Raw genomic sequence first — 288,358 nt, forward strand, 5'->3', positions numbered from 1 at the left:
AGGGGGATGGGTCCCCCCACTGTCTGCTATGTCTGGGCTAAGGAGGGTTCCCCCTGCCCACCCCCACCACCCTCCATGGCTGGGCAGCTAGCAGAGGCTCCTGCTGCCCACTGCAATTGGGCTGCTGTGGGGAGCCCAAGTGCCTGAGGCAAGTGGGAGCTCTGGGAGACCCTCAAGGATCTCCGGGGTCCCCCTGCTGCCCAGTGGCTAGGAGCTGCTAGGGGCCTCTGCCAGCTGTGGCTGAGAGTTACAGGGCTGTCTGCTGACAGCAGTCCAGCCCCGGGGCAGAAAATGTCACAATTTCTCTGGAAGTCACAGATTCTATGACTTCCGTGACCTCCATGACATAATCATAGCCCTAACTATATATAAACCTAAAATGCTGCTAGTATTAATGACTTCTGAAATAGAAGACAGGGAGACCCATTTGTGAATTCCCAAACTATAAAAAAGAAAACATAGAATTCCTTCTCACTGTCCTCAAACATCTCATTTCAATGGCTTCAGATCTTCTCAAGTTTATCTCTATACAGAAGAGCTGGTCTCACCATGTGTTTTTTTTTTATAGTTGTCCCTTAAGTAATCTGAGTATCTGTTTAACATAAATCATTCTACTTATATTGCACCGGAATTCCCAGTCCTCAGCAGCCTTGTTTTCAGTTCTCTGTTAAGTTCTCCTTTTGCTGCTAACCAGGTACTTAAAAGCAGATACCTGATTTAGGCTCTGGCCCTTGATGTTGATATTCATGTGTTGGATTGGTCTGAGTCCATCCCATGACTTTTAAAATTATTTTGTGGCCTTAATTAGTTAGTTTTCCTGTTCTAGTTATCAGCCATCTGGACCAAATCTTCCTTGCTATCAGCCATTAGCGCAATATCATCTTTACAAATCTTTACAGATCCAACTTTGTACCACCTTCCATTTGGATTTGCTTTCTTATGAAGTCCATCACAATTATGAACAGTAATGGACTAAACGGTGATCTTTTGTGGAGCTCAACCTTCACCTCAAAACCCTCTGTTACACCAAAGAATGTCCAGACCTTTGTCATGGAACTGTCATACAAACCTACCACTAGTTGGACAAGATCTGCTGGGTACCCCATAGAATTAGAATGGAGTCACTAGCAGTCACACTGATTCTTTGTCAAACATTTTTTCCAAATCAAGGGAAAAAATACATCCATGCTTGACATTTCCCTCCTGCTTCTTCTCCACTGTCTAGAAATGAACATACCATCTGTTGTCTCTTCCTTTTCTAAAACCAGACTGTTCCTTTCCTAAAATGGGCTCCACTAGTCAATGCATATGACTATCTATGATTCTCTCTAACACTTTCTTGCAGTGGGACAGCAATTTAATTCTGCAATACTTGGACCTGTCATGTATGTCACTTTTTTGTTTGTATATGGGTATCAGTATGGACTTTCTCCATTCTTTTGACATTTTCTTCTTTCTCTTCTTTACATCAACCATTACCATTATTTTTTTTTACAAAAATCATTGAACTAGACAGTGTGGTTCTCCACAGTCCCTGGCCCTCCCTGGTCATGAGGTCAGATCTCCAAGAGGGGGCATTGTTGAAGCAAAATTAGTATTTTTCAGGGGAAAAAATGGCTAGTACAGATTTCAGAAATCTGCAGTCCTTAAGCCAGTTTAGTCAGTATAACTGAATTATCTTTCCAAGGAACAATTTATGCTCTCATACAGCCACAGGTAGAGCCAGTAGGGAGTTGTCCGGCTATGTGGTTTTACATATCTTTCAACAAAATCAGTGATCTATATACAGGGTCTATAACTCAAGAATAACATATGGATTTATGTCACACCCAGGGAGAAATTTGGGTTCAAATAAATTAAGAGATTACACTGAACTGTAACTTCAGTTTTTACCTGTAACATATAGATTATTAATGTTTCTAGTTAAATTATGCAATTCTGAATATCTTATTTGCATTAATATATCAAAATGGAAAATATAAGTGGTAACTTCTGAATGTAATGGCTCTCAAAATTAAATTATTTAAAATAGTTATGACTTATTGAGGTCAGTGGTATAAGGTGACTGCAATTCACCATCTTGTTTTCTGTTAGTAGTTCTTCACCCTCCATTTTGTGTTCTCTTCTTGTTCCCCCTGTGAATGTAATTCTGCCAAGTAACAATAGTTTGGTGAGAAATGTTGGCACCTGTTTTAAAGTTTGGGTGGTAAAGGGTCATGTGACTTGGGAAGTTCTAACCAGCAAGTAGAGGTGATAAAAGGTTGCAGCATCCTGTGATGGGGGTGTCCATCATAGAGACAATCCAATGCTAACATCTATTATCTGCTGAGACAACATGGCAAGAGTTGAGAAGATAGAAGATTGCTTACCTCTTCTTGTCCTGAGTATCCTGGTGTTTGTGGTTCCTGTCACTTGATGTCCTGTGATCCTGGTGTGTCCTTGGTTCCTGAGCATCCAGTGGCCTGTGTAAACAGTGAGAAGAATGGTGATGTGTTAACCCTTTTATTTTGTCTTATCCACTCCTGGTGTTATATGGTTTGAGGGCTTTGGCTTAAAGCCTGTTTGTATTGTTAACACTTGAGTGGTTTTCCCTGCTTGTTATTTGGGTATAATTGTTGGGGGTTCTTTAATAAACTGTTTTGTTCTGCACTTAATCCTTGGTTTCTTAGGAATAAATCAATAACAGATGATAGATGCAGGAGTGGGAAGGACTTGCAATGTGGGAGTTTGGGCATAAGTAGGGTTTCCAGCTCCCTTAGTAGTTAACAGTGGGAGCTGTTGGGTGGCTCAACACTTTTTAAAATGATGCAAGTGCCTAAATATGTAAAAGCCTTTAGCCAGGTAGCTTTGAGGGCTGGGTACAAGCTAACAAAAACACCAGCTCAAGTCCCCACCCACACGATATTTGCATTAATACCCACTGAGATGAGTGTAGATCTTTTAAAATCAATTATATATCTTGAGTCGATATATAAAAGGACAATAGATAATGAAAAAAAAATAAGAAAATTAAATCTATATAAAAGAATTTGAGAAGCAGGGTTTTTTTCCTCACAGATTCATTGGTTTTATTAGATCAGAAAGACAATTTCTATCCTATTGATATATGTATATTATCTGAGAAGTGATGAACATTTTTATTAGTTCTAAGCTTTCCCTCCACACTAGGTACAAGAGTATTTGTTTTTAAATTAAGCTATTAACTATCCTACAATTCTGGGTAAAAACCTTACAAGGGACCCCTAATAGGCAATACTTACTTTCTTTCTCAAAATCACTTAGTCTCTTTATAAAACAAGGAAAACTTCATTAGGGAATAAAGGAATATAGCTTCAACTTGGCAAAACACAGCAACAATATATCCTTATGAATGATAAGTAAAACATTGTCCCACAGTGATTTTAACTTTGTTCTGCCCCTACCAGTGTGAACTTTCGATAGTAAATGTCTCTTTTCCAGAGATACAAGGTACACTTGGTAAGGCCTATTTACAGGCCGTTATAATGTGTTTCCTGGTGCATCCAGCTATTGCAATTCCAGCTTTATTAAGGGCTGGTTAGGAGGACCCTCACTGGAGTTCTCAGCTTTGTTTCTGTCCTCTGCAGGTGCAGCAAAGAGACCTCTCATTAGCATAGGATACTTAGTAGAAGGGAAGGAGTGACGCATAACACCCTGGAACAGAGTACAAGCTGCTTCCCACTATCTCATAGGAGCCCCTTCCCCCTCACTCACTTCAATTTCACCACCCAACCAATTCCAAGTTTATGTACAGTTATGGTGACTCACAAAGTGTCAGTGGAAGAATTCTGGGTAGAAAACTAAAGAAAATTAAGGTACCTCCATGGCCATACTTCTGCTTGGGGCCAGAGAGCTTGTTCCTCTTCCACTTGTTCCATCCCTAGTTTATGCAGATGAACCAGCTCTGTGGCCATTCTTCCCCATTTACTTCCCATTTCCCTTTAATACTAATAGTTTCTGCTACTGCCAAGTGTAGGAAGCATGGACATGAAAACGCTCTGTTAGCTCATGATACCATGACCTCCACATACTGCTCCCTCACATATATGTGAGGTTGATACCAGCTAGATGAGAGAGAATTAGTGGGAAGAAGGGACCCTGATATGGATGAGGTTGAGACCCATGGATCTAGTTCATCTTTTACCAGTGAAAGTTTAAGGTATATAATATATAATGCAGTGTCCAGTCTATCAACTTCATTGTGGGGGGGTTGGGGGGAAGCCTTCATCTTGAATTTCACTGTTAGGATATTTTTTCCCTTTTATACTTACATACCATTATTATTAGTTTCACTCTCTTCTACCACCCTAAAAATTCTACTCTCCCTTTAGTATTTACATATGTATGATACTTGTAGATATCCCCTCCTGAGCCACCATTTGGCTAAGGTATACATATTAATTCTTTCAGACATCCTTAAACTTTAATACCTTAAGGTCCTTCACAGAATCATAGAGATTAGCACTGGGAAAGGTTATTTTGTCACCAGATATTTCCTCCTTCAAATGTATCAGTTCTCCATTTTTTGCAATATTTACTAATGTTATAGATTCATAGATACTAAGGTCAGAAGGGACAATTCTGATCATCTAGTCTGACCTCCTGCACAGCGCAGGCCACAGAATCTCACCCACCCATTCCTACAAAAAACCTCACCTATGTCTGAGCTATTTAAGTCCTTAAATCATGGTTTAAAGACTTCAAGAAGCAGAGAAGCCTCCCTCAAGTCACCCATGCCCCATGCTACAGAGGAAGGCAAAAAACCTCCAGGGCCTCTCCAATCTGCCCTGGACGAAAATTCCTTCCCGACCCCAAATATGGCGATCAGCTAAACCCTGAGCATATGGGCAAGATTCACCAGCCAGATACCCAGGAAAGAATTTTCTGTAGTAAATCAGATCCCATCCATCTAATATCCCATCTCAGGGGATTAGTCCTATTTACCCTGAATATTTAAAGATCAATTACTTACCAAAATCCCATTATCCCATCATACCACCTCCTCCATAAACTTATCAAGTAGAATCTTAAAACCAGATAGATCTTTTGCCCCCACTGCTTCCCTTGGAAGGCTATTCCAAAACTTCACTCCTCTGATGGTTAGAAACCTTCATCTAATTTCAAGTCTAAACTTCCTGGTGGCCAGTTTATACCCCTTTGTTCTTGTATCCACATTGGTCCTGAGCTGAAATAATTCCTCTCCCTCTCCTGTATTTATCCCTCTGATATATTTATAGAGAGCAATCATATCTCCCCTCAAGCTTCTTTTAGGTAGGCTAAACAAGCCAAGCTCCTTAAGTTTCCTTTCATAAGGCAAGTTTTCCATTCCTCGATTCATCCTAGTAGCCCTTCTCTGTACCTGCTCCAGTTTTAATTCATCCTTTTTAAACATGGGAGACCATAACTGCACACGGTATTCCATGTGGGGGTCTCACCAGTGCCTGTATAATGGTACTAAAACCTCCTTATCCCTACTGGAAATGCCTCTCCTGATGCATCCCAAAACCGCATTAGCTTTTTTCACAGCCATATCACATTGGCAGCTCATAGTCATCCTATGATCAACCAATATTCCAAGGTCCTTCTCCTCTTCCGTGACTTCTAATTGATGCGTCCCCAATTTATAACTAAAATTCTTGTTATTAATCCCTAAATGCATAACCTTACACTTCTCACTATTAAATTTCATCCTATTACTAATACTCCAGTTTACAAGGTCATCCAAATCCTCCTGTATAATATCCCGATCCTTCTCTGAATTGGCAATACCTTTGTATCATCTGCAAACTTTATTAGCACACTCCCACTTTTTGTGCCAAGGTCAGTAATAAAAAGATTAAATATGATTGGTCCCAAAACCGATCACTGAGGAACTCCACTGGTAACCTCCCTCCAACCTGACTGTTCTCCTTTCAGTAGCACCCTTTAACCAATTCCCCTTTAACCAATTCCTTATCCACCTTTTGATGTTCATATTGATCCCCATCTTCTCCAATTTAACTAACAATTCCCCATGTGGGACAGTATCAAATGCCTTACTGAAATCTAGGTAAATTAGATCCACTGCATTTCCTTTATCTAAAAAAATCTGTTACTTTTTCAAAAAAGGAGATTAGGTTGGTTTGGCATGATCTACCTTTTGTAAAACAATGTTGTATTTTGTCCCATTTACCATTGACTTCAATGTCCTTAACTAATTTCTCCTTCAAAATTTTTTCCAAGAACTTGCATACTACAGATGTCAAACTAACTGGCCTGTAGTTACCCGGATCACTTTGTTTTCCTTTCTTAAAAATAGGAACTATATTAGCAATTCTCCAATCATTCGGTACTACTCCTGAGATTACAGATTCATTAAAAATTCTTGCTAATGGGCTTGCAATTTCAGGTGCCAATTCCTTTAATATTCTTGGATGAAGATTACCTGGGCCCCCCGATTTAGTCCCATTAAGCTGTTTGAGTTTCACTTCTACCTCAGATATGGTAATATCTACCTCCATATCCTCATCCCCATTTGTCATGCTAACATTATCCCTAAGATCCTCTTTAGCCTTATTAAAGACTTAGGCAAAGTATTTGTTTAGATATTGGGCCATGCCTAGATTATCTTTAACCTCCATTCCATCCTCAGTGTTTAGCGACCCCACTTCTTCTTTCTTAGTTTTCTTCTTATTTATATGGCTATAGAACCTTTTACTATTGGTTTTAATTCCCTTTGCAAGGTTCAACTCTACTCGACTTTTAGCCTGTCTCACTTTATCCCTACATGTTCTGACCTCAATTAGGTAGCTTTCTTTGCTGATCTCTCCCATCTTCCACTCCCTGTATGCTTTCTGCTTCTTCTTAATCACCTCTCTAAGATGCTTGCTCATCCAGCTTGGTTTACAACTCCTTCCTATGAATTTTTTCCCCTTTCTTGGGATACAGGTTTCCGATAGCTTCTGCAGCTTTGATTTAAAGTAATCCCAGGCCTCCTCTGCCTTTAGATCCATAAATTCTTCAGTCCAATCCACTTCCCTAACTAATTTCCTTAATTTTTGAAAGTCAGCCCTTTTGAAATCAAAAACCCTAGTTGCAGATTTATTTTTGTTAATCATTCCATTTAGTTTGAACTGTATTAGCTCATGATCACTTGAGCCAAGATTGTCCCCTACAACCATTTCTTCTATGAGGTCCTCGCTACTCACCAAAATTAAATCTAAAATGGCATCCCCTCTAGTCGGTTCAGCAACTACTTGATGAAGGAATCCATCAGCTATCGCATCTAGGAAAATCTGAGCCCTATTATTATTACTGGCACTGGTCCTCCAGTCTATATCTGGGAAGTTAAAGTCTCCCATGATCACACAGTTTCCATTAGTATTTACTTTATTAAAACATTAAAAAGGGCTCTATCCATATCCAAATTAGATCCCGAAGGTCTATAGCACACCCCAAGTGCTATCGTAGGAGAGGCTTTACTAGTTATCTTCCCCAATGTAATTTTTGCCCAGACGGACTCTTTCTTATCCATTGCATCGCTTCTTATTTCTTTACATTCTACCTCATCATTGATATACAATGCTACTCCACCACCTTTACCTTTATTTCTGTCTTTCGTAAACAGCACATACCCTTCAATACCTGTAGTCCAGTCATGACTACTATTCCACCATCTTTCTGTTATCCCTATAATATCTGGTTTCACTTCCTGCACCAGTAGCTCTAGTTCCTCCATTTTGTTACCTAGGCTCCTCGCATTGGTGTACAAACATCTTATTTTTTGCTGTTTGGCTTCGCTCACATTTTGTACCCTATTAGGCACAGCCATTCTACAGCCAGTATAACCTATTAGACTAGTATCCACACCGCCCTCGCTCCTTATATACATTCTCCTACCCACGGCTGTATCCTTTCTTACTTCGTCTTCTTCCCTCTCAATGCTAAAATCTGGCGTGGAGATTACCTGGACATCTCCCATCCATCTCCCCCTAATTCCTAGTTTAAAGCTCTCTTTATCAGTTGTGCCAGCCTTGATCCTAGAAGTCTATTTCCTTCCCTCCTCAGATGAAGTCCATCCCGAGAGAACTGTCCTCTGTCTGTGAATGCCTCCCAGTGGCCATACATCCCAAAGCCCTCCTTATAGCACCACTGCCTAAGCCATTTGTTGAAAGTCATAATCTTGTCACACCTTTGTTGCCCTTCTCTAGGAACAGGCAAGATCCCACTAAAGATCACCTGAGCCTCAATTTCCTTATGCGTCTTCCCCAGCCTAGCATAGTCTCCCTTAATACTTTCCAGCAAGAATCTAGTCATATCATTTGTTCCCACATGAAGGATAATTAGGGGATTCTTTCCTGCTCCCTTTAGGATCCTTTTCAACCTCAGGTCTACATCCCATATCTTAGCACCCAGAAGAGAGCACACCCTTCTATTCTCTGGATCAGCTCTCGTTACAGGCCTGTCTATTCTTCTCAATAAAGAGTCCCTTATCACATAGACCTGCCTTTTCCTGATGTCAGTGTTATTCTCCATTCTCTCCCCTGTTCCGTCTGGCTGCAAGTTCTTTCCATTCCTATTTTCCCTTATAATCCTCTTCAACCCATCCTATATCCTCCTGGGGCTCATATTTGGTGTAGTCTCCCTTGACTCTTCCCCTTTTCCTATAGGACTAGCCTCTCTTCTCCTCTTTCTTACCCTTCCACCTTCAGTAACTACCTGCTGAGCCCCTTCTTCATTTTCCAACTCTGCAAACCTGTTCCTAAGCTCTATTTCTCCTTCACTAGCCCGTCTTTTCCTCTGCCTGGTTCCTTTAGTCACATGCTTTCACTGACCACTTTCCTCACCCAATCTCCCCTCAAAATTCCCCAGCCCTGCTTCCATCTGTGAGTCTGAGCTTTTCCCTTCAGATACCTCATATCTTTGCTCCATTATCTGCTCAAACCTCTTTCTAAACTCAGCGAGACTTTCCACCTGCATCGGATCTTTTCCTCCATCAGCTCTATCAGACAGCATTTCATGCAGAAAAAACTCTTACCAGGTTCCCCCTCCAGGATCATGTACATACCACAGCTTCCACATCCAGTCATCCTCAACGTGTCTTTCACTACAGGAGTCACTCCCACAGCTGCCTCCGTATCTGTCATCGCCTTTCCACCTAAGTCCTGTTAATCTGGGAAACACAAGTCACACCAAAAAGACCACCCCCCCCCAGCAAAAGCAAACCCCAAACAAGCACCACAACACAAACTCCCACTCAAACTCCCCTGTTTACAGCTCTGTTTGCTAGCTCCTGTGTCACTGCAGCTGCCTGTTATGTCCAATATCACCTTAAATTTGTGACACAATGGCACTCTCACCACTTCCCTTGGGAGACTGTTTTGCTCATTTTGGCAATGGATCTCATTGACAAGATTGATTTTATCCTAATTCTTCACGGTTCTGCAGTGTGTGCAGTCTTGTGTGGCAGATCCATGCAAAATGAGTATAAAACACTAGTGCATCAGAATGGTAGTATTTTGCATACCTACCAATGGTTACATAAACTGAAAAGCAGTGGAGAATCAGGCCCTTACCCTATATTTTCCACTTTTAAATTTTATACCATTTCTTCTAGTTAGCTCCTCTGCATCACACTGTGTAACTTCTATTCTTCATCAGACACGGATTGTTTCCATAACCAACCTTAGTTGTTCCTTAGTTAAGCAATATGTATTTTTATCTATGCTCAAATTAATCTCTGCAGCCCTTTCTAATCTGCTCCCACAAAATGGACTCCAAAGGAAAAAAAGTATTTTGGAGTAAAATATATGTCAGATATTAATTCCACAGATTCTGTTCATTGATCCAATATAATAGCTTAACTTAAAGACAAATAATACCCTTGTACCTAATGTGATAATATACACACTTTAGTAGGATAGATATTCTTTCTGATACAATTCTTATCCAACAATAAAACCTATGAATCTGCGAGAGCAAAAATCTGCTTCTCAAATTCCTTTATGTGGAGTTATTTTCTCATTTTTCTGTTCATTATCACTTGTCCTTTTATATATTGACTCAAGATATGTAATAGATTTTAAAAGATTTACATTCACCTCAGTGGCTACTAATGCAAATATTTCTAGGTTCTCTATACCATTACTTAAATTATCTATCTTTGAACATACCTAAAAGACACAATATCTTAATCATTTGTAACATTAGGCCTTTGATTGTTTCAATAATGTGTTTACTTATGCCTTATTTGCCCCCAAACACTGTTTTTTATTTGGCTGAATCTTACACGCGGAACTTCCTTTTGGTTCTGAGTTACTTTGGTTGCTGTTTCATTCCACAGCAAACTCTCCTCTACACTGCTCTCACACAGCTTTAAATCATTTTTTGCTGCTCTTTTCTGAACTTCGTCCAATTTGTTGACCTCTTTCTGGTAGTGAGATGCATAAAATTTTATCTTAGGTGCTATCTTTCTCAATGTGGCATACTCAGGGACTATCAGCTTGCTTGGTTTGTGAAATGATGCCTTTGCATACTGTAAGCAGCCAGCATCATAGACTGGCGTGCCTGTGTGCATCTCTGCTGCCATATCATGTCTGCTTGGCTGTAGAACTAACATTTTATTGGTTTACATGTTAACATTTTCTCATATTTCTTCCAGTAACAGTATATGATATTTAAACAGGCTTCTAACTAGATACTACTTTTCTCCAGAGACAGTCCAATTCTAAATTATTTATTCACATAATATTAGTTGTTGTTTGTGTAAGTCTGTTTTCTCTCAATAAATTAACAGACATATATTCTGCATATGTTCAGAAGTGTGTTTTTAAATACGTGAAAAAAATAAATAAAGAGCTTTATAAAACTGTTTTCTATAATTACCTTAATACTATCACTATTACATTTAAGGTCTGATTAATTAAGGTATTAACTGCCTAATGAAAGAAATAATATCAATTTGTGACATGCATATATTATTTTACAAACTAATACCAGGCTCTGGTATTTATTTTTTATTTATTTTTGAAGATAAACATAAGACAAAAATAAATGTATATCTCCTGAACATAAAAATATTCAAGATAATTGGCAGCATATTTTTTTGCCCAGACCATTACATTTTAGTCAATTGGAAGTCACATAATAGACTGCATCCTTTGGAAGTTAAGAGAGCAAATTATCTGCTGCATTTTAACATATAACCCATTAAATAATTAAGTAATTAGCCCAAAGTTTCATTTAGCTTGCTTTGGGAAGCATTATATATTCCTGGTTGTCAAAGAGGAAACTGTCTCTATGGATAGGAGACAGACCACAATGATTGCATTTCTATCTTCAGTGAGGCAATTCTCTCCCCATCAAAACACAATTGTTACTATTTGATGTACCATATTTGTTAATTTCACCAATAAATACAGAAGCCAATTCCATGCCATAACATACAGGCCAATTTGATAGGATGTGACTTTCATAATGTGTATAAAACATATGCCAATTTTCGGTCAGATTGACTACAGTCTTACTCAATGAAATTACATCCATATAAAACTCAAGTAAAATGATAAATTAACCATTATCTTTAAAATGCTCTTTTAATCTGTGTTTCAGAAAGGTCCATAAGCACAAGCCTAAATTTGATGGGATTATTCAGATGATTAAAGTAGGTATGTGCTTATGGACCTTGCAGAATTAGGGCTTTGTTCTTCATCTGTTTGACTAGTCTATATATAATGGTTTTGGTTCCATGTCTTGATTTTATTTATATATATATATATTGGCGGGGAGGGGGGAACAAGCTAAGAACATTTTGTGTTAATTTATATTTTCCAGTAATTGAACTGAAGAAAGAAAAGTTATTATGAAGGTCCCCTAGCAGCTCCATAGTTAAAACTGTAATCACTTTTGCCAGACTAAAATTTTGTTTCTTTACAATTTTCAAATGTCATACACACTCTCTTCACAGGTCACTTGACCTTTCTATCATGCTCTGTTGATGAAAAGTCTGGGAAAGTCTACTTTGACATAGAAAATATTTTAAAAATAGCACTTTTTAAGTTGTTTCCTGCCAGTCTAAGGTGTGGAGGATTTTGATAGTATTGAATATTACTACTTAATATAAAATTAATGAAACATTTAAAGGAGACACCTATGGTATCAAACCATGGACAAGATCACTTAAGCCAGAATTTTGAAACTTGTTCAGAACCACAGCTAGTTGGAAAACAGAAAATCTGGTCCGTATTGAGATACCTGACTGAAAGTTGATCTGTCTGGAAAATCTGGCTCCATATATGAGTGATGAACTCTTGAAAATCTGTCCCTAAACTTCAATTCTGATCAGGTAAACTAAGTGCTCTTCAACACCTAGTGCTCAATTTTCCTGATGTTTTTGAAGGAACTGCCATTAATTCCCTTGGAAAGAGATTGTCCCAAGTGATGGGCCTGAGTTACTTGGCTTGGGAATGTGGTTCTCCATGACAGAAAGGTGTGATAAACTACAAAGTGGTAGCAAAGCTAGTCTACAGAGGCAACTCTAATCTAATGAATGGAGTAGCTTCCACAGTCTAATGGCCACTCTCCACAGGGACAAAAATAATGACTCAATTTTATGACTCCATATCATTGTTGACTTGCTCATCAGTCATATACTGTAGAGTTTTCAAAGGGGTTTGTTATTGTATAGATCTTTTGGTTAAGTTTCCCCGCCCCCTCTCACCTCCATAATACAATGCATTGAAAAGAAGGAAAGATAAAAAGGCACAGAGAGGTGGCATGAAAAAAATGGCAGGCCAAGTAGTAAGCATAGTATATAATTGAACTAGAAATATTAGGCTGCATTCTTTCTTCAATACACATGAGTAATTTCCATTTATATTGGTAGGAATTATGTGTTCCCATCACAGGAAAAAAAAGGATCCTTTTCCTTAAGATTTCTGCTTGTATCATCTCATGTTTATTAAGTGAAAATGAAATAAAAGATAGAGTTAAAATAAACAGACTGCATACTTGAAAAAAGATAATAGCGTATATTTACAAAAATTGAAATATGGACCACAAGACACACCAGAAAATGCTGGGGGCAAAAAAGAAGCCTACCAGAGAAATTCTGCCTTTACAGCTCTGTTAAAAAAAGACCTCTTTGAAAGAATGCAATTAGGATTAGCAAAAATCAAGCTCCCAGCAACACTGGAGGAAATAACTAAATACATTCCGTGCATGTTTTTATGGGGGAAACAATAGCTTCATTGCCATACCAGACAGAGAAGTTGCTGGAAAAACAGAGATCCCTGAAAATCCACCATCTGAACCCTGTAGTCATGTTGAAAGGAACAAGATGTGACAGGAATCCTCCACCTCTTCCAAGTTATGTACCTAATACTGCATTAATGTGTACTGTGACGGGGAAAGGCCAGATGACTATAGAAAAGTAGTGGGAGAGAGATATATTAGCCCCAAGCTAAACAAATCCTTGTTACCAGGATAAGTAAATGGCAGCTGCTCCAGGTCAGTTAAGACACCTGGGTCCAATTAAAATCTTTCCAGAAGGCACGGAAGATAGTTAGGTTGATTGGGACACCTGAAACCAATTAGGGGCTGGCTGAAACTAGTTAAAAGCCTCCCAGTTAGTCAGCTGGGTGCATGTGTCAGGATCTGTAGGAGGAAGCTGTGCTGTTGGAGGAACTAAACAGTACAAACCATATCAGGCACAAGGAAGGAGGCCCTGAGGTAACAGAGAAGGAGATATTGAGTGGGGTCTGATGTGGGGAAGTGGCTCAGGGAATTGTACACTTTCTATTTCCAAAAAGTCAGCTACCATAGCTGCTACTATTAGGGTCCCTGGGCTGAAGCCTGGAGTAGAGTGTGGTCCCGGGCTGCCCCCACCCCTCCCTGATTAATCACTGAGACTGGGAGACAACAGAGACTGTGTGAGGGAGGGAGGCTTCTCCTGACCTCCTTTGCTGGCTTATGATGAAAATGGCTCAGTAGTCTTTAGCCCTTGCCCTTAGAGAGAGAGAAGGGCTATGTTGAGAGTCACAGTGAGCCGAAGCACAGGACCCACTGAGAAAAGGACAGAGCTTTGTCACGGTACTTACTATTGTATGGGAGTGTTTTGGTACAGAAGGACCAAGATACTGACCAGTTGATGTAGTTCAGGAACCAAAAACTCTTTAAAATATTATCATAAAAATTAATTTGATCAAGCAGAAGCTTCTAGTTGAAGGACTGGAGTAGCTTTTGAAGAAAATACCTCTTTTTTTTTTTAATCCCATGATGGCAATGACCAATACAACTTTTTTTCTGATGACTTGAGACTAAAAGATGAAAGGTAAAAGCAGTTAATTTTTAAATGCTGTAATCTGTCAGTTTGTTGACTTTGCAAGTCCTGTGAATGGTTACCACAGCCTTTCAACCAATAGCAAGCATGAGCTATTGTTAGAGCTGAAAGAAAACATTCAGGACTCCAGTCTGATAACACATAAAGTAATCTAGTTTGGAGTTTTATTATTTTTATGCCAGAGGCAGAGAATGCTACAAAATTTCTGAACTTTGAAAACTCTGAACATTTTCAGAACTACAACATTTGTATGTTTATGAGTTGGAATTGTATTGGCTTGAGTGATGGCCCTATGTTCCATTCATCTAATCCTGAAACACTGACAAACGTTGGCGTGGGGGAGAACAGGGACAAGAGAAAACTTTCTCCGTGAGTCATCTCAGAACTCCTCTACATTTTCCAAAAAATATTGGTGATCGAGAATCATTTGTCCATAAACCTGCCTCTTCCACACAGATTACCAAAGAACTAGAAGAATCCGTCCAGGTACTAGGAGAAATGAAAGAAGTTCAAGGCTGTGAAAGGTCACACAATCAAGAAGAAAGTTCACTTTTGATCACCTATAAACTGTTCTTCAAACAGTATTTTAGTACATCTATTTCAGTATATGTATGTTCCTTTGCTATATTACACACAAAGTTTTGTCTGGCTAATGCCTAGTTTATAGTATTTTGAATACTTTTGCTTATTCAATTCTTAGGAAAAGCTACTGATTTTTTAAAAATAAAACTTACTTCTGAGTGCTGTGGTGAGGATTAATTAATTAATGTGTACATGCTAGAAGATGAAAAGCACTATTGAATATTTTTATTTGTTTTTCTCTGTTGCCCTATTTCTGATTTCTGGAACTTTATGACCAGCAAATCTCCACATACATGCAGTCCTAATTACCATAAATCAATATTATTAAAAAAAACCACAAGACCAAAATAACTGTATATATTTACCATGGAGTATGGGGAGAATTATTTGTTGCCAGAATTGTTTCCTACAAAGAGCTGTTTCAAACTGTTGAGTGACAAATCATTTTATTCCCCAAATTACTAAAATACATAGTCTATAAAAACAAGGTAGGGTGGGCAAAACCTTAATAATAATTTATTTTAATCAGGGATGTGACCCACAGTTTAACTTCCATCAGGTTCTCTACCCTATCTTAGAAGAGTTCATACTTAAAAATAACTAAAATAACTACAGTTAAGCATGACTGTTTTTGGGAAAAAAAAAGAAACCAAACAATGTGTAATATTAACTCAAGTAACCATATTGTATGTTTCTTTGTGAAGAATTTTTAACTGAGATTACACCTTTGAGAGTGGATCAACTTCAGGTGAGGCTTCCTTCTGGAGTTAAGAGCAAAATATATGATTTCCAAAATTAGTTATGAATCCTGTATTAATGTACCCTAGATAACAACACCATTTTTATAAATCAGCAAAGGTGAGTAATCCTAACTAAGTCTTATGAATCCAAAATAAAGTATTCAAATTCAATTACCTAAAAACTATGAAAGGAACTGTTTTATTAAAGGTAAATAAATATTAAGAATATTAATTTCAGTTTGAATATTTATATGTTTACCAAGTAATACATTGTCTAAATCATTTTTGTGTTTAACAGGAGAAGCTGTTACTATCTTAAATTACAATGTATCAGAGGGGTAGCCCTGTTAGTCTGGATCTGTAAAAGCGACAAAGAATCCTGTGGCACCTTTATAGACTAACAGACTTATTGGAGTATAAGCTTTTGTGGGTGAATACCCACTTCATCAGATGCATGCAATAGCATTCAAATATCCCCTAAATTATGATAAGAAAAATAATAAATCATATTCCTCGGCAGTGCTTTGGCAAACTTCCTCTCACTCATGATGTTGAAGTCTCGATGGTGTCATTATGTACAGAAGTAGTGCTTTACTGCTTCTTCTTGATGCCATACATTGGCTCCTTGGTCTCGTTGCTCTAATTTACTTGGTTGGAAGGGATGAGATGCACAGACTGAGATGAGAATGTGGAGACAGGAATGTTGAAATTGAGAGATGAGAGAGAGTGATGCATACTTAATTTGACAGGTTTCAGAGTAGCAGCCGTGTTAGTCTGTATTCGCAAAAAGAAAAGGAGTACTTGTGGCACCTTAGAGACTAACAAATTTATTAGAGCATAAGCTTTCGTGAGCTACAGAAGTGAGCTGTAGCTCACGAAAGCTTATGCTCTAATAAATTTGTTAGTCTCTAAGGTGCCACAAGTACTCCTTTTCTTTATACTTAATTTGGAGAGAGTTACACTCTTCTTTCAGGTTTCAGAGTAACAGCCATGTTAGTCTATATCCGATGAAGTGAGTTGTAGCTCACGAAAGCTTATGCTCAAATTTGTTAGTCTCTAAGGTGCCACAAGTACTTCTTTTCTTTTTACGCTTCTTTCAGAGATTCATTGAAAGAATAAAACACACCTCTTTTTGTGCTTGGCTGGATTTAAATATTAGTTGCTGTTACCCTTTTGCTCTCTCAACACACACCTAGCATCTATGATAGGTCTGTACTCAGGGTGGCTAAACCTTCCCGTTGCTCGAACTACTGTGGCTGTATTCTATTTTTAGTGTGATACCTCAATCAGGAATAGCACAGATATGTCTCTTCAAGCTGAGAATTACACCTCAGCTCAAAATGTTAGATCTACCCTTAGTGGGAGAAAGCAGAAATGTTCTAGGAATTTATTTACTTAGCCTGCACATTTCAGCTAATAAAACTACATCCAGAAATATAAATATATAAACTATTATTCTTCAAGTACCATATATAAGTCTTATTTTTACAGTTAGTGAAGGTACAGGCATATGGGTAACAACCTAGCATAAGAATAAAGTATTATATTTTATTAGTAACAATTTGTGCATCAATATTAAAGCTTAGCTCCTAAAGAATAATACATTGTTCTGTACAAACATACCATTTTTTTTGTGGTCTGATTCCTTCACCATTGCTCATGTTGAGTAACGGCTTAAACTACACCTTTGACCTATTGTGATGCTGCCCAGCAGGCTGCCAGCTCAAACTGAGGCAGCAGGGGCTAATTCACTGGCATGTTAATTGCAACCAACAAAATGTTAAAAGGTCATAGTGTGTTCAAGCCAATTCACTTGTTAGAATAGAACAAAGGGGCATGTTATCACATTACAAGTACATGTCATATGCCTGATAATTACATTTGCCCTAAATGCTTAAACACTAGTGAAATGATAATTTCACAGATCAGATGTCAAGAATTATAACATTTAAAAATCAGTTGGAGAACACGTCAATCTCCCTGGTGACTCGATTACAGACCTAAGTCACAATATTATAACAAAAAAACTTTAAAAACAGACTCCAATGAGAGACTGCTGAATTGGAATAAATTTGCAAACTGAACACCATTAAATTAGGCTTGAATAAAGACTGGGAGTGGATGGGTCATTACACAAAGTAAAACTATTTCCCCATGCTTATTTGCCCCTCACACACACTGTTACTCTCATGTTCTTGTCAACTGTTGGAAGTGGGCCATCCTGATTATCACTACAAATTTTTTTTTCTCCTGCTGATAATAGCTCACCTTAATTGATCACTGTCATTATAGTGTGTATGGCAACACCCATTTTTTTCATGATGTGTGTGTGTGTGTGTGTGTGTGTGTGTATATATATATATATATATATATATATATATATATATATATATATATATATATATAATTCCTACTGTATTTTCCACAGCATCCGATGAAGAGGGTTTTAGCCCATGAAAGCTTATGCTCAAATAAATTTGTTAGTCTCTAAGGTGCCACAAGTAATCCTCATTCTTTTTGAAATGATAATGTTATTGTCTTCACTCATCTGAAATGTGTTGATTTACACTGTACTGAGTGAGCCCTAGATAAAACAGATGTATTAGCATTTAGATGTGAGTTCCTGAAATCTAATGAAGGACTGTTTTTGGCTATCACATTGTTCCTGTAAACTAATGAAAGATTTTTTTGATGGCTATAACTAAATACATTATCTCTAAATTCTCAATAAATCAGATGGGAACCTCAGAACTATGTATGAAGGAGCCTGTTAACTTCAAAGCATGGGTCTTTGTGTTCAACAATGGAAAATCCACAAACTTTGTCTACAGTTAGTCAAAAAAATCAAGAGCCCATGCTGTGCTCAAAACACTTGCCAGGCTGTTTTCAACTCTAAGAAGGATCCCTGGGAGCAATTCTGCATCGCTGGACTGCTGGATTCTGATGAGGAATCCTGAGCAATTGTAAAGAGGTCCTCAAAGCCATTTTGGGTAATCCTGAGAGACTTATGGAAACTAATAGAAATGATCTCTCTACTATCATTCAAACTACAATCTTAGACTCACCTTTAATGTATTTTACCTAGTTTAACTTCTCAATAACTCTCATTTCTTTTTCTTAGCTAATAAATCTTTAGTTTATTAGAGAAATTGGCTACAGCATTGACTTTGGTGAGATCAAGAGTATCCATTGACTGTGGTCCTTGAGGATGGGATTAACCTAATTTGTGGTGAATTTTGGTTTTAACCTTTCATCATAAAGTCCAGTTTGTGTGGATGGTGAAGAGGGACTGGAGGGCTTAAGGGGTAGTCTGCCTGTCCATGGCTCCATGTTAAGGCTAATATACTAGTCCAGGAGTTCACATTTGTTACTGGCTTGGTGAAGTCTAATTATAGGATATATCACTAGCTTGTGCTGTCTGCCCTGTTTTCTGAGATTTCTGTTGACCTGAAACTGGTGCTGTCAGCTGTAAGCCATGCCAGACAGCATGACACCTGTATTCTGTCTCTTAATGGTGATATAAAGGGAACAAATTACCTTCTTAATACTCTATGCGGGGTACCTGCATAGTTGATCACACTTCAGGGAAGAGTGAGGAGCCACTTCTCCCCATTGCACTCAAGTGGTTGGGGAGTTTATCAGAAGGGTCCTGGAGCAGTTAGAGCCATGATTTCCCTCTCCTGACAATGGAGTGGCCAAGGCACCTGAAGCACAATGTGGCCCATGATTAGCTCCCGAGGGTGGGGGGAGTGCAAGAACATGCTGCCTCCTTACTCAGGGCTTGTTTTAAAATCCCAATATAGCTTTTAATTTGCAAGCAGTTTCCTTCATTTCAACAGGACTACTTGCAGAGTAAGGTATTATTCAATGTGAGTTAAACTGGTGGAGTAGAGTAGAGTTTTATAAAGCTTTTCTAGATATATAACTTAGAAACAGCTTGCAGCAAAACAGCATTAGACTATGCTTAGGGGTTGGGTGTATCACTAATGTAGAAATTGCTCAGTGATAGTCAGCAAAGAAAAACGAATGTGCTAGCTAATTTACCAGACTTGGAGGCATGTCATAAGACCTACTTCAGGGGTTGGCAACCTTCTGCACACGGCCCATCAGGATAGTCCGCTGGTGGGCCATGACACATTTTGTTTACGTTGACTTTGTTTACGTCCACAGGCCTGGCCCCCTGCAGCCGTGGCTCACTGTTCCCAGCCAATGGGAGCTGTGGGAAGCAGCAGCCAGCATGTCCTCATGCCCTGCGTCACTTCCCACAGCTCCCATTTGCTGGGAACGGTGAACCGTGGCCACTGAGAGCTGTGGGGGGGCCAGGACTGTGGACAGTCAACATAAACAAAATGTCTTGTGGCCTGCCAGCAGATTACCCTGATGGGCTGTGTGCCAAAGGTTGCCAACCCCTGACCTACTCTATAAACAGTGAAGCCCTGATAGATCTTTTGGAGAGTAAGTTTACAATGAGATCTTTGTGCAGTTTTTATCCCTGATCTTCTGGTGTCCACCAGTCTCCCCTACAACAGGTTTATCAGCTGGAGGAGAGATGTGGCCTAAAAATAATTTCTCTGCAGAGACAAGGAAAATGCCTGAAGGAATGCAATAAATAACATAGGGGCTCCATGAGACATTGGGCCTTTCTTATGGATATGATTGAGACAATATTAGGCTGTGACTTTCCAAAAAAAATACTGTTGGTTTAAAGAAGAAAAGAAAGAAGAAAAAAGAGTCATAGGTAGAGATCCCTCAGTTGCTTAACAAAATGACCAGGAACTGGAGAATCAACTTGAAGCTCGGTTGGTTATTACATAGCAGAAAATGGAACCAGAAGGTAAATGTATCTGTGATTGTAGAGATGTTGGGTAAGAATCTATTGTAAAGGAGCACTGACAGTTTTATTACAAGCCATATTTAGACATCCCAACCAACTTATTGTACTCCTTTTCTTTTTGGTCCCTAGTCTGTAGCAGTGCTTGGGATTCTTCCATCCTAAGTGTAGGACTCTGCACTTGTCCTTGTTGAACCTCACCAGATTTCTTTGGTCCAATCCTCTAATTTGTCTAGGTTCCTCTGTATCCTATCCTTACCCTCCAGCGTATCTACCTCTCCTCCCAGTTTAGTGTCATCTGCAAACTTGCTGAGGGTGCAATCCACACCATCCTGCAGATCATTAATGAAGATATTGAACAAAAACGGCCACAGGACCAACCCTTGGGGCACTCCACTTGATACCGGCTGCCAACTTGACATGGAGCCATTGATCACTACCCATTGAGCCTGACAATCTAGCCAACTTTCTATCACCTTATAGTCCATTCATCCAGCCCATACTTCTTTAACTTACTGGCAAGAATACTGTGGGAGACCATGTCAAATCTTTGCTAAAGTCAAGGAACAACACATCCACTGCTTTACCCTCATCCACAGAGCCATTTATCTCATCATAGAAGGCAATTAGATTAGTCAGGCCTGACTTGCCCTTGGTGGATCCATGCTGACTATTCCTGATCATTTTCTCTCCAAGTGCTTCAGAATTGATTCCTTGAGGACCTGCTCCATGATTTTTCCAGGGACTGAGGTGAGGCTGACTGGCCTATAGTTCCCAGGATCCTCCTTCTTCCCTTTTTTAAAAATGGGCACTACATTAGCCTTTTTCCAGTCGTCCAGGACCTCCCCCGATCGCCATGAGTTTTCAAAGATAATGGCCAATGGCTCTGCAATCACATCCGCCACCTCCTTTAGCACTCTTGGATGCAGCGCATCTGGCCCCATGGACTTGTGCTTGTCCAGCTTTTCTAAATAGTCCCGAACCACTTCTTTCTCCACAGAGGGCTGATCACCTCCTCCCCTGCTGTGCTGCCCAGTGCAGTAGTCTGGGAGTTGACCTTGTTTGTGAAGACAGAGGCAAAAAAAGCATTGAGTACATTAGCTTTTTCCACATCCTCTGTCACTAGGTTGCCTCTCTCATTCAGTAAGGGGCCCACTTGACTTTCTTCTGAAGAAACCCTTCTTGCTACTCTTAACATCTCTTGCTAGCTGCAATTCCAGGTGTGATTTGGCTTTCCTGATCTCACTCCTGCATGCCTGAGCAATATTTTTATACTCTTCCCTGGTCATTTGTCCAATCTTCCACTTCTTGTAAGCTTCTTTTTTGTGGATTTCACTGTGAAGCCAAGCTGGTCGCCTGCCATATTTACTATTCTTTCTACACATTGGGATGGTTTGTCCCTGTAACCTCAATAAGGATTCTTTAGCATACAACCAATTCTCCTGGACTCCTTTTCCCCCTCATGTTGTTCTCCCAGGGGATCCTGCCCATCAGTTCCCTGAGGTTGTCAAAGTCTGCTTTTCTGAAGTCCATTCAAAGTCATCTCCCCATTCAAAACACAATCCTATCCTTTAGCTCCCTTTCCCCTCAAGGGTTTAAAGTCCTTCCCTTTTTTGCATGGGGACTCTGGGTCATGTGCCCTTGAATGGTCACAATCTTTTCCAGCTGCGTTTTCACCTGAAGTGAATGCTTTTGTTGTTGTAATGTCCTCCTTCGGAGTGAGGGAAGCTCAGGCCTGCTCTTTCCACCAGGCCCCAGGCAGGAACCCAACAGCGGGCAGCACCTTGGGATGCTAAGCAGCTGCCACAAACAGCTTTCCCAAGTCTCCTTAAGCATCACAGAATCTTCAGTCTAGTCTCTCACCTGCACACTCAGTCACCTGTGTCTCCTTTGTAGGTTTGCACAGGTCTGCATTGTCATCTCTCAGGCAATGAGTTTCTGGGCATCACTTTGCCCCTCAGAGAAGCCATCTGCTCCTTTCCGCTCCCTGCCTCCTTCTGAGCTGCTCTGCTTCCCTTTTTAAACCCCGCTTCCATCTTGTGCAGACCCTGCAGGTGGGGCTGCCTTGGCCCAGAGCTGTTCCATAACCCCTTTCTCTCTAATGTGGAGTTTGTATACTCCGTCATACACTTGTATCAAGTGAATACATTAGGCATAGAAAGAGCAAAGGTGAAAGTCACCTGGTAATGTGACAACTTTGAAGGGTTTCAGTACTATTTCCAAGAGCTGGGAAGTAGATGATGCCCCTGTGTTTTCAGGGATATTTTATATAAAAGTTGATCACATGTTATGCTAATATTGTGGTGATTTGATTGTTTATTTAATTATTTTTTCCATTGTTAAAGCCAGCCACATTATTGTATATTTGTTGATTTCTAAACTTAGTTCCAGTTGAAACTCTGATTTGATGATTATATTGCTAATTCATAGATAATAACATTTGTAATAGTTATTTCTGAGGCAAAACCATACTTTTTATTTAAAAAAAACCCATAAAAGTAAAAAAGATGGTCCTTCTTACAAAACTGTGGAAGGGTATAATAGCTTCAACTAGGGTTAAAGGTTAAAGATGAAAAGGTCCTTCCAAAGGTAACACAAAGCTACTTGGCTTTGTCCTAAATTAATAGCTTTATCTCTCACACCTCATTACTCAAGTTAGGTATGGGCTATAGTTTAAGAAATGAGAGCTCCAAATATGATTGTAATGATTTGTTAGGTTAAACAGGACATTAGGATTTTTAAAGGAATTGTAGAATAAATTTAATTCCTACTTCAAATAGATTAAATATTTAAAAAAAAAATCAAGCTAATGAAAAACAAATCAAGAATTTTGGAGGAACTGTAAATTCAGACTATTTTTTCCTATTACTTCCTTATATTTAAGAACAACCTTCTGTTACAAAAGAAAAGAGATGAACCCATCAATACTGAAGTGTTACAGCTTCATTTTTTTTAAAAAAATGAATCACTTTAAATGAAGACTTGATTGCATAAACGGAGGGGTGTATTTCAAAGAGAAGCATAATTCGCCAATTTTTCTTTCTGTAGTTAAATATTCTCTTCTAATTTGTGTCCTGAGAGGGAATCTTGTTTTCCTATGGTGAGTCATACTGTTTTTGTTTATCCAACTCCTCCTCACATTAGTACAGTTAGTTATTATAAAGTCAATGTTAATCATGATAAAAAGTGATAAATTGTACCTAGAGGAGGAAATACCATGTGGTAACTGAGTAAATAGTGACATTTTATATGGTGACTACTCTAAATATCTCATTTCTTTGACAAAATTAACAGCAGATGGTTGGTACTGATGTCCACACTTGTAAACCTAATGTTTCTTCGGGCAAAAAAATATAATATCTTAAAATAGGAAGGCACAAGCATACTGGGATATAAGACTTTTTCCTATCTCTACATTTTTAGATAATTCAACTAAACAATAATCAAATTAAAAATCAGAGAATATATTTCATACTAATATAGAATTGTCTCATTCACTTTGTTTTGTCTCTGCTCTATATCACATAAATACTACAGTCTTATCAAATTCTACTTGATCACTTACCAGGGGCATACTTGTTGTATGTTTATTTCTTCAGTTTTTTATACCTTGAGTCACAATCCAGCTTTTTCCACTGATTGGCTCTATACTTCACATATTTAACCAGGACTTACACCACAGGGGGCAAATATCTTATCCCCACCTCATTTTTTGCAAACTCTGGACCAGAAAAATGGCTCAAAGTTACAACAGAGCTGTGGCAGAGTTGTGACTAGAATTCTAGCCTGCTTTCGCAAATCCAAATCTCATCAACTAAGTGACATTCTCTCTCTCTCTCCCTCTCTCTCTCTCTCTCTGTGTGTCTCAGAAATGTGCATGATCTAATGAGAGAGAGAGAGAGAGAGAGAGAGAGAGAGAGAGAGAGAGAGAGAGAGATTTTGCAAGGTGGGGCTACTTATGTGGTCACACTTTTGCAAAGCCAGAAATTTAAAAGTGTATATGCGTGCATAGTAAATGAGGCAAGTTGTACTTTACAAGATATGCATTTAAGTTTGGGCAAGTCTGTGTCTTCAAGTGATTAGTAGTCTATGATTTGCAAACTCCCTGTCAAGTGCACGTTGTAGAGAGGAGCAAAACACCATTGGCAGGTCATGTATAGATGTGACTCCCTGTGGCCTCCTTTTGCCATCTGCAAAAACTCCTTGCAGCTGTATTGCTGGCTGAAACAGGAATCCTGGCTAGGAGTGCGTGGGAGGAGCTGGACTAACTGGTTCCCTTCATAAGAATAAAAATTGATACTTTCTTGGAGAAGCATTATCTCAGATTGCCTATTAGAGAGCTTAGTCATGAGCTAAAAACCTGTATCAACATAGCTGCTAACTTTTCAGCACTGCCAATCTGGTGGAAAAGATCATCCAGATGGCTGGTTGGACAGCCTTGAGAATGGGGGCCACTCCAGCCTCCTTAGTTTTTGCTGATTCCAGCTCTCTCCATTTCATACCAGTGGTCATGCCAGTACTTTTGGAGGTGGAGGGAATATTTTGACATGTTGACTCTATATGAATTTCAGAATTTGTGTATGTTCCCATGGACATTTTTGTGCTGTAAGGAAACATATTTTAAGAATGTCATAAAATCTGACTATGGTGCATTAATGTTGAAGAAACTTTTGTTATTTACATTACAGGATTCTACTAATCTTTTCTTTTTGGAAAAAAAAACAAAACAAAAAAACAGAATTTTATCGCTTACACAGGGTGAGTATGGTGTCAACCTATAATTTGGGGCAGGCGCTCCTTAGCCTATGCCCCAAGACTCAGCTCTCTCTGAATCCTAACATCCTCCCCTCCATGAGGAAGACAGATAGTGCAGAAGGGTAAGGACCTCAGCCCTCAAAGCCCAAATGCTCCCACACATAAGCCCAAAGCCCACCACCAAAATCCCAGGTCTTTTACATCTGGGGACTATTCATTTTATCTTTTTAACACACTGGAAAGTTGCCACAAATAAATAACTCAACCTAAGTTCCTCCCTTCTTAATCCACTATGGCTTGAAAGTGCTGTGAGGAAGGAAAAAACTTCCTGGACTGCCAATTGGCCAATGAGAGAAAAAATTCCATCCTGACCCCAAAATGGGTGATCAGCTACTCCTGAAGTATCTATCAGGCCTGGCTCCCATTCCTAGTACAGCATGTAGAGTAGGGCTACTAGAACATAGCCAAAAGAGTCTCCACATAGCCCCCACTCCCAGTTAAATTCTGGGAGCTGGGGAATGCTAGCCAATCAGACCTCTCACCACTGGCTCCATAAAGTCCCCTCACCTGGCAGATGCGTGGCACTTATTATCTAATTTTTTCAAGCTACATATATTTCTGGTAGTGTGGCTAGTATGGTGGTTTATTATAACAGACGTATGTTGCATAAATTTGAACAAAAATTTGTGCATATCAGAATAAACCTTGGAAGGTTTTAGAACTAATGTTTATAGGGAGTTAAAGAGACAGGCATAGATGTCTTTGAGGCAGAAATAGATTTAAAAATCCCATAATCAATTTTCATTCTTTGGGGAAGATATGACTCAGGATGTAGATGAAGAGATATATAGGCTGTAACCTCAAAGTCCAATGCAACTCAAGGTTAGGTATAACCAAGAGTTATTACCTAATCGTGTTGGGTGTCTTGTCTGGGATGATAAGAGCTAGTAAAGGTAAAAAATAAAAATAAACATAAAATAAAAGCAGCATTGATGTTCTGATTTTTCTACTTCTTTAAAAAAATGAAAAATGTCCCTATTTAATTAAAAATTTTGATCATCAAAAACTCTTGAGCAGCTCGAAAGCTGGTCAACCCTTCAAAAATTATCCTCTAATATTTTGTTTTATATCGAATATCAAATATTGATGAGAAAATTATCAAAAATTCAAAAAACAAGAAATGTTGACTAATTCTAAAAGTGAGTTCGCAAAAAGAAAAGGAGTACTTGTGGCACCTTAGAGACTAACAAATTTATTAGAGCATAAGCTTTCGTGAGCTACAGCTCACTTCATCGGATGCATTTGGTGGAAAAAACAGAGGAGAGATTTATATACACACACACAGAGAACATGAAACAATGGGTTTATCATACACACTGTAAGGAGAGTGATCACTTAAGATAAGCCATCACCCACAGCAGTGGGGGGAAAGGAGGAAAACCTTCCATGGTGACAAGCAAGGTAGGCTAATTTCAGCAGTTAACAAGAATATCAGAGGAACAGTGGGGGGTGCGGTGGGGGGGAGAAATACCATGGGGAAATAGTTTTACTTTGTGTAATGACTCATCCATTCCCAGTCTCTATTCAAGCCTAAGTTAATTGTATCCAGTTTGCAAATTAATTCCAATTCAGCAGTCTCTCGTTGGAGTCTGTTTTTGAAGCTTTTTTGTTGAAGTATAGCCACTCTTAGGTCTGTGATCGAGTGACCAGAGAGATTGAAGTGTTCTCCAACTGGTTTTTGAATGTTATAATTCTTGACGTCTGATTTGTGTCCATTCATTCTTTTACGTAGAGACTGTCCAGTTTGGCCAATGTACATGGCAGAGGGGCATTGCTGGCACATGATGGCATATATCACATTGGTAGATGCGCAGGTGAAGGAGCCTCTGATAGTGTGGCTGATGTGATTAGGCCCTATGATGGTATCCCCTGAATAGATATGTGGACAGAGTTGGCAACGGGCTTTGTTGCAAGGATAGGTTCCTGGGTTAGTGGTTCTGTTGTGTGGTGTGTGGTTGCTGGTGAGTATTTGCTTCAGATTGGGGGGCTGTCTGTAAGCAAGGACTGGTCTATCTCCCAAGATCTGAGAGAGCGATGGCTCGTCCTTCAGGATAGGTTGTAGATCCTTGATGATGCGTTGGAGAGGTTTTAGTTGGGGGCTGAAGGTGATGGCTAGTGGCGTTCTGTTGTTTTCTTTGTTGGGCCTGTCCTGTAGTAGGTGACTTCTGGGTACTCTTCTGGCTCTGTCAATCTGTTTCTTCACTTCAGCAGGTGGGTATTGTAGTTGTAGGAATGCATGATAGAGATCTTGTAGGTGTTTGTCTCTGTCTGAGGGGTTGGAGCAAATGCGGTTATATCGTAGCGCTTGGCTGTAGACAATGGATCGAGTGGTATGATCTGGATGAAAGCTAGAGGCATGTAGGTAGGAATAGCGGTCAGTAGGTTTCCGATATAGGGTGGTGTTTATGTGACCATCGCTTATTAGCACCGTAGTGTCCAGGAAGTGGATCTCTTGTGTGGACTGGTCCAGGCTGAGGTTGATGGTGGGATGGAAATTGTTGAAATCATGGTGGAATTCCTCAAGAGCTTCTTTTCCATGGGTCCAGATGATGAAGATGTCATCAATGTAGCGCAAGTAGAGTAGGGGCATTAGGGGACGAGAGCTGAGGAAGCGTTGTTCTAAGTCAGCCATAAAAATGTTGGCATACTGTGGGGCCATGCGGGTACCCATCGCAGTGCCGCTGATTTGAAGGTATATATTGTCACCAAATGTGAAATAGTTATGGGTCAGGACAAAGTCACAAAGTTCTGCCACCAGGTTAGCCGTGACAGTATCGGGGATACTGTTCCTGACGGCTTGTAGTCCATCTTTGTGTGGAATGTTGGTGTAGAGGGCTTCTACATCCATAGTGGCTAGGATGGTGTTTTTAGGAAGATCACCAATGGACTGTAGTTTCCTCAGGAAATCGGTGGTGTCTCGAAGATAGCTGGGAGTGCAGGTAACGAAGGGCCTGAGGAGGGAGTCTACATAGCCAGACAATCCTGCTGTCAGGGTGCCAATGCCTGAGATGATGGGGCGTCCAGGATTTCCAGGTTTATGGATCTTGGGTAGCAGATAGAATACCCCAGGTCGGGGCTCCAGGGGTGTGTCTGTGCGGATTTGTTCTTGTGCTTTTTCAGGGAGTTTCTTGAGCAAATGCTGTAGTTTCTTTTGGTAACTCTCAGTGGGATCAGAGGGTAATGGCTTGTAGAAAGTGGTGTTGGAGAGCTGCCTAGTAGCCTCTTGTTCATACTCCGACCTATTCATGATGACGACAGCACCTCCTTTGTCAGCCTTTTTGATTATGATGTCAGAGTTGTTTCTGAGGCTGTGGATGGCACTGTGTTCTGCATGGCTGAGGTTATGGGGTAAGCGATGCTGCTTTTCCACAATTTCAGCTCGTGCACGTCGGCGGAAGCAGTCTATGTAGAAATCCAGGCTGCTGTTTCGACCTTCAGGAGGAGTCCACCCAGAATCCTTCTTTTTGTAGTGTTGGCAGGAAGGTCTCTGTGGGTTAATATGTTGGTCAGAGGTGTGTTGGAAATATTCCTTGAGTCTGAGACGTCGAAAATAGGATTCTAGGTCACCACAGAACTGTATCATGTTCGTGGGGGTGGAGGGGCAAAAGGAGAGGCCCCGAGATAGGACAGATTCTTCCGCTGGGCTAAGAGTATAGTTGGATAGATTAACAATATTGCTGGGTGGGTTACGGGAACCATTGTTGTGGCCCCTTGTGGCATATAGTAGTTTAGATAGCTTAGTGTCCTTTTTCTTTTGTAGAGAATCAAAGTGTATTTTGTAAATGGCTTGTCTAGTTTTTGTAAAGTCCAGCCACGAGGAAGTTTGCGTGGAAGGTTGGTTCTTTATGAGAGTATCCAGTTTTGAGAGCTCATTCTTAATCTTTCCCTGTTTGCTGTAGAGGATGTTAATCAGGTGGTTCCGCAGTTTCCTTGAGAGTGTGTGGCACAAGCTGTCAGCATAGTCTGTGTGGTATGTAGATTGTAATGGATTTTTTACCTTCAGTCCTTTCGGTATGATGTCCATCTGTTTGCATTTGGAGAGGAAGATGATGTCTGTCTGTATCTGTGCGAGTTTTTTCATGAAGTTGACAGATTTCCACTCTATACGGCTAAATTCAGTGCCTTGCATAATGACAGGTTTCAGAGTAGCAGCCGTGTTAGTCTGTATTCGCAAAAAGAAAAGGAGTACTTGTGGCACCTTAGAGACTAACAAATTTATTAGAGCATAAGCTTTCGTGAGCTACAGCTCACTTCATCGGATGCATTTGGTGGAAAAAACAGAGGAGAGATTTATATACACACACACACAGAGAACATGAAACATGAAAAAGTGAGTTGGTGATCTCATTCCAATTTCTAAGGAACGATTTCTGCATCACAAAAATGATCACCATCACGGACACCACTAATTTGTAGACCTGTTGGACACCTCAGCAAAGGAAGGACCAAGGATGACAGAACATGGAAACTGAGCTACCTTCTAACTCCTAAATGCAATCACTCCAGTTCAGTTTTAAGATATGCTTTGATGTATTTGTTCTGTGGATACATGATTTCAATCTCTAAGCTATCAATACTACTACACTTATAAAATGCAATTAAAGAAAAATTAACTAACATTCATTCCATATACACGTATGAATATATAAGTACAGTAGAACAATTGATTTATTGTAGTAGGATTTTTCTCTTTTTTTATTTTTTTTAGCTTTTTCGGGTTTTTTTTTACCATTTTATGTCTCATAGTGGAAGGAATTAGCTCTTATATAGTAACACAAGGAGCTACAGAACCTTTATCAGAAAATTTCCAACTTCTTACCCACCAAGGTAAGATTTTGCTGACTCAATTTTTATAGTGCCTTTGGGAAACAGTTCATTCTGTCAGCAAATCATTTACATTGCATTAAGAGCATCCCTGTGCAGTTTACTTGCAATCATTTTTAGTGTTATTAAAATATAATTATCTTTTGTTCATGTTTGCAAAGTGCCTAAAATGAATCTGTTCATGAAGTTATCCTTATGGTCTCTTCTGAAGCTCAGATAAAGTTGATGACTTTATAAGTCAATATCTTTTCAAAACTATAAGAAGTTTTCTTAGCAATGCCAAGGCAGTAATATATTTTATGTGGTTTTCTGCACATTTCCTGGCTCAATGTGTTGCAGTTAGCTGCTAAAAAAATCTCTAGGGGCCTATTTATGAAATATCTATCTCTAAGAGTTGTGTAGAAAGTCTTAAGATGAAACAGACAGGGCATAATTAAGCTGCTATGCTGCCTATTGCTGTACCAGATGAAATTTAAGTTTCTGTAATTTAATAAAATTGTATTATCATTTATAACAGGAAAAAAGAAACAAAGACAATAAAGAACAATAGAGCAAATACTATAGGCAACAGTAATAACAGCATGAATAGCATAAAAAGCACCATTAAAAAAGAGCTCATAGTGTGGACTAACTATTCAATGGGACAGCCTTCCTTTTGAGGGTGAAATTTGTAGATTTATTTGCCACTTTGTCTTTGAATTGTGGGTAGAAAGCTGGGTACTTGAAACTCTCATTAAGTGAATTCAACAGCAAAGTGTTAAAATGTACTCCTATATGTTTCTGAGACTGAAAGGTGATTGTTCAAGTGATTTAATTTCTTCCTTGCCAATTTCAAAAATGGACAGCTTAGGGTACAATTAAACAGCTTATTGATGCCACTTTATATGTTCAAAGCACAGATCTCATTGACCTCAGTAGCAGCTGTGATTGCTATAAATCAGACCCAAAGGTCTCAGGTACCCAAAAATGAGGAATACATAATTAGTGATCACCTATGAAAAGCATGGATTAAGTGACTTGACTGATATCACACAGATACTGTGTGGTAGATACAGAGATAGAATCCAATTATCCAGACTGGCATTCAACTGCCTTAATTATGCAATTACCCTTTCTCTTCCTGTAGTTGCATCCTTATTCACTACACATCTTCCAACTCTACTCTGGTTCCATGGTCCACTGGGAATATTAGTTGGTGGTTTCTCCATAGAACTATATGCATGGGTGTGTACCTGGCACAATTCACAAACTCCCCAGATAGCAGTCCCTTGGTCCCTTTTGGGGTGAGAGGGAGACCCTGACATACATCTATCTAGAGTGTGTCAGATCACAGCCTTTCTTACAGATCCTCCAGAACCTTTTACTGAGGTTCTAGCTGCACTTCTCCCAGCACCTCCTAATTCTTGCACAGACCATGTGCAGCCCCACAAATTTGTGTGACCCTCTCAACGTCCTCTTCCCCCTGGCCCTGGACAAGATGGCCATCCAACATACCAGAAGGAGGAAGCTGGGAGAGGGCATTCTGGGAATGTGGGGCCTATTTCTACTCCTTTATGCAATCATGTCTCTGAAGAGAGTTCCTCTGTGCAGTGTCCACTGACTCCCTAGGTATTATTGATGGGATGTGAGTCCTGTCCAGGGTTCTCTGCTCAGTGTCACCCTCTGTTTCCCTGATTTTTAACCTTTGGCCTCACTCCCATTCCTGTTCTCTTATTCCTTGTCCCACATACTCACTTGTGGCGTGGGCCTAATAGTTCCCCATCCTCTTAGTTGAGGGTGAGGGCCTTTACTTTTGGGTGGGCCTAGACTCACCCATCCCAGTACCCCCCAAATAGTACACACCTTCCAATTTATGCAACAAATAAAACAGGAGTCCTACAGACAACAGTATCCTTCATTACAAAACTTTGATTTATACACATAGAAGGTTTATCCTGTGTACTGAATGAAGCAGAGCTGTGGAAAAAATATTTGATCTTTTAATTAAAGACCTTCTTAATGCATACTCACAATGGGGACAAATTAATGTTGCACAGGCATCCTTAATTCTGTTGTTTCCTAACTTTTCTGTGCTTGATTTTGCTACCCTGATAATGTTTTTAACATGATTTTGAAGTGTGTTATTGTAATAAAGTAAACTGAGATAATCAGAAATTCCATCATTTGACACCATATTGAAAACCACATAGATTATCAGCAGGGTTGGAACACACACAAAACTTTGACACTTGAATTAATGGAATAACCAATACCAATAGTAGGTTGTCATTCTCTGTGTTTACCACCACTAGAGGGGGATGAGACCCACACTCCCAGGGAGTTTCACAGACATTTGCTGATAGCAGAGGAATGCAGAGACTTGGTTTCTGGAGGGGAATGTTCTGTAATGTACCTATTTCTCCAAAACCTGACCCCTACTTGAAACCTGTTTCTGTATCAGTCCTGTCTCTTCCCCACCCATGGCTCCTCATCCCAGTCACACTTTCCTTGCATGCCCAGTTCCAGTCTTCTAGTTCAGCAAGCACTAGTCTTCACAATCCTAGGTCTCAATCTTGTCTCAATCTACTCCTCTCACCATTCCTAGGTCCAGGTCTTGTCCTCTTGATATTTACATCAAGTAGCAGTTGAAGGGGTTCAACAGGGAGGTCAAAACCACAGGAGAGACAGTCGTCCTGCTCTTAGTTCCAGTTACTGTTCCCACCCACAGCTACCCAGACTGACATTCACAGGGAAAGTCTGTTGAAGCCCTGGGTTGGAACGTGCCCAATATGCATGGACTCTCCAGAGATTTTAGCTGCAAAGCTCTAGAAAGTCTCTACTGAGCATATGCGATTATTCAAAAGTTTATAACTTGGCCTAATTTGAGTGGATTTTCAGTGACTGCAAAAGGCGTATCTCCGCAAAAAAATCCATCTCCATCCAAGTGCCTTCTGCTCATGGAGTCACTAGAGCTTCTCAAAAAGGTCACCAGAATTAAACATGAAAAAAGCAACAATTTTCCCTAAGTTCCTCAGAAATAGCTGAACCATTTTGGCTGAAAGTTTCCCAAAATATTCAGTCTCAGGCAGGCATCTAGCCTGGAAAATTTAAGCCCAAATGGTTAAGAATTTGGCAAGTAATTGAAAATGGTCTTATAATGGCAAGTGTGGAGCAACCTTTATTATAAGCTGTGCTACATACAAACATCTCCAATAATTAAAGTGTTCAGTTTCAAGATAGATTTCATAATTTAATAAAACAGTTAGCATTGTTTTTATTTGAAATTTTATCATCAGGGATGATTATCTTCATTTATACCACTTCATCACTTTTTCTAATCACTAAACTCCTCACCCCCAACACAGAGAACTTTTAGCAGTATACAAACTCTGAATTTTATTATTTCTTTCATTGTATCATTGGTGTAATATATTGCTTTTTCTTTTCCCTTTCCCCATAATTAACTCTTACGCAGTCTCAGAACTTATTATTTATTGCCATTGGGCTCCTCTTTATCTTATATTTTTACATAATCATGTCAGGACTCTCCTTTATCATTGTTTGCCCAATAATTTACAGGAAAAGCAGTGTTTAAATTATCTTTGTATATTGCCCCCTCCTTCTCCACTAAAGTCAACTGTCTATATTCAAATATAAATGACTAAAATATAGACACTGGAGAAAATATTTCATTGCACAACTACCCAAATACAGAAGATTTCTCAAGTTATCATATATCTTCTAATGGTTGCACATACAAACTGTTTAATCAAGTTAAACCTTACAGCTATACTATTCCTGGTGTACTATGGTTTACAATGAAAAATAACAGAATCACATGAAGAATGCTAGCTCTCACTTGACAGATATGTCACTGACTAATGGAGGGGACCGTGTTTCTGCCAAGTTGAGCTACTTTTTCTAATAACATCACTTTAGGCAAGGGAGATTCTGGTTATCTCTTTATAATTATTAAATATATTATGTAGCGTTTGAACATTAGGAGCAGCTCTTAGTATCTGCTTTGCTTCCACAGCAAAAGCAATGAGTTACCTGGGCTTTTTATGAATATGTATGATAATTAGCAAATTGGGGCAACTGAAAAAGAAACAGAATGAGTTATACCTAAAATCATTTCAATTTCAAAAGATCAATAGTATAATTCTAGTAAATGTCAGTCTTTTATTGTTGGCTCTTGGCAAATCTGTTGATAGATTATCCTGATACGTTCTAAATTGGGGCCGAAAACACGAATTCAAACACTTATCAATTTCATCATGATGTATGTTATTAAAATTTGCAAATCTTCCAATCAATTTATATTGCCATGTTGATGTATTTCTTCTCAGAAAGTAATCTCATACTTTAGGAATGTGTTTTTCATAACAAATCATCATCATACATATATTATTTTCTTTAAGTACAGCATAGGATGTTGTTGATCAACTCCCAGGATCCCAGCCTAAATTGACAAAGAGAAACCATGTTAAAGACAGAGACTCAGATTCACAAAGTTACTTAGACACTTAAGTCCTTGTTTTCAACACCACTGCAATCCACAAAATCCCAGTCATTTGCTACGTAACCTTGTAGGTGCCTAAGACCCTATGGCACCTAAAATTCAGCTGTAGAAGCTCCTCACAAGGCTAAGTTTCTATTTTGAGGTTTTGCTGCTCCCTCACTCTAGGCATTTGCATGCCTATCTTCCACATAAACCTCACTGTGATCCACAAACAGGGAAAGATAGATGGGCCTATCTCATTTATGGGGCCCAATTTAGATATAATGTAGGATCTGAAAGGTATTAAAGGTGTTGACATAACCCAATCACTGTCCAATATTAAACAGTATTAAACAGTGTTCAGAGTTTGATATAAAGAGACAGCAGCTGACTTATTACCAGGGAAAATCACCATTAAAATCATTTTAACCTTTTATTAAAGATGCAAAAAAGAAGGAAAAGCATTCAAAATATAAATTATTAAGTAAGGCTTTCATTTTAACAACATTTCTTGTTCCCTTTCCCTTTCACAGGAAAAAGAGTTTTAGAAGGAATATCCCCACCTACCCACGGCTCATAGTCTCTTAGATGTCATCAAAGATGGTAATAACTGTCCTTTCAGGGGAAAGAAAAGAAGCCTGTCAAGATGGGCTGGAGCTGCTGCAGTTGCTGTTGTTGTTAAAATCTGACCCCATTTCATCTCAGAAGGTGTTTGGGTTTCAGCTGGAGCTGCTAGGGGTGACAATGTCATCTGGGTCCCTCTCTCTGGCCTGGTTTGGTCAGGATCAAGATGACAAAGGCTGAGGGTCCCAGCAAATAGTGGGGGTGGCAGCAATGAGAGTGAAGCTCACTCCAGTAACCTCCATCTGTTCTTCTTTCTTTAAGGACCCAAAAAGGGAGTGATGAGTGGAATAGCCCATCCTGTCATCATCAGTTTGTCCACCAATTAGGGCTAGATTCTGACGCACCAATTTTGGTTGATTAATTTCCAGACCAACATTTTCTTGTTTACTAAGCAGGATCTCAATACAGTCCTTGAGTAGGCTTTTTTGTTTAGACTAATCCAGTTATGCTGTCTTCCTTTTGTATCCAACCCCATCAAAATTTGTTATTACAGTTTATGGTGATCTCTTATGAATGTTAGCACACTTTTTGCATTTCAACTCACAATTAGGGTAATTTTTTTGTCCCAATGATCACACTGGACCCAATCTCGTAAATGTGCTCAGAGACTGCCCCCCAAAAGGGGTTGGGTTCCATTCAAAACCCTGTTGGAATAGGAGGAGGTGGTGGTGCCCAAGTTGTCTCTTTTAGCCCAGTGATTGTAGCTACTGTTCCTCACATGTTCTTGTCAACTGCTGGAAATGGCCCATCTTGGTTATCACTACAAAACGGTTTTTTTCCTCTCCTCCTGGTAATAGCTCACCTTATCCGATCACTCTAGTTACAGTGTGTATGGTAACACCCATTGTTTCATGTTCTCTATGTATATAACATCTCCCTACTATATTTTCTACTGCATGCAACCGATGAAATGAGTTGTAGCTCACGAAAGCTTTTGCTCAAATAAATTTGTTACATTCTCTAACATGCCACAAGTACTCCTTTTCCTTTTGTGGATACAGACTAACACGGCTGCTACTCTGAAACCTGCGATATAGGAGTCCAAGTTTCAATTCCCCCTTTGCTGTAATAGGGAGAAAGGATATGAATAGGGGATTTTGTCTCTCAGGAGAGTGATCTTTAGGGGGAAATCCTCAATTTTGGTGCAAAAATAATATTAATATTTTTAATGTTAGGTCATTAAACTTGTGTGATCTTTATTTAATATTAAGATATAGCTACGAATATGCATAGTCAGGATTCCTTAAAATATAAAAAACATATGCATATGTTTAGTTAGTTATGTTATAAAATGTTCAAACTGATCAAAGAACTTGCAAAAGCCTTAAGAATGTAAGAACACAAGAATGGCTATACTGTGTCAGATCAATGGTCCATCTAGCCAAGTATCCTGTCTTCCAACAGTGGCCAATGCCAGGTGCTTCAGCGGGAGTGAACAGAACAGGCAATTATCAAGTGATCCATCCCTTGTTGTCCACTCCCAGCTTCTGGCAAACAGACAGTAGGGACACTCAGAACATGCTGTTCCATCCCTGTCCATCCTGTCTAACAACCATTGACAGACCTACCCTCCAGGAACTTTCCTAGTTCTTTATTGAACCCCATGATAGTTTTGGCCTTCATAACATCCCCTACCAAAAAGTTCTACAGGTTGATTCTATGTTTTGTGAAGAAATTCTTCATTTTATTTGTTTTAAACTTGACACCTATTAATTTCATTGGGAGACCCCTGGTTCTTGGGCAGGAAGCTCTTCCATACCCCTAATCATTTTTGCTGCCCTTCACTGTATCTTTTCCAATTCAATATATATTTTTGAGATGGGGCAACCAGATCTGTACACAATATTCAAGATGTGGTGTACAATGGATTATAGAGGCATTATGACATTTTATCTCTTATTATCTATCCCTTTCCGAATGGTTCCGAACATTTCTGTTAGCTTTTTTGATTGCCAATGCGCAATGAATGGATGTTTACAGAGAACTATCTTCAATGACTCCCAGATCTCTTTCTCGAGTGGTAAGAGCTAATTTAGACCCCCATCATTTTGTAGGTATATGTTGGGATTATATTTTCCAATGTGTATAACTTTGCATTTTTCAATATGGAATTTCATCTTCCATTTTGTTGCCCAGTAATCCAGTTTTGTGAGATCCCTTTGTAACTCTTCACAGTCTGTTTTGGACTTAATTATCTTGAGTAATTTTGTATTGTCTGCAAACTTTGCCACCTCACTGTTTACCCCTTTTTCTAGATGATTTATGAATAAACTGAACAGCACTGGTCTCAGTACAGACCCCTGAGGACAACACTATTTACCTCTCTCCATTCTGAAAACTGAACGTTTATTCTTATCTTTTTTGCTAGTTACTGAACCATCAGAGGACCTTCCCTCCTACCGCATTACTGCTTATTTTGATAACTTTGCTTGTCAAAGGCTTTCTGAAAGTCTAAGTACACTATATCCATTGGATCACCCTTGTCCAAATGTTTGTTGACCCACTCAAAAAATTCTAATAGATTGGTGAGGAATGATTTCACTTTATAAAAGCCACATTGACTCTTCCCCAACAAATGTTAATCTATGTGTCTGATGATTGTGTTCTTTACTATAGTTTCAACCACTTTGCCTGGTACTGAAGTTTGGCTTATCAGCTTTTAATTGCCAGGCTGGCCTCTGGAGTTTTTTTTTTAAATTGACATCCCATTAGCTATCCCCCAGTCATGTGGTACAGAAGCTAATTTAAATGATAAATTACAAATTACAGTTAAAAGAATGAGGAGTACTTCTGGCACCTTGGAGACTAACAAATTTATTGGGGCATAAGCTTTCATGGGCTAAAACCCACTTCATCAGATGCATGGAGTGGAAAATACAGTAGGAAGGTAGATATAGATATGGATATATGCAGAGAACACGAAAAGATGGGGGTTGCCATACCAACTCTAATGAGACTAATTAATTAAGGTGGGCTATTATCAGCAGGAGAAAAAAAACCTTTTGTAGTGATAATCAGGATGTCCCATTTCAAACAGTTGACAAGAAGGTATGAGTAACAGTATGGAGAAAATTAGCATGGGGAAATAGTTTTTAGTTTGTGTAATGACCTGTCCACTCTCAGTCTTTATTTAAGCCTAATTTGATGGTGTCAAGTTTGCAAATTAATTCCAGTTCTGTAGTTTCTTGTTGGAGTCTGTTTTTCAAGTTTTTTGTTGTTGAAGAATTGCCACTTTTAGGTCTGTTATTAAGTGTCCAGGGAGGTTGAAGTGTTCTCTGACTGGTTTTTGAATGTTATAATTCTTGACATCTGATTTGTGTCTATTTATTCTTTTGCATAGAGACTGTCCAGTTTGCCAATGTACATGGCAGACGGGCATTGCTGGCATGATGGTATATATCACATTGGTAGATGTTCAGGTGAACGAGCCCCTGATGGCGTGACTGATGTGATTAGGTCCTATGATGGTGTCCCTTGAATAGATATGTGGACAAAGTTGGCAACAGGGGTTGCAAGGATAGGTTCCTGGGTTAGTATTTTTGTTGAATGGTGTGTGGTTGCTAGTGAGTATTTGCTTCAGGTTGGGGGACTGTCTGTAAGCAAGGACTGGCCTGTCTCCCAAGATCTGTGAGAATGAGGGATCGTCCTTCAGGATAGGTTGTAGATTCTTGAGGATGCGCTGGAGAGGTTTTAGTTGGGGGCTGAAGCTGACGGCTAGTGGGGTTCTGTTACTTTCTTTTTGGGGGGCCTGTCCTGTAGTAGGTGACTTCTGGGTACTCTTCTGGCTCTGTCAATCTGTTTCTTCACTTCAGCAGGTGGGTAATGTAGTTTGAAGAATGCTTGATAGAGATCCTGCAGGTGTTTGTCTCTGTCTGAGGGATTGGAGCAAATGCGGTTATATCTCAGAGGTTGGCTGTAAACAATGGATCATGTGATGTGGTCTGGATGAAAGCTAGAGCATGCTCAGATGTGGGAATCCACCTTCACTAAGCAGTGAAGACCAATTGAAAAAATTAATTTAGCCTTCTTTTTCTTGAGTGCTCCTTTAGCATCTCAATTGTCCAGTGACTCCACCGATTGTTTAGACAGGCTTCCTGCCTCTGATGTACCTAAAAGAAATTGCTGTTAGTTTTTGAGTCTTTGGCTAGTTGCTCTTCACATTCTTTTTTGGCCTGCCTAATTACATTTTTACACATGACTTGTCAGAGTTTATGTTCTTTTCTATTTTCCACAGTAGGATTTAACTTCCAATATTTAAAGGATGCTTTTTGGTCTCTAACCACTTCTTTTACTTTGTTGTTTAGCCATAGTGGCACTTTTTATGGTCCTCTTACTATGTTTTGTTTGTTTGTTTGTTTTAAATTTGGGGTAATTTGAACTTCTATTATGAAGTTTTTTTAAAAGTTTCCATTCAGCTTGCAGGCATTTCATTTTGGGGACTTCATTTTAATTTCCATTCAATTAGCCTCCTAATTTTGTGTAGTTCTCCTTTCTTAAGTTAAATGCTAGTGTGGTCAACTTCTTTGGTGTTTCTCTCCTCCTCTCGGGGATGTTACATTTAACTGTATTTTGTTCACTATTATCAAGTGGTTAAGCCATACTCACCTCTTAGACGTGATCCAGTGCTCCATTTCAGACTAAGTCAAGAATTGCCTCTCCTCTTGTGGGTTCTAGGGCTAGCTATTTCAAGAAGCATCGTGTTGAGAAACTTTGTCTCTGCATCCCATCCTGAAGTGACATGTACCCAGTCAATATGGGGATAGTTAAAATTCGCCATTCTTCTTCTTCTTCTTATAATTCTACTTTCTGTTACTCTAAGGCAAGACAAATGACAGGAAGAAAACCTTTCCTTAGCCATAAAACTTTGTCTATTACTCATAAGTGTGTTTATACAAATTCTAAAAGACTTTTTTCCATTCCTGTTTAATTTTTTACAATTGTCTTTGGGCTATGTTTATAAGATGTATTGGTTATTGAAACTTGTGCTTTGTACAAAATATTTAATTGCTATACAAACAGATGGTAACTCTAAGAAGCTTGGGTCAAGTGTGTGCTATCTAGATTAGGACATCCCCTTTTGTATAAGATTGCAGTCTGATACAAATATTATCCTTATTTCAAGAAAACAAACCATGTAGAACATCATGATTTAGGAAAAGTCCTGATTGTGAAAAGGAACATAGGGTTGTGTTATAAGAACAATAAATCTAGATTGTAAACTGGGCTTTTTTTACCCTCCCAAGAAAAATTTCCAAGTAAAACCATGGAAATAATTCTAGAAATGTCCTTGTTGAAATATTTTTGTTTTTAAATGATCACTCTAAAAACTGCATCCAGAAAAGCCTTGTTGGAAAACATGTATATCTGGAAATGTTTTAAACATTTTGTTTATTTCTTAACTGTTGAAATAGCTACCTTTGTGAAATATATATGTATGTCAATATGCTAACAAAACACATAGCTTCTTATCTAAATTCCCTATATAAATTATAAAATACTTTATGTACCAACATAGAATATATTAATCTTGGTAAACTAATTACTAATGTAATAAGCTATTTAATATGGTATATTTATATTAATGACAAATTTTTCATTAATATAATATGCAGTATAAAGTACAAGAGTATTTGGACTATTTGAAAGCAAAATTTAATTTCCTGTTAAACTCAGATTAAACTGAAAAAATAAAATATCAGAAAATAGACTGAAAAAAATCCCAACGTTAAAACACTAACTTTAAAGATGTACTGAGAATCTCCCACCACCACAACAAATGGAAATATAACTGTCAAGAAAGAACTACAACCCTAACACATATATGTATTAACAAACTATTACTATTCATAAGATGAAGAGACTCCTAAGAACAACCCATTAAGGTGCCGAGCCAATAAAAGGATGACAGAAGCCAACTTTCAATATAAAAAGCCTGAAAGAGGTGTGAAAGAGGTGTGTTTTCCTATAATGATGAGAAAATAGGAAGAAGAAGAGTATGAAACTGTGAAGTGAGCATCCATCTCACATATATCCTGCTACCCTGCTCAAACACAGAAGTCAACGGAACTCATCTTGACCATCTCTACATGCAAGCTGTCACAGATAGCTAAGAACAGAGAAGACTCAAGAAGTTACCAACCCAAGGAAACACCCTCCCAAGATTTCAACATGAATTAGTGAGAAAGTTAAACTAAGGGTACATCTACCCTGCAGCTGGGAACATGCTTCCCAACACAGGTAGACAGACAAACCCACCTAGTCCCCTGGATATGTACTTGGGTGGCTAACCCAAGTTGCCACCCATGCTACCCCTGGCTATATTGCTATTATTACTCTTAAACAATTGTGCCCAGTTTAGTTACCTTATAAGACACTAAGACTGGAGTCACAGTAATTTTGAAAAACAGTATACTTTGGTCTTAACTTAACTGATGCAGTGTTTTAAGTAGGGACCTATCCTTAGAATCATTGGGCCAGAGAGAGACAGTGTGAAAATTATGTTATAGGTTGGAGGTTAGGGCACCCATCTGGGAGACCCAGGGTCCAGTCCCCCTGCTCCAATGACTATATTCATAGTGGAATTACTGGAGCTGGAGAGATTAGGGGAATTGAATCTGGGTCTCACATTTTCCAGGTGAATGCTCTAACCAGTGGGCTAAAATTTATAAAGGTGGGTGCCTCCACCACCTACTTCTCCAACCAGTTTGTACAGAATTTTTCTCATAAGAAACAATGTAGAGGCCTAAGCCACCTGACTCCAGGTCAAGGGTTCTCAGCCATTGATAGGCACTTATCTCTCCTCTTGTCAGCATCTCCCATTGGTAAGCATGTCCTGCCTAGTTTTCTGGATTTTGTGGATCACATTCTTAGGCATATATGTCTCTCCATTCATTGTATAGGGAACCTAATCATCTGACTCAGGCTTTGTGAATCATAGCATTGTTCCTGTGATTTTTCTAGGTGCCTAAAAGTTAGATGTTTTGTTGCTCAGCATCACAACACCTAAGTCCCATTGTGGATCTGGGTCTGACTGCACATGTGTCCTTAGGAAATTCATTTTGGTGAAATGGGCCATCATATCAGAGCAGTTCACTTTGAAGTATAGCTCAGCATTTTGAAAAAGTACCTTTCAGAATGAGTAAACGGACAGTCTAGGCCTATATTTAATACTCATTTTAAATGTTTGGGGGCCTTCTATGATTCTTTATTTGCTTGCTTTCATTTTTGTAGGTAGAAGCCCTATCCTATACTTAGCTAGTGTCCTACATCATTAGCAGAGGCAGGCCACCTATTGCACCATCTGATGCAGAATTAGTGTCATAAAGACAACTTCTTGCCAAGAGTATTCCCACAGTTTTATACAATTCCACAGTCCAGCACTGGACTTTTCGACAGAGTATAGTAGATAGTAATAATAATGCCTAGCTCTTATATTAGGCTATTCTTCAATAGATCTCAAAGAGCCTTACAACCATGATCAATGTCGTTATCCCATTTTTCAGATGCAGCTTCTGAGTGTGCTTTCAGAGGCCTTCTACTCACACCTTTTCACAATGTGTCCTTGTGCTACTTACCTTTTATGTACATAGCGATAAATCAACAATCTGCCCTTATCTGACATACTGTATCATTTTCCAGACATCAATTACCTTGCTACTGTTAGAATTGGCAGTCTGCTGAATTCTAAAATTCGATTGTGTAATATCTTACTTGCAAAGAAGTTGTGTGTCTTTGTTTTTACATACTCACACTAAAATATTAAGGGTTGATCTTGTGGGATTCTGAGCATCTTCTGTGCTGTACTGACTCCTTTCAACTCAGGCATTCAGTAATAGCATCTCACAATATTAGGCCTTTAAAATGTCCATGAAATATGTTCATCCAATGGATAATATTAAACATTCTATTTTCCATTAATGTTTTACATACTTTATTTTCTGTCTGAAATGTCTTCTTTTGATACCAGAATTGCTCTGTGCAACTAGTATACCGTGTTTTCATGATTTATAGAAGACTGATTTATAGAAGACTTTTTAGATGACAAGTAATTATGAATTCAGAGAAAAATATAACTGTCATTTTTTCTATTATTCTGAGATAGTGATAGGGAAAGGAGGGATTGATTTAAACATTGATTGCTTTAACTACTAATATGTATACTCCTTTGTTTCCTTCAACTCTCTGGAGTTATTGCAGTTCCACCAGCAATGTGTAAATTAAAATCCATTACACTGAATGTTGTCAGCTAATCCCATTTTAAAACATTTACTATGCAGAAATGAGATTTGAAATATATGCTTCCATACAACATGACAGAAGTGGCAAGCAGTTTTTCCCCATCACTTCACCTGCAGAAATATTACAGATTTGAAATTCTGTACTTCTAAAGCATAATTGTGCTTATACATGAAGATCAGTCATATGATTAGAATATAAAACATGAATAACAGTATTATAAATACATCAAAGATGAGAGTGATATATAATGTTCACTTCTTGAGTATGCCAGGAAAAAGCATGTCACTGCTAATGTTACTGGTTTAAATAATTTTGTGATGATGGACCTCAAAACTGGCAAAAGTTTACATTTATCCTCTTGATCTCTCTGTGTTGAAACCTGGTAAAAGCGCTAGCTTACTTTTAGGTTTTAAGCCTGAAATGTACATTAATGAAGCAGCCCTACAGAGAATGTCTCATGTGTTAATATTTATTTGGAATAAAATGACCAAAAATCATAACAAATTTGGAATGTGAAGAAACTCACATCTCCCTGCCATATTGTAAAAAAATGGCAACTCAGTGATTTTCAAAAACAAAAGTGATTTTCCATATTCAAAGTCTCTTCAGTAACTACTTGCAAACTGGATGTTGCTACTGAGTATTCACAGTGTGATAATTTATTTTACTTGATAACGGTATAATTAAGTTGAATCCTATACAATGGTAAACTTTTTGTATATGTTATTGATTTACTTAGACTTGTCTGATACTGGTTAATGAACTTAAGTTAAATTGGGGAGGGTTATTTTGTTTGGTTTGTTTTCTTTTAATTATAAATACCCTATATGTTTTAAAATATTTTTTAAAAAATATTATAGAAAAAGAAAAAGTAAGTGTGTGAGTAGGTTGGTAAAAAGGAGAGCTTAAGCATACTAAAGCAAGTGTTTAAATTTAAGCAAGAGATTGTTATGTAGTTTTTAAACATGTAGGATCATACGTTATTTCTGCATTTTGTTTTTACCTATTTTCTCCTACTTATGAGAAGAGCGTGAGGTTATTAGGTATGCACTACAAACTGACAGTTACTGATTAAATAGACAGATGTCGTTGTCAGGGGAGTAAGATGATGTTAAAGGGATAAATTTAACTCCAATGAAATTCTGTTGAATCTGGCCAATGCATCTATTTGTTCTTTTTTCCCTCCTTTATGTAGCAGATCTAATACATCACAGCTGAAATCATCTTCCCCTTTCACTTCTCAGGCCATTTCATTTTCTTCCCCAAAATCCCATCATTGCCTTCCATCTGAACTACAAATTTTTCATTCTCAGCACCAAAGTTCTCCATAATTCATTGTCTGGCTATGCCAGAAGAAGGTCAGGAGACATGTGACATGCATTTAATCAGGTCACAATTTTATTATTAGATATCTGGGACTACCCGGCAGATAACAGTGTACAGTGCTGATAACCCCATGTTTATTCCATAATTACCTATGGGGCTTTTACCAGCTTCCCCTCTTTTTTCCCTCCTGGTTCCTCCAACAAATTCATTGCCAGGATTTTATCATCCACCCCCATTCCCCTCATAAGAGGGTTAAGGTGGGCTCTTAGAATGGGGGTTTCGCTCCCTACCATACCAATCATAGGAGTCCCCAACCACCCCCAAGTGTTCCTTTAATTTACACCTCTTTTTCCATGTCTTTTTCCAAGCCATTTACCTGGTCACTGTATACCTTTTCTATGGAGTACCCGAACTGGACATCTGCTACAAGGGGGCACCAGAAATTAGCTTGGCTGTCTCCTTCTCACACCCAGTTGGGTTCCCAGACATCTTCTAATGCCATCTTTTATATCAGTTAAAAACATGACAATACCTAAGTCAGTCAGGTGAACCCCAGGTTGTGAAATTACTGCCCCTTCTATGGTCCCAAGGAATTTGGCCTCTTCCCTGTTCACATATCTCCTTGCCTTGTCCACTCTGGGGGAGGAAGGAGGAGTTCACGGCTCCCCGCCAGACGCTGTGCTGAAGCATGTATGACCAAATAATATTAACTCCTTGAACTTTTTCCAGGATCAGCCCCAAGTTCAGCCCCGTGTTCTGAGCATTAGTTCCACCCCCTTAAACATCCGAAATTGTGTTACCCAAGATGCACCACAATTATATCTGGGTCCGCTGACAAACCCACACAGCATACATCAGGGGTATTAGTGGATCCCATAACATGCCCCTCCTTCCATGCCATCTGAGTATTGCTTCATCACTGAAGCCCAGCTGCGAACCCTTGGGCAACCTCGACATGTGCCTATTCTCCCAAAAGACAATACTGTGCCCACAGATAACAGATTCAACCCAGCTGACTTGATCCGTCTTTGACCGTTGCAAGTGTAATATCACTGAATGTTCATGCCACTGTATATCACACAGTTGCACAGCCCTTCCTGTAGAGCCCCTACCAAACCCAGGTACTAGCTCACTGATCCTGAAAGCACCTCAAAATGCTGTCAAGAATGCCCTGAACAAGGCTGCTTCCTGTCCACTATGATATACAGCGCCAACGATCTGCCCAAGATGCCTGAATATGTAAACCATGATGGGATGACGGGAATCCACCCTCTGGCAACCGGTATGCGACCACCCAGCCAAAACCCTTCAAACTAAAAAAACACTGCAAGGATCAGGATAACCATTTAACCTACTGATGAATGTAATGGCAGAAAGGCGATTCGAGATTGTGGAGGACATCATAGATTCATAGATACTAAGCTCAGAAGGGGCCATTGTGATCATCTAGTCTGACCTCCTGCACAATGCAGGCCACAGAATCTCACCCACCCACTCCTGCAAAAAATCTCTCACCTATGTCTGAGCTATTGAAGTCCTCAAATTGTGGTTTAAAGACTTCAAGGAGCAGAGAATCCTCCAGAAAGTGACCCATGCCCCATGCTACAGAGGAAGGCGAAAAACCTCTAGGGCCTCTTCCAATCTGCCCTGGAGGAAAATTCCTTCCCAACCCCAATTATGGCGATCAGCTAAACCCTGAGCATATGGGCAAGATTCACCAGCCAGATACCCAGGAAAGAATTCTCTGTAGTAACTCAGATCCCACCCCATCTAACATCCCATCACAGGCCATTGTCCTATTTTCCGTGAATAGTGAAAGATCAATTAATTACCATAATCATGTTATCCCATCATACCATCTCCTCCATAAATTTATTGAGTTTAATCTTAAAGCCCCCCAAAGGTTTTTTACCCCCACTGCTTTCCTTGGAAGGCTATTCCAAAAGTTCCCTCCTCTGATGGTTAGAAACCTTCATCTAATTTCAAGTCTAAACTTCCCAATGACCAGTTTATATGCATTTGTTCTTGTGTCCACATTGGTACTGATGGGTTGCTAATAACAACATGTATCACAGAACCTGTTCCTCTGTAATGGGCCATACTGTTGACTGGCCTCATGATCATGAAATCATTAAAACTTCTCTCATAGCTCTGCCATGTGTGCAGAGCAACTGATCTCTACACCACAATGACAACCATTAAATGCCATAGCACTAGTGGCATCTGTCTGGGTCCCCGGCTGTTTCCTGTTGCCAACTCCAGAAATTTGTGGACCTGAAAATGAGACACCATGTGTGTTATGCCATTGTCAACCCCAGAGAGGTTATGAAGAAATGTAATTCCCTGGAGCCTTTCTAGAGGCCAAACCTTGGGGGAAAACAAGTTGTCCATAGACAATTGGTTCGATGGCCCTGCCACTGTACCCCAAATTCATTCTTGTGGAATTATTGTCTTAACAACATGGCCAAACCCCTGACTTTAATTATAATTATTTTACATAAAGTGGGTAAAACCTCCATTAAACCCAGCCCACTTTGACCACGCTGCCCCTTTTTTGCAGCAGTTTTCATCTCCCTGCCCCCCACCACCCCAGGTATCAAGCACCATTCTCTTCATTTGGCCAGCCTTCCCACGCACACTCCCGCTTAAAGGTGCAGGGTGGTCGTTCCATAACCACTCCTATTTCCTCCTACTCCCATTATTGCTTCTTCCCAGCCTTTCTTCTGTTTATTTCTTCTGTTGGGGCAGGCCAGGCCAGGCCAGTTTGTTTACCTGCCGCATCCACAGGTTCGGCCGATCGCAGCTCCCACTGGCCGCGGTTCACGTTCCAAGCCAATGGGGACTGTAGGAAGCGGCGGCCAGCACATCAGACACACACAGGAAAATATGATTGGACCATTAAAATGGTTAAAATACATTGCATCACACATACGCATGGGAATTATACTTTCTCCCATGGTACCCCTCGTGCATGGAACAACCTCCCTCTAAACATCCACAAAACTCACTCATTTTCCTTAAAACTCTCCTCTGTCATGAGGCCAACAAAAACACTGACAATGGGTTGGCTATTTGTGTGCAGAGATCACAGCCTACAGTGCTGAGCATATTGTTTTAATGTTTCCTTGTACTCCCCCTTTTCTTATTCTTGGATTGTAAACTCTTTGGGGCAGGCATTCTCTTTTGGTTCCATGTTTACACAGTGCTTAGCACAAGAGGTCCAGTTCATGACTGGGACTACTAAGCACTATAATAAATTATGCAAAAAAAAATATTGGATTGTACTATGTATTACAGATATATAGAAGTTCAATAATAATAATAAGAAAAACCATCTTCTAGATCTCTTCAGGAGCCTAGAGGAAAAAGGGGATCTCTGATTAAAAGGCATACTGTAGTGGTTGACCTATTCATGTTGTCTGATCATGAATCTAAGCCTGTCTGAACTCTGGGGACATGATACAAGCATTTTTAAATAAAGAAAAATATTTGGTATTTCAGTTAGATTGACTCTACTACAAATGTCATAAAAATTATCAGTCCAGGCACAAAATTTACATTCCTATTGTTTCTCATGATGATTTATGATAATGGGGAGAAAAAAAATCAAACACCTAGTGATATTTTATTTGCCTGCCAAAACATTACTTGGCACAGGAGCCAGAAAACAGACCTCTAAACAGGGGAGTTTGAGTGGGAGTTATGTTGGAGGAGAAGGTTTTTGACTTAGGTGAGAAGGCTATGGCAGATACAGAGGCAGCAGTGTTAGTGACCCAAGCACAATGAAGAATGTGGAATGTGGAAAACAATGCACAATGTGGAAAACACAATGAAGATGACTGGATGTGGAAGTGCGGCATGTACATGATCCTGGAGGGGGTACCTTAAAAGTTTTGTATGCATGAAGTGCCACCTGGTAGAGCTGAAGAAGAAAGATGGAAGAAAAGATGCGAGGATTGGAGATGCAGGTGGAAACTCTGGTTGAGTTTAGAATGGTGTTTGAGCAGATGATGGAGCAAAGACAGGAGGAGGCAGAAGGGAAAAGCTCAGACTTGCAGATGGAAGCAGGACCAAAGAACTCTGAGGGGTGGAAAGTGGAAAGTGGAAGCATGTAACTAAGAGAACCAGGCAAAGGAAAAGACGGGCTAGTGAAGGAGAAAAAGAGCTTAGGAACAGGTTTGTGGAGTTGGAAAATGAAGAAGGGGCACAACAGGTGCTCACTGAAGGTGAGAGGGCAAGGAAGAAGAGAAGAGCAGCTAGTCCTATAGGAAGAGTTAATGGTGATAACAACAGCAAATATGAGCCCCAGGAGGATATGGGATGGGTTGCAGAGGATTGCAAGGGAGATTAGGAATCGAGAGGACTTGCAGCCAGAAGGAACAGGGGATAGACTGGAGAATCAGACCACCACCAGGAAAAGGCAGGTCTACATGATTGGGGACTCCTTACTGAGAAGAATAGACAGGCCTGTAACCAGAGCTGATTCAGAGAACAGAAGGGGGTGCTCTCTGCCAGTTGCTAAGATATGGGATGTGGACCTGAGGCTGAAGAGGATCCTAATGGGAGCGGGAAAGAATCCACAGATTGTCCTTCATATGGGAAGAAATGATACAGCTAGATTCTTGCAGGAACATATAAAGGGAGACTATGCTAGGTTGCGGAAGATGCTTAAGGAAATCAAGACTCAGGTGATCTTCAGTGAGATTCTGCCTGTTCCAGAGAAGAGCAACAAAGGAGTAACAAGATTATGATGATCAATAGATGGCTCAGGCAGTGGTGCTATAAGGAGGGCTTTGGGATATATGGCCACTGGAAAGCATTCATGGACAGAAGACTGTTCTCTCAGGATGGACTTCACCTGAGTAGGGAGGGAAATAGACTTCTAGGATGGAGGCTTGCACAACTGATCAAGAGAGCTTTAAACTAGGAATTTGGGGGAGATGGTTGGGAGATATCCAGGTAATCTCCATGTTGGCTTTTAACATTGAGAGGGAAGAAAACAAAGTAAGAATGGATACAGCTGTGGGTAGGAGAAAGGACATAAGGGGGAAGGGTAGTGTAGATTCAAGTCTAATAGGTGATACTGGTGGTAGAATGTCTGTGCCTAATCGGGTGAAGAATGTGAGCAAAGCCAAACAGCAAAAAATGTTTGTGCACTAATGCAAGAAGTCTAGGTAACAAAATGGAGGAACTATAGCTACTGGTGCAGGAAGTGAAACCAGATATTATAGGGATAACAGAAACATGGTGGAATAGTAGTCATGACTGGAGTACAGGTATTGAAGGGTATGTGCTGTTTAGGAAAGACAGAAATAAAGGCAAAGGTGTTCGAGTAGCATTGTATAACAATGATGAGGTAGAATATAAAGAAATAAGAACCGATGCAATGGATAAGACAGAGTCCATCTGGGCAAAAATTACATTAGGAAAGAAAACTAATAGAGCCTCCCTTGAGATAGTGCTTGGGGTTATGCTATAGACCGCTGGGATCTAATTTGGATATGGATAGAGCCCTCTTTAATGTTTTTAATGAAGTAAATACTAATGGGAATTGTGTGATCATGGGAGACTGTAACTTCCCAGATATAGACTGGAGGACAAGTGCTAGTAATAATAATAGGGGTCAGATTTTCCTGGACACAATAGCTGATGGATTCCTTCACCAAGTAGTTGCTGAACCAACAAGAGGGGATGCCATTTTAGATTTGGTTTTGGTGAGTAGTGAGGACCTCATAGAAGAAATGGTTGTAGAGGACAACCTTGGTTCAAGAGATCATGAGCTAATTCAGTTCAAACTAAATGGAAGGATAAAAAAAAAATAGATCTGTGACTAGGGTTTTTGATTTCAAAAGGGCTAACTTTAAAAAGATAAGGAAATTAGTTAGGGAAGTGGATTGGACTGAAAAACTTGTGAATCTAACTTGTTCCTGTTTGACATCTGTAGTATGCAAGGTCTTAGAAAAAAATTTGAAGGAGAAAGTAATTAAGGACATTGAGGTCAATGATAATTGGGACAAAATACAACAAGGTTTTACAAAAGGTAGATTTTTTTAGATAAAGGAAATGCAGTGGATCTAATTTACTTTGATTTCAGTAAGGCATTTGATATGGTTCCATATGGGGAATTATTAGCTAAATTGGAAAAGATGGGGATCAATATGAAAATTGAAAGGTGGATAAGGAACTGGTTAAAGGGGAGACTAAAGTGAGTCACATTGAAAGGTGAACTGTCAGGCTGGAAGGAGGTTACTAGTGGAGTTCCTCAGGGATCGGGTTTTGGGACCAATCTTATTTAATCTTTTTATTACTGACCTTGGCACAAAAAGTGGGAATGTGCTAATAAAGTTTTCAGATGACACAAAGCTGGGAGGTATTGCGAATACAGAGAAGGGTCAGGATATCATACAGGAAGATCTGGATGACCTTGTAAACTGGAGTAATAATAATAGGATGAAATGTAATAGTGAAAAATGCAAGGTCATGCATTTAGTGATTAATAACAAGAATTTTGGTTATAAGCTGGGAACGCATCAATTGGAAGTAACAGAGGAGAAGGACCTCAGAATATTGGTTGATCACAGGATGACTATGTGTCGCCAATGTGATATGGCCATGAAAAAAGCTAAAGTGGTCTTCGGATGCATCAGGCAAGGTATTTCCAGTAGAGATAAGGAGGTGTACTACTGTTTTATACAAGGCACTGGTGAGACCTCATCTGGGATATTGTGTACAGTTCTGGTCTCCCATGTTTAAGAAGGATAAATTCAAACTGGAACAGATACAGAGAAGGGCTGCTAGGATGATCCGAGGAATGAAAAACCTGTCTTATGAAAGGAGACTGAAAGAGCTTGGCTTGTTTAGCCTAACCAAAAGAAGGCTGAGAGGAGATATGATTGCTCTTTATAAATATATCAGAGGGATAAATTCCAGAGAGGGAGAGGAATTATTTAAGCTCAGTACCAATGTGGACACAAGAAGAAATGGATATAAACTGGCCATCAGGAAGTTTAGACTTAAAATTGGATGAAGGTTTCTAATCATCAGAGGAGTGAAGTTCTGGAACAGCCTTCCGAGGGAAGCAGTCGGAACAAAAGACATATCTGGCTTCAAGACTAAGCTTGATAAATTTATGGAGGGGATGGGATGATGGGATAGCCTAATATTGGAAATTAATTGATCTTTGACTATTCGTGATAAATAGGTCCAATGGCCTGTGATGGGATGTTAGATGGGATCGGGAAGGAATTTTCCTCCAGGGCAGATTGGCAGAATCCCTGGGGTTTTTTTGCCTTCCTCTGCAGCATGGGGCATGGGTCACTTGCTAGAGATTTCTCTGCACCTTGAAGTCTTTAAACCACGATTTGAGACTTTCAGTAGCTCAGACATAGGTTAGCGGTTTGTTATAGGAGTGGGTGGGTGAGATTCGTTGGCCTGCATTGCGCAGAAAGTCAGACTAGATGATCATAATGGTCCCTTCTGACCTTAAAGTCTATGATTCTATGAAATTTGCCTAGCCAGTTAAAATGAAAATTAATGTCAAATTCTGAATTTTGGATGATGCCGACATCAGCATAATTTGATGAAGCTTGTCTTAACGTAAGAAGCTTTAAAAAGTTAAAAAAATACTGTTAAAATGGAGATCTCACTATATTCAGCATAGTTGCTTTAATAATAGTTTTAATGAAGGAGCATTTTTGTTTATAGTATGGTTCCATTTTGACAAATGACAGTGAAGAAAAGGTACCTTCTTATTTAACAGACCTGCTTGTTGTGTAAATTCAGAATATTTTAGTAAGTGAAAGATTTTCTTACTGTTTTTATACCTGTTACTCCTGCAGAGCCAATGCAGCTAAAACAACTGGATTTTATTTCTCTTTGTGCATCATCAGCAGAATTGTTTACTATATTCCAAGCAGTTACATCTGTATAAATTCCCTGAAAGCAATTGGTTTATGCAGGTGTCACTTCGAGCAGCCTATGGTCTGCAGAACCTTTATTAGTAGGGCTGATGAGCAAGGAGAAAAATAATAGTCTACCTCTCAGACCCTGGGTTAAAAATTAGAGGCTTACGGATTGAAATTTTGAAAATCACCATAAATAAACCTGGTACTTGTTCAGGATAAAACCACATTTAGATAAGGATTTTCTGGAACTGAAATTACATTCTTGCAGTAGATTTAAATATTTTTAAACTTGGAGGCAGAGCAACAGATTAAAATCACAAACAAGCTCTAAAGCAAACATTTTCAGAGGTAGTAGAAATCCATGTTTAGCATACCCTTGTTGTTTAGCATGTTTAAACAAAACAGAAGTCACTGGTTTCTAACACATGACTATCAATGTAGCACATCTTTATTTGCTTCTTTTTGCTGAAATCATTAGTGAGCACAGGCTACTTCTGTTCTTTCATGTCTGTATGAATAGTCTGCTAAATCTGCTTTATGAACAGCATGGCCAGCTCTCCTATACAAAAAGCTATAAAACATTCTAAATGTTCTACAAATTGTTTCAATTCTTTTGCAAGTTGGATGAACACTTTCTTTCAATTGCCGTGTTGTATTACTCCTGTTACAGCGATTCCAGCCCATGCTATGAATTAGGTTTTGTGGTAGCACTTTAACTTACACCACATTCTATTATGCTGTCAGATCTATTATGCTAGGGGGACAGTCTCACAAAAGAAGTTCAGGAAATCCTATTGAATTGAACATTTAAAACTAGATCGGGCAAAGCACATGAAAATGCACTATGGGGAACAACCCTTCATTTGCAGAGAGATGGACTGGATGATCTTTTAATAGGTATGTTCTATGTATGACCTCTTCATCCAGGATGAATTCATATCATATAAGTACTCATTATGCACTTGATTCTGCTCCCGCTGACATCTTTGGGCACATGAGTTGGACCTATATATAAAGTCAGTCAAATTGACTATGGAAATAGGATTTCATATATAGATAAGTTTCACATGGAATATGTCATGATTTAAATTAGTTAATTAAATTAGTTAATTCACACAATTAACTAAAGATTTTTTAAAAAATAATTAAGTTAAATTAATTAAATTAAATTAAAACTCAAGTGATGGATCATATGTCAGATGCACAACAGGACAGTCACTTTTCATCAGTTATACTACTTGTTCACTCTTTTCCTTTTGTGATGCTGACAGACCAGCTCAGACCAGAGCCATAGGCCAATTTTCTTGTGTGTGAATATCAAAGGGGTTAAATATATTATTATATGTTCAGGCCAATTTACTGGGTGTTTATAAAAATCAAAGGAAATGTTAATATTAGTTTTTTCACCTATCTATAGCCTGTTGTTTACGGTTACACTATATTAGCATTATACATGCCCAGTAATTAAATAACCCGAGATCAAATTATGTGTTAATGTAAGAGTGTATTCAGGTGTTAAAACTTCATTAAAACTAATGGAATGTTACTTTTATTGTTTTCACTTATCTATTCCTATTATAATGTAATGGCAGCATTTACATTATGTATATCCCTAAATAACTCATCAAATGCAAACGAAGAAGAGTGCTAAATTCAAAGCAATTGGCCTTTATGTGTGGGTAGAGTCACTTGACAGATTATTGTAGGTGAAAAGAAGTTATAAGTACTGATTATCTCTAGACAGTTTGGTTTCTAACAGGGTAAAATAATTGAACAAGAAGACAGAGATCCAAAGAGTTATTCCGAGTAGCCCTGAAAAGGCGTTTTGGGAACTGGCAAATTACTTCACCTCTGCTAACATTTTGGATTTATAAATTTGAGTCATCTATTATATTTTTCCTGTTTTAACCTCTCAATAACTCTCATTCTGTTTTACTTAGCTAATAAACCAATAGTTAGTTTACTATATAATTGGATTCCAGCATCATCTTTGGTGTAAGATCTGGAATGCCAATTGATTTTGTGTAAGTCATTGGTCTCTTGGGACTGAGAGAAACCTGATGTGATATGGTTTTTGGTTTTGTCAAGGTTCCTTCCTCACTGTGAGCTCTAGGGTACAGATGTGGTGACCTGCATGAAAAACCCCTAAGCTTATTTATACCAGCTTAGGTTAAAAATTCCCCAAAATCCAAACTATTTTATCTTTTGTCCTTGGACTTTATTGCTGCCACCACCAAGCGTCTAACAGATATAAAACAGGGAAAGAGTCTGCTTGGAAACGTCTTTCCCCCAAAAATCCTCACCAAACCCTACACCCCCTTTCCTGGGGAAGGCTTGATAAAAATCCTCACCAATTTGCATAGCTGAACAAAGACCCAAACCCTTGGATCTTAAGAACAATGAAAAAAGCAATCAGGTTCTTAGAATTTAGAATCTTAGAAGAATTTTAATTGAAGAAAAAATAAAAGAATCATCTCTGTAAAATCAGGATGGTAAATACCTTACAGGATAATCAGTTTGAAAACATAGAGAATCCCTCTAGGCAAAACCTTAAGTTACAAAAAGACACAAAAACAGGAATCTACATTCCATTCAGCACAGCTTATTTTCTCAGCCATTTAAATAAAACAGAATCTAATGCATATCTAGTTAGATTACTTACTAAGTTCTAAAACCCCATTCCTGTTCTGTTCCCCCGAAAAGCCTCACACAGACAGAGAGAGCCTTTGTTTCTCCCCCCCTCCAGCTTTGAAAGTATCTTGTCTCTTCACTGATCATTTTGGTCAGGTGCCAGCAAGGTTATCCTGGCTTCTTAACCCTTTACAGGTGAAAGGGTTTTTCCTCTGGCCAGGAGGGATGTAAAGGTGTTTACCCTTCCCTTTATATTTATGACAGGTTTTATAACTTTTATCACAAAAATCAGTTTTGTTACTGGAGAGGTCTGTGACTCCATGGTAAGACTGATATAGTGATCAAGGAGTTCACATTTGTTACTGGCTTGGTGAAATCTGACAAAAGAATATACCACTAGTTTGGGGTGTTTGCCCTTGTTTTCTGACAGTCTACCCTGAGGTAGGCGCTCACAGCTGTGAGATATTCCAAACCATGTTACACACTTCATTCAACTTGAACCTGCTGGAATTGTGTCTTCAATTTTCTCTTTAATATTTGTCTATTTTATACTGATGCCAAAACATCAGTTTATAAACATGTCACTTAATCTGCAAGTTACAGAATGTAATAGCCATATTTGAAGGAAGAAAATTAGTGCAGCTGTGTCCCTTCAGGTTTTCAAACCAAATCTGAATTTATTCCAGAAATATTGGACGTTAACGTCTCCTTCCTGGTAGAATCTGGAATCTGTTTTAAGAATGCACTATTGGAACTTCTTATTGGCTTCCTGTGATACTCTAGTGAAACTAGGCTATTTTCATATAATGAGATACATTATCAGAAACTGAGAATTACATAATATAAAGGGCTACTAATGATGACCATAATATAATTCAAATACATTTCTATAAATATTACCATAGAATCAATTTCTGTAAGATTGTAACATAATTACTACAGTTTTTTAGTGTCAAAATAACATAAGTGGACATAACTTCAACATTTGAACTCTGGGGCTCATTAAGATTTTATCACCTATTGCTGGAAGTTTTGACTATTTGGACAATTTTTACTTTCTGTAGCTAAAAATAAAAAAAAAGTCCTATGAACAGTAAAGGAGAGAGATTACAACAAATTTGTTCTAATGTCATTGTTAATCTTTTAATATTCATGTTTACTGCAAGTCTACCTCTACCATGCCATCCCTCTCAATATTTTTCAATGTGCTAATTTTCTTTTAGGTATAGAGACACAATAGCATACAGTGATCCTCTAAAATCATGCTATTCAAAATATCTATCTAAATGTAAATGCTGATCATGTATATCTTGGGCTGTATGTTTGATATAAACAGAACTGTCATCACTGACTTCATAGTCACCTCTTCTACAGTGCATGGATTATGCTTGTTAATTTGTAAATGGCATCCTTCATCTCAGTACCTGGATGCTTTACATGAATTTAAAAATACAAAATTTAGAATATACAGGGTTAAAACATTCTGTCTGCAAAGTTTTGCAAACTCTTCTCCAAAATGCTCTAGATGCTAAGTTTGACCAAACTGATGCAGCTTATACCACATTCTTCAACTCACCAATCAAAAGCTTTGTTGGACTGCCTGATGAAGTAGATTTCAAAAGTACAGATCCACTACTGAGAATGCCTTACTATCAGTTCTGGAGTCTTTAACTCCCATATGCTAACATTAAAAGTATCTCAGTATATTCTAATCAACCCAACATGGCATAAGAAAAGGCAATCTTTTCAATAATCTTCTCAGACCAGGCACAGTTTTGTAGAACAAACACATTCAATTATAGTTGGAACACAATTAGCCCCTACGGAATGTAGAGCTCTTTTATTATATGCTTGAACAACACACCCACTTGATCTAGGTTTTTTTAGTCCTGCCTTGAGTGTAGGAGACTGAACTAGCTGACCTACTTAGGCCCCTTCCAGTCCTACATATCTAAGATTCCATGATTTAGTGGAGGCAAGGACTCTGTGTGTTTTTTGTTGCACCTCTGAGTTTTCATTCAGTATGTACTCTTTAGTAGTTTAAAACCTATTATTAAAATTATAAAGATAATTAACTCAGTCCTGGAGAAAACAAGAAGCCTACCCAACCTAAGCAATCCACAATATCTACTTCTTTTTTAATTCCCTTTCCCATCCCTTTGCGCATTCTTGAGCTTGATCCTGAAATATCCACATTCAAGAAACTTTGACAGTTAGGGCTTATTGATTTTCCTTGCACTTTCCTTATGTGTTTATGCAATTCCATACACACACAAATAGATTTGTTGATACAATGAACATGCAACAAATGGTCTAATCAAGAAGCAGAAGAAATAAGCTTTTGTTACCTACCATTAGTTTCTGTAAGTCATTCCTCTGTAAGTGATCATTCCTTCTGTAAGTGATCTGGTAGTCTAGATCTGGTCAAAAAGTAAATTGGATTACTTTCCAAGGGTTTCAGATGAGAAGACTGTGGAATCCTATTGCTTGGCACTTCCAGAGTCCACTCCTGGCTGAGAAGAAAAGATATCTTTATATTCTTAACAGTAGCACTTCTAATTCACTCAGTTCAGTCCCAAATCTATATCCTCCTTATGATGGATATACATTGAATATGTCTATTAATGCTCAGTTCAGATGTAAACTTCTGATAGCAGCTAGAGTTCTCTTATTCTGACAGGTTTCAGAGTAGCAGCCGTATTAGTCTGTACTCGCAAAGAGAAAAGGAGTACTTGTGGCACCTTAGAGACTAACAAATTTATTTGAGCATAAGCTTTTGTGAGCTACTGCTCACTTCATCAGATTCTGACAGACAGTCACTATTAAGCCAATTAGGCTTGGATATCTCTAAAACAATTAAACAACATAGACAGTATTTACCAAGAATTTCAGAGACCAGTCAAAAAGAGAAAAGGAGGGAAAGAGGGAATTTCATTTTTTTAAAAAAAGCAATCATAGTAAAATCAATGACCATATACTGGCAGGATAATTCATTTTGACCTGATCTATAACAACTGCTGAATTAGGCATTGTCCACAGAACATCAAGTTTTTGTGGTTTGTTTTTTTTTTACTTTTAATCAGTGAATGTTGGTTGACAAGAACATACATAAAAAGATTATTGATTGTCTTCTACAATCATTTGTGAAATTTCAGTTCCACTGTAGACTTCCTGGTGAATCATCTAACTGAAAATTTCATTTAATAGAGTGTCCTGAAACACTGGCTCTGAGACTGTACAAGCTTTTTTGGGGGGGTGGGGGTGGGGTGGGAGGGGAAGACACGTCTCCAGGTCCAAACCCTATGACTCAGGTTCAACTTTCTTTTCTGTGAAATTCTGTGATTTCTAGGTACTTATGCAGTATGGTGAACAGATATAGAGCTCCACAGATATAGATGGGCAAATTTTTTGGACAAATTGTTTATTTGCCAAAAAATGCCACTTCAGTAAACCTGCAACTATTGGCAAATTTGACATGGATTTCCTAAATAGTTTTGAACATTTTTGTTATGACTTAGCTGCCAGGTAGCAGCCTTTTGTGTAGTCTTTAGCCCGGTGGTTAGAGCACCCACCCAAGCTGTAGGAAACCCAGGTTCAATTCCCCCTTCCACCTGAAATACAGAAGGGATTTTAACTTGGGTCTCCTGTATGAGGTGGCCTAGCCACTAGACTGAGGGATATCCTTGACATATTTCTTTGGTCTCTCCTGGTGAAGCTGTTCCACTTTTTAGAAATAATTAAATAGCTGTTAGCACAGGGACTTGAACTGGAGCCTCCCATCTTTAGAAGGAATACTCAAACCATCAGGCTATAAAGGCATTCTTACACACATTCCCTGGACCAGTGACTATTCATTTTCATTCATACTGGCAATTCATAGACATTCATGAAACAAAAGTTATAGGGAGGTGTCAAAGTTCCTTCCCTCTCTGAACTCTAGGGTACAAATGTGGATACCTGCATGAAAAACCCCCAAAGGTTATTTTAACCAGCTTAGGTTAAAACTTCCCCAAGGTACAAACTATTTTACCTTTTGCCCTGGACTTTATTGCTGCCACCACCAAGCATCTAACAAATATATAAGAGGGAAACAGCCCACTAGAAAAGGACTTTCCTGCAAATAATCCTCCCAAACCGTACACCCCCTTTCCTGGGGAAGCCTTGATAAAAAGTCCTCATCAATTTGCATAGGTAAACACAGGATGAGGTGGACGAGGCTTTCTTCCAGCAACTCACGGAAGTTACTAGATCACAGGCCATGGTTTTCATGGGAGACTTCAATCACCCTGATATCTCCTAGGAGAGCAATACAGTGGTGCACAGACAATCCAGGAAATTTTTGAAAAGTGTAGGGGACAATTTCCTGGTGCAAGTGCTGGAGGAACTGACTAGGGGCAGAGCTCTTCTTGACCTGCTGCTAACAAACCAGGAAGAATTAGTGGGGAAAGCAAAAGTGGATGGGAACCTGGGAGGCAGTGACCATGAGATGCTTGTGTTCAGGATACTGACACAGGGAAGAAAGGAGAGCAGCAGAATACAGACCCTGGACTTCAGAAAAGCAGACTATGACTCCCTCAGGGAACTGATGGGCAGGATCCCCTGGAAGAATAACATTAGGGGGAAAGAAGTCCAGGAGAGCTGGCTGTATTTTAAAGCATACTTATTGAGGTTACAGAGACAAATCCCCTTAGTGAATGAGGGAGGCAACCTAGTGACAGAGGATGTGGAAAAAGCTAATGTACTCAATGCTTTTTTTACCTCTGTATTCATGAACAAGGTCAGCTCCCAGACTATTGCCCTTGGCAGCACAGCATGGGGAGGAGGTGACCAGCCCTCTGTGGAGAATGAAGTGGTTCGGGACTATTTAGAAAAGCTGGACAAGCACAAGTCCATGGGGCTGGATGCACTGCATCTGAGAGTGCTAAAGGAGTTGGCAGATGTGATTGCAGAGTCATTGGCCATTATCTTTGAAAACTCATGGCGATCGGGGGAAGTCCCGGACGACTGGAAAAAGGCTAATGTAGTACCCATCTTTAAAAAAGGGAAGAAGGAGGATCCTGGGAACTACAGGCCAGTCAGCCTCACCTCAATCTCTAGAAATGTCATGGAGCAGGTCCTCAAGAAATCAATTCTGAAGCACTTAGAGCAGAGAAAATGATCAGGAAAAGTCAGCATGGATTCACCAAGGGAAAGTCATGCTTGACTAATCTAATTGCCTTCTGTGACGAGATAACTGGTTCTGTGGATGAGGTGAAAGCAGTGGACGTGTTGTTCCTTGACTTTAGCAAAGCTTTTGACACGGTCTACCATGGTATTCTTGCCAGCAAGTTAAAGGAGAATGGGGCTGGATGAATGGACTCTAAAGTGGATAGAAAGTTGGCTAGATTGTCGGGCTCAACGGGTAGTGATCAATGGTTCCATGTCTAGTTGGCAGCCGCTATCAAATGGAGTCCCCAAGGGTCGGTTCTAGGGCTGGTTTTATTCAGTATCTTCATAAATGATCTGGAGGATGGTGTGGATTGCACCCTCAGCAAGTTTGCAGATGAGACTAAACTGGGAGGAGAGGTAGATACAGACAGCTGCAGTGGCACAGGAGCTAGCAAACAGAGCTGTAAACAGGGGAGTTTGAGTGGGAGTTTGAAAGAGGAGTTTTTATTGTGGTGCTTGTTTGGGGTTTGCTTTTGCTGGGGGGGGTGGACTTTTTGGTGTGGCTTGTGTTTCCCAGATTAACAGGACTTAGGTGGGAAGGGTATGATGGATACGGAGGCAGCTGTGGGAATGACTCCTGTAGTGGAAGACACAATGAGGATGACTGGATGTGGAAGCTGTGGTATGTGAATGTGGTACATGATCCTGGAGGGGGGACCTGGTAAGAGTTTTTTCTGCATGAAATGCCGTCTGATAGAGCTGATGGAGGAAAAGATCCGAGGTTTGGAGATGCAGGTGGAAAGTCTGGTTGAGTTTAGGAAGGGGTTTGAGCTGATGATGGAGCAAAGATATGAGGTATCTGAAGGGAAAAGCTCAGACTTACAGATGGAAGCAGGGCTGGGGAATTTTGAGGGGAGACTGGGTGAGGAAAGTGGTCAGTGAAAGCATGTGACTAAAACAACTAGGCAGAGGAAAAGACAGGCTAGTGAAGGAGAAATAGAGCTTAGGAACAGGTTTGCAGAGTTGGAAAATGAAGAAGGGGCTCAGCAGGTAGTTACTGAAGGTGGAAGGGTAAGAAAGAGGAGAAGATTCAGCATGGATTCACCAAGGGAAGGTCATGCCTGACTAATCTAATCGCCTTTTATGATGAGATTACTGGTTCTGTGGATGAAGGGAAAGCAGTGGATGTATTGTTTCTTGACTTTAGCAAAGCTTTTGACACGGTCTCCCACAGCATTCTTGTCAGCAAGTTAAGGAAGTATGGGCTGGATGAATGCACTATAAGGTGGGTAGAAAGCTGGCTAGATTGTCGGGCTCAACGGGTAGTGATCAATGGCTCCATGTCTAGTTGGCACCCGGTGTCAAGTGGAGTGCCCCAGGGGTCGGTCCTGGAGCCCGTTTTGTTCAATATCTTCATAAATGATCTGGAGGATGGTGTGTATTGCACTCTCAGCAAATTTGCGGATGATACTAAACTGGGAGGAGTGGTAGATACGCTGGAGGGGAGGGATAGGATACAGAAGGACCTAGACAAATTGGAAGATTGGGCCAAAAGAAATCTAATGAGGTTCAATAAGGATAAGTGCAGGGTCCTGCACTTAGGATGGAAGAATCCAATGCACCGCTACAGACTAGGGACCGAATGGCTCGGCAGCAGTTCTGCGGAAAAGGACCTAGGGGTGGCAGTGGACGAGAAGCTGGATATGAGTCAGCAGTGTGCCCTTGTTGCCAAGAAGGCCAATGGCATTTTGGGATGTATAAGTAGGGGCATAGCGAGCAGATCGAGGGACGTGATCGTTCCCCTCTATTTGACACTGGTGAGGCCTCATCTGGAGTACTGTGTCCAGTTTTGGGCCCCACACTACAAGAAGGATGTGGATAAATTGGAAAGAGTACAGCGAAGGGCAACAAAAATGATTAGGGGTCTAGAGCACATGACTTATGAGGAGAGGCTGAGGGAGCTGGGATTGTTTAGTCTGCAGAAGAGAAGAATGAGGGGGGATTTGATAGCTGCTTTCAACTACCTGAAAGGGGGTTTCAAAGAGGATGGCTCTAGACTGTTCTCAATGGTAGCAGATGACAGAACGAGGAGTAATGGTCTCAAGTTGCAATGGGGGAGGTTTAGATTGGATATTAGGAAAAACTTTTTCACTAAGAGGTTGGTGAAACACTGGAATGTGTTACCTAGGGAGGTGGTAGAATCTCCTTCCTTAGAGGTTTTTAAGGTCAGGCTTGACAAAGCCCTGGCTAGGATGATTTAACTGGGACTTGGTCCTGCTTTGAGCAGGGGGTTGGACTAGATGACCTTCTGGGGTCCCTTCCAACCCTGATATTCTATGATTCTATGATTCTATGATTCTAAGAGAGGCTAGTCCTATAGGAAAAGGGGAAGAGTCAAGGGAGACTACACCAAATATGAGCCCCAGGAGGATATAGGATGGGTTGAAGAGGATTATAAGGGAAAATAGGAATGGAAAGAACTTGCAGCCAGAGGGAACGGGGAGAGACTGGAGAATAGCACTCTCACCAGGAAAAGGCAGGTCTATGTGATCGGGGACTCTTTCTTGATAAGAGTAGACAGGCCTGTAACTAGAGCTGATCCAGAGAATAGAAGGGTATGCTGTCTTCCGGGTGCTAAGATATCGGATGTAGACCTGAGGTTGAAAAGGATCCTAAAGGGAGCGGGAAAGAATCCCCTAATTATCCTTCATGTGGGAACAAATGATACGGCTAGATTCTTGCTGGAAAGTATTAAGGGAGACTATGCTAGGCTGGGGAAGACGCATAAGGAAATTGAGGCTCAGGTGATCTTTAGTGGGATCCTGCCTGTTCCTAGAGAAGGGCAACAAAGGTGTGACAAGATTATGACTGTCAACAAATGGCTTAGGCAGTGGTGCTATAAGGAGGTCTTTGGGATGTAAGGCCACTGGGAGGCATTCACGGACAGAGGACAGTTCTCTCGGGATGGACTTCATCTGAGTAGGGAAGGAAATAGACTTCTAGGATCAAGGCTGGCACAACTGATAAAGAGAGCTTTAAACTAGGAATTTGGGGGAGATGGTTGGGAGATGTCAAGGTAATCTCCACGCCAGATTTTAGCATTGAGAGGGAAGAAGACGAAGTAAGAAAGGATACAGCCGTGGGTAGGAGAATGTATATAAGGAGCGAGGGCAGCGTGGATACTAGTCTAATAGGTTATACTGGCTGTAGAATGGCTGTGCCTAATAGGGTACAAAATGTGAGTGAGGCCAAACAGCAAAAATGAAGATGTTTGTACACCAATGCAAGGAGCCTAGGTAACAAAATGGAGGAACTAGAGGTACTGGTGCAGATATTAAAGGGATAACAGAAACATGGTGGAATAGTAGTCATGACTGGACTACAGGTATTGAAGGGTATGTGTTCTTTAGGAAAGACAGAAATAAAGGTAAAGCTGGTGGAGTAGCATTGTATATCAATGATGAGATAGAATGTAAAGAAATAAGAAGTGATGCAATGAATAAGACAGAGTCCATCTGGGCAAAAATTACATTGGGGAAGATAACTAGTAAAACCTCTCCTACGATAGTGCTTGAGGTGTGCTATAGACCTCCGGGATCTAATTTGGATATGGATAGAGCCCTTTTTAACGTTTTTAATAAAGTAAATACTAATGGAAACTGTGTGATCATGGGAGACTTTAACTTCCCAATTATAGACTGGACGACCAGTGCTAGTAATAATAATACGGCTCAGATTTTCCTAGATGCGACAGCTGATGGATTCCTTCATCAAGTAGTTGCTGAACCGACTAGAGGGGATGCCATTTTAGATTTAATTTTGGTGAGTAGCGAGGACCTCGTAGAAGAAATGGTTGTAGGGGACAATCTTGGCTCAAGTGATCATGAGCTAATTCAGTTCAAACTGAATGGAAGGATTAAAGATAATCTGGGCATGGTCCAATATCTAAACAAATACTTTGCCTCAGTCTTTAATAAGGCTAAAGAGGATCTTAGGGATAATGGTAGCATGACAAATGGGAATGAAAATATGGAGGTAGATATTACCATATCTGAAGTAGAAGCGAAAATCAAACAGCTTAATGGGACTAAATCGGGGGGCCCAGATAATCTTCATCCAAGAATATTAAAGGAATTGGCACCTGAAATTGCAAGCCCATTAGCAAGAAATTTTAATGAATCTGTAAACTCAGGAGTAGTACCGAATGATTGGAGAATTGCTAATATAGTTCCTATTTTTAAGAAAGGAAAAAAAAGTGATCCGGGTAACAACAGGGCAGTTAGTTTGACATCTGTAGTATGCAAGGTCCTGGAAAAAATTTTGAAGGAGAAATTAGTTAAGGACATTGAAGTCAATGGTAAATGGGACAAAATACAACATGGTTTTACAAAAGGTACATTGTGCCAAACCAACCTAATCTCCTTTTTTTGAAGAAGTAACAGATTTTTTAGATAAAGGAAATGCAGTGGATCTAATTTACCTAGATTTCAGTAAGGCATTTGATACCGTGCCACATGGGGAATTATTAGTTAAATTGGAGAAGATGGAGATCAATATGAACATCAAAAGGTGGATAAGGAATTGGTTAAAGGGGAGACTGCAATGGGTGCTACTGAAAGGCAAACTTTCAGGCTGGAGGGAGGTTACCAGTGGAGTTCCTCAGGGATCGGTTTTGGGACCAATCTTATTTAATCTTTTTATTAGTGACCTTGGCACAAAAAGTGGGAGTGTGCTAATAAAGTTTGCAGATGATACAAAGCTGGGAGGTATTGCCAATTCAGAGAATGATCGGGATATTATACAGGAGGATCTGGATGACCTTGTAAACTGGAGTAATAGTAATAGGATGAAATATAATAGTGAGAAGTGTAAGGTTATGCATTTAGGGATTAATAACAAGAATTTTAGTTATAAATTGGGGACGCATCAATTAGAAGTAATGGAAGAGGAGAAGGACCTTGGAGTATTGGTTGATCATGGATGACTATGAGCTGCCAATGTGATATGGCTGTGAAAAAAGCTAATGCGGTTTTGGGATGCATCAGGAGAGGCATTTCCAGCAGGGATAAGGAGGTTTTAGTACCATTATACAGGCACTGGTGAGACCCCACCTGGAATACTGTGTGCAGTAACCAATCATTTTACTGAAACTTAACTAAGCAATCCTAGCATATTGTAACATGATTATGTAACCAATTATATACCACCACCTTAATTAGTTTACACCCAGCAAAATTAATTATACAGCAGACAGGAACAATCACAGAACCAGACAGAGATTATACAGAAAAACAATAGCAAAGTGGGAACTATAATGACAAAACAATACAGAAGTGAGGATTTCACATTCCAGCTATTGATAAGTGAAATCTTGCCAGACACGATGCTATCAAACTAAGTTTCCTTTTACATTTTCTAGGCACTTCCCTTTCTCTGGAGGCGTTAGGCATTATCAGAACAGGATTGTATTCTTAACAGCCCAATAGCATCTTATTTCAATGTGACTAATTTGGAATGTAAGGATGTGACCAGTCGCTTCCCAGCTTATGGCTGCCTCTGTTGCTTAGCCAAAGGCCTTAGCCTAAGCACAGGGCCTCAAACTGTCACAGTAAGAGAAGGACCTTACACTGGCAGACAGTGATTTTGATTCTTTCTTTTATACCTCTAAGTAGCCAAGTGATAAGAATACACCTACATTGTTAGAGCATAGGCCTTTACAGACAGGCCTGAATATCTATATCCTAACACTCCACCCCTTTTTTTCTTTTTCTTTTGGGTTCCTCCTTCCCAGGTATCCCTGGAAAAGCATAGGACATATGGTGACACATTTCCTGATAGGGCCAGGCATCAAGGTGGAAGGTGTTGATATTCCATTTGTTCCACTGCCCTTTGTGTAGTATAGTGCCCTGCACCTTCTCTCGTATGGGCATACCACACCTATTCCAATTAGTGTTCCAGACTTCCCATTATAGTGGGCCCGGGAAGGTTGGGTCCGGGTTGTCTAGTACACTGTAGGGTTTGGAGGGGTTACTACATTACTTATAGGTTATCTCCATATGCAACGTAACACAAATACAGTTAATAATACAAAATCCACAGCAACAACGAGTCCTGACCACTGCTGTATGGTCCAACATCCGAGACACCCCCAAAACACTGCCTCTCCTCCTTCGACAGGGTCACAATCTTATGTGTCCGGTGCTGGCAGTTGCAACAAGCTGCGCCTGCAGGTTTTGCTTGCTTTTGTCCATATCATAAGTCCATTGAATGTTCACAGAGAAATGGGATATTGTCCAAATCAGCTTGATCACTTGGTATTGAATCAGGCAGTATGCCCTGGTTTGATTATTCACAGCAATAAGATTCACAGATCCATTTGTGCACCAAAGTCCAGATAGCAGCATGTAGATGTGTGTAGTTTGGTTTTGGGCTGGGGTAATTGTGCCCCCAGTAATATGTACATTCCCAGCAAAACACCTTATATACAGTACACCCAATTGTCCACCCCTTGCATAGGCCATTGATCCTGCTCCTCCATAGTCATAAGAGAGAGACACATCCAAACATCTTCTGTTGATTTACACTATTTTACACACCCCTCCATTGATTCCCAGTAAGCTCCTCCCCTTCTCATTATTTCCATAGGGCTTGTGGGGACCACCTTAGTTGCCATTCCATTTCCAGGTGCCACGGTAGCTATTACACAGGTGCTGGCCTTCTAGTTGAGCATTTTGCATTCCCATACACATCTTCCCCCTCCCCCCAAGGTCAGCCTTTTGAAGCCATCCCCCACCCATGTCATGAAATTTTCTGTTCATTAAAACACAACAATGCTAGCAACAAGACAAACACCACAGACAAACACAAAACAGAGATTCCATGGTATTCTGAGTTATTCTTCTGCTGGCGCCAGCTTGCTTGTAGAGTATCTGAAAAACAAAAGAAACAATTTCCACTCCCATGGTGGGGACAGATTATTGCTTAATAATAGTAATAATAACATCACTTTATTTTACAAATTTCCTTGCTAATTGCAGGAAAAACAGAAGAATTACCTCCAGGCTGTCCTTATTTTGTTCTATAGTCAGGCTAGTGAAATATCCCACTCAATGGTCATTTATGACATTCATGAGGTGGGGTACCTAGGTTTCCCCTCTTGTACAACAGACCAAGTTTGCAATAGTTTCTCTGCTGTACCAAGCATTAAGTTTATTCTCAGGTAATAGCTGAGAGACAGCTTTAGATTTTAGCACTTTACACACACACCCCTTAGGGTTAACCTGTTCCCCTTATTTTTAGGCTTGACTTGTTTTTTTCACCTCCCTTCCCAGAGGGCCATAATCTGAGTCTTCTAGTAGCTTGTTTGCTGACCAAATGTATTCATTATTTGCAGCTCCTTTGTGCCCATCAGCTAGGTAATTTGCATTTATACATAGAGGCTTACTAGCTTGCTTTTGGATCCAAAGCTGTTAGCATCTCAGAGACTGTCTTAAAAGGGAAACATTCCACTTCCACTAGAGTTCTGATTACTTTCCACTTTCATCTCCTGCTCCAAAACACACAGAGATCTGAAAAAGAAAGCACAACCTATTGTGGCCCCTTTTGAAGCCCTAATAGGATTTTAATGAAGTACCATGTTTTATTTGCTTTTTTTTAACCCCTTCTCGAATATACTCTGCACACATCCTGGGAAAATGCATATTCCTTCCATATAGTTTAACCTCCATAACATTATATTAGCCATATTAATTTTACACAAGGTGTAACTGCCTCCCCCATGCCCACAGTGTTCATGCACACCCACCAAAGCAACAATCTGATCCTCCAGAGCCACCCCAAGGCTCAGTGTTCCAATCATTCCTCCCCTTTTCCTTTTCTTTTTACCTGCAAGCAATTAAGAAATTTGGAGGGGACCATTTGGTTAATCCAATAACCCTTCAACAGAACCAAAATCTTCAGAAAAAATGCTGCAGAGAAACTTCAAAGGCAATAGATGAGCATGCCATCTGATGCCACTACTGTTCTCTCTGCAGTGAAGTGGTGGCCCTATCTCATACGAAAGGAAACTCTGAATGGCAAGTCTAAGTAGATCAGCCAGTTCCATTTGGGCTCTTGGAGAATCAGACTTTACGCAGTTAAAGTATTAGCTCAAGAGCAAGAGTTTTCATGCCCTGCCCCTGCTATTTGGCCACTCTCTGTGCCCTGAGGGTGCAAGGAGATAATCAGTGTAAAAGGAATTAGGACTTCCCTTTCAAGAGATGAAAAGTAAATTAGAAGCTCTGGGGCTTCTAATTAGAAGGGGTGTTTAGGGGATATTGTAGGCTGAGTGTGAGGCATCTTGAGGGCCTGTAGATGGATCCCAGTGGTGTGGGATGAGGATTGTAGGGGACATGTAGTTAGATAAGGGTAAAGAGTGGATGTGTGTTGCTGGCCCATCCACAAAACCTGTTCCCGGCTAGTTCTGGCATTGATGTCTCAAAGAACTATTAACAGACAAAATAATTACTCTGACTTTGATTAGGAGCTGAAAAAGCAGGTCAGGTCTTGATGAAACTATGCAGACTGCGTTTCCTCACCACTAAAACATATTCACTTTTCTGTGAAGAATGGATTGTAGTAACTTTACCTACACAGCTTTGTCATATTTTACATTATCTTGACTGTGCTCACTAAGTGTAGCTTCTGCATGATGTAGTTTTTGAAAACTTAAAATGATTAAGATTTAAAAAGGCTCATAAAATTTGGGGTGATATGAGTTAAACTTGAACCATCAAAAAGACTTAAGTAAAACAGTCTATAGAGGAATTCAGGTAGAAAACCCCCCTGAAATGTCCCTCTGAAAATTTGAGTTGGTTGCTGCAAATGGTACAAAGTTTAATAGCTTGAGGTGGTGTATGTTTTTTTTTTAAAAGGAATCTCTGCAATAATATTGCTGTTCCTGGAACCAGATTCGATTGACCTGGTGCATGGAGAAGTGAAATGCATTTCCTTTGTATAAACTAACTGTCCAGTGCTGTAGAAGAATTCATCCCAAAGGAGGGCAGAAAGTAGTAACAGATTAGATGATGCCTTTGAGATACCAGATATTGGGCAGACAGACGTGGTTTATTTGATAGTCTTCAGACACATTCCTTGTTTATGAGTGGTGTTGTGGATTTCTAAGCCTGTTGTCCCCCAGCTTACCTTTTCTATAACTATCTTCTATGAAAACAATAATGAAGTAACAGAATAAAAAGGGAATGATGCACTGAATTATGTTTTCAGTAGAAAGGGAACAACATTATGTGTGCTGAGTTTTAAATTAAATGCAATATGCATGCATTGTGATGATGGAGTTACCACTGCAAATAGAATGGTCATTCTTTTCTGAATATATAATCTAAATTGCTGTTTGAACAGAGCATGCCACTTTCCATTTGACTCTTACCTTCTTTTGACTTCTGCAACTCTTGAGTGTAATATTCAGAGGTTATCACTTATGCGTAGGGGGAAGGAAAACAGAGTTTAGTGGAGTCAGACTCTTTACTTGGAAAAAAGTAAAATTTACCTGAAAACTCTTCTAATGATGCATATGAATGAGGTCAAATGAATTGGTGTAGGATTAGGTAGCAATTACTATTATTCATTGGATGTACAGTAGTACAGTAAAAAGTTCAATGTTAATAGCTTTTCATCTTTAGAAGCAGCAGAGCACAAGAACCTATTTATCATTAACCTTTATCTGCAAGTACAATTTACGGCTGGCTGTTTTTTGTTTCTGTTAAACTGATGGAACAAATAAAATGTGTGAAAAATTTATTTTAAAGCAAGTAAACAATGAAGATATGTAGCAAGGCAAGATAAAAACAAAGGGGGGAAGTGGTTAGGTAGGCTGCAATAAACTGTGAGATTTTGTTTAATTTTCAAGTTCTGGAATAATTCTATATTAAAACTTATATGAAATGAGGACCTAAAATGTAAAATAATCTTAAAGGTTTATAAATAGGATAATAATGTGTAAAACATACAGTATTGACTTCATTTAAAGTACACTGCTATGCTTGAATGTATTACCATAAGCAACAAAGGTAACTGAAAATCAAAACATTAAATGTGTTAGTATGTGTTAGTAAATATCAACACTTTTAATTATTTCTGTATATTTGGTTCATTTATATATTAACAATCCCTTAGAATCTGTATCTTCAACAACAGTATGTCTTAATTCTAAGGCCCAGAACACTCGCCCTTGACTGAGTGTAACTATTCAGGAATTGTATCCATTTTGCAGAATTTTATAATTCTTAGGTGCCCTCATGTCTATAAAACTCCAGATACTCTTGGAAATGCTCTCCTTAACACACACACACTCAGCTTACATAAGCATATATAGACTTGGGAAACTAATAAGGGATAAATGTTACAGCAGATGCTTTCTGTTGGAGAATCAATAAAGAAGAATGTCTGAGGTAAGAAGGACCACTGAGAGATGTTATCTTGAAGAATTGTTAGTCCTCTCAGATGTAAATAATCATGTCTTTACACATAAACCAGGTAAACTGAGAAAATATAGAAATGACATCAGAAGATATGTCTGGGAGAATATTCTTGGTAAAGAGATCTTTGTTTCAAAACCCTATATAATGAAACTGGTATAGGAAATTTGTTGGGGGAATGATAAATGCACTGACCTCCAGATACACTGAAGAATAAACAAAGAGCCAGCTCTTGTTCTGACAACAAAGGGTGGCAATGTATCTAGTTCTTTCTGTATTCTATATAGTGCTGTACTAATCTCTAACTGATAACCTTTGATTAAATAATTCTAATTGGACCAGTTATTTGACAATCTTGAGTCAATAAATCAGACATGCAACAAATGGTTATACTACCATAAGATGTAAAAGGGGTTCAATATTTATCAGCCCTCATTCACTGGATAGAGCATAAAACAACAGCATAATAATTGTTTTAGCAATTGTAGAAAGCACTTAAATATAGGGGTCAGCTAAAAGGGAAAAGAAATTAAAGGAATAAATAAAGGGTAAAAAATAAACCTATTTTGTGCCTAAAACAGATTTATCCTGGCCCTTTTATACTACAAGGTAGCTAAATTTAATTATGCTGCATGAGATTGTTTCAGTTAATTGACTAAGGGCCTGATCTAGGGTCCATTGAATTCAATGGAGAGACTACCATTAGTTTTATGGTATTGCTCCCTAAATACTCAACAAATTGTCTAAAGGTGAATAAGCGGAAATGAGAGAATGCCAAGTGCCACTGATGAATGTGCTGCATCCAGATAATACTCTTCTAGGTCCCAGTCCTGGAAAGCACTGGACACCACAGGTGTCAGCTTCCTCTGGACCTCAAGGGTGCTCAACCCTCGTTTCCACCCTGGGCCCACCCCCAGCAACCCCAAATCCCTCCCTACCTCTTCCTGCCCCCGCTCTACCCCAGGCCCCACCCCCACCCCACCCCTTTCACAAAGCCTCTACCCCCACCTGCCTTTTCTTGCCGCCGCTCCACCCCCGCTCCACCTCTTCAAGCCCAGTTCTGCCCCTCCCCTGAGCACGCCCCCATCCCGGCTCCTTGCCCTGTCCCCACAGCACCTCTGCATACTGCAAAACAGCTGATCACAGCAGGTAGGAGGCACTAGGAGGGAGGGGAAAGAGTTGATCAGCAGGGCTGCCAGCGAACTGGAGACACTGGATCAGGAGGGGATGAGCTGGCTGCTGGTGGGGGCTTAGCACCCACTAATTTTTTTCTGTGGCTGCTCCAGCCCTGGAGCACCCATGGAGTCAGTGCCTATGCTGGTCACATCAATAGTCTAATATTGTCCCTTAAATTGGGAAAATGACAGAGAGACATTGAAGTAAATGAGCAGTTCTCCAACACCACTGTGTGAGAGATCTTGGAAAGACAGGAATGGGCCATTGTAGAACAACCTGACTAGCCCACCAGATAGTTTAACTGTGTGTCAGTAACACCTGCTGGTCAAACATATCAAAGACTGCTAACAGAACTAATAAAGCAGATAGGGACACCTGTTATTTGACCAAGGATACTAAATCTGTTTCTATATCATACCTAGACATGAAACAAGATTAATATAGATGCAAGATGTCAGTAGAATCGAGCACAATCTTTACAGGTACTATCTAAAGCAAAGGCCTAACCACTAATTGTTTAAAGTTGGTGAGCATCCTCCCCTCCTGTAGAGAATCATCAACAATATTTTCAATAATGGAGATAAAATTTCACCACTGGTTTTCATCATCTGTGAAGGGCATGGATCCATCTCACAGAACTGTAGTCCATATCTTCCTCATCACATGTGGGACTTCTCTGCACAAACATCCTCAGTGCAGTTAAATGATTAGCACATTACATTTTTGGGAACTTAGGCCCTGTGTTCTGCTAGCCCTGGTTGCTGAGCAACCACATAGTTATTTTGTTTAGGAGTTTATTTTGCTCTTGCCCTTTTGGAACTCTAGCTGTTTCAGTTGATTTTTGACACACAATAAAGAATTGGTAATAGCAATAAAGGTATTACTGACTGTTAACTTTAATTCAAAGTGCAATGTGAGTCTTGTGCCAGCTGATATGAAAGAACTGCAAGCATCTTTGTGTGACTTCAGCCGCCATCTGCCTTCTAATGTATCACTCTTGGAAATTTGACCTTAACTCTCAAGAGTTTATTTTTCCTACAAAATAAGTAACATTGACATGCTTCCCATTATAGCTGTATTGTCTATGACAGGTCTGGCTGATGGTTTCTCTTTAAAAGCCTATGCATTACTGTGATATACAGCACATTTCTACTTGACAAGAATTTTACACTCAGTACACAATGCTCGATATTGTCATTAGGGCAACAATAAATTGCCACCCTTGAGATGCAGTTTCCTTTACTGCCAGGCTTTTTGTCCTTTTTTATGATTGGACCCTAAAAGGCTACTGTTATCTTCTACTGTCTTTTTAAAAACTTTGTATTGCTTTTCCATATTTCTTTGGTTTGTTTTAGGCATCTACCATCCATCTTGCTTGTTGGAAGCTATCACTCTCCCCAGAATCAAACTGCTGGACTTCTTGTTCTCCCATTGTTTATAATATGTTGTTGCTGTCACTAGATTTGGATGACTCATCCTTTAAATCAGCATGATAAATCTGGGCTCCCTTAGTCTGTACCTTTCTGTACTTGACAGGAATGACTCTGACCTTTCATACCCAAGAACGAATATGATATCTTTTCCATATGGGTGATACATAAGTTACTTTCATTGATTTGTAAATTCTTCTCTGTCATTTTTGCTTACTGGTTCATCTCCAAATAGGTTTGGGTTACACTGCTTTTAATGCTGGCACAGGTTCTTTATTCCTTTAATGATTTATATGTGGAGGGGGCAGCAAATTGTCATTCAGCTTCCATGAATGATAGGGTGAAGCATTCCTGCAGCAATACTATGCTCCTCTGTCTTATTAATTTGATGTAGAGAAATGTTTTTACCTTGAATTTTGTGTCACAGCAGTACTGTGTTTGCTTGCTATTTCAGCTAAATTGCTTCAAGCATCTATCATTCTCTTTCCCCAAATACTATGATGTTTAACCCCTTTTATTGACAGGGAGTAAGAGACACCAATTTGTCAGAAGCAGCATGGCCTATGCAGAGTGCTCTGTAAATATAGTCTGCCATTTTGACCTTTTGCTTCTGGATGAAACTGAAGGATCTATTAAATCCTACTAATATTGCCCTGCCCCCCAAAGAGTAGTTACTGATTTGCTCAGACTCTAATTCATGGCATTTTTGTTTTTAATAAGAAATTTAAAATTGGTCTTTTCCCACATGCTTGAATGGAGAGCTGTTTTTAGCAATTACAGCATCTCATAACAGTGCAGGTAGAAACACACCCCTTTTTAATCTGACTTTTGCTATATTTGTACTCAGAACATTTGTTTAAGGGAGCAAAACTTCCTCACTTTAGGGAAGAGGGATTTGACTTATCTGATTGTGAATAAAATTTAAACCCAATAATCATACTCTAGAGAGGAAGAAGAGCTGCATTTTTTAATGTGCTCAGTGCAGCAACCATACTAAAGTGAAAGAAGTGAAATCAGACTAAGTTGGTTTCATCTCTTTATGCTTGTAGCTTCATTTACTGTTATCATCATGTTTTATTTTGTTAATAATTTCAATAGTTTGAAAACTAATGGGAAAGTTAATTTAGTTACATAAACAAGTTTCCATTAGCAGAAGGTTGAACAAAAGACTTGAGAGGATATTTTGGGGAGAAGTAGGAATAAACCTCATTTATTATTTATTGCTTATTATTATTATTATTATTTTATAAAACAAGAATAAGAACCAATAACAAAGAAAACTGTTATACACTTGAGAGAAATTAGTGCAGCAAGCTAGTGAAATTCCATTATTTTACAATTGGACAATAACTTACACTACAATAGCTAAACAGGAATACAAATAGTCTCTGAATCATAATAGTTGTATAATTATCCACATTAAAAACCCTGTGCAGTCAGAATTAACAGCAAGTGGGCTATTTCATATGCTATGTCCACTTACAAACATCAAAGGAAGAACCACAGAATGGACAAAAAAGGAATTGAAATCTAAGAAGATGATTAAGTAAACAAAGGAGAATTTTACCAAATTATGTAACCTACCATTCTTGAATTGCTAGCCACAAAACATCCTACATCTGTTGTATGTTTATTAACATAAAAAAAACCTCCAAATTATAGTCAGAAGCTGTTGTTCAATTACTAACGATCCTTCAGTGAGGTTTCCCTGAGCAGAGCGGTCTTTCTATGCAGAGTTTATTGTGGGATTGGGATTTAAGGTAGTATTTTTATAATTTTTTTCTTATTTTATCTTTGTGCAATGCTTAGCCATTAGATATGATTATGCTGAATTCATCAAACTGATCAATAATACTGGCTATCCCTTACATTTTACCAGATAAATATGTAAGTGTGACTGTGACTCCTCCCACAGACATTACTAGATTGTTTTGCCCTTGTGACAACTGGTAACTATTTAAATATAGTATAAATTCTAAAAAGTAGTCTTTTTCAGCTTTAAAACATCACTGAATTAAGCCACTAGTCTTTTCTGATGTTTCCTCAACTCTATGGTAACTAGCTGGCTGTCAGTCAAGTTAGCCTGCTGAAGTTTTCTAATGTAAAACACACAGAAAGGCAGCTGCAAACTAAAAAGAAGCTCTGAGCAAGTCAGTAGGAGAGCACTTCTCCTACATTTGGGCCTAAATTTTCAATGATATGCATCTACTCTAAGTTGCATTACTAAGGACCTGATCCTGCAAATGTTTATGGAAGCGTGTAACTTTACACACATGAAAAGTTCCATTAAACTGGAACTACTCAAGTGATCAACGATCTACATCTGCATGTCTCCAGATAGTGCCTAAACAAGAAGAAATTACGAACTATTTGTCTAGTAACCTCCCATTTTTACATTCTCAGCTGTGTATTCTAAATATTTTTGAAAATGTTAGTCTTGATACATAAAGCAAAAGGGCCACATTTTCATCTGTCTGAACTGGAGTGTTATTTTGCTACGTTAACAGTGAAAAATCATAGTTTTAAAAAAGTAAAGAAGCAAAGACAATTAAAAACTAATAAAACAAATTGACAAAAGTTCTGTAAATGGGTACTCATAAAATTATAAAATGTATTTAACAATAGAAAATAGGCAAGAGTAAAAAATAAACAATATTTTTTCTAAATTAAAAAAATCTAAAAAAAAACAAAAAACTTCCATAACATTTTTCATGGGCATTTTTTGAATGGTGATTGTTTACAGTTTTTGACTTCTAACAATTTTTTATTTATTCACTTGAATAACTGAAAAAAAAAATAAAAATAAATTAATATTTTTCATTAAAGTTTATTTTTAAAAGTTGAAATTTTTCATTTAAAAAAGTTGACTTGCTTAAGAAATCCTCCAAAAACCAGATACTGTAAAAGCTGTGCTATTCAACACTTTACGCACCAGAAAGCTCTAGAAATGGGTATTTCAGGAGGGGGTGCAGGGTGTGGGCTCTGGGGCAGAGTTTGGGTGCAGGGTGTGGGCTCTGGGACAGAGTTTGGGTGTGGGAAGGGGCTCAGGGCAGAGGGTTGGGGTGAGGGAGAGGTTTCGGAGTGCTGGATCCAGGCAGCAGTCACCTCAGGTGGCTTCCCGCAAGCGGTTACATGTCCCTGCTGCTCCTAAGAAGAGGAACAACCACAGAGGCTCCATGCACTGCCCCCATCCCTCCCTGAGTGCTGGATCCACAGCTCCCATTGGCCAGGGAACAATGCCTTACGAGGTTCTGGCAAATTCCTTGAGCCAAAGAGATTGCTTCATTCTTTACACCATCTGGGAGATTTTGCTATCAAACATTACATTTCAGGATTGCCAGCACTTATAAAATGTTCCAAAGAAAGATGGTAGAGCTGCTTAAGAAAATGACAATATTTTAGTACATAGGTTGTCAATGGAGAAGAACAATGCCAAGAAGAACACCCTCAGTGAAATTCTGAGCTTAATCAGTGAGCCCTGACTTAATCTAAATTAAAAAAAAAGTTGTTCTCTGACAACACCAAATTGAATTTTTGGGACAGATAATTAACAAAGATGGATCTAGGCCCAGCTCTCAGAAAGTAAGAGCAATTAGAGGACTGAATGCACCAACAAATGTAGCAGAATTGATATGCACACTAGGGTTGGTAAATTATTTTGGTAGATGCCTGCAAGATCTTACTACAATGACAAAACCACTGGGTGTACTATTAGGGTCCAGTATATTCTGGCCATGGTGGCCAAATTAGGAGACTGTTTTCAAAACAGTAAAAGAAATGGTCTCAACTGATCCAGTTTGAAAGCTCTACAATGTAAACAAACTCACAGTGGTCAATGCTTATGCCAGCAGTTATGGCCTTGGTGCTGCATTGCTGAATCTACATGGATCTGAGTGGAAGCCAGCTGCTTTCATACACTTTATATGTGCTTCTGCTTTCATACACTTTATAGAACCAGAAAAGCAATATGTGCACATTGAAAAGGAGTATCTTACAAATGTATGGGCATGTGAATACTTCTACAAATATCTCTGTGGGTTGGGCTCCTTTAAACAGATAACCAACCATAGACCTCTTGTTACCTTTCTCAATGGAAAATTTGGTCAATCATTGAATATATTCATTGGAGCTAGCAAACAGAAGCAGAAAACAGGACTTTTGAGAGGCAGGTTAAGAGGAAGCATAAGAACCAGAATAGCTAACATTCTCTGAACTTGGGCCAACCAATGCCCACTGCCAAACTAAACCAAAAAAACCCTAACCAAAACCTGCAGAAGTAAAAATAATGCAGGCAGAAGTCCAGCAGCAGAATGGAGGCTATCCACTTTGTTTCACTGAATGCAACATGTATAATTACCAGGCTTGTGGTCAGGTGGCATACGTGTGCACGCAGTGCAAGCAGCTCATGGCCCTTGAGGCCTGAGTGGCTGAACTGGAGGAGCTAAGGGAGACAAAGAGGAATATAAATGAGACTTTCTGGGACACAGTAGAGAAGTTTCACCCCTAGTCTCACAGTTTCTGTGCTGTTGAGGAGGATAAAAGTCTCATGAGGAAGGAGAACATCAAACTGGAGTGGAGGAAATGATCCCATACTTGGGACCCTCCTTCCAGATGATCTTCTCACACTGAGGATACCCCTTCAGGGGAGGATACCCCAGTTGGTAGGAAGAGAGAGGGTAGTAATGATGACGGATTCAATTATTAGAAATATAGATCATTGAGTTTGTGATGACTAGGAGTACCGCATGGTAAATTGACTGCCTAGTATGAAGGTTGTGGATCGTTTGAGCCATCTAGACAGATTTATGTGCAGTGCTGGGGAGGACCTGGTGGTTGTGGTATATGTAGGTACCAGTGACATAAGGAAAAGTAGAAGATGGGCCCTGGAAGCTACATTTGGCTGCTAGGTAAGAGATTAAAGTCCATGACCTCCATGGTAGCATTCTCTGAAATGCTTGCAGTTCCACATTTAGGGCCAATTAGACAGGCAGAATTGTAGGGTCTAAATGTATGGATGAGACAATGCTGTAGGGAAGAGGGATTTAAGTTTATTAGGAACTGGGGAACCTTTTGGGAAGAAGGAGCTTATACAGGAAGGATGGGCTACACATAAAACAAAACAAAATGGAACCAAATGTAAAATTAAAAAGGCGATAGAAGAATTTTCAAGCTAAGGGCTGGGGGAAAGCCGGCAACAGCGGAAGGTCACAGTTTGGATGGAGACATTCCTTAGGGAAAGATCTATTATTGGAGAGTCTCTATATCTTAGTAAATAGGAGAAGCTAGAAGTTGATAAAATCCATGCAGCAGTTGAAGAGAAACAGTCCAATGAAAAGAGTCCCATTCAATTACATCACATGAAGGAAGACAAGTAAATATTGACAAATTTTATAAGTGCTTGTATACAAGCACAAGAAGACTAAATACTAAGATGGGTGAAGTTCAGTTACTGGTATTAACTGACGATATTGATATAATAAACATCATGAAAACTCACGTAGGAATCCTAATCACTGGGACATGGTAATACCAGGTACAAAATATATAAGAATGACAGAGTAAGTCATGGTAGTGCGGGATTTGCACTATAAGCAAATGAAAGCATTGAATCAAATATAGTAAAAAACTTAAAGGAATCAAACTGTATTACTGAATCTTTATGGATAGAAATTTCATGTTTGAATAATAAGAGTATTGCAGTAGGGATATAATATCGACCACTTGACCACCTTGATTATGTTGATGATTAGCCACCTTAATCCTCCAACTTGTGATGGGGGGGAAGGAGGTGAGTAAAGTCCGAGCAATGTGTTGGCGAGGAGACCAAGATGGAAAAAGAAAGAGGCCTGGCAGACATCCTCCTGGGTAGTTATTTAATGAAAATGGGTGTATGTACTCTTTATCTGCAGGGTAGTCCCAGACATCTAATAATAAACTTCTGGCCTCATTAAAACCATATTAAGTGTCTCCTGTCCTTCTTTTAATATAGCCAAATAACTTCAGTACAAGGCAAATTGGTTGAAACTATAGTAAAGAACAGAATTATCAGACACATAGATGTTGTTTTGTAAAGGCAAATCATGCCTCACCAATCTATTAGAATTCTTTGAGGGTGTCAACAAGCTCATGGACAAGGGCAATCCAATGGATATAGTGTACTTGGACTTTCAGAAAGCCTTTGACAATGTCTGTCAAGGTTCCTTCCCCACAGATGGAGTACAGGGTACAGATGTAGAGACCTGCATGAAAACCCCCTAAGCTTATTTTTACCATCTTAGGTTAAAACTTCCCCAAGGTAAAAACTATTTTACCTTTTGCTCTTGGACTTTATTGCTGCCACCACCAAGCGTCTAACAAATATATAACAGGAAAAGAGCCCGCTTGGAAACGTCTTTCCCCCGAAAATCCTCCCCAAACCCTACCCCCCCTTTCCTGGGGAAGGCTTGATAAAAATCCTCTCCAATTTGCATAAGTGAACACAAACCCTTGGATCTTAAGAACAATAAAAAAGCAATCAGGTTCTTAAAAGAAGAATTTTAATTAAAGAAAAAGTAAAAGAATCACCTCTGTAAAATCAGGATGGTAAATATCTTACAGGGTAAACAGATTCAAAACATAGAGAATCCTCTAGGCAAAACGTTAAGTTACAAAAAGACACACAAACAGGAATCAACATTCCATTCAGCACAGCTTATTTTCTCAGCCATTTAAACAAAACAGAATCTAACGCATATCTAGCTATATTACTTACTAAGTTCCATGACTCCATTCCTTTTCTGTTCCAGGTAAAAGCATCACACAGACAGAGAGAACCTTTGTTTCTCCCCCCCTCCAGCTTTGAAAGTATCTTTTCTCCTCATTGGTCATTTTGGTCAGGTGCCAGCGAGATTATCCTAGTTTCTTAACCCTTTACAGGTGAAAGGGTTTTTCCTCTGGCCAGGAGGGATTTTAAAGATGTTTACTCTTCCCTTTATATTTATTACAATGTTCCTCATAAAAGGTTCTTAAGCCAATTAAGCACTCATGGGATAAGAAAAAAGGTCCTCTCATAGATCAGTAACTGGATAGAGAGAGAAAACAAAGGTAGGAATAAATGGTCAGTTTTCAGAATGGAGATAGGTAAATAATAGGGTCCCTAGGGATCTTTACTGGGACCAGATCTATTCAACATATTCATAATTTATCTTGAAAAAGGGTTAAATAGTAAGGTGGCAAATTTTACAGATGATACAAAATTACTTAAGATAGTTAAGGCCAAAGCAGAACATGATGAGTTACAAAGAGATCTAAAAAAATCCTGGGTGACAGGACACGAAAAAGATTAAATCCTATGTTGATAAATGCAGAGTAATCCACACTGAAAAACATAATCCGAACTATACATATACAATGATGGGGTCTAAGTTAGCTACTACTACTACTCAAAAAAGAGATCTTGGGGTCAATGTGGCTACTTCTCTGAAAACATCCACTTAGTTTGCAGCAGCAATCAAAAAAGCTAGCTGAATGTCAGGAGCCATGCAGAAGGGGATAGAGAATAAGACAGTAAAAATTGTAATGTCACTCTATAAAGCCATGGTACACACACACCTGGAATACTGTGTACAGTTCTGGTCACCACATCTCAAAGAAATATTAGAAGGTAAAGAGAAGGTAACAAAAATGGTAAAGAGATGGGCAACAAAAATGATTAGGGGTATGCAATGGCTTCCTTATTAGTAGAGTTAAAAAGAATGGGACTGTTGAGAAAAGAGATGCCTAAGAGACGATATGACAGTGGTCTAGAAAATCATGAATTCTGTGTAGAAAATTCATTAGGAAGTGTTATTTACCCCTTCACATAACATAAGAACCAGGGGTCACCCAATAAAATGAATAGGGCAGCAGGTCAAATAAAAGGAAACAATGCACTATTAAGCTGTGGAACACATTGCCAGGGGATGTTGTGAAGGCCAGAATTATAACTGGGTTCAAAAAAGAATTAGATAAGTTCATGGAGGATAGGTGCATCAATGGCTATTAGCCAAGATGGTCAGGATTGCAACCCAATGCTCTGGGTGTCTCTAACCTTCTGACTGCCATATGCTGGGACTGAACGACAGGGGACAGATCACATAATATTTACCCTGTTCTATGTATTCCATCTGAAGCATCGGGCATTGGCCACTGTTGGAAGACAGGATACTGGGCTAGATCAGGGTTTCCCAAACGTGGTTCATGGCTTGCTCAGGGTAAGCCCCTGGCAGGCCGCAAGATGCTTTGTTTACCTGAGTGTCCATAGGTATGGCCACTCGCAGCTCCCAGTGGCTGTGGTTCGCCGTTCCCAGCCATTGGGAGCTACGAGAAGCCAGGAACGGCTGACTGTTTATTGCATCCCTTTCCTCCATTACTGTGACTTTTCAGTGTAGGCTTTTGGGGCAGGGACAATATTTCCTACAATATGAGTTTATATGGTGCCTAGCCCAACGGGCTAGCAGAGACTGTGTAGCACCACATACAAATAAATAAAAATAATAATTTTAGATCCCTCTGAAGGAGGAGAAGAGAAGATGAGGGAAAGTGGAAAAAGTTCTGGATGAAAGGAGCACATCTTCAACACTGTGGCACTCAGAGCTGCACTCCTATTCTGAGTGGTGGACCAACCTTGCAAGTTGCCACCTCAAGTCACATTTTCTCCACACAGGGCTCAAGAGGAAGGAAATGGGCAGTGTGTTGGAGAAAATAGGGATGTAAACACCCACTGGCTAGCTCTTTCCATGCCGGTCCCTGGAACTGGAAGAACCTTTGTGTGCTTAAATTAGCAGAGTCCAACAAGGACAGTGGCTGGCAGAGTTGCTGACCTGGCCTACTTGCTGAGATAGGGATGTGCTTAATGAGCATTTCTGCTGACACTGGTTAGGACACCCAGTAAGGAACATCCTGCAGCAGGGCCTGGGAGGCTCATAAAATACAGATTTGTTTCAGAACATGAGGGGTAGAAGGACTGGAGTAGCACAACCACAGAGATTTACACCTTGCCCTGGTTGGGTCCAAAATATATAATAAATGTAAAGGCAAGGGTAACAACTGTACTACACATAATCAAAAGCAGGCAACTTCAAAGAAAATCTTGGTTCCTATCCAGTCCCCAGCATTCAGCCCTAAAACTTTACAACTGGGAAATACTGGGTCTGAAAATCAGGTCTCTCTAAGATGTCTCAGATTGGATACCCAAACATGGAGTCACCCAAAAATCTCTAAACAGTTTCAAAAGTCTTGTGTTAAACACAGTCTATTTAGAGAAAAGATTAGTAATTCATATTTATCAAATTAAATGAAACAGGATTTAGGTGTAACTTACTCTCTTTAAACATTAATACTCAAGATTGGTGAACGACAGAAAGGAAGCCAAGTTATTACTAACTGTATCTTGTTTAATTGACCATTTAGTCTGTTAGAGAAGTGTTTGGGTGCTGGGTGTGTTGATGGTCTGTGATATGCAGGAAGGCAGATTATAGGATCTGGTGATCCCTTCATTTGGCCTTAAACACTAGGATCATATAAAGAGCCAAACTGCTTTTCTTAAGATTGTTAGTATACCATACAGAAAACTGTAGGAAATCTATCAGTAACTGTTGGTGGAGTTCAGCAGAAATTAAAACTATTTTTTCTGCATTTGTTTTTGGTCCCTGGTATATTTGTGTATCCTCTACTATATCGAGTAGCAAAAATAGAAGAGTTCCAAATCTGTACCCTTTTTGCAAAAAAGGCTGTTTATGTGGCCAAACTGTTCTTTTTCCAAGTCAACTTTAAAAAAAAAGATTATATGTGAACTATTTTGGATCAAGTACCCTTTCTCTTTTTCTTTTTCAAGGTAAGAATTACTTTATCTATAATCTCACTGATGGAACCAAAGTTAATAGAAATTTTAATAAAAGTACAACCTTACAACAGGATTTGAACTTAATCTCTTTGAATTACTAAACAGGCTCTTTATCTATTAGGCTCCAAAGTCATTAGATAATAATAGCCATAGGAATCTAGACATTTTATTTTGGCCATTGCAGATCTGTATTTTCCCATTAATGTAATACAAATACGGTGAGAAAAAGGATATAAAGATGATTCAAAGTGTGCTCCCCAGTTCATACTAAAAGAAACATATACAAAAGCCAGATGTAATTTTCCATATATTTTGCTTCAGATGAAGATAAAAAGGCTTTTACTACATTTTAAAACTATATATTTCTTCATAGAGCAAATGTTGAAAAAAATATCTTCAGTCTTCACTAAGGCAAAATTCCAAATGAATTAAGTTTTGCCTTGTGACAGGTCTGCAGGATTAGGCCCATGGAAATTGCATGTTCCTTTTGGACAGTATCTCAGATTCCCTAGAAGCATGATCTTGTATCAATGGCAATAGTGATGTAGAGTTATTTTTCTAGTGATTCTGGAAGAAAACTCAGGGCTCAAGTTTGCAGTCTTTACTAAGACAAGATGTCCTATAAAATCAACTGTGAGTTTTGTCTACATAAGGACTGCAGGGTTGGGTCTACACTGAGAATTGCAGGAAGTGATAATTCAACTTAGTTCCATCTTGTCATCCTCTGTAGTGTGTAGAGGGACTATTAGGGGAGCTAATGGAGAGAAACCTGTTACGATGCTTCTATTATGCTGATGACACCCAGCTCTATGTCTCCATTTTAACTTGTCCAGTACATGTAACAATACCTTACCCAGAAGAAATGATAAAGGTTATTTTGATCTGCTCCTTTAGTTGAAGGTGTCTGTCAAAGTTTGCAATACCTTAAATGACTTCGGTCCTGAATACATGAGAGACCAACTCCCTGCCTTTATATATTGCCGAAGTTGTGATCAGTGTACTTGCATGAGGTGGAGCTCTTTTGGTTTAAAAGAAAGGAGGCTGCTGTTAGGGAGTTTCCCATGAGAAGCCCTCCAATTTGTTACTTGCCCTCTGTCCCTTCTTTGTTTGAAATAACTGGATAGGCTAGCCATGAGAGAATGCTGTAAAAATCCATCTGCAGGGAGATGAATGCAGGCTGATGTTTTTGAAAAGGGGGCAGTTTTTCCCAGCAAATAAAACACAAAACAAAACTTCACATAGCTCTAGTCCTTAGTATAGGGGCCAGACCTGAGGTTCTCAGATACAATTATCATGAGTACACTATAAAAGTCTATATAGAATAGCTGTTGGAAATCAACTTATCTCAGTGAGTTGTATGGATCTATGTAATTTTACATCTGCTAAGAGACAGGCCCTAAAACTCTTTGCAGAGTATATGATTTCAAAGTAAAATATAAATACATATAGTTATTTCTAGATAAAGCAACCAATAATATTAAATGGGGTTGGAGAATATTATTAGAACTTTATCAGCTAAAAGAAATGTCTATGAACATTTGTCATTGTTGCCATGTTCACTACTCTAAACATAGGTCAATGCATGTATTTAAGTGCTTTTGCTGGAGGCAGAGTATTCAGCAACTTGTAGAATCAAGACCTTATACTGACGTGAGAGAAATCAGACCTAATATAGTCTACAGATCCATTTCAGTTACATTAAGAAGCATGGAGCTTCCTAACTTAGTTGCTAAATTGAATATTCATCCAAGGGTTTAGAAGGTTTCAGGCACAGAAATCCACCCTTTTGTTAAAAAAAAAAAAATCAACTGCTCTGTAGTGCTATTATGTGCCACACATTACTCTGTGAGTAGCAGTGTGTTCATCTGTAACAAAGTGTGTTTCTACAAGTGCAAGGTAGTTGTTATGCTGAACACCTCTCTGGAAGTTTGATTAAACATACCATATAAACAGCAATTTATTTATTCCATGTAAAATATATTGCATTTTCTGTGCATGATATAATATACAGTCACTTTCAGGAAGAATGTAAAATATTCAAAATATATAAATTTAAGTACAGCATTCAAATGGCAACATACTGTATTTCAGCTAATGATTCTCTTCCTAGATATAATCTTTAGAGTGCTCCATCATTTACTATAAAAGCAAGATGCCATTCATACTCTATATTTCCTTCAGATTACTCAGAATATGTCTACACTTCAATGTAAGCCCAGGCTCAGACTCAGACTAGTGCCCAACCCCCACTTTTGCTACACACAAATTTCTTGGACTCAGGCTCAGGCTCAAACCCAGGGTTCTAGGTCCCAGTGAGGGTGTAAGGTTCAAGCTCAAGTCAAGCTGGACCCACTGTTCAAGCCCTATTGCTTTTCGTGTTGATGCAGCCTCCAACAGACTAGGGTTATGGGAGTCTGCCAATCATATGGCCACCTGTCCTGGACTCCTTTCCCCCTCATATTAGCTTCCCCAGGGATCCTGCCCATAAGTTCCCTGAGGGAGTCAAAGTCTGCTTTTCTGATGTCCAGGATTTGTATTCTGCTGCTCTCCTTTCTTCCTTTTGTGAGGATCCTGAACTCAAACATCTCATGATCACTGCTGCCCAGGTTGCCACCTACTTCTACTTCCCCTACCAATTCTTCCCTGTTTGTGAGCAACAGGTCAAGAGGAGCACAGCTCCTAGTTGGTTTCTCCAACACTTGGACTAGGAAGTTGTCCCCAACACTCCAAAAAACTTCCTGGATTGTCTGTGCACTGCTGTATTGCTCTCCCAGAAGATGTCAGGGTAATTGAAGTCCCCCATGAGAACCAGAGCCTGGGATCTGGAAACTTCTGTCAGATGCCCAAAGAAAGCCTCATCTACCTCCTCCTCCTTGTCTGGTGGTCTATAGCAGACACCAACCACAACATTACCCTTGCTGCTCTCGCCTCTAAACCTAAGCTGAAGACTCTCAACAGGCTTTTCTTCAGTTTCATACTGGAGCTCTGAGTAATCATGCTGCTCTCTTACATACAGTGCAACTCCCCCACCTTTTCTCCCCCCGCCTGTCCTTCCTGAATAGTTTATACCCATCCTTGACAGTGCTCCAGTCATGTGAGTTACCCGGCCAAGTCTCTGTTATTTCAATCACATCATAGCTCCTTGACTGTGCCAGGACTTACAATTCTTCTTGCTTGTTTTCCAGGCTTCTTGCTTTCGTGTAAGGGCACCAAAGATAACTAGTCGATTGCCCTACTTTCTCAGCATGAATCAGGAGGTCTCCGCAGTTGCACTGTCCTAATTGTGTTTCCTCCTGGTATCCAAATTCCTCACTTACCTCTGGGCTTAGGTCACCATTCCCCAGCGAACCTCATTTAAACCCTTCCTCACTAGGTTAGCAAGCCTGCCTGTGAAGATGCTCTTCCCTCTCATTAGGTGGATCATATCTCTTCCTAGCAGTCCTTCTTCCTGGAACAACATCCCATGGTCAAAGAATCCAAAGCCCTCTCTCCAACCATCTGCATAACCACGCATTTACCTCCACAATTTGATGGTTCCTACCTGGGCCTTTTCCTTCAACAGGGAGTATGGACGAGAACACCACTTTCACCTCAAACTCCTAGGGTAGGAGATATGAAGATATGTGTACTCTTTTAATCTGTAGCAGTAAACCCAACAAAAAAGTCCTAGGGAAGATTTGACGTACGTACTCCACAGTGTGTTCCCCTCATATCCCTAGGGTTATGATGCTTACCTCTGCATCCTGCAGATATTATTCCTCCCTCTATTGCTCTCTAGGCACAAGAGCTACTAACACCAACTCCTCATAATCTATATGCTTTCAGAGCTCTAATTTAGCCTTTGAGAGGATTAGTCTCCTTTTATATATAAACATATAAAATATATATTTGAGGCAGAGAGAGAAATAATGGCATAATGTTATTTTTTCCATGTCTGGAGAAAATGACTTTCTGTAATTCTTTTACCATGATCACATGGCAAACAGCTTTACTCATAAATTACTTTCTCTACTGCTATTTACATAGCTATCTTTCACACCAAAATGCGGGAGAGATTATAATTCTTTAAACCATGAAATACACACTTAAGTAGCTATGCAGTTCACAGGCATGGCACATTTTATTCAAAGGGGAACATAATGGAAAGATTTGAGTGTGTGAAAATAAGGGGTTATAACTGAAACTGTTCTGCAACCTTACTCACAGGGAGCTCTTCCAAGTACCAGTTATAACACACCCACACACATCTCTTAGGAAGATACTGTAGTATATAGTAGAGATTACAACTACAAAAGCAGCCCAGATCCCAAGATGATGTTCTAGTCAGACTGAAAGATACTGTAGAATGTACATAATACCAATCTAAATGAGGAAAAAAATAATATTTTCTCAATAATGTTCAACAAAAGAGACAAAGCCCCTACAAAACAATTAGTTGGCTAATACCGTGGCTTGCCATTTTTACAGACTGTAAAGGAAAAAGAGATTAAAACAACTATTGTAGTTTACCAAACATTAACTCAAAAAAAGGTAGAATAAGAGTGAAATTATTAGAAGCCACCAAAACCTCAGCAATATAGTTGGCCTTTGCTTAAACTCTGCCCATCATAGCACTGAAAAGCATTGGGCAATAAAAATGAATAATTAGTTCATTAACTTTAATAAAGTTCCATAAACATAATAAAAACTGACAAAATGTGAATAAAATCAAACCAGTAAAAATAACTTTAGGTTATAGGCCTTGGAAGGGTTAGATATCTTAAGAGTTTCCAGAGGGAAAAAATGTCTCATGTCTTCACATAAAACTTTTCATGTCTTTTCAAAGTTTCCTTCCTTGGCACCAGAACAAAATCTCTCTCTATTCACCTTCTATTTAGAACTTCTCCTTCTACCATCACATATGGGTCTGATTTTACATATATCTTTTGAATAAAGATGAACATTAATAGAGTTAGATTTAAAGAAGTTGGATGGTGTCTTATTTTTAGTTTTCCCATGTTAACCTTGGGCATTGCTTATTCCTTTCCCTTCTTCTCTCCCAGAAATTGACAAAAGAGGCTTCTTTGTATTTCATGAATCTTATTTATTAGTCAGAAATAAGCAAGACCTTCAGAGAATCGGAGATGGGGAAGGCATAGAGGGGAAGAAAAACAAAAGGAAAAATAATATTTGTTTCCCAGTTCTGCTGCTAAGTAAGTGCTCTAGTATTTTGTAATCTGAATTATTATTTGTTTGAGTCTCACAGACTCATAAAATGTATAAGTATCTGGATTTAGTTTTCCATATATAGAACTATGGAAGAATGAGGACATATTTTTAATATTGGGGTTTATTTATATAGACTAAAGTTAGAATCCTAGAAGCATGTTTTAAATAAATGTTTAACTTAGTGTTTTGTTTAATGGAAAAATTAATATGGGAGGTATATTTCCACATTTAATTTTCAGAACATTCATGTCGTTCATTGACATTCTGCCTTAGAACACCATGTCTGAAGTATAGGTGTGGATGGAGGCAGGGAAATCTGGCTCAAGAAGAAGGAAGAGAGCAAATAAGATGCAGAGGACCAATGAGGGTATAAGGAGATACTTAGTTCCCTTAAACATTTACTTTTGGGTAATCTGTGAACAGTTAGAGCAGTACAACCTAAAGGGGTTCAGAGCAAAATGAAGGCTCAGAATTGGAGAATACAGATAGGAGAGCCCATGACAGGGAAGTAAAGAAGTATCTAAAGAAATTACACTAAGTGACTGCTCCACTCGGTATATTCCTACCAACCCTCCCTTCCATTCAGAATGTAACACATACTTAAGGTTGTTTATAAGTTAGATGTATTTAGTGCCATATTATGGCTGCCCCAAGTGGTGGTAAAAGTGATTATAGGATGCTATAATGCAACTGTGAAAGTTTCTTAAGTGAATGTGGGAAAATTAGTACAGACAGGAACATGAAGGTCTCCAGATGGAACACCACCAGGTGATTAGGGCATGGTTACCTGTGCATCAACTAGTATTCTTAGACTGGCACTGAGTGAAGAGAACATCTCTGAAAATGTAGCAAGTGTCTCTGCTCAGTGTTTTTCCCCTCAAATCCCTAGGGTTATGATGCTTGCCTCTGCACTCCTGCATATATTATTCCTTCCTCTATTGCTCTCCAGGAACAAGAACTACTAACACCAACTCCTCATGATCTATATGCTTTCAGAGCTCTAATTTAGCCTTTGAGAGGATTAGTCTCCTTTTATATATAAACAATAGGATGGTCAGCGCAAAGGTGGAGAATGCATTTGATATTATGGTTCAGCATTCACCCTTCATTGTTGCACATTTTTGAATCTCCACTATATCTGATTAAGTCTCCATTAATCATTATTAGAGATTTGTCCATGCAAATAAGACAACATTTAATTCATTTAACATATAATAGGGTGCTAACTGGCTAAAACTAGTTCATAGACCTGTTAAATAGCATCTGAGTATAAAAGATATGTATTTGTATAAATATATATGTATAAAATTTCCCAGAGTGCTCCGTTTACCTATTAACTTTCTTGCTATTCTATATCCTTGCAATATTAATGGTTGGTCTGAAACACCATTTTCTTTTCTAAAATACTTTTGCTATCAATTATTCTATCATTACTCATTGGATTTTCTGATATTACAAATTAGACATGTGTTTGTGTGTATAAGCATAAATAGAAATGAAAGGAAAATACATTTTAAGGTTTTTTTAAATGTGATAATTCATATATATTCTGGTAACAAAATTATCCTGTATAAATACATTTTCTGTTTTTGGGTTACAAGCAATAAAGCTGTACTGCAGCAATGGGTTTGAATAAAGGTAAACGTTGTTTACAGAATAGGCCAACTGTACTTGAGAAGCTTTATTCTCACTGGGAGTTTATTTTTTGAAAAATGATGTCAGTCTGATTTGAGACTCCATTTATCTAGCTGCTGTACAAACACATAAAAAATTTTCCCTGAATAGCTTACTATGTAAGAGTGTGAACCTTAGTACCATGATTCACTATGTAGCGAAGATCCAGTTCAGTAAAACACTGAAGAACATGCTTAAATCCATCTCTGTTCAGAAAAGTGCTCAGCTGTAATGTGTGATCTTTAGTACTTTGCTTTGGTAGTTTGCTGAAAGAGAATCTGTGAGAGGATGACTCACAATGTGTAATGTTAAGTATTTTACTTAAATATTTTCAGGATTGGGGACTATATATTGTCCAGCTATACCGAAAGGAGGAGAGGAGACACTGGATATGGTTTAATCAGGCCTCAACTTTGTTTCTAGATGTCAGGGACTACCCAGCAGATAAAAGTGTACAGTGCAGGTAACTCCATGATCATTTCAATAGTTACCTGGGAGTTTTTCCTCCTGCCCTACCTTTTTTCATCCTGGTCCCCAGCCAAACCATTGCTGGGACCTTACCATCTCTCCCCCTCATATGAGGATTAAGGTGGATTATAAAGGAAGGGGCGGTCTGGCTCCCCGCTGTGCCAATCATAGGAGCCCCTCCTCCCTAGACCCCCAGTTTCTCTCCTTTAACACAAACCTCCTTTAAGTCCTTTACCAAGCAATTGATCTGGTCAGTGTATCCCTTCTTTATGGAGTACCTGCACTAGACATCTGCCCCACACTTACATTATGAGTTGTGACATCATAGCCTAACTCCCTTACCTATTCACCATAACAAAGACTTGTGGGGAAGGCAAAAAAATAAACAAACAAAAAACAAAAAAACATCCACACCAGTTTAGCCAATCTGGTGGTGAGGGAAAAAATCCCCTCCCAGGCTTCCAAGAAAGGAGCGGCTAGCACAATGCCCACAACGTGTCCCAACCAAACTTGGTATTTTGCGACTTCCACAGAGTAGGGAGGGTGGCTGGTGCTTCTCCTAATCCAGGGAAAAGGAGCCCAAACCATCTCTAGTAAAAAATAGTTTAACCAACTCCAATCACATTCTGCTTTGTTGATCTGCTTGAGAGCAAGCAAGATTTATCAAACTTAATCTATATAAAACACATGAGAAGGTACCTGTATCATTCATAATGCTACTCTTTTTGCACTTACACAAGAAAGCCTTTGGAAAGGAGTATAGGCAAAAAAGAGGAAAGGGAAAAAAGTAAAAATTGTCTAAGAAAAGCAAAAAGGAGATAAGGCATGTGTTCCAAAGTTACCCCAGAAGTCAAGAATTGTCAAATCAGTATCAGTACTTGAATTGAAATATACTGAGGCAGTGTTAGTCCCTCCAAGCAATCAGTGATTCCACAAGGCATGTCAGAGGACAAATCCACATTAATACTGTGGCCGTTAGTTTTTCCATTGACCTTGATCAAACATACTAAGCTTTTTGCACTGTCTATCATATGAGTGTCAGTTAAGGAAAAGATGAAAAATTGCTTGAAAAGTCAGTTTTAAAACAGAGACAGGGAAGCCCCACTTGAAGGAACACTATAAAAAAGTCTTGCCTCATCATGTTAAGATTCACACATTGACCATCATCCAGTTTCAATTTGCTGGAAGCTCTTCAAGGTCTAAACTACCTCTTTGTAGTGCAAAATTGAAAACAAATTCCAAATCATTTGTTGCAACAGTATCTTTGTCTATTGGAAAGACAATCAGTTCTGCCCAAAAGAGTGAATGTCAAAATTGAATTTTAAAAAGAAATCACGTATGGGGAATCAGATAATTTCAGAGATAACATATGAGCTTGGGCACCAATATTTATTTTGTCCCTTGGTTCACTTTTCAAAAAGTCATGGCCACAGCAATTGTATGTCATTGTGTACAATGTCAGATATTTTTTTAAATTCAAAAAATAAATTCTCCCTTATTAATTGCATGAGAAAAATGTGAACAGACCCATTTTCAAATGTTGGAAAGCAAATATTATTAAAAATGTAGTACACCTAAATATGTTAGTAAGTAAATTGGTGCAAACATGTAACCACTGAATGAATTATATGTATAAACAAATCACATTCCAAAGAAATCATGACAAGGCAAACAAAAAACAGGTAATTAATGACATTTACTTAGGACCCAATCCTGTAGCTCATAAGCAGAATATTGGGCTGTCATGGAGTCCCACTGAAGTCAATAGGTATCTGCCTGCACAGAACTTGCTGCAGGACTGAAGCTTCAGTCACTTGCAAACTTTGGGCTCAGCCACCTTGAATTTTAACTGATAATAGTAACAAAAGTGGTGCCTAGGGACTAAGCTCATGCCATAGTATCATCAAGAATAATGGGAAAAAATAGAATCAAGTTTCAAAGATATTCATTTTATATACACTTCAGAGACAAAAATGGCATTACATTTCATATTAAAGTAATATTAAATGAGTAACTCAGGTGGGTCGTTAGAGCTGAGAGTTGGCCAGAAATATCATTACTAGTTTCTTAAATCCTCCTCCCCCACAAACAAACAGCAATAGAATTCTTATTAAAAAGTTTGATTTATTTGCTCAAAAACAGGACCAATTCATATTGAAAATAAATCAAATTCCAGTTCAAACTTATTCTGGTTTTGAACCATTAATCTAAAATTTGCAAGGGTTATTAGGAGAAAGATCACTTTATATGAAATAGTAAATGCTGTTTGTTCCAATTTTGTTCCAAGCAAAATTTTGAAGGTGTGTAAATTGAAATTCTGAAAATGTGAATGATTTTTAAAGCCATGACATCTTACAGGTCTACCACAATTTTTCTTATTGTTACTATTTTAAATCATAGAGATACTCTCGTACATATATATTTTATTCTACACATATTAACAGTTGGATTGAGTTTTCCAGATTTAGTTTCCCTTCTTTGGTAGTAAGAAAATGCTCAAGTTATCCAAATGCCCTGTAGCACTCAAAAGCAGCTGGGTTGTGCTAACATGGTTAACTCCTGCTATGGGAATATACTGTAGGAGATATGTCAGTTTTGTAATTCATGAATTTTTTCAGAGACAATGTTTCTATGAGAAAAGAATCAGAGTACTTGTGGCACCTTAGAGACTAACAAATTTATTAGAGCATAAGCTTTCTTGGGCTACAGCCCACTTCATCGGATGCATAGAATGGAACATATAGTAAGAAGATATATAAAAAGATATATACACATACAGAGAACATGAAAAGGTGTAAGTAGCCATACCAACTGTAAGTCCATCATAATCCCAGATATCTAATAAGAAAGTTGTGGCCTGATTAAACCCATGTCAGATGTCTCCTGTCCTTCTTTTGGCATAGCCAGACAATGTCCCTCGTTATGAAGGATAACACATTTAGACCTAAAGTTATTTATATTCCCCCCGAATAAATTTACTTTCATTGTTATTGATGAAAATGACCAACACCAGAAATAAAGAGGCTAAGGGCCATATTGTATTGCTTTTATCCACAATGTGTAGCACCTTTCTCCATAAATACTGCCAATTGACTTCAGAACTACTCATTGTTTAAAATCCTAATCAGCATATGTGTATCAAAGGCTAGTCCTGAAGTGACAGAGCTAATTACACTAAAGGAATCCCACCACATTGGGAGTTTTCTTCACCAATATTTTATATGGTCCCTCATTTTTGATGTTTGTTGCACACTGCATCTGGGGCTTTGGGGCTTTGGCAGACAAACATATGTCCTTCAGAGTGAGTGTAAACGTTAGAATTCAGCATTGACTCATGCATGGATAATATCAAAACTAAAAAGAGAGAGAGAGAGAGAGAGAGAGAAGCCACTGGACATAGCTGAAAAGACAAGGTAATAATCAAATTTCTCGGAGAGAGATTTTGTACCTGAAGGAAAGGTGATAAACTTTTTGCCAGCAAACAAAATTTGCTTCAAACTTAAAACAGTTTAGAAAATTTATCCATAAACAAAACCAGCTGTCAACATTTTTATCTCTAAAGTTTGAAAAAAAGAAAATACAGTTTGGTTTCAAACTACATTAAAAAAAACCTCCCTTTAACTGAATTTCACCCAATTCCATTTTAATATATATTTTGCCATGCTAAATATTTGTCACCTTCAAGATAAATAAATTGCAAAATATCCTTGTACTGTGTAGTAGATAACATGTAGTAGATAACTCAGAAAATTGAGGCTACAAGCAGGAATAAACCAGCTAAATCACTGACTTTTAGCTTGAAATATAACTGTCATCCTGATTGTGATTAAAAAAAAAAAAGAATCCACCATCTCTCATGGTATAGAGTCAGTTAGATTTTATCAAGCATGTATAAACTGTATAGCATTAATGAGGACAAACTGCTGGAACAGTCTGTACTCTGGGAACCATTGAAATTTTGCCCTCTCCTAGAGGAAACTGTTATTAATATTGTTAACTCCTTCCTTTTTCATTTATATAAGAATTCTGAATTGACCCTGAGGGGGTTAGTTGGAAATTACCATAATGGGAAAGAAGGAGGATTGGTAATATTATTTTCCTCCTTCTATTATTTTATGCTGTTTGATTATATCCTCTATATCCATTTTTGCCATGAAATTGGAAAAAATAAAAACTAGCAGGTGATGCATGTATGAAGGATTTGCTTCTTTTATAGGACAGTTTTTCCTCTATTTTAATACAAGATGGGCAAAATAGGTCTCCAAAATAGGTCTCACTAAAAAATGAGTCTAACAAAAACAGGGCTACACAATTTTGTCCCACCTTAGATCTACAATAGTGTTAATTTAATTTAATGTAAATTGTTTAAAGTAACATCATATATGTTTTAAAAAAATCCTAAATCAAGGCTCCCACCCCAATATGAGATTTAAAAATAAATATGAGTTTCTTTTTATTTTCCTTCTTTTCTTTAAGTCCTTATATATGAAAACTGAAATTCTCACATAATCCCACATGGGTCCAGGAGCTTGGAATCTAAGGGGAAAAAATCAAATATCAGGAGATTTTGGAGAAAAATCAGTAGAATTGGCAATACTGAAATAAAATTAACTAATGAAATGAAATGTTCATTAACTAATTCTGCATCAACTAATGCTAATATTACATAGTCAACTATTAGCTAACATATTAATTGGTTAATGCTAGTGTTTTCAAAAGTAGCCACCAATTTTGGTGTCTCAGATATTTGGGTGTTATGGTTAATATTGAAAATGTTAACTTAATTAGATGATGTTTGTACAACATTTTGAAAATGCTTTAGAGGCATTAGGTGCCTCATTTTACTATTACTTCTAGAGACCTGAACAAGTACTTTGTATTCAGAACCAGTTTCCTGGTCAGACACGCTGCTGCGTAATCGGGTGTGGGAAGACTTACAGCGCTAGTAGGAGAAAACTGCTGCTCGTGGAAGCAGCCTTTTTATATCACATACAGAAACAGATAAATCAGGCAGTTTGATAACTGAGAAAAGGAAGCCACTGAGATAACAAGGTCTATGACCAGTCTGAGTGGGAGTTCTGTTGGAGGAGAAGGTGAAGGTATTTGTATTTGTATGTGTAGAGGCTTGTAGGGGCTTTGTGCTGGGAGAGAAGCTGAGCCCTAATTAGGGGGCGGAGCTTCTCTGAGTAGGGATCCTATAAAGTTAGCCAGCCAGTGGCACAGACAGTTGTAGAAGCACAGGAGCTAGCAAACAGAGCTGTAAACAGGGGAGTTTCAGTGGCAGTTTGCACTGTGGTGCTTGTTTGGGGTTTGTTTTTGCTGTGGGTGGTGGTGTTTTTTTTGTGGTTTGTGTTTTCCAGATTAACAACATTTAGGTAGGAAGGCAATGACAGATACAGAGGCAGCAGTGGGAGTGACCCATGTAGTGGAAGACACAATGAAGATGACTGGATGTGGAAGCTGCGGTATATACATGATCCTGGAGGGGATATCTGGTAAGAGTTTTGTCTGCATGAAATGCCATCTGATAGAGCTGATGGAGGAAAAGATCTGAGGTTTGGAGACACAGGTGGAAAGTCTGGTTGAGTTTAGAAAGGGGTTCAAGCAGATTATCGAGCAAAGACATGAGGTATCTGAAGGGAAATGCTCAGACTTGCAGATGGAAGCAGGACTGAGGAATTCTGAGGGGAGATTGGGTAAGGAAAGTGGTCAGTGGAAACATGTGACTAAGAGAAGGAAGGCAGAGGAAAAGATAGGCTAGTGAAGGAGAAATAGAGTTCAAGAACAGGTTTGCAGAGTTGGAAAATGAAGAAGGGTCTCAGCAGGTAGTCTCTGAAGGTGGAAGGGCAAAGAAGAAGAGAAGAGCAGCTAGTCCTATAGGAAAAGGGGAAGAGTCAAGGGAGACTACACCAAATATGAGCCCCAAGAGGATACAGGATGGGTTGAAAAGGATTACAAGGGAGAATAGGAATGGAAAGAACTTGCAGCCAGGGGGAACAGGGGATAGACTGAAGAATAGCACCGTTACCAGGAAAAGGCAGATCTATGTGATTGGGGACTCTTTACTGAGAAGAATAGACAGGCCTGTAACTAGAGCTGATCCAGAGAATACAAGGGTTTGCTGTCTTCCAGGTGCTAAGATATGGCATGTAGACCTGTGGTTGAAAAGGATCCTAAAGGAGCAGGGAAGAATCCCTTAATTATCCTTCATATGGGAGCAAATGATATGGCTAGATTCTCATTGTAAAGTATTAAGGGAGACTAGGCTAGGCTGGGGAAGACGCTTAAAGAAATCGAGGCTCAGGTGATCTTTAGTGGGATTCTGCCTGTTCCTATAGAAGGGCAAAAAAGGTGTAACAAGATTATGATTATCAACAGATGGTTTAGGCAGTGGTGCTATAAGGAGGGCTTTGGGATGTATGGCCACTAGGAGGCATTCATGGACAGAGGACAGTTCTTTTGGAATGGACTTCATCTGAGTAGGGAAGGAAATAGACTTCTAGGATGGAGGCTGGCACAACTGATTAAGAAAGCTTTAAACGAGGAATTAGGGGGAGATGGTTGGGGGTTGTCCAGGTAATCTCCATGCTGGATTTTAGCATTGAGAGGGAAGAAGATGAAGTAAGAAAGGATACAGCCGTGAGTAGGAGAATGTATATAAGGAGGAAGGGCAGTGTGGATACCACTCTAATAGGTTATGCTGGCTATTGAATGACCATGCCTAATAGGGTACAGAATGTGAGTGAGGCCAAACAGCAAAAATTAAGATGTTTGTACACCAGTGCGAGGAGCCTAGGTAATAAAATGGAGGAACTAGAGCTACTGGTGCAGGAATTGAAACCACATATTAAAGGGATAATGGAAACATGGTGGAATAGTAGTCATGACTGCAGTACAGGTAATGAAGGGTATGTGCTGTTTAGGAAAGACATGAATAAAGGCAAAGGTGGTGGAGTAGCATTGTATAACAATGATGAGGTAGAATATAAAGAAATAAGAACTGATGCAATGGATAAGACAGAGTCCATCTGGGCAAAAATTACATTGGGAAAGAAAACTAATAGAGCCTCCCTTGAGAGAGTGCTTGGGGTTATACTATAGACCGCTGGGATCTAATTTGGATATGGATAGAGCCCTCTTTAATGTTTTTAATGAAGTAAATACTAATGATCATGGGAGACTTTAACTTCCCAGATTTAGACTGGAGGACAAGTGCTAGTAATAATAATAGGGCTCAGATTTTCCTAGATGCAAGAGCTGATGGATTCCTTCATGAAGTAGTTGCTGAACAGACTAGAGGGGATGCCATTTTAGATTTGGTTTTGGTGAGTAGCGAGGACGTCATAGAAGAAATGGTTGTAGGGGACAATCTTGGCTCAAGTGATCATGAGCTAATTCAGTTCAAACTGAATGGAAGGATTAACAAAAATAAATCTGCAAGTAGGGTTTTTGATTTCAAAAGGACTGACTTTCAAAAATTAAGGAAATTAGTTAGGGAAGTGGATTGGACTGAAGAATTTATGGATCTAAAGGCAGAGGAGGCCTGGGATTACTTTAAATCAAAGCTGCAGAAGCTATCGGAAGCCTGCATCCCAAGAAAGGGGAAAAAATTCATAGCGAGGAGTTGTAGACCAAGCGAGATGAGCAAGCATCTCAGAGAGGTAATTAAGAAAAAAGCAGAAAGCATACAGGGAGTGGAAGATGGGAGGGATCAGCAAGGAAAGCTACCTTATTGAGTTCAGAACATGTAGGGATAAAGTGAGACAGGCTAAAAGTCGAGTAGAGCTGGACCTTGCAAAGGGAATTAAAACCAATAGTAAAAGGTTCTATAACCATATAAATAAGAAGAAAACAAGGAAAGAAATGGGACCGCTAAACACTGAGGATGGAATGGAGGTCAAGGATAATCTAGGCATGGCCCAATATCTAAACAAATACTTTGCCTCAGCCTTCTTTAATAAGGCTAAAGAGAATCTTAGGGATGTTGGTAGCATGACAAATGGGAATGAGGATATGGAGGTAGATATTACTATATCTGAGGTAGAAGCGAACCTCTAACAGTTTATAGGGACTAAACCGGGGGGCCCAAATCTTCATCCAAGAATATTAAAGGAAATGGCATATGAAAATACAAATCCATTAGCAAGAATTTGTAATGAATCTGTAAACTTAGAGGTTGTACCGTATGATTGGAGAATTGTTAACATAGTTCCAATTTTTAAGAAAGGAGGAAAAAAACCAGTGATTCAGGTAACTGAAGGCCTGTTAGTTTGACATCTGTAGTATGCAAGGTCTTGGAAAAAATTTTGAAGGAGAAAGTAGTTAAGGACATTGAGGTCAATGGTAAATGGAACAAAATGCAACATGGTTTTACAAAAGGTAGATAGTGCCAAACCAACCTGATCTCCTTCTTTGAGAAAGTAACAGATTTTTTTAGACAAAGGAAAGGCAGTGGATCTAATTTAGCTAGATTTCAGTAAGGCATTTGATACCGTGCTACAAGGAGAATTATTAGTTAAATTGGAAAAGATGGGGATCAATATGAAAATTGAAAGGTGGATAAGGAATTGGTTAACAGGGAGACTACAGTGGGTCCTACTGAAAGGCTGGAGGGAGGTTACCAGTGGAGTTCCTCAGGGATCAGTTTTGGGACCAATCTTATTTAATCGTTTTATTACTGACCTCAGCACAAAAAGTAGGAGTGTGCTAATAAAGTTTGCAGATGATACAAAGCTGGGAGGTATTGCCAACTTAGAGAAGGACCGGGATATCATACAGGAAGATTTGGATGACCTTGTAAACTGAAGTAATAGTAATAGGATGAAATTTAATAGTGAGAAGTGCAAGGTCATGTATTTAGGGATTAATAACAAGAATTTTAGTTATAAGGTGGGGATGCATCAATTAGAAGTAATGGAGAAGGAACTTGGAGTATTTGTTGATCAGAGGATGACTATGAGCTGCCAATGTGATATGGCTGTGAAAAAAGCTAATGCGGTCTTGGGATGCATCAGGTGAGGTATTTTCAGTAGAGATAAGGAGGTTTTTGTACCGTTATACAAGGCACTGGTGAGACCTCACCTGGAATACTGTGTGCAGTTCTGGTCTCCCATGTTTAAGAAGGATGAATTCAAACTGGAACAGGTACAGAGACGGGATACTAGGATGATCCGAGGAATGTAAAACCTGTCTTGTGAAAGGAGACTCAAGGAGCTTGGCTTGTTTAGCCTAACTAAAAGAAGGTTGAGGGGAGATATGATTGCTCTCTATAAATATATCAGAGGGATAAATACAGGAGAGGGAGAGGAATTATTTAAGCTCAGTACCAATATGGACACAAGAACAAATGAATATAAACTGGTCATTGGGAAGTTTAGACTTGAAATTAGACGAAGGTTTCTAACCATCAGAGGAGCAAAGTTTTGGAATTGCCTTCCAAGGGAAGCAGTGGGGGCAAAAGACCTATCTGGCTTTAAGATTAATCTCAATAAGTTTATGGAGGAGATGGTATGATGGAATAACTTGATTTTGTAATTAATTGATCTTTAAATATTCATGGTAAATAGGCCAATGGCCTGTGATGGAATGTTAGATGGGGTGGGATCTGAGTTACTACAGAAAATTCTTTTCTGGGTATTTGGCTGGTGAATCTTGCCCTTATGCTCAGGGTTTAGCTGATCACCATATTTGGGGATGGGAAGGAATTTTCCTCCAGGGCAGATTGGAAGAGGCCCTGGAAGTTTTTTGCCTTACTCTTGCCCCATGCTACAGAGGAACTTTCTGGAGGATTCTCTGCTCCTTGAAGTCTTTAAACCGTGATTTGAGGACTTCAATAGCTCAGACATAGATGTGGTTTTTTTTGCAGGAGTGGGTGGGTGAGATTCTGTGGCCTCCATTGTGCAGGAGGTTGGACTAGATGATCATAATGGTTCTTTCTGACCTTTATATCTATGACTACTTTACGAAGACTATTTGGTACTTTCAATTGCACTCAGCTACTGGAAATTCTTGAACACAGGTTTTAATATGCTCTTGTTAATCTACTCACATACAAAGAAAAGCATCCATTATTGTGAACTAGTTGAAGCATTCATGTGATCTTCAGTGATAGGTACTAATAGAGTGCATTACAAAGTCTGTCATAGATGTGGTGAAGATGTGTTACAGTGGAAAGTTCAGTATCCAAGAAGAAAGGATGGAGGCTCTTGGCTAGCCAGTGATAACACAGGTCACTTATTTCAGAGTAGCAGCCATGTTTGTCTGTATCCTAAAAAAGAAAAGGAGTACTTGTGGCACCTTAGAGACTAACAAATTTATTTGAGCATAAGCTTTTGTGAGCTACTGCTCACTTGTCACTTACCCAAATATATCAGTGATAGCTATCCAGCAATCCTTCATACATATGCTTGCAAGAGTCAAGATTTAATATTTGAAATCTTTATTTTTAATACAATAAATTTATTTGATAACATATTCATAACTCTAATTGAATTACTACAAAAACACCACCGAATTAGTAACTTAGTAATTACATCTCTTTTTATTTTACTCTTGATTGATTATTATCAAAGGATATTTTCCGCATCTTGCTGTCAAAACAAACAAACACAACCCCTATTGTATTCTGCTTTGGGCTTTGCAATTGAACATGTGAATTCACTCACTAGCTTGTTTGTTTACATCTTTATATTATATATTACATACTTGTAGTATCTTGCATTATACAATTCTATTAAGAGGTTTGAGATAAAGTTTAAATGAACACACAATACAAAAAAGGTGCCAGTCCTACACATGGATACATCTTTTCAGGATAAGGGCCTAAAGTTAGACTGTAAATATAAAATTATGAAAATGTGTATATTCTGTTATATTGTATTGCATGCCAGGATAAAAACAAATCTCCTTTAGAGTAGACATGTCTGTAATAATTAAATTAATTCTAAACAGAACTATTATGGTGAATAAAAATATATAATAGCTGTGATCTACGGTCCACCCATTGGGGCTACTTTAGTTTGTCGTTTTTTGGTTTTTTTTAAACTGACCTTTTAACCAATTATCCCCCCCCCATGTCTGATATTTAAGATCTTGATCCTGAAAACACTTATACCTGTGAATTAAAGGTATATATGTGTTAGTGGCCTAACTTTATAACTCACATTCCCAAATACTTAAAAGAAGAGATGAATTGTTTAGCATGTCCAGAAATGTAAAAAACATAGGCTCTGACAAATTGGGGGAAGAAGTGAGTTTCAAATTCAAGGATTCTCATATCTTTTTAAGTTAGGGGACACCTGTTAAAACATGTTTACTGGTCACACTTGTAGTAATTTCATTTGATAGTTGAATCCAGTACCTTAAATTCCACCTTAAGTGGGAATATCAGAGTCAGATAGCACACACCAAGGAATACCACAGTAATGGACAGTCTGTATAATTCTCCATTGGCTAAGGACCCCATCCTCTAATCACATCTGTGCAGGCAGATTATTATGTCCATGTACCCATTAACTTCAATTAGACACTGCGTGGGCAAACCTTATGGTGTCAGACAGAAGTCAATGGGGCACAAGAGTTCTTCCATGCACATCTGATTGCAGGATCTGAAACTAAATGGGTAGCTGCACTGTCCATTAACATTGGCTTCCAAATAGTCTCAACACATACCATTGATTAGGAGGTCAGATAGCATTATGTAGGGCGCACAACAGTAGTCTAATCTCAAAATGATAAAGGCACAGATAATTCTACTCAGGTCAGAACCTCCTCTTGTCAATGAGGGATAGAAACATGTGCTTGGCTTCACCACTATGACCTGAGCATCAGGGACAGCCAAGGATCAAATAAGACCCCCTATTGTTGCAAGCATACATTAGAACCAGTAACTGGTATGCAGTCCCTAATTAAAATGAAAGACTTTGTTCCTAATATCACATTAGCATTACCTTTTACAATTCTGAAACTTTTTTTTAAGTAGAAAGTAATTATAATGAAGCTTGCTTGACAGATAAAAAGGAACACCTGAAGCAGCCGCAGGAGGTTGTAGTTCAAAACCTTATTGTTTCTTTCCTAGTGCATTTTAGATAATCAGGGCAAGAAACAGGCTAAGCAATAACACCCGCAATGTTTAATTTAAAATTAACTACATTATTTTAATCCTAAAATTCTTTGACCTACCATCATTTCCAACTGTGTAATTCCTTTACTCTTAACAGCCTGGGTTTTGCTACAAGAGCATTTTTGTCCAGATTGTTCAGAAGACAAATGAATTAAAACATTTACACTAGTGTTTCTTCCTCCATGGCTACTACACACAAAGACAAATTGTGAATCCTGAAATACTAAAATATCTTGTAAATATATTAATATGAATATTGGAAAAGTTCTACCTAGTATAATAACTCATATTTGATGTACATATGTCATAGTTGTGCTGGAGGAGACCTGTTAGTATAACAAAGGACCTCCCCATAATTTGAAATAATTCTATGCGATTTTTAGTTCTTGACTTAAGGATTTTATTGAGCATACAAAATAAATAGTTTTATTCAGTATTTAAATCATGAAAAAATATATCTGGGTGAAAAAAGAAATATTCTTTATTGAATGTTGTTAGGAAAAAGAAAAATGTAATACTTGCAAAATCTCGACTCTGAGGTAATGTCTGTTACCACCTGTAAGTTGCATTTTATCAATCAGAACACAAACTATGTCTGCTTTAAAAAATATTACAGGAGCGGGCTTACTTTACTATCCTATCTCAGACCGTGATATACTTGCTTAAACCTGGTGCTCTCCAGACTGCCTATGCTGTCCTTCATCCTGCTACTCCTTTAGGCTCAAGTGGTTAAGCAAATTTTCAGGGTCTTGCGGGTCGTTTCCATTGAAAGGAGAAACTAATTAATGATGAAGTCAAGTATTTCTTTGATGCAATCCTGTTCATTTACAAAGAACATCCAAACAAAGTCCTGTTTCCCTAAACACAGTAGGATCAAATAACAGTCTGTTTCTTGATCATAGTTCCAAGCCTCTTTCCAGCCACCCCTCTACCTAAAAATAGAAAGAAATTACAATGAAGCTTGCCTGAGAGCTAAAACACCTAGAGCTACTGGAGAGGGCTGTAGTTCACAAACTTATAAATGTTTCCATTAGATTTTAGTCAGGATTCTGCTACAAAGTTTTTCTCTGACAGTCTCAGGGGCTTCCTTGCTTTCTTTTCCTTGTGCTTCAGTGGTATTTCTGACACTGCTGCTTGTACTTCCCCAAGCATTCAGCTCCAACCAATACCCAGCCCTCTGCATTCAGACCCCAGGAAAAACCCACATGGCTCAAATCCTACTCCATCTTTCAAGTGGCCTGTGGTTTGCATGGAGGATCATATTGTTTTAGCTATCTATTTCAGAAAGGAGCTCAACCCTTTTTTTTTTTTTTTTTTTACATTTATCCTGAATGAAGGGCAACTGTTGTGCTCACCAGGTGCAATAAGGTTTCACCCAAACTCCAGCACAACAGTACTGTTACTTATCCTTTCCAGAATACCTCATTCTTGCCACTGTACACAGTTGTACAATGAGTTACTGCAAAGAGAGAGATTTGAAGTAACTGTTACTGAACAATACAGCTATAACAAAGCAAATTTAATTCTGTGGCATAACATTTAAGTACTAGATTTTATATCCCACTCCAACTCCACTTACTGATGGCCCCAGAGGCAGATTACGATTTTTTGCTCATCTCCATGCCATGGGACCCTGCTCCTCCTCCCCCCATTCCCCTTCTCTTCTCCCCACACCCCCTTACCCACTGCCTCTTCTCCCACCCCATCCCCTTCCCCCATTCTCTCCCCTCGCTTCCCCATTCCCATTCTTTTGCCCCCACCCCCTTCCTCCATTCTCCAACCCCCACTTCCCCATTCTCCTTTCTTCCCCTCTCCCCTCACTGGCTGAGCAGACATGCTCAGCACTGGCAAAAATGTGTGTTTGGAGAGGGGATAGTATCATGTAACCCCATGTGCATCTGCCTTGCTTTGACCTTCCCAAATTACATCCATCCCCTCCCAGTCTTCTGACACTGACACCTCCCCCTCTCCCCAGCCAGAATGGTACTCACCTACAAGCCAGGGCTGGGAACTGCAGCCACACACAAAGCCTGCCAGTCCCGGCTGAGCAGGGGCTGGCGCTGATGTGCCACTCCAAGCTGCCCCTAAGGAAGGTTTCTTCTCTTAAAAGAGCTATGCCTTCCCACACCTGACCCTCCTCCCCCAGTTAAAGTGCCACTGGACCCTGGACCCTCCACCTGTCCCAGGGAGCAGGCACACAGGCCGAGAGCTGCTCTTGGGCACCCCATCCCCCTGCCCAGGGTAGTGGAAGGTCTGTGGGGTGCCCCACAGCAACCCGAGCTGGTTAGGTGGCTCTGGCCCAGCTCTGGCTTCTGATCTGGTAGGGTGTTGGGACCCCAGGGAAGTGGAGGGGCGGGGGTGTGGTCAGTGTTCCAGTGCTCTGGATTTACTTCAATAGGAGCCTTTTGTTATTTTAAGTCCTCAATAAGAGCTTAAATCACTTGTGGTGTGGTTTCTGACCAGCCTGCTGAGAGCTAAAAAATCTCTAAGAGACAGAGGTCACAGCAAAGAGGCAGGTGGCAGCTGAAGGTAACTGACGGGTGGCCAGCAAAAGTGGTAAGCAACCAGCTAGTGGGAGCAGCTGGCGAAAGTGGCGAGCAGTTGGCTGGCAGAGTGACCAGGAGGCAAGGAACAGCGGCTGGCAAAGCAGTCAGCCAGAGCAAGTGGTCAGATGGTGAAGAAAGCCAGCTGCCATCTTACCTGGGTGAGAGATGAAGTCACACTGATGCACTTCTAAACCCAGGGTCCTCACTGACCAAGGACAACCACTGTGAGTGGGGTATGGTGAGGGAGCAGAGAGGGGCACAGAAAAGGAACTCTGGTTGTAGAACTCAAGAACATGAGGCAGAAGGCACTGCCCCACACACTCTGGGGTAGGTGTCCTGCTCACAGTTTTATGAATCCTGCTTGTGGCATTTTCCCTAATTAATGTTGGGTGACTTCCCTCCTTTTATTGAAAGTTTCTTTTCTACAGAAAGTTTCTTTTCTTCAGACTCTGTGCTTGTGAGTGGGGAAGTATTGCCTCTCAGAGGTGCACAGGGATGGTATGTAATTTTCCAAGGTTACTGCATGGGGGCTTGAGCCAGTTCGGTGTTTGTTGTTGAAAAGTAACCCCTCAATATTGAGCCCAGCCCTGGTTGCTGCCAGCTCCACCTGGCAGAAGGGTTACACCTTTTAGCTAGTCCACCCTCCTTGGGGGATAGAAAACTGTATAAGCAAAAGGAAAATACTTCCCCAACCTCCTCCCTTGTGCAAGGGAGAGAGAAGTTGTCAAGGTTCCTTCCCCACTCTGAACTCTAGGGTACAGATGTGGGGACCTACATGAAAAAAAACCCTTAGCTTATTTTTACCAGCTTAGGTTAAAACTTCCCCAAGGTAAAAACTATTTTACCTTTTGCCCCTGGACTTTTTTACTGCCACCACCAAGCGCCTAACAAATATAACAGGGAAAGAGCCCATTGGAAATGTCTTTTCCCCCAAAATCCCCCCCCCCAGCCTTACACCCCCTTTCCTGGAGAAGGCTTGATAAAAATCCTCACCAATTTGCATAGGGGAACACAGACCCAAACCCTTGGATCTTAAGAACAATGAAAAAGCAATCAGGTTCTTAAAAGAAGAATTTTAATTAAAGAAAAAGTAAAAGAATCACCTTTGTCAAATCAGGAAGGGAAATACCTTACAGGGTAATCAGATTCAGAACATAGAGAATCCCTCTAGGCAAAACCTTAAGTTACAAAAAGACACAAAACCAGGAATCTACATTCCATTCAGCACAGCTTATTTTCTCAGCCATTTAAACAAAACAGAATCTAACACATATCTAACTAGATTGCTTACTGACTTTTTACAGGAGTTCTGACCTTCGGCAAAGGCAACACACAGACAGAGAGAACCCTTTGTTTCCCCCCGCTCCAGCTTTGAAAGTATCTTGTCTCCTCATTGGTCATTTTGGTCAGGTGCCAGTGAGTTTGTCTTAGCTTCTTATCCCTTTACAGGTGAAAGGGGTTTTTAGTCTGGCCAGGAGGTATTTAAAGGTGTTTACCCTTCCCTTTATATTTGGCAGAAGTAGTCTCTCAGACCCTGCAGGCAGTCTCAGTTCCCCTACTCAGTGCAAATAAATATTGGGGCTTAGTCATGGGGGAATTGCGATACAAACCACCCCAAAAAAACAGTCCATCCTGTCTTCTTCCTCAGAAGACTTAGGGATGTGGCATTTGTAAGACATAAGTCTGTTAGTGCCGTAAGGTCCCCAGTCTGGGAACTCTGATACTTGGCTCTGCTTGCTTCTGAAGGTATGTCTACAGTACGAAATTATTTTGAAATTATTCTATTTGAATTTTCGGAAGCTATGTTATACATTTGGGATTCTGTGTCCCCACTAAAGCGTGTGGATTCGGCAGAGTGTGTCCACAGTACCAAGGCTAGCATTGAATGTCAAAGTGGAGCACTGTGGGTAGCTATCCCACAGTTCCTGCAGTCCCCACCACGCATTGGAATTCTGGGTTAAGCTCCCAGTGCATGATGGGGCAAAAACATTCTCTCGGGTGTTTCTGGGTGTATGTCGTCAGTTGCTCCTCCCTTTGTGAAAGCTACAGCAGACAATCGTTCCGCAACTTTTTGGCGTGCAGACGCCACACTCCTTTCAGTACACGGTGCACCGCTTCTCTCCTGCTACTATGAATCCACCTGTCATTTTCTCTCATCTTCCTATGTAATCTCTACTATCTACTCTTTCTCTTCATCATCGAACGCTTCTGCTGCCAACTCTGCTCGGCCATCGTGAACCGAGTAGCACAGCTTCTGCTGCCAACTCTGCTCTCCTACTATTGCCACGCTACCAAGCTTCTCCATGTTGTCTGTCCTGGGGTGCCACCTCTGGGAAAGCTACAGAAGACAACCATTTGCTGCCTTTTTTCAGCTACCATGAACCAAACAGCACAGCTTCTGCTGCCACTCCACTCTCCTACGTTTTGCGCCCTTTTTCCAGGATTACCTGTGCAGGCGCCATAGCCATGGAGCCCGATCAGATCTCCACTGCAGTTGACCATTTTAAATACCTTGCGCATTATCCAGCAGTATGTGCAGTACCTGGAAAACCGGGCGAGGAAGCGACGATTCATATACTGATGAGGATATGGATACAGACGTTCCCAGAAGCATGGCATGTGGCGATTGGGAGATCATGGTGGTGGTGGGCCAGGTTCATACCATGGAATGCCGATTCTGGGCCCGGGAAACAAGCACAGACTGGTGGGACCACATAGTATTGCAGGTATGGGATCATTCCCAGTGGCTGAGAAATTTTCGTATGCATAGGGCCACTTTCATGGAACTTTGTGACTTGCTACCCCTGCCCTGAAGCGCAAAGACACCAAAATGAGAGCAGTTGAGAAGCGAGTGGCCATAGCCCTGTGGAAGCTTGCAACGCCCGACAGCTACCAGTCAGTCAGGAATCAGTTTGGAGTGGGCAAATCTATTGTGGGCATTGCTGGGCTGCAAGTAGCCAATACAATCATTGACCATTGCTATCAAGGGTAGTGACTCTGGGAAATGTGCAGACCATTGTGGATGGCTTTAATGCATTGGGGTTCCCTAACTGTGGCGGGATGATAGACAGAACGCATATCCCTATCTTGGCCAAAGAACACCGGGGCAGCCAGTACATAAAGCGCAAGGAGTACTTTTCCATGGTGCTGCAAGCACAGGTGGATCACAAGGGATGTTTCATCGACATCGACGTGGGATGGCTGGGAAAGGTGCATGATGCTTGCATCTTCAGGAACTCTGGTCTATTTGAACAGCTGCAGGAAGGAACTTACTTACAAGGAACTTATTTCCAGAAAATTACTGTTGGGGATGTTGAAATGTCTATAGTATCCTCGGGGACACAGCCTATCCCTTAATGCCCTGGCTCATGAAGCCGTAGACAGGCTCCCTGGACAGTAGTCAGGAGCAGTTCAACTATAGGCTGAGGAAGGGCAGAATGGTGGTAGAATGTGTGTTTGGACGTTTCAAAGTATGCTGGAGCAGTTTACTGACTCGGTTGGATCTGAGCACAATCAATATTCCAATTGTAATTGCTGCTTGTTGTGTGCTCCACAATATCTGTGAGAGTAAGGGGGAGACATTTATGGCAGGATGGGAGGTTGAGGCAACTCTCCTGGTGGCCAGTTTTGCACAGCTAGACAACAGGGCAATTAGAAGAGTGCAGCAGGGCACGCTGCACATCAGAGAAGCTTTGAAAGCCAGTTTCATGACTGGCCAGTGTACGGTGTGACAGTTGTGTGCGTTTCTCATTTCTCTTAAAGTTACCTGCCCCGTGTGTGTATGAAAGGAAATAAAGTCACAATTGTTTAAAAACCATTCTTTAATATTTGTTGCACAAAACCATTGAGAGAAATCAGAAGCTAGATGGGGGAGGGGGATTATTGGTTGGGGGGGTGAAGGAGGAGGAGGGAAGGATAAGTCCAGAAACCAAATCAAAATTTAGGATATGCCAGCTTTCTGCTGCTTATGCAATCTTCTGGGGTTGACTGTGTGGGTCCCCATCGCCTCCCCACTCCCGCCCATGTTCTTGGGCATCTGGGTGAGGCGGCTATGGAACTTGGGGAGGAGGGAGGGTGGTTATTCAGGGGCTGCAGCAGCGGTCTGTGGTCTTGCTGCCTTTTCCACATTAGATCCAACATACAGTGGAGCATGTCAGTTTGCTCCCCCCATGAGTTTGACTATAGCATCCTGCCTGCTCTCTTCGTGCACATCTCTCCTCTCTTCATATTCATGTAACGCTTTTATGCAACTCTGCAATTGTTTGCCTCCATGCATTCAGCTGGACCCTATCAGTTTGGGAGGACTACATGAGCTCGGCGAACATGTCGTCCCGAGTTTGTTTTTTCCAACTTCTAATCTGGACTAGCCTAGGGGACACATTGAAACATTTCCACGTGCTGCGGGAGGAGAAAAAGAAAGGGTAGTATTTTAAAGGACACATTTTAGAGAACAAAGGGGACACTCTTTCTCAGTGAAACAGGCAATTCATAATACACAGCACATGTTCTTTCTGTACAAGGTCTCATTTTGTTTCTTATTCTGAAGTGCCTGCCACTTTGGTGTGAGTAAGCCATCACATGCAGTCAGCCAACAGAATTCAGCTTGTAGGCAGCCATGGTAAGCCCTAGGGGCACGCAGAGTTCTGCTTCTTCCTCATTCATTTCAGTGCTTTCAAACGGTGGGCTCCCTTTCCCATAGCAAGCAATACCTAGTGGGTTTGCAATATAAAAGGAGGGCCTGCAGGCTCTCTGGGATGATCACTTCACACACCACCCTCTCCCCCTCGCGTACACGCACACACACACCCCATGGGGCTCCGATGAGGCTCTGAATAGGGCTGAGCTCTTTAAACTAAACGCAAACAGCCCAGAGCTGCTGGGTTTCCGCCCAGCCCCCACCACATGGCTCCGATCAAGCTCTCAGTCACTGGAAGTGCTTTCTCAGGATCATGGTCCAAGAGCATGCTTTGGGAGTGCGGGGAGGCTATTGGCTCCAGTGTTAAGAATAGTTCCTGGCTAGGGGGCGAAACAGATTCCCCACTTGCCTCCTGTGCACTGTCCTCCTCTTCATCCTCCAAAAACTCATTCTCCTCTCTCTGTGCTACTTCCTTCCCCCCTTGCATGTGTCCACGGATAGTGGTGGCGTCACCCCCCCCAATTGCATGCAGCTCATGGTAGAAGCGGCATGTATGGGGCTGTGACCCAGAGCACCCATTCGCCTGCATAGCTTTTTGGTACGCTTGTCTGAGCTCCTTGATTTTTGTACAACACTGCTCCGTATCCCTGGAGTAACCTCTTTCCATCATGGCTCTGGATTTGTATTTGCGTTTCTTTTTTTGGAACATAGTTCTGCCATAACAGATTCATCTCCCCAACATGCAATGAGATCCAGTACCTCCCATTCAGACCATGGTGGAGCTCGTCTGCGAATCTGGGACTGCGTAGTCTCTTGTGATGGTGGACTCTGCATGGTTGCCTGTGATGGCGGACTGTGCTGATGGTGACCAAACAGGAAATTCAAAAGTTCCTGGGGCCTTTACTGCCTACCTGGCTAGTGCATCGGAATTCAGAGTGTTGTCCAGAGCGGTCACAAGGTTCTGGGATAGCTCCCGGTGGCCAATATCGTCGAATTGTGTCCACAGTACCTGTAACCTGGAATTGCAATCTCGATTTTACCGCTACTCCACTTGCCGAGGTGGAGTACAGAAATCTGATTAAAGAGCCCTTTAAATTGGAAAAAAAAAAAAACAATTTGGTTGTGTGGTAGGAATCAGTTTTATTTTGAGGTAACTCGGCTAATTCTGAAATAACCATGTACTGTAGACCAGGCCACAGTGTCATCAAGGCTGCACTGAATTCTTCCCTTTTAAGGACTTGCATCCAGGCCTGACAGGCCTCAGGAGTGTGGCAGTTTGGTGTTCATTTCAGCCACAGAAGTGCCTGACTGCTGGTGGTAGGTTTGTCTGTCCCCCTACAGGTCCTGTGGTGCAGTGGATTTAGCTCAACAATTTTAATGTACAGTTAGTCATTTGCTTAGCTCTCTGTTATGGATGGGGCAATTTAGCTTCCAAAACTGAATCGCTAGCAGTCAGCAGGAATTTACCAAGAACAAATCATGCCAAACCAGCTTGATTTCCTTCTTTGATGGGATAGCTAGTTTGGGTGCATAGGGGGAATATGGTGAACATAATATACCTGGATTTCAGCAAGTCAGATCAGGTGAGGCCCAATCCCAGAAACCTCCTAAGGCTTCAGGAATCTCTGCATTTCCTTCCTGCCCCCATCGCTCCTCTGTCCCAGAGGGAGGTATCACTGTATGGGGAGCTGCTCTCCTGTGCATCTGGATCCTCCATATCCAGACTCCCCCGCTGAGCCTCAGCCCTTTCTGAGCCCCCTGCACACAAACCCCCACCCTGTTGAGCCTCACCCCCTGCATCCGGAGTCCCCCTGCACCCTGACTCATCCCCTGAGCACACACCCTGGCCCCAAACCCACTGCTGAACCCTTTCCCATGTATCCAGACCACCACCTCTGCATCCCAACTACTCCCTGATGAGCCCTCCACACTTGAACTCCCACTAGCCCCACCTGCCCTGTACCTGGACCACTCTGACGAGGCCCCCATCCCCCAAACACCACTCCACAGAGCCCCAACCAGCTGCACTGGATCCCTACACCACCAAACCCCACTCCCCTAGTACCTATACCCCTGTCTATGTCAACCATACCCAGACCCTCCCAGCTGAGCCCCAACCACCTTCTTTTGGACCCACGTGTGAGTCCTATTCCCCCTGCACCTGGAACCCCCAATAAGCCCCTGTGCATCCAGCTGCCCCCTGCACCGAGACCCCACCACCACCAAGCCACCCACACCCAGATTACTCCACACCAATCCCTGTCACTCCACACCTGGATGCCCCCATACCAATCCCTTCCACACTTGAATCCTGCCTGGCTGAGCCTGACTGCCCCATCCCTGGAATTGAGGACAGGGCTGGGTATGCACGTGAAACTCTGTCCCCCTCACATGCTATCTTGGTACACCTGGTGTGGAGGAGCAGAACTGTGTCAGGGTCAGCTGCACCCTTTCTGCTGAGTCCATGTTCTGGGGTGGGGGCAAGTGGGGGGTACCACTTACATGCTGGAGCCTCCATATTTATTTATTGACAAATAAAATATGTAGAATGTTGCTGAATTTTAAAATATTGTGCACACCATTTTTATTTTTTTGGTGCAGAATTCCCTCAGGAATGCATTGTCTCTGGATAAACCTAGCATTAGGAAGGCACAATGGGGGCTTAAAGCCAGCTTAGCTAACTTTCTGCTCTCTGGTCTGTTCTGGTCTGTCCCTCTAAGGTCACGTCTACAGCTTACTGTAGCCACAAGTGTAATTTCTGTCTCAGATAGCTATATGCACATTAGATCTGATTGAGCTAGCACTGTAAAAACAGTGGTGTAGCAGCAACTATACAGATGGTCGCTCAGGCTAGCAGCCCATGTACATACCCAGGTGGTCAGGCAGGATTATACTTACCTACAGTTATGTAGGAGCTGGCATGAGCTAACCACCTGAGTACAGTCCTGCCCAATATCCAGGGTATGTAATCTGGTAGCTAGCCCATGTTGACACTCAAATAGTAGCAGCTATGCTACTATTTTTAGAATGCTATCTTGATCCAAGCTAACACAGGTAAGTCTACAAAAGCTAGAAGTTATACCCCTAGCTGGCATGTGGACGTACCCTTAAAAGGTCAGCCAATCTCATCCAACGTTCTTTCAAAAATCTTACCTGAGCATTATTACATAATTTATATTGGCAATTTTTCCTGATACATATACAGTATTTCTTACTACTGTATATGATTATGTTGTTCAACGCAAACCATAGCAAACAGAGCATGCACAATCTGGCCAAGTTAAAGGTTGAGGTAATAACCTTTACTTTAGATCTGATGCTCACAAATTTAAAGACACTAGGCCAGATTCCAATCTGGCATTATTTGACCTAGCTCCATTTTAGTCAATATAGTTGTATTGATTTAGAGCAGCTGAGGATCTTGCCTGCTGTTCCTATTCAGCTCCCATTAACTCAGGGCTAGAATGTTCTGAGCCAATACATATATGTTAGACATAGTGCACAACTCATTATACCCAGCATGTAAGTAATTATGTTAACTGAAGTATATTATGTCTTTCTCAAAATGTTGTTTGCTTCTGTCAAGATATATATATCTCACAATACCCTACAAAGATGAAGTCATCTTTTTCACTGGAAAATACAAAACCTGCCAAAGACAAGATATATTTATTCTCTGTCCTAGTATGGGTTGGGATGTACCTTCATGGACAACTGGTTTGGAATTCAGTATACAAAACAGAGATAAGAAGATATGGTCCCAGAAAAAGGTACAAAGCTAACTGGTTGGTAAATATTAGTCTTGGGTAGATCATAGAATGTTTTTAACTCATAACAACCATGCTATAAATATGGCTGGTTTTTAATGCATATTTTGGAAAACAGCTTCCGTGTAAGGTCAACTATGCTATGAGAACTGTTTCCCAGAAGGATTGGTAACACATTAACTGTTTCCTTTCTGTATTGTACTGCTTTGTCTGTAGACATTACATTTGGCTACACTTGGTTAGTTGGTCTCTTAAACAGTCTTAATAACAAACTGCACATTCAGTGAAGGATTGGTGATATATTTAGCAATATTGTGCAACCCTTATTCAAATGGGTGAGTGCTTAATCAAACGAGTAACAAGATGCTCGTGAGAGTCAGTGCTCACCAACATGGGTAAAGATTAGACAATTTAGACCTCGGTGACTTACTTTTTACACAGTATTACTACTTACTGCCTTACTCTATTAAAAACATATTTAAGGTTGATTTATCCAGCAATAAACTACACCTGAAGCGAAGAGTTTTTAGATTAATTATTTATATAAAAAAGGATGTACCCTGCATTCATGTAAAGATTCATCTTTACGTAATACTTATGAGCAGCATTATTTGATCAATTACTTATCTCAATTACAGAGAAAATGAAGCTTTTAAGGCACCAGATAGGGTCATGGGTACTTACAAATCCTGAGAACTATAAACAAGAACTGCTACTATTAATTTTGAAACTGGAGCTGAGGGACTGCTAGACATTTAAAAGGACAACACTTTAAATGTCAAATGTCAAGGAAAAAAGATCCTCATTTTCTCTTACATTTGAAGTCAGCTATATTTCAAATCTAATAGCATCAGAAAACCCTCTTTTTGTCATCCCTAGTGAAATATAGCTCTACAGTGGTTTGCAGCTATAAAATGGAGACTATTTTCTCAACTTGCTAACAGTAGGTTTTTACTGTATCTTCTAAAGAATGCATGTAAACAAACCGATAATTACTTTTTTTTTAAACTGGACCATTTGTCTATATTTTTCTAAGTTTTGTTCACAGACAATGTTAAGATTTTATGATTTTTTTTTGGTTATGAATTTCCTGATGTAGATAGATTTGGATATTGGCACCTTTTCCATCTTTTAAGGCTTTTCTAGCTTGGTTTCTGGATCACACAGTATATTCTTAGTTATTCCTGGTTGTTAGAATTAGAGGGTCACCTACAATTTTTATAGAAACTCCTGCTAATTAACATAATGTTGTAAATATTTTTTATTTTTTGAAAAAAGCAAATACAAAACATGAATGGATATGTGTCTGAGAGTTGGAGCAACTGTCATTTAGGATTAGATTTGCAACCTTTCCTTATTTTGTTTAGCGCTTACTTGCTAAAGTAATTTAATTGAAGTAAATGGACCTATGTGATCAAGTTAAGTGCTAACCATCAAGAAAAAGCCCTTAAGATTGATTTAAACTATGATTCCAGAGTTCCTTTTGATTACTGTGCTCATTGGTATTGATTAATATGTTCAATAAAGTCCTTCAGATGTGCTATCATATGTCATTTTATATCAGCTAAAAGGTTCAGGTGCACAAATCAATTGCCTTTTGTATGATATATTATTACAGGGTAATCAAGTGAAAAAATTAGCACTACAATGGCAAAACACAAATAACTAAGAAAATAAAGTGATGCTGATAGCTACTCATGATGCATGTCAGACAACAATGGCAATGACTTAATGTTCATCTAGTATGGCCTGAAGTATACTGTAAATGAAGAATGATAAACTATAGGCACATGGATCCTTAAGTGGTATGTTTAAGCAATATTAAAACCAATTAAAGTTCCTCTGAAGATACATTTGGAGTTGTCTTGCATTAAAAGAGGGTTGGAATGTACTTGCACACTCTGAAGTTTGAAATGAACTTTTTTCTCAAAAGCCATATATCCTCGCAATCTATACAAAAGGCTCAGTTATGATAGCTTCATGTCCATTCTCACAGGTTCACAGACTCACCAAGAAACAGAAGAACAAAAAACTCCAATCTCAAGAAAACACATCTGCCTATATTAAATAGGGATACAATTATTATGCAATAGTGCCACCTCCAAGTTTTCAGAATTTATGAGTCAGGGCCCAAAAATCATGAGATGGGTTTAAAAATCATGTTTTTTTTTAATTATAATAAATGATGGGTTCTTTTTTTTTGTCTGGTTTCTGAGCCTTTAGGGTGCACTCCTTTCATATTCTCAAGCTACTATAAGAACTAGAAACTTAACTTTTTTAAAAAAAATGAATCTCTTTATTCCAGCAGCTGGAGCTTTAAAAGAAACAAAAAATATTACAAGACTTGCAATAAGATCTCATGATTTGGTAACATTGATTATGTGAGTCAAAACATAATAAATAATAACTTAATATACTAGGCCACTATCTGTCGGACACAAGTCCAGAGGCTAAACAAATTTATTTATTTTTACTGGTTTTGTTTCTCTCCTCCCCCACACTTGATCAGAGAACTCATCAAACATACACTGCCTCTGTAGATAACCAATCACAGGAAAATGGTTTCCATAAACCATCTTGATCACATGGCATAGGAAGAAAATAGAAACACCATATGGCTTCCAACATATGATTTTCCCCCATTTGATCCACTTCTGAGAAAAAAAAAGGCAAACAAATGAAATTCATTGCGACAACCAGACTAAACTAATACCTAGTTAGAGCAAAACAGATATGATACATGGTTAAACATTAATAGAAATTGTCATTATGAGTGGTTTGCCAACATACGTCTAAATTAAACCAATGTTGATTTTCAGTATACTGTAGTTTGAGTGAAACACTTTGTACATCCTTTTTTCTCCCTAAAACCTCTTTTGAGCAACCCAATTTCAGAAGAGGCACAGCTAGTGATTGAGTTTTCAATATGGCCCGGCATGTGATCTGATGTAAAGGGGAAGAACTGCCACTTTATCATCATTTATAGTCCTAGGCAGCATCACAAGACAATTAAAGACTCCCACACAGAAAGCCGCTTCAGGGTTACTGACAAAGATGCTATTTTACTCTTTGAGACTGTATAGTTCACACAGTCTATTTTTAAAAAGAAAAGGAGTATTTGTGGCACCTTAGAAACTAACAAATTTATTTGAGCATAAGCTTTCGTGAGCTACAGCTCACTTCATCAGATGCATCACGAAAGCTTATGCTCAAATAAATTTGTTAGTCTCTAAGGTGCCACAAGTACTCCTTTTCTTTTTGCGAATACAGACTAATACAGCTGCTACTCTGAAACCAGTCTATTTTTAGTTCTTCTACTTCCTTTCTCAGCCTCCTATCACATTCACTTTATAATCTCATAGACTCCAGGCACCTCCTCTATGTTTTGAAAGGCCCTATTCTTCCCCCCACCCTCCACATGAATTGTTGTAGAACACTCCCACAGTCTGTATCCAGCTATGCATTGTTCTGTTCCTTCCAAAATCCAAACAAAGGGTCAGGGTAAACTAGTAAGATCAGCTGCACATACTCACATTTAAAGTGCCACACAGATAAGTACCTGCCATAATTATAATTTTATAATACACTCATTTTATCACCAGGTTGTGAGGATTTGAGGACAACAAAGAAGGTAGTCCTCATACAAAAAAGCTCATTTCTATTTATAGCATGCAATAAAGTCGGTCAAAAGTGGTAACATATTTCACATAAAAATTTGAAATGTTCCAATAAAAAGACTAAACCGAAAACACTTGTTTTTCCCAGTTATTCCCACCCAGCCACCCATCTCTCACTTTTTTCCACTTTTCAATTTTATCACTGAAACATTAGGAAGAAGAGTAAATGGGGGGAAAAGAGAGCAGGGGCCAAAAAATAATTGATATAGGCAACAAAACAAACACTATGTTCATTTTTGGATTTGAAAACTAAAAATAATGGTGGCTGTGTGTGTTATTCACAAAAGATTTACTTTTATTTTTAAACCAAAACCTTTTTTCCAGAAAAAGGCCATTTTATTTCAAGGAAAAGATTTCCAAATAAAAATTTCAAGTGCTCCATTATGCAACTTATTTAGCATTGGGTCAATGCTAGACTAGAAAGCTTGAACCAAGATTGAGGATAGCATGAGGATCTGGGGAAGGATGAAGTTTGGGGCATGGGAACATGATCTTATCCAAAGGATCTGAAGTAAGTGGAAAAGACCCAGTGGAAGAAGAAGAAAGATGAGTAAACAGAAGAAGGAAATGGAAGGAGGACAGCCTAGCACTCAAAGAAAGATTTTAGTTTGTTTTGGCACTCTAGAGTGTAAAAGTCCAGAGTCACTTAATTAAATATTCAGCATGAGTTAAAGGGTTATGGTACAGTATAAAAGAAGGACATGGCAGAAAGTGTAAACTTAGTATAAGCAGCAGGAGATACTTAATAATGAACTTCATGTAACAGAGAAGAAAACAGACATGATATCGAGAAAAAGAGCTCCATCAATACTCCAGTGAACTAGCACAGATAAGCTTGAAAATAACTTCTGACACAAGTAATGAAGAAAAAAAATATTCTGGTTGGATAGACCTCATTTAAAATGGGCTCTGCAAAGACTTTTACAAGGATCTATCGAATGACAAATAAAAGTATGAGATGTTTGGTATGAAAGGCTGACCTCACAATTGCCAATAACCATTTGATTGTTTGCTCAATCTCCAAGAAATAGGATAAAATTCTGTTTTTGTGGTTTATTGTTAAAAGCCTCACAAAGGCTTTGGCAAATTAAAGGCTTTAAAATCAGATAGAATAAGAAATTGATTAGATATCCGGCTGGGAAATAATAGATTTTTCAGTTTGCTAGCAGTTTAAAAAAATCAAAACTTTTTTGGGTGACATATAAAATATTTTTCATTCCCCCCCCGCCCCAAATTGAAAAGTTAAGTTTTGAGTGGAAATGGTAGCAGTAGTTACTGACCTTGTAATCTATTGAATCTGTTCCACTTCTTATAAATATGTAAGCACGGTCTGAATGAGTTCTCTCCTCATATCTGGTGATAAACAGGAGAAAAGACTTCAGGAGCAGACTGTGTTTGCATAGACACATCTACTCTACCTAAGTGTGCAACAGATGGAGCCGCTTTGTGTGAATGATAATTTGTGCTGGTATGGGGTTACAAATCACTCTAATATTTGAATGCAGTGGCAATGAAATGCTGTTATCTCTCTTATACAGATAAAGGGCAACAGAATGTGCTTAGCAGGCCCTGATTGAGGGGGTCACCCTAAACTGAACTTCACTTGCTAAGCAGGGAGTAGGGATGCCAAATCCTAGTGAAGATAAGTAGTGTGAACCCTGTTTAAAGAGTCCTAGACACTATTTGACTTTACCCTCCTCCAGTCTTTAAAGAGAGAGAGAGAGAGAGCTGGTTAGACTCAATTAAGAGTCCTAGGGTATGTCTACACTATGAAATTAGGTCGAATTTATAGAAGTCGGTTTTGTAGAAAGCGTTTTTATACAGTCGAGTGTGTGTGTCCCCACACAAATGCTCTAAGTGCATGTAGTTGGCAGACTGTGTCCACAGTACCGAGGCAACTGTCGACTTCCGGAGCTTTGCACTTGGGTAGCTATCCCACAGTTCCCGCAGTCTCCACTGCCCATTTAAATTCTGGGTAGAAATCCCAGTGCCTGATGGGGCTAAAACATTGTCACGGGTGGGTCTGGATACATATCGTCAGGCCCCCATTCCCTCCCTCCCTCCATAAAAGCAAGGGCAGACAATCGTTTTGCACCTTTTTTCTTGAGTTATCTGTGCAGACGCCATACCACGGCAAGCATGGAGCCCGCTCAGCTAACCGTCACCGTATGTCTCCTGGGTGCTGTCGGACATGGTACTGCATTGCTACACAGCAGCAGTTTATTGCCTTTTGGCAGCAGCCAGTGCAGTATGACTGGTAGCCATCGTTGACGTAGTCCTGGGTGCTCTTTTAACCAGGTGCCTGGGCAAACATGGGAGTGACTCAGCCAGGTCATTTCCCTTGTTTCGTCTCATGGCGATTGAGTCCTACCGGCAGTGCACTGTCTTTTAATTTGCAGCTAGCAGAAGATGATGGCCAGTAGTCATACTGCACCGTCTTCTGCCGAGCACCAAGGAGGTGACTATGGCTAGCGGTTGTATTGCACAGTCTGCTGCCAGCATGATGTATAAAAATAGATGAAGTGGCTCAAAATAAGAAATAGACCAGATTTGTTTTGTATTCATTTTCTCCTCCCTCCCTCTGTGAAATCAACAGCCTGCTAAACCCAGTTTTGAGTTCTATCCTTGAGGTTTTGAGTTCTGTCCTTGAGGCGGCCATTCAGTTTCTTGCAAAGCCACCCCCTTTGTTGATTTTAATTCCCTGTAAGCCACCCTGTAAGCCACATCGTCAGTCACCCCTCCCTCCATCAGGGCAACAGCAGACAATCGTTCCGCGCCTTTTTTCTGTGCGGACGCCATACCACGGGAAGCATGGAGCCCGCTCAGATCACTTTGGCAATTAGGAGCACATTAAACACCACATGCATTATCCAGCAGTATATGCAGCACCAGAACCCGGCAAAGCGAAACCGGGCGAGTAGGCGGCATCAGCACGGTGATGAGAATGATGAGGACATGGACACAGACTTCTCTCAAAGCACGGGCCCTGCCAATGTGGGCATCATGGTGCTAATGGGGCAGGTTCATGCGGTGGAACACCGATTCTGGGCTCGGGAAACAAGCACAGACTGGTGGGACTGCATATTGTTGCAGGTTTGGGACGATTCCCAGTGGCTGCGAAACTTTCGCATGCGTAAGGACACTTTCATGGAACTTTGTGACTTGCTTTCCCCTGCCTTGAGGCACAAGAATACCAAGATGAGAGCAGCCCTCACAGTTGAGAAGCAAGTGGCAATTGCTCTGTGGAAGCTTGCAACGCCAGACAGCTACTGGTCAGTCGGGAATCAATTTGGAGTGGGCAAATCTATTCTGGGGGCTGCTGTGATGCAAGTAGCCAATACAATCATTGACCATTGCTATCAAGGGTAGTGACTCTGGGAAATGTGCAGGTCATAGTAGATGGCTTTGCTGCAATGGGATTCCCTAACTGTGGTGGGGCCATAGACGGAACCCATATCCCTATCTTGGCACCGGAGCACCAAGACAGCGAGTACATAAACCACAAGGGGTACTTTTTAATAGTGCTGCAAGCACTGGTGGATCACAAGGGATGTTTCACCAACATCAACGTGGGATGGCCGGGAAAGGTACATGACGCTCACATCTTCAGGAACTCTGGTCTGTTTCAAAAGCTGCAGGAAGGGACTTTCTTCCCAGACCAGAAAATAACAGTTGGGGATGCCTATAGTTATCCTTGGGGACCCAGACTACCCCTTAATGCCATTGCTCATGAAGCCATACATAGGCAGCCTAGAGAGTAGTCAGGAGCTGTTCAACTACAGGCTGAGCAAGTGCAGAATGGTGGTAGAATGTGCACTTGGATGTTTAAAAGTGCGCTGGCACAGTTTACTGACTCGGTTAGACCTCAGCGAAACCAATATCCCCACTGTTATTACTGCTTGCTGTGCGCTCCACAATATCTGTGAGAGTAAGGGGGAGACGTTTATGGCGGGGTGGGAGGTTGAGGCAAATCGCCTGGCTGCTGGTTATGCACAGCCAGACACCAGGGTGGTTAGAAGAGCACAGGAGGGTGTGGTGCGCATCAGAGAAGCTATGAAAACCAGTTTCATGACTGGCCAGGCTATGGTGTGAAAGTTCTGTTTGTTTCTCCTTGATGAAATCCCCCGTCCCTTGGTTCACTCTACTTCCCTGTAAGGTAACCATCCCCCCACCTCCCTTCGATCACCGCTTGCAGAGGCAATAAAGTCATCGTTGCTTCACATTCATGCATTCTTTCTTAATTCATCACAGAAACAGTGGGATAATTACCAAGGTAGCCCAGGAGGGGTGGTGGAGGAGGGAAGGACACGGCCACACAGCACTTTAAAAGTTTAAAACGTATTGAATGCCAGACTTCTGTTACTTGGGCAATCCTCTGGGGTGGAGTGGCTGGGTGGCCGGAGGCCCCTCCACCACGTTCTTGGGCATCTGGGTGAGGAGGCTATGGAACTTGGGGAGGAGGGCGGTTGGTTACACAGGGGCTGTAGCGGCCGTCTGTGCTCCTGCTGCCTTTCCTGCCGCTCAACCATAGGCTGGAGCATATTAGTTTGATCCTCCAGCAGCTTCAGCATTGAATCCTGCTTCCTCTTATCACGCTGCCGCCACCTTTCAGCTTCAGCCCACCACTTACTCTCTTCAGCTCCTCCCGGTCATTTTGTGCTTTCCTGCACTCTGACATTGTCTGCCTCCATGCATTCGTCTGTGCTCTGTCAGTGTGGGAGGACAGCATGAGCTCAGAGAACATTTCATCGCGAGTGCTTTTTTTTTCCCTTCTAATCTTCGCTAGCCTCTGGGAAGGAGAAGATCCTGTGATCCTTGAAACACATGCAGCTGGTGGAGAAAAAAAGGGACAGTGATGTTTGAAAAGACACATTTTATAGAACAATGGGTACACTCTTTCATGGTAAACCTTGCTGTTAACATTACATACATAGCACATGTACTTTCGTTACAAGATCGCATTTTGCCTCTCCCCCGGCCCCGCGTGGCTAACAGCGGGGAACATTTCTGTTCAGCCATAGGCAAACAGCCCAGCAGGAACGGGCACCTCTGAATGTTCCCTTAAGAAAAGCAGCCTATTTCAACCAGGTGACCATGAATGATATCACTCTCCTGAGGATAACACCGAGAGATAAAGAACGGATGTTGTTTGAACACCAGCAAACATACACTGCAATGCTTTGTTCTACAATGATTCCCAAGTACGTGCTACTGGCCTGGAATGGTAAAGTGTCCTACCATGGTGGATGGAATAAGGCTGCCCTCCCCAGAAACCTTCTGAAAAGGGTTTGGGAGTATATCCAGGAGAGCCACAAATGCCAGGGCAAATTAATCATTAAACATGCTGGCTTTTAAACCTTGTATAGTATTTTAAAAGGTACACTCACCAGAGTTCCCTTCTCCACCTGGTGAGTCAGGGAAGCAGCCTTGGGTGGGTTCGGGGGGGGTACTGGCTCCAGGTCCAGGGTGAGAAATAGTTCCTGGCTGTTGGGAAAACAGGTTTCTCCGCTTGTTTGCTGTGAGCTATCTACAGCCTCCTCATCATCGTCTTCCTCGTCTCCAAAACCTGCTTCCGTGTTGCCTCCATCTCCGTTGAAGGAGTCAAACAACACGGCTGGGATAGTCGTGGCTGAACTCCCTAAAATGGCATGCAGCACATCATAGAAGCGGCATGTTTGGGGCTCTGACCCAGAGCGGCTGTTTGCCTCTCTGGTTTTCTGGTAGACTTGTCTCAGCTCCTTAAGTTTCACATGGCATTGCTTCGGGTCCCTGTTATGGCCTCTGTCCTTCATGCCCTGGGAGATTTTCACAAATGTTTTGGCATTTTGAAAACTGAAACGTAGTTCTGATAGCACGGATTCCTCTCCCCATACAGCGATCAGATCTCGTACTTCCCATTCGGTCCATACTGGAGCTCTTTTGCGATTCTGGGACTCCATCATGGTCACCTCTGCTGATGAGCTCTGCATGGTCACCTGCAGCTTGCCACACTGGCCAATCAGGAAATTGAAATTCAAAAGTTCGCGGGCCTTTTCCTGTCTACCTGGTCAGTGCATCTGAGTTGAGAGTGCTGTCCAGAGCGGTCACAATGGAGCACTCTGGGATAGCTCCCGGAGGCCAATACCATCTAACTGCGTCCTCAGTACCCCAAATTCGACCCAGCAAAACTGATTTCAGTGCTAATCCCCTTGTCAGGGGTGGAGTAAGGAAATCGATTTTAAGAGACCTTTAAGTCGGAAAAAAGGGCTTCGTCATGTGGACGGGTGCAGGGTTACATTGATTTAACGCTGCTAAATTCGACCTCAATGCCTAGTGTAGACCAAAGCCTAGTTTTTGTTCAGTAATTACCAGAGTTAAAACACTGATAGGCAGGTCAAGACAAAACCACTTCATTCCCCAGCAAAATCATGGAGCAGGTCCTCAAGGAATCCATTTTGAAGCACTTTCAGGAGAGGAAGGTGATCAGGAACAGTCAACAGGGATTCACCAAGGGCAGGTCATGCCTGACCAACCTGATTGCCTTCTATGATGAGATAACTGGCTCTGTGGATATGGGGAAAGTGGCAGATGTGATATATCTCGACTTTAGCAAAGCTTTTGATACAATTCCCCACAGTATTCTTGCCAGCAAGTTACAAAAGTATGGACTGCATGAATGGATTATAAGGTGGATAGAAATCTGGCTAGATCGTTGAGCTCAACTGGTAGTGATCAACGGCTTGATGTCTAGTTGGCAGCCTGTATCAAGCGGAGTGCCCCAGGGGTCAGTCCTGTGGCCAGTTTTATTCAATATCTTTATTAATGATCTGGATATGAGATGAATTGCACCCTCAGCAAGTTCACAGATGACATTAAACTGGGGAGAGAGATAGATTTGCTGCAGGGTAGGGATAGGGTCCAGAATGACCTAGACAAATTGGAGGATTGGGCCAAAAGAAATCTGACAAGATTCAGCAAGGACAAGTGCAGAGTCCTGCACTGAGGAAGGAAGAATCCTACGCACCGCTACAGGCTGGGGACCGACTGGCTAAGCAGCAGTTCTGCAGGAAAGGACCTGGGGATTACAGTGGATGAGAAGATGGATATGAGTCAGCAGTGTGCCCTTGTTGCCAAGAAGGCAAATGGCATATTGGGCTGTATTAGTAGGAGCATTGCCAGCAGATTGAGGGAAGGTATTATTCCCCTCTATTTGGCACTGATGAGGCCACACCTGGAGTATTGCGTCCAGTTTTGGTTCTCCCACTACAGAAGGGATATGGATTAATTGGAGAGAGTCCAGCGGAAGGCAACGAAAATGATAAGGGTCTGGGGCACATAACTTATGAGGAGAGGCCGAGGGAACTGGGGTTATTTAGTCTGCAGAAGCGTGAAGGTGGATTTGATAGCAGCCTTCAACTACTTGAAGAGGGTTCTAAAGACAATGGACCTCGGCTGCTCTCAGTGGTGGCAGATGACAGAAGAAGAAGCAATGCTCTCAAATTGTAGGGGGGGAGGTCTAGGTTGGATATTAGGAAACATTATTTCAAAGAGTGCGGTGAAGCACTGGAATGGGTTACCTAGGTAGGTGGTGTAATCTCCATCCTTAGAAGTTTTTAAGGCCTGGCTTGACAAAGCCCTGGCTGGGATGATTTAGTTGGTATTGGTCCTGCTTTGAGCAGGAGATTGGACTAGATGACCTCCTGAGGTCTCTTCCAACCCTAATATTCTATTATTCTAATGCAGAGGCTGAACTAGCAGTGAGTGACTTAACTGGGTAGCAGGAAATCTAAGAGTTTAAGTCACTGAAGACATGGGTCAAGTGGTAGAACCTCAGACCATGGCATTGTAGAAATGGCTGCAGGGGAAGTAGAGGAAGCAGAAAACAGTCAATTGCAGAGGCACACAGTGACCAAAGAGACATTACTCAATATCTGCCCCCCTTTCTAGAGTGGGAAGTGACCACCTGTGACAGCACCTCTGAACTCTGGGTCTTCACTAACCAAGGACTGCTAATTGTGAATGGGGTGCAACAGAGCGAGAGGGTAGTGATGTGTTAAAGGGACATTTGTTTATCAGACTCTCCCACCACAGGCAAAGAACACTACCCAGCACACAATGAGGTCTGGTTTGCTTATGGTTGTATGTTTTTGAATGTGGTTGTGGTGTTTTCCCAAATTAATGCTGTCCTCTTTTCCTTTTAATTATACACAGACTCAATGGGGGTGGAGTTACGTTTTCCCAGATTCTGGGTCAGAGTTGTTTTGTCTTGTTAAGAGGAAATCATAGATATTGATCCCAGCCATTGTTGCAGCTGACTTCACCTGGCAGAAGTGTTACAAATAATTAAAAACATCATTGGAGCTGGGACTTGAATTTGGATCTGAAATAGGCTTGTAAGCACTCTGACTACCAAGCTGTAGAAGCATTGCAATGCTTTTTCCTTGGCCCAATGATTAGTCATTTTCATTCATAGTGGCAATTCCTAGTCATTCTTGTTGTCAGTGAATAATCCTGGGGCCCAGGAAAGAATAATTCTAAAGCCTGGTAGTTAGAGAACTAGGAGTTGGGAGACCCAAATTCAAGTCCCCACTCCACTAATTATTTAATTATTTATAAAATTGGAACAGTTTCAAGAGGAGAGATTGAGAAAGCCCCATACCAAACTATCCCATCATCATCCCATACAGGCAAGGGAACCTGACTGTATTGTAGGAGAACCAATTTAAAATTCCTCTTCCATATCAGGCAGAGGGGAGAAAAATATCCCGATCTCCCCCATCCCAGGTGATTGGGCCAAAGCTTTTAAGGTACACAGCTACACCTCCACTGTCCACTGCAGCTACACCTCCACTGTCTCTTTTGTGCATTCTTCGCCTTGCTTTTTGAGAAAATGCCTGAAAGTCAAAACAAACATTTTGGGTCATGGAGCCTGAGTTAAAGGCCAGCACGTACCACTCAGATCATCTAGTCTGCCCTCCTTCACATCACGAGCCACTAACACCACCCCACAGATTAAACAACCAAAATGAGAACGAAGTATTACAGCCTACAGGAGACTCAACTACTTTGTGCCACAGGCAGAGAATATGACAGAATAAAGTGTACCAGCGCATGACACCCTGGCAATGGCAGGGAAAAGTTAACGTGAGATATACCCGGCTAATCCTGGCATATGACTTGAACCCACACATCAGCCATGAAGGCGAAACCCTCCCAAGGTCACTGTCAATCCAATCTGGGGGAAAATTCCTTCCCAACCCCACATATGGCAATCAGTTAGACGCTGAGCATGTGAGCAAAAACTAACCAGCCAAGCACCTGCTTGGTGCCACCTCAGAGCCCTGACTCTCCCCATCTAATGCTCCATCTCCAGCCATGGCCATACTTCAGAGAAAGGAGATTTTTTTTAAAAAAATCCCAGAATACATTGAAGCAGAGATGTGGGGAGGGGAATGCTTTCCTGACCCCCGCCTCCTCCCCTGCTGGTGGCCAGCTGAAACTCTGAAGCATGAGCTTTGGGAAGATAAAATAAAAGATAAGATAAAAATGGGAAGAGAGCCCCAGGGCTTTTTTGCCCTGCTAGCTACAATTATATGCAACCCAGTCGTTCAATTGCACTCAAAAATTTGTCCAGCTCTGCCTTAGCAGAATGTACTATAAGCTTTTTATTTTTATTATTTATATTTCAGTGGTGCACAAATGCCCCAATCAGGATTGGAACTCTTTTCTGCTAGGTATTTTACACACACATACTAAAAGGCAGTCTTACCTAACAGAGTTTACAACATATGTGCCTGATTCAGAGCCCATTAACTTCAATAGGCTTAGAATCAGTTGGTATATCTAAAATATATTTAAATGCAGTCTGTGAACTAGTGTGGAGAAGTGACAGTGATGTAAGGAAGGAGAATTAAAAAGCAATGATTGTTTTTTAATTGACGTGTCCATATTAAGAACATTTTCATTTCCTTAGAATGGTGTCCCAGTAGATGGATGATAGTTTGAAGGGGAAGGGAAAAAAGGCATAAAGGCTGTCCATAAATAGCAAGTATGGATGGGTGTAAAGTTTGTAGGAGACTTGTAAAGAATCAAACTGTTTAGGAAATAAATCCTACAGCTGCCTGCTAAACCCAAAAGCTTTACAGCTCACACATGGGATCTCTGTCCAGGAAAGGGACCATAAGTCAGTCGTTTTAGTACAATTGTACTATATTTATTTATTTGTGATAACAAGATGTAAATTAATTTTATTTGTTACAATGATTTGTAGGTTTCAGAGTAGCAGCCATGTTAGTCTGTATCCACAAAAAGAACAGGAGAACTTGTGGCACCTTAGAGACTAACACATTTATTGGACCATAAGCTTTTATGGGCTAAAGCTTACTTCATTGGATGCATAGAATGCAACATATATATATTTGTGTGTATATGTATATACACACAAATAAATTGGAAGTTACCATACAAACTGTGAGAGGCTAATTCGTTAAGATGAGCTATTATCAGCAGGAGAAAAAGACTTTTGTAGTGATAATCAAGATGGACCATTTAGACAGTTGACAAGAAGGTGTGAGGATACTTAAGGAAATAGATTCAATACATGTAATGACCCAGCCAGTCTCTATTCAAATCCAGGTTAATGGTATCTAGTTTTGATATTAATTCAAGCTCAGCAGTTTCTCCTTGAAGTCTGTTTTTGAAGCTTTTCTGTTGCAAATTGCCACGCTTAAATCTTTTACTGAGTGCCCAGAAAGGTTGAAATGTTCTCCTACCGGTTTTTGAATCATAGAATCATAGAATATCAGTGTTAGAAGGGACCTCAGGAGGTCATCTAGTCCAACACCCTGCTCAAAGCAGGACCAATCCCCAACTAAATCATCCCAGCCAGGGCTTTCTCAAGCCTGACCTTAAAAACTTCTCAGGAAGGAGATTCCACCACCTCCCTAGGTAAGGCATTCCAGTGTTTCACCACCCTCCTAGTGAAAAAGTTTTTCCAAATATCTAACCTAAACCTCCCCCCACTGCAACTAGAAACCATTAGTCCTTGTTCTGTCATCTGCTACCACTGAGAACAGTATAGATCCATCCTCTTTGCAACCCCCTTTCAGGTAGTTGAAAGCAGCTATGAAATCCACCCTCATTCTTCTCTTCTGCAGACTAAACAATCCCAGTTCCCTCAGCCTCTCCTCATAAGTCATGTGTTCCAGTCCCCTAATCATTTTTGTTGCCCTCCACTGGACTCTTTCCAATTTTTCCACATTCTTCTTGTAGTGTGGGGCGCAAAACTGGACACAATACTCCAGATGAGGCCTCACCAATGTCGAATAGAGAGGAATGATCACGTCCCTCGATCTGCTGGCAATGCCCCTACTTATACATGCCAAAATGCCATTGGACTTCTTGGCAACAAGGGTACACTGTTGACTCATATCCAGCTTCTCATCCACTGTAACCCTTAGGTCCTTTTCTGCAGAACTGCTGCTTAGCCATTCGGTCCCTAGTCTGTAGCGGTGCATGGGATTCGTCCATCCTAAATGCAGGACTCTGCACTTGTCCTTGTTGAACCTCATCAGATTTCTTTTGGCCCAATCCTCTAATTTGTCTAGGGCCCTCTGTATCCTATCCCTACCCTGCAGCATATCTACCTCTCCACCCAGTTTAGTGGCATCTGCAAACTTGCTGAGGGTGCAATCCAAACCATCCTCCAGATCATTTATGAAGATATTGAACAAAACTGGCCCCAGGACTGACCCTTGGGGACTCCAGTTGATACCAGCTGCCAACAAGACATGGAGCCATTGATCACTACCCGTTGAGACTGACAATCTAGCCAACTTTCTATCCACCTTATAGTCCATTCATCCAGCCCATACTTCTTTAGCTTGCTGGCAAGAATACTGTGGGAGACTGTATCAAAAGCTTTGCTAAAGTCAAGGAATAACATGTCCACTGCTTTCCCCTCATCCACAGAGCCAGTTATCTTGTCATAGAAGGCAATTAGATTAGTCAGGCATGACTTCCCTTTGGTGAATCCATGCTGACTTTTCCTGATCACTTTCCTCTCCTCAAAGTGCTTCAGAAATGATTCCTTGAGGACCTGCTCCATGATTTTTCCAGGGACTGAGGTGAGGCTGACTGCCCTATAGTTGCCAGGATCCTCCTTCTTCCCTTTTTTAAAGATGGGCACTACATTAGCCTTTTTCCAGCTGTCCATGTCTTCCCCCGATCACCATGAGTTTTCAAAGATAATGGCCAATGGCACTGCAATCACATCCGCCAACTCTTTTAGCACTCTCGGATGCAGCGCATCCGGTCCCATGGACTTGTGCTCGTCCAGCTTTTCTAAATAGTCCCGAACCACTTCTTTCTCCACAGAGGGCTGGTCACCTCCTCCCCATGCTGTGCTGCCCAGTGCAGTAGTCTGGAGCTGACCTTGTTCGTGAAGACAGAGGCAAAAAAAGGATTGAGTACACTAGCTTTTTCCACATCCTCTGTCACTAGGTGGCCTCCCTCATTCACTAAGGGGCCCACACTTTCCTTGATTTTCTGCATGTTGCTAACATACCTGAAGAAATCCTTCTTGTTACTCTTAACATTTCTTGCTAGCTGCAACTCCAGGTTATTTGGCCTTTCTGATTTCACTGCTGCATGCCCGAGCAATATTTTTATACTTTTCCCTGGTCATTTGTCCAGTCTTCCACTCTTCTAAGCTTCTTTTTTGTGGATTTCATTGTTAATCCAAGCTGGTTGCCTGCCATATTTACTATTCTTTCTACACATTGGGATGGTTTGTCCCTGTAACCTCAATAAGGATTCTTTAAAATACAGCTAACTCTCTTGGACTCCTTTCGCCCTCATGTTATTCTCCCAGGGGATCCTGCCCATCAGTTCCCTGAGGGAGTCAAAGTCTGCTTTTCTGAAGTCCAGGGTCCGTATTTTGCTGCTCTCCTTTCTTCCCTGTGTCAGGATCCTGACCTCGACCATCTCATGGTCACTGCCTCCCAGGTTCCCATCCACTTTTGCTTCCACTACTAATTCTTCCCAGTTTGTGAGCAGCAGGTCAAGAAGAGCTCTGCCCCAGTTGGTTTCTCCAGCACTTGCACCAGGAAATTGTCCCCTACACTTTTCAAAAACTTCCTGGATTGTCTGTACACCGTTGTATTGCTCTCCCAGCAGATATCAGGTTGATTCACGTCTCCCATGAGAACCAGGGTCTGCGATCTTGTAACTTCTGTGAGTTGCCAGAGAAAGCCTCGTCCACCTCATCCCCGGTCCAGCAGGTCTATAGCAGACTCCCACCATGACATCACCCTTGTTGCTCACACTTCTAAACTTAATCCAGAGACTCTCAGGTTTTTCTGCAGTTTCATACTTGAGCTCTGAGCAGTCATACTGCTCTCTTACATACAATGCAACTCCCCCACCTTTTCTGCTCTGCCTGTCCTTCCTGAACAGTTTATGTCAATCCATGACAGTACTCCAGTCGTGTGAGTTATCCCACCAAGTCTCTGTTATTCCAATCACTTCATAATTCCTTGACTGTGCCAGGACTTCCAGTTCTCCCTGCTTGTTTCCCAGACTTCTTGCATTTGTGTATAGGCACTTGAGATAACTCGCTGATCATTCCTCTTTCTCGGTATGAGGCAGGAGCTCTGCCCTCTCGCACTCTCCTGCTCATGATTCCTCCTGGTATCCCACTTCCCCAACTTACTTCAGGGCTTTTGGTTATGATTTCTGATGTCAGATTTGTGTCCATTTATTTTTTTGCATAGATATTGTACGGTTTGGTAAATGTACATGGCAGAGGGCCATCTTGATTATCACTACAAAAGTTTTTTTCTCCTGCTAATAGCTCATCTTAACTAATTAGCCTCTCACACTTTGTATGGTAACTTCCAACTTATCTTATGCATATATATATATATATATATATATATCTTACTAAATGTTCCATTCTATGCAGCCGATGAAGTGGGCTGTAGCCCAAAAAGCTTATGCTCTAATAAATTAGTTAGGTGCCACAACTACTCCTTTTTTTTAAATGATCTGTAGCCATTTTATGTATTTGTTTTCTTGTTATATTTGATATACTGAATTAAATAGTATAAAATCAGATTATTAGGGCTGTTGATTAAATGCATTTAACTCAGGCGATTAACTCAAAAAATTAACAGTGATTACAAAAATAATCATAATTAATTGCTCTTTAAAGAATAGAATAGCAATTGAAATTTATTACATATTTTAGATGTTTTTCTATATTTTCAAATGTATTGATTTCTGTTACAACATAGAATACAAAGTGTACAATGCTTACTTTATATTATTTTATTACAAATATTTGAACTGTAAAAATGATAAACAAAAGAAATAGTATTTTTCAATTCACCTCATACAAGTACTGTAGTGGAATCTCTTCATCGTGAAAGTGTAACTTACAAAGCAGTTTTGTTACATAACTACACTCAAAAACAAAACAATGTAAAACTTTAGAGCCTACATGTCTACTCAGTCCTACTTCTTGTTCAGCCAATTGCTAAGACAAACAAGTTTGTTTACATTTACGGGAGATCAGGCATTTGCATGGCACTTTTGTAGCTGACTTTGCAAGGTATTTATGTGCCAGATATGATAAACTTTCATATGCCCTTCATGCTTCTGACAACATTCCAAAGGATATGCTTCCATGCTCATTAAAAATAATATATTAATTACATTTGTGACTGAATTCCTTTGGGGAGAATTGTATGTCTCCTGGGCTGTTTTATCCATATTCTGCCATATATTTCATGCTATTGCAGTCTCTGATGATGACCCAGCACATGTTCATTTTGAGAACACTTTCGCAGCAGATTTGACAAAACACAAAGAAGGTACCAATGTGAGATTTATAAAAATAGCTAGAGCACTCAACCCAAGGTTTAAGAATATGAAGTGACTTCCAAAATCTGAGAGGGACAAAGGGTGAAGAATGCTTTCAGATGTCTTAAAAGAGCAATACTCTGATGCAGAAACTTCAGAACCCAACCAGCAAAAAAGAAAATCAACCTTCTGCTGGTGGCATCTGACTGAAATGATGAAAATGAACATGTGTCGGTCCACTCTGCTTTGGATTGTTATTGAGCAGAACCTGTCATCAGCATGGACGCATGTTCTCTGGAATGGTGGATGAAGCATGAACATACATATGAATCTTTAGCACATCTGGCACATAAATATCTTGTGATGCCGGGTGCAACAGTGCCATGCGAACACTGTTCTCACTTTCAGGTGGCATTGTAAACAAGATGTGGGCAGCATTATCTCCTGCAAATTGTAACCAAACTTGTTTGTCTGAGCGATTGCCTGAAGTAGGACTGAGTGGACTTGTAGGTTCTAAAGTTTTACATTGTTTTATTTTTGAATACAGTTATTTTTTGTACATAATTCTACATTTGTAAGTTCAACTTTCATTATAAGGAGATTTCACTACAGTACTTGTATTAACAACAAGGAGTCCGGTGGCGCTTTAAAGACTAGCAGGTTTATTTGGGCATAAGCTTTCATGGGTAAAAAACCCAATGGACTCCTCATTGTTTTTGTGGATAAAGACTATCACGGCTACCCCTCTGATACTTGAGTACTTGTATTAGGTGAATTTAAATATATGAATTCTTTTGTTTTTTACAGTGCAAATATTTGTAATAAAAAATAAATACAAAGTGAGCACTATATGCTTTGTAGTCTATATTGAAATTGAAATCAATATATTGAAATATATAGAAAACATCCAAAAATATTTAAATAAATTGTATTCTATTATCGTTTAACAGTGCGATTAATCATGCGATTAATCGTGATTAATTTTTTTAATTGCTTCACAGCCCTACAAATTATATATATCATCTTGTTTGTGAACAAGATATGTCTATGTAAACATTATGAGACTCTCATGCCCATGATGTTTGATAGAAAAATCAGCAGTCTTGGATTTAATTGGTTTATCAATTGCTGGGAACCAAGAAAGATAAGACCCTATTCTGCTACACGCTCTACAAATAGAATAATAGGCAGTCCCTCCTTTAGCCATTGCCATTTGAGGAAACCAACATACTCTTGGTATCAGGATCCGTCAAACAGCACAAAATTATGCTCTATGCAGATGATTCTCTTGTATTTATATATAAGGATGAGGTGATCCTTCCTAATCTTCTAACCTCTATTAATAAATTTGGTCACCTTTCAGGAAGTAAAGTTAACTGGGATAAATCAGATTAACAAATATGCCCTTAAAGTCCTTTTCTCAAATTGGGACTTTCAGTGGAGATCCTCATACATGAAATAATTAGGAATACTGATTCCCAACAATATTTGGGGCTTCCCTAAGATAAATAGAATCAATTCTTGCCCTAGTGACTAATGATTAGTGTAGAGTTTGTTTACCCCACAACAGAGGGTTAAACTAATATACTGAAAGTTATTTTTTCCCCAGAATTTTGTCTGACCCGAGAGGTCTCCCTATTTCTACTCATCAAACTTATTTTAAGAAATTCAATAATATTTTCAGAACATTTCTTTGGGGACCCAGGTAAGAAACCCACACTGGGTCTGAACAAGTTAGAACTCTGCCTATCTATGGGAGGATTTAGTTTTCCCAACTTGGAAAATCATCATATGCTTTTTTGTGAAGCCAGGCATCTTTGTGGCTGCCAGATATGATTGGACGGACTCCACTTTGGGTTCAGATTGAATGAGAATTGGTATACACTCTCCTCCTTACAGGCATGGTAGCATCACATTATTATAGATTTGATAGCTCCAGAACTCCCACAAAAATGGCTGTGAGACAAACTGAGACAAATTTAGTTCTGCTTCCATCCATTCTTCCATGTAGAGGCAGTCATATGGAGCAATCCCATCCTTAAAATAGTTGGCAAAATCTGATGTCAATGGAGAGAGGAATTATGATTGTGTCATAGGTAATTGACAATGATAAATGTACACCATTTGTAGATCTTCAGCACAAATTGGCTTGCTGTGCTCTGGATCATGGAACTATCTCCAGGTAAAGCATTTACTTATACATGTATTTGGACTGGATGAATTGGGAGATCTATAACCTACAGAACTTTGATTATTTTGGAGGAAACTTCCAGATTTACTCAGCTAGCAGTATCCTTTTAAGATTTTCTGGCTCAAGAAACTCTGCCAATAATTATAATAATGACAATTTGAGAGTTGCTTCAGATAGAAATTTGAATATAAAACTATCTCCAACCCAATGGAACAAAATTGTATCTAATGTTGAAAAAGCAACTACAGACCTGAGACCAAAAGGCATTCACCAAAAGACACTTTTTCTAATATAATGGTCCCCACATTGGCTAATGGTAATGGGTCTCATAAATGCTGACATCTCCCTTGATGCTACGTTAGTTCATATGTTTCCGGAGCGCCCTTGTATGAGCTGGATCAAAGGATCTTTCCTATTTAAAACCAATCACCTTAATCTTATATAAAGATTTATTTTAAAGAAAATATATGTATCTTTATCTCTTTGATGTGGGTCACATATTTAGAAGGGGAAACCAGGAAGAAAAAAATAGTAAGAATGCTTACAAAGGGACAGAAAAATCTTGGTTTCTGTTCACTGCTGAAGGCTGCATCTCAGCTGACAAACACTTGGCATCTGAACACACATTGCTAGCATTCTTGTGACTAAAAATTCATGAAAGGCACTTGCTGGAATGCTGTTTTGAGGATGTATTTGCAATGTATATGTTCTTTAGTGATATTGTGAGATGTTTACAGTGATCCTAAATTATTTGTTTCTGAATCTTGATCTAAAAAGGTAGATTATGGAAAATCAGACTACTCCACTACAGACTGCAGTAACTTGCTGCAGTTAGAACTATACCAATATCTGACCTTGGACCAGTTGGTGAAAGAGGAAAGCTGTGTTAATAAGGGAAGACTAGTAAAGGAAACTGATCATGTGATTTTTATGAACCACAGACACTCTGAATGAAGAAGTGTCATATACGATTGTTAAACCCCATTGGTAGGCAGCTTATTTAGATTCACTGCTACCCACGCTTGGTGATCTTTACATCATATTAACACAGTGATGTAGAAACTTTTCTGTATTTTTGTTGGTATTCCTATAGTGGTATCCAATAGAGTTTAATGTCTTGATCCTGAAATGAGTTTTGCAAGAAAGGTGGGTCTCTTCTTGACTGATCTCAGATATGTGGTAAGGAAGTGCAGCCTCCAAACCTGACAGTCTCTCAAATCTTTTTTATCAGAGGGACTGATGCTGAGATAACTCATTAAAATAAGCCTCACTGATTTTTTTTCCTCAGGCCCCGAACTAAAATCTTGTCACTGGTTTTTCCTAAATATCATAGGTTATTCATAGCCCTCTCATAGCACCTAGGGGTTGGTCTTTGAGGCCTTGAAAATCTACTTGTAGGTCTCTTGATTTTTGGGGAAGCCTCCATATCAAAATCACAGATGTAGAGGCTACCAATGGGGGAAGTTCCCTACTAGCTGGTTGCCTGAGGCTGACCCAGCTCCACTGCTGGGCAGCTAGCACAACCTCTTGTACCAAAGAGGTGCCATACTCAATAGTATGAAGGGCTATATGGCTCATGTAGCAAGAAAGAGCCTCAGAGCAACAGACTAATCCTAATTTTGACACTGACTCATTCGGTTATTGATCATAACAACGTAAAAGCTGCCATACTGTGTCAGATCATGATCCAGCTTGCCTAATATTGTCTTGGTCATGACCAGGGACTGAAGCAGGGGTCTCTTGAGATAAAGCGAGAACATTTGCCACTTGAGTTGGAGAACTACTCTTGGAGCTGTGGTCTGTAACTAACACATATGCCCTGTGGACTGGGGACACGTAACAAATGCTGAACGGAATTAAATTTCTGGTGAACTGTGACCTTATTATTTATAAATATGAAAGAATTACGGGTATAGCTAAAACTAGGCAGAACACAGGCAGCTAATGTGCAAATTTCCCAGCTCTGTCAATTCACTAAGAATTCACTGGTTTAAAATATCTCTGACATTGCAAATTGGGGCCTCTTCTGAGCCAGTTGTGCTGATTTATGCTCAAGTTTTAAAATAGAGGAAGTTTTCATATTGATCCTATACAGTATAGTACATGTTATCCTTAGGGATGTACTAAAATCATTTCCCAAAGATATCAATCTACTCAAATATGTATTCTGGAAGCATAAGCTGAAGAGTCATCATTATGATGATGCTTAATGTTGCTAAGACATTTTGTAATCTGATTGGAATAAATCCCTATTATAAGAACTGCAAGCAGATCACATCACAAACACAATGTATTTGCTTTCAAACATATCCTGAATATAATAGATTGGGATTTCTCTAAACTATTTGACTACAAATGATTGGGCACATAGTAGATTATGTCATGTAGAAATGAAACAATATTTGTTAGGGTGTCAATGTATTTAAAACTATATTCTGAAATCATTTGTGGTTTCAACTCAAATGTGTCACACCAAAGACTGCAGCATATAATCTCTGCTCCAATAAAAAATAAACCATTTGCTGTGCTCAGCTCAAGAGCTGCAAGAGGCATTGTGCTTGCCTAAAGCACAGTGCATCCTGAAGCTTCTTCTAGCCCAAAGCCCCCAGTGCAAAGCATGGCTTAAAGCTACAACTGAGCTCAATTTACATGAGGTTTTCACGTGCTCCATCCCCCTTGTAAGATTGTGGAATTATAATATTTATCAAATGAATAATGTGTAGAAAATAAATTCAAGATCTGTGGCTGAAAGAGTCTGATCCAAAGTGTATTTGCTTTCAATCAGTCAGAATCTTTCTATTGACTTCAATTAACTTTGGGTCAGGCCCATACAGCATTCATTCAAATTACAGAATCATTGTGCTACATGGAATATAGGACAAGTCAGAGCTTGATTCACTGTAACTGTATTGTTATCAACATATATTCTGTATTGTATATCCACCTTTAAGCAAAGGCCTTAAAATTATACAGTAAAATACAAAGAGCTGCAGTAAAATTTTACAATGTGTGATGACTTTGTAGGACAAGGCAGAGTTCATCAACAACTCCCTGAACTTCTCAGTGATGTTGCCTGGAAGAAATCTTAGCATCCTCTGTTACAGAATAAGCAGTGATTCACAGAATTATTTGGTATTTGTATAGCTCACTAATAAAATACATTCCTTAGGGGAGATTTAGTTGGAATTCAATTATAGTCTACAGTGAGATGCATGCAATATATTTTTCTCTTTATTATTTAATTAAAACATTCACCAAATCCAGTTGATAAAGGTCATCATGTATACGGAATCCTGGATGACCCAGGGTATGCACATGTGTAACTGTCCTCACTGCCTTCAGTCAACTTTTTCAAAGAGTGTTTATAACTTTTAATTTGTGCTTAAACAGATGTAAACATTTTTTTTAAGTTGTACAAAGTTTGTAATGCATATTTCAATGTCATATCAAGTCTTGTCACTCCAAACAACACAATGATGTAATCCACTATTTGCTTTCCATTTTCAAAGGCAGAGTAATTGTCTTCATTCTTCATGAGTAAAACATTTAAGACATGCTTTACAAACTCACACTTTAGACAATAAATGTTTACCAGTTTGACCTATGATCCAAAGCTAATTGAAATAAATGGAAATATTCTGACTGATCAAAAGCAAATCCAGTTTGGATCAGACTCTTTCAGGCACAAACTTTGAATTTATTTTATATATATGAGAGTTATATATTGTAGCAATAGATCATTTGCTTTTATTTTGATCACCAGCAGAGTAGTAATTGTCTGGAGAATTATATAGTAGACCATGGTGCTTCATGAGAAGTCCCCACTTCAACAATGTAAGCAAAGAGAATGATTCAGAACACAGCTGTAAAGTCTTCTTAAATTAGTTCCTTTTAGTAAAATTTGTTGAATTATTGTTGAATTATTAGAAGTTTAGTTTCATCACTGGGCTCTGGATGAGGCATTAAAGGCTAAATTCACAAGGGGGACATATACACATAACTGCTAGTTTAGGTGTCTAAATCCAAAATTTAGATTCTCAAACTCCCTATTCAGCTGCCACCTATACTCCTTTTAAGAACCTACATTTCTTAGGCAGCTAAATTTCTGCTAGAGGATTTATGCACAGTTGCCTCAGTCTTGACACCACCAAATAGCTTGGAACTTAACTCAAGCCTAAATCCCAGTGGGAATTTCAAAGTAGGGTCTCTCCCACCTATTTTGCCCACAAGAATGATGGTGAGCATGTCTACCAGATTGGGCCCAGCAGAAAATGGGGCATTGTCCCCTGTTTACCAAATAACCAACTGGTTAGAGCACTCATGCAAGATGCAGAAGATTGGATTCAAATCCATGCTCTGCCTCATATGGAGTAGGGTCTTGAACTAAGGGTTTCAACATCCTAGGTTAGTGTCCTAACCAGCAGGCTATAGAATCTCCCTTGCCCCTTCCTCTCCAAATGAATAGTCAAGTATTTTATAAATGGAACAGCTTCAACAGGAAAGAGTCTCTCCCTCAAATACCTCACAGTCCAGTGGGCCTGGCACTTACCAGGGATGCTGGAGACCTGGCTCCTAGTTCTTGCTCCACATGAGGCAGAAGGGGAATTTGAACCTGATCTCAGAGACTCTGGGTGAGTGCACTAACTGGAAGGCTATTGGTCAAAAGGGGACACCACCACTGTTTTTCTTGTGAAAAGACCAACTTAGCTTAAGTAGTGCTGTGAATCCTGAGTGGAGGGAGATGCTTCCCAGCAGGCTGGGATAAGGCTCCTAACTCCCTTTGGCAGGATGGGACTTAGGCAAAACCCTTCATATTGACATGTACTACTGGCTAGCTGTGGCAGCTCCCTGCTCAACTTGCTACTTTCTGTGAATTGTTTTTTAGGAACCTATCTCTCCCAATTAATTGTTCCTTTTGATTAATAAATTCCAAGGTCAGAAGAGACCACTGTGATCACCTAGTCAGACCTTTTTAACACAGGCCATAGAACTGCCCCAGTATAATTCCAATAATAATTGTATAGGTAGCATGAGGTTGTTGATTTCGTTTGGTGGCACAGTGCCTAAAAGTTATGTTGAGCATTATAGTACCTAAGTCTCTCTTGTAAATCTGGCCCTAAAAGATTTCTCCAAGAAAGGTAGGGGATGGGTCAGGACTAGAACTCAGCAGTCCATGCTCCCAGTCATGTGTAGAATCAATGCAACATCATCATGAACCAAGAATGCAGGCATCACATGTTCATTTAGTTACATAAGATAAAGCATTATGGAGTGACTGCCTTACAAGCTTCTAGTTCTGTTTTAGATAATGAGTTCTTAGTATTCTTCATGTATTTTCTATACCAAGCATATGCAAACATAGTTGAATCAAATTATACAGTGGATTTACAGACCATATCAGTGTATATATTTTCCTCACAATTTTCCAATCCTAACTGCACTCCTACTATATCAAGAACCTCTTCTATATTGTAACACATAGAATGTGTGTCACTCTAGTGTTTGCTTTCAGAGTAGGAACCATGTTAGTCTGTATTCGCAAAAAGAAAAGGAGTACTTGTGGCACCTTAGAGACTAACAAATTTATTAGAGCATAAGCTTTCGTGAGCTATGATGAAGTGAGCTGTAGCTCACAAAAGCTTATGCTCTAATAAATTTGTTAGTCTCTAAGGTGCCACAAGTACTCCTTTTCTTCTAGTGTTTGTGTTATTGTGACGAAATACAGTAAAGAGTGAAGAAAATCCCCACGCAAAATATGAATCTTCAAGGTTAGTCCATCTCTCAACCACACTAGTTAAGTCTGCAATAATATGTTTTCTATTCAGCTACACAACACATACCTTATACACATCAGATATAATAGATAGGTTTAATCATTACAAATCTCATTAAAACAAAAAGTATGGCGCCACCATTGACAGTTCCACCAAATATGTATCACAGAACAAAATTAACCACAAATATCCCAATATAATACCTTTTGGCAGAAGGAGCTAAAATTCATTCAAATATGTATCTCTCTTTCCCACGCCAAAACATGTACACATGTATTCAACCATTTTGCCATAATTAATAGGCATACATATTGAGTGTAAATCTTTTATGAATATTAGTCTGAAAGTTTAGTTAAAAAAACGGAAGACAGATTTGTTATTATGTATAATCAATTGGTAAAGTAACAAGTACTGAAATTTAGATAAGTAATTCATGATGTGCCGGGTATGCAAATGCTCTGAAAACAGAATATTTTTTATTGTGAATTATAATGACAAGTTTGAGTAATTCCACTATTAGACCAGTTAGTAAATCCCCTGATAATTTAAATTGCAATAACTTACAAGGACATGAACGTATTCTTCCAAGAGCTCAGAAGGAACTTGCAAATGAGGTGGCTGAATTGCTAGCAAAAATATGCAATCTCTCATTAAAATCAACTACTCTACAAGAAGACATATTATATCTATTTCTAAATATGCACTAAGGATGTTCCTGAGAATTACAAACCAATAAGTCACACTTTGGGACCAGGTAAATAATTAAAAATAAAATTATGAAACACATAGATGAGCATGATATGATAGAAATAAAGCAGCATGCCTTCTGTAAATTCAGTCGTTAGACTTTTTAAAAGCACATTACCAAAGCATGTGTCAAAATGAAAGAAAAGCAACAGACAAGGTAGCTTGTCTTATCTTAACAAAATAAGGTTTCCTCTCTATTCTCTCCACTCTACCTAGACAATTTTGACTTGATATTTCATAGGGAGTGTAGCAGGTCACCTACCCCTCTCTGGTGGAAAAATCTAGGCTGACTGGGGAAGCAGTCACAGCTGGGGCCACGCTCAATGAGGCCATAGCTGGCCATATAAAAGGGCTGTAAGCCAGGACCTGAGTCAGTCTCTCTCCAGTCTTGGAGGGAGAAGAATCTAGCTGCTTGGAAGAAAAGGGTACCTGAAGCAGAGCAGAGGCGGGGAGCTCCACCTGGCAATTCCCTAGGCTGCAGGCCTCGTTAAAGGCCCAAGGCGGGTACTAGGGCTAAAGAGGTGGCCTGGGGATAGGCAGAGGCAGCTGGTTCAACTCCCTTGTGGATGATAAGCGGTCATTACAGACTGCAGTTTGCCCCAATGAGAGGGGGCTAGATGATGACTGGCAGTAGCTACTGAGGCAAGGTGGGCATAGAAGGAGGGATCATGATCATCAGACCTGAAAATTATGTCTATTTAGTCTTTTGATACTTTGAGGAAATCAAGAAAATAATTGATAAAGAAAAAGTGGTAAACCTAATTTAATTGGGTTTTTAAAGTTTTATCACAAACTTTTCAGGATTCTAATCTTCAGATGTGGAGATCATATAAAATTAGGCAGCTAATGAGAAGATTTTCAAAGTTCATAGCACTTGGTGCATGTGTCTTTGAAAAATCTATCCCTAAATTCCCATTCTAGGCAGGTAAATATAGATTTAAGTACCTAAATCCATATTTAGCTGCAGACCACATGTGATAAATGAAGGGAGGAGGAGGGTAGCTCACTTCTATGGACAGCCAGCCTGTAGATATAAAATCCCTGTTAGTATCTCTTTTCATTGCTCTACCTGTAAAGGGTTAAAAAGTCTTTCTGCTATGCACAGGTAAAAGGAATTGAGTGGGCACCTGGCCAAATGAGCCAATGGGAAGGCTAAAACTTCTAAAAATTAAAATAAGACTCCCCTTTTTTCTGTATGTGGTTGTTCTCCTGGGTAGAGGCAGACAGGGCAGAGCTATACTGTAAGAATCTTGGGACAGGTATGAAAAAATCATCAGTATCATACCTAGAAACTAATCATTTAAAACCCCAGATATGTAAGTAGCTCAGGAAATGTCTAGGAAGACACAATTAGGTTTATTCCTTCTATTTCATTATGGCTTGTGGATTCCTCCGTGCTAACCCCAGGTGCTTTTGTTTAGCTTGTAACCTTTAAGCTGGACCTCAAGAAAGCTATTCTTAGTGCTTAATTCTTGTAGTTGTTCTTTTAAAATCTAGCAATAGCCTGAGTTTCCAGATGTATTTCCTTTTTTATTAATAAAATTTACCTTTTTTCAGAACAGAATTGGATTTTTGTGTCTAAGAGGTTTGTACATGTTTAATTAGCTGGGCGCAAAAGCTGATCTCCTTTTTTTCTTTCTCAGCTCTTTCCTGTGGGATACCCTCAAGCTCTTTCACCCCCCCCCCTCCCCCCTGCATGGGGAAGAATTCCCAAGTGTGCCTTCCTGAGCTTTCAAAGGGGTTCTGCACTTGGATGGTGGCAGCAACATCTACCAACCCAAGGGCAGAGAAAAGCTGTAACCTTGGAAGTTTAATACCAGCCTGGAGTGGTCAGTATTAATTTTTAAAATCCTTGTGGGCCCCCACCTTTTGCACTCAAAGTGCCAAAGTGGGGAAATCAGCATTAACAGCATAAATAAGTCATATCCCAGTTACAGAGACACTTAAAGAATGGACTGTTTTTCTCAACCAGCTATGAACAAAAATGAGTATAAACATTTCTTCTTATTCCATTGTACATGAACACTAAGGGCAGGTCTACACTTGAAATGCTGCAATAGTGCTGGAAAATGCTGTAGCACTTCAGTAAACATGCCTCTATGCAGACAGGAGAAGCCTTTCTTGAGAGGCGGTAACTATGTCTATGGAAGAAGTCCTTCTATCAACATAGCACTGTCTCTACCGGGAGTTATATCAGTATAACTGCATTACACAGGTGGATTTTTTTTCATACACAGCCCCCCCCCCCCCCCAAGTGATCTAGTTATACCTGTAACCCTTCTGCCTGCCAGAGTTGGCAGCAACTAGGGCCGGGTTCAGTATCTCGGGGTTCCATTCCAATAACATAATGCAAAACCGGCTCAAGCCCCTACCCCCTGGGACAAGTATATACCACCCCCACTGGGCGCCTCCAAGATGCAATACTTCCCCTCTCACTAGCATAGAGTCTGAGTATAGTAAAAAACCTTTTAATAACAGAAACAAACAATGTGGCATTATGTTGGGGAAACACCACCAACAGGATTCATAACAGAACCCATGAGCAAAAAAAAAACCTACCCCAAGCAAATTGGGGCATATCCTTTCCCTTGGGTCTTGAGTCCAGCAACCCAAAATTACCCAAAGTCTCTGTCCCTGGTCAGTGCAGCCCCAGACTTCGGAAGTTCATCTGCAGAGTTTTACCTCCCAACCTGGCGGGGGCAGGGGTTAAGAGGCACCTTACATGGTCTAAAGCTGATTGACCCACCTCTCTATGGGGCTCCACTCTGCCAGCTGCCCCCACGAGCTGCTCCAGGCATCCAACAAACTGCTCTGCAATATATCTTCAGGCTCCCCTACTACTTAACACAACACTCAGTGATTTCAGCCCTTATTAAGTATACTAATTCTGTCATTTTTTCTGGTAACACATCCTTCTTATGGATCAGATCCCCCCTGACCACAGAAATTTCTGCATCAGTATCCCTCCAACCTTGGAGCACATTGCCATTAAGCTTAACAGCATGCATATGCTCACTGCTTGGTTGTGTAGAAGCAACCTTTACAAATCCTGTGTGGTAAGAGGCAGTAGCCTGGGATATCCCTGTGCTCTGAGAAGCAGCAGTTTAATGTGTTACCTGGTACCTGTTCCCAGTCAGCCAAGGACACTTATTCCTCAGGTGTTCATTGAACTTACAATCATAGCACCTTCTGGGCTCCTCTGGCTGTTCAGGAGACTTGGGACGAGTAACAGGGAAATGGAGAGGTGAACACCCAGACTCCTTTTTCCCAGGGATAAAACAGTGATTCTGCTTTCCACCAACCTTATATCCCTCCGCCAGTGGCTTATGTTTAATTGCAACTTGAGATTGCTCATAAGAGTCTGCAAACCCAGCCAATTCACCCACTGCAGCCACCTTTCTGTCCCACAAATACTGTTTTACATCATCACTGCACATATTCAGGAACTGTTCCTGAGTAACCAGATCACACGTTTCTTCAAAGCTTGTAATGCCTTTTTCCCCTCATGCACTTGTCTAACACATCTCTCATTTCATTTACCTAGCCACATTACTTAATCCAGATCCCCTCTTAAGACTCCTGATTTTTACCCTGTAGGTTTCAGGTGTAACCTAGAACTGTTTTAAAAACAGTTCCTTAAATTTGCCATAGTTTGAAGCATCAGCAATAAGCATCTTATTGAATATGTCCAGAGCTCTCACCGTCAGTTTTGCAACCAAAGTAGTCCTTTTTTGATCCTCGGGGATCCTCATTGGAAGTGCACAGTCTCTCAAAGGTGATGAAATATTCAGTAGTATCACTGGATTCATTCATTGTGGGCATAACTGTTCCCATTTGTGGATTTTTGGGGAAGTAGAGCCAGCTGCTGGAGAGTTTTGTCTCTTCCACTCCATTATAGCCAATTAATGCTTCTGGGTCTCAAATTGGGCTTGTCTCTGGGCTTTAATTTCTTTCTCTTTTAAATCCAGGGTTTGCTAGTGGGCAGCTTTTTCTTTGTCAGCTCCAGCTGCCTAAGTTCCAGGGCAGCTTTTTGTGCTTCATTCTCTGTCTTTGAAGTCCAGTGCTTGCTGGTGTGCCGCTTTTATAAAATGCCTGCCATGATTTCCTACACGACCTGAGGGATCTGCCCCAACCTTTCAAATTCTTCTTTTTAATACAGTGCAACACCAGGTGTTCAAAACTAGGTGTTAAAAACATTCAAACTATCTTTTCACATAATCTATTATCTTTGGTTTCAGAGTAGCAGCCGTGTTAGTCTGTATTCGCAAAAAGAAAAGGAGTACTTGTGGCACCTTAGAGACTAACAAATTTATTAGAGCATAAGCTTTCGTGAGCTACAGCTCACGCATCCGATGAAGTGAGCTGTAGCTCACGAAAGCTTATGCTCTAATAAATTTGTTAGTCTCTAAGGTGCCACAAGTACTCCTTTTCTTTCTATTATCTTTGTTCCATTACATTCTGTTTAAAAAAATTCTACCAAAATGTATCCTGCCTATAGAATTTCACACATTCTTGTACAAATAGTCCAGCACCTATCCATGGATCTTATGTCATGGAGAATGCAATGCGTAAAAGAATTGAATAGCCCTCTGAAGTTATATTTGTAATCAAGTATTTTTAAAATCACATTGCTTTCATTATGAAAAAGTGTCATTCCATTTCCAAAACCCATTTCATTCTAAAGCATAACAGATTTTTATGTTTGCTTCTTTTTAGTTCTGGATTTTCTCCACCTGTTAACATTTATGAGGAAACTCCAGATGGATTTAGGATTTCTCTACAGTCACACCATAATAACCTTTAAAAAAAGCATAGTGCACTTACATCATATTTCATGTTTACTTAATTATACACAGATCATTCAGAGTATATTACTATTATCATGATTATGCATCAGTGGTCAGATTTTTTAAAAGGGCTTAGCACCCAACATCTCCCATTGTTTTCAGTGGAAGGTGTTGGGTGCTGAGTACTTCTGAAAGTCTGAAGCCAAGTGTGTGTGTGTGTGTATGTGTATATATATATAATATAAATGCTGGGCCAACAAAGGTTAAACAATTAGCAAGCTGGGTGACCTGTAAGCAACCCTTAAGGACATAGCAAAAGGGTATTGCAATGGTACAGTGCCATTTTCTACAGATAGTTATCAAAGCCATGTTAAGTAGATTAGAATCTTTAACCTGTTTGCCTGTATTGTTAGAGAATCAAAAAGTAAGTGCTAAATGTGTCTATATTTAGCTGCATCCTGTTAGGAATCTAGCAGTGATCGAATTAGCTTATAGATGATAAATCCTGTTCCTGTTTTATAAAACTTTGTTATTGTATTCTATTGGCTTGGAGATCGAAAGGGAATATTATCATTTAGTTGGGACTTATTGTGTAATAATATTATTGTCCTAATATCTCCTTGAAGCCTGTAATTCTACATAGTAAACCACCTGCAAACTGCCTTGATAGTCTGAATTCCTATTGCTAAAGATATTGCTGAGAAAGGACCCATTGAACAGAGATCACAAACTGTTGACTCATTTTTCATCAAAGTCCATGTAGTGGAGTTACCTGTCAGCACCCAGCATGCTTCAACTAAAAAGGAAGCTTTGGGCCTGATCCTGCCATCTCAAGTCTGTCTTAAACTTTAACAGCGAAGGTCTAAGCCATAAGACTGAGGTGTCCAGGTAGATACCTGGAATTTTCATGGAGAGACTCTAATAGACTCAATCCAATGAGTTGACTCCAGAAATACTTTTACAAGTCAGCAGCCTCACCATCTCTACTATGAAATTGACCTAAGGCCTTTACACACAGTTGTATGTATATATGTTGTATATATTTAATCATATATAACTCTTTTCCCTTTTTATTAATAAATCTTAGATTTATTTATTAAAGATTGGCTTTAAGACTGTATTTGGGTAAGATCTGAAGTATTCATTGACCTGGGGAATAATGTGACTGATCCTTTGGGACTGGAATAACTTGATTTATGGTGAATAGGTTTTTAATAATCTCTCACTCTATTAGACATGGTTGTTTAGATGGGAACCAAAGGCTGGAATGCCTAAATGACTGTGTTTGGCTTCTTTTTAACTAATATGGTATTACAGAAGCTGTGTGTTTGTTTTTTGTTTGTTTGTTTGTTTTTTACTGGCTTGGTGAATCTAATTATTGAATAAACAACCAGTTTTGAAGATTGTCTGACCTATATCTTTCAGTCTGCCCTGAGTGAGGCATTCTCGGTGTAGTCCATCAAGGCATCTCGGTCACAATATAATTTTGTTATTGTACTCCAGTGGTTCTCAAAAAGTGGGTCAGGACCCCAAAGTGGGTTGTGACTCCATCTGACTGTCATTGTCAGGGCTGGCTTAGACTTGCTGGGGCTAAAGCCCAATCCCAAGGGCTTCAGCCCTGAGTGGCGGGGCTAAGGTTACAGGCCCCCTGCCTGGGGCTGAAGCCTTTGGGCTTTCTTTGCCCCTACCCACCCCAGGCTGAGGCAGTGGGTCTTTGGCTTTGCCACCAACAAAGGTGGTGGGGTTTGAGCAGGCTCAGACTTCAGTTCCCCCTCCTGGGGTCCTGTAGTAATTTTTGTTCTCAGAAGCGAGTCGAAGTTTGAGAATCCCAATGTACTCTATACTGTTAACAGCAAATTTTAGACATTGGCACATAGAATATTGCATGTACTTTTGGGCAAACTCAACTCAAGGTTTATCTGCATAGGGACACTCAAGAAAAGTAATCGTCATTAACTGAGGATGTGCATTTCAATTGGATTAGTTAAACTGCCTTAACCCCCTGTACGGACACTCCTATTCAGAACTAAATTGGCCTTAATTTAGTTGGAGTGTCCATACAGGGAGTTTATATAGTTTAACTAATTCACTTGAAATGTTTACCTTTAGTTAATGAGGATTATTTTTCCCTGACAATTCCTGTGTTCCTCAAGCTCACAAATATACCAGTGCACAATGCACATGCACAAAATCAGATTTTGCACATACCCATAGCCTAGCTATATGTGCACACAGACCTCCACTTGTGCTCTCATATCTGGATATTTGCATATCTAAGCTGGGCATGTTGCAAAAAAAAATAGATGCATGTAATTATCAACTGACTCATAAGTATTTATACTGAGAAAAAATATTATCTTGCATATACCTTTTGAACTTGCAGAAGAGTGATAAATTTCCTGCAGAGATAGTTGAGTGTCTGTGAGATTCTGTAGAGAAATAAGTGGCATTCCTGAACTTGAAGTATACTGCATGTTGTGTTGATTTGGCAGATTACTATCCAACTCCTGCATTGCAAGGGAGCTTCCATCTACATTAAGTGCAATAGACTATACATTTCACTGGTGTAAGGGCATAAACCTGAGTGTCTTTTTTGTATTTTCAGAGAGAATCATTAAAGGAGAAGATCCAATTCAATGATGACAAAAGGGGCTTTGAGCAAGAAACTCCCCCCTTTTTTGAGGATACATCTAGCTAAGAAACAAGTTATTCCTGTTCATAGGGCATCCTTCGCCGTTACAGCACTGGGGAGAAACATACTGAAGAACTTGACAGGATATGTTGCATTTGGTAGAGACTTGCTAGACAAAATAGCTATGGGCCATTTGATTGTGTTGAAACTTGATTAGTCTGAGATTCATATAAGGATCTGACACTAGTCAAATAACAAGTAGTTTTAAAACATTTTTCCAGACATTAATTACATACCAGTGTCACCAGTGATTAAAGTAAAGGAAGATAGATGGGTGGAGAGGGGGACCTGAAGATAGAACTGACCAATTTTGATTGTTGTTTTCATAGGTCCTGATGTTGTTTGATAGTGCAGCTTTGCATTAACATGTGGTGAGAGGAAGCAAGAGGAAAAGAATGGGGAGAAGAGAAAAATGCAAATAAAAAGGGTCCCTGGCATACCCATAGCAGACAAACGAGAGAGAGTGAGAGTGTTTGTGTGTGCATGTGCATGCTCTCTCTCACTGCCCCAAAATTACAGGCCTACATAACTACTGAAAAGAATGGCATCACTTTACTTCACCCTGTTGGATCAGGAGCAGTTTAGCACAGCAACTTCAGAACAGTTTAATTTATCCTTTAGTCTCTTCTCCATCTCTGCTGAGTCAAGTTCCTCATATTTCCTTCTTCATTAACTCAGCTTATGCAACCTTGCCCTTATGTCTTTGATTCTCCACAGTTGGGGGTGGGCACTTTTGTTTATTATTGTTTTATAACATCCCTTTGGTTTAGGTTTCCTACTATCCCTATGTTAAGGAAGCTATATAATAATAAAGGGCAACATCTTTTGGAAGGAAGAGGAAATAGGGAGTTTTTCTCCCTGCAAAACACCATGCAGAAGCAAGGCAGGATTACAAGATGCTGACCTGAAATAATTAAGAAAAAGCACAGCAGAAAAAATTAGATGCATTCTTTCTCTTATGAATAAGTAAATAAGTAAGAATCATCTTTGGTTCTACAATTTCATCAGGAAGACAGGCTAGTAACTTCTTCATTAATTAAATACTTGCCTAGGGACTTCCATGTAAACAAAATATTAGGATCCTGAGAAAAGCTTGGTAAAACAGCTGCTGCTGCTGATAGTAGAAAACTGGAGATAATGATGGAAAACAAGGAGCTGAAGTTAACAAATGTTATCACCCATGAAACAAACAATGTTCCTGTAAGTTTGGGGAAATCTCATTATGTGTTTAAATTTCTGCATAGCAAGCAATCCAACATTATGAAAAGCAATTGCATTTGTCACATTATTCACAATGCAGTGAAGCATGCATGTAAACATCTGTCCTATGATGTGAATACACTAGTTATTAAGGTTTTTAATGAATTTTCTTCTTCAGCAAAAAAATCCAGAAGGCATATACTATATTTTGAGTGGATTTGTGTGAAAATAGAATATGCAGCTCTTTTGTATGTTGTTTCTAGAAGATCACATTTTCCCCCAGTTTACCATACTATTACTTGTTTCTAAAATATGCTTCTTTCCCATCTCAAGCAAAGTCTGTTGTACTGGAAACATTATCCCACACTTTAATGCAAACTGCAGATGATATATCACTTTCTTTTTAACCAAAGACCCCTCTTTATCACTGCCAACACCAGACCTAGCAAGTTATTAATTATTTATTATTTGTACTCCAGTCTCACATAGAGATTGCAGTTATGGATCCAGGTATTCTTGCACTGGGTGCTATGAAAACACATCAGAAAGAGATTGTGAACTCTGTGGGAAAATGACAATCTAACTAAACTAGTACTGTTTTCAAGTGGTAAAAAAAGAGGGCTTTGAGCTCTACCAGAGGAATAATCTGACTCAATTACTGTGACAAACCTGGTTTAAGCAAGCCTGGATTTAATTTTTAGTGGCAGTACAGGACAGATCAGACAGTGAAACTGCAAGGTTTCTGCCCTAAAGCATTGAGGGTGAAATTAGTTCCTCTGCAGAGGGTCAACACAGGGCTTACACATCATTTAAGTTTTACTTTAGCCTTGTGCTAAAGTATGCAGGGATGATTTCACCCCCCACAATTAAATTAGACCACACACTGACACAAGATGTAGGATAGGATGCAACAAATGGTGAATGAGCTGAGAAGTTTAGCTCACATCATTAAAGTGACATTTTGTGGTTTGGATCCAGCCTCATCTGCTCACTCAAACAATACACACTTACCACATATAGGCATTTGCATATATACAGCCAACTACCTGATTTGTGTAGACCTGCTGACCTTTCCAACACTTAAATCCAGTACTGTTCTCTCAGTTCCATTGAAATCAAAAGGGTCACCCTGATTTAACACAGCAGAATATGGCCCATGGGCTATTGCCTCTTTCTGATTTCACTTTACTATCATTTTGTAATAAACTTGTCTCTTGTGTGTGTTTTTCCACTACAGCAGACCAATAGGTAAATCTCCAGTTAGACGGTAAAGTGTACCTTAGTTATTGGGATAGGCCATATTAATTTTTGGATTGAAGGTCAATATGGTATATTAAAATAGCATAAAAGTATTGATAATTAGTTTGTTGGTGGTTGATGTTTTATTCCTAGAAGCCATTCAGTATATTGTCAAGTAATATGAAACCATAAGACCCACATTGAACTGAATTATTAATTGCCTTCAGGATGTTGGCCCCATTTCCTCAGACTGTGCAATTGTTTCCTAATTATAGCAATTCCAGCTAATATTTGAGCTTACTACAAAATGAGAAAAGACAGAAATAAACCCATCATTAATTTGGGTTTCCCGAATCCAAATAATATAAAATGAGATTTCTTTTATTGAACTCTCTATATGTGCATACATTATGTGAATTCTGAATGATTGCCCATAGTGATAACAATGTGATTATAAAGATAATGCATACCCTAAAACAATGTCCCAATGACAACTTTATCAAGACCATTGATGTGATTTAAATAATTTAGATATATTATAGAGTATCTATGGAAATGTAACAACTTATTAAAAACCATAACGAGATACTCTTTGTATAATAGTGGACTGCAGATCCCTTGCAGCATATATTTGGAACTATACACATTTAAATCTACTGAGAAATCAACAGCCAAATCTACAGTTAGTTCTTAATTTTATTTTTTTTCCTGCCTAGGATTCATCTAACATTAATTTTTCATTTTTCCCCACAAAGTGATGAAAAATTGCTGTCTCTTTATTCACGGTCTTTCAACCCTTATTCAAACCTCTCCTTTTTGCAGCAGTTACATCTAGCTTATTTACAATGTTTGCATTCCTGGCAGTGCTGAGTCCAGTGCTATATCACTTCACCTCGTGTCTTTACTTCTCACATTGCTGAATTCCTAACATCGGTCTTCATTCCTTATATGCTGATTCAGCGTTTTCACAAAGTTGATCAGTCCTGTCTGTAGTTTTCCTTTTGAGGCATTTACACAAAACTTGCAATACTTTTCCTTCAAAGTTTGCAATGTGTTGAATTTTTATTGGGTGTTAAGTTTTTTATGGAATTCTATTCATATGCTTAACACAGAATCATAGAATATCAGGGTTGGAAGGGACCTCAGGAGGTCATCTAGTCCAACACCTTGCTCAAAGCAGAACCAATCCCCAACTAAATCATCCCAGCCACGGCTTTGTCAAGCCTGACCTTAAAAACCTCTAAGGAAGGAGATTCCACCACCTCCCTAGGTAACCCATTCCAGTATTTCACCACCCTCCTAGTGAAAAAGAGTTTCCTAATATCCAACCAAAACCTCCCCCACTGCAACGTGAGACCATTACTCCTTGTTCTGTCATCTGCTACCACCAAGAACAGTCTAGATCAATCCTCTTTGGAACCTCCTTTCAGGTAGTTGAAAGCAGCTATCAAATTCCCCCTCTCTCTTCTCTTCTTCAGACTAAACAATCCCAGTTCCCTCAGCCTCTCCTCATAAGTCATGTGCTCTAGCCCCCAATCATTTTTGTTGTCCTCCGCTGGACTCCTACCAATTTTTCCAAATCCTTCTTGTAGTGTGGATCCCAAAACTGGACACAGTACTCCAGAGGAGGCCTCGCCACTGCCGAATAGAGGGGAATGATGACGTCCCTCGATCTGCTGGCAATGCCCGTACTTATACAGCTCCAAATGCCATTAGCCTTCTTGGCAACAATGACACACTGTTGACTCATATCCAGCTTCTCATCCACTATAACCCCTAGGTCCTTTTCTGCAGAACTGCTGCCTAGCCATTTGGTTCCTAGTCTGTAGCAGTGCATGGGATTCTTCCATCCTAAGTGCAGGACTATGCACTTGTCCTTGTTAAACCTCATCAAATTTATTTTGGCCCAATCCTCTAATTTTTCTAGGTCCCTCTGTATCCTATCCCTACCCTCCAGCGTATCTACCTCTCCTCCCAGTTTAGTGTCATCCACAATCTATGCCATCCTCCAGATCATTAATGACAATATTGAACAAAACCGGCCACAGGACCGATCGTTGGGGCACTCCTCCTGATACCGGATGCCAACTAGACATGGAGCCATTGATCCCTACCTGTTGAGCCCGATGATCTAGCCATCTTTCTATCCACCTTATATTCCATTCATCCAGCCCATACTTCTTTAGCTTGCTGGCAAGAATACTGTGGGAGACTGTATCAAAAGCTTTGCTAAAGTCAAGGAATAACATGTCCATTGCTTTCCCCTCATCCACAGAGCCAGTTATCTCGTCATAGGAGGCAATTAGGTTAGTCAGGCATGACTTGCTCTTGGTGAATGCTGACTATTCCTGATCACTTTCCTCTCCTCTAAGTGCTTCAGAATTGATGCCTTGAGGACCTGCTTCATGATTTTTCCAGGGACTGAGGTGAGGCTGACTGGATCCTCCTTCTTCCCTTTTTTAAAGATGGGCACTATATTAGCCTTTTTCCAGTCATCCAGGACCTCCCCCAATTGCTATGAGTTTTCAAAGATAATGGCCAATGGCTCTGCAATCACATCCGCCAACTTCTTTAGCACCCTCAGATGCAGTGCATCCGGCCACATGGACTTGTGCTCATCCAGCTTTTCTAAATAGTCCCGAACCACTTCTTTCTCCACAGAGAGCTGGTCACGTCCTCCCCATGCTGTGTTGCCCAGTGCAGTAGTCTGGGAGTTGACCTTGTTCGTGAAGACAGAGGCAAAAAAAGCATTGAGTGCATTAATTTTTTGCACATCCTCTGTCACTAGGTTGCCTCCCTCATTCAGTAAGGGGCCCACACTTTCCTTGACTTTCTTCATGTTACTAATATACCTGAAGAAACCCTTCTTGTTACTCTTAACATCTCTTGGTAGCTGCACCTCCAAGTGTGATTTGGCCTTCCTGATTTCACTCCTGCATGCCTGAGCAATATTTTTATACTCCTTCCTGGTCATTTGTCCAATATTCCACTTCTTGTAAGCTTCTTTTTTGTGTTTAAGATTTCACTGTTAAGCCAAGCTGGTCGCCTGCCATATTTACTATTCTTTCTACACATTGGGATGGTTTGTTCCTGCAACCGCAATAAGGATTCTTTAAAATACAGCCAGCTCTCCTGGACTCCTTTCCCCCTCATGTTATTCTCCTATGGATCCTGCCCATCAGTTCCCTGAGGGAGTCAAAGTCTGCTTTTCTGAAGTCCAGGGTCCATATTTTGCTGCTCTCCTTTCTTACTTGTGTCAGGATCCTGAACTCGACTATCTCATGGTTACTGCCTCCCAGGTTCCCATCTACTTTTGCTTTCCCTACTAATTCTTCCCTGTCTATGAGCAGCAGGTCAAGAAGAGCTCTGCCCCTCATTGGTTTCTCCAGCACTTATACCAGGAAATTGTCCCCTACACTTTCCAAAAACTTCCTGGATTTCCTGTGCACTGCTCCCAGCAGATATCAGGTTGATTGAAGTCTCTCATGAGAACCAGGGCTGTGATATAGTGTTAGGGGGCTTATTCCTTCACCCACTTACTTCCCTAGTCCCTCTCGCATCAACAGAGAGCAACAATACCTGAAGTCCAAAGGTGCAAACAATTTGATGTTTATTGGGGTGAACTTCCAGCAAGCATGATTCCAGTTTTTTTTCCTTAGTGTCCCTCTTCCCAGCTCTGACACCACAGAGCCTTACACCTGTGTCCCTGTTCCCATTTCTCCCTTTAGCTAAACATGATTCCAATTTCCCCACACCCATTCCCCCCCACACACACACCCACTTCCTGATTGACTGCAGGCTATATAGTAAAACTTGAGTTCTGCTTATTTATTCCTTAACCAATCATTTTACTGAAATTTAACTAACCAATCCTAACATATTGTAACATGATTATGTAACCACGACCTTAATTAGTTTACACCCAGTAAAATTAATTATACAGCAGACAGGAACAATCATAGAACCAGACAGAGATTATTCAGACAAACAATAGCAAAGTGGGATCTATAATGACAAAACAATTCAGAAGTGAGTGTTTCATATCCCAGCTATTGATAAGTGAGTTCTTGCCAGACAGGATGCTATCAAACTAAGTTTCCTTTTACATTTTCTAGGCACTTCCCTTTCTCTGGAGGCGATAGGCATTATCAGGACAGGATTGTATTCCTAACAGCCCAATAGCATCTTATTTCAATGTGATTAGTTTGGAATGTGAGGAGGTGACCGGTCGCTTCCCAGCTTATGGCTGCCTCTGTTCCTTAGCCAAAGGCCTTAGCCTAAGAACAGGGCCTCAGACTGTCACAGTAAGAGAAGGACCTTACACTGGCAGACAGTGGTTTTGATTCTTTCTTTTATACCTCTATAACTAGCCAAGTGATAAGAATACACCTAAATTCTTAGAGTATAGGTCTTTACAGACAGGCCTCAATATCTATATCCTAACATCTAGTAAATTCTGTTAGTTGCCGTAAGAAAGCTTCATCCACTTCATCCCCCTGGTCTGGTAGTCTATAGGAGACTCCCACCATGACTTCACCCTTGTTGCTTACACTTCTAAACTTAATCCAGAGACTCCCAGGTTTTTCTGCAGTTTCATACTGGAACTGTCAGGGTTCCCTCCGCACTCTGAACTCTAGGGTATAGATGTGGGGACCCGCATGAAAGACCCCCTATGCTTATTTTCATCAGCTTAGGTTAAAACTTCCTCAAGGCACAAATCTCTATTTGTCCTTGGATCGAGGTATGCTGCCACCACCAAGTGATTTAGACAAAGCTTTAGGAAAAGGACCACTTGGAATTCCTATTCCCAAAAAATATCCCCCCAAGCCTACAACCCCTTTCCTGGGGAGGCGTTAAAAATAAACAATGTGAGCACAAACCAGACCCTTGGGTTTGTAGGACACTAAAAACCCAATCAGATTCTTAAAAAACAGAACTTTATTATAAAGAGAAAAAAGTAAAACAAGCACCTCTGTAAAATCAGGATGGAAGGTAATTTTACAGGACAATCAGATTCAAAATGCAGAGGATTTCCCTGTAGGCAAAACTTAAAAGTTACAAAAAACCAGGGATAAACCTCCCTCTAGCACAGGGAAAATTCACAAGCTAAAACAAAAGATAAACTAATGTGTTTCCTTGCTTTACTTACAATGTTTGTAATCTCAATGCTTAGTTCAAGTAGGGCTTTGGGAGATGTATTTTCCCTGTCCTGATTCCTCCCTGACCCGGAAAGAACCAACAAAGAGAACAAAGCAAAAACCTTCCCTCACAGATATGAAAGTATCTTCTCCCCTTATTGGTCCTTTTGGTCAGGTGCCAAGTTAGATGAGCTTCTTAACCCTTTAGAGGTAAGGAGGGATTTTATGATACCCTTAGCTATATATTTATGACAGGAGCTCTGAGCAGTCATACTGCTTTCTTACATACAATGCAACTCCCACACTTTTTCTGCCCTGCCTGTCCTTCCTGAACCATTTATATCCATCCATGACAGTGCTCCAGTCATGTGAGTTATCCCACCAAGTCTCTGTTATTCCAATCACATCATAATTCCTTGACTGTGCCAGGACTTCCAGTTCTCCCTGCTTGTTTCCCAGGCTTCTTGCATTTGTGTATAGGCACTTAAGATAAACTCACTGATTGTCCTGCTTTCTCAGTATGAGGCAGGAGTCCTCCTCTCTTGTACTCTCCTGCTCATGTTTCATCCTGGTATCCCACTTCCCCACTTACCTCAGGACTTTGGTCTCCTTCCTCCTTCCTTTATGCTACCCTCCTCATCATAGAATCTGAGCACCTTCCAGGAGTGCATTAAACAACGTGACTGGCATATGTGGTTCTATGTTTCTCCCTAGGGGGGAAATATGTGAATTTTAATAAATATGCATTAATATTTTGTCTGCTGTGGTATGTAATTTTATTGTTGGATGCAACAATTTTATTGTTGAAATGGAAAGTATTAAGATCTGACGTGATTTTTGGAGTTCATTCTAGAGTCACTTGGTAGCTTGCCTGATTTGTTTGTATCCTTATTAGAATTTTAGAATAGCACTCAGGGGTTCCAATCTGGATCCTCTCTTGCTAATATTTCTTTCAAGAGTTATCTGTATAGGAAGGCTTAGATTTATTCTGTTCAACTATGTTAAAGCAGAAGACAAAACGGAATCATAAAAAGTTGTGCCCTGAAGATTTCAGTATGTAAGATATCAACCTCACAAACATTTATTCATGTGAGTAGTCCTATTGAATATAGCTGGGTGAATAATTGATATTTTTTGCTTCACTGGCAATTCCAAAGAGATACAGATATACCAATTGAGTCAAATAAAAACTGATCTTTTGGGGAGTATTGTCAGCAATTTCAAGAAGTCAACAAAATATCCATTTTGGGTTTGATGAAACATTTATTTTGACCTGAAACAAAATGCTTTGTCTCATTTCTGGGCATCTTTTTTATTAAAGCAAATAAGTGAAGGGCTAGATTCACAAAGGAAGAGGAGCAACCCCTCCCTTGATGCCCCAGTCATTGGGCAGTAGCCTGGAGGCTCAACTTAAAATTCCTATTCTGGGGCAAGTATTCCACCTGGGGCTTCACCACAAAGCTATTGGGTATTCTAGGTGTAGAGCTTTTACTACTTTTACTCTCTTGTTGGAGCCACTTCATATAAAATACCTAAATACTCATTTGGCCAGAGGAAATTCATGTGAAAGACTCCATAGTTCTGTGGTTAGGGCACTCAGTTGGAAGAAGAAAGACCTAAGTTCAAATCACTGCTCTGGCATGGAGATTCACAACATGTGTCATTCACATCTCAAGTGATTACCCTAATTCAGCAAATAAACTATTTCTTCTATTAAGTTATATGTAATTACTGATATTAATCTGAGGGGGATGGAGGAGTCCATCTATCATCCTGACGTGGTATCCCTGGAGGTATACTGCCTGCCAGGGGCCCATATCTGAGCTGTTATGGAGGTATTGTCAAGGATCATCCAGCCCTCTGACTACTGCCGCATGTTACTTAACCATGTGGACACTAATGATACTGTAAAGTGTGACCCTGAGCATATCATATTTACTGGAGGGCTTTGAGATCAATGGTGAAGAAGTTGGGGGGGGGGTGCAGGTGTTGTTCGCTTTCATCCTTCCAGTCAAGGGTAGGGTCCCAGGCAGAGACAGATGCATCCTGGAGATGAATGCCTAGCTGCAAGGATGATGTCACCAGGAGGGCTTTGACTTCCTTGACAATGGGATGCTGTTCTGGGAAGAAGGACTGCTAAGCAGAGATGGGATCCATCTATTGAGGAAGGGAAAGTTTTTATCCATATTTGGATAAAACTGGCTAACATAGTGAGAGGGCTTTAAATTAGGTCAAATGGGGGCAGGTGACAAAATCCTACAGGTAAGTCCAAAACATGGAGAACTAAGAGAAAGGTTGGAGTCTGGGAGGAGCATGGGCTGTTATAGGAGGGATAAGGAAGATACTAGAGAGACCATGGGGGGAAATCAAATTAGTATCTTAGGTAACTGTATACTAATCTGAGAAGTATGGGGATAAGCAGGAAGAACTTGAAATGCTAGTGGGATAATACATATGACTGGAATATTGGTATAGAAGGTAAAGCTTGCTCAGGAAGGACAGGCAGGAAAAAGGGAGGCGATATTGCCTTATATATTAAAAATGTGTACACTTGGACTGAGCTTAAGATGGAAATAGGGGACAGACATGTTGAAAGTCTCTGGGTAAGGAAAAAGGGGTAAAAATAAGGCTGATGTCATGGTAGGGCTCTACTACAGACCACCTAACCAGGAAGAAAAGGTGGATGAAGCTTTTTTTAAACAACTAACAAAATTGTTCAAATTACAGGACTTGGTGGTGGGGTGGACTTCAACTATCCAGACATCTGTTGGAATAACAACACAACAGAGCACAGATTATCCAACAAGTTCTTGGAATGTATTGGAGACACTTTTTTTTATTTCAGAAGGTGGAGAAAGCTACTGGAGAAGAAGCTGTTCTAGATTTGATTTTGACAATTAGGGAGGAACTGGCTGAGAATTTGAAAGTGGAAGGCAGCTTGCGTGAAAGTGATCATGAAATGGAAGAGTTCATGATTCTAAGGAATGGTAGGAAGGAAAACAGCACAATAAAGATAATATATTTCAAGAAGGCAGACTTTAGCAAACTCAGGGAGCTAATAGGTAAGATCCCATAGGAAGCAAGAGGAAAAACAGGTCAAGAGAGTTGGCAGTTTTTCAAAGAGACATTTTTAAGGGCACAAGAGCAAACTATCCTGCTGCATAGGAAAGCTAGGAAGTATGGCAAGGGACCACCTAGCTTAATCAGGAGATCTTCAATAATCTGAAACTCAAAAAAGAATCCTACAAAAAGTGGAAACTATGTCAAATTACAAAGGATGAATATAAACAAATAACATAAGTATGTAGGGACAAAATTAGAAAAGCCAAGTCACAAAATTAGATTAAACTAGCTAGACATAAAGGGTATAAAGGAAACATTCTACAAATATATTAGAAGCTAGAAGAAAAGCAAGGATAGGGTAGGCCCATTACTCAAAGAGGTGGAACACCAATAGCAGAAAATGTGGAAATGGCAGAAGTGCTAAATTACTTTGTTTCAGTTTTCACCAAAAAGGTTAGTAGTGATTGGACTAACATTACAGTGAAAAGAAGGTAAGCCAAAATACGGAAAGAACAAGTTACAAATTACTTAGAAAACTTAGATATCTTCAAGGTACCGGGGGGGGGGGATGAAATGCATCCTAGAATTCTCAAGGAGCTGACTGAGGAGGTATCTGAGACTTTAGTGATTATCTTTAAAAAGTCATGGAAAACAGGAGAGATTCCAGAGGCCTGGAAAATGGCAAATATCTATAAAAAATCTATGAAAAGGGAAATAAGCTCAACCTGGGGAATTACAGACCAGTCATCTTAACTTCAGTACCTGGAAAGATAATTGAGCAAATAATTAAGTAACCAATTTGCAAACACTTATAACATAAGATGATAAGTACAGTCAGCATTGATTTGTCAAGAACAAATCTGTCAAACCAACCTAATAGCTTTCTTTGACCAGGTAACAAGCCCTGTGGATACATGGGAAGCAGTAGATGTAGTATATCTTGACAGTAGTAAGGCTTTTGAAACTGTCTAGCATGACCTTCTCATAAACTAACTAGGGAAATACAACCTAGATGGAGCTACCATAAGGTGGGCGCATAACTAGTTGGAAAACCATTCCTAGAGAGTACTTATCAGTGGTTCAGAGTGAAGCTGGAAGGGCATATCGAGTTAGGTCCCACAGGGATCAGTTCGAGGTCCAGTTCTGTTCAATATTCTCAACAGTGATTTAGATAATGACATAGAGAGTACACTTATACATTTTGCAGACAATACCAAGCTGGGATGGGTTGCAAGTGCTTTGGAGGACAGGAGTATAATTGAAAATGATTTGGACAAACTGGAGAAATGGTCTGAAGTAAATAGGGTGAAATTCAATATGGACAAATGCAAAATATTCCACATAGGGCTTATCTTTACTACTCTCCCATCAACATAAATACTCCTTCTCAAGGAGAGGTGGCAGCTATGCCTCCTGTTGACATAGTGTGGTGTAAGCACTGCTTTAAGTCAATATAAATTACGTCAGTCAGAGGGATGGGGTTTTTCATAACCCTGAGCGCCATAAGTTGCATCGACTTATGCAGTAGTGTACACAAGCCTTTAGGAAGGAACAATCAGTTACATACATACAAAATGGGAAATGTCTGCCTAGGGAGGAGGACTACAGAAAGGGATTGGGAATCATAGTGGATCACAAGCTAAATATGAGTCAACAGTGTAACACTGTTGCAAAAAGAAGCAAATATCATTCTGGGATGTATTAGCAGTGGTATTGTAAGCAAGACATGAGAAATAATTCTTTCTCTCTACTCTGAGCTGATTAGGCCTCAACAATTGTGTCCAGTTCTAGGTGCCACATTTCAGGAAAGATGTGGACAAATTGGAGAAAGTCCACAGAAGAGCAACAAAAATTATTAAAGGTCTAAAAAACATGACCCGTGAGCGAAGATAGAAAAATTGGGTTTATTTGGTTTAGAGAAGAGATGACTGAGAGGGACATGATAACAGTTTTCAAGTACATAAAAGATTGTTAGAAGGAGGAGGAAAAAGATATTCTCCTTAACCACTGAAGATAGGACAAGAAGCAAGGGAGTTAAATTGCAGCAAGGGTGATTTAGGTTGGACATTAGAAAAAACTTTCTGTCAGGGTGGTTAAGCAGTAGAATAAACTGCCCAGGAAGATTGCGGAATCTCCTTCATTGGACATTTTTAAGAGCAGATTAGACCATCACCTTTCACGGTTGGTCTAGAATACTTTGTTCTGCCATGAGTGCAGGAGACTGGACTAGATGACCTCTCGAGGTCCTTTCCAGTCCTACAATTCTATGTGGATGTAGAGTTACTCATACGCACATACATGCAGGATGTGTGCTAGGTCATGTTCCCAAATATGTCTCTCTTGCATCTCAAAGCTGACTGAATTGGCTTTCTGAAGATTCCCCATGTATAGGTTAATGTCCAGGTGTTACAAAATCTATGTCTCTATGCAACCCCATCACAACATTTCTACTCCCTCTCCAGCATGTGGATTAGGTGTGATGTATGCTCCAGCAATCCCCTGCTGGTGTAACAGCCCTAGGGCAATGGAATTAGCTGGTACAAGTCAGAACAGCATATACAATTCTGTAACAGGGACATAATTCAACATTACATTATATAGGATAGATATAGGAAAAATATGTAGAAAAAGGTTGAATATTTTATTCTATTGAACTTTTCAATAACAGACTTTGCAACTGTAGGGCTCTCCTCTTGAATCCTCTTTGTGTCTCCTGAGCAGAATTTTCTACAAACAAGAAGTTCCTAAAAGTCACTTCTAATCTCAGAGAGCTGTCAGAAGCTACTCAGGCTTTGAAGTGCATGACCCCATCTTGCTCTCACTGAAGTCCTGGGGAGTTTTGTCATTGATGTCAAATGGAAATGGCTAAGGTCCTTACACAGGGATTCCTCATGCTACTATGAAGCAGCCACCTAATAAATAGTATTTAATGTGCATAGTATAAAACATTTGCAGATTTGAAGATCAAAGCTACAAAAATGAGAGGCTCCTACTGATGCAAGTATAACATAATTCTTTGCACAACGTAGCAGTTTTATTGTAGGAACAGAAATACCCGTAGCGTACATTTCGCTCACTAACTTAAGAAGTCGCACATTAACCGCAAGAAAAAGTATTCCCTCCATCCCCCAAAACTCTCTAGAATGATATTCTACTTGACAAGGAAGTGAATGAAATAAAGGGATTACACTAGCTCTGCTCACTGAAGCATAATATTTTGAAGATTCATGTGGAAGTTAAACTGTACATGAACAATTAAGGAAGAAAGTGTGCAGATGTGCCAGAGCTTTAGACTTTTCTCTCTCATAGCTTTTCAAATCAGTCAGAAAATTGTCTCTGTTTCTTGCAGCGAGTATGTTATCCTGTAACAGCAATTGCTTACTGAAGGTTTTGGTGGTTGACATTGCTTAATAGAGCTCAGAACCATTGTTATAGGCTGCATGCCAGTCCAATGGTGATAAAACTGTGCTACTAATAGAAGGGACCAGATATTAAATAAACACTCATAGGGCTCTGAGCTGTGAAGACCGACTGCGAAGGGAATCTTTGATCTCCTGAGAAAGGATGGAGGGAACATTGCTGTTAATGTGTATCCTCCACTTCTGAACTACATCAGATATTTCTGGTAGCAGTTGCAGAGAAGTAACTGCAAAAAGTAGTATCTCTCACTGAGGGAATTGCTTGGTGGTGGCAAAGAAACAAAACATTTGAGTAGTAATTTACAATTAATTGCTTCTATTGTAACTTTTATAAACAAATTTTGACCCTTTTCTATATTTCAAAGTTAAGCCTTTCACTTCTATGTATTGCTTAAGTTCTAGTCACTGTAGTATCTAAATGTCATTTGCCAACATTTATATGACAATATTTATTGTTTGTAATGGAGGGTTTCCCTGTCTGGGTTTCCTACATTCATTTCAGTTTATTACATCATAAGGAAGAAAAAAATACATGAAATAAGGGAAAAGCATCCAGCTGGAGCTGATGTTGATATACATTTCTTTGCATGGTAGAATACTCTGATATATCATCATATGCTTTTTTCAATGCAGCCCTCAATGTGTCATAAGCACCATTATAGAAATCAAAAAGTACCTCAACAATATAAAAGTATCTCAGTGATAAGAAAAAGGGAAAAGGAATTACAGCTACTGAATTGCATTTGTAGATAATAAAAGTGTAATATTAAAAGACATCTGAGAACTCTGACTCATTTTTAAAGAACAAGGACCACGATTTGTTCAGTCTCATGCCTACAATTGTACCTGTAATTACCATAATTTCTCAAACACCTCTTCAAGATGCAGCCCATTTAGACATTTAATACATACATTTGCGTATACAATTGTAGGAACTGCATGAAATGATGTAGGTGCACAACTGCGCATATTTTGTATTCAGACATCAGGTCTTGTTTCGAAAAGTGACCCTTACTCAATTTTGTGAGGAAATACTTTCTGTTTGTGCCTATGACTAATATTCAAAATCTCAAGTTAACTTCCCTCAAGAGCTAGGGGAGGAGTTTAGGAAAACCCTTTGCAAAACAGAAAAAAAGCTTCAGTTTTAACTGCAGATTCTGCAGTAGAAGGCTGTTCCTAACTTATTTGAATATTAAATTATTTTTAAAAAGAATACACATTTTAGGAGTATCCATGTATAACGTGCTGCTTGAGGTGCACTGTGCATCCCCAGCCAATGACTGGCCTTTAGAGTCTAATACAGGTAGTTGGCAGGAGTTATTCCTATTCAAGTGGTAGAAGCTCATGCTATTAGCACTTGATGGCCTAGCTTCAATCCCTGGTGGTGTCCAAGGGTGACAGTGTCACAGTTCTTAGCAAGTGCATCCATCCAGGCACCCACCAGGACTGCAATTGGCTATTAGGCAGGATGGGTAAGGAATGGTGTCCCTAGCCTCTCTTTATAAGAGGGTGGAGCTGGATGGCTGGAGAGAGATCACTTGATCATTACCTGTTAGGTTCACTCCCTCTGGGGCACCTGGCATTGGCCACTGTCGGTAGACAGGGCACTGAGCTGGATGGACATTTGGTCTGACCCAGTATGGCCATTCTTATGTTCTTAATCCAAGCCTCTGCTGCTCTAGATTTGCTGTGTTTTAAGCCTAAACAGAGTCCATCCATTGCCCCAGTATTAGAGTCCCTAAGCATACTCTTAAGGAGCAGACCTTCTGATAGCTGAAATCCTCTGACCAATTGCCTAACCCCTCTTGGTGCAACAGGGGCTCCTCAGATTCCATTCTATTGAATCATTCCCCCCTCCCATTACTCCACCCCAAAGGTATGAAGCCGCTGATTTACAGTTTAACTATCTCAGTGGCATGAAACAGTTAACACACTCACTCACTTTGCACAGAGTCTAACACATTCATGCTGGTTTTTTTTAAATAATGTAAAGTGTAGGGAAAGTAGAGAGCATACAGAACAAACATTACACACATATTCCTGCCTCAAAAATCCTAAGAGCCCCAGGATATTGTTTGGACTGGGATCAGAGTCCTTTGGGTTGTTTGGTTCTTCTGTTTCAGTGCATGGTTCATAGGCTTTCATATGGTGGGATGCTTCTCCCTCAGACTGGAGGAAAATGGCCCCAGCACAGAATAAATGCCTGCCAGGTAACTGTTGCCAAAGTGACTTCCCCCCTGCTAAACCATTCCTTATGGGGAGGGACCAGTCTTTTGTCTATAGCAATTAGATTTCTAAGGATAGAGAGCTGTTGACTTAGATACTCTATTGGCAGCCCTGTATCTCTGCATGTAGGGACTTCAGCCCAACATGGCAATAGAAACAAGCAATAGAAAAGGCAAAAACCTGTCTATTCAAAATGGAATTTGTAGCCTGACACAGACACATACAGTTCCTTAATTGTTCCTAAATTGTGATTCCCAAATCATCATAGGAAGTCATTACACATGCACTCTAAAATTATGAAACATAATATGATGCAGAAAGAAAAGGAGTACTTGTGGCACCTTAGAGACTAACAAATTTATTTGAGCATAAGCTTTTGTGAGCTACAGCTCACTTCATCTCTGAGGGACACTTGCATTTGACTTCAGAGGAACTTGCTGGTTCTCAACACAACTTGGGACTTGGCCCATGATACTTTGCCTCTTATGAGGCTGAGAGGGAGGAGAAATCTCACTGTGTAGAATGGCAGTGGCTGGAAACATGCATTTGTAATGTTGGAGGTGTGACAGGGAGAATGGTGAGAGCCTCACCTTGCTATATCTCCCTTCAGCACAGACTGAATGCAGCCCCTTCTGAAGCTTCTAGCCTGCCACCAAATAGGTAATTTTTTGCATGTGCATCATGGGGAAGCTGGCCTCCTTTGTCCTCTAACTCTATCATACCTGCTAAATCCATATTAGAGCCATGTATATTTTAGCAGAGTTATTGTCTTTTTTACTATTATTTCTCTTGATTATCTTTGGTCTTTTACTTTGCCATCAATCAAAATAATACCACGTGCCTTACATGTAAAGTAGATAGCAACAGGTCCTTAGTGGTCTTCATTGACACTGACTGGGGTAGCGATTTTATTCACTGATTGCCATCAATTCACCCCACACATTTTTGTTGGGTGGTAGGAGGTAGAAGAGGGAGTCAGTGTTTTGAGTATCACTCTTATGGTGGAAATACTTTTGTGAAGAGGACTGTTTTGCCACATTTCCTAAGGATGATCAGCCTGCAGATTGGCCTGATTGCCTCTGGAAATCCATTCCATAGCCACATTCCCAGTAATGAGAATGTATATCACAAAGCCCAGGATTAATCATGTGAGAACTGGGGCCAAAGCATTGTCTCAGAGGAGCACAGCGGTCACACTAGTTCATAGATCAAAATAATTCTTTAATGTAGTTAATACTTGGTCCATTATTTGCTTTGAACATTAAGACTCAAACTTTCTGGCCTCAGAATCTGCCTGGGAAGGAGTGGAAAGACTTGAGCACATCAGGTCTATGCTCAAGGGGACTTGAGCCATGGAGAAAACAGGGAGCTGCCCTCTGTACCAACTGGAGCCTGTGCAATATCTTCTCAGTCAGTTTAAGATACTGTAATTCACTGTAATCCATCCTGGAGCTGACAAATGCATTGGCCACTGTGGCCAGGAACTCATCTGAGAGGAAACAATGAAGTGCCCTGCCCTAGCAAGCTGTAGGTGAAGGCAGGCTTTTTTAGATATCAGTGTTGCCAGGTTGGGTGAGGGGTCAAACGGGATCCTGACTCTTTGAGACAATTTGACGAATGGGGGCTGGATGCCTTCCCCTTTTTGACCTACTTTACTCTCATCCTGCGTTGGTTCATCTTGAACCCGCTGCTTTCCATCGAAGACCTGATTTCCTATAGGGATTCTGACATTTTAGTATTGGTGGTTTCATCAGTTGGGAATGAAATATGTATGGTGGAATGTAATCAGCCTATAGAGCTTGCAGGATGTCATTCTCTCCCAGTGTTCCATGCAGATATTGAAGTGAAGAAGGGATATTTCGGAGTCCTGCGTGAGTTCTTTTGGAGAACAAGAGCAGCTACTTAGCATCACTCTAAAAACTGGAGCCACCGACTCCTGCTATGTAATGTGCTTGTGTTGGCAGTACCTTGTAGGGAATTGTATCAAAGGCAAGAATTCGAGCAATATGAGCATGGAAATCTTGCCTGTGTCTATGGTCACCCTTTAATGCCACTACATCTGTCTGTGCTGTGCCTTGATCTGAGCTTTGATTGTTAGGCATCCAGAATGTGAGCTGATGTCACCTGTTGTTGCAACTTGGTGGTTACTACTTTCACAAGGATTTGGATTGGAGTAGCAACTACAGCCCCTAGCCAGATCAGGGACCAGTCTTGATAGGTGCTGTATATACATATAGTCAAAGACAGGCCCTATTACAAAAACATATAACCTAACTATGTAAAAGATAGGAGAAAGCCAGTATTAGCCCTGTATTACAGATGGGGAGCTGACAAACAAAGATCACATGACTTGCCCAAGATCACACAGGATGTCTGCAACAAAGCTGCGATTTAAATCCAGATTTCCTGAGTACAGGTCTGCTGCCATAACACAAGAACATCCTTGAACATCCTTTCTCTGCTATTCATATTTCTTCATCACACAATTTTAATAAATGAGTAATATGATTCCTCATTTGATACAATTCTATTACTACTATATTTTACAAGTTATAATAACCTTAACATATATTAAATTTTACATATAAGTAGAAAATAAATTTTCTTATTGGGGGGGAATTATTTGCCTTGCTCACATAAATAGTCCCTTTAATTACAAGACTACTCTTGCAAATACAGAATTTGAACTGTAGTGAAAGATTTTTAAACACTTGCAATGTATTCTTCAGCCTCTGATTGCTTGTAAAGTAAACCCAAACCCCTACACATTTCTTGCTTTTTCCTCCCTTGCACCTGTTACTAGATATTGAAGCTGTGCATCATCATGCTCAGAAGTAGTTACTGAAAATCTGTCATATCCCTGCTTGCTGCAGACAGAATAAGATTATCTACTTTTCTATCCAACTCTTATGCCCGATACAATGAGCTATATTTTTACATACAGTGTAAGAACACCATGTGCATGCTGATACCTTGCTCTTGACCAGCTAGTAAAGATGTGCCTTCCCTTCTTGGGTAACACGCATTACTTTGTGTTTTGTTTCCTTTTTGCCTATTTGCTCTTGAATGTGATCCTTTGTGCTACTACTCTGCCATGAAATTGCCTTTACACAAAGCAACAGCAAACTGCGGGCTCATGTTCCATACATTCTGATACTCCATGAGCTCTCAGTGGGGTTTCACAGGCACCTGCTTTAATATTTCTACTTTATGTTTTTCTTTCCTTTGGTGTAGAAGGATTTGTATTTTTGGAACATAAGTGTCAATATATGTGATTGACGGTAACAAAATGTACTACTACTGTGAGTTTACCATCATAAAGAAGAAATTGCTTACGGAATAGATGGGGCATGCAGTGTTATGCAGGTTGTCCACCTGTAGCTATGACTGTTTTGAAAATAGTTAGGTAGTTCCTTTGACCAATTTGTAACCAACAATGACATTTAGATACATGGATATGAGTACTATATGCAGGAAGGTGAGCAAGAACTCATGGCATTCTAATGTACACAATAAAAATGTACATTTTTTGCTGATATGACATACCCTCACTGATATTGATTTTAGAGAGATTAATTTAAATAAATACAAAATGGCTTACACAGCAGTGTAAGGCAAATATGACATGTTTGGTGTCTACCTGATCACTGAGAATCCTTGTGGACTAAAGTGAGATCTACATTGGTACATTTTCAAAGTGGTATATTAATCTTTAGTTTTGTCATTCCCAGTAACATGAATAAAGGGACTTGAATGGAAAAATACTTGTTTTGATTTTGAAGAGTATCTCATCACAGCCTCTATTTTTGAAAGCGCCATTTTATACTTAAGTAACTGCATACACAAATTTGTGTACCACATTAATTGCAAAAGTGTATACCAGCAGATGTCTATCTACCTGATTTGAGGGTGCAATCAAGTATTCAGCTATCTAAATTGTATATTGTAATCCATAATTTATATTACTTGGAAGAGCTTTTATCTTTGTGGTTTTTTAAACTAAAATATGCAAAATGAAAGGGTTTGTTACACTGGAATATTGATCCAATCAAAATAGGGACTGACATTCAAACTGTCCTATGAACACTTAACTAGGGCATTTTGATTAGTATTTTTATAATCCTTCAGATTGGTATCGTAAATATAATTTGCATATTTCAATCCTAGTTACATGCCATTGAAGAATCTGTTCCTAAAAATAGTTGACCAGAACAGTTAATATAAAATTGTTAAACTCTTGATGTGTTTTATCTTATATAGCAGATTATAGATAATTAATATCTTACACTATCTTGCAATTGAATTTAGCCCAAAGAGATGGTCCCAAAAGATGGTCCCTGAAAGAATGTTTTAGAGACTGGCTCTAGACAAATTCAGATCCAAAACAATAGGAAGATCAATATTCCAAATCCAGATTCAGAACAAAGAAATATATGAAAATACTATTTTAGCACATTTCTTCTTCAGACATTGTAGATTGCCTCTCCCCTAACACCAGAGGTCTCTTTCACCCCTCTCTCCAACTTTCCCCCATTCCGTCCCACAGCCCAAACGGCGGTACTTTGTAATGTCCCTTACTGTGGGAAACAACACTGGGAATTTCTTTCTTTCTCCTCTTCCTTTATATAGATAGCAGTCTGCAGGCAGAATCTAGAAGGAATAGGTAGAGGACCATACATAAGTGACAAAATGGGACACAGGACAAACACTGCTTGGTAACCCCTAGAGGTTAGTTTTGGGGAATGTCTTCCACCAAAAAGAATAGGAGGATGCTACAATGGTGCAAATGGTGAAGTTGCACCAGGTCCCACAAGATTAGGGGGGCCCAACAAGCAGACAAGCAGGAAGCAATCCCCAGCCCTACTCCCTACCCCCATCCGGTGCATGCAATAATGCAGAGGATATGCTGAAAGGAAGGGAGAATGCCAGGATATTTGGGACTAGGTTGGAGCTTGTTTTCTGACTGCTTTATAACTAAATGTTACATCACAGATTGCAGAAGATAGCCCCCCTAGATAGGGATTTGTTTACAAACAGTTATATGTATATATTGGCACTATTGGAGATAGTTTCCTGCCTTTTCCTATATTTAATTTTGCTGTATATATGTTGGGAACAATTTACTGAATTGTTCTAAATAAATCTGAGCAAGTGTCTACTCCTATTTTTGTGTGTGTGTAATGCCAAAAGACAACTGACTGCATGATTCTGTCTGTATTCTGGCAGTGCTGGGGGTTAGGAAACTATATAGTCCTAAGTGTGTTTTCACAATGCTATGGGTTGATTTACTATACACTCAAGTACAAATCTACGTAGTGTAACATTTAGCACTGGTCTTTCATTTCTTTATATTTTTTTCCTTCCTAGTGCAGGAAGCAGGAAAATTTAAAAAGGGGAAAGAAGAGTTATGCTTTAGCTTGGTAATGTCACAAGTGGGTGAAGGAAATTTGGAAAACATAAAATACTTCAGAGTCTTACACTTCATTAATCCAATATCAGGTAGAGCTTTGCTTTTATCACTGTAAGGCAAGACAAAGATACAAAGATTTTGCCTAAACCAAGACATGTCTCTTCACCCTAATCTCCAGTTCAAAAGAAATGCTAATAAATAAATAAATAAATAAATAAATAATCTTAGGGCCAGATTATGATTGCCTTACTCCTATTGCGTACTGAGACTTCTCATTGAGTAAGGCTATACACTATTGATTGAGTCAGGCTATGCCTACACTGCACTGTAGATGCAGCTGACACAAGGATCTTTTCTGCTGGTGTAGGAACACCACCTTGCCAAATGACATGAGATATGTGAATAGAATTGCTCTTTGTTGGCATAGCTGCATCTACATTGGGATTTTTATCAACAGAGTTATGATAGCTAGGGGTTCTGGGTTTTTTTCATACCCGTGACTAATGAACCATTTTCCATGTCTTATTGACATGTAGTCAAGGGAATTCTTGATAGGCTAAAAATGCCTCTCAAATGCCTATTTATGATAGAGAAGACCTGTGAAGTATTTCTTAAGTATTCCATTTGCTGCAGATTGCTCTATGTTATGAATTTGGGCATTCAGGTCAGGTGGATTAATCTGTTAAATGGTATGAAAAATTAGGCTCTCTTGCTAGGTTAGGACTATGAAGCAAAGCTAACATTCCAAATAACTATTTATTCAAAAAATCCAGAAAAAAATAAGACAACTCTAAAAAACAACAACACCTCAACAACTTGTATTTGAATATTTGTCTCAGTACTGTACATACTAAGGAAATCAGCATTATCAGTGATTTCCTTTAGGACAAATAATTGTGCCCATTCCCTAAAATTAGCAGAAATATCTTATTTTCAATTAGATAAATCTTAGATGACCATGCAAAAACAATTAGCTTGTGTATGTGACCCAGTAAAGGCAGTGTAGCGACCACTAGCCAGAAGCAAACATTCATATTTGAAAACATGTAGATAAAGCAAGTTACTGTCATTTCTTTCAAAATGTACATATGTTTTATTCTGACTCTTGATTAACATCTGTTAAGGTACATCTTATTTTCCTGTACAAATAATCATAGAAGAACATGCAGAGACTTGGGAATGCATTACAAAGAGATAGCTCATTGGTAAGAGTTGATCTGTCTTAGCGAATCTGATGTATGCATAACCCCTGAAATAAGTGGTAGGAAACGTAACAGCACTTTTATAAATTGCAATCCAAAAATTGTTCCACAAACTGGATTATATTTAATCCATTTTGTTAAACTGGGAGCATTAAGCACAGTGCTTAACATATTTGGCAGGTGCTTGATGTGTGCTGCCACATCTGTAGCTCTGCAAGAATAAACTCTATATTATATGTTACTTATGCAATATATAGGGACTGTATGGTTAAGTCCTTATGAGTTTGGGGAAAAAAGAGAAATCCAGAGTTATTTAATTTGTGCAGTCTGCATGTTCGTCCTAGCAGAGCAATTCAATTCATATATACGAATTTATGCTGAAGTAGACTTTGACAGTGGAAGTTTTAAAAATCCTTGAATTACCGACAGTCAAAGACCGATTTTTAGAATCCTACTCAGCCTCACCTCTTGGTTTTCTAAAGTAAAATATATAAGCTTTGGCTAAAGCTCATGTCCGGAGAAACTCTTAAGATTTCTTTAGATTGGATATTAGGAAAAACTTTTTCACTAAGAGGGTGGTGAAACACTGGAATGCGTTACCTAGGGAGGTGGTAGAATCTCCTTCCTTAGAGGTTTTTAAGGTCAGGCTTGACAAAGCCCTGGCTAGGATGATTTAACTGGGACTTGGTCCTGCTTTGAGCAGGGGGTTGGACTAGATGACCTTCTGGGGTCCCTTCCAACCCTGATATTCTATGATTCTATGATTCTATGATTTATAAAGGCAGAGATGTAGAAGACTCCTGTGCTGTGGAACTTGTTATATCCTTATTTCAGAGATAATCATTTGGCACAGTTTATAAACTGCACTGGTTCCTCGGATAACTCACACTTGCTTGTTGCTGTCAGTAGGTTGCTTACCTAAGTGCTTCAGTCAGTTTCCCCAGTGGACTTTATCAGCTTTATCATCCACATTTTCAAATAGTAACAATATACAAATCTATTTATAGGAGAAGAGTGTTTGAGAGAAACACTAGGAGATCATCAAAAAGAAAAGGAGTACTCGTGGCACCTTAGAGACAAGTGAATTGTAGCTTACGAAAGCTTATGCTCAAATAAATTTGTTAGTCTCTAAGGTGCCACAAGTACTCCGTTTCTTTTTGCGAATACAGACTAATACGGCTGCTACTCTGAAACTAGGAGATTATGGGGCAGACTAGAAGACCTGACTGCTGGTAGTGAACAGCTCTAGATCATTATGCTGAAGAACATCTGAAGTCTGGTCACCTTTGTGTCATCTACTTTTTAGCACAAAGGGTCTAATCCAAAGCCCATGGAAATTAAAGGAATGCCTCTGCCTCTCCCTGACTTCAGTAGGTTTTGGATCAGGACTAGGATATATGGAATAGATGGAACCATGATTGTAGCTTGCATTTGTTATACCCTGTCTTCTCTGTACTCTAAATGGAAAGGCAGCCCCCCTACCTGCTGTAGAGATAAGGTGCAACTTGCTATATTCAGCTTGCTCTCTCATGGAGACTAGCATGTATTCTTGCTTATTTTGGTGGTTTCCATTATAAAGATAAATGTTATCCTAGTTTAAAGTATCTATAGTTGCTCTTTATGTCTGGAAGACCTCAACGGTCCTGTATGCCAGCTCCATGATCTTTCTATACCACCTCTAGGTGCCACTCTTTGGCTGACACAGCTAATAAGTTCTGCCACTTTTGCCAACAGAGCATGTAAAGTTCTTGTTCTGGAACTAGAGCACACTAATAGCAGCACAATCCCTGACTTCTTTATTCCAGAACTAATCAGTTTACTGAATTTACAAGCTCCAGCACTTTTGCTCAAAAACATTTCCATTTTATAATCTCTTCCTGCTTTGACTTTTTACGTTCCTGTAGTTAAATAGCTCCACAGTTATCTACCTGTTTCTTTGTTTACACCATCCCCCAGTCCTAAAGACCAATTCCTGCTCCCAATGAAGTCAATGGAAAACACCTACTGACTGCAGTGGAACTAGGATTTGACCTTAAATGCAAAATCTAACATTTTAACCTCAGTTCTGATACATACATGCACTTGCACACAGACACACTTTCCAAACTTAGGAAAGCACATGTTCCTCAGGAACAAGTATTTAAAATACGAAGTTTGAAGTTCCATAATTCAGTGGAAGTTTGTTTTGGTCTGGGTTTCTCTTATAGTTATCCTTGCAGAACCACAACAAATAATTGCAATGATAAATATCATAATATGTAAATTTCTCATTTTTTAAATCATTTTAGACAGAAAACAAAACTGGGAAATTTTAGCCCAAATATTTTGGATAACAGAGAATGGAAAATATTTTCCAAACTTAACTTGTGCTTGTGATAAGCATATAATAGTGTTCCAGCCTATTTTCCAATAACAGAGATATATATTGTATATTTTCCAGTCTTATTCCCCTATTGTATTTCAGAGGCAGATCGTTTTACCTTCCCGTGCCAATTACACAGCATTATCTGTCAACTTTTGCTCTTTCTAATCCAGCCTGTGAAAGAAAATTGAAGACATGATTCAAAAAAGGTAGGCCAGTTTCCAAAGCAGAGATTCCCAACAGGAATCAGTTCTAGAGTATTGTTCAAATATTGATTTAAATATTCACAGAGAAGCTTGATCAAAGAAGAAACTTCACAGAGATTGGGTCTGTGAAGATATGCTTCTTGGCCTTTGTGCAGATTTTATATCAAGCATGATCTTGATCTCTTTACCAAACCAAGGCTTTTTCATGCTCAAATCCAAGTAACAGTTGTGATTTAACTTTGTTTCATAATATTTTTTCCTCTTAAAAAGCACGAATCTTGTAAGTGCCTCCGGCCTGGTCTACAGAACAAAGTTAGGTCATCTTAAGTCAACTTGTTTTGACCACATTGTGCACAGGTCTACACCTAAATTTGTCTCCCACCACTGTAACAGTGATGCAATATCAGTGATACAATATCACCATCTCCTCAGATGACAAAGGCATGGGGGCCTACTTCTGTTGAAGCTGTGATATTGTAGACACTGTGTTACCAGGCTCAACCTTCATAGTACTCCAGCAGCTGTCACACAATGATCCTGTGTCCATGACAGTGGCCACTCCAGCCCAATTACAATCCCCAGGTACTAGAATTCACACACCAGAAGCCCACCCATGCTTTAAAAACCCTGGTATGTTTTTGAAGTGTTTTCCCCCCAAGTTTCCCACTTTCATGAGCACAACTACGAGCCCTCAGTTGTGAGCAATGTTCCCTCTAATTTTTATACCCATTTTTGGAATTAATTTTGTTATGCGCACCAATATGGGGGTAATGTGTGGCAGGGATGGGGCCGAGGGGTTCAGAGTATCGGAGTGGGCTCAGGGATGGGGCAGAGGGTTGGGGGTGTGGGAGGGTGAGGGCTCTGGCTGGGGGTGCGGGCTCTGGGGTGGGGTGAGGGTGGGGTTTAGAGTGCAGGCTGCCCTCAGGGCTGCAGCAGGGAGAGAGGATTTCCCGCAGCCCTCTCTCACTACAATAGCCCAGGGCTGGGGGAGAGGCACCTCTCCCTGACCAGGACAGCTGTAAGCCTGAGGCCAGGGGAGGGGTGCTTCTTCCTGGCTGAGGCAGCTCCAAGTCTGGGACTGGAAGAGAGGCACCTCTTCCTGGACGCCACAGCTTTGAGGCCAGGAATGGAGAGTGTGTGGGGGGAAGGGGGCTCTCCCCGGTCATGGCAACTCCGAGGCTGAGGGAGGCGTGCCTCTCCCCAGCCGTGGCAGCTCTGAAACCAGGGTCACGGTTGGGGCGCCTCTTCCTGGCTACGGCAGCTCCAAGTTTGGGGTCGGGGGAGGGGTGCCTCACTGCTGCAGCTCCGAGGCCGAGGCCAGGGGAGGAGTGCCTCTCCCCATCTGTATGGCCCTTGATAGCATGCTGCGTGGCTGCGTGGCCGCACAGCTTACAGGTAACTTAGGTTGTGAGGATCTAACCAGGCCTGCTTCATGCACACAAAGAGAGCTTCTAGACACACTTCTACCTGGAGCAGAAACGTAGTTTTGGATCTCCTCAGACTGTGGAGATAAGAGACTGCAAGCACTCAAGGAACATTGACATCTATATGCAGATTGCTGAGAGAATGCTGAAAGTGGGGCATGACAGCAATTCCACATGAATTCAAAGGAACTATGGTAGGCATATCGGAAGGTAAGGAAGGCCAACAACAAATCTGGGGCCACTCCACAAACCTGCTACTTCTTCAAGGAACTGCATGCCATACTTGCACCCCACAACTGTGGACACTCAAGGGAGCCTGATGCTGAGCTCATACAGTGTACAGTTAGGAGGAGACGATGCAAGTCATGCAGCATCCAGGAGCTGTTTGAAACTCACCTATGGTGGGATCCCTACAAGGGTAGTCAGGACCAAGGGCAAGAGCAGGGAAACCAGAGGCTGAGAATAGCAGAGGAGTTCATAGTCAGGTTCCAAGCCAGGGTAAATACCAAGGGTCAGAGTCTGAATCAGTTTTCAGGCAAAGGTCCAGATCAGGAGTTCTGGAGCAGAGAACAAGAATGATCATGGTAGCAACATAAGATCCACACTGTTGCCTGCATACTTCCAGAAATGTCCATTGGGTTTATATAGGACAGGAAGCCAAGCAGGAGCCATGCTGCCTGTCAGACCCCTTGAGGTGGAACTTCTCATGGTCTGTGTCTACAGCAGGTTTTGGAGCACATATTGGTTATGCTGCTGCTGGGTGACAGCATGGAGATGCCAGCTGTCTGGCAGCTCTGCACTCTAGATCTGAGGGGCCTTACACACCCATGTCTAAGACAGCCCAGCCAGGTGTCATAACCCATGGGTCTTAAATCTGGGTCTGCAGGATTTAAGAGAAGCAGTCATGCGCCAACCCTCCATCTGACAGCCTGCAGTTGCTTGTGTACTTGGGACCCATGAAGCCCAGCCCCAGTCTGAGGCTCTGCCCCTGCAATCCTATTGGCACAGTCCTAGGAAAGCTGAGTGGCCTGCTGGCCCTACTTAAGGCAGCAGCAGGCCCAGAAAGCAGTCTGAATAGCTGGACTTTGGCTCTATTTCCTGGCATCCAGACCTTGTGTGACTCCTAGCATCTGATTTGTGATTCTGAGCTTCAGTTTGCCTCCTGACTCTGACCTCCTGATATCCTGACTCAGCTGACTCCTGTCTTGTGAGTGTGAACTATGGTTCTGACTACTGAGTCTTGCTCCCCATGACCTGGACGTGAGCGCAGATGAGCCCAGGGATGAAAAGGGAAGAGAGTTTGGGTAAGTGTGTAAATGCATAATTTCTTATGTTGTGTGTCTGAGTTAATGATAACTCAAGATTGTTGAATAATAGGATCAATTAGAATTACATAATCAAAGATTATCAATCAGAGATTAGTACAGCATGTACAGAACACAGAAAGAATAGATACGCTACCACTTTATGATGGGATAAAGAGCTGGCTCTGTGTCTCTTCTTCATAGTAACTTATCAGTTTCCCAAGTTTATATACGCTTATGTAAGCATTGTGTATGTGAGAGAGAGTAAGTGAGAGAAGGGTTGGTTCCCAAAACTATCTGGAGTTTTATAGACATAGAGACCCCATGGATTATTAGCTACAGTCTTATGCATAGAATTTCTCAATAGGTTTACTTACAGGTTAAAGATCAGTGTTCTGGACCTTAAAATTCAACATACTCTTTGTTAATATTATCAAAAGATTCTAAAAAAAAGTTAAGATATAAATCAATCAAATATACAGAAAGAAAAAATGATAGTATACAGGCCTGTTTGTTAGCCTCAGATATAATTTTGGGTTTGATTTTTGAAACTTTTATATCCTTATTAACATGTGTGAACAATGAACAAAGACACTGTGTGTTGCTTCTGCCCAGCCAGATGGTTTTATTTGTGTAATGAAAAGATAAGGAATAGAGTTAAAAGTGTTACAGGGCATATATGGTGGGAGTGTAATATATGATCATACACTGAAAGGCTCTTCTCTCAAGCCAAGGTCAAGCAACCAGTTAGGAGGGGTGAGAGGGATGGGGGGGAAGGCATAAGAAACACTAAAAGCCAAAGAAAAGCCTGGCCTTGGCTAGTATCCAACCTCACTCCCTATTCCTCCCATGGGATACAAACAAAGTGGTATTAAGACCCCAGACACATGATTCCCCAAATCAGAACATGACCATAAATTGGAAGGGGTGGAACCAAGGGCGTGCACTCCAGGTATAATTATGCCTGCTAAGAAGGAGAAGGTGGAAATGAGGACACGGGTAAAGGCTCTGCAGCATCAGAGCTGGGAACAGAACACTGGGAAACAGACTCTGCTAGCATGTAGACCTATGGATATACTTGCTTGAAATTAACCCCAATAAACACTTCCTTTAGAGCTCCACAGCTTCGAGTAGCCCTTAGGTTGAGTGCAGGAACGGGTGAGGGCTCCAGCTGGGGGTGTAGGATCTGGGGTGGGGCCAGAAATAAGGAGTTCACAGTGTGGGAGGGAGATCAGGGATGGGGTGGGGGGTTGGGATGCAGGAGGAGATGAGGGCTCCAGCTGTGGGAGCGGGCTCTGGGGTGGGGCCTGGGATGAGGGATTTGGGTGCAGGAGGGGGCTCAAGGCTGGTGGGTGGAGCTGAGGAGTTCAGAGTATGGGATGGGGCTCTGGGCTGAGGTAGAGGTTGAGGTGTGGGATGGGGTATGGGTTCTGGGGTGGGGCCAGAAATGAGGGATTCACGGTGCAGACTGGGGCAGGGGGGCTGGGGTACAGGGGGATGAGGGCTCCAGCTGAGGGTGCAAGCTCTGTGGTGGGGTATGGGATGAGTTATTTGGGTGCAGGAGGGTGTTCTGGCAGGGACTGAGGGGTTGGGAGGGAGGGAGGGGGATCAGGGCTGGTGCAGGTGGTTTGGAGGGCATGAGAGAAGGTCAGGAGTACAGGCTCCAGGTGGCACTTACCTCAAGCAGCTCCAAGAAGTAGCAGCATGTCCCCCCTCTAGCTCCTATGCGAAGGTGTGGCCAGGTGGCTCTGCATGCTTTCCCTTCCACAGGCACTGCCCCCTGCAGCTCCCACTGGCTGCAGTTCCCAGCCAATGGGAGCAGCAGAGCCGTCAATTGGGGTGGGGGAAGCATGCAAAGACACCTGGCTGTCCCTACATGTAGGAGCTGGAGAGGGGACCTGCTGTTGCTTCTGGGAGCTGCGCGGAGCCATGGCAGACAGAGAGCCTGCCTTAGCTCCGCTGTGCCGCCAACCAGACTTTAACGGCCCGGTCAGCGTTCCGGTCGAAAACTGGACACATGGCAACCGTAGGTAAGATATTTTATCTTATGTATTTTTTACTTTAATTTGTACTGTTCCTTTGCACACACGATTCTTTTTTTTTAAACTTAGAATATTTATTAGTTTACATTAACTATAATTGGCACATTACAAAATTCATAATGGCAGTTATTAATGCACCCTGCTTATTTAAGTTCTGTACACATGAAGGCACTCTTGTAAAAGCATCACACAAACTGCTATGACTGACTGTTAAAATGCTCTTTTAAGGCCTCCCTTTGAGCTACACAGTTGGCTCTTCTAGTAGCCCATGTCTGTCTCTTCAAACTCAGCAGACAGCCTGTCTAACTCGCACCTCTCCCTGCTGGTAGCCTTTTCCCCTTGTCTCTCAGATATTATGCAGTGCACAACACACAGCTGTAACAATTTTACATTTGCCTGGCTGAGATCCAGTCTACACAAAACACATTTAACAGTCCTCCTTCAGCTGCTGAGCCAGTAACTGAATCTTTTTCTTTGGTGTTGTCAAAATGGTTAGTTTATGGCTTCATAAGGTAGGAAATCAAAGGGTACATGAAGTCTCCCAGAATCACTATTGGCTTTCAATACTGCCAGTGGAAAAATGCCGGTCAGGGAAGACTGTCCCTGCTTACAATTTTGGAAAGAGTCCTGTGTTCTTAAAGATGCGAGTTTCATGCACCTTCCTGGACCAGCTCACACTAATATCAGTGAAGTGACCCAGGTTATTCACTAGTGCTTGCATCACCTTGGAATAGTATCACTTTCTGTTTATGTACTTAATGGCAAGTTGGGCTGGTGCCAGAGTGCAGACATGCATTCCATCGAATGCCCCACTGCAGTTCTGGAATCCCATTGCTGCAAATATATGCACAATTTCCTGCACATTGCTCAGAGTCACAGTCCTGTGTAGCAGGATACACTTACTGACCCTACACAATTAGATGACAATGGCCACCACTGTGAAGTTTCCAATTCCAAAGGATTTCCCACTGACAGATAGCAATTCAGCATTGCAAGTTTCTAGAGCAAGGACACCACTTGCTTCTCTGCTGTTATTGCAGCTCTCATTCAAGGGCAAGCTTAGCACAGTGGCCTTTTTCATCCAAAAGTTATGCAGTGACTGCTCATCATCCCAAAGCACACGTGAATTATGATGCTATCCCAGCAGTCAGTGCTTGTTTCTTGGTCCCAGAAATGATGTTGTATTGTGTGAAGCAGGTCTCTGAATGCAGACAGCAACTTGGCATTTTTTTCCATTGTGTCCATCAGCCTCCAGTCATTGCTGTCAAGCATCTTTTCTTTCTCCTCACATACCTGGTTGAAATTCCATATATACAGGAGAATTGTGCACCTTGAATTAGCAATTATTAGAATTGTGCTGAACTCTGCAAGGTCCACACTTCTCCCAGAGAAATGACAGAGACTGAAAAGCAGCATGCACAACTGTAGGAGTTTTAAAAATGGCATGAACACTATGGCATGGAACAAGGATTATGGAATGGAGAAAATGGCACTGTGAGCAACTGTCCCCTAGTTCCCAGAAATCCCTCGGCAAACTGCAGGTCTCCTGCAAAAGACTGTAAAAATGTCCCACAAGGCATTGTGACAGTGTGGGTCATGCAGGGATGCCTACCCTTGGTGCACTGGATTTTCCGTGGATGCCCAGCACTGATGCAAGGAGTCAACTGCTTACTCATCTTCGTCATACACAAAAGATTGCAGCTGTACGTCAATGTAATTTACATCAGCTGAACTTTATAGTGTAGACATGGCCTCAATGTGTACAGCATCTGTGGATGGGGAAACCTATGATAATCTGTCAAAAGCAGCACTTCCATGCACTTTAGGTTTGGGATACTGGAGAACTCCAGCATTATATCTTAAGCAACTGTAGTTTTTGGAGGTTATTTTTCCTTCCTACATTCTCTTAGCATTGAGGGAGCGAATTGGCCCTAATCCTGTAAACATCACATGTTTAACATCACTTCTCTGTGTACTCACAGTAGTTATTCATGGCAACAAAGTTAAGCATGTTCTTATGTGTTAGCAGAATTGGGGCCTTAGTAAATTATGAGGCATCAGGAATGAATGTCACAAAGCAAATAAGGAAGTGGAGAAATATATTAATTTTAAAGAAAAATATACATATACTATAGCATCTACAATAATTAAGCGTATCAGCTATTAAGATGCTAGGGTGACACTTTTGAGCGATTAGAAAAAGGGAGAAAAGCATCATAAGGGTCTATATACAATGGTAAATCTTAAAATATATTTTCACTAGCTTGAATGTTCATCCGTTTAACAGGATTTTTAATGCATGTAATGAAGGAATACTGAGAAAAGAGTAGCAAAATGTTAAGTACACCCATTGAATGGAGCAAGTTTGTAATGTAGGTATTTAAAAGTGTGATTCTGTGAAGTTAAAATTATTGTTCCATAAAAACTATCTTGTCAGTCACTCAGTAGTAATTCCTTGCAGGTGTGCTTGGGGGGAAGGATTTAGGCCATTAGGAAAAAGCTGTTCAGACACTCAGGCATGTAGAGAGCACTGGACATTAATAAACAGTTGCAGACCAGGAGCACGTTGCTCAAGCAAGCCACTGTCACTTATCTGGCATTCTAATGATGTGTTACCATCTTTTAATGTTCAGATAGTTACCACAGTGTTTGCAAAGGGCAACAATATTTAAGGTACATGAGTGCCTGGAATAAGCTGCAAGAGTCAACTCACTGAGAGAAGAGAAATGATCAGAATGTTCACTACATAACAGACTGAGCAAAATCTTACACTTCAAAGAACAGAGGGCAGATCACAACACTTATATTACCATCTCTAGCCATTGAGAGTTTGATCTCAAAGTGTTGAACAGCCTCCATTCTCGCTGATCATGATCGAGCCAGTAAACAGCTGCACAGTATTGACCCCTTGATTTAGTCCAGGTTTAAAATTAAAGACCCTTTGTGGAAAAAAAAATCAGGTCCAGATTTGAATTTGGATTATAGACATTCTATACATTTGGATGTGTTCAGATTCACTACTTTGGCCCAGGGCTATTTCTAATTACTTCCTGTCCTAAATCACTGTTTAATAATGCTGAGCATTGTTGAAGATCTGATTCATTTAATCACAAATGTAGTTGCATTTAGATTTCCTTGTAAAATTATCCTCATGTAGTCCTCATCTCATGAGAATATTATAGTCTTAATTCATGTTTAGAAAGTTGTTTTCCTATATTCTTGGATGAATTTACACAATAGAAGTCACAAATGTTCTTCTTGTTGTTAAGATGGAAAGGTATGAGACAAAGCTATTTGACTGAAAAGATCAACTATGAATAAAGTCTAGAAGAATAACTCTGTAACGTGCTATGAGTAAAATGGGATCAAAGGTATAATTTGTATTCCATGTGAATTTATTGATAAACTAAATAGCAGTTTGGGGAGTAGCTTGTCTTACAACAGAATTTTAAAGAGATTTTTAGTTTCTAAGCTGTACTGAAATTTCATTGTGCCTTACAGTTTGCGGATGTAATATGAAATTAATGTAAGATTCTTCTATTGCATGTGGATAAACACATCGAGGCTACCTGTATTAGCAGGAGTGCGTAAGCAAGACATGAGAAGTAATTCTTCCTCTCTACTCCGCTCTGATTATGCCTCAACTAGAGTATTGTGTCCAGTTCAATGTGCCACATTTCAGGAAGGGTGTGGACAAATTGGAGAAAGTCCAGAGAAGAGCAACAAAAATGATGAAAGGTGTAGAAAACATGACCTATGAGCAGTGATGAGCTGCCAAAATCTTAACAACCAGTTCCCTCCTCACCCAATGAGGGGTCGTGACCCACCCTTGCTCCCCCAGGACTACTGCCCCATCCAACTCCCCGCATTCCTTTACGCCTCCTCCCGGGACCCCTGCCCCATCCACCCCACATCCCTGTTCCCTGACTGCTCCCAGAACTGGGCAGGAGGGTCTCATGGGCTACCGTAGTGGGTGCCCACCCGCCCCGCCCCTAAGAGCCAGAGGGACCTGCCAGGGGCGAGGTGGGGAGTCCCAGCGATGCTTACCTGGGGCAGCTCCTGGCTACTAGGGGTGGGATAGCATAGCTAGGGGGGAGCAGGGGGAGCAGCTGCTCCCCCCATTGATCACATCAGAAGTGGCCCCTTAGGCACTGACTCCGTGGATGCTCCAGGGCTGGAGACCCACTGGGAAAATTTGGTGGGTACACAGCACCCACCAGCAGCTCCCTGCCCCACGCCCGGCCCCAGCTCACCTCTGCTCCGCCTCCTCCCCTGAACGCTCCGCCCTGCTCTGCTCTCGCCCCAGCTCACCTCCTCCTCCCTGGGCCTGAGGGCGAAGCCACCGCTTGCTTCTAAGCCCTCCCAGGCTTCCCCGCAAACAGGGAAACCTGGTGGCGGGGGGGCGGGAAGAAGAAGTGTTCCCTAGGGTAGCAGATTTTCTTGAGCAGCCACTGAGTGAATTGCAAATATGGCCATGCTATTTATGTTAACATAGCTCTTACTGACATGGACCTAATCCCATCTAATTCAGATCTCTAATTCAGACTCAGTGATTTCAGAGTGGTAAATGTGCACAAGATCCATAATTAATTTTGACCTACTCCAAATATTTTTCCCAAGCTCCCACACCTTGAAATCTGTGTTGGTGATTTTAAGAGCCACCATACCATCTAATGATACAGAAAGTGAGATCAAAATGGAGTTGATCTGTGTGGCTTGGACCTAGTCCATGACCTTCATCTCATTCATGACCCTAAACTCTGGGTTACTTTTCATTCTGCCTGATGGAAGCAAGATTACTCTCCCCTGACCTCAACTGGATCACTAATTCAGGTAGTCAATCCATGTCAAGCTATAAGGAGTGTACTATAAAACTTCCTACATAATCAACATTATTTGATTTTTACCAAAGTCAGGGTGATTTTACCAATTGTGAGCACCAACAAGAACCCTTGCTGGAACTGTCAGGAAGCAAACTAGCTCAGCTTTACACAGTACACCAGCCACTACAGTTCTTGTATCCCATACTGCATCTCTAGTGAAGAAGCTTGCATGTGGGCCACAAAAGCGATTTACAAATCTGCCACACCAAGTCAGTTCCAAGAAGTTGAAATCTACATTTCCTGCCTAGATGAGGAATGTATAGAACTCCTCAAGCAATATGCAGAGTGGCAATCCATCCATCGCCACACAGCTTGAACACTTGTATAACAGCAAGATAGGAGAAGGCTACCGTGGATTCAAATATGTCAAGAATCAGTTGCAAGGCCTGGGCATTAATCACAAAATGCATTGCTGCACAGCACTATTATCCAGTTTCTCAAAACAGTCTTGCTACCTACCTGATAAATATCAGGAGAGTGGATAAGGACAGAAAATTTGAGGGACCGGTGAAGAAGAATGGTGACAATACAAAGAATGCCTACCTGAAACTGAAGAAGACTTCAGCCTTTCACTGCAGATAAAAGAGAAAAGGTAATTTAGAACATATAAAATCTGTCAGCTTGATAATATCACCCCTGAATTCCTGAAGAATCTGTGGAAAACTAGCAGACAATGGGCTAATCTTCTTTTTATTTAGAATCATCCTGGAGAATAAAATACCTAAGATCTGGTGCAGAGCAAAAGTAATAATTTTGCCAAAATCTAAGAGAGAACACAGATTTACCGGAAGTTATCACCCCATCTCTTTGCTAAGCTGCATATACAAGTTATCCTTCCACAAATTGCCCCCACAATCAAGGATATTTTGAGTGTAGCTCAAGCAAGTTTCAGGACAAACTTCAATACACGTGATTACATGGCACCTACATAAAGAATGGCTTCCAGTCCAGGCAAAAGACAGATGCAGTATTCCTAGATCTTACTGCTTCATGTGACACAATCTGGCATACACATCTACTGCATTGTACTGTCATTGGTCCTACCAAAGTGTGTTGCCATTGTTGTGGAACTATTTGAGAGGCTGCTGGCTCCAAGTTTCACTTGGACAAAAAGAAAAGGACAGCTACAGGACTTCTGAAACCAGTTTACCCTACTGCTCAGTCCTAACATACACATTTTTCAAACCTCGTCACAAATGACCTTCCCAACACCATTGCCAGGCATTTTATTTATGCAGACAATATCAGGCTGGCAGTACAGGACCAAGATTTCAGTAGTATAGGAATCCTGAATGCAGATAAGGAAAAAAAAAGGTCCATATTGTAAAATGTGGATTGTAAAAGATGGATTCTTAAACTTAGCAAGAAAGACAGTTTCTTTCTGCTTCCATCTATATCACACAAATGCCAAGAGACAGCTAAACATCTTCCTCAAAGACAAAGCCTGCATATCTACATGTTTCACTGGATTGTACCTTGACTTTCCAGAAACACCTTACCAAGACCTTTCTGCACATAAAGACAAACAACTTGATTAGGAAACTCAGTGGTTCTGCTCAACTCAATTAGGAGCCAATGAGCAGACAATAAGGCAAACCCAGAATTTCTTGCATTGTTGTGTAGCAGAGTTGCTCCCTCATGTTGCTGAGCTCTTTTCACAAAGGATTAGTAGACACTCAGCTGAATGAAACTATGCATGTAACGGGGACCATGAGACTGACCTGTCTGCCAGTCCTACCCAGCATCACCCCTCCTGGTATCAGAAAACAAGTTGCCTTGCAGAATCTGCTTCTTACATTTCAAGACATGCCACATCTAGCTCATTGAGTTGGTCTTTGGTCAAGGCATCCAATCTGGACAATTCCCCTAAGGAACTTCAATATCACCTCCAGGTAGCATACTAGATGGCAAGGACAAGCTTCAAACAAGGTCAGTGATTATTTGATGACCAATCTAACAGTCCAGCCCCATGGTTTTGACCTTTCATGCCATCTTAGGTAAAGCTCAATCACTTCAGGTGTGAAGTGATCAGATATGTTGCTAATGACAATAAGTTGAGCCTTTGTGACTTCTCCCTTTTCCACTATAGCCAGCTAGAGGATGTGAGCAAAATACTTGCATCCTGCCCCCATTAGCAAGAGTTGCCTGGCTTCCTTATGGCCTTCCCTACAGAAGAGTACAATGCTCTTCCCTAAGCGATCAAATAGTTAAGACACTTAGACTAATACGCTTGACTTGACAATCTATAAGATGCAATCCCAATATAGATATAAATATTCACTAACTTTTCATGAGACCCTCCTGTTGGCTTTCAACTCATATCTGGGCACTGGCAGGTCCAGACAGCTGTTCAGAATTGCCATGTCTCTTAACTGCAATGAGCAGCACAAGCATCCAATGATACTCAGTAAGTCTGTCTGACTTTCTTACTGTTGCTAAGTAACAGCAAGTATAGCTGCAGTTCCACAGTCTTAAAATTAGAGTACCTAATAAGTGATTAAAAAAGTATATACTTTCTGTTCTGGTGTTCAGGAAGCACACATTTTGAAGCTACTAGCATTGGGTGCTCTGATGCACAATGGAGCATGTAATAAGTCAGACTAAGTAATATTACTGAAAATAGTTTAACAAGACTGCTGTTCCTCCAGTTCTCTGGATACACTCATATATAAATGCTAAATTATTACTGAAAATGTAAGGGAATTTTTTCTTTCACTGTTTTGTTTCTTACAAGTTCTTACCCTCCATATTGAGCCCCTTTCGTATTGAAAGGTTTGGCACCCTTTTCTTCTGTGGCAGGAAAGTGGAGGTCAGGTGACTTGGTAATCCGCCCAGTAACAGAAGGGTATATAAAACTTGCTCACCTAATACCAGTCGCTGTCCACTATAGCAGCAGCCCTGTGTCTGTGCTTGCTCCCAGCCAAGACATTGTGTCAAGAACAGAGATGTTGTGTCAAGAGAAAAGATAGAAAAATAGCTTATCTGTGTCTGATCCTGGTGTGTCCTGAAGTCTTTGTGGTGTCCTGGATTCCTGCATCTTTGCTGGCATCCTGTCTTCCCTGGTGTCTATGTGACCGTGTCCTCTTGTGAAGAATGGTGATGTGTTTAATCTTCTTATCCTCTTCTTTTTCCCACCCATTATGTGTATTTGTTTTGGGGGTTCTGGGCTTAAAGCCATTGTTCAGTTAACGACCGTTTTATACACTTGTTATAGTTATTTTGGGGGTCCTTGTTTAATAAATTGTTTGTTGCACCTATCCTTGCCTGTTTGGTGCCTTGATCAATAAATCATAATATGTGATGATAGAGGCGACAGGGGGTGTAACCTATATCTCCTGAGTGACCCTTTTAAAGGTTTACACAATCATTATGATAGAATGGTCAACACAAAACTCTTAAAATATTGTCAGTCACACAAATTTCAGGATTTTTGTCTAGGCATTACAAAGAACTTACGGCATCATATCTAAGTCCCATTATTCTAAGAACTAGAACCTTTGTTGCCCACACTTGTAATTACTTTAATACATTAGGTTTTGTCATTTATCATTACCATTATTTATATTTCATCAGACCAAATGCCCTAGGCAGGGTTTCCATTACATTAAGCTTTGCATAAAGGAGTAAAACAAAAACTGTTCCTACTCCTTACAGCTCACTCTAGGAATATGAAAACATGGAACAGATGGTTATACTGACAAATGGGGATAAGATGTCGGTGGGTGGGTATGGTGGGGAATAGAATGGCAAAGCAGGTCTATTAAGCATTAATTAAGTATCTCAGAGATTGTAGTAGTCACAAGAAGCCACCAGGTAAGCTAACGATACTCAGTTATGATTTCTAGATATTATGGCGAGAGGTTTGAAGGAGGGATTTAAAGCAGGGTATGAAGGTTGCTTTAGAATCATGTCGGGGAAGATCATCCCATGCACAGGGAACAGTATTATCCTTGAGATCTTCCATGCATAAAAATGAAGACATTGGAAATGATGGTTTCTTACATCATTCCTAACTCAGGCCTCTTGAACATATACAGGCTATTGTATGATGCTATATGATATTGAGTTTTATATTGCAATTATGATTTATATAATCTATAGAAAGTTGGAGCTAAATTGTACTGAGCAGTTGCTGCATATGGGAGTACTCTTGAGTGGCAGACTAGGAATTAAGCAAGAGCAGCTTCATTTACATTTAGTAAATGGAGAGTTTTAATGAATGATTCAACCAGTACAGTAGTCCTAAAATTACTTATTCTGATATTAATTCGAGTCATTCTCTGTTCATATAGAAATCTGATATATGGAAAATTTGGAGAATGCATAGCTACTTCACAAAAGATTTTGAGGGGACTTGGAGGATTTGGGAGCTGTGGGGGTGGGATAGAAGATTGGCTTTTGCTATCTGAGGAGGAATGGGAGGCATTTTGAAATTGTGAGATCACTCCTCTAGTACAATAGAACTCTCTACCATAAGAATAAAGCTGATCTGTGCAGGAGATGTCCAAAACTGTGGATAAACTGACTTGAGAACTAAGTCACAAAAATCACCACCTTTCACTTCAAATGCAAGACTCATTTCTTTGACCTTGCTTTCATAAAGCATGTGTACAGAAAACCCTATCAAGATACTTCACTGCATGCAGTTTTCCGCTGGTGAGAGGCTAAGTATAAACACCACATGGCAGATATTAGTCACATTGCATAATGCACTATTAGAAAGTGCTCAGATATGACGATGAAGAGCATGATATAAGAACCTATGTAGAACAGAATGCTAATTTTGACCTTTAAATGTTACATTTAGATGTCAAAGTTCACACTGAGATGTAGGAGGTTCACCACTCTGAGAGCTACGGGTTTTTTTTTTAAGCTTTCTGCAGATCCAGGACAATTGTGCTCTGATTTACTCTCAATTAGTATTCACAGGCATACATGTTAGAAGGATACTTCTCAATTCTCTGTTGTCCTGAAAATTGTATAGTCCTTTACACCAGTGTGTGCAAATGGAATGTAAAATGCTACCATTCCAATATAATAATTATTTACACTAGTGGAGGGGTTCTCAAACTTAATTGCACCATGACCCCCTTCTGACAACAAAAATTACTACAAGACCCCAGGAGGGGGGACTGAAGCCTGAGTCTGCCCAAGCCCCAGCTCTGCCGCACTGTGTCTGGGGGGGGCGTGCGGGGGAGAAGCCAAAGACACACCTCTCCAGGCTGTGGGACGAAAGCTAAATCCAAGCACTTCAGCCTCACATAGAGGGCCTGTAACCTGAGCCCTGCTGCCCAGGGCCACAGCAAGTGTAAGCATTGTAACAGGGTTGTGACCAACTTCGGGGTCCCAACCCACAGTTTGAGAACCGCTCCACTAGTGCAAAAAGCTTCTCCAGGTGTAGGGCAACAGAATCAGACACGTTTTTTTTAAATGAAAACTGCCACAGAATCTGCCATTGCCAATTGCGGGATCACAGAATACATACTTGCAGTGTTGATGAATTAGTTGATCAGAGCTTTGAAATTCCTGGTTTGAGATCATGACAGGGGCTGCCCTTCTAGTCAAGAGTTCAGCCTCTGCAGTCTGTGGATTTTAAGAAATCTGCCTGACACCTGAGCCATCTGGACAGCAGCTTAGTGCTTCTGTATTGCCAGTTGGTCCCTTCTCCAATAGCCAAGCCCAGTTCAGCAGTTTGCAACCATTCATCTTCCATTCCAGATGGCGAGCTGGAGTGATCATTGTAGATCTAAATGAAATACTGCTTGGCAATCTTACCTCAGTGACTTTTGGATGGTTTTCTTGTGGATCCTTTATATATATATATATATATATATATATATATATATATATATATATATATATATATATGTATGTATGTATTACCAGTCTAGTGTGAATGGCAGTAAAAATAAACCTGCTCCTTCTAAGAACTGGTGGTGGTGGTGGTGGTGGGGTATTTGGAGTCATCAGGAAGCACTTTTAAAACATCACTAATAACTACAAATACACTGTCTCTCTTAGAGAAACAGCTACTTGATCAAAAGACACTACAAATTCTGGGTTTTTTTAGCGTGAATCAAGGGTGCAGTTTTGAAAGTCAGTTAGAACTGGGCACCCAGATCCAGTAGTAGCTTTGGAAAATCATACCCGTATTAGATAGTTCTTTTTGTACGATTGTAACAACAGTTCTTGGTTAACTAAATATTTTACTGTGTCACTTAATGTAATCAATAAGTAAATCAGAGGTGCACCCAAACCAAAAGCACAAATCTGAACTCACACACACAAGCCGTGGAGTGTTTGGAATCTGAATTCAAAACTAGACATTGATGGCACAGCTAGCCTTTATAACTCTAAAGATAGAAACCAAAAACTTGGCTTCAATCACTCCTATTTTGACAATAGATTTTTTTTTGGCAGTCCAGGCTCAACTCTAAATGGAATATTGCAGTATGTGCACTTTTAAGGGAACTCAAAATGAGGGAAGAACACCAAAATGGTATTTTTGCATGGTATACCTACAAAATATTAGGAAAGTACACATGGAATAAGTTAGGAAATTAAATATTTGAAAATATAATGTATTACTTAAGCTTTTATAAATGTACAATGTAAAAATACTATTTAAAGTCCCTGTCCCATGAAGTCCGATCTTCCTAGTGGAAATGAGATTTAAATAAACAAGGGAAAGGAACAATCTTATAATCTATATAGACAGTTCCACCATGTCAGAATGGAGATTCATGGATTGATATTTATGGGGAATCTAGCATCGTTAACCATACAGTTTGTTTTTTCTCTTAAGCGCTGCATGTGACGGATGTGGGAAGTTGAGGGTGGAGAGAGTACTATTCTCTTGATCTCAGCTCTGTTAAAAGGATAGCTCACAATGTGTGGTATTTGCACTGGGAATGGCTTATATGAATTAATACATCTCTGCTGATCAACCTTTAATGTGTATTGGTATAACTCCATTGAAGTTGTTTCCAAGGTAAATCCAGATGCACACATACAGAGTTCAATACTCTGCTAGTACAAACTAATGCAATACTATACTGAAGTCAATTGAGCTATGCTGTTTTACACCAGCTCAAGATCTAAACTTTAGTATTTTCCATACATTTTTCTAGAATTCTGTATGCATCTGACTACAATCTGTTTCTGTGAGTCACTCAAACTGCCCTATTTTACAAAAGATTCCACTAGTTTGAAGTTGACTTTTAATAACGAGGGTGAAGGGAAGATTATTTTCTTGGGTTTCTTCAATTCTTTTAAAAAATCACAAAATCGAATTCACTTTTTAAAAAAGAATCTCGATTGCATATTTAATAAAAATTTCCATCTTAATCACTGACACATAGAAGAGTGATGCTGGAATGACAGACCATCTACCAAAAAGGAACAATTCAGTAAATGAAGGTGGGTATGTGCAGAAACTTAGAGATCAAGTCTATCTGATCATAGATCGTGAAAGAGTGCTTAGAAAATTTGTGTGTGCTCTAAGCATTAATATCACTCTAATAAAGTGTTTCATTGACCTGAGCTCAGCAGGGGCTGGTGACAATTACAGCTCTTGATCTTCCAGAAGGTACTGACTGCTCAAGGTTAGTATCACTGATGAGGCTAACTACCCTAAAAGGGGTAGGAGGAGACAGACTCACCCTGTCTATTGCTCTACTGCAGCCAGAAGAGCTGGCTGGCTTCAGAAGCAGTGTTAAAGGATGCAGTAGCAGATGTACTTCCCCTGCACACCAGGGAAGTCTAGGAGTCATTTTGAATCCTAGACTTAAAGATGGGACATTGCAACTCTCCATCATCCTCACTGCAGGCACAATTAAGCCATTAACAGCATTTGTCAGTGTTTCACCACCCTGAAGATCTGCCCAGACTTGAAATCAAACACAAGCATGTCACTCTTTTTAAGTAAATGTTTGCCAGTACCATACATTTCTCCAAATATAGTATGCTGGTGCTCGCATAGCACTTGTAGTCCTTGAATGACAGGATTCTGGTTAACAGAGAAATGATATATGGGAAAATTAAACAGATTAGCTCTAATATTAATAATCTCTCCTGTGTAGGCAGAACTGTCACAGCTTTGTCAGATATTTGAAGTTTTGCAGAGTGGTTCAGAATCACTGACACACTTTGCAGCTCATCTCTTAACTAGGTTCCTATTAAATGCAGTGCTGCTGAAATTGAAGTAAATGGGAGTTAACACTAAGCACCCTGCAGGAAAAGGCCTTTAATTAATTTCTGCTACATAGTTTCACTTCACTATTGTGCTACAGACTGTCTTCAGATTTATAAAGTTAGTTCCCTACTTCTGGCCCAGTTTGTATCAAAGAAAATCTGGTGACCTAATACTTCAGGGTCACTGTTTCAGGATTTTCCTTGAAGATTGCTCTTTAGTAGTCCGTGAGCCATCAAGCTCAACAAGCTTGCAAATTTCACCATGTAGTGTCATGTCATCCTTCCCATTCTCCTAGCTTGTAGATTTTGATTAAACTGACACAGTTGTTCAAGTGCATCTTTCAGAAAGAGGTGCATTTCTTTGACTTTCTGATTGGGTAGCTGAGAAATTCCATCTCAGCAGCGTGAGAATCAATAGGCAAGACATGCTACTGCAGGTTATTTCATATGCCTGTCATCTACTTTATTACCTTTCTTTTGTAGAAAAGTTACAGTCTGGAGGTTCCACAGCTAACATGGTAAGCTTCTTAAGTATGGTAGTTGCTTCTGTGACTTGGGAGTTGTGCAACTATATATAAAAAAAAATTAAGTGGGGAACAGTACTGTGAATTCATTAGGCCTGCAGTTACATTTAGAGAGAGACTCAACTGACATTGTCCCCTTATCCCTCTAGTGGCTTGTTCCTATATGACTTGGAAGCATACGAGTGGATTAGCAGTAGACAGAAAAACAATTTGGACTGATAAAAAGCCTCAGTTACCTGATTTGCTACAGACGTCAGCCAAAAGACAGCTGTACCAACTGTTGATGATGTCTGAATTTGTTCTCTCCAGTCTGGAAAACCATTTTCCTCAATACCTATTCAGTTTCTGATCACTGGGCTATATTAAAAAAATCCAGTATTGGCAATTGATTTCTAAATTTGTACTGAAGTATTCAAACATCCACATTGTAACAAGCATTTGTAAGCAGGGTCTGAATGAATTCTCCCCCTGACAGCTAGCTGGGAAGGGGAGACACTTCAGGAGCAAACTTTATTTACATGAACACACCTACTCTGCTTAGATGTCCAGCAGATAGAGCGGTGTTGCTCAAAGTGATCAACTTTGACTGATATTGAGTCACTTTAGTACTGAATGCAGGGGTAGTGAAATACTATCATCGATGTTGATGTCTTTACTGAACAAAAAAAGGGAAGGAGAACTATGTTTAACCTGTTCCAAATGAGGGGGTAACCCTCAACTGAAAGGACCTTGTTAAGCAAGGGGCTCAAATACCAGAGCCCTGTGAAAGTAAGAGGGTAGGGGCTAGGTATCCCAGGTAGGAGGTGTGGACTCTCCCTAAGGGTCCCCAGTCTGTTTTAACCTGTTCCTCCCCACTGTTCAAAAAAAGAGCTAAACAGGTTTCATTAGGAGCCTCTTTGTTATTTTAAATGCTCAGTCCAAGCTGAAATCAGTTGTGGTGGCACCGTGTTTTTGCCAAATCTGCTAAGAACTAAAAATCACTAAGAGACTGACCTGCAGAGGTCACAGCAGAGAGGCAAGTGACAGTTGGCTGGAGGGAGTGGCAAGCCAGTGGGAGTGGAACAAGCAGCTAGCCTGGCAGCCAGTGGAGAGGAACAGTGGCTGGAGCAGCGAACAAGCAGCTGGAGGGAGCGGCGAGCAGTTAACTGGTGGGAGTGGAATGAGCAGCTGGTGGGGCAGCCAGTCAGTATGTGTTCTCAGATGGCAGAACAAGCAAGGTGCCTTCTTCCTTGGTGGGAGGTGAACTCACACAGATGCACTTCTGAACCCTGGGTCCTCACTAACCAAGGACGACAACTGTGGGTGGGGTATGGTAAGGGCGCAGAGAGGGGCACAGAAAATGAAATTTTGATTGTAGAACTCAAGAACATGAGGCAGAAGGCACTGCCCCACACACTCTGGGGTGGGTGTCCTGCTCACAGTTTCATGATTATGAATCCTGCTTGTGGCATTTTCCCTAATTAATGCTGGGTGTCTCCCCTTATTTCATTAAAAGTTTATTTTCCACACTCAGATTCTGTGCTTGCGAGTGGGGAAATATTGCCATTAAGAGGCACCTGGGGTGGTGTGTAATTTTCCCAGGTTACTGGGTGGGGGCTTGAACCTGTTCAGTGTTGTGTTGTTGAACAGTAACCCCTAGATATTGAACTCAGCCCTGGTTGCACCTGGCAGAAGCATTACACATTAATACAGTAATATTTGTTTTGATTCATATATGACTGCATGCATTTTTTATAATATGTTTGTGTGTGTGTGTGTGTGTGTGTGTGTGTGTGTGTGTTGGTTCATAGATGCATAGAAGGGGGTTCTCCTGACAACTTATTCTTGAATATATAGCATCAGAAATGCATCCAAGCCCAGGACTGGACAGAACTCACTTTTGTGGCCCTATAGACATTTTATCTCACAGCTGCTACATCCAGACACATATTCTTAATAAACATGTGTCCAAAAGAAAATGCCAAATTGCATGCTCATTTTTGCCCATTCCTTGGATGTACTCTGTAAAGAACTGATTTATCTTCTTTCTGCAGCATGATTTGTATTCTGCTGATATATTTTTGATTTCTTATGTCTCAACACAAAGTTTCTACCATTACTAAGAGCAAAATCATATCCACAGGTGTTACATGAGCCAGAAACATATCCACAGCTATATTTTCTGACCTAACCAAGTGTTTCAGCACAGCTGCTATGTTGTATTGTCTGCTCTTTGTCAGAAGCTTTTCTGAATGTCCCTGTTATATTGGTAACTTCTATATTATTCACTTCTGTGCTAAGATGTCATGTTTTTTCACAGTGGAGTCCATGAGACTTATTTTGGCTCTAAGCTGACAGAGGGGAGGGAAACCAAAAAAAACAACCACCAGCTAGGGTGACCACATGTCCCAATTTTACAGGGACAGGCCCAATTTTTGGGTCTTTCTTATATAGGTTCCTATTGCCCCCTACCCCCTGTCTAGATTTTTCACAATTGCTGTCTGGTCACCTTACCACCAGCACAAGTGTTCTGGGAACACTTTTTGGGGTAACTAGGAGAGATTAATTGTTGTTAGTAGCACTATAAGGGATCTTACAGAATAAATGCTAATTATAGGTCCCAAACAAAACCAAATTAAGCTCAATTAACATGTGGCTCAAACAGAATGTGGCATATGTGAAATTCTTATGGTAAATGCAGAAGACACATAATATATCTTAATGTTTTCAGTAGGTCCCCATCACCTTAATATCCAAGAGTTGTACATTAAATCCTCAAAATGGGGTCAATACTGAGAAAGCTTCATGGAGTATTCTGCTCTTCATCCTTTCTGCTAGGTTCTAGGATGCTCTATTCATTTTTCTTTTGTTTTTGATTTAACTTTCCATTTGTGGTGAGAAAGCCACCTGGTGTGATGAACTGACAAGAAATCAGGTTTATTGGTGTACTGATATTTAATAATCAAGAAAGGAGAAGTTTAGCTTCCATCATCCTGACAAACATAACTACTCCAAGAACAATAGGTAGGCCCACCAATAAATAAATAAATAAATAAATAAATAAATAAAATGATGCGTCTGACCGATATTTGAAGGATATTCTGTGAAAATCTACACTGAAGTCTCAGAAATAGGGAAAATTCCAGTGAAGTGGAGGCAACCTGCTTCTGGGGTTACACACATATGGTTTTATGTGGGGAGAAAGATGAGAACACATAATATGATGATGAACTCTTATGACATTTTTAAAAAGTTATGTGTGGGAGTGATATTAGGGATTTATCTATAGATATAGCCTAGGGATGGAACTGCAAGGGGGATCAGAACTAGGACTACTTCTTTGGCCATGCAAGATTTTCTTTTTCTGTCCCTAAACGGACACTGCCTTAACTAGGTTGGGTTATGAGAAGAGTAAGTCTAGATATGCTAAGTAAACTCTTAAATCCATTTCCTCAGTTCTTAACGCTTATTAAAGGAATTCTGCTGTTGTGTGGGTGTTACAAACAACCAGTTCCTCCCTAAGGAGAACTGATCCTATAACATCACAGAAGAGATGCTAGAGGGTCACAGGCATGTACTGAAGGGGCATGGGCACAGTTGTTTTCTCAGTGAGGTGTGTTGTCATCAGGCTGCAGCAGGCCAACAACTGTGGAGATGCCAACAGAACCAAGAGAAGTTTTGACCCAAGCACTCTTCAGCTGACAGGTAGGTCCCCAAACTTGTTACAAGCTTACTGTCCTCAGATTGTTTCACAATATATCTTTCTTTAGCTAAGTCACTTTATTTTTCATTCATTAGGGAGAAACATAGCTGTTTTGGTGAGTCATAGAGGAAGATTTGGTCACTGAGGTAGCTCAGACAATAGCCATTGATGGCATCAAAGGTCAAGACCAAGGCCTTGCATTATAAAATCCAGTGGAGGATGTGAAGCACAGGAGTGATGTGCTCATATCAACTCTTCAGGCTGATGACTGGTTTTGTGCATAGTAAATAAAGCATAATTATCTCTAGAGAGACTCAGTTTGCAATATACAGTAAATTTAGCTTCAGTCTCACTTATTTTCAGTGTAAAGTCATTAGTGTTAACATCCATTACCCTAATAGTAAACACTGCATTCCAACAGTCAATTAGTCTTTTTTTGAGGGGAGTGGGTCCAGGCTTCAGCTTTGTGATTAGAAAAAACACCAGATTTCCTTGTTCATTTTTTGTGAACACTTGGATTATTCCTTCTCTAGTAACAAGAAAGGCATCAGCAATTTCTATAATATAAAGATGCAGGAGAAAAAAACATTATAAACATAAGTAATTGTAGCATTAGATAACAGCCTAAGCATAAGCAAACTTCAACTTCAAGACTGTTATATATCATAGAATCATAGAATCATAGAATATCAGGGTTGGAAGGGACCCCAGAAGGTCATCTAGTCCAACCCCCTGCTCAAAGCAGGACCAAGTCCCAGTTAAATCATCCCAGCCAGGGCTTTGTCAAGCCTGACCTTAAAAACCTCTAAGGAAGGAGATTCTACCACCTCCCTAGGTAACGCATTCCAGTGTTTCACCACCCTCTTAGTGAAAAAGTTTTTCCTAATATCCAATCTAAACCTCCCCCATTGCAACTTGAGACCATTACTCCTCGTTCTGTCATCTGCTACCATTGAGAACAGTCTAGAGCCATCCTCTTTGAAACCCCCTTTCAGGTAGTTGAAAGCAGCTATCAAATCCCCCCTCATTCTTCTCTTCTGCAGACTAAACAATCCCAGCTCCCTCAGCCTCTCCTCATAAGTCATGTGCTCTAGACCCCTAATCATTTTCGTTGCCCTTCGTTGTACTCTTTCCAATTTATCCACATCCTTCCTGTAGTGTGGGGCCCAAAACTGGACACAGTACTCCAGATGAGGCCTCACCAGTGTCGAATAGAGGGGAACGATCACGTCCCTCGATCTGCTCGCTATGCCCCTACTTATACATCCCAAAATGCCATTGGCCTTCTTGGCAACAAGGGCACACTGCTGACTCATATCCAGCTTCTCGTCCACTGTCACCCCTAGGTCCTTTTCCGCAGAACTGCTGCCGAGCCATTCGGTCCCTAGTCTGTAGCGGTGCATTGGATTCTTCCATCCTAAGTGCAGGACCCTGCACTTATCCTTATTGAACCTCATTAGATTTCTTTTGGCCCAATCCTCCAATTTGTCTAGGTCCTTCTGTATCCTATCCCTCCCCTCCAGCGTATCTACCACTCCTCCCAGTTTAGTATCATCCGCAAATTTGCTGAGAGTGCAATCCACACCATCCTCCAGATCATTTATGAAGATATTGAACAAAACGGGCCCCAGGACCGACCCCTGGGGCACTCCACTTGACACCGGCTGCCAACTAGACATGGAGCCATTGATCACTACCCGTTGAGCCCGACAATCTAGCCAGCTTTCTACCCACCTTATAGTGCATTCATCCAGCCCATACTTCCGTAACTTGCTGACAAGAATGCTGTGGGAGACCGTGTCAAAAGCTTTGCTAAAGTCAAGAAACAATACATCCACTGCTTTCCCTTCATCCACAGAACCAGTAATCTCATCATAAAAGGCGATTAGATTAGTCAGGCATGACCTTCCCTTGGTGAATCCATGCTGACTGTTCCTGATCACTTTCCTCTCCTCTAAGTGCTTCAGGATTGATTCTTTGAGGACCTGCTCCATGATTTTTCCAGGGACTGAGGTGAGGCTGACCGGCCTGTAGTTCCCAGGATCCTCCTTCTTCCCTTTTTTAAAGATGGGCACTACATTAGCCTTTTTCCAGTCATCCGGGACTTCCCCCGTTCGCCACGAGTTTTCAAAGATAATGGCCAAGGGCTCTGCAATCACAGCCGCCAATTCCTTCAGCACTCTCGGATGCAATTCGTCCGGCCCCATGGACTTGTGCACGTCCAGCTTTTCTAAATAGTCCCTAACCACCTCTATCTCTACAGAGGGCTGGCCATCTCTTCCCCATTTTGTGTTGCCCAGCACAGCAGTCTGGGAGCTGACCTTGTTAGTGAAAACAGAGGCAAAAAAAGCATTGAGTACATTAGCTTTTTCCACATCCTCTGTCACTAGCTTGCCTCCCTCATTCAGTAAGTTTCCTTGGCTTTCTTCTTGTTGCCAACATACCTGAAGAAACCCTTCTTGTTACTCTTGACATCTCTTGCTAGCTGCAGCTCCAGGTGCGATTTGGCCCTCCTGATATCTTTCCTACATGCCCGAGCAATATTTTTATACTCTTCCCTGGTCATATGTCCAACCTTCCACTTCTTGTAAGCTTCTTTTTTATGTTTAAGATCCGCTAGGATTTCACCATTAAGCCAAGCTGGTCGCCTGCCATATTTACTATTCTTTCGACTCATCGGGATGGTTTGTCCCTGTAACCTCAACAGGGATTCCTTGAAATACAGCCAGCTCTCCTGGACTCCCTTCCCTTTCATGTTAGTCCCCCAGGGGATCCTGGCCATCTGTTCCCTGAGGGAGTCAAAGTCTGCTTTCCTGAAGTCCAGGGTCCGTATCCTGCTGCTTACCTTTCTTCCCTGCGTCAGGATCCTGAACTCAACCAACTCATGGTCACTGCCTCCCAGATTCCCATCCACTTTTGCTTCCCCCACTAATTCTACCCGGTTTGTGAGCAGCAGGTCAAGAAAAGCGCTCCCCCTAGTTGGCTCCCCTAGCACTTGCACCAGGAAATTGTCCCCTACGCTTTCCAAAAACTTCCTGGATTGTCTATGCACCGCTGTATTGCTCTCCCAGCAGATATCAGGAAAATTAAAGTCACCCATGAGAATCAGGGCATGCGATCTAGTAGCTTCCGTGAGTTGCCGGAAGAAAGCCTCATCCACCTCATCCCCCTGGTCCGGTGGTCTATAGCAGACTCCCACCATGACATCACTCTTGTTGCACACACTTCTAAACTTAATCCAGAGACACTCAGGTTTTTCCACAGTTTCGTACCGGAGCTCTGAGCAGTCATACTGCTCCCTTACATACAGTGCTACTCCCCCACCTTTTCTGCCCTGCCTGTCCTTCCTGAACAGTTTATAACCATCCATGACTGTACTCCAGTCATGTGAGTTATCCCACCAAGTCTCTGTTATTCCAATCACGTCATAATTCCTTGACATCACCAGGACCTCCAGTTCTCCCTGCTTGTTTCCAAGGCTTTGTGCATTTGTATATAAGCACTTGAGATAACCTGTTGATCGCCCCTCATTCCCAGTATGAGGCAGGAGCCCTCCCCTCACAGACATTCCTGCCTGTGCTTCCTCCCGGTATCCCGCTTTCCCACTTACCTCAGGGCTTTGGTCTCCTTCCCCCGGTGAACCTAGTTTAAAGCCCTCCTCACTAGGTTAGCCAGTCTGCTGGCAAAGATGTTCTTCCCTCTCTTCGTAAGATGGAGCCCGTCTCTGCCCAGCACTCCTCCTTCATGGAACACCATCCCATGGTCAAAGAATCCAAAGCCTTCTCTCCGACACCACCTGCGTAGCCATTCGTTGACCTCCACGATTCGACGGTCCCTACCCAGGCCTTTTCCTTCCACGGGGAGGAACTACATATCATCTATATGTCCAAGGGAAAGAAGAAGAAAAAAGTCTGGGAAAAAAATTCCAAAGTCATAAATTTTGAAGAGAAACATGGAAAAATGTTCCATATTTTCTTATCTGCAGTGTCTGACTCCAAAAACTTTTCACGGACACTCATGCTTCATCTAAATTACAATGTTTAGCATTAAACAACCTCTTGAGATGGAAATGCAGGCACCTTCAGTTTCCACTATCCTTGTTGTTTTTCCATTACCTTTCACTTCTTCACATTTATCTTGCTGTCTATTCATTTACTTCCCCTTTCCTTCCCCCTGGACTGTAGTCAGTGAACTGCTTCAATCTAAGAGATCCACACTCATTTCCTGAAACTTTCCTTAATGTAATTTGCTTCACTTTACACTATGTCTGAATATATCTGTCCACATCAGTGCTATTGATCCACTGGCCATGTTTGCCAGAGTAACAATAGAGAGAAATGGTTTTGCATGGCTAGTGGTTCCCAGCATCCAATAATTTTCCTCTTTCTCAGGTAAGATGTGAGTACTAACTTTGTACCATTCTTCTAAATATTTATAGTGGAACCTTTGTATGATCAACCACAGATATCAGAAATACCATGGATATCACAATCTGATCTTGCTGATTCCTGGTGACATGAGGAATGAAACTTTACCAAGTCACAGAATATGAACAACATTAAGAAGAGAGAGACATAGAAGTTACCTAGTAGACTGGACTTGGGGGCCTGAATTATGAGTTCAGGGTGTCCTGGCCTTCAGGATGAGGTCACACCTGGACTGGCCTCTTCCCTGGTAATCCATAGGTCTGCCTTTATTGGGGCCAGGGGTTGTAGTTCTTGTATGGTTAGGGGGACCTGGATCCCTATAGGTCCCAGCCCAGGGCTCTGACAGAGCAGCAGCATTAGACAACCTAGGTTTGGTCACTTTCCCTGGATGACTTCCTACCATACCCTATGTCTCAGTGTGATATGGGCTATGATTAACTTAAACTCTTTACTTCAGAACCTTCACAGTCTAGGGTCAATGCTTACGGTCCTCTTGTGCCCCTTTCTTATGGTTCTGCTTCCTTCTTGGGTAGAGTTGGAGGGGAGTAAAGATCATTAAGATCCCCTCAGTAGAAGCTTCTTCTCCTTTTGCTGCAGAGCCCCTCCAAGAAATGACCTCCCTCTCTCTTCTCCCACCCTTGCCTGGGCTTCTGAAGCTCCCTTTATACTTGTCTTCCCCCAGGAGCATGTTGGGCAGGGCCTTCCAGGCTCAATTCAGTTCTAGTCCTTCCCCCTTCCTCAACCTTATTGTAAACCTGATCAAAAGGACACAAAAATAGAGATATATTAACTGTCAACTCTTCAGAGCAGGGACTGTCTGAAAATGCATATGTGCAATGACTGGCACAAAGGGGTTTCTAGATACTGTTGTAATAATAATGTTATTTTAAAAGTTTGCCTTATTGGTAGTTGAGGAAGTTTTCAGTTAGTTGCACCTTGAGATATAGTAGTTCACATAGCCTGTGATTAATATAGGGAAAAAAGAAGGTCTTATTTATTCCAAATTATGTAAGATTGTGCAATGGGTGAGTCTACTGTGAAAAAATTAATGGAATCAATGAGATGCTGATGGTGGAAGACCATCCTGCTGAGCAGGGTGGAAGTTGAGCATAAAGGACAGCAAACAATGGGTGAATGTAAGAGGAGTAGGGCTGCCATATGGGACTATGAAAGATCTAATCAAAATTGAAAATATAAATACTTTGGGATTCACCATGGCAATACTATGAGGTCTCTATGTACTATTCATTTGTCCTTGGGGCACTTTTTTAACCACCTGTTACTTTTCTATGTTAGCTCAGCAGGTTATAAAATGCCAGTGTTTTCAAATTTGGGTGCCTAACCTTACTTTTAGTTACCTAAATAAAACTGCCCACAGTTTCAGCAGTCCTGGTCTTCCACAGCTCACAATAATAGGTAAGCCTGAGACAGTGTGGAAGGTTTTTTGCATCAAAATTATGCAAAAATCATGATTTTGTAGGTTTTCCAGACTCAACTAGATGAAATGCTACAATTCCAACTGAATTCCACCTTGAAAGTTGGGGTTCACAACTTTGACATTTAGGACATATGTCTAGAATGCACCTAACACATTGTGAAGAGGAAGGTCAAATCAATGTGGATTAAAACCAAAAAAAATGAACTGTTGTATTATGAAAATGCTAAATTTCACACAACTATAATTGCAAGGTTTGTATTTTGTCAACTTTTTCATTCATGTGGTCTTCTGGCAGTTTTTACTGAATAGCCAAAGGATGCTGGAGTACTGTGAGAAATCAGCTAATTCAGCAGGTGTACTTGGTGGAGCAGAAGTGTAGGACCCTCTAAGGTTTACTTCTTTCCCCTTCACCACTATTTTTCAGTCAGATCAAATGGAAACCTCAACTTGTATTTACCACTTGGATTGAATGAGAAGGCACAGATGTTGGGAAAGAGTGAGAAGGCAAAGAGCATGTGCACCAGGTCCCTTGCCATTCAGCCATGCTTCTGTGGTCTCATTCTCCAAACCTCCATTGTTTATATATTAACTGCTTGGAAGTTCAAGACTGAAATCTGTATCTTTTAATACTGCTTTGAAAACTGACAATCCCAATTATTTGCAATGAATTCAGCCTCCAGTGAAGGAAGTGATTTCTGCTGACAATTTAAATCATTCCCTGGAAAACAAATAAGTTAAATTTTGTTTCATTAGCTGTGAATTAAAATGCACTTTGTATAGCTGTCCATTAATGTCCATTTCCCAGTTCTACCCAATACTTTACAGAAGCATAATTGTTACTTCAAAATCATGACATAGTATACATCCATAAGGCCATATGGAATAACATTTTTCTAGGCATACAGTAAGCAAACATATTGTAGACGTAGGATAAGAGACATTGCTAGAAGCCACTTCTAAGAATATGTATTTCACAGCCAAAATAAGTGGAGTCATAGTTTTCAAATATTTTGCTGTGACCTTGACTCCTCTGAAGAAAATGGAGAAAGACTAACCATTACGTTTGTCAGTTCAGCAATGGCATACATACTGATGTAACTATATTAACACTATAGAATAACCATATGTGTATAGAAACAGATATTTTTTAATTGGTATACCACATAAAGGGGACGGATTCTCAATAGTGTAAGTTGACATTGAATGTTGCATGATGGGCCATTCCCTGCTATCTTTACAGGTGCATAACAGCCTTTGAAGTTTAACCTAGCTGTTTCTGCTTATGAAACGGACAGATAGCAGGTTCCTATGAAGCAGACACATGAACTCAAGAGTTACAGTAGCATGAGTCAGTGTTGTGCTTTACTGTGCAGAACAGGCTATAAATACATCAGCACAGAAGTAAAGGACATGTCACTTAGTGGATTAAAAAAAATAACTATTAAAAACCATCGGAGAAGATGAAAAGGAGTAAATATAGATGTCATACTGTCTGTTTAGTGGTCTACGATGAAGGGAGTCCAGACTCCCAAGTTGTGTTTTGCTCTCATCAGCCATTGCTGGTGTATTTGGGTTCAAAAATTATATAGGGAGAAAAGCAATCTGTCATGATAAATTAAATTGAGAAGGAACAAATGATAAAATATGGCAACTATCTCAGTGAAGTGCAGAAGAGGTATCGAAGCTGGAGCTCTCCTGGCATATTAGAGGCCTGAGTACACCAAGATATTAAAATTCACTCTTCTGATCTGAAGTTTCTTGATGCTCCAGTCACAATGGAAGGCCCATCTACTGCATTTAGGAAGATTTAAGAAAGGCGTGGGGAGGGGAATGAAACAGCTGGAGAGATGCTGAATAGTATATGGGGATAGATGTTCAATAGGATCTCGGGGTGTAAGATATATTGTGGGGGTGGAAAGTATTGCTGATTTGATTTTGTAATGATTTTTGTGTAATATTTTTGGTGGCCAGGCAATTTTGAGCCCATCAAAGACAATTGTTTTCCAATATACTTTTATGTGTAGTCAAATAAAAATATCCTTGTCTGAAATTTACTTTTCATGCAGTTAGAAAATTAGTTTAAACTTCTACCTCATTTTAATTTAGTTCATTTCCAGGAATTCCTCTCAGCTATCTTGACAACTTGTCAGTTGATTGTTCTGTAAATGTACCAGCTCAATAGAAGTATTTCTTCCATCCACTGACGCCGACCCAATAACATGGTTAAAATTCGATCTCTCCACCTACAGATCAAGTTTTTTTCTTATATGTATTATTGCTAATGGAAATCATTTCTTGTTTGAATTCAATAATTTTTTTTTAATTTCAACTAATGTTTCTTACTACGTGTTTGAAAATTACATAGTAATTTTTTTCTCTAAACCACCAAATCCTTGTTAGTTCAAGGTGTACTGAAATTACTTGTATTATACCAGTTATATTTTTTCCAAATGATAAGATTTCAATCAATGAGTACTTTATTTTTACTTTGAAATGGATTGTTAGTTAAAGAAAGGGAATAATGATAGATAAAGAGTAACTAAGATGAGGTGAAACTGCTAAAGTTCTAGTCTCAAAGTCTGTCATAAAACTCCCATTGATATAAGTGGGAACAGGTTTTGGCCAAAAGTGAGTAGGTTTTATATGACTTTTCCCTTATAGTTCTACTAATGACAATTAATCTATCTTACACTTCAGCACCCCAGTTACGCTTGGCCAGGGACTCTCATCAAAGGCTTAATCAAAGTTTATTGAAATCAGCAACAGGATTTTCATTGACTACAGTGCACATCCAATGAGCCCATAGATGGCCAGATTCTGATCTAAATTTACATTGATTTTTATAATGGAGTTAGTCTTGTGTATTAGTGCAGCCTAAGGCCAATACACCACTTAAGTATCAAGCATGTCTTGTGTGATAAATGTGAGAGAAGTTACTTGCCTAAGATTACAAATGAATGCTGTAGCAGAAACAGGAGTTGAACCCAGACCTTCTTCAGCCCTGATGAACGTCTTAGCCAGAAGACCAATCTTCCTGTAGGGCTGAATTTCAACCATCAGTTAAAGGTGCTTAGATGTAATGTTCAAACAACAAAGATGGAAGGGGGAAGGTTGTTCTCCAGCCTCAAAATAACTGAAAATTGAATAAATTAATAGAACAATTTTTAGTGATATAGTTACTCAGCAGTATAGTAACCAGCTACATTTACCTTCATTTTTAATTATACGAGAAGAATTTAACAATTTTTCTCAATCTTCAGAGATTTCTTCATGAACCCCCTGAACTAGAGGTCATATATCCCCTCTGCACTTAGTGAAACACCTTTAACTGTTATGTCAAAAATTAGACTTTGGGATAGTTAATAGTGCTGCTCAGTAAAAGTTATGCATGTGTTTAATCACCTTCCTTAGAATAGTTTAAAAGAAATTATTTGTTTTTCAAAGCATTAAATTAACAAAACCATTACCTTTAACCTTAAATGCCTATAATTTCAGAAGTGATGAGTGATCACACATAAGAACAAGCATATCAAGTTTCACCAGTGTTTTATATGATACAAAATGAACTGTATAAATGTTGTTGTGTGTTCCATGATATTAAAGAAACTGTGAAGAAAATAAACTAGATTTAAAAGAAACATGATTTATGATTTTCTGAGAATTATGGTATCATATTAATCTTGGAAAAGTTCTACATTTTGTTTTCCTTTACACTAATGACATTTCAGTCCTTGAATCTTCATCCTGATTATTTTTCTTCACTTCTTGTCTTTCCTTTGTCCCCAATTCTTTTTTTTTTTTTTTTGGTGACACTAAAGAGGAAAAGACCACCTGTTTATCAGTTCTTTAAATATTTATGCCCTTGATCAGTTCCTGATCTTAAGTGTTAATTAGGAGAGTTTAGTGCCATTTTCTCCAATAAAATACATGACTGATTAAATTTATATCAACTTTACCTACATCACTCAGGAATTTTCTGATAAGTGATAACTGCCCTCTGGCTGTTAGGCCTGTATCCATCCAAGGGAATCTATTAAGGACAAAGGTCCTATCTGTGCTAAAGATGTTTTGCTGAATCATAGAAGATTAGGGTTAGAAGGGCCTCAGAAGGTCATCTAGTCCAACTCCCTGCTCAAAGCAGGACCCCAACTAAATCAGAATAGAATATATGTGTGTGTGTATATATAAGAATGGATGTCAGGCTGTCCTTTTACCATAGAGAATGCAGCATCTACTTTTTATGGCATCTTGTCATAGTTCTATATTCTCCTAAGCATACACAGATTCACTGGATATGATTTTCTTTTTTAAAGGGCACATGTTATCTTGGCATTCATATCTAGCGCCATCCTACATTGGGGTTTCATTTCACGTAAACTTGTGTGCACTTTGTGCTTGATATGTAACACTATTACAAAACATGTCTTGTTACCATTGCATTTGGAATGTATTGGAATGGACAATGTTCACTTTTGAAGATTTTTAAGCTATCATCCTTCTTGTAATAAATGTTATGCAGTGTCACAGATCTCTAACCTTTCCATGATCAGGAAATCCCAATATACACTTCAGATTCCCCATCTTAGTGTTTGGTAATTTAACCATCTCCCAAACTTAAAAGCCCACTCCTTCCAGGTAACAAGTCCAAACCCCCCCCCACAAACAGTTCTGTTCCCTCCTTAAACCAGAGGCCTCTTCTCATGCATCTTTCCCATTGATGCAGAAGAGCACAGGGTAAGACTTGTTCCCTCCATCTCTAGATGTTACAGCCTAGACCCATAAACAAAAACAGATGCATACACCAAGCCCATGCTACTTCTCTCATCCCAGCCAAATAGCCCCTCTCTTGTGCTCTACCCCCTTCACCTCATGGTTCAAGAGCAGGCTTTTCTTCTACTGACTTACTTCTCCACAGGGTTCCTTCCTCTCCAAGCCTCTTTTTCCATGGTCCTTTACAGGCTACAACCTCCTTCTAGTCCTTTCTAACCAGGAAAGCCATTCTATGGCTCACTTTCTCCAGAACAAACCAAGTCTCTTCTTGGCACCTCTCTGTTTTCAGTGATGGTTTTTCTTCATAATCCTTGGTATAGCTTGCTGCAGCCTACAGTACCCAGGGTCCTTCTGGGAACTACAACTCCCAGAATTCCCTTGTTCAATCTGGAACTGGGACCATATCTATACTTGGCCTATAGACTCTCAGAGGTCTGGTGCCTATAATATGTAGTAAACTGATGCTATTAAATCTGCCCTTTTTGGGGGAGTACAGAGTTCAAAATGCACTACATTAACTAAAGGGGAGTAATTACTCACTCTGGTCAAGGTTCTGCCACCTTCATAAAGATGATAGAATACTTGATTCCATGAGTAGCCCCAATTACTTCAATGGGACTTCTTGAGGAGTAATGGACTGCCAAATTGAGTGTGGATCACTGTGTCTGCTATTTTGTGTTGATGCCAGCCAATGTTATGACCAGATTCTGCCACTGGTATGTTCTCAAGTAGCTCACTCAGTGAGGAATTCCACTGATGTCAGTGAAACTGCTTGCACAATAAGGGTGACAGAATTGGACCCTTAGTGAGTCACAAGCCAGATCATGAACCCCTTATTCACACTATTTACAGTTAGACTATTGGTGTGAATAACTCCTCATCAGTGTGTGTATTCAGTCTGGCTCCAAAATTGATAACTCCATGCTTCTATGATCATTTGTGTGGATAACATGAACTCTACATTTGTTTTTGCTCTAAATCTGGGCCTGAAGAAAATAACTAGATATTGTAAAACCCTTGTTTGTTTGTTTGTTTTTAATCCAGCAATTAATTTTCCTAAATTGTAACAAGTCCCCTTTAAATATTCTTCAAGAAGCTTACATTTGAGTATAAAATTAAAACAAAGTAAACACTATGCTTGATGTCCCTAGTAATCCATAAACAGGACATCTTATTTTCATAATGTGGCAAAAATATACATTCATCATCCAAAAGATGAACACTTGGTTACTACTTGGCCCTCGTCTGTGTAAAAAACAATATATTGGATGCATATTAATAAACAAATAAATTATTCATTTTTATCTCTTCAGAAGAAATGAATACTGTACCATGAAGTAGGCAATTGTTTCCCTCTTGGTAAATTTCAGAGTTTATTTTTATTTCTTTATGCATAAATGAATATTATGCACATTTACTCCCTAGATACAGATGTAAAAATGATGGCATAAGGAATTAAAATACTCATCCTTACTTAGGGGATATATGAAAAAGACTCTACTCAGTTAGACTAGTAGCACCAGTGGAGGTCCTCCAGATTATACTGGATTGATGAGTTGAATTTGGCCTTTAATGTTTAATATTAGGTTTTATTTAGCAAGAGTACTAATCAACAACATTAAAAAATGATTAGGGGACTGGAACACATGACTTATGAGGAGAGGCTGAGGGAACTGGGATGTTTAGTCTGGAGAACAGAAGAATGAGGGGGGATTTGATAGCTGCTTTCAACTACCTGAAAGAGGGTTCCAAAGAGGATGGATCTACTCTGTTCTCAGCGGTAGCAGATGACAGAACAAGAAGTAATGGTCTCAAGTTGCAGTGGGGGATGTTTAGGTTGGATACTAGGAAAAACTTTTTCAGTAGGAGCGTGGTGAAACACTGGAATGCCTTACCTAGGGAGGTGGTGGAATCTCCTTTCTTAGAAGTTTTTAAGGTCAGGCTTGACAAAGCCCTGGCTGGGATGATTTAGTTGGGGATTGGTCCTGCTTTGAGCAGAGGGTTGGACTAGATGACCTCCTGAGGTCCCTTCCAACTCTGATGTTCTATGATTCTATGAAAAAAAAACAGTGCTGTATTTGAATCCCTACTTCCAAACACTTTCTTTGTTTTTTGTTTTCATCATGACAAAGGAAAGCTTATGTATATGAAGTATTTTTATGTTCAAATAAATTGTCAGTTTAGAATTTGTAAAGGTCTTCAGAGTCAGGTTGCTTAGAATTAGAGCTATGTGAGAGCATTATTTCGTCCCCTCCACCTTGAATTAGGACAAACAGTTGAAATCTCAAATATTTGCAAGCCAAAATACTGATTTTTCCAAAAAAAATGAACCATCAGTTCCACTTAGAAATTTTATATACAGTAGCTGTCAAAGGTTCTTATTTTCACTATGATCACCTTGATCAATCAGTCCTTCAGCCCTCATATAGATTGTACTGATCACAACATGTCTTCCATTCTTCTCTTATCCTGACCTTCCTTCTCCATGTGAGGCCATGTCTTTTCACGATAAAATCTTCCCATTTCTTTGGAGGTCGGCCGAATGGTCATTTCAGTTCCTGTGGTTACCACTCGGCAACAACTGAAGTTCATCGATTGTCAATGAGCCTAGCTATATGCCCAACTTATCACATCTTACTGAACCTGCTTTCAACAACGATGTCCTGCACTCCACTTTGCTACCTGCTGTCTGATCACTTCACGATCATCTTTCTTGTAGAGAAAAGTAGTGTTGGACTCCTTCTAGATGGATAGTATCTTCAGCATTTCCAAGAAACTGCTAAATCTCTGAGCAAGGGTTTTCCAGAGGTCATGGCCTCCAGCTCTTATCATTTCAGTTGTCAGTCCGTCTTTTCCTGGAGCTTTTCCTTCCCTCATTTTGTAAATTGTATGTTGAACTTCACTGATGAGGATCAGAAGTATGCGTTTGTTGATCTGTTGAAGTGTTGGTAGTGGGACATTTATTTGAGATGTGAACAACTCAGTGTAGAAATCTTTGCAGACCACTTGCATCCCTCTTCTGTCAATTACTGCTTTTCAGTCCTTGTTCTTCAATGCCTTTATTGTCGACTTATCATCAATTCTGGTTTGCATTTTTTTGAGGATTCTGGAATCTTCAGCCATCTTTAAGAGCCTTCCATTTTGGTACTTTTCAACATCCTCTGTTAGTCTTCCTCTTATGAGCTTGCAAAGGAGGGAGTTTGTCGCCATCATTTCTCTTCATATTCCTCCACTTCTCTAGCAAATTCCTCATTTCCTCCAAGATCCTTCCCTTCACTCTTTTCTTTTCTTTTCTTTTCTTTTCTTTTCTTTTCTTTTCTTTTCTTTTCTTTTCTTTTCTTTTCTTTTCTTTCTCGGCTAATTTCATGCATTGCCTCAGCTTAGCAGCAAAGTTTTTGTAGTCCTCATCACAGTTATCTATGCGACTCCAATCTTCCTTGGAAATGTTTGCTTTCAGGATTGCCTCATTGAATATTTTTGGCTGCTGTCTCTGATTTGCCATTTATAGCGCTTACTTCTTCACCTTTACATTACATTAACTTACATTGAAGTTAAGTCTCACTCTGAGCAAGTGATGATCACTACTGATGTTGAATGATGGCACTACTAAGATGTCTTGTATGATGCACCACTTATCAATCAGAATATAGTCAATCTCATTCTTGTTCTTCGCATTGAGCATGATCCAAGTCCACCTTCTCTTGGCCTTTTCTCTTAAATCAGTGTTATGAATGAACATTTCTTTTGTCTCTGCCAAAGTTCCCAGTTGCTTTCCTCATGGATTCTGTTCACCAATGCCATACCTTCCAATGAACTTGTCACCTTCTTTCCCTCTCCCAACCTTGACATTAAAGTCTCCGATTGCAATTATATACCTGCATTTTTGAGCAAGGGTTTCCTCAAGCTCCTGATAGAATTCATCCACATCATCATCTTCACTTGTGCTTGTCGGAGTGTAGATATGGATAATCCTGAGGGCGCTATTCTTGTTCAGTTGGAAGTACAGAACCCCGTTGTAAGATGATTTACTTGCAGAAGATGATTTTGAAGACCATTCCTTGTTGATGATAAAACTGATTCCTCCAACAGTTCTCACACCTTCATCTTTCCCCAACGTGATGCTGCTTCCATCTGTCTACTTCACTTTTTGTCATGTTTTGCAGAGAGCAGTGGGAGAAAAACAGAGGCAGTGGCAGCTGTAAGTCATTTGCAAAGGCGGCAACAGAGGTATTCCTGTGAATCCCTAAGATTACTGTCAATTGAAAACAATTTTGTAGTCTAGTTAGCTTTCCTATATTCCCCATGGAAGGGCTAGTTTGCTTGACAGTTACTATAACATGCTATGTAAACTCCAACCCATAGTACAAACATCAGGATGGCAGCTTAAATAAAACACATACCTGAAAAAGCACAGGCCACAAATCCCACTGGAGCTGTTAATACAGTGGCAGTTCTGTACCGGGGAACACCACAAAGGCGTCTTGAATATAATCTGCAGTCTTCTGTGCCACTCAGACCTCTGCAAAATCCTCAAGCTTTCAGGTGCCACACAAGCACAAAGTCCTCCAGGCTTTCTTAGAGGAATTTCTTATTCTGACTTACTGTGTTGCTGCTAAAGCTGACTCACCAGGCATACGCCTATCAGTGATTTTCTTCCCTATAGGTCAACATGACTATAGTGAGGGGGACTATCCCACACAAATGGTGAAATCACGGTTCTGAAAAGCACTGGCTCAGTGTACCTGTGCATGAGGAACTGCAAAGCATCAAATGCTTCCCCAAATTCCTTTTCCTATATGTGTGAGTAGGGAATAAATCCACTGGTGACATCTTCACTAATGCAGTATTAGATACAGTTCCTGGCAGTGGGTCTGTGGTTACTTCCTTTCCGCCATATGCTCCTCAAGGGTTAGCTGTGTCATGGTAAGATTATCCTCTTTCTAACATAATTTATCATGTTTCAGTTATGAGCAATTCTACTGACAAAAAGAAGGCCAGATCAACTGTCAGAATCATCCTTAATAATTAAAAATCAGCCTCTCTCCTTTTGTCTCTTGATTAGAAACAGAGGGTCTTGGTTTTTCTAATGTGTTATCATTTCATTGGGAAAAATGTTAGTATTGAACACTGTATTGTATGATATGATATGATATTATATGATAAATATGTGTCAGTCAGTCAATCTCGACCCAGACTCTAATTAGTCCATTAAATTATGCTTTCTGAAGCCAACTGGCATTTAGGTCCTAACCACTGCACCCACAAGGTTACCTGCTCAAGTCAGTTTGTAGAAAATTAGAAATCACTGGAAACGTGTCTCTTCTTATCAAACATTCACTCAGCTAATGTGTGTGTATCCTGGCTATATAAAATACAGAGCTGTGGAAAATTACAGCCTTTTTTTCTATGTGAATTTTCACATGCAAAATTCTGATATTGTGGCAACTATTGCTCAAATAAATTCTAAATCCTCACCCATTTTTCCAATGCAGAAATTCTCTGCCTTCACTCTATAATTCCTACATTTTCTCAGACATCAGCTGAAATTATGAAAACTACCTTTTATTTTCATGGATATTTGTGAAAATCTGAGGCAAAAATTGCACTCTGTTGTTTGTAATGAAACTTGTGATATGTCTTTGTATGGCTCAGGTTGGAAGAAAACAAAAGGGAGCAATGCTGGTAAATTAATGTTAGTAAAATAACTAACAATGCTGCAAAATCCTACCTCAATGCCTCAAAATGGTGCAGCAGTGACCCTGGCTTGTCTGACAGTGATTATAGTGGAGTGTATTCTCCAGTAGCTCCTACCATCCTATTAAGTTGTCACACTGCCAACCCAGAGATGGGACAGTTGTCTTTCTACTTGAGGTTGGTGCTAGCTAAGCTGAGGAAGTAAACTTGCCACTGACAGCATAGTCAGTGGATGGCTGAAGAAATGGCTAAAAGAACATTAAAAAATGGGCCCCAGTTTTTTGCATGTCCTTCAATCCATTCATTGGTGGCGATGAGGAGTTCAATAGATGAGAGGCTGCTAAGATTCTTAGAGGCAAGAGAAAGGTCTGCCCTCTCAATGTATACCTACACTGCAGGATACTGACGAGGGATGACGAGGGATGACAACTATCTAATGGAGGAGAAGGCAAGGAAGCCTGCAATGTCCTTGGTCTGCCACTGCCTCTCACTGCTCCCATTACATCAAATTCTGAGGTTCCACCACTTAGCCCAAGCCTTAGTGATTTCAGAAAGTAGTAGGGAACCTCACAGCCAATACCATGACTATACTTCCTTTCACTGTCCCAGCACAATATCTAAGGCTTAGCCTCCAGATCTGGTCACCAGTGAGGGCAACTCTAGGAATCAGCATCTGGAAACAAGGACTCTCAGTTAAGTCTAATCAGCTCTGTCACTAAATGCTGGAGAGGAGTATATCAAATGGTATCTAGGGACTTGTCTACATGTACTAGAAGATCAATGCTGTGGTAATCAATGCATTGGCAGTCAATTTAGCAGGTTTAGTGAAGACCCACTAAATCAACCACCAATTTCTCTCCCATTGACTCCTGTACTCCACCTGATTGAGAAGAGTAAGGGGAGTTGATGGGAGAGCATCTCCTGTCAATGTCGCATATCATGGACCCTGCAGTTAATAGATCTAAGCTACATTGATCTGAGTTATGCTATTAACGTAACTCAAATTTTGTAGCTTAGATTGACTTTTCCCCTTTAGTCCAAGGCCTAGGACTGTTTAGGCAGAGCCTACACCAACAGGTAGGAACACTTCTCTCCACCCCCTCTTTCCTTTACTGGGATTTCGCATCCCTACCACCTGCTTAGCAAGTGAAGTCTGTTTATGGTGACCCCCTCAATAATTGCATGCTAAGCACAGTTATAATGCCCTTTATCATACAATAAGTATAACAACATTTTGTTACCTCTGCATTCAAATACTAGCGTGATTTGTAACCCAAACTAGCCAAAATTGATCATTTTGGCAAAGCAGCTCCATCTGCTGCACACCTAGGCAAAGTAGGCATGTCTATGCAATCACAGTCTGGTCCTGAATTCCTTTTCCCCAGTTCATCCTAAATGTCAGGAGAGAATTGTCTCAGATGCCTACTTAAAGCTGAACCCAGGTCCACAACATACACAAATGTAAATTCTCTGTGAAGGTATATTAAAATGTGTCCTCTGACTTCCTAGATGCAGTTTGTGTCCCTTCCCAGCAATGGAAATTGAAATGTGCACACAATTTCCTTATAGCATTTCAAAAAATATTGCTGGTCATCCACTGTGCCACTAATGAATAAGGTGAAAGTCCTGGAACATTTATTTTCCATTATTATATATATATATATTAGTATTGGAATAGACCCCAGTGGCTCCAGATGAGATCGGGGCCACATTGCGAAAGTCACTACAAATATACAGTAAGAGACAATCTATGCCCAGGAAACAGTTTACAGTCTAAATATGCAAGATAGATAAAGGAGAGACAACAAAGGCACAGAGAGTTAAAGGGACCTACCCAAAGAGTCGCAAAGATAAGAAGAGAGCCCAGTCTGCTGACACCTAACTGAATGACCTCTCCACTACAGTATTGCCTGTCTTTCTACTCCCAGCACTATCCTTTCTTATGTGGAACAGCTAACAAACATATTAGGAGTTGTGCCATACCAGCAGTTGACAATGTGTAAAATATAAAAACCATAATGAAAGGTCACAGTATCCTTTTGAGGAAATTGAACCAGGCAATTCACAGATTCCTAGAACTGATCTTCTTAGAAAGAAATACATAACTTCCTAATGCTTACAGCAAAAATGCTGTATTGTATTAAAGAGGTCCATCACAAATCAATGTACAAAAAATTACTGTTAATATAGATGAGATCAACAATCTGAAACAAAGAAATATTCCTTTCCATATTTACAGCTCATATTTAAAAAGAATGTAATACAGTAAATGCCTAGTTTCAGAGTAGCAGCCCAGTTAGTCTGTATTCGCAAAAAGAAAAGGAGTACTTGTGGCACCTTAGAGACTAACAAATTTATTAGAGCATAAGCTTTCGTGAGCTACAGCTCACTTCATCGGATGCATCCGATGAAGTGAGCTGTAGCTCACGAAAACTTATGCTCTAATAAATTTGTTAGTCTCTAAGGTGCCACAAGTACTCCTTTTCTTTTTTAGTAAATGCCTACTTACTTATGTGCTATTAAAGGCAAAGTTTGGGAAAAACAAACAATGGAAAACAAAATAGACTTATCTTGGTACTGCAAAAGAAACAACCACCAATCATTTAATGAGAATGAGATAAAATATTGGCAAATAACTGCTATTTAAACTGTTAGCTGTTCTTAGTAGACTTAGCAGGGGTTTATTTCCTCAGTGTGACCCTGGTATATAAGAAATATTGCAATGTGTTACTGATAACAGAAAAAAATATTTCCATGAACTATACAGTGGTGAATGAGTTAAACAAAAAGCAAAACAAAAGAATGTGTTAAAAGTGTGTTTTGCAGTGAAAAGTCCTAGGGAAAATAATCTGAAACAATAAATAAACACTGACAGTCCTGCATTTATGAAGCTTGTGGAGAGACGGAAAAGTAGGGAGAACTACCTGTGGTGAATATAAACAACTTTAAAAGCTTGCAAAGAAAACTGGTGCCCAATGTTATTTAGGAAACTAGAGAGCATTTGGGACAATCAAAGGGGACCATTTTACAAACACTCAAGGAAAAAGATATGATACCAAAGTACCACAGATATGACAGTGTCTTGGTTTGTATTGTTGAGTCTCTAATAATGTATCTTCAGAAGCAGTATTAAGGAAGAAATTTAAAGTTCTTCACTCTAAAAAAATGAGCAAAGCAACCACAAGAATTGCCTCGAGGGAGTGAAATTGTGACAAGCTGCTTAATAACAATACAGTGAGCAATTTTTAAAAAGAGAAACTAATATTATTTACTCAAGGGACTAATATAAATAACAAATATCATTCATAAAGATGGGTCCAAGTTATAGTATTTGGCCCTCAATCTGGAACTGCTTCAGAGTTTGTGCTGGTTCAAATCTGGGGGTTTGATTTGGGACTGTCTCAGATTATTGATGAAAATGAGAAAGAAGGCTTGGGATCAGCAGCAAATGTTGTACAGGATATTGTGTTCTTCAACCGAATATCAGAATGAGTTTTAAATCATAAATGTTTCAGTTGTCAAATTCATGAAAACTTTAGAGTGAAAACCTTTCCAAAGCCCACTACACAGAAAGGTATATTAGTGCTAGTCCTGTCCAGTCTGTACCTGTGACCTGGAGGTCCTAGGGCAGTGCTTTTGGATATTTAATTAGAGATGTCATAGATTTTCATAAATTGAACTTCCAAAATCAATAAGAACTATATTACATCATAATGAGCCTTCCACCACACTTTGATTTGAAACAAACAAACAAACACATTTAATTATTTTTATATATTGGAAATAAGACACATTACCTTTCCCTTGTGTGTAATTACCTAGCCTTTTATATGTGCACTGGGTGGGAAAATCTAATATATTGTATATTGTACCCAAAGTTTTTCAGTCTCTGAAAAAAAAAGCCTCACCTTCCCTTCTTCTATTTGGTGATTTTAAATCAGACGCCCGGATATAGATTAGGATGCCTAGCATTATTATTAAAAAAATATTTATTATCTGATCTCCCACACCCTGGCTGTCAGCAAACCCTATCGGTATGACCTTTTCTCTTCAGAAACTTTCTCTAACTCTTAATCTCCTCTGCTAAAATGAACATTCATGCCTAATGATCTCTCATCTTGCCTAATGCAAACTCCTCTCCTCCTCTAGTCTCAGTGACTCTCACTTCATTCTCCCCATATCCTGCCAACATGCAGCCATGCATGATGAATGGGACAGCAGTATATTACTACTTTCTGACTCAAGGGTGGATATATTAATTTATTTCTTCCCTGTTGGGATTCCCTCTGTAATAATGCTGGTTCTGGTGGGACCCAACTGAGAGTGCCAATTCAGGACAAAGTGCTTAAAGCAGGGCAGTTACAGCCCAAGGCTGGGGTTTCTGTCCACACCAAGGCAAACCAAACCAGCCAAACAGAGAGGACTTTGGTCTCACCCCACTGAGTAACCACAAGTTACACAAGCAATTCCCTTAGACATCCCAGTTTCCCAGTATCACCACCAGTGCCACTCGTTATGGGGACAAATGGTTATGAAAACCAATACCCCAGTAAAAGAAAAGAGGTTCTCTTGATCCCAAAGGACCAAGCCCCAGACCCAGGTCCATATATAAATCAGATCTTATTCACAAATCATGCTATTACCAGTCCTTTAGAATCTAAAATCTAAAGTTTTATTCATAAAAGGAAAAAGATACAGATGAGAGCTAGAATTGGTTAAATGGAATCAATTACATACAGTAATGGCAAAGTTCTTGGTTCCGGCTTGCAGCAGTGATAGAATAAACTGCAGGATCAAATCAAGTCTCTGGAGTACATCCACAGCTGGGATGGGTCATCATTCCTTTGTGTAGAGCTTCCATTTGTAGCAAAGTTCCTCCAGAGGTATGAAGCAGGATTGAAGACCAGATGGAGGGGCTGCAGCAGCTCTTTATATTCTCTTGCCATGTCTTTTTTTATTTGTTCCAAAGACAAGATGTCCATCACATGGCATAGAAAAAGCTCAGACTTCTGTTCATAGGCATGTCGTTGCATACCTTGCTGAGTAACAAGGCGTGTCTGCCTTCTCTCAATGGGTCAGTTGTATAGCTGATGGTTCTTAATGAGCCATTAAGCAGGTTAGGCAGAGCTGACACCAACTTGTCTGGGTGCCACCCAGAAGCATAGCATAAGTTTGAAATACAGACAGTATGGAGCCAATATTCATAACTTCAACTACAAAAATGAAACACACATATAGACAGCATAATCATTATCAGCAATCCATGACTTTGTCTTAGACACCTCATTTGACCTCCTTTATACAAGATTTGGTGCCACTACAGGACCTTGGTTGCAACAATGATCTATACGATCCCAGATTATGTCAATAACATCACACACTCCAAGACTTTTTCTCCTTGGCTTATTAAGAACACCTTGTCCAGTTCTGGGAGAACACTTCATCCAGTTCTCTGGCATCCAAAAAAACTCAGCTGAAGTCCAGATTTCATCACTCAGATTCCTTTCTTAGGCATACAGCAAAACTACATTGAGTTGATCAGATTCAAATTTAGGGGTGGATATAGGGCACAGCACACATCCAGAGTTACACAGAAACCTCTTCCTTTATATGCATTTACACATTGCATTGCATTTGCCGTAGATTGCACCATACATTTTTGGATTGGATTGGTTACTTTGCTGGAACCAGTCCCTGTGCAGCATGCTTTGTTCATGCTCAATATACTGTTAACCTTTTCTCTACGTTAATAACTTATCTTGTCCATTGTTAGCAAATGATTCTCTGGAGTTATCCCTCTTATCTTAGCTGGTTCAAACATTATATCCTTTTAGCCTACCAACCTATTTACTTATCTTATTTAGCAGGAACATTCTGTTTTCTGCCTAATGATCTGTTTACTTGTTTAATTCTATCCCCTGAGAAATGAAGCCTCCCTCTAGATGTTAATTACTTATTTCAGGGTAAGCCCTAGCTACATCCCCAAGCTTCAGTTCCTTCTCTTCACGGCTAGAGTGACACAGTAATACACTACTGCTTACTAAGGGTTGTATCCTAGCAACACAATCTATCCATAAATGTTCAAATAACAACGTCAACAATATAAAAACAATATGTTTTGGAGAGGGAGGAAAAACAAAATAGAATGGCTCTTCTATCAGTCCAGAAGGATATCTTTGTTTTAAAAACAGCACCTGGGCATGAAGCCACCTCTGAGCAAACTCCAGCTAGTACAGACTACAGTACATGTAATCTGCTCAGCAACATAGGCTACTCTGATCACTTCATATCTGTCCTCTATTCTCTTCACTAGCTTCCCACAGAATATTAAATAAAGTTCAAGGTTTCAGTCCTTCTTTCCAGGTGCTCATTGACCTGAGCTCAGAATATCTAAAAGACCACCTAAGCCTCTGGGATGAAAACTGTGGTTGATAACCTCTGGTACAATGGAAGTTTCTACAATAAGGTTAAATATCATCTGTGTAGGAGACAAAGTTTCCTCAGGGGCTGGTGTGAGACTCTGGAACAAATTCCCCCAGGAAGTAAGGATCATCACAAACCTCATCACCTTCTGCTCCAAGTGCACAGACAACTTGTCTTCTCTTCTCCAATATAAACACATAACAGCATGTACATTACAATAACAAAATGCAAAAACAATACCTACTAAACCAAAATACTATACTTGCACACTCAATTCTCTGACTGGGGAGAGCATGAGAAAGAATGAACCAAACCTAATAGATGTTAGTCACATCACTAAGACATGACTGGAAGGTTCCCAAACCATCAATCTGGTGATGAGGGAGCTATAAAAACCTCTAAGGATAAAATAGAACATGTTCATAATCTTCCAATGAATAAGATATTTAAAAGGATAGAATAAGTTGCAGGAGTGTTGGAATTCAAGTATACACAGTGTGAATGGTAAAACAGTGTAAACATTTAAATATCTTAGGGTACAAACATTTCCCCAAGCATGTTAATTGAGATGTAAAACCTTTAATTCTAAAAAGTCAGTGTGAAGGATCTCACTGGATGAAGAAACCTCAGAGGAGAAAAATTCGGAAGTTCAAGACAAATATGAACTATGTCTCTCTTGCTTTAATTTTACATGAAGTATTGGTCTCTTCCGACATGTTCCTTTTTTTCCTTCCTGCAACAGAAAGGAAAATGGTGGATGTTACATGTATTCAAAATATCTTTATTTTGATAGTGAACAATATATTATTTCTTTCATTGTCTGTTGTGCTTCCAAAACGTGCTTTGAAAAGATAAGCCCTAATGCCAAGAATCCTTCAGTCAGAGGTCTGATCTTGCAAGATTCCAAACAGTAGGGTTTGACAGAAAACAAGAAATCCATTTCACTAAATTTTTTGAGGTTTCAGAATTTGTTTTGATTTTGTATTGGAATGAAAATGAGACCTCTCTAAAATTTTTGTCAAAAAAATCCCAACAAGAAACAAAGCACCACATTGAGACTAGCCATGCTCCAATTCCCTGTTATGCCAAATGTGAACTCAGGTCTTTTCTGTCCCACAGGAAGACTCTAACTGCCAGGCTATAGGGTCCAGTCCTTTCTTTCTGGACCAAAGAATATTTAGTTATTTATACAAAGTGGACTAGTTCCAACAAAAGAGAGAGAGAGAGAACATGATTCAGAGCAGGGATGTGAACCTGAGTCTCTCATATCTCAGGTGAATGCCATGGGCCATCCTGGAGAAGAGAAACCTTCCCAACTATGTTTCAATGACCTGGAATTTTTCTGGCGAAAAAAAAATCTGTCCAAAAATTTTTGACCAGGTCTACCAAACATCAGTTCCCAGTGAAATTCAGTTAGAAAAAGGACAGAAAGGATTATGTCATATGGCCCAATAGGCTTAATAGTGATACAGTAGGGCTTTTCAGCTTTAATTTCCATGATTGCTTCCATATTGGTTAAGGAACAAGATTACTTATTAACTATTAATAGGGATAGAACAGTGGTTCTGAATCATTTTTTATTTGCAGACCCTTAAAAAATTTCAAATGGATCTGCGGACCCCTTTGGAAATCTTAGACATAGTCTGTGGATCCCCAGGAGTACACAGACCACACGTTAAAAACCAGTGTTCTATGGTAATGGCAGCTTTTCGCGGACCTCTTAGACATAGTCTGCGGACCCTCATGGGCCTGCAGACTGCAGGTTGAGAATCACTGGATTAGAAGACACATACATCTCCCTAAAGAAATCCAACCAGTTTCCATATTCAGAATCAAATATTCAAAGGGATATCTGTGCCACTGATGGAGTGTGAACATATATTAATTATAGACATTTTTAATTATTAGTTTTCCCAGTAAACTCTCTTCTTATATTTCATAAGGGAGGAAAAGGCTGTAATTTATTAGGCTTTAATAAACCTGTTGGCATGCTATTAGAAAGACATCACAGTCATTGAAATTTGGTGGAGGCAGAATGTTGGGGCCAGAAGGCACAAGAAGAGGAAGCTGTGTAAGAAATAGCTGACAAGAAGTAGATTAGCTATACAGAGACAGCAGGAGCAGGTAGAGGTGAAAGTGAGTACAAACTGTGTAGGGACAAGCAGCCAGTTCCCTGAAGGCTTAGTAAGGCCAATGGAGGGTAGAGAACATTACATATTTACTGCTGGTGTTAACTGCTACAACTATCAGGCTATTGAAGAGAAGCAGCACAGTCCCTGCTGTTGATCCATCTGCATAACATTTCACATGCCAGTTTCTTTAATTATGGTGGGCAGGAAGAGGTACCCTATGGAGACAAACCACAAAGAACAGAAAGAAACAGGGTCTATTTTTCCTCTCATTGCACTTATTTGGCTCTTCTTTTCATTCAGACTATGTTTCATCTACTATTGCTTCTGATACAGCTTCCAACACAAACTTTTGCTGGAACAAAATTCATTTATTGTCCAACTAATGCAAGAATTACCAACTGATTTGTTTTTCTCTATTATTTAGGAAGTATAAATGGCACTTATGGCTGGACTAAGGCCATGAAGGAACACAGCAAGTTGTTAGAATAAACACTGTTGGAGGCAATATTTTTGGAGACTCTGCCAGCTATAGCACAACAAGTAATGAAGAACTATATGCTCTATACCTGTAGATTTTCTGTTAGCTAGTGGATGGTTAAGTACCCTTTCCTGAGCCCCCAGAGTGATACAGTGCAGTTCTTCCATTATTCCCAATTTCATTTTGTATCAGTAATACTGGTTATCAAGATCTTCTGGCATTTGCAGAACTGCTTTCACTTATCCTTGTTTCTCAATTTCTTTGTTTCCTCTCTTTATCAATTCTCCAAAGTCCATGAACTAGCTGCAAGCTTTGATTCAAAGTTATCCTAATTGTATTGAATATATTTCCATTTATGAGAATTTGACATATTTCTGATATGTTGGAAGCAATATGATATTTTGCTTTTATGGGGCCTGATCCAAATCCCACCGAAGACAATGGAAAGACTCCCATTAACTTCAGTGGGCTTTGAGTCAGGCCCATGATGTAGTTATTATTAATAACGTGTTAAAATTCAGCTACCCTTACTAATTTTGAGTAGTACGATAATCTGCTAATAGTCACATGGATTTCAATGTCCATATGCCTCTCTCTCTCACACACTCTTGTTCTCTGTGTTGCATTTTTTCAAACTAATGAATAATGAGTCATCCCTAAATTCTGCACACTCTGATACTTGCATTTTTCCTCATATTTCAGCATGGAAACTGGGCTACCCACTCTTTGATTAATGGGATTACTCACAGAATCAGATACCACTTAACACAAGTAATGAATCAGTCTCTGTCACTATATATAATCTAAAATACTACATACACGCAAGAAATTAGAAGCAAAGACCTATAAAGGAATGGTTTTGCTAGATCCAGTATTGCATGATGGGAGTTGAAGTCTTTGAGTGTAGTAAAACTAACCGGAAGCAGGAAGTGTGTGTATCATACTGGGGTCAGAGGTTGCTGCTGCATGACTTTTTCTGGAGCTCAGTGACTGTTGTCTTAACCAACGTTGGATTTCACCCTTTTTTTGGTCTTGGCCTCCACTACTCAATAAAAGGTTACCTGTATTGTGAAAGAAGGAAAAGTTACTTGCCTTACAGGTGTTTTGTCCCTATTGGTGCTCCAGTGTAGGAGTATGATTTTGAGGATTAGAGGTTGAGGTGAGTAGGCAGTCAGAAGAGTATGTTGGCATGGTGTCATCAAGACTGTCACAGTGCTTTGCAGGCATGACTCTCCTTGGAGCAGAAAAGATGACATTTTGCATTGTACAGAGCGGCAAAAAGATCTCCTCTTCTGGGATACCCCAAGTCTGGCAGATGCTGTAGAAGATTGTCATTGAGTTTTCATTCATGCTCCTGCCAGAAGTGTTTGTTCAAGGAGTCTGTGATTGTGTTCTGGAGGCCTGGCAGATAGACTGAGATTTCTATCTGATGTGAGATACACAGTTCCTTGCATAAGTACTAGGATCTTTCTCTGCCCAGTCAATTCATGTAATGCATTACCGTCCTGTTGTCCTGCATTGCACTGATGGAATGGCCCTGTATAGCGTGTAGAAAGTGTTGTCAATCATGCCATACAGAATGATGATATGAAGTGTGACCTAGCTGTGCAGACAACTTGTCCTGGGCAGCATTCACTTGTAGGTGAGCTCCCATCCCAACAGAGAATTGTCTTTTGTCAGAATCTTTGTTGGTGGAGGTTGAAAAAAGGGGGTTCACAAGCTAACCTTTTGAGGGTCCTTCCACTATGTAAGGGAGGCTCTTCTGAGGTACCATAGCACATCTGGAGAGTCCGTTTCTGGAGTATACACAGATCTTAGGCATATTTAAAAACACCTGAGATGCACTCTTGCCTGTGGTGTAACAAATGTGTAGGTCAACATGTGGACCAACTTTTGTAAACAGATCCTTATAGTTCTTTGTGGACTGCTCTGTACCATCAAAGTTAGACTGGATAGTGTGGAAAACCTGAGTTTGGGTAGGTAGGTTCTGACTGCTGCAAATCTAGAGTTGCTCCTGTAAAGTCTTTTCTTTGGTATAGACTTCTTGTAACTGATGAGAAGGACCTGGGATTAGAAAAGGGCTAGTTCCTCGGTGGTTGCTGACTGAACCTAAAAAGAAAAGGAGTACTTGTGGCACCTTAGAGACTAACAAATTTATTTGAGCATAAGCTTTCGTGAGCTACAGCTTACTTCATCGGATGCACTCGGTGGCAAATACAGTGGGGAGATTTATATACACACACAGAGAACATGAAGCAATGGGTTTTATCATACACACTGTAAGGACAGTGATCACTTAAGATGAGCTATTACCAGCAGGAAGGAGGGGGGGGAAGGAGGAAAGCTAGCCTTGTGAGCCATCAGACTGGACTCTCCCCTCATTATCCTCCCTCTTTAGAGCAGACCATTCTAGATTAGGGCCATGTAAGTGGAATCACTTGGGCCAGGGAGGGCTCTGGACTAACCCAGAGTTAGCTTTCCTAGCCATTAGCTGCATTCAGGCCTGATGGCAGGACTGGAATCTGGCTAGTGCTGTTCTAGTCTGTGTAACCAGGCCAACGGCTGCTAGCAGCTCCCCCACTCCCTTGCCCCTCACTGGGGTAAGAGAGGCAATGCTGGTTCAGGAGGAGGGGTCAGCAAGCCCTGAGGACAGAAAAGTGCCATTTCCTGGTGCTGGATGAGTCTGTGTTCCGGGGGCTGCTCTCCCCCCCTCCTCGGCCAGACCCTCCGGGAGTAGGCAGGGGAGCCACCTAGACCCCCCTACAAGGCAAAACCAGCATCTCAGGCAACTCTCTACCTGCAGGCTGGCTGCTCTGGGCTGGCTGGAATGGGATGGGGGAGAGTACTAGCACTCTCCTCAAGGCGGGACTCACTAAGCTGTTTTTATGAGAGCCTTTTTCTGTAGACTCGGTGTATGGGGGGGGCTCTGTGGGAGCTGTAGATCTTACTTGGCTTACTGGCCTCTGATGAGCCAGTCATCCAAATACAAGAATACGGCAATGCTCACTGGCAAAGGCAATCTGGTACCGCTGAGAGGATATTTGTAAAGAGCCTTGGCGCTGTGGAGAGCCCAAAAGGGAGGACTTGACATTTTTAGTGATCTGATTCTATTACAAAACAGAAAATGTTTGTGGGAGGGGTGCCTGGCTATATGAAAGTCAGAATATTGTAGGTTGAGGGTAACAAGCTAGACTTCTGTATCTAGGGATGGAATTATCAATAGAGTCACCATTCTGAAATGCTGGGCAAGGACATAGTAGTTCAAATTCATGAGGTCAAGGATAGGTCTCCAGCCTTTTTGGGGACAAGGAAATAGCTGGAATAGAACCCTCTTCTGACAAACTCTGGTTAAATCTGTTGGCTCACCACCAATAGTACAAGAGACTATTCCTGCCATTGTAGGAGCTCCTCATGAGAAGGGTCCCTGAAGAAGAAGGGGGGATGGTCCTTAAAGGAGGTAGAGTGGAATTGTATGGAGTAACCCACTTTCATTACAGCCATTTTGCCAAGGTGACGTGTTCCCAGGCAAGTAGTTAGTGGGACAGTCACTCTCCAAAGGTTAGTTTGATGGAAATACTGCACAGCATAGGATCCAGTAGAGGAAGTTGTTTGATATCCTTGACCAGGGTATTAAAACTACCTCAGAGGGAGTGTGACACTGCACCCCATGTTCTTCATAGTGATATTATTATCCTATTTGTATGCATGTATCATTCTTGTATATGATGTTATGAATATTGACTAGGGAGCTGTATTTCAAATGAGCTTCTGCCGAAAAAATCCACAGCCAGCCTTTCAGGTACAACAATGAAGAAGCCAGAAGGGGCTGAGGCCCATCAGCAAAGACAATGGATTGTGGAATAGTTTAACCTTCCTGTGGGCATTTTGGCCAGCCTGTAAGTGATGGCTGCTACAAAACTGCAAGGGTATGTGACCACATGTCTCTGGATTCCATCTTGGGATATCAGTATTTTTTCACAAACCGATCTGGGAACCAAGATTTGAAATAAAGGGTTCCCACCATATGCTAAAGCTATATAAGGGAGGGAGTGACATCATCGGTTGTTCTTCACTCCACACACAAGAAGACTTCTGGAACACCCGAGGAGCAAAGACAGAACTCGGTGACTTGATGGATGCAGGCTAAAGGGATTTCTAGCCTGTATATGAAAGACCTGGGGATTCCAAGCTGGAAAGCAAGTGAAACTTCTCCCTTAAGAATCTACAGCCTGGGTGAGAATTTGCTAATTCATATCCTATCTTTCTAGTATCTTAGACTTAGTTTGCATTTTTGTTTATATATTAGGTAATCTGCTTTGATCTGTTTGCTGTCATTTATAATCACTTAAAATCTATCTTTTGTTGTTAATAAATTTATTTTTACTTTATCTAAACCAGTGAGTTGGAGTGAAATGCTTGGGAGATTGTAGCTCAAGGGGCAAAGGGTGTTGCATATTCCTCTCCACATTGAGGGGGAGGCGAACAGGACAATAAATTCATACTTGTTGGAGTTTGGACCAGGGCATGACAGTACAGCTTTGGAGACCTAGGCTGGGAAACTGGTGGTTATTTTGGCTCTATCCTCTCTATTGTTGGTTCACATGCAGTGGCTGGTCAGAGAGCCTGCATGTAATTGCAGCTGAGTGTGTCCCTACCTGTGTGTATTCTGGTGGAAGTGTAAGACTGGGAGAGTGTCTGCAGCTTGTCACAGCAGCACAGTGTGAGAGGGAGGCTAGACTGGTGGGTCAGAGGGCTCAACCCAATTTCCAGGTAGCACCATGGGGGTAACCTACCATAGGAAGGTGCAAAGTTCTTGGGTGTAAAGGAGGGCACACCTCTCTTTTGGGGTTTAGGTCTCCTCCTGAAGGGCTCCAAGGGCTTGGGAAAGATGTGATGTTATTGAAATGGCTTAGATCACTGCTAAAATCCCTTTTTGGAGTAGACACATACATTCCCAAAGATTGCAGCATTTCCCAGGAGAGTGTGGAGGAGGGAGAGAGGATTCCATGTGCTCACTGAAGGTCTTGGACCCTGAGCTATTAATTGATGATGTTTTGCACATCTCTAGGCAGGCTGGAAGACTGAAGCCAAGATGTTCTTCTCATAAGTACAGCCATGGTCATAGATTTACAGGCCATCTCAGCAGCATCCAGAGTGGCCTGAAGGGAGGTTTTAGCGACTAACTGGCTTTCTAAGGTAAAGGACTGAAATTGATCTTTCTGGTCTTGTGGCTGGTGTTCAATAAAATATGTGAATTTTTAAAAGTTGTTGAAATCATATTTCTACATCAAGGACTGATGGTTGGCAATTTGAAACTGCAGAGCAGATGATGAGTAGCCCTCTCTGCCTAGTAAGTCCAGTTGTTTGGACTCCTTATCCCAGGAAGAAGGTCTAGAGTGAGCCAGAAAGTTCCTTTCACTGGCTGTGTCTACCACTCGGGAATTAGGGATGGGATGGGAGAAGGAGTGCTCCATTCGCATAAGTGGAATATAATATTTGTTTTTCTTTCCACTTACAGGTGGGCAGAACTGTGGCAGATGTTTGCCACAGAATGTGAGTGGGTGATAGCAGCGCCTCATGCATTGGAAGGAAAATCTTTACCTGGAGGATGATGTTCAAAATATCCACCAGAGTACTGGGACTCCTGTACCTTTTCTAGCAGAATTTATATGGAATCTGCTTGGTGCTTCATGAGATCCTAGAAGGCCCTAAAATCATTGGCATAGGATGGTGTCTCATATGAAGAGGAACAGCACCTAGTTGAAGAAGGCAAGACCTCTTTGGTCTGTGGTTCTCTGGTATCATCTGGTACTAAGGAAGTGTGCCATACTAGGGGCTGGTCCATTAGTCCGTGAGGGTGATATGGTACCGTTGTGTGTTAATGTTTCTTTTTGGACAGCATCCTGTAGAAATGTTCTCCTAAGGTGCCCCATGTGTTCCAGTAAGCTCACAGGGGAAGAAAATAAGAGAGAGGTCCCCAAGCACACTCATAGTCACAAGATCTGGAACATCTGTTTGATTTTGAGAGACTTTCTTTATTAAATGGACACATAGTAGTGTGGTGGTATGATACAGAAGTGGAGTCCTGTACCAAAAGCTCAGAGTCTGAAGTATCATCCCTGAATTAACAGCGGGAACCTCAGATATCATTGTTAGCACTGAAGGGTGGAGCTCAATCAATAATTGACTTGCATATGCCAGGGTGAAACTGGGGAGGGGTTCTGGTAGACTTCCTCAAAAGCGGGAACTCTGGTTTGTATGAACGGGAAACTGGACAGCAGTGGAGGACTATAATAATAAATGGCCAAACTGTCAGTACTGGAGCTGAGAAAACCAATCGGAAAGAAGATGGTGAATGCGGTATCTAAGAGGTTGCTGGATTTTCTCTGACGTCAGAGCTGTAGTAAGACAACAGTATCAAAGCATGTGGCATAGGTCTGAGTGCATCATTGTGTTGAAAGGTATCAGACAGTATCAATGAAGTTGGTGTCTTTAGAGTAGAGGGCTTGTCCACGTGGGACTTTTTATGTGGTACTAGCACCTCAATACCAGCTGGCACCTTTTGAGAGATTCAAGGTCCCCCGAGAGTGAGTCTTATGGAGTGACCTATCCCTCTTCTTCATTTCCCTGTTTCTGGAAATATGCTTCTTTTTGCTGGAGGTGTTGGTCTCTGGGGCCACTGATGAGATTCCAGCAGACATTGAAGCAGCCTGAGATATCAATGCCAATATACCAGGAGGGGGAGAAGCAGAAACCTCTGGAGCTATGGAAATTTCCTTGAGGAGGAGTTTAAGCCTAGTCTCCTAGTCTTTCTTGGACCTACCTTTGAATCCTGAGAGATGTACTTTGAAGGGATCTGGAATTCAGCCAAACAACTCAGGCAACTCAAATGTTCATCTCTATGGTGAAAAGACCTGTGTCAGGTCGGGCAGGGTTTAAACATTGAGGATTTAGTAATAACCAAGTGTACCTAGACACCAACTCAAAATTCTAAAGGGGGAACCCCCCCCCCACCCTACCACATGAACAACTGTGCTAAAGTTGAAGTAAATACAATGGACACCAAAACACCCGATCTTGAGCTGCAGGCCATTTAGAAGGAACTGTTGACATCAGGCCTGTTCCTCCTTATATACCCTTGTACAGAGGCAAGAAGCACAGTTTTGCCCAGGTGCAGGCCTGCCAGCACTATTTTGCATTTTGTAGTCCAGAGCATACAGGTGCATACACATCTTCTGGTGGAGCACTCTTATGGACATATACACAAAGAAGAAAGAGCTGTTTAAAGAGTGGGCACCGTATTTTCCATAACTAACTATGAAAAAAATACCTAAGGCCCAGCTTATGCAGAAGTTAAGAATGACTCAGTATTCATCAGTTTGGATAAATGAAATACTCCTAGCCAAAGAAAGAAAAAAAATAAAATACATATACATCACAATGACAGAAAATATAAAAGCTTTGGGATTCCCAACAACCATTTATATTGTAAAAATGTCAGAAAGAAGGAGAAAAGGAAGTGCTACAGAATTTTTAGTAGGCAGACTCAAAACTGTGTGCCTTGTTTTAGGACTCCATGTTCAATTGGTAAAAATAACTTAATTGTATAGCTATAGTTGTGTAATTGAAGCTGATCACATGTAAGAATCATATTTAATTTTCCCTTTTAAAAGTGTTATTTTTTGTTAATTCAGATGCTATCCAATCTTGAAACAAATGTAGTAATATTTTGGTGTCGATAGTCTGCTTAAAATTTTACAATGTTATTGTTCTTTTTGATCATTAGACTCTGACTCTGCTGTCTAATTTTTGTTAGCAAGCATTGTGCATTGTTACCATGTACATTGTGGAGGTAAATGCACAAATACAAAAGATACATTACATGTCTATTAATTAAACCATATTCAATTTTATGGATGACAAGGTTCCCCTTTCTTCCCTCCATTTTAGACTAAGTAAACCTGAAGTATGTAAAATAAAGCAGAAAATATATCTCCATTTGCCATTTTTTCTTTGAAAATATTTGAAAAAAATCCCAGGTTTTGACAACTCTTACCTTGCTTGGTGTTTTAAACATCTAGTTCACAGAATATATGCATACAAATTCCACTGAAGTCAATGCTGAGTGACGCAGATATACCCAAGGACAGAATTTGGTCTTGTGAGTCTGCTTTTCTAACATTCTGGTTTTTTGCTCACAGTTTTGCTGATAAAATACCTGTGGGTTCAGTTTTACATCCACAATAACTTATGAGTACAATTTAGGTAATTTAGATGTCTAAGTGCTTGACTGTGTCAGACTTTCAGGATAGTACACGAATGAGCAGAGAATCTAAATTTCACCATTAAACAACTGCACAATTAGGAGCACAAAAAGTAATGTGTTAAAAAAAACTTAAAATACTAAGGCCACATTTTCTAATGGGGCTATCTATTTTACACCTTGCAAATATGTTCAGGCAGCTGTTAATTGCACAGTATAGTATGCCCCTCTGAAGATCTGGTGTATACATGTAGAAATTGGCACTAAATTGGTACTCCACATATTGAAAGTTTTGCTGAACACTTTCTGCAGGCGCAACTTGGGTCTGAAACTAGGCTCATAATAAAATTGCACTTTACTGAATTAGACAATGGCTTCACATCTCTAGCTATTTACTTGATTCTTGTCAGATCCATTATCACTGTTGATAAGTAGACTATAACACACATTTTATTTTTTCTAAACCCTAACTCAACAAAGCAAAGAAAGGGGACAAAAGAGAAAAAAATGTTCTAGTTCATTTTGTACTAGGAACACTTGCATGCATCTGCCTTTTATTTTTGTCGGTCGGGGTTTTGGTTTGTTGGGAACCTGGCAAAACAATTTAGACACAATCAAATCTGCTCCCCTTGGAAACAGCTGGACAATAAAGAGCCCATTATGACAGAAGAAGGATACGAGACACTGGATGTGGTTTAATTAGGTCACAGCTTTTTTCCCACAAGTCTAGGAGTATCCTGCAGATGAAACTGTACAGTGAAGATAATTCAATATAAATTTGCATAGCATCAGGGGATACTGGCAGCACTTCCCCTGCTGAGACCTTGCCACCCTTGCCCTCTTCAAATGAGGTTTAAGGGGGAATGACTATAAAGAAGGTGGGCAGTTGACTTCTTGCTGTACCAGTCATAGGATCCTCAACCCCTAACCCTGTTTCTGCTCCTTTAAAGAATACCTCCTTTAAATCCTTTCCCAATCCAGAGCTGGTGCTCCTGCTGCTACTACCCAGCCTGGTCCTGGTGAAAAAAAGGACTTTAACTGCACAGACATGGGCATAAGATCCCCCCCCATAGTTCCAGTCACCTGGGGAGGGGGCAGTGTCCCCACGCTGACTTGATATGGAGCTGCCTGCCACATAGCAGGTATCTCTCTGGCTCTATCTCCCTAAAATGGGCAATATGCCTTCTCCAACAAGCCAGAAAAAGGGCCATACACTTTATATATGGTGAAGTCATTTTCATTTACACTAATTCTGCTTAACATGGCTGCTCTGGAAGTGTAAATTGGTCATAAAGTGAGTTTCAATATAATTTCTGGTTTCAAAGTAGCAGCCGTGTTAGTCTGTATTCGCAAAAAAGAAAAGGAGAACTTGTGGCACCTTAGAGACTAACACATTTATTTGAGCATAAGCTTTCATGAACTATAGCTCACTTCATCCAATGAAAGAATAGGAGTACTTGTGGCACTTTAGAGACTAACAAATTTATTTGAGCATAAGCTTTTGTGAGCTACAGCTCACTTCATCGGATGCATTTGGTGGAAAATACAGAGGGGAGATTGACCAGCACTCCCAACTATCTTCGAGACACCACTGACTTCCTGAGGAAACTACAATCCATTGGTGATCTTTCTAAAAATGCCATCCTAGCCACTATGGATGTAGAAGCCCTCTACACCAACATTCTACACAAAGATGCACTACAAGTCGTCAGGAACAGTATCCCCGATAATGTCACGGCTAACCTGGTGGCTGAACTTTGTGACTTTGTCCTCACCCATAACTATTTCACATTTGGGGACAATGTATACCTTCAAATCAGCAGCACTGTGATGGGTACCCGCATGGCCCCACAGTATGCCAACATTTTTATGGCTGACTTAGAACAACGCTTCCTCAGCTCTCGTCTCCTAATGCCCCTACTCTACTTGTGCTACATTGATGACATCTTCATCATCTGGACCCATGGGAAGAAGGCCCTTGAGGAATTCCACCATGATTTCAACAATTTCCATCCCACCATCAACCTCAGCCTGGACCAGTCCACCCAAGAGATCCACTTCTTGAACACTACAGTGCTAATAAGCGATGGTCACATAAACACCACCCTATATTGGAAACCTACTGACCGCTATTCCTACCTACATGCCTCTAGCTTTCATCTGGATCATATCACACGATCCATTGTCTACAGCCAAGCTCTACGATATAACTGCATTTGCTCCAACCCCTCAGACAGAGACAAACACCTACAAGATCTCTATCATGCATTCTTACAACAACAATACCCACCTGCTGAAGTGAAGAAACAGATTGACAGAGCCCAGAACAGTACCCAGAAGTCATCTACTACAGGTCAGGCCCAACAAAGAAAATAACAGAACACCACTAGCCATCACCTTCAGCCCCCAACTAAAACCTCTCCAACGCATCATCAAGGATCTACAACCTATCCTGAAGGACGACCAATCACTCTCACAGATCTTGGGAGACAGGCCAGTCCTTGCTTACAGACAGCCCCCCAGTCTGAAGCAAATACTCACCAGCAACCACATACCACACAACAGAACCACTAACCCAGGAACCTATCCTTGCAACAAAACCCGTTGCCAACTCTGTCCAAATATCTATTCAGGGGACACCATCATAGGGCCTAATCACATCAGCCACACTATCAGAGGCTCGTTCACCTGCGCATCTACCAATGTGATATATGCCATCATGTGCCAGCAATGCCCCTCTGCCATGTACATTGGTCAAAACTGGACAGTCTCTACGTAAAAGAATAAATGGACACAAATCAGACGTCAAGAATTATAACATTCAAAAACCAATTGGAGAACACTTCAATCTCTCCGTTCACTGGATTACAGACCTGAGGGTGGCTATCCTTCAACAAAAAAACTTCAAAAACAGACTCCAAGGAGAGACTGCGGAATTGGAATTAATTTGAAAACTGGATAGAATTAATTTAGGCTTGAATAGAGACTGGGAATGGATGAGTCATTACACAAAGTAAAACTATTTCTCCATATTATTTCCCCCCCCGCCCCACCCCCCACTGTTCCTCAGATATTCCTGTTAACTGCTGGAAATAGCCTACCTTGCTTGTCACCATGAAAGGTTTTCCTCCTTTCTCCCCCCTGCTGCTGATGATGGCTTATCTTAAGTGATCACTCTCCTTATAGTGTGTATGATAAAACCCATTGTTTCATGTTCTCTGTGTGTGTATATCAATCTCCCCTCTGTATTTTCCACCAAATGCATCCGATGAAGTGAGCTGTAGCTCACGAAAGCTTATGCTCAGATAAATTTGTTAGTCTCTAAGGTGCCACAAGTTCTCCTTTTTTTTTTAATATAATTTCTGGCCACTTTAAGGGCTCTTTCCACTGCTAGAGTGGTATAAAGAGATCTGAGTGTAAATGAGAATGAGAGATAAAGAGCCTGACCATTGCCTTCAATGAAAGTCAGTTTGGTATTGTGTCCTGATTGCTATTCTGCTTCATGTCATTAGGTCACTTAGTGCATGTCTTTGATTTTTGAAAGGTGCTAAAATTCATAAGTAGAATGTTTTAAAACTATGTTGTCTTCCTGAAGGTCCTGAATGGACAGAAGAGAGGCATAGTAGAGGATGTAATTGCTCCTGTTCCTAAGTTTCTAACATCTAGCAAGAATTCAGAAAATATGTTGGTAATGGTAGTGGATACAAGAAAAGGCTTTGCATAGTCCTGAAAATAACTGAAGCTTGATTCATTGCCTTGCGCATCAAATGGAATTAGTTGGAGATGTGGTGAAAGGCATAGCTGGGCTTTGATCAATCAATTTAACATTTTTATGGGAAATTGTGTAGGGTGTCTTTAGTCAATCAGTAGCAAAATGAGAGAGAGCTGACTAAATGTGCATGCGAGCTGTGAGAGATACATTAGCATCAGCACAACTTTCACTGTTTGATGAGCAGCCAGCAGCAGTTAGAAGACTGAACAATCATTATTGGCGACACACAATACAGTACAGTTTATGGCCTCATAGCTAAAGCAGCTCTGATTTGATTGCAAATGGAAAGAGTTTGTGTACATTTTTAAAAGATTATTCTTGATTTATACCCAGCCTATCTTTATCACACATGACTTGTGAGGATTTCTATTTTTTCCCCCTACAAGGCACCTTACAAAATTAATTTTGCCCTTTGCACAAAAAGATAAAGGAAATACTTTCTCGGATTAGGAGTAAAGCTCATTATATCAACTTCCTTCCCTACTTACTCTACACCCTTCTAGATGCAAATGACTATTGCATAATACTTATCTCCATTCTTTCCTATAAGGCTGTTTACTACCAAGGAATATGTCCTCAGGAAGCTGCCAGCAGCATTATATATGGTCCCAGGGATTTGATTGGCTCTTGAATGGGATAGCTCCTACCCTGATGGCTTTAGAATACCGGGGAGATGATATTATCTCTCAGTAACATCACTTTAAATGTGAGGTAGCTGTCATTATTGGCAAATCATGTCAGATTGAAGAAGAGTATTTAAAAATTATGCTTGTCAGAAGAATAGAATAATTTAGATCAGCCTCGAGGCTTCTCTAAATTATGCTTATCTCACAGCCACAAAAGAATGATCTAGCATTTGGCAGATACTGGAGAGTAGAGACACCTTTGCTTCAATTCCTTTGTCTCAAAAATGAGGGTGGAGATGACAGAGCTCCATGTGAACATTTCAATAAGGAATTAGAGTTAAGGAACCCAATTGTCTACTGCCTTGTACCTTACATAGTGATTTACGTTCATGCAAAGTGGGAGTAAAACATATCCATTCTGATCTGATAATGTTTTACTCTACTTTGTGCTTAGTTTGCACAGGTGTGAATGACTACACATAGTGCAGGTCTAGGAATCTACTGAAAAAGATTTGAAGATTAAATAATAAGATTAAAATAAGCACAACTGAAGCACGAGATCAGGACCACATTTCAATTTAAAGAGTTTATAAAATGTATGAGAGAATGACACAGAGAGACAGAATGACATGTGAAGGCTCCAAATAATATTGATACTCTTATATTGCCATGTTTGATTCAGTTAGCCACTTGCTCATTATAGGATTTAAATGAAAGTAATTGTTTTCCTGGTAAACCAAAGCCTATTTACTCTGGGCTTATCTTTCCTCTCATGCAAGTTTTTCACTAGTGTAAGTCTTCTGAGTTCGGTGAACTATTCCTAATTTTTATCAGTTTTGGAAGGAAACCATTACCCAAAATTTTGTTTTTGGTTGCTATTGGGGCATGCTGTCACAGGATTAAAGGAGAAATGTGTCTTCTCTTTATAAAATAATTTTCCATCAAAGGTTAAAAAAAAGTATTGTTTTAGTTTGTGTGTATGTGTGTGTGTGTGTGTGTATTTACCCATATTAATTATGGAATTTCACCCTGTATCATTTGTATCAGTGTACATCACAATCATGTTATACAAGACTATTTCTGTCCTTTTTGAAGTATCTAGATATGATCAACAGAAGCTTACATGGAGTATAATGGCTAAATGTCAAAGAAAACATTGCTCAGCACCTAGGATAAATAGAAGCCAAAAAATTACCATAAGGAAACATGCTCTAATAGTTAAACACAGAACTTTAATGGGTTATTCCCTTGCTCTGCCACACACTGCTTCTCTGACCTCAGATAAATTACTTATCTTACCTGACTTTATGGATCAGTTTACAGATACAGAATAATATTTACCTCAGGGAGATGATATAAGGCTTAATTCATTACTGATTGTAAAGAGCTTTGATGCTTGGGAGCTGAAAGTCCTCAGTATTTTGTAGAAGGTGCTCACGACATTGCAAAATTGGGCCCAGAAGCCCCAGTTTAGCAAAATGTTTCAGAATACAGTATTTTAAATTTAAGCTACAGCTGGTCAAAATTTTTCAAATGTCAAGTAATGAAGATTTTTCACCAAACTTTTGAATTTCAAGGGGGAAAAAAAAAGATTAAACTTTGCAAAAAGTTTCACAGATAGTTCATCTCATTCCTTGGTTTGCTATAGAGCTGGTTTAATTTTTTTTCAAATTTCCAAATCACAATGAAAAATGTTATCATATTTTGAATTTCATAAAAAGGAATTAATTTTTCACAAAAATTGTCATAATTTTTCAATCAGTCCTATGATACATGTTTGATTCAAGTCCATCCACATTCTGCAAAACATGTAAATACAAATTTAAAGCTAAGCATGTGGTTTAAGCTTAGCAGGTACTTAGGAGTCTGCTGAATTGGCACCTTAGTAGACTGTAAATAGAGCTGTGAAGAATAGCAGCTTGAGAAGTTACTGCTTATGAAGTGTGCTGATTTTGCTAAGTATCACTCCTGCGAAATCTATTCTTTGTTATTAATTTACTCTAATTTTTTTCTTTGTTTGATAAATGTTAAGCTTTCTTGTTATTGAAATCCAAGTGGGTGACCTTTCAATATACAACACTCAACAGTGGAAGAACACAGACAGATACAGGAATTTGTGGGGGTCCCAGCTGCAACAGAATGTAAAAATGACAATAAAGGAGGAATCCTTGCAAAGGATCTATCATAATTAAATACACCTCTACCCTGATATAAAGCGACCCGATATAACACGAATTCGGATATAATGCAGTAAAGCAGCGCTCCGGGGGAGGGGGGTGCAGGGCTGCTCACTCCAGTGGATCAAAGCAAGTTCGATATAATGCGGTTTCATCTATAACATGGCAAGATTTTTTGGCTCCCGAGGACAGCGTTATATTAGGATAGAGGTGTACTAAAGGGAAAAAAAACAACCAATATTTACACATACAAAAATTCAGAAAGGTTTCAGAATTCCTTTTATTATTCTATATGTTTTTTAGAACTAGAAAACTCATTAAATTAGCTTTCTGGGTGCCAATATTTATTGGCAAGAAAAATAATAAAGACAGTACATGTGGCAGGCTCATTCACACTACATCTTTGTGGATTGGTGCTAAAAAACTCTCAAAGGAATACAGACTTTCATTATTTGTCCAAGGGATAATTCAATTTCATACCTCCTCATACCTTCTCTTTATTCTCCCTCCTAAGCAAAGCTGGATCACACTGTTTGATTAGTCTAGCTAATGGTCAAGTGGCACTGAAGACTAAAAGCAATATCATATTTGCATTAGATTGCTACCAACAAGAGAGCCCGAAGTAATTCAATACCTTTTGTTTTCTATTTGGGGGTTAAAAACCAATCAGTTTCGTTCTTTCTTTTTTTTTCTCCAAACAACATTCACAGTCTTCAGTCCTTTCCTGCATTAAAGCATAATGGATTCTTTGTTACACTATTTGAATTATATAATTTTTAAGGGACTGGCAGCAATATGGGATGACTTAGACATATGAGGTATTATGCTGTAACCCCTTTTAAGCAAAAGAGCAAGAGAAGATTGGATGTGTTTTGGAATTGTGGGAAATATATATCCCAGAATGGTCTCTATTATTTTGTGTTCTTGTAATTATTCAAAGGAGAAGTAAGGGTGTGACCACAGCTTGAGGATAGCAATCCGGCCAACACAGTTCAGAAAAAAAAAGAGATTTGAATATAGTGGTGCTGGAACTAGGGGTTCTGGGAGTGTTGCCACACCCCATGACTTCAAGGAGAAATAACAAACAAATACATGGTTTCCATGGTTTCCATCATCAACACATGCATTAAAATTGTTCCAGCATTCCAGCTGTTCATATCCCTTGATTATGCTTAGAAATATTGCCCTCTCCAGATTCTGGACAGCATAGTGATACAGATCCTTCTGGTCAGGCCCTTCCCCAGGAGTTCAAATCGTGATGGCACAAGGGTTTGTGCACATCTTCTCTTTGTGTATGTGGTGAGAGCAACCAACAAAGTCTTCTGTCCACTCATGTTCCACAATGGTTTGTCTGGTGTGTCTATGTGCTTTCTTTTGTTGGGCACAGAGTAGCAGCCGTGTTAGTCTGTATTCGCAAAAAGAAAAGGAGTACTTGTGGCACCTTAGAGACTAACAAATTTATTAGAGCATGCTCTAATAAATTTGTTAGTCTCTAAGGTGCCACAAGTACTCCTTTTCTTTTTGTTGGGCAGGAGATCACACCTCTTGTCATAAACTAGTACCAATTGCTTGGTAATGGTTCCCAATATGTGTGTATCTAGCTAACATCTGTTGTTGTTGGATTCAATGGTATATATGGGAGGTAAGTTGAAGCAAGTGAGGTAGTTAATTCCTTCCATTATATTAAATTGCATTCCTATATATTAGTTTTATCCATTTATCTCCTTGACTTTCCGTGTCTGGAACCATCTTCCAACTGTATTCCCTAAGCCCTGTCTGTGAAAGAGATAGAAATAAGTGGGGTAGTAGAGAAAGAAATGGTCCACACCTGGGCTAAACCTAAAACTACACATATGAAAAGGAAACATAAGGGTCTCCACAGACCTGTTAATAGCTGAGAATATGCACACAGCTAAATAAGTGGTGATCATTCCATGAAATATGAAGGACACATAAACCCTTTATTTTATTTCACCTAAGAAGGCCAAGTTCTTTTGTAAGTGGGGAAGGAAAAATTGCAGTCTTGAACTGGAAATGGAATTACACATACCATCAGTAAGTTCTCACAGAATTACAAATATATTTAATTTTTAAGCCTTTTGGTTAGATGCTTACATGATTCTTGATTGCAATCAGAATGCACCCAGAATGGACTTATAGAGTGTTCATGATTTTTAACCTTGACCGATACATATTAGCTAAATAGCTTGCAGATTGAACATTCTTAGAATACAATGTAAGTAGTGTTGAAAGACCTTCCTTTGACTCACTTTCACTCACAGCGATGTGTAAAAATTTTGGCTTACTGGAGACAGCACATTTAAACAACATTAAAATTTGTGACCAAAAAAAAAGAAGCTAATATCCCTGGATCATTGTTCATTACTGAATAGCCTGACTAACAATTTCTGTCATTTGTATACCATATCTTTGCAATACTGCAAGTAAATATTTGAAAATATAAATCAAGCATGTTTTCCGTGCAAGCTGATGTAATACAAAATACCACATACTATTATGTTTATATTAGTCAAGCTCATCACAATATTCTGTCTGAACATTTTCTAAGGGTAATTCTTCTATTAATTGTTTCCCAATTACAGTCTAATGAATTAAACATATGCTCGCCATATTAGCTGTCACATTTCTTTATTAGAAAGAAAATGCTTACTTCACAATAATCAGAATACAATGTTACTTTAATTGTTCGCCATTCATTAGGGATAAATAGGGATATAGAGACATCTACCACCAGGTCATCCATTTGAATCTAGTTTATGCATGTAGTATGTAAAAGTTAATGCTCTCTGATCACTCTGAAGTATCCTCTGTGAAATGGGCTGGGATTCCTAGCACAGTTCCTAGTGGGCAAACATTCACTACACTATAACCACCATCATATATCTCACTAATAAACATATTATTGGCCAGAAAGCTTTGGGCAGTTAACTAATATGTACGTGAGATATGAAGGTGGGAAGTGGTGGCTTGGGGTAATGAAAATAATGTAACTAAGATGACATGTTGCTTATATGTTATGTGCCCGTTACAGTTTCTCTGTGTTGTCTATTTAGATTTTAAGTTCTGTTGAGCAGGGGCTGCATCTTATGTGTTTGTATAGCACCCAGTACAGTGGTGCTCCAATAATGATATAGGGCACTCCAGGAAAATAAATATTAAATAATAAGAAGAATTAGTGTGGTCTAGGAAGAGATTCTTTTCAAAAGACGTAAGTCTAACAAACAACAATTCATATTTATGTTCATTAATTTTGGATTCAATTTAAGGAATTATTTTTAAAAAAAATTGTGTCAGAAATCAAATCTTTAAAGCTGAGTGTCTAGCAGCAATGTTTCAAGATTATCATATCAAGGAAGATTTCTAAGATTGTTAAGAAGCAAGATGATGCAATTCTAGTAGAAACCAGAATATTCATTTCCAAATAGGGTTGATTATACTGGTTTATATAAAATTAACATTCATCAGAGCATGAAGCCCAAACTTCTAATAATTCTTTTATCATGTTCGATAAAATTAAGATATCTTTTCAAAAAACTGTTCTTCCTTCCTTCTTTGGGGATTAAAAGTAGAAGTGCCACAATTCCAAAGGAAAGCAGGAAGACAGGCTGAAAAAATTCATGAGAATTCCCTAACTTAGAAATTCAATATTATCCAATCAGACTTACTTTTGTATCCAAATTTGGGGATATGTATGGAAATCAATTTCCCAGTCTTTTGGAGTTTCTCCATTCACTAGTTCCAAGTGAGCAGCTGGAAACTGCCAGGTGAGTGGATAGCGATCACTGACAAAAAACAATGTGGCATCATTTTATTAGGCTCTGATTCAGCAATTTGACAAAAAAATAAATAAATCTGTTACAAAATAACTGGCCCAATCTCTGTTATGGGGCCTTCAATGGAACTTAACTGATCTCTGTACAGGAAGCATCATTGAACTATGGAAGGTCATGTGAGGCCCTCATGGTGACATTGTTGAGCCAGAGATACAAACATATAGGACAGGATTTTTGCTGAAGAGAGAAGGTGGTTGGCCTCTTGTATTGTTACTGGAAAATACAGCCTGAACCCAGTTCAGGAAATGCACCAGGAAAAACACAAAAAAGATACAGAGAAATGCTAACTGTCAGATTCTTTCCTTCAAAAGAGTTTAATTTTGTCTATATATATGGTGGATTCCTGTTGTCTGAATCAGTAACTATGTGAATTAATCCATGTAATTCTTTGTGTTTTCTTAGAGGTTAGTACTTACAGTGCCAGAGTAGAACAGTGTAATGTATGTACCCTATGGAGGTCAAGAAGCCAGCTGGCTTAAAGTGGCTAACAATATGATCCAATAATGGATGAATAACAAAGCATGAATGAGTTAATATATTAATGCACATACCTAATCAATAACACTTATGTATTCTTCTAATTTCCATTGTAGAATAAAAATGTTAATTTAGAATTATTGAATCATTTAAAAGGAAACACAAGGAGGCAATTAGATGATTGAAAAGCTTCTCTTAAGGAATAATATTTTAAATAATATTAAGGGCATGATGATATAATTTTGCTCATTAAAAGACTATGTAATTGTAAACTCTGGGTCCAGTCCTGGACACCACATTTGGCTAGGAGTTTTGCAGACTCAATGGTCTCCATGGTCATTAAGACATCTCTATATCCTGACAGGCAATGTACTCACTTGAAGCAGTTGCATACAGATAAGCAGCAGGCTTGTTCCGCCTTTTTTCAGGTTCCTTCCACCTGACAATCAGGAGTTTGATCCTTTCTCACATAAGTAGCCCTCACTCATTTGAGGGATCCCTTTGAAGTCAGTGGCACTACTCATGTAAGCAAAGATTGCGCCTGTGAGTAAGGGTTTTCAGTGTCAGGAGTACGACTTTATGGTTGACATCAGTTGAGGAACAGGACATGTGAGAATCAGATTCTTCAACCAGGAAACAATGTAGGGGCAGATTCTCAGATGCTGGTAATTAAGCTATGTATCCTTAAGATCTCTGTCAGTCTGAAAGCTCCTAAACAAACTACATATTCCGTACTGGGGATGGAACACATTACAATGAAGTGACACCAGGTTCCATTTATATATAAATGACCAGGAACCAAATCTGGCCCTTTCCTTTTCTTTTTATTAAAATTGTGGAGGAGAGTTACTCCAAACCCCTTGGCTCAGTTACTCCTTCTGCTCTTCAGCCCAGCTGAGAGGGAGAGAGATGATGGAGGAGTTCTGCAAACCATATGATGGTAGGATATTTGCTCCTTAATAAATTAGTTAATAAAAATATATTAAAGTTCAGTCCCTACTAAAAAAGCTAAAGCATTTACAATATCTAAATATTCTGCACTTCATAACTGCAATAACCTTATGTTTATTACTGAGTATTGATTTGTGTCCATATGGTCTCTCGAAACATTAACTCTCTTTTGAATAACTCATGAATGCAATAAGCAATTAAGGGCCTATAATATAATTGTATTATTATTTTTAAAATAAATTATTAATGAGCCAGAGAGAGAGAAAGAGAGAGCAAATGTTCAACGATAAAGAGTGCATTTGTTTAAAGAAAAGAAGAAATACCCATCCTGCTCAGAAATAACTTTGATCATGGTTCTGCTCTCATGTATACTGGCTTTCTGTTAGTGTAGTTTATTTGGGCCTGTGAATAAATTCAATCTTGATTTTTAAAGCTTTGAACACCCAGCCCAGCCATATCAGCAATTACATCTCCATCCAGAGCCCAGCAAGACTCTGGGATGCTAAGGGACGGAGTAGTTCAGAATCCAGAATGAAGCACACATGAACCAGAGAGGAAGCATTTTCTATCAATAGAGTTGCTCTTGGAACAAACTTCCAGAGGAGACTAGACTAATCTGAAGTCTGACTATATTTAGGGTACACCACAAAACTTCCCTTTTTGATAAAGCATTCCTATCAGAATAGACTCCTCCCTACACACACACAAATGATAGAAGCATTAGCAATTAGTATATGTTAAGGTTGAAATGTATCTTCCATATCAGCATTTTTGACTTGTTCTTATCTTTTCCAAATTTTACATCCTGCAACTCAACCCAAACATTTGTAAGGTTTCATTAAAATCCATAGTCATTTATTTTTACTTCTGCACATTCAGAAAACCCCCACTTTTCCCATATATTCCAATCAGATATTTGGGAGTGCGTAACTCAAAAGATTTTATTCAAACTAAGCTTGTTCTGCAGATCAGCATGAAAGACTGGTTGGTTTCAAAGGGGTGTTCTAAAAGGTCATTTCAATTACAGAGAGAGGCAAGGAAACAAACGTGAAAATAAGAAAGTGGTATAATGGGAAGATTAAATAGATGAATCCACATTTTGGAACCATGCGCTCAGGATTAGAGAGTGAGAATAACAGAAAGGAGAATCATGAACAAGAAGAAAACTATGTAAAGACATAAACTACAAATTAAAATATAATGAGCAAATTTGTGAGAGTGGAAATAAATACATTATATATAATAACTGACAGTAAGTGGCAGTAACACATATTCTATAGAGATTAACACAGAAAAATAGCCAATAATTGTATAAAATGACTAATTTAAAATAGAACATTTTAACTTTTCTAGTGCCAATGACTGAATATGTTGTCTTGTCTTTTGCATGTAAAATGAGTACTCGATTGTCAAAAGACTTCTAGTGTAATTATAAAGCTAGAAACAGATTGCTGATATTACTCCTCTGTGATGGGACTCCTTGCGGCTGAAATTGAAAAGAGTTTTTTTAAAAAAGTTAATTGAAAACACAGCTGGATACCATTCCTAGTTTAAGCAGAGAACTTCAGCACATAAAATATGTTCTAATATTCAAATTGTGTCACAAATTAATAAAGGAAGCACATGTGGATTATGGATTCACCCTGTTGTTCATAGGTATTGTGGCACATCTGGACTAGAATAATCATACACTATGCCTTCCTACACCACTGAAACATTTATAGTCATGATCAGTTAACTTTTGAAATATACAATAGTGAGACCCTTCAGTAATTACTCTTATTTTGAGAAACAATTTTTTTGTAATTTCTAACTTCTGAATGTTCAACATTATAAACTTATATTTATATTCACATACATTTTGATACTAAATTTTCCTGTATTTAAGAATAAAAATAAGAGTAAAAAGAGAGAGGAAAAGACTAATGGGGTATATTGCCTGAAAGAGATCCAGTCTCCCTTTTTGAAGTATAAAAATCAAACCATATTTGCCCCTTTAAAACAAATTGTACAAACCCGAGAATTTGTGTCTCTAACCATATGATTTGCAAGATTGCACCTGAAAAAGGTGCTTGAAGAGTTGACATTGAAAAAGAAATACTGATGATCTTTTGGTAAATTCTTGATGGAAAAGTCCAACTCAGATTTTTTTTTTTAACTTCAGAAATCTGTAGAGAATAAGCATAGAAAATTTAAAAATGCTAGCGGAAAAGATAGCTGGTACAATTGAAATCTCTTAAGCAAGATTGATGTCCTTCTTTACATGAAGTATTTGTATCATGCCGAACAATGTGGGACATATTATTTAGGTAGTCTGATGCAAAGATCAAAGATCATTTTTTTTCTATATTAACATGCTCATGAATGAGTTTAACACATTTAAAGCTTCTAATTCAATATTAATAAGGGAAAATTATTGTTTGTACCACTAGCAAATATGTAATGCTCGTCAACCTCTATTGGCCTTACTAAGCCTCCAGAGGATTGACAGCTTGTCCCTGCACAGTGTCTGATCACTTTAACCACTAGGTGCTCCTGCTGTCTTTGTGGGACTGGTCTGCTTCTTATTAGCTGTAGTTATTTCACTAATGAATGAGGAAAGGAATGAAATTGTATTTCAAATGTCTCTGGTACCCAACTCCTTTGAAGCATCACCCAGCTGACTGTGGGCCGGGGTGAGGTTGGTGGTTGGAGAGTGGGATGGTGGGACGAGAGGGCATCTGGGGTTTCCTTGGCTATGTGGAGGGCTCCTCCTTCTGAGGTGGGACCTTGGGCTGACTCCGATGGTGTGGTGTCTGCTCAGGTTGCCCCTTCTGGTATCCATACCAACTGCTAATAGCTTTCTTCTTTTCCACCACCTCCATCCATTTTGCTCCGATCTCCCCTGCCTTGATTATAGTTTTGGGATTTCCATCTAGAATGTACCTTTCTATTTCCTCAGGAACACCCTCTAAAAACTGCTCCATTTGTATTAGGAGAGACAGATCTTCCAGAGACTTAACGTTTGCTCCTGATATCCAGGCATCCCAATGTTTTACAATGTGGTAGGTGTGTTGGGAAAATGCCGTGTCTGGTTTCCACGTTAGGGCTCTGAACCACCAACGGGCATGCTCGGGTGTTAGCCCCATCCTAATTCTGGCCTTGTGTTTAAAAAGTTCGTACTTGTTCATGTGTTCTTTAGGAATTTCAGCTGCCACCTGTGCTAAGGGTTCACTGTGGCCTCAGCTCCACCATATACTGGTCTGTAGGAATGTTGTACTCAAGGCAGGCCTTGAAATTTTTGAAAATTTCAAAAGTTTCTAAGAAGGCCTGTGTATCATTGCCTATCTTGTATGTGGGAAATTTCTTGTAATGGGGAGCCGTAACTGGAGGAGGAAAATTAGGGCTACCTGGTTGAGCCAGCTTAGCCTTTTCCATCTCTAAGCACTTCAGCTCCATTTCTGCCTTGAAGTGCTTCACTTCTCTTTCCGATTCCAACTCCAAGCACTTTGTTTCCAAGCGGTTCCCCTCTCTCCTCTCCTCTGCTTCCACCTCACAGTGCTTTCCTCCGCTTCCAAGTGCTTCGCCTCCACTTCCAAGGTCATCTCCACGTCCTCATTCAAGCACTTGTACTCTGCTTTGAAGCACTTCATCTCTAGGAAGAAATTCCTTTCTGCCTCATTTAGAACTTGGCCTGAGTTAAGGACATCCCTCCATCCTGGCATTGGGATATCAGTTGCGGGAGGGCTGACCCTTCCCTCCTGGGAAGTCATCATTCCCCCATCCCCTCCCTGCATTTCCATCATGGAGCTGGATGTCTGGGCTTGATCTGGGTCTGTCTTCTCCGTGGCATGCTGCTTTGGGAAGACTTATTTCTAAGAATTTGGTGCCTGACCTCAACCTCATACACAAGGCTGCCCAACTCTAGCCTAGCTATTTTTTTGCCACAAAGCTAAAGAAAAATAAATAAACTGCTTGTTGGACTCCCTGGCTTGGCAGGCTTAACACGTTTTGTGCCTGTTCCCCCTCAGGCAGAAAAGAAAAGAAAAGAAAAGAAAAGAAAAGAAAAGAAAAGAAAAGAAAAGAAAAGAAAAGAAAAGAAAAGAAAAGAAAAGAAAAAAGAAACCTCCCTGGCTTTACAGGCTGCCAAAATGAAAAATGCGTCCTTTTAAAATCCTGAGGTCTGTGCTTCTGGTTCAAAATGATCCCACCACTGCCACCATGTCAAGGCTGATTCCCCACTCTGGCACTTTGAATGCAGAATATGCGTCCCTCAAGGATTCTAAAAAATTAATACTGGCCACTCCAGGCTGGTATTAAACTCCCAAGGTTACAGCTTTTCTCTGAACTCAGATGGGTAGATGCTGCCACCACCCAAGTGGAAAAAAAACCTTTTAAGAATCCATAAAGGAGCACTTGGAAATTACTTTCTGTGGGGTACTCTCAAGCCCTTTCATCCCCCTCCCCTCCGGGGAAGAGCTGAGAAGAAAACAAAGGAAATCAGCTGTTGCCACCAGCTAATTAAACAATGTATGCACAAACCTCTTAGGATACAAAAATCCAATCCTCTATTAAAAAGGTAAATTTTATTAAAAACAAAAAGAAAGAAAATATATCTAGAACTTAATCTCTTGCTAATTTAAAAAAGAGCAAATATATTATTTAAGCATCAAGAATGGTTTTCCTGAAGTCCAGCTTGAAGGATACAAACAAAACAAAAGCACCTGGGGTTGGCACAGAGGAGTTCACAAGCCTTACAGAAATAAAATAAATAAACCTAATTGCATCTTCCTAGACATTCCCTGATCTACTTACATATCTGTGGTTCCAGATAAGTAGGTTCGAGGTATGTTTTGATGATTTTTCATACTTGGTTTTTAAAGCTTCTTACAGCATTGCTGCTCTGTGTCTCCTCTCTCCGGAGGACAACAACAGACAGACAAAAGGGGAGTCTTGTTTCAATTTTAAAAAGTTCTAGCCTCCCATTGGCTCTTTTGGCCAGGTGCCCATTCACTTCCTTACTGGCCTGTCCCCTCTCTACTTGTCTCATATACTATATGAAGGTCAATCTGATTAGTCAATAATGGCAGTCTATAACTTCCTTGCTAAATTTTCAAATAAGCATCTTTGTGCTTTCTCCCATGTTGCCCCAAACACTTGGGAGGAGTCCCCAAGTAAACATCTACAAAGCTCTATCATTATTCACCTTCAAACTCTCCATTTGTTGTGGTGCCTACAAAAAACTTGAAAGTAGTTAAACCACTGGTGTGTTGAGTCAAATCCGTGTCATGCTGACAAATATTGTCTCATTGTTTCCTTGTTCTCCTTAATATATCTGTCTGTACCTATCTGTGGCTGATGGTCTTATATTTAGATTATAAAACTGTATAGGTTAGGGACTTTATTTTTATTCTGTGTTTGTACAGTGCCTAGCATAATGGGGTCCTGGTCCATGAATGGGGAGCTTAGGTGATACAATGATACATGTAATAAGTAATAATGATGCAGTAGTCTGGTCCATGATGGGGAAAACATAAAAACAGAATGAACTCATTACACTTCAGGTCATGACTTTTCAAATTATGTCCTCCTCCTCCTCCTCTCTCCCCATACTTATAACACACTAATACATCTCAGCATCATGAACTATACATATCTTTATATACATCTATAATACAGGATGCTGAGGTCAGTGGTTTTGTTGTTATGTTGTTTTATTTCCTCCCACATGAATGGCAGATGAAGAACTTGAAAAAATAAGTTTGTTTCTTTTTAAACTGATTAGATTGCATGTTGACAGCATTCCCATAAATCTGCTTTTCCAGCCCTTAATGTGTTAGTTCAAATATTTAATTATATTTTAACACAATGTTTGTGACAATTATTCTTAAATTTCAGAAATCTTTTTTAAGGGTTTTAAACAGAATACACTAAACTCGGAATACATCTTCTAGAAGTTGTATATGCTAACTCCCATTTATGCTTTATCCATAAAAATATGCTTACTTGAGGAAGCATTGACCTCCATTGAGGTTTACCCTGAAACAAGAAAGTCAAACTCACTAATAATTCAGAAATACAAGGAATCAAAATATTCTTTTCATGATTGTTTCAAATCACAGTAATATAAGATTTTTAAGCATTCCTGTCCGTGGCTAATGGAGTGTGCAAAATAGCTGCTTTACAGCCAGACTCAATACTGCTTGGTACCTCAGACTCCTCTACATATTCTATCTGCCAGCATGCACACACACACTACTTGAATAGTAAGTAACATAGTGAAAACTAACTGATATTAATTAAAGAACAGGTCCTATTTTTTTCTGCTTGCAACACTACACAATATTGAATTCTTTGCTAACTTTGTATTAATAGTTATATTTCATAAAACCAGAAAAAAATAATTAAACTTGCAACGAGGTTTGACTCAACTCAGAGAAAGAAAACTCGACATCTTTATGAGAATACTTAATGAGATACGAGATACTTAACTCACGCAATGGATCCCTAACATCACTACACAAAGGGCCTGGTCCACCAGCTCCTATTTAGCCAATGGCAGGTTTGCCAGAATCAGAGCTCTGCAATCAGTCGCATGACATGTGCAATTATATGTTTTTGGACGTATTGTAAAATTCAGGCACAATAATCTGCTATAACATCCTTTGAGGGGGTGGGATTAGTCAGACACCAACTCTTCTGCTGTCACATACCCTCGATTCATCTCTGCTTTCAGTATAATTGAAATGGAGGAGGAGGAGGAATATGCATATCTAACAAAAGAATCTAACATCTAACAGAGAAAGTGGGTGTTCTTTGACAAAGCACACAAGTTACTTATGTTCTCTGCAGAAATTTAGCAGAAATATGTGGGTCAGTTACATCTGTCCCTTTGCAATTCTAACTCCTATTATAAATGTCGGACACCATTCATTCCTTTCAGCCTCAATCATCATAGTTGTCAAATAGACTGTCATATACAACAGTGTGGATTTTAATGCATATCATACACTTATTTTTGGGTGCATATAATGGAAAGTTGTCAGAAATCTGAAACCTACTTTACACAGGTCATCTGTGACATTCGCTAAGTGAGGTGACTTATATTTGACAAAGTCAATGATCATCTACCTGGTAAGTTTTAGATAGGAAAAATAGTGAGGGTGAAATCTTTGCTCCATTTACTGCAGGTAGAGTTATCTTTACCTCATTATTTTAGATGTCACATAAAATTACTTATAATCTAGTGAACACAGATACTTTAACTGGGTCACCCACTACTGACTCAATTCATTCCATGGTACCATGGATCAGGATTTCAGGATTCTATGAATCCCGAAATGTGTACACTATGGGCCAATTTTGCAATTTCACCTTTCTGTCAGAGGTCACAAAAGGCTGACAGACATTTTTATTGGATGATATCAATTCAAGTGCTTTTTCGTGGCTTTAAAGGGTGACAATATCCAAAATATATATTAATTTTTCTTTTCAGCTCTTGGGGGCAGGGAATATCTTTTTGTTATGTGTATTTACAGGACTTAGCAAGTGGAGTCGATGATTATTAATTAATTAAATTAAATTAAATTAAATCAAATTAAATTAACGATAGTCCTAGCCCCAGCAAAAAATGAAGGTCACCAGCTCTGTGTATAAGATTTTAGCAAAAAAATTCATAAATATATTTATCATGTGGATGATCACAAAAATTACATTAATTTCAATGGCACATGCTGCCAGCTAAGAGACAATAAAGCATTTGTCTGAGCATTTGAATGTAAGTGACAAAACAATTCTATAAGGAAAGTGACCTCCTCCCACACACTGCCAGAAAAGCATTTCTACATTGCTTTTAAACATACAACAGCAATGCTATGTCCTTATAATATTAATATAACTTGTCTATTGGCGTTACAGTGTTTAATGTAGGGTAAAATTACTTCATCCTATTTTTACCGTAACTTTAAAAATTGTAAACAGTGTTAACTGGATGCTGAAAATCTGCATATTTTTGACTAAGGAATTGATGATTAAGATAAAAGCATCATTTTATTGATCACAGGCCACACTCTTCCATTAAAATAATAAAACAAAATAATGTTGTAACATTAAAATATCAGAGCTCACCGAATGGGAATAAGTGCACTGATGTTGATAACCCATCTGTCTGAGGAATGACTGCTGTCAACTGTTATATCATGCTGATGATGGAAACAATTCAAAAGGGTTAGAAGAGCGCCCAAAATGTCAGTGCTTATCCACGTTAGGGAACAGTGAATTGGTTTGAATGAACTAACATCTCATCCAAAGTCTCAATCACATTTTGAAACAAACAGTTATTAAGTGTCTGTGCCTTTTTTGTGATCTTTCTTCTGCCAATTTTCTAACAAGGCCAATTAGTGCATGTACAGACACAGAAAAGGGAACTTTCAACTGAAATGGTAAAATGTACAAGAAACTCTTGGCCTCTTTTTCAAAGTCCTACACAACTCTGCTCACAACTACATATCTGCTATCATTTCTTACCACTAATGCAATTTACCTCACCACTGTTTCTTCTATCCCTCTTAATATTTTCCATACTGCCCACTCTGCTTGTAACTCCCTTCCTAACTCAGCATGCCACCCATCCACCCTCTTTCTTTTCAGATTCTTTCCGCACATTCCCCACTTCCAGGAAGCCCACAAATGCAAACTCCAACTCACCCATAAGCAAAAACTCTCTAAGGTGACATTTCCTTTTTCCAAAGATGAGGAGTAGGTCTACATTTAAAAAGCTGCAGGGGTACAGCTGCACCAGTGCACAGTTGTAGTCAAGACACTACTATGCCAAGGGGAGAGCTTCTCCTATAGATGTAGTTAATCCACCTCTATGAAAGGCGGTAGCTATGTCGACAGAAGAAACTCTCCCATCCAGTAGCACTGTCTACACAGAGGGTTAGGTCAGCATAACTTCATCGCTCAGGGGTGTGGATTTTTCACATCCTGGCCTCAGTCTTCTTCTGAGGGCTGTCTTCCATGTCTTGCACATGCTATCAGTACTTAATAAATAATCAATTAATAAGAAAATAGATAATATTTTCCATAGACAATGTAAGTGATAAGATGGTGAAGAAATCACAAAAAGGCCGTGTTTGGGGGATTAAGTTGGTCTGTAACTAGGTACAGTAGAGACAGAAGTAGCCAAAAAACTAGTAGCAAAATACAAAAGAATTCCAGAGATTCTGATCTAAACATAATTAACTGAAATGCTCAATGAACAAGAAGGTTATTTTCCAACTCTTTGTAGTACTGTTCTGAGGCATTTTCCTTCCATCACTTTGTATGCTCTCTGAATTCATTCTTTATTATCTGACCCAAGCTTTCATCTACTGGTCTAACTATCTATATATCCCATTAGAGCTCTGAACAATGTCAAGTGGCTGCCAGACTTCTTTTCTCAAAGACTGACTATCCACATCATAGGGTCTCCATCTTCTTGCTTCTAACCACTTCCAGACACTACTGCATCCCAAAAAGGCAAAGCCCCTCTATAACTTCTCAAAGACATGAAATGACATATAAAGGTTTTCTGGTATTGTAATGCTATCAATAATCATTCCTTAACATTATACACATAAAACAAAGTTACTCACCAGAAACTAAAATTCTGATATTCGCTACCATATGTTCACACTTTCAGAGTCTGATTCTGAACTTTCTTACACAGGCATAAATCAGAAGTAACTTAATTGAAGGCAGTGGTGTTACTGGTTACTGGTCAGTGTAGCTGACATGAGCTTCAATCTCTGGACTGTGAATGGGAGCCAAACACACAATTTTGTTTAGGAAAGCCCCTCATCATATGGAATGCAATTTGATTGTGCTTCTACAAATGATCTCCAAATCATTTCAGAGATATGTTTCATTATTTTGCTAAATGTGATTTGTATGCACTGAGAAATATGTTTAGAGTATTAAAAATTGACAGCCATATCTTTCATTTGGTATAAATCAGTATAGCTCTATTGACATCAGTGGAGCTAAACCAGCCAATTTACATCAGCTGAGAACCTGGGCCCCCAACCACAGAATATGTCACCATGTAATGTAGATTTTTACAAAAAGTCAAATGCTTTAAAAGCAACGAACCAAACTCATTCTTGGTTTCAGCAGGCAGAAATGCTCACGGAGTTCTGAATGAAACATTGAGAATGTGACCCAAGGGGTGTTATTTACCAAAGCCTTCAAGCAGCCTGAGATGGGGGAACTGCCCAGTTCATCTGAACGGAGTGTTAATTCCAAGACCCACTCCTCTGTAGGGCCCTGATTACATCAGGCCAGCAGAGGACTCAACATGTAGTAAGAGAGGAAAAATGTGCAATGCCATAGGTAATCTCCTGCTGCCACCCTTGTTCCCCTCCGGGGAAGTAGGTGACCCTTTTTGCATCTCCTGTTGTTTCTGAAAGTTGACATCTGCTGCCTTTCTTGAGTGTGGAAAAGGGGGTTCACGCTGATCCCCCCTGCTGCTGTGGGCTCCATTTCCTTATACCTGATTGTGGTAGGTAGAGCCTTTCTTGGGGATCACACTCAAGCAGTTTCAAATTATTTTCCCCCTTTCCAAAGTCTTTGTGAGTTTTGGTAAATCTTTTCAGGCAGTGCAGGTTTGCCAACTGATTCCCTCTCAGATCTTCTGTAGCAGCTCTCCTCCTCCTTGCCCCCCGCCACTCTTTCCTGAATCCAGCTCTGCTTTTTAAGTTTGCTTCCTCCAGTTGGAGCAGGCTCTCCTAGTGTGTCTATTTGGTAGGCATTGAGCTCACAGAAGCTTGTTAGCCTTCTCCTGATTGTGATTGGGAGACAGAAGTAGGGTGCCCCATCACGCTAATGTATTCTTGGACTCTGTGGAGGAAGCAGAATAAGATTATTTTTAATTTTCTCATCAAACACTAGACAGTCTCACGCTCCAGAGATGTATTGAGCATTTCCTCTGAAATTCAGGCTGTACTAAATATTGCCTTTTGGCATTCTGTTTTGTAGGGTTTTATTCTCTTTTAATAAGCTGCATTCCTTATCATGTAGTATATTGCCTGGTCAGACTAAAATGTAAATTAAAGTAGCTCTGGGAGATTTCAAGTATGTTCCTGAGTAATGGCTTTGAAGCATCCTCCACCTTTAATTAAATAAAATCCGTTATCATGTTTTAAGCACATTGTTCCCAATGAAAATCCCTTAAGGCAGAGAGCTATTTTCTGGTTACATCTAATAATGATGAAGTGGAATAGAGTGTAGCATTATGGTGTAACCCTAGCAAAAGTAAATATCTTTGAATTCAAATCATGTTGTCTTTCATTCTTTTGTAAGTTAAGTCACTCTCTAATGCACCTGATTTGCATGATTAAATCTCAGATCACACACAGGAGATGTGCCAAGGGAATACATTCTGCAACTGACCATGAATCTGAAGTAAAGATAATGGATGAAATCCTGACCCTTTTGAATTCAGTGACAGCACTGGCATTGACATCAATAGGGTCAGGATTTCACCTACTGTTTCAAATCATCACATACCTAAAAAGAGGTTTTTAATAATAATAAAAATCTTATTTGAAAAGGCAGTATACATGAACATTCCTGACTAAGTATACAAATGATATACATGAGTGTTGTCTAAATACCTAGATATGAAAGGAAGAAACAACAGATGTAGATGTAATGTTATTAATGATATCCTGGATTGTATCTTTTTTTAATGATTGCAGCCATAAAAATATTTTTGTTGTATTTCCAATCTGATCTTCTTGGACTACTTAGAATGGACGGAAGGGGGTAGGTACCCACTATAGCCCCTTGCATTATGCCTCAGTGACTGGACCACATTATATGAGTTCCCACTCTCACAGTTTGCTTAGCTCACCCTCACCTAAAATGTTCTGAGTGTGCTACGATTTAGGGTGTCCCCACAAAGCTGGGCCTGCACTAGATCTGGTTCTTTTCCTGTGAAGAAGAGTTGTAACACCTTCACTCCAAAAGTCTATGTGCCTCTAGGGAAACTGAAGAAGAAATTCTCTATGAAAGTGCAAATTGGTGAGTAAAAAACCTGAACTTTTATGTGATTATGATATATTGTGTGCCAAGTATGCCTTATGAGATATCATTTGTAAACTCATAACCTACTGCACATTATCATCCTGGAAAAATATGTTTAGTAACTTTATATGTAAAGTTATCAAAAAGAAAAGGAGTACTTGTGGTACCTTAGACACTAACAAATTTATTTGAGCATAAGCTTTCGTGAGCTACAGCTCACTTCATCGGATGCATTCGATGTAGCTCACAAAAGCTTATGCTCAAATAAATTTGTTAGTCTCTAAGGTGCCACAAGTACTCCTTTTCTTTTTGCGAATACAGACTAACACAGCTGCTACTCTGAAACATGTAAAGTTATGAGACTGTACTGTATAACAAGTATTTTACTGTAACATGTTACAAAGTTAGAAAATCTGCCTTCAACTAGTTTTTTCAGAGACAAAAGAACCAGCTGGGTGCTAAGAGGCCATTACTTGTTCAATTAGAAATTCACCAGCACTGGAGTGGTAAACATGAATTTTGCAGTTCACTTGAAGGACAGTTGGCAGGTCACGTGAGCCATGGAACTGCCTGACCCCATGACCCAACAAAGATTTTTCCAGTACAAAGGGCCAGAGTATAAAAAAGGAGAGACAGTGATCCCCTCATCACCTATCCTCCCGTAACTCTACTCATTAAACTGGAGAGAGTGGTCCTAGTTTGAAGCTTTCCAGTTAATATGGACTACTGAAGGTTTTTTGGGTGAAACTTTTTTGCTTTCAAATCTTATTTGATCTCAAAAGCTTGGTAAAGTTGAGGAATTAGATTGCAGTTTTATCTATTTATTTCTTTTGTAACCAATTCTGACTTGTATGACTTACCACTTATAATCACTTAAAATCTTTCTGTCTCTAGATAATGAACTTTTTTATTGTATTATCTAAACAAATGTGTTTGGGTTGAAGTTTTTGGGGAATCTCTATGCAGGTTAACAAGGCCTGATTCATAATCATTTCCTTTGATGAAATGATGGATTATTAATGAGCTTGCATTGTTCAGTACCTTGCTGAACAATACAAGGCACACATTTCTCTGGGTGCAAGGCTGAGGCTAAGAATTTGCAGGTGTTACCATGTGTGTAATTCAAGAATGGGTGAAAAAACATTCATGTAAGTTTTCTGGGAGTGACTTTACATAGTAATGGCTGTGTGAGAGCAGAGCCTGGAGAGGCTGCTTTTAACAAACAAAGCAGTGTAATAGGCAGCCTGGGCTGGAGAGTTAAAGGCAACACAGCAGTTCAACAGTCTAGAATGTACTCCGAAGAATGTCACACACTTCCACTCCAGAGGTCCAGCTGCCTCTAGGGAGGCTGAGGTAGAAATTCTCTATGAAAGTGCAAATTGGTGAGAGAAAAACCTGCAGAACCCTCATCTGTAATGCTTGTGCAGAAATTCACCTCTTCATCTAGCCATTCCTAGATATGCTGAATTTTATGGACTGTGGAAGGGGTGTCCATGTTTCAACTGCTGAGGCCCAAGTCACTTCCACCTAAAAAATTCTCTTTCTGGGAGAGGGTTGCAACAGCTCTTCTGGGAACAAAGAACAGGGGGAGGTGAGTAAGGTGACTCACTCAAGTTGTGAACCACCTTCAGAGAGGTGGGGCAGTTTGTATATACTCGAGATGATAAAGGATTTTATTTATGTTCAAATTGGATTTCCCAGAGACCAACAGACAAATTGAGGGCTTTTGACTTAAAAAGGCCTCATTTAAACTTATTCAAGGCTTTATGTCCGATCCACAAATGGACATGAACTTTTGTGCAAAGGTTCCCCAATCCTGCTCAAGGGTTGGACAGACTTTGACCTGCTTATACCCCATAAGAATGATATGTGACCTCTGGTAAGTTTTAGCATGCATGTAGGGAGTATTTTTATGTTTGTTTTTTTTTCTGTAATGCTTTTTACCTTAAGAATAAATGTGTTTGCTTGGAAGAGTGTGTGGTAATTTGTAACTTCTGGCAGTGTACTGGAGACACCCATCAGAGAAAAAGAAAAGCACAGCTGCTGCCCTTTAGGTAAACTGGATTACTGGGGACATTGCAGTATAATTTAGAGAGATGTTCAGCCTTAAAACCTCCAGCTCAGAAGGGAGTGAAGCTAGGGTCCCTACCCAGAGACAGGTAATGGCTTCAGACTTTCCTGGCTGGGAACTCCTGCAGAGGACCATAGAAGATGTGTATGATGGGGCTTAACCCCCACCAATTGCAAGGCATCGGAAAGGACCTGATTGGGCATGCTCTGCCCCTGAGGATGGGATTGGGAGAAAAGACCTAATTGCTTTCTGGATAGAGGATGCAGAACTAAATTATATAAGTAGACTGATGAAATTCAGCTGTGGGATACTGTGGATGTGACAGGTCTATCTGATTGAGAGGTGTCCTGCATTAGTGTCTATAAGGGTAAGGGAACTGAAATCAAGCCAAGAGGGACAGGTGACCATTTATTTAAAGTTGTGCCCCTCAAGGCGACCAAATTCTTGAGTGATTTGGCCAATGGGCTGAGCCACAGAAGACCCAGTGAGGCAGTCCAGAGAAGGTAGCAGCCACCAGAAGGAGTGCAAGAGGCAAAGTTCCCTGCAATGCAATGTTTGGATATGAGGAGGTCACCTAGAGGTAAAGTTGTGCACTTTCAGAGAGGCACAAGTGCAGTTATCTTGAAATTGTGATAATCCTGATATACAGCAATGTCTTACATTATTGGTGGCAAACACCCAGGTATTTTCTGCTTTGGGTAAGGGGTCTGAGAATGGGTCATATCTAAGGGAGCCACCATGTCTGCAATTAGCCTGTGACCATAACTCACCTACTTTCCCTAAGACTTTATCCCTGAGCAGTAGAAATCCAGTATATGTGGGAGCTCTGATGTTCAAAAATGGAACATACGTCCAATGGTTTGTGGTTCTACAAATATGTTCCTGTCACTGAGTACTTCCATTTATTATCTTTTTTTATACATAGGCACAAAACAGTTCAGATTTTGGTCCTACATATGTCTTTGATAAACAGAAGCTAATATACTTGCTTTCCAGGAAAACCAAAACAAAAAACCTTCAGTAAATAATTTGTGGGAAGTGATTTGCCTTACATTACTTCTAAAATCTATAAATAACTCCCCAAATATGTCTTAGTGCCAGACTCCTCCTCTGAATGCTTCTTGTCTGTTGGCAAATGAAGTCTGGCTTCTAATATCTCCAGTGGTACTCAATGGAGCATGCCAAAACTGAACATAGCAGGAAGGTTTGTTTCAGCAGCTCCTTTGACAAACTGATGTGTGTGTGTTGTTGTTTTTTTTGAAGTCAGTAATTGCACAGATCCCCCTGTTTAATTACTGACACAGAATGAGGAACTTCATTGCCACTAAAAATGCCAGTCACTGATTAGGAGCTAATTTTAAATACCTGCTAGTATATAAATCTATATCTGGATAATCTTCATTTTGCTGTTGTTGCTAGCACACATTTTCTGTCAGATCTGGCCTCTCTACTCAGAAATGGAAAAAAAACAAAACAAGAGTTCAATTGTGCCATTTGAAAATAGCTGATAGCAAAAGGCAGTGCGAAGCTGTATCACAACAGGGGGAATGCTGGGAACACTCTTGGAGAGCCAAAATTGCCCAAAGTGGGTGAAAAGTTATGAAAGAATAATTTGACAAGAGATGGAGATAACTGGGGACAAATTGTATGTTTTTAAACTAAATGATTAAGCATCTAAAGGGCACCTGGTAAGGTCAAGCGTTGGCATAACAACAAGCTCAAGTTTTTCAGAAACAGAAGGAAGTACCTATAATTGGAATCACTAGATACATATTTTGATTAGATAATGTTAATGGGGTGAGATGACTATGCCTTCCCAAAGTCATTTCATAACTTTCTTAAATTAAGCTAAACTGGTGGCCTGAGCAGAAAAGCTTGCAGAAAAAAGGAGTGAACTCCGCTGTTGTGGCTGCCACTACATTCTGAAGCCCTGAGATCTATCATCCCACTGTTGGACCTTTATTGTCTTGGTCTCAAAAGCAGTCCTGACCAAACTTGGCCAGAAGGAAGAAACCAGATGACTTGAGTATCTCTGCTGAGTTCAGCAAAAACAAGAACAATGGCTGCAAAGTGAATCTCAGTTTCTTGCTATCTCCCCATAAAAGTGTCATTTTCCCTTTCCCACCTTATTTTACCCATTCCTGTCTTCCTTTCCAAATCTTATGCCCCTAATACCTGGCTTAGCTAGTCAAGAAAAAAACACCAGAGGAAGTCATTGAACTCAAGCTCAAATGACCCAAACACAGATAAAAGTTTGTTGTGCTGGCTTCAGTAATAAAACCAGCAGCTGTGCTTTGAATTTCCCAGCAGTTAGGTTGCAAGCAAGAAAGACATTGTGACAGAGGCTGTATCTTATCTTTGACATTCTCTTTTCTTCCCCATTTTTCTGTGTGTATCTTTATTTTTAATCTTAAAAGGAACAGGATCAAACTTCAATAGCAACTCAACACCATCTAAGCTGACTTCCTCTTTTTCCCAAGAAGAACTTTCAACATTGTCTCTAATATAATCTAAAATACTGTCAAGCTATGGAGTTTTCCCTGGACTCTACACCAGGGGTTCTCAAACTGTGTGTTGGGACCCCAAAATGGGTCACAACTCCATTTTAATGGAGTCACCAGGGCTGTTGTTAGAGTTGCTGGGGCCCAGGACCAAAGCCCGAGCCTCACCACTCAGGGCCAAAGCCCAACAGCTTCAGCTCTGGGTGGCAGGGCTGAAGTTACAGGCCCCTGTCCTGGGGCTGAAGCCCTTGGGCTCCGGCTTTGTTCCCCTCCCCATCTGGAGTGATGGAGCTCAGGATTTGGCTTTGGTCCTCCCCGGCAGGGCAGCAGGACTCAGATTTTGCCCCCACCTCACTGGCCCGGGCTGGTGGGGCTCAAGTGGGCTCAGGCTTTAGTTCCCATTCTTGGGGTCATGTAGTAATTTTTGTTGTCTAAAGGGGGGTCACGGTACAATGAAGGTTGAGAACCCCTGCTCTACACAACTATAATGAAAAAATATGGGGCGTTATTAAAATGTAGTTTAATTAACCAAAACACTACAGCATGACCACAACTCTCAGTTGTACAGATGCTTCATGCTTATTACTACACCAGTTTGTGAGATTACTCCACCTTGTATGATTTGTGCACAAAGAGAGAGTGGAAATGGCCCTGCCTCCTTTGTTAGTGTCTGTCTGTTATGAAGAACCAGGCAGTGCCAGGGGAGTTTTAATTCTGCCTTGGTCTTAATCAGGCTGTGCAAGAAGGGAATGTTCCTGATGCCATTTCCTCATATACCAAATAATTACTAGGCCTAGATTTTCTGCACCCCATATTTCTTTTCTTCTACACTAATTTATTGGGAAATTAATATTGTATGCTAGGCATATCAGAAGAATCAAATAATCCCAACTGCTATCTGACCACTTTTCTAAGTGATCAGAGGTGTTGGAAAGGCATCATAGACAAGATATGTGTCCTCCTACCTGGGTCCAATACTGGCAACAGCCACTAGACAATAGCTATTAGCTACTGCTCAGTTACTCACTCTCGTGACATGGCCTGGGGACTGTGAAAATTAGATCTCAATCACAAAGGTCCTTCCAGAACTCTTTTCTATGTCTGTAAACAAAAAAAGAGTTATTTGGTGGCAGTAAAATGTACTAAATGTTCTCTGTGATTAATTTTTTGTTAGAATTGTTTATATAGTTTGTTTATATATAAATATATATATATATATATCTGCAGGAAGTAGCGGGGATATTATTATTATTGTTTGTTTGCTTTTAATGAAGCCTTTCTGTCTGTATTCTCTTCCTCATGCCTTTTCTCCTTCTCCACAATTGCTCTCACTTTCAGCCATTCCCTAAAGTCATAGAAACTGTTTTGGAGAGCTGAATATTTCTTTCAGTACTAACGCTTCATAATGTAAAGAGTGCTTTAAAAATGAATGTTCTTGAAGAAAGCACCATTGATAGTTCCCTGAATGAAGGACCATTTGTACTTGAAGTCCTTGAAGATGAGTCAGTCAGTTTTCAGAAAACTCTGTCCCTGGGTCTTTTTACTTCATCATATTCTATGACTATTGTAGCATTCCTATTAATCCCATCCGTGAGATTATATCCAGCATTGTTCTGCTGTCCGCTTCACCATATTTCATCCTTTCATAACTCCAGCACAAAGCTTTTGGTTATTAGCTGCTGCTGACTAAATGCAGTGTTTCTAGAAGTTCTTATCATCTGTACCTGTTGACTCCAATTAGCAGTGCCTATTCAGAATCATACATCCAAACATCTTGAAACTCTGGTATTTTTCAGTGTGATGTGACAAGACTAAAATTCCAGACCTACAATGAAAACCTCAACAAAGGGCTCAGTAATGTCTAAAAAGGCCATGTGTGTGTGTGTGTGTGTGTGCAGAACCACACTGCCTGAGAGGGTGCTCCCAGAGTTCCCTGACATGTGAGGGGAGTTCACCTATTGCTACACCCCTTTGTGAATCTCAGTATAATGCATCTTCCATCTTGGTCCCAGTCTCAGTGGGGAGACTGTAACTGTGCCTGGCCTTTATGCGTGCATGTGAAAGTCACAGGAAGACTCATTGTGCCCTTATCACAGCACACTGAAGATGCACACCCACACAACATTCGAGAAGATGCTCATATATTTTTAACAAATAAATTCTAACCCTTCATCTTGGATTTAATCACATTTTCTTCTGAAAATTTTAAGTAGGAATTACAAAACTTTTTTTTTTAATGATGATGCCCTCTATTCAGAAAAAGGACTTGAGTCAGGGATCTGGATCCTATTGCCAGCCCTGCCAATGACCTGGACAAGTCATTATGCTTTTGTTTCTCCTTCTATCCTTTTGTTATACTGTAAGCACTTTGGCACAGGACCTGTCTCATCTTGTGTTTATATAGAGCACCTCACGCAACAGGGCCCTGATCTTGACTGGGTCCTGTAGGTGCGACTGTAATAAAATTGTCATTTAAAAAAATAATAATGGGTTGAGTGTATGTGTACAAGGTAATATCTATAGCTTCTATTTTTATTTCTGGATATCCCTATGGCACTCCCCAGGGTTATATCTGTGAATTAAAGAACCAGTAATGAATTCAGCAACCCTAAGAAGTACTAACTCTATTTTACAGATGGTGAAATTGAGGCAGAGACAGGTGATATAACTAGCCCAAGAGGGATAAGGTAGATGAGGTAATATCTTTTATTGGACCAGCTTCTATTGGTGAGAGAGACAAACTTTTGAGACACACAGACTGCTCTTTGGATTTGGGAAAGGTACTCCCAGCATCACAGCACAATGCAAAGTGGAACAGATTGTTTAGCATAAGAAGTTAGCTCATATTGTAAAGGAGCATTCAAGGTAGAGTGATCCATTAACACTTCTGCAATCATAGAACTGAAAGTGGGGGTTAGTGGATTACAGATTGTTATAATAAGTGCCTCTGTTTAGTCCATGATTTTTAGTGTCTAGCAGGGTAATGAATGAAGGTTCCCAGGGTCCTCTTTTGAAAGTGTGGGTTTTTTTTGTCCTATGACTCCAGAGGTATTAATGGGCAACTCTACTTTGAACGTACTCCACCTTACGTATGTTCTGCAATGCTGGAAGTACCTTTTCCAGAACTGCAAACAAGCTCTGTGGGGCTTGAAAGCTTGTCTCTCTCACCAACAGAACTTGTTCCAATTAAAAATATTACCTCAACCACTTTGTCTCTCTAATATCTGTGATCAACAACTACACTGCATATAACTTGCTCAAGCTGATTTCAGAGGACTGTATCAAGCCAGGCATGAAACCAAGAACTCTAGGTTCTACTCCTGTGTTCACTACAAACCTTGCTGATTTACCTCTGTTGAACACATACTAAATCTGATTATTGCATCTATATGCACTCCAGGGATAAATTATTGCACCAGGGGACATCATCACAATCCACACTTGACAAGGCACATCTAGTCTTTCTCCATCTACTTTTTCTTCTACAGAAAATGAGCTGGTTCCCTCTGAAGTGATATTATAACAAATTTCCCCTGGATAAGAATTTACAGAAAAAAACATCAATACTGAAATAAGCTCATTTGCTTGTCACAAATTTAATTGCTTTTTGTTTTAAACTGTCATATAGGGCCTAATCCTACTTTCATTGTAATCCATTTCTCCATTGATTTCAGCTGGAGCAGGACCCCATTTACTGTTTGTTTGAAGCCCTGACATTCTATTTTTGACTGGCATTTCACCATGTTGCTAACTCATTAGCCAACTGGACTAAAACACATTCTCACTCAGTTCCAGATGTAAGTCAACTACCATTCACTATTTTTATATTAGTAGACATTAGCATATTTTCATGGCATAAAATCACTTTTGATGCAACATTTACTGCTTACTTTATCTATAATTTTGAATGTAGCAAAAAAGCAAGAAGTTAATCTGTTACTGATATAATAACACAAAATCCCCTGCCTTCCGTCCCCTTTTTCCATGCCTACAATCAACACACTACAAAATGTTTACTTTATGTGAAAAATCCATTTGGCAAAACATACCATATGATATCACATTGGTGGTGTGCCAAGAGTGTGATCTGCCAAATTCCTTTAAATATTCCCCCTAACAAGAATAAAATTTACTTAGCAGCCTAGCTGAGATTAAACTATTTGCAGAGTTTTGCAGGCAAAACTTTGTGAAGCAGTGAAAATGTGTTTATCACTTGGCATGCAATCTAAACATTTGGATTAAAATGTTTTAAGGTGAAAATAAAACATCTCTGATGGGAATTCTCACAGCTGCACTCCTAACGATTCTTAGATACTGATGAATGATGTCATCTCAGGTCCTGAAAAAAGTGTGTAAAGAGCTTTGAGAATATAAAGTGCTAGATTGGTGTGGCAGTATCATATCATTAATGAAATAAACATTAGCATCGTAAACTGTAAAGTAAACATTGTGTATGTGAAAGTTTCTATTATGTTACTGCTTTGTATTGTATTTTGCAGAATGAAATATATTTACTGTATCTTCCCAAGAAGTCAGAGCAGAAGAAAAAGTGGCAGAGTATTCAAAAGACAGTATCTTGCAGTTAAATTAATAGCAGAAGGGAAAGCTGACTTCCTTTCAGAATATTTCTAGCTATTTTCATCAGTTCTAGATAATAGAGTGATAGGTGATTTGGAAATGGATAGATAGGAAATATTCTAACTGAAGTCCATAAAATTGAGACTTATCCTGGCCTTGGTCAATTTGTTGTTGCCTTTGATGGGGACAGAGTGTCACCTATTTTGCCATTGGAATGAATGACACCTATGATCTAGGACCAGTTCCTCTGGAAAGCTGATTATCTGACACAAGATGGAGAGCATCTTCAATTCTCACTGAATTCAATAAGCATTTAGGGAACTCAGCATCTTGCAGGAATGCTTACTACTTGGCAGGGGAATTGATCCTATAATCATTGAAATTAGTAGCAAAGCTCCCGTCTACTAAATTCTGCAGGAAGAGGGAAGTACTGAAATTCAAAAAAAAATGTGTTTTAGTTTGGCCACATCCTCCAAAGTTAGCTATCCATTTAATTTTAGATTACAATACTTCTGGTTCCAGGCCAGGTTAAAAACAGGAAATACAGAAGATCATGGGCCAGATTCTCAGCTAATGTAAGTAGCTATAACCTCACTGAAACTAACTGAGTTATGCTGATTTACATGAGCTGCATGTCCAGCCCAGTTGGAAATGCGTACATGTTGAAAATAATAAATAAATCTTGAAACTGTGAGGTTGTTTCCATATCAAATGGCTTTCAACACACCCATTCATTTTGCTGATTTTGTGTTATTTTAAAACAGTATTGAAAACATTATTAAAATTATTCAAATAGTTATCACAAGTTTTCAATAAAAGTTGACTACAGGTTTTCATTGATTCTTATTTTATTTGAGCACATGATTCCATCTCATTCCATGAGTGCATAAGTTTTTTTCTAACATGCTAATGCTGCTACACGAATGCTGAAAATCATTTAGGTCATCACTGCACCTAGTCTCATGATTAAACACCTATTAACATGAAAGCTGTTTTAGAAGATACTTTTCACACAGTACATAGAGCTTCTTGCACTGATACAAAAGAAAGGGAAATCCTTTCTTTTTGCCTCTTTCCCATTATCCCCCAGGGCAAATAATGGCTTAGTTATAACAGGATAAAAATATTTCTCTATTCAGCTTCACAGGTCATTTTTTTAAAGTGGTCAGACCTCTGTCCACAAATGGTAAATTCTTTATTCAAATACTGCACAGTATACACAGCTATTTGGACATTCCCAAATTAGAATCTTACTCTTTACAAACATATTTGATATACATACGGGGTGTTTTGGCTGCCTACATTCCATTCTATCTCTTTGGGTGGCATTGTGCCCACTCACAAGTTAATGAATCCTTTGTCCAAGGGCAAAGCTGCCAACTAAGCATTGGATCAAAGTGATAACCAATAGAACAAAACATAATGAATTAGTGGTGCAGATTTACACTGGTGAAATTGAAGCAGAATTTGTCTCCAAGTTTTCAATATTTGGATGAAATCCTGGCCCCACTGAAGTCAATAGAAAAACTCCCATTGACTTCAACAGGGCCAGCATTTCAATCCTGGTTTTCAAGAGACAATACCATTGACCTCTCTGAATTTGTTTTAGAGGTGTTAGGATAATTATTTTGTTAAAATTATCACAGTCTCACTCTACATGAGGACAATACTCTGGTATTACATACAGTTGGTGCCTGCATGGAGCCTTTTTTTCAGTGTGTGGGGTAACCTTACTATAGTATGTGCCAGTCCTAGTGCTGGCCTGTAATCAGAGTATTTAATTGTCATACTTGCTTCAGTGATTTTCTTTGTGAAAGTATCTGTAAGTTTGTTTTGTAAGCAAATTTGAAACTTACATTTGTATTTCTAAATTAACAACCAGGACAAAAACCACTTTTCTGTACCGTACTACTGTACCATTAAAACCCAAACATTTTTATATTTAAACGGTATCTACTATCATTGTGTAAAATAAATAGATTGTCTTGCAACAGCAGATTAGTTCCAGAGAACAATACTGAGGTTATTAGCATGGCTTTCTGTTCAAAGTTTTGTGTGTCTAAGCAACATCATAGGCAAACCTATTAACCCTAGCAACACAAATAACACAATGCCCACAAGGTTTCATATTGTGCAACTCTAATGCAACACAAGAACACTGGGTTTAAATCCATATGATTGAATGGCTTTCCTATGCCAAATGTCCATAAGGCACCAAAATCATTAAAAAATAGTACATGGTAGTTTTATATTTAACTATGGGCCAAATTCAGACACTTGTAATTCGCTACTAGATTAAAGTGAAAGCTAATTATGACACTCTCCACCATCTCAGATAGGCTGGATGGCACTCTGGATGTTTATAGTCAAAGCTCCACCCACTTCCTGCTACTCCCTACCCATTATATCATTTATTATAAATCAAGTTTTGATAAATATTACAGGGCCTGATTCTGCAAGTCTATTGTGTCCCAAATTGAAATTAGCACTGAAACACTGAGTGCACAACAACCACAGGATGTGGCCTCAGATCTCTAAAGCACACATTTATGATGGTTTTTCTTTTGTTCTTCTAATCACTAGTCTAAGAAATATTCATATATCAGCACACAGTTCCCGCTCTTTCCCTTCTGCTCCTACTGATGTATAGCCTGCCATTTCCTCTTCAAAATGTTATTGTGTGTGACATTAAAATGTGTCAAAAACAAAATTTAACATACTGCAGTTAGAGCTGTGGAATTTTAAGACTACCAATGCTTGCTTCAGGCTTATAAGCAGAAAAAAAGCCCTTTGAGATCACAAAAACTTTAAAGTTTCCAGTCTGCTGAAAAGAACCTAGAAAGTTTTTTCTTAATTGGTTCAGAAGCCACTGGGAGATTCACAAAACCTTTCTCACTTCCAAGCTATATAAAACATAGAATACAATGGAATTAACATACCAAACAATCTACGTAAGGGAAATGAATACACACTTGGGAGTTCAGGGTTCAATCATGTAACTCTTACTCATGTGAGTACATCTTACTCACACAAATAGCACAATTAATCTCAGTGACATTGTCCATGTGCATAGGGGTTGAGTTGTGCCTTGTATCTGGGACAGCATGCAAGTTAATATTTTCAGTATAAAATCCCAATTACCACTCTCTACTTAAAGAAAAAAAGAGCTCATTAAAATGTTCAGATAATTCTATTTAGAAACAGTGCTTGTGTGTACTAAATATTATAACTCTGGGTTCCTTCTTTTTACTTATTTGAGGCCTAATTCTGGCACTTTCACCTTACTGTGAGCTAGACTGATACCCTTCCTCAACAGATGTAAGAACCCTCATATGGGTTTGAGCACACAAAGTAACCGGGCTCTGCACACACCTCTTCTCCTATGTAACAGAAGAGCAGGGAGAGGTGAGAGATGGGATTAGTTTCAGGTTCAGTTCCCAATATGGAATCCTGAAATTGCTGGGATAGGCCAATAACTAATTCCTACACCCTCTGGACCAAAGGGGAAGAAGGGATGACATTTTGTCATTGAGGCAGTAAGCTTCCTGGGGCTACTTGTGAACTGATTCAACTTATGAAGAACTTCATGTTCATGGCTGTGCTTAACTGAGTCCCAAATATTTTTTCCTCTGGTGCATTAATGCTGATGTGAGAACTGGGGCAATGGTAGGAGGATAACTCCTGTAGAAACAGGTAGCCTATCATAGATAATAATTAGGAATGGAAGGGAAATGAAATGGGGATCATTCAGCTGGAGAGAAAAGTGGTTTGATTGGCTTTAGAACCATTTGCGGAATATTTGGAGGGGATAGATTGTGTCATAAGAAGTAGGCAGATCCTATCATTAAGACCAGCAACTCCACTGCTCACTTTGTACAATTGGACAATTCAGACTTTGTATTCCCAGAGGCTACAAGTCCAAGACTTCATCAGCAAACCAGAAGACATGATATTCAAATTCAGAAGCATTTGAGGACAAAGCATTTGAGCATTTGATAGAGAGATTTCAGTGCTCATCAGCTAAGGCATTTTGCTCTTCAAAGGTGGAGCAGCCTTAGAATTGGGTCTGTTTAAAGATCAAGGTTCAGGAGGGAGACAGGGACATATTAGTTATTTTCAGGAAAGGAAGAGACAAAGGAGCTTTTGGAGAATGAGAATCTCATTGGGACTCTTGAAGTTGGAGATGATTCTTTAATTAAACATCACTGAACTGGGGAAAATGTTCAGCTCCAGTATATGATACTGGTGAAGGCTTGGGCTGGTTTTTACTTTTTCTGCACCATTTCATCCATTTCTAGTTAGAAATATTCATAATGTGCACATGCAATTTGTATAATAAAAACATCAACATTTTTGTTTAATTTGCATTAATGATTGACTGTCACTTTCCATTTTTAAAATGTGCTGTCTTCATTTTGACTTCTGTTTGTTCCACTGCATGCAGCATCCATTTGCCAAGTATGGTTCTCTAGTCCTGCTGGTGCATAATGATCGTGTATACCTTGTTGTAAGGAGGCATGTTTTGTTTCTATGCCATCAAGTTACATACACATTCCAGAGCCAGTTGCTTCTATTTTCAGGAAAAGAGTTCTACACAACAACAATCACTTCAATGGAAAAATCTATAAAGTGAGTCTATGGCACTTTCCACAAAACCAGGGAATCAGGAATAATAGTAATAATAATAATAATTAATAATTAATAATAAAAGCAGTAAAAAGAAAGTATATTTTATATCCATTTAAATTAACGACAAATGCATCTATGTCCCTGAGTCTGCACAGGCTTTCAGGGGTAGGGGAGGAAGTAAAATTCCTCTTACACCTATCCACAGCTACATAGACCTTGAGTCCAGGTGTACGAGGTGAATAAATCCATTACTCTTCCTTGAAGTGGGAGGGTCAGGAGTAGGCAAGAAAGAACAGAGAATGGGTAGACTTTTGGCTCAGCCACCCAATCCACAGGCTGGTAGAGCTGAACTGGTTCATGGAAGGGCTATAGTTTGGTGTTGATGTATGCCAGCAGCTTTTTAATACTGTGAGAGAGCAGGGAGAGAATTGTGCAGCAATTCAACAATGATGCCAATTAGAGTTAGTATGGTGGTGTGTTGGTAAGTTGGACAGTTATCCACCTGGAATAGGAATGGTACAACCCACTTAGTTTGCACGCATCACTTAAAGCCATCATATTGAACAACTTCCAGGGACTTAACACCAAGCTTTGCAGTATTTGAACTGATGTCCTAGAGGTGAAAAGTTTGGTAAACAAAATCACTAAGCTGCCAAGACTAGAAATTTTAAGGAAAACTTTAGCCAAACTTATAATAAGATAAGCAAACATTAGGGTGTCTCAAATCTATTTCACTAAACAAACAGACTAGTTACACAATTTTATAGACAATGTACATAGCATCAAAACAAATTATCTAATCAATAGTAGAGCATGCAAGCTGCTTGAAAACATGCTCACTTATATTTCTGATGCCTTTGTTAAGTAAAAAAAAGTTAAACATAAAACATTATGTTATGTTAACTGAACCAAAGTTAGGACAAGAAAGGTTGCTAAAAAAAGTTTTAAAAAGTAAAATAAAGGAATACTTGTTAAAGTTATAGAGAGTAAAGAAAAAAAAGGAAAGGCCTGCATTTTTGCATTTTTGTCTAGATGTCTTGGAAACAGTTTTTGAGATACGGGGGCACTGTTTTTTATTTTTTGTTTTTGTGTTATGTTTGGTTTTAATTTTTTGTTTTTTGGTTGACACTTATACTAATAAAAAAGTTAGTAAAGCATTATAATTTGTTAAAAGTTATTTACAGTAAAAAAGTAAAAGTGCATGCATAATAAAAATTTTTAACTAACATGGGGGAGTAAGCTACTTTACAAATAAATTTGTAACACAATGAAACTGTTTATAAAAACTTATTAATTTTATTTAAAGCTGGCTGCTGTTTTTTTTTAAAAACGGGCTGCTTTCTATTGTTATGTGCACTTTTTAATAAAGAGCTTTGTGTTTAAACTGGTGATGCCTGTCTTTCTTTGGTCAGACAACAAACCGTGCTGTCTGGGGTTTAAGTCTTCGACAATTTGGCGACTTCGCCGGGACCTGTCTGACTCTCCAAAACAAAATCAAACTCTAAAACAACACACATCCTCCAATTTCAAAAAACCTTACCAATAATCTAATCCCTATGTCAACAATAAAACATGTTCTATAAACCAACAAAAACCCATAAAAATCCAACATCTTTAAATAAAATCCAAATCCAAATCTTCAAAATTCAAATCCCTAAAAAAAAATCTTCAAAATTCAAATTCCTAAAAAAATAAACAATCGCTTGATACTAAGAGCTGAAAATTTAAAATTAAGTCCCTTTTCCCCTTAAAATAAAACAATTTCTGCACTCTCTCTCTCCTCTTGTGCACTCACAGAGCAGATGGGCATATTCTAGCTCTTGTTTCAAAGTTGCCATTAATTATAGCTCAGGAAATAACACACACAGTAATTTCATCACTATCTTTCAAGTGCTATAGGTATACTACAAAGGAATCTAATGGCACAGATAATTGATATGCAGCTACTCATTACTTCATATGGAAGTAATGACTCTGTTGTGTGAAAAATTAAAATGATACAAAATGAAAGGCTAATTTCTGCTCTTAGATGCCTGTTAATAAATTCTGGTTTAAACAAAGTATATGTTTTGGAAGTACTACAAAGCAACTATTTAATAACATATTTGGAAGGTGAAAATTATGTCATAATTGAAACATAGGAAGTAAAGTTTGTGGCAATGTTCCTTAATCATGTAACACACAGTACACATCAGCCCTTTTCCATTTATTCACATAGTACAACTCTGCTATGAAAAAATCCTGAAGTAATCAAGTATTTTATTGGCAAAAAAATGAACACATGTAGCTAAATCCCCTAGACATCTTTGAAAATCTCATCTGTGATTTTAAGAATGCTACGAGAGCTAAAAAGTCTTTCTGGCTTTCTGGCTCAGGGTGCAAATAATGTTTTAGATTAACTCAGCCTGGTGGAAAGCATAAGTAACTTTATACAGTATTGTAATGTATTAACCAACGATGAGATACACTATTTCCTGTTCCTCGGAAGTTTCAGAAAATGATATATTGTTGGTGTTTGTTTATAATTGGTTGGTAGGAATAGTAAGCATTTAATTACCCAAGAAAAGCATTCTTTTAATCAGTTAAAAGTACTAACTCAGCAAGGTTCTTAAGGAGGTGCGTAACTTTAATCACGTGAGTACTCTATTGACTTCAATGGTTCATTCAACTGGCAAATTCATACAACTGGGCCTATGTTTCTCTTAAAATGGCTCTGAGAGGAGTTGCTTTTTCCAGGGGAGCTATTTGTATTGCTGTTCAATCCAGGACTTTGTTCAGCAATGTTCAGATGCTGATTTGATTATGTTGATTATGCCTGAGTTCAGAACAGAGCAGACCACAAAGTAGTCATCATCTGCCCCACTTCGGTGGTGAATTTTGGCCTTAGTCATTAGAAACCCTTTCATTTCCTCTGTCAAGCTGTTTAGAGTAGCTCATGAACATGAGTACCAACCTGTGATGGGGTGTTCACCCCAAACAGGACCTGGAAGGGTAAAGATGGCTAAACTGGCCAATTAATAGCTCTGGCTTCATCTGGATAAGGACACAGGGAGCATGTATTTATCTAGAAGAGGATCAGCTGGGCAGAAACAGGAGGAGCTAATCCCCACAACATCCAGCAGGAGGTACCACCAACAGTGAGTGAACTCTGTGACACAAGCTCAGGACAGACTGTTACAAATCAGGGCACAAACCCCAAACTGGATTTCACCAACCATCAAGTGTGAACTATAGCAGCCTTAAAATTGGATTTCACTGATCATCAGGTGTGAACTATAGCAGCCTTAACATGGAGTCATAGACAGTCCCCTTGGGTATTTTGGTCTGTCTTGCCACTTAGGCGAGCTTGCCTTTGTGATTAGAATATGTCTTACACCAAAAATTTCAACAATATTTAGGTTACTCCCAGTCCCAAATGATTGGACACTTATACCAAGTCAATTGTACCTCAGATCTCAAACTAAAGACAGTGCTTGTACCCAATCCTATAATAAACTAACTAAAGATTTATTAACTAAGAAAAGAAATCAGAGTTATTTAGAAGGTTAAATCAGGTAAACATACATACACAAATGAGTTAGTCTTTTGTTACAAAAAGGTAATAGAATATGCTATAATATGCAAGCCCTATATGTCCTTTAGGGCTAACCCAAGCCATCAGCCACATCAGCCACACCATCAAAGGCTCATTCACCTGCATATCTACTAATGTTATATATGCCATCATGGGCCAGCAATGCCCCTCTGCCATGTACATTGGCCAAACCGGACAGTCCGTACATAAAAGAATAAATGGACACAAATTGGACATCAGGAATGGTAACATACAAAAGCCAGGAGAAGAACACTTCAATCTTCCTGGACATTCTATAACAGATTTGAAAGTAGCTATACTTGAACAAAAAAACTTCAGAAACAGACTTCAAAGAGAAACAGCGGAACTAAAATTCATTTGCAAATTTAACTCCATTAATTTGGACTTGAATAGGGACTTGGAGTGGCTGGCTCATTACAGAAATGGCTTTGCCTCTCCTGGAATTGACACCTCCTCATCTATTGCTTGGAGTGTACTACATCCATCCTGATCGAATTGGCCCTGTCAACACTGGTTCTCCACCTGTGAGGTAACTCCCTTCTCTTCATGTGTCAATATATTTATGTCTGCATCTGTAATTTTCACTCCATGCACCTGAAGTGGGATTTTTACCCACAAAAGTGTGTTTGCTGGGAGGGCAGGGAGAGAGCCTGAGTGAGTGTCTGATTGGCTGCTAGCCTGCAGGGGGCGGGCATTAGGGTGTCTGTGTGTTTGCGTCAGGGAAGCCTGGCTGTTTAAAAATAGCCAGAGCCTCGCGAACCAGCTGAGCAGCGGGGACAGCAGAGCAGCTCACAGCAGGAGTTTGCCTGGGAGTTCGCCTGGAGTGAGCCCAGTGAGGCTTACATCTTGTCAACGTCTCTGAGGAAGCTCATAGTAGGTAGGTGATATGGAAGGGGGGGGTTCAGCTGTTGTGACCTGCACTGGATGTGCCATGTTTGTCTTTCTTCCACAGGACAGAAGCGACTTTGTCTGTACAAAGTGCAAGCTGGTCTCCATATTGGAAGAGAAGATTGAAGGTCTGGAGCAACAGGTAACGACCCTGCGTTGTATACAAGAGACTGAGGATTTTCTGGACCAAACTCAGGATAGGCTTCTAGGGGCACAAAGCTCTAAAGATATAGAGCAGGTTGCACAGAGGAGCCAAGAGGCCAGTGAAGAAGTTTGGCAACATGTGACCTCCAGAAGAGGTAAGCGGAATGTCCGGGTTCCAGTAACATAGACACAGGTAACTAACCGCTTTCATGTTCTCTCCACAGGTACCAATGCAGAGAGTGGACCAGATGATAGGTCTGGGGGGAGAAAGCGGAAGGAGACTCCGCTGGTTGGGAGGCATGAGATGCGATGTCCTGAGGTTGGGGGTTCCACGACCACCACTCCCAAGAGGAGAAGGCGGGTGGTGGTGGTCGGGGACTCTCTCCTCCGGGGGACTGAGTCATCTATCTGCCGCCCTGACCGGGAAAACCGAGAAGTCTGCTGCTTGCCAGGGGCTAAGATTCGTGATGTGACGGAGAGACTGCCGAGACTCATCAAGCCCTCGGATCGCTACCCCTTCCTGCTTCTCCACGTGGGCACCAATGATACTGCCAAGAATGACCTTGAGCGGATCACTGCGGACTACGTGGCTCTGGGAAGAAGGATAAAGGAGTTGGAGGCGCAAGTGGTGTTCTCGTCCATCCTCCCCATGGAAGGAAAAGGCCTGGGTAGGGACCGTCGAATCGTGGAGGTCAACGAATGGCTACGCAGGTGGTGTCGGAGAGAAGGCTTTGGATTCTTTGACCATGGGATGGTGTTCCATGAAGGAGGAGTGCTGGGAAGAGACGGGCTCCATCTTACGAAGAGAGGGAAGAACATCTTTGCCAGCAGGCTGGCTAACCTAGTGAGGAGGGCTTTAAACTAGGTTCACCGGGGGAAGGAGACCAAAGCCCTGAGGTAAGTGGGAAAGCGGGATACCGGGAGGAAGCACAGGCAGGAATGTCTGTGAGGGGAGGGCTCCTGCCTCATACTGGGAATGAGGGGCGATCAACAGGTTATCTCAAGTGCTTATATACAAATGCACAAAGCCTTGGAAACAAGCAGGGAGAACTGGAGGTCCTGGTGATGTCAAGGAATTATGACGTGATTGGAATAACAGAGACTTGGTGGGATAACTCACATGACTGGAGTACAGTCATGGATGGTTATAAACTGTTCAGGAAGGACAGGCAGGGCAGAAAAGGTGGGGGAGTAGCACTGTATGTAAGGGAGCAGTATGACTGCTCAGAGCTCCGGTACGAAACTGTGGAAAAACCTGAGTGTCTCTGGATTAAGTTTAGAAGTGTGTGCAACAAGAGTGATGTCATGGTGGGAGTCTGCTATAGACCACCGGACCAGGGGGATGAGGTGGATGAGGCTTTCTTCCGGCAACTCACGGAAGCTACTAGATCGCATGCCCTGATTCTCATGGGTGACTTTAATTTTCCTGATATCTGCTGGGAGAGCAATACAGCGGTGCATAGACAATCCAGGAAGTTTTTGGAAAGCGTAGGGGACAATTTCCTGGTGCAAGTGCTAGGGGAGCCAACTAGGGGGAGCGCTTTTCTTGACCTGCTGCTCACAAACCGGGTAGAATTAGTGGGGGAAGCAAAAGTGGATGGGAATCTGGGAGGCAGTGACCATGAGTTGGTTGAGTTCAGGATCCTGACGCAGGGAAGAAAGGTAAGCAGCAGGATACGGACCCTGGACTTCAGGAAAGCAGACTTTGACTCCCTCAGGGAACAGATGGCCAGGATCCCCTGGGGGACTAACATGAAAGGGAAGGGAGTCCAGGAGAGCTGGCTGTATTTCAAGGAATCCCTGTTGAGGTTACAGGGACAAACCATCCCGATGAGTCGAAAGAATAGTAAATATGGCAGGCGACCAGCTTGGCTTAATGGTGAAATCCTAGCGGATCTTAAACATAAAAAAGAAGCTTACAAGAAGTGGAAGGTTGGACATATGACCAGGGAAGAGTATAAAAATATTGCTCGGGCATGTAGGAAAGATATCAGGAGGGCCAAATCGCACCTGGAGCTGCAGCTAGCAAGAGATGTCAAGAGTAACAAGAAGGGTTTCTTCAGGTATGTTGGCAACAAGAAGAAAGCCAAGGAAAGTGTGGGCCCCTTACTGAATGAGGGAGGCAAGCTAGTGACAGAGGATGTGGAAAAAGCTAATGTACTCAATGCTTTTTTTGCCTCTGTTTTCACTAACAAGGTCAGCTCCCAGACTGCTGTGCTGGGCATCACAAAATGGGGAAGAGATGGCCAGCCCTCTGTAGAGATAGAGGTGGTTAGGGACTATTTAGAAAAGCTGGACGTGCACAAGTCCATGGGGCTGGACGAATTGCATCCGAGAGTGCTGAGGGAATTGGCGGCTGTGATTGCAGAGCCCTTGGCCATTATCTTTGAAAACTCGTGGCGAACGGGGGAAGTCCCGGATGACTGGAAAAAGGCTAATGTAGTGCCCATCTTTAAAAAAGGGAAGAAGGAGGATCCTGGGAACTACAGGCCGGTCAGCCTCACCTCAGTCCCTGGAAAAATCATGGAGCAGGTCCTCAAAGAATCAATCCTGAAGCACTTAGAGGAGAGGAAAGTGATCAGGAACAGTCAGCATGGATTCACCAAGGGAAGGTCATGCCTGACTAATCTAATCGCCTTTTATGATGAGATTACTGGTTCTGTGGATGAAGGGAAAGCAGTGGATGTATTGTTTCTTGACTTTAGCAAAGCTTTTGACACGGTCTCCCACAGCATTCTTGTCAGCAAGTTAAGGAAGTATGGGCTGGATGAATGCACTATAAGGTGGGTAGAAAGCTGGCTAGATTGTCGGGCTCAACGGGTAGTGATCAATGGCTCCATGTCTAGTTGGCAGCCGGTGTCAAGTGGAGTGCCCCAGGGGTCGGTCCTGGGGCCCGTTTTGTTCAATATCTTCATAAATGATCTGGAGGATGGTGTGGATTGCACTCTCAGCAAATTTGCGGATGATACTAAACTGGGAGGAGTGGTAGATACGCTGGAGGGGAGGGATAGGATACAGAAGGACCTAGACAAATTGGAAGATTGGGCCAAAAGAAATCTAATGAGGTTCAATAAGGATAAGTGCAGGGTTCTGCACTTAGGATGGAAGAATCCAATGCACCGCTACAGACTAGGGACCGAATGGCTCGGCAGCAGTTCTGCGGAAAAGGACCTAGGGGTGACAGTGGACGAGAAGCTGGATATGAGTCAGCAGTGTGCCCTTGTTGCCAAGAAGGCCAATGGCATTTTGGGATGTATAAGTAGGGGCATAGCGAGCAGATCGAGGGACGTGATCGTTCCCCTCTATTCGACACTGGTGAGGCCTCATCTGGAGTACTGTGTCCAGTTTTGGGCCCCACACTACAAGAAGGATGTGGATAAATTGGAAAGAGTACAACGAAGGGCAACGAAAATGATTAGGGGTCTAGAGCACATGACTTATGAGGAGAGGCTGAGGGAGCTGGGATTGTTTAGTCTGCAGAAGAGAAGAATGAGGGGGGATTTGATAGCTGCTTTCAACTACCTGAAAGGGGGTTTCAAAGAGGATGGCTCTAGACTGTTCTCAATGGTAGCAGATGACAGAACGAGGAGTAATGGTCTCAAGTTGCAATGGGGGAGGTTTAGATTGGATATTAGGAAAAACTTTTTCACTAAGAGGGTGGTGAAACACTGGAATGCGTTACCTAGGGAGGTGGTAGAATCTCCTTAGAATCATAGAATCATAGAATATCAGGGTTGGAAGGGACCCCAGAAGGTCATCTAGTCCAACCCCCTGCTCAAAGCAGGACCAAGTCCCAGTTAAATCATCCCAGCCAGGGCTTTGTCAAGCCTGACCTTAAAAACCTCTAAGGAAGGAGATTCTACCACCTCCCTAGGTAACGCATTCCAGTGTTTCACCACCCTCTTAGTGAAAAAGTTTTTCCTAATATCCAATCTAAACCTCCCCCATTGCAACTTGAGACCATTACTCCTCGTTCTGTCATCTGCTACCATTGAGAACAGTCTAGAGCCATCCGCTTTGAAACCCCCTTTCAGGTAGTTGAAAGCAGCTATCAAATCCCCCCTCATTCTTCTCTTCTGCAGACTAAACAATCCCAGCTCCCTCAGCCTCTCCTCATAAGTCATGTGCTCTAGACCCCTAATCATTTTCGTTGCCCTTCGTTGTACTCTTTCCAATTTATCCACATCCTTCCTGTAGTGTGGGGCCCAAAACTGGACACAGTACTCCAGATGAGGCCTCACCAGTGTCAAATAGAGGGGAACGATCACGTCCCTCGATCTGCTCGCTATGCCCCTACTTATACATCCCAAAATGCCATTGGCCTTCTTGGCAACAAGGGCACACTGCTGACTCATATCCAGCTTCTCGTCCACTGTCACCCCTAGGTCCTTTTCCGCAGAACTGCTGCCGAGCCTTTCGGTCCCTAGTCTGTAGCGGTGCATTGGATTCTTCCATCCTAAGTGCAGGACCCTGCACTTATCCTTATTGAACCTCATTAGATTTCTTTTGGCCCAATCCTCCAATTTGTCTAGGTCCTTCTGTATCCTATCCCTCCCCTCCAGCGTATCTACCACTCCTCCCAGTTTAGTATCATCCGCAAATTTGCTGAGAGTGCAATCCACACCATCTTCCAGATCATTTATGAAGATATTGAACAAAACGGCCCCAGGACCGACCCCTGGGGCACTCCACTTGACACCGGCTGCCAACTAGACATGGAGCCATTGATCACTACCCGTTGAGCCCGACAATCTAGCCAGCTTTCTACCCACCTTATAGTGCATTCATCCAGCCCATACTTCCTTAACTTGCTGACAAGAATGCAGTGGGAGACCGTGTCAAAAGCTTTGCTAAAGTCAAGAAACAATACATCCACTGCTTTCCCTTCATCCACAGAACCAGTAATCTCATCATAAAAGGCGATTAGATTAGTCAGGCATGACCTTCCCTTGGTGAATCCATGCTGACTGTTCCTGATCACTTTCCTCTCCTCTAAGTGCTTCAGGATTGATTCTTTGAGGACCTGCTCCATGATTTTTCCAGGGACTGAGGTGAGGCTGACCGGCCTGTAGTTCCCAGGATCCTCCTTCTTCCCTTTTTTAAAGATGGGCACTACATTAGCCTTTTTCCAGTCATCCGGGACTTCCCCCGTTCGCCACGAGTTTTCAAAGATAATGGCCAAGGGCTCTGCAATCACAGCCGCCAATTCCTTCAGCACTCTCGGATGCAATTCGTCCGGCCCCATGGACTTGTGCACGTCCAGCTTTTCTAAATAGTCCCTAACCACCTCTATCTCTACAGAGGGCTGGCCATCTCTTCCCCATTTTGTGTTGCCCAGCACAGCAGTCTGGGAGCTGACCTTGTTAGTGAAAACAGAGGCAAAAAAAGCATTGAGTACATTAGCTTTTTCCACATCCTCTGTCACTAGCTTGCCTCCCTCATTCAGTAAGGGGCCCACACTTTCCTTGGCTTTCTTCTTGTTGCCAACATACCTGAAGAAACCCTTCTTGTTACTCTTGACATCTCTTGCTAGCTGCAGCTCCAGGTGCGATTTGGCCCTCCTGATATCTTTCCTACATGCCCGAGCAATATTTTTATACTCTTCCCTGGTCATATGTCCAACCTTCCACTTCTTGTAAGCTTCTTTTTTATGTTTAAGATCCGCTAGGATTTCACCATTAAGCCAAGCTGGTCGCCTGCCATATTTACTATTCTTTCGACTCATCGGGATGGTTTGTCCCTGTAACCTGTATCCTTCCTTAGAGGTTTTTAAGGTCAGGCTTGACAAAGCCCTGGCTAGGATGATTTAACTGGGACTTGGTCCTGCTTTGAGCAGGGGGTTGGACTAGATGACCTTCTGGGGTCCCTTCCAACCCTGATATTCTATGATTCTATGAAAAGTGTATGCTCAAATAAATCTGTTAGTCTTTAAGGTGCCACTGGACTCCTTGTTGTTATTATAACATGAGGTACAGATGTTAAAAGTAAGATTAATATATGCAGCAGCCGATAAACATTTCATAAAGTCTAAACACTAAACATAGTCTTATAAACTTAGCATCTATTTTAAACACAGTATCTCACAGGTAAGACAATCTGGTTTCCTGATATGCATTTGTCAGTGTTCTGTGAGGTCTAGGAGCCTTGGCATGAGCTGGCATCTGCTCTGACAGCATCACATCCTCCTCAGAGAATGTGTCAGAAGAAACATAAACAGCTCATTTAGAAGAAACTACCAGTCTATTGTCAGCCTTAACCTACCTGCGACTTTTTTCCCTAATATTACCCATCCTTGCTCTTTAGGAATCATTTTCTTTTCTCATCTAAAATTATTGTATAAAGTGAATTGGTTTGTCTCCAACTTGTGTGACATGCAATTTAAATTTGTTTCTATTTTTCACTGGAAGGTGAGGGCTGCTTTTCCTCTTTAGGGAATGGTGATTCAGGAGAAACTCAGGTAGGTTTTGCTTAGTTTCTAAACCATTTTAAGGGACAGAGTAGAGTTTTGATTTACAGTTGGCATTTTTATGCACAACTTCATGTTAGCATGTTTAAAAAATAGGTTCCTAAGGCCAGATTCAAAGCCCACTGACGTTAACTTGAGTCTTCTTTGACTTCAGTGCAATTCAGATTAGATCCATAGTAATCAAGAACCAGATTGGAATGGTAGGTGCAGTCCTGAGTAAGGACTGGTTCATAAATTCCATTATCATAGCCCTGGAAGGCATTATGACTCAGACTCCTCTATGAAACACATTTCCCCCAGAACAAGGAGGAAGCAGGAATAACTTGGCCCTGACCTACACTAGCTTCAAGTTATGAAATAGCTCTTCAGACCCCACCATCAGTTCGTTTGCTCTGGTCAGGACGTATAGCCATAGTTGCATCCAGTCCCTCCTCCTACTCACCCACTGTTCTAGTCGAGGGTGCAGCACCTGCTTACTTCTACGTATCTGAATCTAAGTTTCAGATATTCTGTGCAGGTGAAAAGAAAGGAGCACATGCAACTGATTCTGGTCACATCACTTAATGCTATTCTGGTGATTGCAATAGTATAAAAACTTTAATAGGATAGAATAAGGAGAGTTTTTACTTCCCCTTACTTCCTTGCACGGGCATGTAGTCCATGAAACAATCTAGCTATAGTACATTTTCATACTCTTGCTGTACTAGATATAGCTTTAGTCTGAAACAAATCAAACTTAAAGTATGTTTGGTCAAAATATCCCTATCAAAGCTCAACTGGGTCATTTCAGCTGTTATTTACAATTAAGAAAGCTTTTAACAATTACATTTACAGTGCAACCATAAACTTTATTTATGCTGAAACAGTCAACATAGAATTTTAACTGTGCACTCCAGCTGCTTTTAATTTAATGTCAATTTATGTGTTGTTTTGTACTTACACTGACAAAAGTGTGAATTACTTTATTCTTTTATTGATTGTCTTTCTTTCCTTTAATTTTAATATGAATGTCATGCTTGTGAAAGGTACCAGATTGGCAGTACAGAAGCATATAGTCCTCTATTATGAACACATAGTGGGCAGCAGAAAGAGAAGACTCTACCTAGTTTCCTGAGAGTTTGCTTCAGGTCTCATTTGGAGGAATCACCTTTATGGGTTAGACAGTTGTATAGTCTTCTTGTTTATTCATATCCTGTATAGGAATTCTCCCAGTAAAGTGCCAAATAACACCAATCATGATGATGATATGTTGTGATATCTTCACCTATTCTTTGGAAACTGGATTACAGTCACCAGCTCATTCCTATAGGCCAAAAGACAATGATGTAGCCTATAGGACTAACACTTCACAGTTAGTGGGTCCCCAAGGACAAGGTAGGGTACCAAAAGTGACACCGTGGCACTCAATTTTAAAAAGGTGAGACTTAATAAAATGAGAAGGTGAGTCAAAAGGACTAAAACATGAAAAGTAAAAAGTCATATAGTCAGAGGTTTCATGGATGCTACTTTATAAAAAAGTCTCAGAAGACTACTAACCAATAAAGGAACCAGGAAGACAAGGAGGCTAAATGACAAGGTTTGAGGGGCTGGTCAAACAAAACAGAAATCCTTCAAAATTTTATGCCTAGTGATACCATTAAACAGAAACATTAATCACAGATGGCAATAAGTAAAAGGGAAATTAGAAGGACCAAAACAGAATTTGAAGAACACCTAGTTACTGTAAAAACAAACAAGAGATCAAGTATCTCAGAATCAGGAAGCATATGAAAGAACTGGTGGATCCACTGGAACGTTAGAGATTACAGGAAGCAATTGAGGAAGGTAAAGTCATTGACAAGAAGCTAAATTATTTGTTAATATCAATCTTTATTGCAGCAGAGGATATTGAGGATATACGAGAATAAAATATATCTAGGATAAGTTAAAAAGATGAGGTATCACCAGAGACTGAGATGTAAGAAGGAGAGGTTCTGGAGTAAATGGATAATTTAAAAAGCAGCAAGTCACCATGCTAAAAAGCAGCAAGTCACCAAGCCCAGATGGTACACCCAGGAGTTCTGAAGGGGCTTAGGTATGAAGTAGCTGAGCTGCTAACAAAAATATTAACTCTCTAATTAAAAACAGACACTGTTGCAGACAACTGGATGGTAGCTAATGTTGTGCCTATATTTTAAAAGGGCTCTTGAGGTCATCTGGGGGATTATGAAACAGTAAGCCTGGCAAATTGGTTGAAATGATAGTAGAATAACAAAATATTTGGAAGATTGTGATCGTCTAACCATCACGACATTGAAAAGAAAAAAATGTATCTCATTAATCTCTTAGAATTTTTCAAATGTATCAGTAATATAAAGGATAAAGAAGATCCCGTGGAAAATGTATTTATATTTCCAAAAGACCTTTGACAAGTCCTTCATAAGAAGCTACTGCGGAACCAAAGTAGCCATGGAGTGAGAGACATAGTCTCCTTGTTCAAAAACTGGCTAAGATAGAAAAATAAAAGAATAGGGTTAAATTCACATTTTCCATCATGGTAAACATTTAACTTGAGATTCTGTGCTAGGTCCCATATTGTTTAATCATATAATCAAAGAATCGTAGGACTGGAAGGGACCTTGAGTGTTCATTTAGTCCCGTCCCCTGCACTCAAGGCAGAATTAAATATTATCTAGACCAGGGATTGGCAACCTTTGGCACTCGGTCCATTGGGGAAATCTGCTGGCAGGTCGGGACGGTTTGTTTACCGGTAGCGTTCACAGGTTCGGCCGGTCACAGTTCCCACTGTCCGTGGTTCGCTGTTCCAGGCCAATGTGGGCTGTAGGAAATGGCAGCCAGCACATCCCTCATCCCATGCTGCTTCCTGCAGCCCCTGTCACTGCTCAATGTACAGTTGATGTCAAAAAAGCTAACACAATGTTAGGGCGAATAAGGAATGAGATGGAGAAAATTAAGCCTATATATATATATATAGCCTATATATATATGTGGCATGGCCTCTCCTGGAATACTGTGTGCCATACTCATTGACACACCTTAGAAAGAATATTGCAGAATTAGAGGGGTTTCAGAGAAGAGCAACAATAAGTAGAGGCATGGAAACTCTTCATGAAGAGACTGAAAATACTGGGATTGTTTACCTTGAATGCAGATAAAAGGCACCCTGATAACTCTAATGAATGCAGTAGAGAAGGTAGATCAAGAACTTTTGTTCTCCTTGTTTCATAATACAAAAACAAGAAAACAGTCAATGAAATTAAAAGGTGAAAAATTCAAAACCAATAACAGGACATATTTCTTCACACAACACGTAATTAAACTGTGGAACTCATTGCCACATGGAGTCATTGAGGCCAAGAACTTGACAAGATTCAAAAAGGGATTGGACTTATAGATATTAAGAATATACAGTTTTAGATAATTATACAAATATTAGAAGGAATATTAAACCTTGTGCTTCAGGGTTTAAACCGAACTTTACCTATTAAAAATCAGGATGAGTCTTAATATAGAAGACAGAGTGTCCCATATCTAATTACTGCGATGTTCTTATACCTTGCTGTGAAACATCTGATGCTGGCTACTGAAGGAAACAGGACACTCAACTAAATAGAGCTATGATATGAACCAGCATAGCAATTCCTATCTACCTCTGAATGTAAAAAAACAAAAAACAAACCCTTAACACTGAGGATAATTAGTGTTCTAAAATAAGCTAAGAAGGGAAAGGAATGCAATGGAATTAAATAATAACTGTAAAAAGACAGGTCTCTTACAAATTGAAAATAGCCACAAAAGTTTAGAATAGCATTGCATCCAGACAGCATTGTTTCTGATTTTATATCGTTGTATTTATACTATATGAGCAATTTTACCAGATTGTTTCAGCTGTTTTGCGCTGCTTCAGTACCAGAAAGCACCTGAAAACGCAGCTTTTCTGACCAGTAAGTTGTGAAGAGCAAGCCAAGGCTCCATGAACTTCCCGTCCGCCTGCTCCAGTGGTAGGGGAAGAAACTGCTGAGATTTCCTACCTGCCCAGCAACAAATTAAACGCATTTTACTGTCATTTTGTATTGCCACCGGGGTGTAGACTAGCAAGTGTGCATCAGTGAATTTGGCGCTTACATCTACATTTGAGCTGGGAGATGTGATTGCTAGCTTGTGTAGATGGACCCATGCTTATTCTGCTTGCGTTAGTGCCTAAAAATAGCAGTGTGGCTGGGGTAGCATATACAAACCAGTCTAGACCCCCTGAGTACTTGGGTCTGTAGCACAAGCTGCCGCTGCTACACTGGTCACACTGCTAGAGAGCTAGAATGGGTATGCCCATGCAAGCTGGAAATCACACCTCCTAGCTCAAATGTAGAGGTAGCCTATAGGTCACCCTTAAACTTGAATTTTATTTGAGTCCCCAGGTAAAATTTTCTAAGGGACTTCATTTTGTAGACGCATTTAACTTGCATACAGTTAAATAGAAAAGGAGTACTTGTGGCACCTTAGAGACTAACAAATTTATTTGAGCATAAGCTTTCGTGAGCTACAGCTCACTTCGTCGGATGCATTCAGTGGAAAATACAGTGTGGAGATTTATATACATAGAGAACATGAAACAATGGGTGTTATCATACACATTGTAAGGAGAGTGATCACTTAAGATGAGCTATTACAAGCGGGGCGGGGGGAAGAAAACCTTTTGTAGTGATAATCAAGGTGGGCCATTTGCAGCAGTTGACAAGAAAGTCTGAGGAACAAGTGAGCTGTAGCTCACAAAAGCTTATGCTCAATTAAATTTGTTAGTCTCTAAGGTGCCACAAGTACTCCTTTTCTTTTTGCAAATACAGACTTACACGGCTGCTACTCTGATACAGTTAAATGAATGTGCAAACTGGGCAGTTACACAAACAGTTAGTTGCCTTAATTATTCATGTAAATATAGGTTTTGCATTTGCATGAATTTTGCACAGGCACAAAATAGAGATCCTTTAGGTGAATTATTTGCTGTGAATAAAATTTGTTGGGAATTTAGGTCTGTTTTTCTGTTTCTGAATTGTTTGCACACTGGTACTGATTTCTCCTAAAGTATTTGTTTTTCATTAATATTCAACCATCTAGAATATGCAAACAACATTAGTTCTATGAGTTTGTTCTTGAATTTTTCATTTTGATTCTTTGTCTCTATGGTGTGTTATTAGTCACCAAAATCATGTAGCTTTGTTCTGCTCCCTGACTAGATAACTGGAGCTTTTTAAAAGAGAGAAGTAACAAATGATATGTAGCAAACAATGAATAATCCATTATTAATATGCACTTTGGTACAAATTGTCAGATGAATAATCATTTATGAAACTTTCTAGTGTAATTATTATATCCATGAATAAACAGGTGATCATCCAAATAATAATGGACAAAAACTAAGAGGATTCTGCAAATAAAGGGAGCAAACTTGCTCCCTTTATTCATGAAAGTAATTGAAAAATACTTTTCATATTAGTCAAGCAGCTCCACTCCTGGCAAAGCTAGGGGAATTCCACCTTGAGGGTGTGGAAGAAAACTGAGAACAGAATACCAAAATAGTTGAACTCTGGGGCTTCATGGGATGCTTCGGCACATAATGTAAGTTACTGCAGCGTCAGAGCTCCTTTAACTTGCTTCAATCATTGCTGTTCCATAGGACAGGAATCATCAGCAAGCAACAGTACTCCAGCTACACCCCTTTCCTTCTGGGCAGGCCCCTCTGCTAGGACCGACTCTAAATTAGCTACATAGTGAAGGTAGCTTTATCACTCCTTTGGGATCCTACACCACAGGATCTGTCCCCTAAAGTTTAAACATTTGTATTTAACAGAAAATAATGTAAGTTACATTCATTCTTTGGTCACTGCTAATTCTTTGTCCGATATTTGGTCCTCTGCTTCTTTCTATCTGTAATCACTCCCCTCTTTATGGCGGGAGTAGGTGGGGAAGAAGGTCTCAGACTTCATTAATCAGTAATTTTCAGCACTGAACTGCACAAGATACTCCTCTGCCCCAAAACTAAATCTATCTAAAATCATTCTAGCTATTGTCTTCTATCGTATTTCTTTCATTTTCAGTGTCTGTGTTATTGACTCTTAAGGCACTCTCTTTCTCCTCCTCAAACCATACTCTTTCACCAGCATCCTGCTCTATCCCCAAACTAGCATTCTTTTTAATCCATTCAGACACTCTGATTTCCTCTCAAACTATGCTCAAATGCCCTTATAAATCTCTCTTTTGTATGGTAGGATAACTTCCAGGCAATTAGGTTTATTTTCTGCAAAACTAGTTACTTTTTTTCCTTGTTCTCTTTTTTGTACCTGTAACTTGGAGAGAAGGGATTATTTCTATGTAAATGTGATGTAATTTTTAACAGATTGTGAAGTCGGCTGTACCCTACCACAATTTTTTTTGCTAATGGAGTCTGTTATCCTCTCCCAATAAAAATCTCATGGAAAAGGCAAATTTACAGGGAGAACTCCACAAAGAATTTATGATGAATTCATGTAGAATTTTTGACGTATCCCTTCCTCCAGAGGGAGGACTTTGGGACTATGAGGTCCCCTAAGAGCACAAGTTTATGCGTGGGACTCAAAGAACACTACTATTCTGAGAATCAGAGGGAAATCAGTCTTTCAGCGCAGCCTGGAACGCTTATGATAGTCTTATTCATTCAGGAGTCATGCTGTGATCCTGGCTACAGCTGTAGAGTACCCTACATTGTATGAAACCATATAATGGGAGCTAATCCATTTATGCTTGATGGATATTCCAAAGGAACATCATTTAGTTTCACAGGGGATATTATCCTATAGAGTAGTTGCCTCGTTGACTTCTCCCACATTTAATCAGCTATGCCCCTTGCAGATGGGCAATGTTTAAGCAGAAAGATTTCTATTGTCTTCGGGAGAGAAATGAATGATTCCTCATAATATCTATTTTGCTCCTTGGTAGACTCATATCTCAATTAGAAGCCACATATGGAAATGGCTATGGGGGAGCGGGGGACAACACATGAAGTATACAGAATGGAATTATAATTAAGGCTGTAAGTGGGTCCGGGCTACCAGTCTATTAAAACAACCCTTTTCATTGAAAACTGACTCTTTATGGTCATTTGCATAATTTTATATCTCTTTATACAATTATATATATGCTGGAACACAGTACTAAGCCAAACTTCTGTCTGTCTCAGTATGAATTGTACCTGATTAGGAAGTACAGGATTAGGCAATTACTGATTTACATCTTTCATTACTTCAAGGTCAGTGTGAAGACTAAACATATGGTAGGACTAAATACATGAGTGTAGTCACATGGGGCAACATAACATTAAGAGAACTTTTGTTTCTATCAGTGGAAATGTTTTAGCATAGGCCTTTTAACAGACTATTTTTAATTTTCTCTTTACATTTGGACACATCAGTTCAGTTATTTAAGTTCTTAAAGAGAAGACAGAGGGCATATGGCAAGAGCTGGTAGTTATGTATATTTGAAAATTATCATTAAATTTCACATGTGGCAAATTGCATTCAGGATGAGAACTCCTTCATTGCTAAAATGCTTGGGTAACAGAAAGGTAATCTTTAGGGCTGTCAAGCTATTAAAAAAATTAATTGTGACTAATGGCAGTTTTAATAGCACTGTTAAACAATATTAAAAAAAACATTTATTTAAATATTTTTTGGGTTTTCTCTATTTTCAAATATAGGGTCAGGACTGCATTAATTTTGCTTTCAGTTAATCACAGGTGTTAACTGTGATTAATTGACAGTCTTAGTAATCTTTCAAATTATCAGTACCTTATTACTAGGGTTCTATTTCATTTGCAATATTGCAAAAATTGCAGATTCTGCAATATTAGGCTTCTACCCCAATTTTGTTTTAAATTAGATTACTTTGCACAGTTTACAGTTTTGCATACATTTTGAGGTTTGTAACACACGTCCCACCCCCTCACACACCCTCGCCCCCCCATTAGTACATTAAATGATCTTCGACAGTTTTGGGCAGTGCAATAACCAGTGTGGGGCACGGAAGGCAGCCACCCAGAGTGCCAAGGGATGGGGGGAATGGGGTGGAAAAATGACGGCAAAAAAGTAGGGGATAGAGTCCTGCAGAGGCCATGATACTGCCACCCTTACCTCTCTGCTGCTGCTGAGTGGTGGTGAGAACAAAGAAATTCCCAGACTCCATTTTACATAAGCAAGAGTCACTGCACCATTGGATACTACAGGTCACATGATATTTCAAAAGGCAGGGATAGGTCAGCAGATCATAACAACTCTGAGGTAAACAAGGGCTGCAAGCTAAAAATAGAACTCACAGTGAGCATGTGTGGAATGTTTGGAACCTTGGTACTGAGCATGTGTAGTAAAGATCAGACAGATACTAGCAAAATCATCTAGAAAGTTCTGACAGGACAGTATAAAGGTCAGTGTGCCAGTGGGCCAGACAGTGCTGACAGGGTAGTTGAAGAAGAGGGTTAAGAGTGTACAGAATGCTGACAGCAGAAGAAGCAGAAGAGTGGGGTAGGGTTGACAGCTGTGGAGGTGGAGAAAGATGAAGCAAGTGAGAAAGAAGACACAACAGAGGAGGGAGTCCTATGTCAGCAGACAGAGTAAGCTTACCAGTTATAATAATAGTATAGTGTCAGTGTGTGTGGATGTGGAGGTGCAGGATAATAAAGACGTTTGTATGTTAAAAGGAGTTGAATATGTAAGACTTAAGGCACATTTTAAAACTGCTTTCCGCACCCTGACTGATCATGGTTTGCAAGGCTCAGCCACTTAGGATTATCACAAACTGTAAGGCAATATAGTTTGGGGTGCTCTTTAGCTTATAAGGATTTGTGTTTGAAATAGCAATAAGGAGATTCTTATTATTTGATTGATACTTTCTTATGATCTGCACCAATAAAGAGGAGCTTTGTTTTTGAAAGAATTGAAAGAATATTGTTTTTGTGGCAATCGTTTATCAGAAGGCTGTACCAGTGTCCTCCAGGTATTTCCTTAGCCAACCCTGGAGACTGATACCTTCGAAAAACAGATTGGTTGAAAAAGTGCTGTTTTGAAGGACCCCTTTGGTAAACCTGGGAGAGAGCAATGGATCCATTATATTAAGGGGCTACCCTAATTCTGTTTTCAGGGTAATGGTGGCTCTGTCTTCAGATCTGGACTCCTGTTCAGATCTGCTGTTCTCCGGCTGCCCAGCTCTGAAGGCAGCATCATGGCCAGGAGCAGCAGAGCAGTAAGAGTGGCAATACTATGCCTGTTGCAGGGATCTATCCCCTACTATTTTTTCTCACTATTTTTCCGCTCCATTTTTCAACCTCCTTACCCCCCGGTTTGTATCCAGAGCAGCTTCCCTGCTTTCCCCACCCTGGTTATAGCCCTGTAGTTGCACTAAATTATCTGGTTATCAAAAACATTTGCAGGCATAACATAATAGTTGAGTGTTTATATCATTCCAGCATTTTTTTCTTAAACAAATAGGTCTACTGTGGATTTTCAAGTTACTGCTATTAATAAAGTTCCATTATTACTTTTCCAGCATTTTTCACATCTTTTCTGTAACTCAGCCACAATTATTTGAAGATCATTCTGTGATTCTGGTAGTGTCTTACTTATTACTTAAATTGATTATATTTAAGTACATATAAACTTACATTTTTAAACTTTTGTTTTAGTCTGATTTTTCAGTGCAATTCAGTTATTAATAATGTAAACACAGCACATGTCATTGTTACTGACCTTTCTTTGCTGTTGCTCCTTTTTTTCCTTCTTTCTTCCTTCCCTCCCTCCCCTATCAACCTACACCTGTCAGAAATAATGGAATTGTTATGTTGTTAGTGTTTCTTATAATACAAGAGGCCATG

The sequence above is a fragment of the Dermochelys coriacea genome, chromosome 1 (assembly GCF_009764565.3).
Source record: "Dermochelys coriacea isolate rDerCor1 chromosome 1, rDerCor1.pri.v4, whole genome shotgun sequence".
Taxonomy (NCBI): domain Eukaryota; kingdom Metazoa; phylum Chordata; order Testudines; family Dermochelyidae; genus Dermochelys; species Dermochelys coriacea.